The sequence below is a fragment of the Somniosus microcephalus genome, chromosome 7 (genome assembly GCF_052327205.1).
Source record: "Somniosus microcephalus isolate GS21.2 chromosome 7, FLI_Smic_1.0, whole genome shotgun sequence".
In the NCBI taxonomy this organism is placed as follows: domain Eukaryota; kingdom Metazoa; phylum Chordata; class Chondrichthyes; order Squaliformes; family Somniosidae; genus Somniosus; species Somniosus microcephalus.
The window spans coordinates 17,566,156-17,821,602 of NC_140993.1; the positions used below are offsets into that span (position 1 = coordinate 17,566,156).

The window sequence follows — 255,447 nt, forward strand, 5'->3', positions numbered from 1 at the left end:
TTGCATTTATAAAGTGCCTTTCACGACCACCGGACGCCCCAAAGCACTTTACAGCCAATGAAGTTAGTTTTGAAATGCGGCAATTTTGCACACATCAAGCTCCCAAACAGCACACTCCAGTAGTCGAGCAGCGAGTACCATTTTGAAATAAAAATACATTTTTGGAAGTTTATTAATTTTACCAAAATATCACTTGCAAAAGAAGTTGCCTTGCAGAATTTGTGCATCTTTTAATATCTCGTTTTTCTCTGCTGTTTCTGTATTTCTTTCTGCTGCTCGCTTTTACTAACTGGCAGCTCTCGTTTTCTCCCTTATCCCACTACCACCTCATACACAAACGAATCCCAGTGAGAATTGCGTGCGGTTCTGGGCACCCCATTATAGGAAATATATTAAGAGCCATAGGAATGCTGTAGCTAAGAGTAACTAGCATGATTCTAGTTATGAAAAAAGGCGTAAAATATTAGGACATTATTACTGGAACAGCGAAGACCGAGGAGGGGGGGCTCTAACAGGTTTTCAAAATTGTCACCGTCAAACATCACACCAAGGATAGACAGACTGCAGTGAGAAGCAGGCACGCCCACCTCACTGATACCTGTTTTCTTAAAAGCATTATTAAAACATTCATTACATGCAGCACTTTTATCTATATATATATAAAGCGGCTCTTCTGTCTGTCTGTCCCGATGTCTGTCTGTCTGTCTGCCTGGTCTCTATACGTTTGGAAGTTAGAGCGTACCGACGCGTGCGTCGCCTCAAAAGAAAGCTTGCGATTCCGAACCGGTCATAGGCGTATTTACGTTTCGGCCGGACAAAAATCCCGCCCGCGGTATCCCAAAAACGTTCAGCGTTCCGCTCATTAGCATCTCATTAGCGACCGTGTGACGTCGAGGTCTTCCTACAGTTGAGTGTCGAGTGACTCAACGATTAACCAATCCTACACTTCGGTGACCTGACCGGTCGACCAATCGGTGCGTGTGTGGGCGGGCCTTATCCTTCTGAACCGAGGTGAGTGGCCGCCATCTTGATTTTCCACGATTTTTTCCCCCACACTTTGCGTGTTAGGGAACTAAGGTAAATATTTCAATTATGTGTTAGGCAATTAATTAACAATTTATTTGAGTTTTATATTGTGTTTAGCAACCACCCCCCCCCCTCCTCCTCGCGCAGGGGGGATTCGGGGCCTGAAGCTGATGTGCCGCCCGCCCGCAGCAGCCGTCCATCAGGCGCGCAATACGCGGGGGACCTCAGCAACGGCACCGGACCTCAGGCGCTAGGCAGGGGGAGGGGCCGGAGAGAGGGACAGAGGGGAGTGGGGGGGGGAGGGAGAGAGGGATAGGACAGGGAGAGGACATGACAGGGAGAGGACATGACAGGGAGAGGGGGGACACACAGGGGCAGGGAGACCAAACGCCCCAAAATTGCCCTCGGGCCCCAAAATTGCCCTCGCAACGCGGGGCTCCCCCTCGGGGCCTGAAGCTGAAAAGATTTCCTTCCCTCTCTCTCCCCTTCTCTTCCCTCTCTCTCCCCTTCTCTTCCCTCTCTCTCCCCTTCTCTTCCCTCTCTCTCCCCTTCTCTTCCCTCTCTCTCCCCTTCTCTTCCCCCTCTCTCCCCTTCTCTTCCCCCTCTCTCCCCTTCTCTTCCCCCTCTCTCCCCTTCTCTTCCCTCTCTCCCCTTCTCTTCCCTCTCTCCCCTTCTCTTCCCTCTCTCTCCTTCTCTTCCCCCTCTCTCCTCTTCCCTCTCTCTCCTTCTCTTCCCTCTCTCTCCTTCTCTTCCCTCTCTCTCCTTCTCTTCCCTCTCTCTCCTTCTCTTCCCGCTCTCTCCTTCTCTTCCCTCTCTCTCCTTCTCTTCCCTCTCTCTCTCCTCCTCTTCCCTCTCTCTCTCCTCCTCTTCCCCCCTCTCTCTCCTCCTCTTCCCCCTCTCTCTCCTCCTCTTCCCTCTCTGTCTCTCTCTACTTCCCCCTCAGGTGTCGCGGACGGAGCGCGGGCACGCCGCCCGAAGTTTCCCGCTCGCTAACGGCCTTGCCGGCTCCCGCGGGCCGCTCGCACTGACCGCGCATGCGCCACCCGCACTCACCGCGCATGCGCTGCCCGCCTGCCCGCAGCGGCCGTCCATCAGCCGCGCGATACGCGGGGGACCTCAGCAACGGCACCGGACCTCAGGCGCTAGGGAGGGACCGGAGAGAGGGACAGAGGGGAGTGGGGGAGGGGAGGGAGAGGGAAAGGACAGGGAGAGGACATGACAGGGAGAGGGGGGACACAGGGGCAGGGAGACCAGACGCCCCAAAATTGCCCTCGCACCCCAAAATTGCCCTCGCAACGCGGGGCTCGCTAGGCAGGGGGAGGGGCCGGAGAGAGGGACAGAGGGGAGTAGGGGAGCGGTGGGGGGGGGGGAAAAGAGAGGGGAGGGGAGGGAGAGAGGGGAGGGGAGGGAGGGAGAGAGGGAGAGGGAGGGATAGGGCAGGGAGAGGACATGACAGGGAGAGGGGGGACACACAGGGGCAGGGAGACCAAACGCCCCAAAATTGCCCTCGCGCCCCAAAATTGCCCTCGCAATGCAGGGCTCCCCAGCTAGTATTATATATATTATAATTTAGATGGGGGGAGGGGTCCATGATTACTAATCCATTTGAAGAGGGCTCCTTCAACCAAAAAAGTTTGAGACCTGCAGGCAATGGGCTGAATGGCCTCCTCCTAGGCTGTAAATGTCTATTACTAACCACTGCTGTCTCACCTCAGGATGGTACAAGAATTAAGAGTTTGTGGCTTTAAGGTGACAAAGTGAAACACAGGAGCACTTGAACACATCATATAATGCTCTCCTTATAAAAGCGAGCATATCTTCTGACAAGAAATATTGATATATATCAAATCCATATTAAAAAATTAGCTCCAAAAAGATTGTCCCTCACCAGGAGTGTTCCAGTCTACAATAAGCTGATGCTCTGTACATGATCGGCGCTATACTAAATGTTGAACCGCAGTTCATATTCATGGCATAACTACAGCACGCAAGCACCAGAAACATGTGGTTCTGCTCCAATCTGTGAGGGAATACCGTAACAACTTACGAGAGGCATCTGAAGTACCAGCGCCGTAACTTTTTTTTTAAATATATAAATCGAGAAATCTAGGTAAAGGGCCAATGCCTAATGCAGCACACCAAACTCGAAAAGAATTGGAGAAAAGACAGCGTCTCAAATCTTGCGTTTTAAAGTCACAAGATTTCCATTAAAAGCTCAAACCGCCTTCCATAAAACAGCACGAATCATAGATTAGTACAGTACAGGAGGCTGCTATTCGGCTCATCGTGCCTGTCAGAGAGCTATCCAGTTAGTCCCGCTCCCCTGCTTTCCCTATACCCCTGCAATTTATTCGCCTTCAAGTAGTTATCCAATTCCCCTTTGAAGGCTGCTATGACTGTATCCACCACCCTATCGGGCAGTTAAAGTAAAAGCCGGCATGGGCGCGACGGCCCAAATGGCCTCCTCTGCACTGTAACTATTCTATGATTCAGTGCAATCCAAATCCTAACTACTCGTTGCGTAAAAAAGTTCTCATGTCACCTCTGGTTCTTTTACCAATCACCTTAAATCTGTGCCCTCTGGTTATCGACCCTTCAGCCACTGGAAACAGTTCCTCTTTATTTACTCTATCTAAACCCTTCATGAATTTGAACACCTCTATCAAAACTCCTCTCAGCCTTCTCTGCTCCAAGGAAAACAAACCTAGCTTCTCCAGTCTCTCCACGAGATAAAGAAATTTAAAGACCAGATTGTCTGTGATAAGCTGCTGAAAAAGAATTCTAATATTATACAAGTCTGTTTCAGCAGGAGTTCCAAGGAAACACATAATTGTAAAATGTGCCAGATCTACAGAAAGTTTTTGTAAATATATGGTTAAAAAAGGGAAGTTCAGGTAAATACACAAGCACAAATACAATCAACCCAATTTTAGTCATCTAGGTATAGAAACATAGAAGATAGGAGCAGGAGTAGGCCATTCGGCCCCTTGAGCCTGCTCCGCCATTCAATGAGATCATGGCTGATCATCCAAATAACCAGCTCCAATTTTTTCCACTCTGCGATGTGCCAACTGACAAGTGAGATCAGTCACTCCCGGTGGAAAATTGCTGCTAAAACCCATGCAATATTGAGTCACATGCTGCATCTATTCATTCCTGCCAAATTTAACACATTAATTGGGTAGTTATTGCTGCCATGACTAATGCACAAAATACAGCGCATGCAAGTTATTTAAAGTAACTTCGGCACGGTGCAAATAGTGTAAAGGTTCAAAACCAGCAAGCGAAGCACAACAGTACAAGAAAATAACTCAAGTATCAGGAGTAATTTACATTAGAAAACACAAGGGGGGGTGTAGGGGAAACTAACACATGCAACTGTGGCTACGTGTACTAGCCAAATAAGCTGATGAGTACAGTATCAGCGAGGCATAAACATGGCTCATAGGAAACGAAGGTTATTGAGCTCCTCCAGACCACTGCACCCTTCTATTAGGTCACTGCTGATTTGTAGCTCAGCTTCTTGTCCTTTTTACCGTCGCCTAGCACAAATCTATCGATCCCAGTCTTTAACATTTCAATTGACTCAGCATTAAGTCTGGGGTGGGTGGGGGGTAGTTCCAGATTTCCACAACAAAAAATTGCTTCTTTGTTTCATTAACTGGTCTAGTTCTAATTTTACAATTATGCCTCGTTGTTCTGGATTTGCCACAAGGAAATAGGATAGATATATGATCAAATCCATTTATCATTTGAAACACCACAATTAGATTACTCCTCAACCGTCTAAACGCAAGAAAATAAAGTGCATGAAACCTGTCCTCATAATTTAACCCTTTGGCCAAGACTCATGATTTGAATCACAAGTGAATGCAGCTTCAAAAAGTGCGAACGTTAATTTCCATAGACAGTCAGTGTCAATGTTGTGAACGTAATTAAAAACAAAAGCAACAGTTTGCCTTTTTACAGAATAATTTTATTTGTAAAATATTTGAGTCACAGGCAAATTTATTTTTCACTGATCTGCTCTGGCATGCTCCTGATGATATCAGAGTCACCTGAAAGAAAGAGACAAGATTGTCAATAGTGAAACAGTAGGTGCAACTTTCACTCAGAATAACACAGAGACCAGAAGTCAGATTAGGTCCAAAATGTTGGCCTTTATCTCCAACGTACTCATGGAAAGCAGACTTAGGTCTCCTCTGCACCAATTCATGGATATAGATGACACGTGTACATGACCACATCTAGTCACCTTGCAACATCTCCACATACTGAATATGCATCATTGCACCAAGCATCAAGAACAGCCACAAGTTCGCTTCCAAAAAGTCAAAATAAAATATTCCCAATCGCAGCCATAGGAAACAAAACCCCACGACAAGACAGGGCTTCACTGGATCGAGGCGCCAAGACCAAGTCAGAGCCACCTGGGCCCACTGCTCGATTCCAATCCACTGTATTGTCAGAGACATACATTTCTACATCACCCCAAGTCAGTTCCCAATTAAAATGCATGCTCTCGACCACGCTGAACAAAACCCCACCGCCTTTCAGATGTGACAGACCAGGTTTATTACATTCCATAATAAAGTAGAGTTGTTGCTGGCAAACATTACAACAGGACTTGGCAAAGTAGCCCTGCGGACAATAAGCACAGCATTAATCTAGCGAATGTCTAGCCTGACTTGACCGGAGATAAAAATCAAGCCAGCGAGAATATTCGCATTAAAAGTAAATTCTTGTATATATTTAATATCAATGGCTAAGCATGCAAGCGTCTATGCCACTCATTCATGTACTGTGCATGTGCAGAACAGTAATCCGACATGCAACCCCATGGCCACTTTCAACCTCAGTTAAAGTCCAAGCATGTGAAGATTACAGTGTACATTAGTAGCTTACTAGATCAATTACAATAATCAGATCCAATTATATGCGCTACTTTCAATGGCTTTTTAACAGCGATGTACTCCAAGGAAACATGTTTTTGGAAGAACTTACCAGGATCAATGATAGCCAGTGTGCACACTCTGTAGTATTTACCACAAGCTGTTCCTAGCTCAATATTGTTGCCGCTGTAGTGATGCACACCAGTCTTGGCTAACATAGCATAGTATTCAATCTCTGATTTCCTGAAACAAATACAATTCACCATCAAAACAGTATCATTACAATTTCATATCCTTTTATTGAGACAAGGCTATCCATTACAACAGACATTACTCCAATGCAAAACAAGGCACTGCAAATCTGGACAACTGATGGAAAACACCTTTAAAAAAAGGTCAAAGGACAGACTTTATACCAGTGATTTCAAATTTAGCTATTTTGTGTAAAGGATGCAAAGAATGCTCTATTAGTACAAACTTACCCCTCCAGCCAGCAATGCAGCTGGTTAGAAGCTCACAAATGGATTGAGTCAAGGATATACATTACAATCAGAGGCAATCTAGCTATTCATATAATTGATCTAGACGAGGGAACTAAATGTAATATCTCCAAGTTTGCAGATGACACAAAGCTGGGTGGGCGTGTGTGCTGTGAGGAGGATGCCGAGAAACTCCAGTATGACTTGGACAGGTTGGGTGATTGGGCAGATGCAGTATAATGTGGATAAATGCGAGGTTATCCACTTTGGTGGCAAAAACAGGAAGGCAGATTATTACCTGAACGGCAATAGATTGGGAGAAGGGGAAGTGCAACGAGACCTGGGTGTCCTTGTGCACCAGTCGCTGAAGGTAAGCATGCAGGTGCAGCAGGCAGTTAAGAAGGCAAATGGTATGTTGGCCTTCATAGCGAGAGGGTTTGAGTACAGGAACAAGGATGTCTTGCTGCAGTTGTACAAGGCCTTGGTGAGACCACACCTTGAGTATTGTGTGCAGTTTTGGTCGCCTTAGCTGAGGAAGGATGTTCTTGCCATGGAGGGAGTGCAGCGAAGATTCACCAGACTGATACCTGGGATGGCAGGAATGACGTATGAGGAGAGATTGGGTCGATTGGGCTTATATTCACTGAAGTTTAGAAGAATGAGAGGGGATCTCATTGAAACTTATAAAATTCTAACAGGACTGGACAGAATAGATGCAGGAAGGATGTTCCTGATGGCGGGGAGTCCAGAGCCAGGAGTCACAGTCTAAAGATAAGGGGTAGGCCATTTAGGACAGAGATGAGGAGGAACTTCTTCACCCAGAGAGTGGTGAACCTGTGGAATTTTCTACCACAAAAGGCAGTTGAGGCCAATTCATTAAATATATTCAAGAAGGAGTTAGATATATTTCTTAAGGCTAAAGGGATCAAGGGATATGGGGAGAAAGCAGGGACAGGGTACTGAATTTGGATGAGCAGCCATGATCTCATTGAATGGCGGAGCAGGCTCGAGGGGCCGAATGGCCTACTCCTGCTCCTATCTTCTATGTTTCTATGGACTAAATTTAGCACGTTACAACCAATGTTCCTGTTAATTTTTTTTGGGTGCGCAGCCTCTTTAACAGGCTGCACGGTCCATTCAAAATGCAGCGCACGAGAAGTTTAACTCATTGAAAAGCCGGTTGAGCTGCAGGTCCAGAGAGCTGCGCAGCTTAAAGGGATCATTGGCTATAACTAATTAACACCTGCATTGAATCAGCAAAGGAATTTGACAAACAGATCTAACACTGCAAATTGTAATTTATACTCAGAATAGTTATGAACAAGTCCTTTAAATCAAGATACCCACAGAACACCAGACACAACCTGTGGGCCAAAATATCCAATGCAAATGCACAATCAGCAGTGGTCTGCACACATTACTTACTTCCCAAATAGTCTTTTAGCTAGTAAACTTTTTTTTGGCGGGGTGGAGATATAAAATGAAGAGAATACATAAAAGATCCTTGTGCGTTGGTTCACGTCTCAGTCAAGAGAGAACAATGCACAACAGTTAAATAAAGTTCCACTCCGCTTCCAAAAGTGTAGTAATTTATGCAGACAAATGCTGCAGTGAATTTGCACACAGCAAGGGCCCACAAAAAGCAAGATCTGTCTGCGTTGGTTGAGGAAAGCATTTTGGCCAGGGCATCAGAGTGCCATGGGATATTTTACATCCATCTCAAACCGGTTTAACATCTCACCCAATAGACAGCACCTCTAATAATGCAGCATTTCCACAATACTGCATCAAAATGTCAGCATTTGTGCTGAAATCCTAAGACATTTTAGTGAATCTCATGAACATTAATAGCAGTTGAAGAAAATCTTTGATGTGCAAAAATATATATCTATCTACCATAGCAAAGCACCAAGGAATCAAGACTAAGTGTAGTCTCTGGGTCAAACAGGGTTTACAGAAGTAATTCAGTCTCCACTTAAAATCATATATTTTGTCCTTAACCTTCATATTTCCATGATAAACCCCATTGATAAGATTTATAATGGAATCTGTAAATTATCAAAATGTTCAGTTAAATGTGGGCCCGAGAAGTTATAATGGAAAATGTTGACTGTGTGTAGCAAGATTTGAAAATAAGACAGGCAAGAGTCTGAAGAACATTTTAAAAACCAATTATGTTATTCCAGGTAGAGACCAATCATGGGTGTCTTGGTCCCCTTTATTCACACATAGGCATGCTGCACAAATCCAGGAGTTGTTTTACATTATGGGCTAGGAGTTGCGGTTGGTGGCATACTTCCGGAGTACGCCTCCAACCCACGAAACAATTCCAAAAGTACTTCCTGGCGCTCAGGCTGCGAAGAGTTGCGGTCTCAGGCCTCAAGGCGGAGGGCAGAGTAATGGCCCATGGATCCCAGAGACGCAGGTGGTGCAGAAGCGTCCCTGAGATCACGTGGGCCCGATCCTCCAATCAATAAGCAGAATTTCAATTCAATCATTTACCTGAGATGCAATGGAACCCCCAATGGATTCTAATAATTATACAATGTACAGAATTGGAATTTTATTCATAATTACCTTCATTCCACCAACATCACAAAATTTAATTTTGATAATTTTTACACATTAGAACTGTAATCCAGGCCAATATTTGTATAAACTCATTTCAGACAGTGCATGTGCATAATTTAGGATATGAAAATAAAAATTATTAATGGCCTAGATATCCCCTTACGCAGACGCAAACTGGCCCTGCGCCTGCTTGCATCAACCTTACGCTGCGCAATAACTGGCCAGTCGCTGGACAAATAGCCCAACTCTGCGCCAGCGATTGCTTTTTCGTTGCCCACACAGATGGTCTGTCAACAGGCCGTAAGTTCCAGATTTCGCGCATCTAGAGGAATCAAGGGATAGGACAGGGAAGTGGAATCGAAGTCGAAGATCAGCCATGATCTTATTGAATGGCAGAGCAGGCTCGAGGGGCCGTATAGCCTACTGCTGCTCCTATTTCTTATGCTCTTATTCCAAAAGATAGACTAAACTCAGACATTTGGCTATTCCTAAAAGTCAGTAAGTATATATATTTTTTAAAAAGACAATATTTTGACTTCACATCATATTCTGCTGTTTACTTCTTGAAACGGCTCAGCTTACCTCAAGGCTGGGCAGTTGTTAGCAAGAATAACCAGCTTGGCTTTGCCTTGACGAATCATTTTCAATGTCTGTTTGTAGCCCAGCACATATTTGCCACTTTTCATAACCAGCTGGAGCCTGGAGTTGATGGACTCCAGAGACTTTTTCTGCATTAAAAAAGCAAGGTTTTATTTTAAAAAACTACGAACAGTACACGTTACAAAACAATGGTGTTCAACCAACAACTCCAAACACTCAAATGGTTCAACATACCATTTTTCTCTAAATATATAGACATTAGATGAATATGTTTAGAATGACACCGCACCGAAATCTTAGCTAAATGTTATGTTCCACAACAGGTACACCTCGTCCAAATTTAAGCTGGCTTTACAATCACTCTTCCCCACTATTTGGCCCATCATGCCTGTACCAGCTCTTTGAAAGAGCTATCCAAGTTTGTCAGCTGTGGCTCAGTGGGCAGCACTCTCTTCTGAGTCAGAAGGTTGTGTGTGGTTGTGTTCAACTCCAGAGACTTGAACACAAAAATCTAGGCTGACACAATCCAGTGCAGTGCTGAGGGAGTGCTGCGCTGTCAGAGGTGCCGTCTTTCGGATGCGGCGTTAAACCGAGGCCCCGTCTGCTCTCAGGTTGACGTAAAAGATCCCATGGCACTATTTTGAATAAGAGCAGGGGAGTTCTCCCCGGTGTCAAGCACATATCCAATTCCATGTTTGAAAAAGTTAGTCGAATCTGCTTCCACCACCCTTTCAGGCAATGTGTTCCAGTTCATAACATAATATCAACACTATCGTCCCCAACAAGTTGGCCACCAAACTCTTGGCCTGAACACTTCCCTCTGCAACTGGACCCTGGACTTCCTAACAAACAGACCCCAGTCTGTCAAATTAGGTAACCACACCTCCCCCCCCCGACCCTGAACACGGGGGCCCCACAAGGATGTGTGCTAAGCCCCCTCCTCTACTCCCTCTTCACCCACAACTGTGTGGCTGTTAATGGTTCCAACACCATCATCAAGTTTGCGGATGATACCACGGTAGAAGGCCAGATCACCAACAACGATGAGTCAGCCTACAGGGAGGAGGTCCAGCATCTCGTGAAGTGGTGCGCCGATAACAACCTGGCCCTTAACATCAAGAAAACCAAAGAAATCATTGTGGACTTCAGGAAGTCCAAAGGCGGAAGTCACACCCCCATCCACATCAATGGGGCTGTGGTGGAAAGGGTGGACAGCTTTAAGTTCCTCAGAGTCCACATCACGGAAGACCTCTCCTGGTCCCTCAACACCTGCTCTCTGGTGAAGGCGGCCCAGCAGCGCCTATATTTCCTAAGGAGGCTGAAGGGATGTAACCTGTCACCCCTGATCCCCTCTAACTTTTACCGCTGCACTATAGAGAGCATCCTGACAAACTATCACAGTGTGGTATGGCAGCTGTAGCTACTATGACCGGAAAGCTCTGCAGCGGGTAGTCAAAACTGCCCAACACATTACCGGCACCCGGCTACCGACCATAGAGCACATATACCAGAAACGCTGTCTACGGAGGTCACGGTCCATCATCAAAGACCCTACCCACCCCAGCCACAGTCTGTTCGCCCTCCTACCATCTGGGAGACGCTACAGATGCATTCGCACCCGAACGACCAGATTTAGGAACAGCTTCTTTCCCAGGGCTGTCATCCTACTGAACTCCACAAATAAACTCTAAAGCCTGCACATCTGCCAATGCACTTTATTATGGTTATGTTTATGTTAATATACTACAAGCCAAATGTATGTTGAATGTTTAAATGTCTTAATCCAAATGTACACGCTCAGGAGCCGCAAGCCTACATTTCGTTGTACTGCACTTGTGCACTAGCAATGACAATAAAAGTTGATTTGATTTGATTTGATAATATGGTACGGCAGTTATAGTGGTCATGTTACTGGGCTAGTAATCCAGATTAAATAAATGTGGAATAAAAAGCTAGTACCAGTAATGGTGACCATGAAACTCCCAGACTCGTAAAAACCCACTGGTTCACAAATGTCCTTTAGGGAAGGAAATCTGCTGCCCTTACCCGGTCTGGCCGATATGTACCTCCAGACTCTTATCTGCCCTCTGAAATGGCCTAGCAAGAGACTCAGTTATCAAGGCGGCAGGTCACCACCACATTCTCAAAGGCAATAAACGCTGGCCTTGCCAGCAATGCCCACATCCCAGGAAGAATTTTTTTGCCAATTATGACTGACCCTACTACCAGTGGAAATGATTTCTCATTCAGCCAAAACCCCCATATAATTTTGAACACTTAAAATTAAGCACCCCTTAAACAACAGAAAATGCTGGAAACACTCGGCAGGCCAGGCAGCATCCGTGGAGATTCTGGGACCCTTCATCAGAACTGGAAAAAGCTGGAGATGTAAGCAGGTGCAGAGGCAGGGAGGGGAGGAAGGAATTAAAGGAACACACTGTGCTGATTAAGAGGCAGGAAAGATAAAATGTTGCAAATGGGGATGGCAAAATAATACATAGAAACATAGAAGATAGGAGCAGGAGTCGGCCATTCAGCCCCTCGAGCCTGCTCCGCCATTTAATGAGATCATGGCTGATCATCCAAACTCAGTACCCGGTCCCTGCTTTCTCCCCATATCCCTTTAGCCTCAAGAAATATATCCAACTCCTTCTTGAATATATTTAATGAATTGGCCTCAACTGCCTTCTGTGGTAGAGAATTCCACAGGTTCGCCACTCTCTGGGTGAAGAAATTCCTCATCAGTCCTAAATGGCTTACCCCTTATCCTTAGACTGTGACCCCTGGTTCTGGACTCCCCGACCATCGGGAACATCCTTCCTGCATCTAGTCTGTCTTGTCCTGTTAGAATTTTATAAGTTTCAATGAGATCCCCCCTCATTCTTCTAAACTCCAGCGAGTATAAGCCCAATCGACCCAATCTCTCCTCGTGCGTCATTCTTGCCATCCCAGGTATCAGTCTGGTGAATCTTCGCTGCACTCACTCCATGGCAAGAACATCCTTGCTCAGGTAAGGTGACCAAAACTGCGCACAATACTCAAGGTGTGGTACAACTGCAGCAAGACATCCTTGCTCCTGTACTCAAACCCCCTCATTACAAAGGCCAACATACCATTTGCCTTCTTAACCGCCTGCTGTATGCAAAGGAACACACTGTGCTGATTAAGAGGCAGGAAAGATAAAATGTTGCAAATGGGAATGGCAAAATCATACAGCATGAAAAATGGGGGCAGGGGTTATAGTTTGAAATTGTTGAACTTAATGTAGAGTCCAGAAGGCTGTAAAGTGCCTAATCGAAAGCTCCCCATAACCTTGCCTGCTCTAAAGGAAAGCAATGGCAGTTTCTCCAGACACCAGTCTGTGCTCTGCACCCTGAAAGCCCGCCGCATCCCGGTCTCCAAGGGCCTCGACACCAGTCCCGAAATAAAACGATGGCAACCGAGGCGGACAAATACTCCAGATTCGGCATCGCCTTTCCCCTAGTGCGGCCGGTACGGAGAGGCCCAAATCATTCGGGGAAAAGCTACAATCCACCCCCTGCTACCTCAGCGCTGGAACCAGGCCGCAACCTCGAGGCCCGGCTGGAAGCAGCGCGGCGCGGGTCGCAAACCCCAACCGGCGGCGAAACCAGAGCGGAGCGGAGAGCCGCCGATCCTCACACCTCGGCTGGGTTAGAAGAAACCAAACGCGGGCCATTCCCCCCACATACACCCCGGCTCCGGCCCGCTTCCACTCCACGTGAAGGCCCTCCCTCAGCCCAGACCTCCCCACACCACCGCAGGCCTCACCGTCTTCTTCGCCGCCACCATCCTGCCCGGCCGCTTTTTTTTCTTCCTTCTCTTTTACTGAAAAGTCAAGTGAGAGCGGGGGTGAGCCGCGACGGAGGGCCGGGCTGTGTGTGTGTTTGTGAGGGAGAGAAGGAGCGCCGCGATACCGCCAGCCGACTCCAAGATGGCCGCGGACACCAAAAGAAGGGGCGGCCAGCCCACCGCCCGCTATACAGCGCCCAGCCCTCGCGAGAACTGGCTCAGCTCCCGTCCTCGGCCCCGCCCCCGCCCCGAGAGTGCAAGGGAGGACACGTGACCCAGACCGCCGGTGGAGGGGGCACGTGACCCACACCGCCGGCGGAAAGGGGACACATGACCCACACTGCCCGGGGAGGACACGTGACCCACACCGCCCACTTGAATGATACCACGTGACCCCCAGCTCAAGCTCCATGGCAACGCTGACAGCCGCTCCCCAGACTCCAGCCTCAGAGAATTCCATTGTGAAATGTTGATTTTGATGATTTTCCTTTTGTTTTCAATTTGCATTTTATTGTTTGTGCCCCTTTAAAAGGCGGCACTATTCTTAAATTGATTGATGATTCCTAATTTTTTTTAATTCATTCATAGGATGTGGGCATCGCTGGCAAGGCCAGCATAGAAACATAGAAGATAGGAGCAGGAGTGGGCCATTCGGCCCCTCGAGCCTGCTCCGCCATTCAATGCGATCATGGCTGATCACCCAAATTCAGTACCCTGTCCCTGCTTTCTCCCCATATCCCTTGATCCCTTTAGCCTTAAGAAATATATCCAACTCCTTGAATATATTTAATGAATTGGCCTCAACTGCCTTGTGTGGTAGAGAATTCCACAGGTTCGCCACTCTCTGGGTGAAGAAATTCCTCCTCATTTCTGTCCTAAATGGACTACCCCTTATCCTTAGACTGTGACCCCTGGTTCTGTATTTATTGCCCACCCCTAATTGCCCTTGAGAAGGTGGTGGTGAGCCGCCTTGAACCGCTGCAGTCCGTGTGGTGAAGGTGCTCCCACAGTGCTGTTAGGGAGTTCCAGGATTTTGACCCAGTGACGATGAAGGATCGCCGGTATATTTCCAAGTCAGGATGGTGATGCTCTTTTGGTGCTATCAATAAACAAAAACTGTAACTTAACAAAAATACATCAAATGAAACTTAACAAATTAAATTAAAATTCGGTTGCCGGGGGTGATGATGCAACTCCAGGCCCTGCGGTGCCCACCAGTCGCGGAAGGCCTCGAGTGTCCCGGCAGATACCGTGTGCTCCACATTACAACAGTGACTCTACTTCAAAAAAAGTACTTAATTGAATGGAAAGCGCTTTGAGATGTCCGGTGGTCATGAAAGGCACTATATAAATGCAAGTCTTTCTTTCTCCATCTCCCAGGCCACCCGGGCGCGAATGTGGCCGCGGAAGAGAGACAGGCAGTCAGACCCGAACAACCCCCTCGACCGCCCGCTGCCTGGACCAGTTAATGGCCACTTTGGCCAGGCCCAGGAGCAATCCTACGAGGAGGTCCCCCGACCTGCCCGCTCCCCTACGCACCGGGTGACCAAAGATCAGGAGCGTGGGACTGAAGTGCAGCCAAAAATCGAGGAGCAGCCCCTTCAAATAATGGAAAAGGGGCTGCAAGAACATATGAACATAAGAAATAGGAGCAGGAATAGGCCACTTGGCCCCTCGAGCTGCTCCCCCATTCAATAAGATCATGGCTGATCTCGGGCTCAAAGCCACTTCCCAGCCCGCTCCCATGCCCCTTCACTCCCTTATCTTGCAAAAATTTGTCTATCTCCACTTTAAATGTATTTAATGACCCAGCCCCCACAGCTCTCTGGGGCAGAGAATTCCACAGATTTACGACCCTCTGAGAGAAGAAGTTCATCCTCATCTCAGTTCTAAACGGGCAACCCTTTATTCTGAGACTGTGCCCCCAAGTTCTAGATTTCCCCATGAGGGGAAACATCCTCTCTGCATCTACCCTGTCGTGCCCCCTCGGTATCTTATGTGTTTCAATAAGATCACCTCTCATTCTTCTAAATTCCAATGAGTATAGGCCCAGCCTGCTCAACCTTTCCTTATAAGTCAAACCCCTCATCTCTGGAATTAACCTAGTGAATCGTCTCTGAACTGCCTCCAATGCAAGTATATCCTTCCTTAAATAAGGGGACCAAAACTGTACGCAGTACTCAAGGTGTGGTCTCACCAATACCTTGTACAGTTGTAGCAGGATTTCCCTGCTTTTATACTCCAAACCCCTTGAAATAAAAGCCAACATTCCATTTGCCTTTTTGATAACTTGCTATACCTGCATGCTAACTTTTTGTGTTTCATGCACAAGGACCCCCAGGTCCCTCTGAACTGTAGCATTTTGTAATCTCTCTCCATTTAAATAATAGTTTGCTTTTTTATTTTTCCTGCCAAAGTGGATAGCCTCGCACTTTCCCACATTATACGCCATCTGCCAAATGTTTGCCCACTCACTTAGCCTGTCTATATCCCTTTGCAGATTTTTTGAGTCCTCTGCACAACTTGCTTTCCCACCCATCTTTGTATCATCCGCAAACTTGGTTACATTACACTCGATCCCTTCATCCAAGTCATTAATGTAGATTTTAAATAGTTGGGGCCCCAGCACCGATCCTTGTGGCACCCCACGAGTTACCGTTTCCCAACCAGAAAATGACCCATTTATCCCGACTCTCTGCTTTCTGTTAGTTAGCCAATTCTCTATCCATACTAATATATTACCCCCAACTCCGTGAGCTCTTATCTTATGCAGTAACCTTTTATGTGGCACCTTATCGAATGCCTTCTGGAAATCCAAATACACCACATCTACTGGCTCACCCTTGTCCACCCTGCTTGTTACATCCTCAAAGAACTGCAGCAAATTTGTTAAACGTGATTTCCCTTTCCTAAAACCATGCTGACTCTGTTTGACTGCAGTATGTTTTTCTAAATGCCCTGCTACTGCTTCCTTAATGAAGGACTCCAGCATTTTCCCAATGACAGGTGTTAGGCTAACTGGTCTGTAGTTTCCTGCTTTCTGTCTCCCTCCTTTCTTAAAGAGGGGTGTTACATTAGCGGTTTTCCAATCCGCTGGGACCTCTCCAGAGTCCAGGGAATTTTGGTATATTGCAACCAATGCATCCACTATCTCTGCAGCCACTTCTTTTAAGACCCTGGGATGCAGGCCATCTGGTCCAGGGGACTTGTCATCTTTTAGTCCCATTATTTTACCGAGTACTATTTCCTTAGTGATAGTGATTGTCTTTAGTTCCCCATTCCCTGTGGTCCCTTGATTATCCATTATTGGGATGTTGTTAGTGTCTTCTATAGTGAAGGCAGATGCAACCTCTCACACTCTGTATAAACATGGAACACGGACTCCTCCAGGCCACAGAAAAGGCTGGCGGCCTGGGAGTCCGTGAACCGACTTAAAAATTTATTGCACGGGACTGCCCCGTGCAACACTCTCCAGGCCATGCCCCCAATAGATAAAGGGAGGACTCCCGCATAGAGAGCCCTCCACTGGGAACCCCCGCCTCCTCCGTCAGGATGGTGTGTGACTTGGAGGTGGTGGTGTTCCCATGTGCCTGCTGCCCTTGTCCTTCAGCTCCTTTGTCCATGTTTGGACCAAGGCTGTAATGAGGTCTGGAGCCGAGTGGTCTTGGCGGAACCCAAACTGGGCATCAGTGAGCAGGGTATTCACAGAATCACAGAATCCCCACAGTGCAGATAGAGGCCATTTTGGCCCATCGAGCCTGCACCGACACATATCCCACCCTATCCCCGTAACCCCACGTATTTAATCCCCTAACACTAAGGGTCAATTTATCATAGCCAAATCAACCTAACCTGCACATCTTTGGACTGTGGGAGGAAACCGGAGCACCCAGAGGAAACCCACGCAAACACGGGGAGAATGTGCAAACTCCACACAGACAGTCACCCGAGGCCGGATTTGAACCCGGGTCCCTGGCGCTGTGAGGCAACAGTGCTAACCACTATGCCACCGTGAGTAAGTGCCACTTGATAGCATTGTCGATGACACCTTTAATCACTTTGCTGGTGATTGAAAGTAGACTAATGGGGCGGTAATTGGCCGGGTTGGATTTGTCCTGCTTTTTATGGACAGGACATACCTGGGCAATTTTCCACATTGTCGGATAGATGCCAATGTTGTAGCTGTACTGGAACAGCTTGGCTAGAGGCATGGCTTGTTCTGGAGCACAAGTCTTCAGCACGACAGCCGGGAGGTTGTCGGTGCCTTTGCTATATTCAGTGCGCTCAGCCGTTTCTTGATATCACGTGGAGTGAATTGAATTGGCTGAAGACTGGGTTCTGTAATGGTGGGGACCTCAGGAGGAGGACCATATGAATCATCCACTTGGCACTTCTGGCTGAAGATGGTTGCAAACGCTTCAGCCTTGTCTTTTGCACTCACGTACTAGGCTCCACCATCATTGAGGATGGGGATATTCTTGGAGCCTCCTCCTCCCGTTCGTTGTTTAATGGTCCACCACCATTCACGACTGGATGTGGCAGGACTGCAGAGCTTTGATCTGATCCGTTGATTGTGGGATCGCTTAGCCCTGTCTGTAGCGTGCTGCTTCCGCTTTTTAGCATGCATATAGTCCTGTGTTGCAGCTTCCCCAGGTTGACACCTCATTTTTAGGTACGCCTGGTGCTGCTCCTGGCATGCTCTTCTACAGTCCTTCTTGAGCCAGGGTTGGTCCCCTGGCTTGATGTTCATGGTAGAGTGAGGGATATGCCGGGCCATGAGGTTACAAATTGTGGTGGAATACAATTTTGCTGCTGCTGATGACCCACAGCACCTCATGGATGCCCAGTTTTGAGCTGCTAGATCTGTTCTAAATCTATCCCATTTAGCGCGGTGGTAGTGCCACACAACACCATGGAGGGTGTCCTCAGTGTGAAGACGGGACTTTGTCTCCACAATTACTGTGCGATGGTCACTGCTACCAATACTGTCATGAACAGATGCATCTGCGACAGGTTGATTGGTGAGGACGAGGTCAAGTAGGTTTTTCCCTCATGTTGGTTCTCTCACCACTTGTCGCAGGCCCAGACTGGCAGTTATGTCCTTCAGCACTCGGCCAGTAGAGGTGCTATCAAGCCACTCTTAGTGATGGACATTGAAGTTCCCCACCCAGAGTATATTCTGTGCCCTTGCTACTCTCAGTGCTTCTTGGTGTTCAACATGGTGGAGTACTGATCCATCAGCTGAGGGCAACAGGTGGTTTCCTTGCCCATGCTTGACCTGAAGCCATGAGATTTCATGGGGTCCGGAGTCAATGTTGAGGACTCCCAGGGCCAGTCCTGTAAGCCACTGTGCCGTCACCCCTGGTGAGTCTGTCCTGCCGGTGGGACAGGGCATACCCAGGGATGGTGATGGAGGAGTTTGGGACATTGGCCGAAAGGTATGTGTAGTGTATGTGCTTTAAGTCAGAACTATTTTTTACAGCTCCTGTATACTGTAGTACCGGCAGTAACCACACCGGTATATAAGCTGTGCGCATGCCTCTGTACTCCAGTCTAGAGATTGCCCTCCTCCAGTAAAGACCTGTTATTTGTTTATGTACAGCATCCGTGTAGTTATTTATCCACTGAACCACGGATCTAACAGTGGCGACGAGTGTTGATGCGAATCTACCTGCAACATTAAACAAAAAAAAACAAAACAAAAAAATAGTCGAGTCCAGGAACACGGGCGTCGACCGCAAGCAATCGCCCAGCAGTCAGGCAGAGATCCAACTTCACTGGGGAGGCTGTGGAGAGCCGGGCTTGGTTCCCCTGCCACAACGAGCAGTAAGAGACTGACGACAGGTCCAGAGCAGACCCTTCCCGAGCAGCGGCGGCTGGAGCCGGCCGACGGCAGAGAGAGAGAGCCGGGCAGCGTCGACGGGGTAAGAAAAAGGGTGAAGAGAGCAGGGCGCAGCCGGGGGTTGATCACCGAGCGGCGTCGAGGAAAAATACTGCAAAACCGGAGAGAGAGAGGGTAAGAAACAGCCGGGTTCTAGACTGAGCGGCGTCGACAAATATCAAGAGAAGAACGCGCAGAGCACAGCCAGGGATCACGGGCTGATCAGGGTCCGTGGGGCGAAGCAAGGGGAGACGCCATTGAGCCGCGGAGAAGCAGAGAGAGCGCGGGAGATGCCATTGAGCCGCGGAGAAGCAGGGAGAGCGCGGGAGGCGCCATTGAGCCGCGGAGAAGAAGGAAGAGCGCGGGAGACGCCATTTTGTGAAGCCGCAGCGGAGAAGACGGGCGAGCGCAGGAAGGAAGGAAAGCGCGGGAGACGCCATTTTGTGCCAGCGGAGAAGAAGGGGAAGCGCGGGAGGCGCCATTGGTGATAGTTAATGCACAACAAAGGATGCCGAAGAGTGGCAGTCTCTCTACATTCGACAATGAAGTCGAAGATTGGGCGACATATGTGGAACGTATTGAGGTGTACTGCAGGGCGAATGAAGTGCCAGATGCTAATAAAGCACTGGTTCTGTTAAATTCCATGGGTGCAAAAACTTATGGGTTACTGCAAAATCTAATAACCCCAGAGAAGCCGGTAAACAAGAATTTTGAAAGCATAGTAGAAATCCTACAGGACCACTTAAACCCCACACCGCTGCTGATAGCAGAACGATTTAAGTTCCATAAAAGGAACCAACACAAAGACGAAAGCAATGCTGAGTACCTAACGGAACTGCACAAGCTATCGAAATACTGCCAGTTTGGAGCGGGACTAGCAGACACGTTAAGGGACAAATTTGTGTGTGGGTTACAAAGTGAAGGAACCCAGAAACGGCTTCTATCAGAAAAGGACCTTACGCTGGACAAAGCTTTCAGTATGGCAGTATCACACGAAGCAGCCGCAAGGGGCGCTGCAGAGATACAACGGAGACCGCAAGAATATGGCACCAACGAAATGACCTATGGAACAGGGAAGTGCTATCGCTGCGGCAGAACAACGCATGACCAGAAAGATTGTTGGTTCAAGGACCAAGTGTGCAGACAGTGTGGGAAAGCAGGACACATAGCAAGAGTCTGCAGGTCTGGGAAGAAAACCGACAGTAAGAAATCTCCACAGGAGAAGTACAAAAAGGTACACCAGGTGATGGACAGTGGTTCAGACGAACAGAAAAGTGACACAGACTCCGGAAGCAAGGAGCTGGGTTGTCTGAAACTACATAATGTAACTGAAATGGAGGATCACCAGACTATCTGGGTTACACTCAAGATAGACGGAGTCCAAGTGGAAATAGAATTGGACACAGGGTCAGCTCTAACAGTCATAAATCAAAGAGACTACAAGCGGCTATTTTCACACATACCCTTGAAAGCTACAGAGATTGTCTTGAAGACGTATACAGGGCAAAAAGTCTACCCCAAAGGAAAAATAAGGGTGAAAGTGACATATAAAGGTCAGGAAATACCTAAAATGGATATATATGTGTAGTGTATGTACCTTTAAGAGGAACTATGTTTTTGAAGCCCCTGTATACTGTAGTACCAGTAGTGACCACTCGGGTATATAAGCCTGTGTAGCGTCTTGTGTTGTTAGTTCACCTCCAGACTTTGTTCAGTAAACACTTGTTAAATCAACTCCTGCATTCCGTGTCTCCATTAACACACGGATCTAACAGTGGCGACGAGTTAGAAACGAACTTACCTGCAATTCGGCAGCACCTCAAGGGGATCGATTCCTCAGACGAAGGTCGAAGCCAGAAGCAAGAAAAAAAAAAATAACTCGAAGAAACTCGAAAACGAGGGCCAGGCTTGGTCTCCAGTCTGTGGTTTCCCCAGCTAAATGGGCTGGTGGCAGGTAGTGCACTGATCCTTCCTGGGCTGTGGCGGGCTAGAGCTCGATCGGGTGGCTCTGCAACGGGGCCGGGCAGCGAGTCGGGAAGCAGAAGCAAAGAGAGAGAGAGGGTGGAGCACTCAGGGCACGGCCGGTGCTGCAAAGCAGGTCGGCGTTCGGACCGAGCAGAGGGAGGGGAAAGTCCCAGAGGGTCCGCTCCACGACGGGAACGGTTCTCCAAGTAACGGAGAAACTATTGAAGCGATATATAAAAAAAATAGAAATACCGCGAAAAGCTGCAGGTCACAACGGGAACCATGGAGAGCAGCGGCAGCGGCGGGAAAGCGCGGGAGGCGTCATCTTAACTCGGCGGGGAAGAAAGAAAAGCGCGGGAAGCGCCATTTTAGATTTTCAAGATACCGAAGACTGGCAATATTACTGCTTTCGATAGTGATATAGAAGATTGGACCACATATGTGGAAAGAGTGGAGGTATATTGCAAGGCGAATGAAGTAGCGGATGATAAAAAGGCATCGGTACTTCTAAATCTGATGGGCGCAAGGACATACGGGCTGTTACGAAACTTGATCACTCCAGCCAAACCGATGGACAAGAATTTTAAGGAGATTGTTGATACCTTACAGGAGCACTTAAACCCAACACCGCTGCTGATAGCGGAACGATTCAAATTCTTCAGGAGGAATCAGCAGAAGAATGAAAGTAACGCTGATTACCTCACTGAATTACGAAAGCTGTCAAAGCACTGCCAATTCGGGGCAGGACTGGCAGATTCTCTACGAGACAAATTCGTCTGCGGTCTCCTAAGCGAAGGAACACAGAAAAGACTACTTTCTGAGAAAGTTTTGACACTGGACAAGGCTTTCAGTGTGGCTGTATCATACGAAGCAGCAGCAAGAGGAGCTGCAGAGATACAGCAAAAGCCACAGGACTTCGGCACCCATGAAATGACACGGGGTTTCAAGAGATGTTATCGCTGCGGCAGATCCACCCATGACCAGAAGGACTGCTGGTTCAAGGACAAAGCATGCAGGCAATGCGGAAAGATGGGACACATTGCACGTGTATGCAGATCTGGAAAGAAATCCGCTGACAGTAAAAAGGTCAATAAGGAAAAGTACAGAAAGGTACAAATGATGACGGACAGTAGCTCCGAAGACCAGAAGAGCGATAGCGACTCCGGAAACAAGAGACTAAGCTGTCTCAAATTACATAATGTAATTGCCAAAGAAGATTACCAGACCATTTGGGTTACCCTCACGATAGCGGGGTCCCCAGTCAAAATGGAGCTAGATACAGGATCAGCTCTGACCGTCATGAGTCGACGGGATTACGAGCGGCTATTTCCGCATATAGCTTTGAAAGACACATCCATTGTCTTGAAGACATATACGGGGCAGAAAGTATACCCCAGAGGGAAAATATGGGTGCCTGTTGTATACAACGGCAAGGAAATACAGAAGTTGTATTTATACGTTCTGCAAGATGGTGGTCCACCGTTGTTGGGACGTGAATGGATCAGAAAGATACGTTTAGACTGGCACTCCATTCAAGCACTGACGGTGACCAGTAAGAAAAAAAACGATGATGACGTCATACCTGGACGATTAAAAGAAATCTTGGCTAACGCCAAAGAAGTGTTTCAACAGGAATTAGGAACCCTGAAAGGCGCCACCGCCTCAATAAAAGTGGAAGATGCGGCAATTCCCAAGTTTTTTAAGGCAAGGCCGGTGCCATACGCAATTCGTTCAGCCGTCGAGGCAGAGCTGGAGAATTTGGAAAAAGCAGGCGTATTATCCAAGGTAGATTGGAGCGAGTGGGCAACACCCATCATCCCGGTCATGAAGAAAACGTTGAATAATGATAAATCTGAAGAACAGAGAAAAATTCGCATCTGTGGGGACTTCAAGGTGACTGTAAACCCGGTTCTTCACATGGTACAGTATCCTCTTCCGAGGATAGAAGATATTTTCGCCTCACTATCCGGAGGGAAACGTTTCACCAAAATTGACTTAGCACAGGCATATCTACAGATGGAGGTTGAGGAGGCCTCTAAAAAGTATCTCACGATAAACACACACAAAGGCCTGTACCAGTACAATCGACTGGTTTTCGGCGTGGCATCAGCTCCGGCTATCTGGCAAAGAGCTATGGAGCAAGTCCTGCAAGGGATTCCGGGGACTCAATGCTACCTAGACGACATCCTTATAACAGGAGAAAACGACAACGAGCACCTTGCCAACTTGGAGCATGTGCTCACGAGGCTGAGAGAACGGGGCCTACGAGCAAATCGCCCCAAATGCGAATTTTTCCAGAAACAAATATCATATTGTGGCCATGTCACTAACGAAGAAGGGTTGCATAAGTCACCTGAAAAAATTGAAGTGGTCGTAAAGGCCCCAGCGCCTGAAAATGTCTCACAATTAAGGTCGTTCCTGGGATTAGTAAATTACTATCATAAATTTTTACCAAACTTGTCGACGGTTCTGCACCCGCTTAACGCACTGCTACAAACGGGAGTAGTTTGGAAATGGAGCGAAGACTGTAAACGTGCCTTCCATAAATGCAAAGGCTTGATCACATCCAGGGAAGTGTTGGCTCATTACAACCCATCACTGCCAATCAGACTGGCGTGCGATGCATCCCCTTATGGCGTGGGAGCGGTATTATCGCATAGATTCCCTGATGGCTCGGGGCGGCCGATAGCTTTTGCGTCACGCTCATTGAACTCAGCTGAGCGTAACTATGCCCAGATCGACAAGGAGGCACTCAGCTTGGTGTGGGGGGTGAAGAAATTCAACCATTACCTACACGGACAAAAGTTTACCTTGTTGCCTGACCATCAACCCCTCGTCTCCATATTCAACCCTAAAAAGGGCGTTCCCATTATGACAGCGCAAAGGCTACAGAGGTGGTCCCTTTTCCTAGGGACACACCAATATGACATAGAGTACAAAGGAACAAAACAGCATGGGAATGCTGACGGGTTATCGCGCCTACTGTTGCCAACGGTGGAAGAGGCGCCTACAGTGGACCCAGTGGAGATATTCCACTCGACCATAGTGGAATGTCTACCGGTGACAAATTCTACCATTGAAAAGGAAACGCGAAATGACCCGACTCTCTCACGAGTCTACGATTTAACGGTGAAGGGATGGCCAGCACATGGCGAACCACTGTTGCCAGCATTCTCGCAAAGAAGAGAACAGCTGTCAGTGTGCCGAGGATGTTGTGGATAGCACATTCAGTGAGTTGGTCACACCGCAGGTAAAGGCTAGCTCAGACAGTAAATGGGTGACCAAAAGGCAGGGTAAAGGCAGGAAGGTAGTGCAGGAGTCACCTGCGGTCATCTCCCTCCAAAACAGGTTTACCGTTTTGGGTACTGTTGGGGGAGATGACTTATCAGGGGGAGATGACTTATCAGGGGAAGGCACCAGCAGCCAGGTTCAGGACACCATGACTGGCTCTGCTGCACAGAAGGGCGGGAAAAAGAGGGATAGGGCTATAGTGATAGGGGATTCAATTGTAAGGGGGATAGATAGGAGTTTCTGTGGCCGAGACCGAGACTCCAAGATGGTATGTTGCCTCCCTGGTGCACGGGTCAAGGATGTCTCGGAGCGGGTGCAGAGCATTCTGAAGGAGGGGGATCAGCCAGTTGTCGTGGTACATGTAGGTACCAACGATGTAGGTAAAAAGAGGGAGGAGGTCCTACAAGCTGAATTTAGGGAGTTAGGAGCTAAATTGAAAAGTAGGACCTCAAAGGTAGTAATCTCTGGATTGCTACCAGTGCCACGAGCTAATAAGTTTAGAGAGAGTAAGATAGATAAGCTAAATACGTGGCTTGAGCAGTGGTGCAAGGGAGAGGGATTTAAATTCTTGAGGCATTGGAACCAGTTCTTGGGGAGGAGTGACCTGTACCAAGGGGACGGTCTACACCTGAACTGTGAGGGAGCCGATGTCCTCGGGGTAATATTTTCTAGGGCGGTTCGGGAGGATTTAAACTAATTTGGCAGGGGGATGGGAACCTAGGTAGTGGAAAAGAGGGAAGTCATATGAAGTCAGAAATAGATGGTAGAAAGGTGAGAAGCAATAAGCAAAGGAGAGAAACACAAAGGGCCAAACTAATTCATAATGAGAGTGTGAAAAAAGCAAGCCTGAAGGCTTTGTATCTTAATGCTAGAAGCATTAGGAACAAGGTGGATGAATTAGTTGTGGAAATAGAGGTAAACAAGTATGATTTGATTGGGATTACAGAAACGTGGCTGCAGGGTGGGCAAGGCTGGGAACTTAACATCCAGGGATATACAATATTTAGGAAGGATCGGCAAAAAGGTAGGGGAGGTGGGGTAGCATTGCTGGTAAAGGAGGGGATTAATGCAATGGAAAGGAAGGATATTAACTCGGATGAAACGGAATCTGTATGGGTAGAAATGAGAAATAGCAAGGGGAGGAAAACGTTAGTGGGTGTGATATATAGGCCTCCAAATAGTAATATGGAGGTGAGGGAAGGCATAAAAAGGGAAATTAGAGAAGCGTGCGATAAGAGCACAGCTGTCATCATGGGTGACTTTAATTTACATATTGATTGGACTACCCAAATTAGTAAAAATTCTGAGGAGGAGGAATTCCTGGAATGTTTTCGGGACGGTTATCTGGACCAATATGTCGAGGAGCCGACTCGAGATCAGGCCATTTTAGACTGGGTATTGTGCAATGAGAAGGGACTTATCAGCAATCTTCTTGTACGACGCCCCTTGGGTCAGAGCGATCATAATATGATCGAGCTCTCAGTCGAGATGGAGAGTGAGGAAATTGAATCAGAGACTAAGGTCCAGAACTTAAATAAAGGGAATTACGAGGGTATGAGACGGGAATTGGGTAAGATTGATTGGGTGGTGTTTCTGGGGGGATTGACAGTGGAGAGACAATGGCAAGCATTCAAAGATAGAATGGAAGAATTCCAGAACATGTTTATACCGGTTTGGCATAAAAATAAACCTAAAAAGGTGACTCAACCGTGGATAACGAGGGAAATTAGGGACAGCATAAAATCAAAAAAAAGGGCATATCAACTGGCAAAAAAAAGCACCAGACCGGAAGATTGGGGGCAGTACAAGATACAGCAAAAGAGGACAAAGGGATTAATCAGGAAGGGGAAAATAGAATACGAAAGTAAACTTGCAGCAAACATAAAGACAGACTGCAAAAGCTTTTATCGGTATATCAGGAGGAAAAGACTGGTAAAATCCCAAGTCGGTCCCTTGCAGTCCGATTCGGGAGAATATATAATGGAGAATAAGGAAATGGCAGACCAATTAAACTCATACTTTGGTTCTGTATTCACAAAGGAGGACACAAATAACCTCCCAGGAATATCGGCAAACATAGGGACTAATGAGAGGGAGGAGCTGACAGAAATTAGTATCTCTAGGGATATGGTGTTGGGTAAGTTGAGGGGACTGAAGGCCGACAAATCCCCGGGGCCTGATAAACTACATCCTAGGGTACTTAAGGAGGTGGCCCTGGAGATAGCAGATGCTCTAAGGATCATCTTCCGGAACTCCATTGACTCGGGAACAGTACCCGTGGATTGGAGGGTAGCTAATGTTACCCCAATATTTAAAAAGGGGGGTAGAGAGAAAGCAGGGAATTATAGACCAGTAAGCCTTACGTCGGTTGTGGGCAAAATGCTAGAGTCCATTATTAAGGATAAAATAGCGGAGCACTTGACAAATGGGGAAAGGATCGGACAGAGTCAACATGGATTTACAAAGGGTAAATCGTGTTTGACTAATCTGCTGGAATTTTTTGAGGAAGTAACTGGTAAAATAGATGGGGGAGAGCCAGTGGATGTGGTGTACCTTGACTTCCAGAAAGCCTTCGATAAGGTTCCACACAAAAGATTATCATGCAAAATTAAGGCTCATGGGATTGGGGGCAAAGTATTAACGTGGATAGAGAACTGGCTGGCGGATAGAAAACAGAGAGTTGGAATAAACGGCTCGTTTTCGGAGTGGCAGGCAGTGACCAGCGGGGTGCCGCAAGGATCTGTCCTGGGACCCCAGCTGTTCACAATATATATAAATGATCTGGATCAGGGAATTGGATGCAATATTTCCAAATTCGCTGACGACACTAAACTAGGAGGAGGGGTGGGCTCTGATGAGGATGTCAGGAGGCTACAGTGCGATTTGGACAGGTTGGGGGAATGGGCAGATACGTGGCAGATGCACTATAATGTGGATAAATGCGAGGTTATCCACTTTGGGGGTAAAAACAGGAGGGTAGATTATTATCTAAATGGCAATAGATTGGGAGATGGGGAAGTGCAGAGGGACCTGGGTGTTCTTGTGCACCAGTCACTGAAGGAGAGCATGCAGGTGCAACAGGCGATCAAGAAGGCAAATGGTATGTTGGCCTTCATATCAAGGGGGTTCGAGTATAGGAATAGGGATACCTTACTACAGCTGTACAAGGTGCTGGTGAGACCGCATCTGGAGTATTGTGTACAGTTTTGGTCGCCCCATCTGCGGAAGGATGTTCTTGCCATGGAAAGAGTGCAACGGCGATTCACCAGGCTGATACCTGGAATGGCGGGAATGACCTACGAAGAGAGATTAAATAGTTTGGGCTTGTACTCACTGGAGTTTAGAAGATTGAGAGGGGATCTCATCGAAACATATAAAATTATGGCAGGCCTGGACAGGCTGAATTCAGAGAGAATGTTTCCAATGGCCGGGGAGCACAGAACCAGGGGCCACAGTCTAAAAAATAGCGGGCAAATCATTTAAAACAGAGATGAGGAAGAATTTCTTCACTCAAAGAGTGGTGAGCCTGTGGAATTCCCTGCCACAGAGGGCTGTGAAGGCTAATTCAATAAATATTTTCAAGAGAGAATTGGATATATTTCTGAAGGCTAAGGGGATTAAGGGTTACGGAGAAAAGGCGGGGACGGGGTACTGAACTGGTAAGATCAGCTATGATCTCAGACGAAGATCAGCCATGATCTCATTGAATGGCGGAGCAGGCTCGAAGGGCCGAATGGCCTACTCCTGTTCCTATCTCTATGTTTCTATGTTTCTATGAACCTTGATGTGTGGATCTAGAGTGGTGATTCCACCCAAACTCAAGGATAGAGTGCTAAAGGAGCTTCACGAGGGGCATCTGGGTGGAGTGAAAATGAAGAACTTAGCCAGAGCGTTTGTGTGGTGGCCAGGTATCGATGGAGACATCGATGAAATGACCAAGAGCTGTCTAGGATGCCAGAAGGTCCAAAACGCCCCACCACAAGCCCCTCTACATCCATGGGAGTGGCCCTCATCTCCATGGCAAAGGGTACATATCGACTTTGCTGGTCCATTTATGGACTCAATGTTCTTAATCGCGGTGGATGCACACTCCAAGTGGCCGGAGGTAATAAAGATGTCCTCCACCACCACGGAAAAAACCATCACAGTATTAAGGACCATATTCGCCAGGAATGGGCTGCCTGAACAGATCTGTTCTGATAATGGACCGCAATTTGTATCCGAAGAATTCAGGAAGTTCTTAAAAAACAATGGGGTTAAGCACTACACGTCCGCCCCATACCATCCCGCCACCAATGGATTGGCTGAAAGGTTTGTCCAGACCTTCAAGAAGGCCATAAAGGCCATGGGTAATGAAGACATAAATCTACAACATAAGGTAGATAACTTTCTGTTTGCGTACAGGAATGCAACACATGTGGTTACAAACCAAACCCCCGCCATGATGTTTTTCAATAGAAGACTAAGATGCCGGCTGGATTTGGTCAAGCCAAACGTCAGAAGGGACGTAGAGAACCGGCAATTTCAAAGCATGAATGAAAGGCCAACTAGAACCTTCCAGATAGGTCAACCAGTTTTGGCCCGGGACTACCGTACCGAGAAATGGCAGCCTGGAACTATTTGCACACGACTAGGACCACTGATGTATACCGTGGACATTGGAGAAAGCATAATAAGGCGCCATGCTGACCAGATCATAGAGTCATCCGAAAAAGGACAACCTACACCACAACTCTATACGCCTAGTGATGAAGCAGAGATACCCATAGTATCCAGCTCCGATCCGGTGATACTGGAACCAGATAAACCCGACACTAGTATCGAAGCCGAATCGACCTTGCCAAAAGAACCTACTACACCACCGAGGCATTATCCGGACCGAGTCAGGAAGCCTCCAGAGAGACTGAATTTGTAATTGATTAACTTCAGCAAATGTGTATATTATTGTTCTTGTAAAAATGTTATTTCATGATTACTTAAAATGTTATGTACTATTTATCTAAAAGGGGAGGAATTGTAGTGTATGTACCTTTAAGAGGAACTATGTTTTTGAAGCCCCTGTATACTGTAGTACCAGTAGTGACCACTCGGGTATATAAGCCTGTGTAGCGTCTTGTGTTGTTAGTTCACCTCCAGAATTTGTTCAGTAAACACTTATTAAATCAACTCCTGCATTCCGTGTCTCCATTAACACATGGATCTAACAATATGTATTGCCAAATGGAGGACCACCACTGCTAGGACGTGAATGGATCCGGAAGATACATTTAGATTGGCATTCCATACAGGCACTGAAGGTGGAGGCCAAAAAGGATGACGACGTCACACCTGGACGACTGTCAAAAATGCTAACTGACGCAAAAGAAGGGAGGGACTAGGAACACTAAAAGGAATAACAGCAACAATTAAAATAGAGGATAATGCAAGCCCAAAGTTTCTGAAGGCCAGACCAGTGCCTTATGCGATCAGACCAGCGGTTGAAGCAGAGCTGGAGAGGTTGGAACGTTCAGGAGTACTGTCCAAAGTGGACTGGAGCGAGTGGGCTACACCCATCATTCCTGTAATGAAGAGGTCGTTGAGTAATACGCCTGGGGAACCAAAGAAGGTCCGCATCTGTGGGGATTTTAAGGTGACAGTGAACCCAGTCCTTCACACGGTGCAATATCTGCTTCCACGAATTGAGGATATTTTCGCCTCGCTATCTGGTGGTAAACGCTTCACAAAAATTGATCTAGCCCAGGCGTACTTGCAAATGGAGGTAGAAGAAGCTTCGAAACATTACCTTACTGTTGTGTATGCACCTTTAAGAGAATAACTGGTCTCAGACTGCAGTACTGGCAGTGACCACCCCTGTATAAAAGGCGCTAGAGAGCCTCTGTTGTGTTAGATTCGTTTATGCCTTTCACCAGTAAAGATCTCTTTGTTTCTCTCCTGCTAGTCCGTGTCTCAATCATTCACGGACTTAACACTGGCGACGAGTTAGAAACGAACTTACCTGCAACTCAGCAGCAGCTCCGACGACGTGTTGAAGGTCGGAGCCAGAAGAAAGAAGAAAAAAAAAAAAAAAAATCGGCCATTGAAACTCGAGAAACGGGCGGCGACCGTCAATCATCGATTTCAACACTTGCAGGAGAGACTGTCGAGAGCCAGGCTGGGTTCCTCGGTCCGTGGTTTCCCAGCTAATTGGGCTGGTGGCAGGTAGTGCTCTGATCCTTCCTGGGCTGCAACGGGGCCGGGCAGCGAGTCGGGAAGCAAGGAGAGAGAGAGAGGGTGGAGCATACAGGGCGCGGCCGGTGTTTCGAAGCTGGGCAGCGTTCGGACCTCAGAAGAGGGAGGGAAGTGTCCCAGAGGGTCCGCTCCACGACGGGAAGATAATAAAAGAAACGAATTAATATTTAACGCGCAGGAAACCGTGGAAAGCAGCGCTAACAACAGCGGGGAAGAAGACAAAGCGCGGGAGGCGCCATTTTGTTAAATCGGGGAAGAAGGCAAAGCGCGGGAGGCGCCATTTTAGATTTGCAAGATGCCGAAGACTGGCTGTATCACTGCTTTTGATAATACATTAGAGGACTGGACCACGTATGTGGAAAGAGTTGAGGTATATTTCGAGGTAAATGAAATAGTGGAGGGGAAAAAGGCATCAATATTGCTAAACTTAATGGGCGCTAGAACGTACGGCCTATTGCGGGATCTGATTACTCCAGCCAAACCGAAGGCGAAGAGTTTTAACGAAATTGTTGCTGTTCTACAGGAGCACTTAAACCCTGCGCTACTGTTGATAGCAGAAAGATTTAAATTCCACAGGAGAACTCAGCACAAAGATGAGAGCAATGCTGAGTATCTTACGGAACTACGCAAGCTATCAAAGCACTGCCAGTTCGGAGCAGGACTGGCAGATACCCTACGGGACAAATTTGTCTGTGGACTCCTGAGTGAAGGAACACAGAAGAAGTTACTAGCAGAAAAAGAGCTGACGCTAGATAAGGCTTTCAGCGTGGCAGTATCGTATGAAGCAGCAGCCAGGGGAGCTGCAGAAATTCAACAAAAACCACAGGAATACGGCACTCACGAAATGACACGGTGATTTGCAAAATGTTATCGCTGCGGCAGAACTAACCATGACCAGAAGGACTGCTGGTCCAAAGACAAAATATGCAGACAATGCGGGAAGATTGGACACATTGCACGAGTTTGTAGGGCTGGGAAGAAGACCAGCGACAACAAAAAGGCTACTAAGGAACCGTACAAGAAAGTACAAAAGATGGCGGACAGTAGTTCCGAAGACCAGATGAGCGATAGTGAATCCGGAAACAGAAGACTAAGCTGTCTCAAACTTCACAATGTAATCGCAAAAGAGGATCACCGAACCATTTGGGTCACTCTCACGATAGCAGGGTCCCAAGTTAAAATGGAATTGGATACAGGATCAGCGCTAACCGTCATGAATCGACGAGACTACGAGCGGCTATTTTCACACATATCCTTGAGAGAGACATCCATCGTCTTGACGACGTATACAGGGCAAAAAGTATACCCCAGAGGAAAAATAAGGGTGCCTGCCAAATACAATGGCAAGAAAATACGGAAATTATATCTCTACATACTGCCAAATGGTGGACCACCATTATTGGGACGGGAATGGATCAGGAAGATAAACTTAGATTGGCATTCCATTCATGCAATGACGGTGGACGGTAAAAAAGATGAAGACGTCACTCCTGGATGATTGTCAACAATCTTAGCTAATGCCAAAGAGGTATTTCAACAAGAACTGGGCACGCTTAAAGGCGTAACCGCCTCGATAAAAATAGAAGAGAATGCAGTTCCCAAGTTTTTCAAAGCGAGACCGGTACCATATGCAATTCGCCCAGCCGTCGAGGCAGAGCTGGAGAATCTGGAGAAGGCGGGCGTGTTGTCTAAGGTCGACTGCAGCGAGTGGGCGACATCCATCGTTCCTGTCATGAAGAAAACGTTAACCAATAAGTCCGGAGAGCCACGGAAGATTCGCATCTGTGGGGATTTCAAGGTGACGGTGAACCCTGTGCTTCGCACAGTACAATATCCTCTTCCAAGGATAGAAGACATCTTCGCCTCGCTGTCTGGAGGGAAGCGTTTTACAAAAATTGACCTAGCACAAGCATATTTACAGATGGAGGTTGAAGAGTCCTCTAGGAAGTATCTCATGATAAACACTCATAAAGGTCTTTACCAGTATCATCGATTGGTATTCGGAGTAGCATCGGCTCCGGCGATATGGCAAAGAGCGATGGAACAAGTCCTGCAAGGGATTCCGGGGACTCAGTGTTACTTGGACGACATCCTTGTAACAGGTGAAGATGACAGTGAACACCTTAACAACCTAGAACAGGTGCTCACTAGACTACGGGAACATGGGCTGCGAGCCAACCGCCTCAAGTGCGAATTTTTAAAGAAACAGATATCGTATTGTGGCCACGTGATTGATGAAGAGGGGTTACATAAGTCCCCTGACAAAATTGAAGTGGTTGTTAAGGCCCCAGCGCCTGAAAATGTGTCGCAGCTGAGGTCATTCCTCGGGTTGGTGAATTACTATCACAAGTTTTTGCCGAATTTGTCGACAATTCTGCACCCACTGAACGCCCTGCTACGAACGGGGGTAGCATGGAAATGGAGCGATGATTGTAAGCGTGCTTTTCAGCAGAGTAAGGACTTAATCACTTCAAAGGAAGTATTGGCTCACTACAACCCAGCACTGCCAATCAGGCTGGCGTGTGATGCGTCTCCCTACGGCATTGGGGCGGTACTGTCACATAAATTCCTTAATGGTTCGGAGAGGCCGATAGCTTTTGCGTCACGCTCGTTAACTTCTGCCGAGCGTAACTATGCCCAGATTGACAGAGAGGCCCTCAGCCTAGTGTGGGGGGTGAAGAAGTTCAATCACTATCTGCACGGTCAAAAATTTACTCTACTAACCGATCATCAACCTCTTGTTTCCATTTTCAACCCTCAGAAGGGCGTACCGATAATGACAGCACAACGGCTGCAGAGATAGTCCCTTTTCCTAGGGGCACACCAATATGACATCGAGTACAAAGGAACTAAACAGCATGGAAATGCTGATGGATTGTCACGTCTACCGTTGCCGACGGTGGAAGAAGAAGACCTTGCAGTGGATCCAATGGAGTTATTCCACTCGACCATAGTCGAATGTCTCCCTGTGACGAATGCAAACATAGAAAAGGAAACACGGAATGACCTGACACTATCACGGGTCTATGATTTAACGGTGAAGGTATGGCCAGCACATGGCGAACCACTGCTGCCAGCATTCGCGCCGAGAAGAGAACAGCTGTCAGTGTGCAGAGGAACCTTGATGTGTGGATCCAGAGTAGTAATTCCACCTAAGTTGACGGATAGAGCGCTCAATGAGCTTCATGAGGGTCATCTGGGTGGGGTAAAAATGAAGAGCTTAGCCAGAGCGTTTGTGTGGTGGCCGGGAATCGATAGAGAAATCGAAGAGATGATCAAGAGCCGTGCAGGATGCCAGAAGGTCCAAAACGCCCCACCACAAGCTCCTCTGCATCCATGGGAGTGGCCCTCATCTCCATGGCAAAGGGTGCACATTGATTTTGCTGGTCCCTTCATGGATGCGATGTTTTTAATTGCGGTGGATGCACATTCAAAGTGGCCAGAGGTAATAAAAATGTCCTCAACCACCACGGAAAAAACTATCACAGTTTTACGAACCATATTCGCCAGAATGGGCTGCCTGAACAGATTTGCTCTGACAATGGACCACAGTTTGTGTCTGAAGAGTTCCGGAGGTTCTTAAAGAACAATGGTGTTAAGCATTACACATCTGCCCCATATCATCCAGCCACTAATGGATTGGCCGAGAGGTTTGTCCAAACATTCAAGAAGGCTATCAAGGCAATGTGTAATGAAGATATACCCCTACAACACAAGGTGGACAACTTCTTGTTTGCCTACCGGAATGCGACACATGCGGTTACCAACCAAACTCCAGCCATGATGTTCTTCAATCGAAGACTACGATGCCGCTTGGATTTGGTTAAGCCAAACGTCCGAAGAGATGTGGAGAACAGGCAGTTTCAGAATATGAATGAAAGGCCGACCAGGAGTTTTAAGATAGGTCAACCAGTTTTGGCCCGGGACTACCGCACTGAGAAATGGCAGCCAGGAACGATTTGTACACGACAAGGACCTCTCATGTATACCGTGGACGTTGGGGAGAGCATTGTAAGACGACATGCTGATCAGATTCTAGAGTCACTGGAAAATGTCAACTCCACACCACGATCTGATACACCTGGTAATGAAATCGACGTTCCAATTGCAGCTACCGCAGACCCGGTAATATTGGAAGCAGATGAACCAAACAACGACATTGATTCCGACTCAACATTGCCAGAAGAACCTGATACCCCAAAGAGGCGTTATCCAGACAGAATCAGGAAGCCTCCTCAAAGACTGAACTTATAATTGCTTAAACTTAACCAATGTATCTAGCAACAGTAATTGTGATTGTAATTCGTTATCATTAGTTGTTAAATGAATGTTATGTACTGTTTATCTAAAAGGGGAGGAATTGTTGTGTATGTACCTTTAAGAGAATAACTGGTCTCAGACTGCAGTACCGGCAGTGACCACCCCTGTATAAAAGGCGCTAGAGAGCCTCTGTTGTGTTAGATTCATTTATGCCTTTCACCAGTAAAGATCTCTTTGTTTCTCTCCTGCTAGTCCATGTCTCAATCATTCACGGACTTAACACTTACGATCAACACCCATAAAGGTCTCTTTCAATACAACCGGCTGGTGTTTGGAGTAGCCTCGGCTCCGGCTATCTGGCAAAGGGCGATGGATCAGGTCCTGCAAGGGATTCCAGGGACCCAGTGTTATTTGGACGACATCTTGGTCACGGGCAAAAATGACGGTGATCACCTCGCTAACTTGGAGAAGGTGCGCGCCAGATTAAAGGAATATGGGCTACGAGCTAATCGCCACAAGTGCGAGTTTTTCCAGAAACAGATCTCGTATTGCGGCCACGTCATTGATGAAGAGGGGTTACATAAGTACCCTGACAAGATAGAGGCAGTAGTCAAGGCTCCAGCACCGGAAAATGTGTCACAACTGAGGTCGTTCCTCGGGCTGGTAAACTATTACCACAAGTTCTTACCAAATTTGTCTACGGTATTACACCCGCTGAACACCCTACTGCAAACAGGGGTACCATGGAAGTGGGATGACGAACGTAGATGAGCTTTCCAGAAGTGTAAAGAATTGATCACATCAAAAGAGGTGTTGGCCCATTTCAACCCAGCACTACCAATTCGTTTGGCATGTGATGCATCACCCTACGGCATTGGAGTGGTGCTCTCGCACAAATTCCCGGACGGTTTGGAGAGGCCAGTAGCCTTTGCGTCTCGGTAACTAACCTCAGCCGAGCGCAGCTATGCCCAAATTGACAGGGAGGCCCTCAGCCTAGTATGGGGAGTAAAAAAATTCAACCACTATCTGCATGGACAGAAGTTCACCTTGCTGACTGACCACCAACCACTTGTCTCCATCTTTAATCCTAAGAAGGGCGTGCCAGTAATGACTGCACAGCGGTTACAAAGATGGTCCCTGTTTCTAGGGGCGAATCAATATGAAATAGAATATAAAGGCACGAGACAGCATGGGAATGCTGATGGGCTATCGCGCCTGCCACTGCCTACTGTGGAGGAAGCACCAGCAGTGGACCCTATCGAGATATTTTATTCGTCGATAATTGAACGATTGCCAGTAACAAACGCGGATATAGAGAAGGAGACCTGCAATGATCCGACGCTGTCACGGGCATATGAATTGATGGTGAGGGGATGGCCAACACATGGCGACTCACTGTTGCCAGCATTCTCATCCAGAAGAGAACAGCTGTCAGTATGCCAGGGGACAGTGATGTGTGGATCCAGAGTGGTGATTCCACCCAAGTTAAGGGAGAGAGTGCTAAATGAGCTACATGAAGGTCATCTGGGGGGAGTGAAAATGAAAAGCCTAGCTAGGGCTTATGTGTGGTGGCCGGGAATCGATCAACAAATCGAAGACCTAACTAAGAGCTGTTTAGGATGCCAGAAGGTCCAAAATGCACCACCACATGCCCCTCTACACCCATGGGAGTGGCCCTCCTCTCCATGGTAACGGGTGCACATTGATTTCGCTGGTCCATTCATGGACTCAATGTTCTTAATAGCAGTGGATGCTCATTCAAAGTGACCTGAGGTGATAAAGATGTCTTCAACCACTACAGAGAAAACGATTGCAGTCCTGCGGACCATATTTGCCAGAAACGGGTTGCCAGAGCAGATCTGCTCTGATAATGGACCACAGTTTGTGTCCGATGAGTTCCAAAAATTCATGAAAAGGAATGGGGTAAGGCATTACACATCCGCCCCGTATCATCCAGCCACCAATGGATTGGCTGAGAGGTTCGTACAGCCTCGGGCGACTGTCTGTGTGGGGTTTGCACATTCTCCCCGTGTTTGCGTGGGTTTTCTCCGGGTGCTCCGGTTTCCTCCCACAGTCCAAAGATGTGCGGGTTAGGTTGATTGGCTATGATAAATTGACCCTTAGTGTTAGGGGGATTAAATACGTGGGGTTACGGGGATAGGGTGGGATATGTGTTGGTGTAGGGGTTACGGGGATCGGGTGGGACATGTGTCGGTGCAGGCTCGATGGGCCGAAATGGCCTCTATCTGCACTGTGGGGTTTCTGTGATTCTGTGATTCTGTGAAACCTTTAAGAAGGCGATAAAGGCCATGTGTGACGAGGAAATTCCACTACAGCATAAGATGGACAATTTCTTATTAGCCTACCGAAACGCGACACATACAGTTACCAACCAGACCCCGGCCATGATGTTCTTTAACCGAAGGTTGAGATCTCATCTGGACTTGCTCAGACCAAATGTGCGAAGAAATGTTGAGGACAAACAATTCCAGCACATCAACGAGAAGCCAACAAGGAGCTTCAATCTAGGGCAACCAGTCTTGGCCGAGACTATCGAACAGAGAAGTGGCAACCCGGAACAATATGTACAAGGCAGGGGCCATTAATGTACACAGTGGATGTCGGGGAGAACATTGTGAGATGCCACGTCGATCAGATCTTAGCATCACAGGAATGCGTCAACCCCATGTCTTGAGTACCTGGGGATGAACCCGACATACCGGTAGTATCTACTTCAGACCCAGTAGCAGTGGAACCCGATGAACTACCTGATGAAAGGGGGTCAGAATCGCCTCTGCACCAAGAACAAGAACCTCCGGAAAGGCGCTATCCGGAAAGGGTCAGGAAGCCGCCCCAAAGACTGAATCTATAAATGGACTTTTGTTATTGAATGTACATGTAAAAATGTAATTGTTATTTGAATATTAAGGGGGTATTATTAATCTAAAAAGGGAGGAATTGTAGTGTATGTGCTTTAAGTCAGAACTACTTTTTACAGCTCCTGTATACTGTAGTACCGGCAGTAACCACACCGGTATATAAGCTGTGCGCATGCCTCTGTACTCCAGTCTAGAGATTGCCCTCCTCCAGTAAAGACCTGTTATTTGTTTATGTACAGCATCCGTGCAGTTATTTATCCACTGAACCGCGGATCTAACAGTATGATTCAGTGAGTATGACTATGTCAGGTTGTTGCTTGACTAGTCTGTGGGACAGCTCTCCCAATTTTGGCACAAGTCCCCAGATGTTGGTGAGGAGGAAAGAGAGAGCTGTTCCGTTGGGACGGACTACACCTGAACCATGGTGGGACCAGTGTAAGGGGTTTTCTCCGTTACTGGTCCCCCGTTACACACAGTTCTTGGGCGTCAGGATTTATAAGAACAAAATACACACGGCGCAGGGTTTTGGCTCAACCTTTGATTCGTTCGTTTATTGAACACACACACAAATACTTCCCCAGTATAAATCCCTACGATTTATATCAGGCTAACAACCCCAAAATACAAACCCCTACACAAGGGTCATTTGCAGCGACACAATATGACAGTTAAACCTGTCCACGATTTGACTGTTACATATAAAGTTACCCAGACTCAATCACAAAACCCTTATTGTGATCTGACTGAAACTCACAAACTTACTCAGACTCAATCACAAAGCCCCCTCTATGGTTTGGCTGAAACATACAATCACCACTCCCGATTGGCTGTCTCTTGGAGTTGATTGTCGGCCCGAATCTTTCTGTTTGCTGTTCTGCCGTCGGCTTCCCAGCACACACTGTCTTCAAAGTGATCTTACTTTAAACCAAAACCAACTTGCAGTATTTCCTGGCCCCCTTCTGGGCGTACGATTCGTTTCAAAATGTGTGAATTGTCAAAAATAACAACAGAAAATGCTGGAAATACTCAGCAGGCCAGGCAGCATCCGTGGAGAGAGAAACAGAGTTAATGTTTCAGGTCTGGGACCCTTCATCAGAACTGGAAAAAGCTGGAGATGTAACAGATATAAGCAGGTGCAGAGACGGGGGGGGGGGGGTGGTGCGGTTAGGAGGGGAGGAAGGAGTAGAAAGAACATCCTCTACTTTTGTAAGAGGCAGGAAAGATAAAATGTTGCAAATGGGAATGGCAAAAATCATACTGCATGAAAAATGGGGGCAGGGATAATTATCTGAAATTGTTGAACTCAATGTTGAGTCCGGCAGGCTGCAAAGTGCCCAATCGAAAGATGAGGTGCTGTTCCTCAAGCTTACGTTGAGCTTCATTGGAACAATGCAATAGCCCGAGGACAGAGAGATCAGAGTGGGAGTGAAGCGGTGAATTAAAGTGACAGGCGACCGGAAGCTCAGGGTTACCCGTACGGACTGAACGGAGGTGTTCCGCAAAGCGGTCGCCCAATCTGCGTTTGGTCTCCCCAATGTAGAGGAGACCGCATCGTGAGCAGCGAATACAGTATATTAAATTGCAAGGAGTACAAGTAAATCGCTGTTTCACCTGGAAGGGGTGTTTGGGGCCCTGGACAGTGGGAAGGGAGGAGGTAAAAGGGCATGTGCTGCATCTCCTGCGCTTGCACGGGAAGGTGCCAGGTGAAGGAGCAGGGCTGTTGGGGGTGATTGAGGAGTGGACCAGGGTGTCGCGGAGGGAGCAGTCCCTTCGGAATGCTGAAAGGGGAGGGGAGGGGAAGATGTGTTTGGTGGTGGGATCACGTTGGAGGTGACGGAAATGGCGGAGGATGATCCGTTGAATGTGGAGGCTGGTGGGGTGAAAGGTGAGGACAAGGGGAACCCTATCGTGGTTCTGGGAGGGAGGGGCGGGGGTGAGAGCAGAAGTGCGGGAAATAGAACGGACACGGTCAAGGACCGTGTCAACCACGGTAGAGGGGAATCCTCGGTTGAGGAAAAAGGAAGACATGTCAGAAGCACTAGTATGGAAGGTGGCATCGTCAGAACAGATGCGGCGGAGACGGAGAAACTGGGAGAAAGGAATAGAGTCCTTACAGGAAGCGGGGTGGGAGGAAGTGTAGTCCAGGTAGCTGTGGGAGTCGGTGGGCTTGTAGTGGATGTTTGTTGAAAGCCGATCGCCAGAAATGGAGACGGAGAAGTCAAGGAAGGGAAGGGAAGAGTCGGAGATGGACCATGTGAAGGTGAGGGCAGGGTGGAAATTGGAAGTAAAGTGAATGAACTTATCCAGTTCAGGACGAGAGCAGGAAACGGCACCAATACAGTCATCGATGTACCGGAAAAAGAGGTGAGGGAGGGGACCTGAGTAGGACTGGAACAAAGAATGTTTCACATGTCCCATGAACAGGCAGGCATAGCTAGGGCCCATGAGGGTTCCCATAGCAACACCTTTAATTTGGAGGAAGTGAGTGGAGTCAAAGGAGAAGTTGATCAATGTGAGAACAAGTTCAGCCAGGCGGAGGAGGGTGGTGGTGGATGGGGACTGGTTGGGCCTCTGTTCAAGGAAGAAACAGAGCGCCCGAAGGCTGTTCTGGTGGGGGGATGGAGGTGTAGAGGGATTGGACGTCCATGGTGAAAAGGAGGTGGTTGGGGCCAGGAAACTGGAAACTGTTAAAGTGGCGGAGGGCGTCGGAAGAGTCGCGAATGTAGGTGGGAAGAGACTGGACAAGGGGAGAAAAAATAGAGTCGAGATAGGAAGAGATAAGTTCCGTGGGGCAAGAACAGGCTGAAACGATGGATCTACCAGGGCAGTCCTGTTTGTGGATCTTGGGAAGGAGGTAGAAGCGGGCTGTGCAGGGTTGGGGGACTATGAGGTTGGTGGCCATGGAGAAGATCTCCAGAGGAGATGAGGTCAGTGACACACTTGGAAACAATGGCTTGATGTTTGCTAGTGGGGTCATAGTCCAGGCGGAGGTAGGAGGAGGTGTTGGAGAGTTGGCGTTCAGCTTCCGCACGGTAGAGGTCGGTTCGCCAAACAACAACAGCACCACCCTTATCAGCAGGTTTAATGATAATGTTAGGGTTGGATCGGAGAGAATGGAGTGCTGCAAGTTCAGAGGGAGTTAGGTTGGAGTGGGTGAGGGGAGCAGAGAAATGGAGACGGCCGATGTCACGTTGGCAGTTAGCAATGAAAAGATCTAGAGAGGGTTTTTTTATTTTTTTTATTCATTGATGGGATGTGGGCGTTGCTGGCTAGGCCTGCATTTAGTGCCCATCTCTAATTGCCCTTGAGAAGATGGTGGTGAGCCGCCTTCTTGAACCGCTGCAGTCCATATGGTGTAGGTACACCCACAATGCTGTTAGGAAGGGAGTTCCAGGATTTTGGCCCAGCGACAGTGAAGGAACTGTGATACAGGCCCAAGTCAGGATGGTGTGTGGCTTGGAGGGGAACTTGTAGGTGGTGATGTTCCCATGCGTCTGCTGCCCTTGTCCTTCTAAGTGGTATAGGTCGCGGGTTTGGAAGGTGCTGTTGAAGGAGCTTTGGCGAGTTGCTGCAGTGCATCTTGTAGATGGTACACACTGCAGCCACAGTGCGCCGGTGGTGGAGGGAGTGAATGTTGAAGGTGGTGGATGGAGTGCCAATCAAGCGGGCTGCTTTATCTTGAATGGTGTCGAGCTTCTTGAGTGTTGTTGGAGCTGCACTCATCCAGGCAAGTGGAGAGTATTCCATCACACTCCTGACTTGTGCCTTGTAGATGGTGGAAAGGCTTTGGGGAGTCAGGAGGTGAGACACTCGCTGCAGAATTCCCAGCCTCTGGCCTGCTCTTGTAGCCACAGTATTTATATGGCTGGTCCAGTTCAGTTTCTGATCAATGGTAACCCCCAGGATGTTGATAGTGGGGGATTCAGCGATGGTAATGCCATTGAATGTCAAGGGGAGATGGTTAGAGTCTCGCTTGTTGGAGATGGTCATTGCCTGGCACTTGTGTGGTGCGAATGTTACTTGCCACTTGTCAGCCCAAGTCTGAATGTTGTCCAGGTCTTGCTGCATATGGACACGGACTGCGTCAGTATCTGACGAGTCTCGAATGGTGCTGAACAGTGTGCAATCATCAGCGAACATCCCCACTTCTGACCTTATGATGGAGGGAAGGTCATTGATGAAACAGCTGAAGATGGTTGGGCCTAGGACATTGCCCTGAGGAACTCCTGCAGTGATGTCATGTGATTGAGATGAATGACCTCCAACAACCACAGCCAACTTCCTTTGTGCTAGGTATGATTCCAACCAATGGAGAGTTTTCCCCTTGATTCCCATTGACTTCAGTTTTGCTAGGGCTCCTTGATGCCACACTCGATCAAATGCTGCCTTGATGTCAAGGGCAGTCACTCTCACCTCACCTCTTGAGTTCAACTCTTTTGTCCATGTTTGGACCAAGGCTGTAATGAGGTCAGGAGCTGAGTGGCCCTGGCGGAACCCAAACTGGACGTCAGTTAGCAGAAGGCCAGAGGGAGGGATCCAAGTAGAACGAGAATTTAGAAAGCGGGAGAAAGGATCAGCCGTACGGGGGGAAGACTCCTGGCCAAAGAAGTGGGCACGGAGACGAAGGCGACGGAAGAAGAGCTCAGCATCGTGCCGAGCTCGAAATTCATTCAGGTGGGGGCGTAAGGGGATGAAGCTCAGGCCTTTGATGAGGACTGAACGTTCGGGGTCAGAGAGGGGAAGGTCAGAGGGGATAGTGAAAACACGGCAGGGGGTGAGACTGGAAGAAGGGATCGGATCGGAGGAAAGTAACGAGGAAGAAGGTTCTGGGAGGGGCGTTGGTGTCCACGAGTTGACGATGTGTGAATTGTCCATTGGTTTGAGATATCCTTTTGACAATGCAACCCTCCCAAAGTGACTGCATATGCGAGGTTGTTGGTTTCTGTTAGCATTTCTTTTCAAAAGGTTCGAGGCCCGGCCCATTGTCTAGGCCTGCACTGAAACTAGTTATTCGGGGGCCATGGTCTAAGGTGGACAATGAAACCCCTTAAGGTAAATGAATATATGAATGTTCTTGTTCGGAAGCATTTGTATTTTAGGCTGTCTGTGATCCAGTCGTAGTTTCGGCTGCAATGTTTGAATTAACCCTTTTTTGCCCATCTCTTTTTGCGGGTTGTGCAGTTCTGGGCTTTTATATTTCATAGTCCAATTTTTACCATTGGGGGGAGGAACGGATCCTACACCAGAGTTCTAGCGAATCGAATAACTAGGGAGGTAGATAGGGCTTTAAACTAAATAAGGTGGGGGGAGGATTCCGGTGGAGAGAAATCTAGAATGATAAAGAGAAAAGACAAGGAAGCAGTGCAGGAAAGTGATTGGGGTAAGGATAACCGGATTGTGTCAGGAAGGGACAGAGCGTATAAACAAAGGAGTGCACTAACAAATAGGGTCAGGGTAAGAAAAAATGGTAAGACAAATAGGGACATAGTACAAAAAAATGTTAAGATGTCTAAAAATGTTAAAAAGACAAATCTAAAGGCACTTTATCTGAATGCACGAAGCATTCATAATAAGGTAGATGAATTAACAGCGCAAATAGATGAAAACGGATACAATATAATTGCGATTACGGAGACACGGCTGCAGAGTGTCCAAGACTGGGAGCTGAATATCCAAGGATACTCGATATTTAGGAAGGACAGGCAAAAAGGAAAAGGAGGTGGGGTGCCATTGTTAGTAAAGGGTGAAATCAGAACAATAGTGAGAAAGGATATTGGCTCAGAAAATCAAGATGTAGAATCAGTCTGAGTGGAGCTAAGAAGCACCAAGGGGCAGAAAACATTGGTGGGAGTTGCCTATAGGCCTCCAAACAGTAGTGGTAATGTAGGGGATGGCATCAAACAGGAAATTAGAGATGCATGCAACAAGGGTACTACAGTAATCATGAGTGACTTTAATCTACATATAGACTGGCCAAATGAAATTAGCAATAATACTGTGGAGGATGAATTCCTGGAGTGTATACGAGATGGTTTTTTAGACCAGTACGTTGAGGAGCCAACTAGGGAACAGGCTATCCTAGATTGGGTATTATGCAATGAGAAGGGGTTAATTAATAATCTTGTTGTACGGGGTCCTTTAGGGAAGAGTGACCATAACATGATAGAATTCTTCATTAAAATGGAAAGTGAAGTAGTCCAATCGGAAACTAGGATCCTAAATCTAAACAAAGGAAACTACGAAGGTATGAGGAGGGAGTTGGCTATGATAGAATGGAGAGCTTCATTAAAAGGCATGACGGTGGATAGGCAATGGCTAACATTTAAGGAACGAATGCATGTATTGCAACAGTTATACATTCCTTTCTGGCGCCAAAACACAAAAGGAAAAGCGGCCCAACCATGGCTAACAAAAGAAATTAAGGATAGTATTAGATCCAAAGAGGAGTCATATAAAGTTGCCAGAAAAAGTAGCAAGCCTGAGGATTGGGAGCAGTTTAGAATACAGCAAAAAAGGACCAAGAGATTGATTAAGAGGGGGAAAATAGAGTATGAGAGTAAACTTGCAAGGAACATAAAAGCAGACTGTAAAAGCTTCTACAAGTATATAAAAAGAAAAAGATTAGTGAAGACAAATGTAGGTCCCTTACAGTCAGAAACGAGAGAATTTAAAATGGGGAACAAGGAAATGGCTAAGCAATTAAACAAATACTTTGGTTCTGTCTTCACGGTAGAGGACATAAATAACTTCCCAGAAATGCCAAGGAACCAAGGGTCTAGTGAGAAGGAGGAATTAAAGGAAATTAGTATTAGTAAAAAAATAGTGCTGGAGAAATTCATGGGACTGAAAGCTGATAAATCCCCAGGGCCTGATAATCTGCATCCCAGAGTACTAAAAGAGGTAGCCATGGAAATAGTGGATGCATTGGTTGTCATCTTCCAAAATTCTATCGATTATGGAACAGTTCCTGCAGATTGGAGGGTGGCAAATGTAACCCCGCTATTTAAAAAAGGAGGGAGAGAGAAAACAGGGAACTACAGACCAGTTAGCCTAACATCAGTAGTAGGGAAAATGCTAGAGTCTATTATAAAGGAGGTGATAACAGGACACTTAGAAAATATCAACGGGATTAGACAAAGTCAACATGGATTTATGAAAGGGAAATCGTGTTTGACAAACCTACTGGAGTTTTTTGAGGATGTAACTGGTAGAATAGATAAGGGAGAACCAGTGGATGTGGTGTATTTGGATTTTCAGAAGGCCTTTGATAAAGTCCCACATAAGAGGTTAGTGTGCAAAATTAAAGCACATGGGATTGGGGGTAATATACTGGCCTGGAGTGAAAATTGGTTAACAGACAGGAAACAGAGAGTAGGAATAAATGGGTCTTTTTCGGGGTGGCAGGCGGTGACTAGTGGGGCACCGCAGGGATCAGTGCTTGGGCCCCAACTATTCACAATATATATAAATGATTTGGATGAGGGAACCAAATGTAATATTTCCAAGTTTGCTGACGACACAAAACTAGCTGGGATTGTGAGTTGTGAGTAGTATGCAAAGAGTCTTCAAGGCGATTTAGACAAGTTGAGTGAGTGGGAAAATACATGGCAGATGCAGTATAACGGGGATAAATGTGAAGTTATCCACTTCGGTAGGAAAAACAGAAAGGCAGAGTATTATTTAAATGGTGATAGATTGGGAAATGTTGATGTACAAAGGGACCTGGGTGTCCTTGTACACCAGTCACTGAAAGCAAACATGTAGGTGCAGCAAGCAGTTAGGAAGGCAAATGGTATGTTGGTCTTCATTGCAAAAGAATTTGAGTACAGGAGCAAGGATGTCTTACTACAGTTACACAGGACCTTGGTGAGACCACACCTGGAGTACTGTGTGCAGTTTTGGTCTCCTTACCTAAGAAAGGATATACTTACCATAGAGGGAGTGCAGCGAAGGTTCACCAGACTGATTCCTGAGATGGCAGGACTGTCGTATGGGTCGATTAGGCCTGTATTTACTAGAGTTTAGAAGAATGAGAGGGGATCTCATTGAAACGTATAACATTCTGACAGGGCTAGCCAGACTGGATGCAGGGAGGATGTTTCCCCTGGCTGGGGGGGTCTAGAACTAGGGGTCACAGTCTCAGGATAAGGGGTAGGACATTTAGGACTGAAATGAGGAGAAATTTCTTCACTCAGAGGGTGGTGAACCTGTGGAATTCTCTACCACAGAAGGCTGTATATATTTAAGAAGTAGATAGATAGATTTCTAGACGCAAAAGGCAATGGGGAGAGAGCAGGAATATGGTATTGAGATAGAGGATATTGATCATATTGAATGGCTCGAAGGCCGAATGACCTACTCCTGCTCCTATTTTTCTATATAACAACAGAAAATGCTGGAAAAACTCAGCAGGCCAGGCAACATCCATGGAGAGAGAAATAGAGTCAACGTTTCAGGTCGAAACCCTGACGAAGGGTTTTGACCTGAAACGTTGACTCGATTTCTCGCTCCACGGATGTTGCCTGGCCTGCTGAGTTTTTCCAGCATTTTCTGTTGTTATTTCGGATTTCCAGCATCCGCAGTATTTTGCTATTGCATTTTTCTATGTTCTTTGTGTTGACTGGGCTGGGTGTGCCGTTGCTGTCATAGAGTCATAGGCCTAGAAATTCACTAGCCTTAGCGCCGCTTTTGAGGCGCTAGAGGGACTAGCGCCAGAGTTATGGCCAGTTTAAAAATTCCCTGGGGCCCTAAATCGGCGTTGCACCGGTAGCGCTGCACCGGCACCGATGACGTCATCGGTGTGCGCAGCGTCCCGGTTGCCGTGGTAACCCGCCCGAACTCCGAAATTGAGTTGCGGCCGCCTCGCCCGTGGCAGCCGCAAGCAACGTTCTGGCAGAGGTGCCTTACTCCAGTTTGCGCCGGCGCATTAAAGGCCCCGCGGCGGCCGGCCACTTTCCCGCCGGCCGCCTGCCCGCAGCTCCCTCCCCGGACTTCTCCCCACCCCCCCCCGGAACAGATGCAAGCCCGGCACTTGTCCGAGGTGCCGGGCTCATTTTTAAGCTGATTTGCGCGGGCCGCGGCCGGGTGCAGGCAGCTCCTCCTTAACGGGAGGAGGAGGCCTGCACGTCCCCAGCCTGCCGCACCGCATCGGGTGCCGCAGCGCCGGAATTGCGGCGCGAAACGGCAGTTAGCGCCGATGTACCGCCGCAAAGACCCTTCAGTAGCGCCGGCAGCCGTTTGGGCGCGGCGCCACTGAATTTTTGGCGCGCGCAGGGGACTTAGCGCCGGCACTAACTTCCGGCGCTAAAGCCCTGGCTAAGCCAAAACCCAATTTCTAGGCCATAGAGTCATAGAGTTTTACAGCACAGAAAGAGGCCCTTCGGCCCATCGTGTCTGCGCCGCCCATCCCTCCCTGTCCAGTCTAATCCCATTTTCCAGCATTTGGTCCATAGCCTTGTATGCAATGGCATTTCAAGTGCTCATCCAAATGCTTCTTGAATGTTGTGAGGGTTCCTGCCTCTACCACCCTTTCAGGCAGTGAGTTCCAGCTTCCAACCACCCTCTGGGTGAAAAAGTTCCTCCTCAAATCCCCCCTAAATCTCCTGCCCCTTACCCTGAATCTGTGCCCCCTTGTTATTGACCCCCCTACTAAGGGGAAAAGTTCCTCTTTATCTACCCTATCTATGCCCCTCATCATTTTGTACACCTCAATCAGGTACCCCCTCAGCCTTCTTTGCTCCAAGGAAAACAACTCCAGCCTGTCCAGTCTCTCTTCATAGCTGAGGCGCTCCATCCCAGGTAACATCCTGGTGAATCTTCTCTGCACCCTCTCCAAAGCAATCACATCCTTCCTATAGTGAGGCGACCAGAACTGCACACAGTACTCCAGCTGTGGCCTCACCAGCGTTTTGTACAGCTCCATCATAACCTCCCTGCTCTTATATTCTATGCCTCTGCTAATGAAGGCAAGTATCCCATAAGCCTTTTTAACCACCTTATCTACCTGTTCCGCTGCCTTCAGGGAATTATGTACATGTACACCAAGGTCCCTCTGACCCTCTGTACTTCCTAGGGTCCTACCACTCATTGTGTATTCCCTTGCCTTATTTGTCCGTCCAAAATGCATCACCTCGCACTTTTCCGGGTTAAATTCCATTTGCCACTTTTCCGCCCATCTGACCAACCCGTTAATATTGTCCTGTAGCCTGAGGCTTTCCTCCTCGCAATTTACCACCCCACCAATTTTCGTGTCATCCGCGAACTTACTGATCATACCCTTTACATTCTCATCCAAATCATTAATGTAGATCACAAACAGCAAGGGACCCAGCACCGATCCCTGAGGTACCCCACTGGACACAGGCTTCCAGTCACAAAAGCAACCTTCGACCATCACCCTCTGCCTCCTGCCACTCAGCCAGTTTAGGATCCAACGCGCCAAGGCCCCCTGGATCCCATGGGCTCTTACCTTTTTGACCAGTCTCCTATGCGGGACCTTGTCAAAAGCTTTACTGAAGTCCATGTAAACCACATCCACAGCATTTCCCTCATCCACACACCTAGTCACCCCCTCGAAAAATTCAATCAGATTGGTCAGACATGATTTACCCTTGACAAAGCCATGCTGACTATCCCCGATTAATCCTTGCCTCTCCAAGTGGAGACTAATTTTGTCCCTCAGAATGTTTTCCAATAATTTCCCTACCACAGATGTTAGGCTCACTGGCCTGTAATTCCCTGGTTTATCCCTGCTACCCTTCTTGAATAATGGTACTACATTAGCTGTTCTCCAGTCCTCTGGTACATCCCCTGTGGCCAGAGAGGTTCTGAAAATTTGTGTCAGAGCCCCTGCAATCTCCTCCTTTGCCTCACACAACAGCCTGGGATACATCTCGTCCGGGCCTGGGGATTTATCCACTTTTTGGCCTGCTAAAACCGCTAGTACCTCCTCCCTCTCGATGCTAATATGTTCAAGTATGTCACAGTCCCCTTGCCCGACTTCTATATCTACATCGTCTTTCTCCATAGTGAACACTGAGGCAAAAAATTCATTTAAAACCCCACCTACTTCATCTGGCTCTACACACAGCTTGCCACTTTGGTCCCTAATGGGCCCTACCCTTTCCCTGGTTATCCTCTTGCCCTTAATATACTTATAAAACATCTTAGGATTTTCCTTTATTTTGCTCGCCAGTGTTATTTCATGGCCCCTCCTCGCCCTCCTAATTTCCTTTTTAAGTATGCCCCTGCACCTCCTATACTCCTCTCGGGCTTCCACCGTCTTTTGTCTTTTGTAACTGCCAAAAGCCCCCCCTTTTTTCCTAATGCATTTTTGTATATCCTTTGTCATCCAAGGTTCCCTTTGCTTGTTGGTCCCACCCTTGACCTTTACAGGAACATGTTGGTGTTGTACTCTCTCTATTTCCCTTCTGAAAGCCTCCCACTGTTTTGATGTGGATTTTCCTATAAGTAGCTGCTCCCAGTCCACTTTTGCCAGATCCTGTCTTATCTTATTAAAATCGGCCTTCCCCCAATTTAGAACCCTGATTTCCGGGCCGTCTTTGTCTTTTTCCATGACCACCTTAAATCTCACCGAATTGTGGTCACTATCGCCAAAATGCTCTCCTACAGACACTTCCACCACCTGCCCGGCTACATTCCCTAGAATTAGGTCCAGTACCGCCCCCTCTCTTGTAGGACTTTCTACATGTTGGCTCAAAAAGCTTTCTTGGATGCACTTTAAGAATTCTGCTCCCTCCAAGCCTTTCACACTCTGACTATCCCAATTTATATTGGGGAAGTTGAAATCCCCCACTATTACTACCCTATTATTTTCACACTTTTCTGATATCTGCCTGCATATCTGTTCCTCTATCTCCCCCTGACTGTTTGGGGGCCTATAGTACACTCCCAGCAAGGTGCTTGACCCCTTTTTGTTTTTAAGTTCTACCCATATGGCCTCATTAGAGGAACCCGCTAATATATCATCCCTCCTTACAGCAGTAATAGACTCCTTAATTAATATTGCAACACCCCCTCCCCTTTTACACCCCCCTCTGTCTCGCCTGAAGATTCTATACCCCGGAATATTTAGCTGCCAGTCCTGACCCTCCCTCAACCATGTCTCCGTGATAGCAACAATATCATACTCCCATGTGTTCAACAACAACTTCAGTTCATCCACCTTATTTGCAAGACTCCTTGCATTAAAATAAATGCCTTCCAGCCCTGCCATATTCCCTTTTGCCTTCACATCTTTGCTCTGCCTTCCCTGCTGACTTGTTTTTTCCTCCTTATTTGGCTGTACATCACCCCCTACTATAGCTCCACTCTGTATCCCATCCCCCTGCCGAATTAGTTTAAACCCCCCCCAGCAGTGCTAGCAAACCTCCCCACAAGGATATTGGTTCCCCTCTGGTTCAGGTGTAAACCGTCCGACTTGTACAAGTCCCACCTTTCCCAGAAGCAGACCCAGTGATCCAGGAAACTAAAGCCCTCCCTCCTGCACCATCCCTTTAGCCACGCATTCATCTGTTCTATCCTCCTATTCCTATACTCACTAGCACGTGGCACCGGGAGTAATCCAGAGATTACAACCTTTGAGGTCCTGCTCCTTAATCTTGCCCCTAGCTCCCTAAATTCTTGCTGCAGGACCTCATCCCTCTTTTTACCTATGTCGTTGGTACCAATGTGGACCACGACCTCTGGCTGTTCACCCTCCCCCTCCAGAATGCCCTGCAGCCGCTCAGTGACATCCTTGACCCTGGCACCAGGGAGGCAACAAACCATCCTGGATTCACGTCTACGGCCACAGAAACGCCTATCTGTTCCCCTTACTATAGAATCCCGTACGACTATTGCTCTCCCACTCTTTTTCCTCCCCTCCTGGGCAGCAGGAGCGCCCCCAGTGCCAGGAAGCTGGCTGCTGCTGCCTTCCCCTGGTGAGTCATTCCCCCCAACAGTATCCAAAACGGTATACTTGTTTGAGAGGGGAATGGTCACAGGGGTTTCCTGCACTACCTGCCTACTTCTATTGCTCCGCCTGGTGGTCACCCATTTCCTTTCTTCCTGTGCAGCCCTTCCCTGCGGCTGTGTCCGATGCCGGGTGGTCTGTCTGGTTTCTTTCTTATTATTTTGTTTCAGTAGTGGTTTGTTACAACTGAATGACTTGCGAGGACATTTCAGAGTTCAAAAGACATTGCTGTTGGTCTGGAGTCACATATAGGCCAGCAGATTGCCTTCCCTAAAGGACACTAGTGAACCAGATGGGTTTTTATCTGATATAGTTTCATGGTTACCATTACTGATACTAGCTTTTTATTCCAGATTTATTTCATCAACTAGAATTTAAATTCCCCAGCTGCTGTGGTGAGATTTGAATTCATGTCTATCATGGATCATTAGTTCAGGCCTGCTGGATTCTTAGCCCAGTGACATTACCACTACACTACCGTTCCCTATGCAAGATACAAGGTTAGTTATTGTGGAGATTCATTTGAGGTGACCCGCCCCGCCAAACACCATGGCAATACTGTCAGGTTAAGCAGTCAGTTCTCTGAGACTCCAGGAGAATTCAGCATTAGAGAATTAATTGAAATATTAATATTTAATTTAATAAGTTTCCTTTGTTTTTTATTTATCATTTGATGGTTATTGTTCGTGCCCCTTTAAAAAGGAGGCACTTTTGTTCAATTACTTTTGATTGATGACACTGAGGCAACCCACTGGGTGGGGGGGGGGACGGAGGGAGGGAGGGAGGGAAAGTGTAGTGTATGTGCCTTTAAGTCAGAACTACTTTTTACAGCTCCTGTATACTGTAGTACCGGCAGTGACCACACCGGTATATAAGCTGTGCGCATGCCTCTGTACCCCAGTCTAGAGATTACCCTCCTCCAGTAAAGACCTGTTATTTGTTAATGTACAGCATCCGTGTGATTATTTATCCACTGAACCACGGATCTAACAGTGGCGACGAGTGTCGATTCGAATCTACCTGTAACATAAAAAAATAAAAAATAAAAAAATAGTCGAGTCCAGGAACACGGGCGTCGACCGCGAGCAACCGCCCAGCAGTCAGGCAGAGATCCAACTTCGTTGGGGAGGCTGTGGAGAGCCGGGCTTGGTTCCCCAGCCACAATGAGCAGTAAGAGACCGACGACAGGTCCAGAGCAGACCCTTCCCGAGCAGCGGCGGCTGGAGCCGACCGACGGCAGAGAGAGAGAGCCGAGCAGCATCGACGGGGTAAGAAAGAGGGTGAAGAGAGCAGGGCGCAGCCGGGGGTTGATCACCGAGCGGCGTCGAGGAAAAATACTGCAAACCGGAGAGAGAGAGGGTAAGAAACAGCCGGGTTCTAGACTGAGCGGCATTGACAAATATCAAGAGAAGAACGCGCAGAGCACAGCCAGGGATCACGGGCTGATCAGGGTCCGCGGGGCGAAGCAAGGGGAGATGCCATTGAGGCAGGGAGAGCGCGGGAGGCGCCATTGAGCCGCGGAGAAGGAGGAAGAGCGCGGGAGGCACCATTGAGCCGCGGAGAAGAAGGAAGAGCGCGGGAGGCGCCATTTTGCGAAGCCGCAGCGGAGAAGACGGGCGAGCGCAGGAAGGAAGGAAAGCGCGGGAGATGCCATTTTGTGCCAGCGGAGAAGAAGGGGAAGCACGGGAGGCGCCATTGGTGATAGTTAATGCACAACAAAGGATGCCGAAGAGTGGCAGTATCTCTACGTTCGACAATGAAGTCGAAGATTGGGCGACATATGTGGAACGTATTGAGGTGCACTGCAGGGCAAATGAAGTGCCAGATGCTAATAAAGCACTGGTTCTGTTAAATTCCATGGGTGCAAAAACTTATGGGTTACTGCGAAATCTAATAACCCCAGAGAAGCCGGTAAACAAGAATTTTGAAAGCATAGTAGAAATCCTACAGGACCACTTAAACCCCACACCGCTGCTGATAGCAGAACGATTTAAGTTCCATAAAAGGAACCAACACAAAGACGAAAGCAATGCTGAGTACCTAACGGAACTGCGCAAGCTATCAAAATACTGCCAGTTTGGAGCGGGACTAGCAGGCACGTTAAGGGACAAGTTTGTGTGTGGGCTACAAAGTGAAGGAACCCAGAAACGGCTTCTATCAGAAAAGGACCTTACGCTGGACAAAGCTTTCAGTATGGCAGTATCACACGAAGCAGCCGCAAGGGGCGCTGCAGAGATACAACGGAGACCGCAAGAATATGGCACCAATGAAATGACCTATGGAACAGGGAAGTGCTATCGCTGCGGCAGAACAACACATGACCAGAAAGATTGTTGGTTCAAGGACCAAGTGTGCAGACAGTGTGGGAAAGCAGGACACATAGCAAGAGTCTGCAGGTCTGGGAAGAAAACCAACAGTAAGAAATCTCCACAGGAGAAGTACAAAAAGATACACCAGGTGATGGACAGTGGTTCAGACGAACAAAAAAATGACACAGACTCCGGAAGCAAGGAGCTGGGTTGTCTGAAACTACATAAGGTAACCAAAATGGAGGATCACCAGACTATCTGGGTCACACTCAAGATAGACGGAGTCCAAGTGGAAATGGAATTGGACACAGGGTCAGCTCTAACAGTCATAAATCAAAGAGACTACAAGCGGCTATTTTCACACATACCCTTGAAAGCTGCAGAGATTATCTTGAAGACGTATACGGGGCAAAAAGTCTACCCCAAAGGGAAAATAAGGGTGAAAGTGACATATAAAGGTCAGGAAATACCTAAAATGGATATATATGTATTGCCAAATGGAGGACCACCACTGCTAGGACGTGAATGGATCCGAAAGATACAATTAGATTGGCATTCCATACAGGCACTGAAGGTTGAGGCCAAAAAGGATGACGACGTCACACCTGGACGACTGTCAAAAATGCTAAATGACGCAAAAGAAGTGTTCCAGGAGGGACTAGGAACACTAAAAGGAATAACAGCAACAACTAAAATAGAGGAAAATGCAAGCCCAAAGTTTCTGAAGGCCAGACCAGTGCCTTATGCGATCAGACCAGTGGTTGGAGCAGAGCTGGAAGGGTTGGAATGCTCAGGAGCACTGTCCAAAGTGGACTGGAGCGAGTGGGCTACACCCATCGTTCCTGTAATGCAGAGGTCGTTGAGTAATACGCCTGGGGAACCAAAGAAGGTCCGCATCTGTGGGGATTTTAAGGTGACAGTGAACCCAGTCCTTCACACGGTGCAATATCCGCTTCCACGAATTGAGGATATTTTCGCCTCGCTATCTGGTGGTAAACGCTTCACCAAAATTGATCTAGCCCAGGCGTACTTGCAAATGGAGGAAGAAGAAGCTTCGAAACATTACCTTACGATCAACACTCATAAAGGTCTCTATCAATACAACCGGCTGGTGTTTGGAGTAGCCTCGGCTCCGGTTATCTGGCAAAGGGCAATGGATCAGGTCCTGCAAGGGATTCCAGGGACCCAGTGTTATTTGGATGACATCTTGGTCATGGGCGAAAATGACGGTGATCACCTCGCTAACTTGGAGAAGGTGCTCGCCAGATTAAAGGAATATGGGCTACGAGCTAATCGCCACAAGTGCGAGTTTTCCCAAAAACAGATCTCGTATTGCGGCCACGTCATCGATGAAGAGGGGTTACATAAGTCCCCTGACAAGATTGAGGCAGTAGTCAAGGCTCCAGCACCGGAAAATGTGTCGCAACTGAGGTCGTTCCTCAGGCTGGTAAACTATTACCACAAGTTCTCACCAAATTTGTCTACGGTATTACACCCGCTGAACACCCTACTGCAAACAGGGGTACCATGGAAGTGGGATGACGAACGTAGATGAGCTTTCCAGAAGTGTAAAGAATTGATCACATCAAAAGAGGTGTTGGCCCATTTCAACCCAGCACTACCAATTCGTTTGGCATGTGATGCATCACCCTATGGTATTGGAGCGGTGCTGTCGCACAAATTCCCAGACGGGTTGGAGAGGCCAGTAGCCTTTGCGTCTCGGTCACTAACCTCAGCCGAGCGCAACTACGCCCAGACTGACAGGGAGGCCCTCAGCCTAGTATGGGGAGTAAAAAAATTCAACCACTATCTGCATGGGCAGAAGTTCACCTTGCTGACTGACCACCAACCACTTGTCTCCATCTTTAATCCTAAGAAGGGCGTTCCAGTGATGACTGCACAGCGGTTACAAAGATGGTCCCTGTTTCTCGGGGTGAATCAATATGAAATAGAATATAAACGCACGAAACAGCATGGGAACGCTGATGGGCTATCGCGCCTGCCACTGCCTACGGTGGAGGAAGCACCAGCAGTGGACCCTATCGAGATATTTTATTCGTCGATAATTGAACGATTGCCAGTAACAAACGCGGATATAGAGAAGGAGACCCGCAATGATCCGACACTGTCACGGGTATATGAATTGACAGTGAGGGGATGGCCAACACATGGCGACTCACTGTTGCCAGCATTCTCATCCAGAAGGGAACAGCTGTCAGTATGCCAGGGGACAGTGATGTGTGGATCCAGAGTGGTGATTCCACCCAAGTTAAGGGAGAGAGTGCTAAATGAGCTACATGAAGGTCATCTGGGGGGAGTGAAAATGAAAAGCCTTGCTAGGGCTTATGTGTGGTGGCCGGGAATCGATCAACAAATCGAAGACCTAACTAAGAGCTGCTTAGGATGCCAGAAGGTCCAAAATGCACCACCACATGCCCCTCTACACCCATGGGAGTGGCCCTCCTCTCCATGGCAACGGGTGCACATTGATTTCGCTGGTCCATTCATGGACTCAATGTTCTTAATAGCAGTGGATGCTCATTCAAAGTGGCCTGAGGTGATAAAGATGTCTTCAACCACTACAGAGAAAATGATTGCAGTCCTACGGACCATATTTGCCAGAAATGGTTTGCCAGAGCAGATCTGCTCTGATAATGGACCACAGTTTGTGTCCGACGAGTTCCAAAAATTCATGAAAAGGAATGGGGTAAGGCATTACACATCCACCCCGTATCATCCAGCCACCAATGGATTGGTTGAGAGGTTCGTACAAACCTTTAAGAAGGCGATAAAGGCCATGTGCGACGAGGAAATTCCACTACAGCATAAGATGGACAATTTCTTATTAGCCTACCGAAAGGCGACACATGCAGTTACCAACCAGACCCCGGCCATGATGTTCTTTAACCGAAGGTTGAGATCTCGTCTGGACTTGCTCAGACCAAATGTGCGAAGAAATGTTGAGGACAAACAATTCCAGCACATCAATGAGAAGCCAACAAGGAGCTTCAATGTAGGGCAACCAGTCTTGGCCCGGGCCTATCGAACAGAGAAGTGGCAACCCGGAACGATATGTACAAGGCAGGGGCCATTAATGTACACAGTGGATGTTGGGGAGAACATTGTGAGACGCCACGTCGATCAGATCTTAGCATCACAGGAATGCGTCAACCCCATGTCTCGAGTACCTGGGGATGAACCCGACATACCGGTAGCATCTACTTCAGACCCAGTAGCAGTGGAACCCGATGAACTACCCGATGAAAAGGGGTCAGAATCGCCTCTGCACCAAGAACAAGAACCTCTGGAAAGGCGTTATCCCGAAAGGGTCAGGAAGCCGCCCCAAAGACTGAATCTATAAATGGACTTTTGTTATTGAATGTACATGTAAAAATGTAATTGTTATTTGAATATTAAGGGGGTATTATTAATCTAAAAAGGGAGGAATTGTAGTGTATGTGCCTTTAAGTCAGAACTACTTTTTACAGCTCCTGTCTACTGTAGTACCGGCAGTGACCACACCGGTATATAAGCTGGGCGCATGCCTCTGTACCCCAGTCTAGAGATTACCCTCCTCCAGTAAAGACCTGTTATTTGTTAATGTACAGCATCCGTGTGATTATTTATCCACTGAACCACGGATCTAACAGAAAGGGTTAGGGAAGGGAGTGGGAGGTTGGAGGGGGATAGTGCAAGGCAAAAGGGGGTGGGAATGGGACAAGTATAGAAACAAAAGATGGGTCTAGAGGAGCTGGAAATAGCAACAGCAGAAACATGACCAATAACATTACTGGGACTTGGTGCGAGTTAGGGTACGGGCAGCTGAGTTTTGGATGAGCTGAAGTTTACGGAGGGTGGGAGATGGGAGGCCGGCCAGGAGAGCGTTGGAATCGTGCAGTCTGGAGGTAACAAAAGCATAGGACACTAATGTGGTTGATTCTTAACTGCCCTGTGAAATGGCCTAGCAAGTCACTCAGTTGTACCAAACCGCTACAGAAAACAATAAGAATTATTAAAACTCGTCAGACCACCCGGCATCGACCTCGGCACCAGCTTCGGACATGACAAAGGCACACCCAGCCCAGTCAACCCTGCAAAATCCCCCTCAGCAACATCTGGGGACTTGTGCCAAAATTGGGTGAGCTGTCCCACCGACTAGTCAAGCAACAGCCTGTCATAGTCATACTGACAGAAGCATACCTTTCAGCCAATGTTCCAGACTTCTACATCACCATCCCTGAATATGTCCTGTCCACCAGCAGGACAGAGGAGGTGGCGGCACAGTGGTATACAGTCGGGGGGTGGGGGGGGAGTGGCCCTGGGAGTTCTCAACATTGACTCTGGACCCCATGAAGTCTCATGGCTTCAGGTCAAGCTTGGGCAAGGAAACCTCCTGCTAATTACCACCTACCGCCCTCCCTCAGCTGATGAATCAGTACTCCTCCATGTTGAACACTACTTGGAAGAAGCACTGAGAGCAGCAAGGGCACAGACTCTGGGTGGGGGACTTCAATGTCCATCACCAAGAGTGGCTCGGTAGCACCACTACTGACCAAGCTGGCTGAGTCCTGAAGGACATAGCTGTCAGCCTGGGCCTGCGGCAGGTGGTGAGAGAACCAACACGAGGGAAAAACCTACTTGATCTCGTCCTCACCAATCTACCTGTCGCAGACGCACATGTCCATGACAGCATTGGTAGCAGTGACCACCGCACAGTCCTTGTGGAGACGAAGTCCCACCTTCCTTCCACCATAAGGTCAGAAGTGGGGATGTTCGCTGATGACTGCACAGTGTTCACTTCCATTCGCAACTCCTCAGATAATGAAGCAGTCCATGCCCACATGCAGCAAGACCTGGACAACATTCAGGCTTGGGCTGATAAATGGCAAGTAACATTCGCGCCACACAAGTGTCAGGCAATGACTATCAATGACTATTTGCCCTAATATCTCCTTATGTGTCTCTGTGTCAAATTTTGTTTGATAACGCTCCTGTCCAGCGCCTTGGGAAATTTTACTACATGAAAGGTACTGTATAAATATATAAGTCGTTGTTATGATGTAACTAGGACCCCGATTGCCGTTGCTGATCTGAATGGGAGGAGCGTGAGCTGTACAGGCTCTGACCAGTTTCACCTGGCAGGGCGGCCCAAGAGGATCCCAAAAGCAAGTTCCTCTTCATTTTTATGGAATGCTCCCCTCCCCCCCAGGTGTCACAAAACAAGCCTGGGCCGCGGCCCCTCTGGATCCAGAGATCGAGGCACCTCCCCTCCTTACTTGCCATCTTGCGACCCGGTGTCTGGCTGGGCTGCCCGATATTGCGATGCCCTGGGGAAGCTCGACCTCCAGGCACAACCCACCCGGCCCGGTGCCAATGAAGCCCGAACCCTCAAAGCCAACCGGGCCCACCGGGTATTCCGCCAGTCAGTCAGCCACCCAAATCTACTCCAGGGTAGGGGGTGGGTGCAGGAATGGGGGTGAAATCCACCCCATGGTCTGCAAGTAGGAACAGGCTTTATGGCTGAATGGCCTTTGCTCCTTCAATACTTTCTCATGTTCTGATTACATTTTCGCATGATTATTTTTTAATATATTTGTATTAATTAATCACAACATGAACAACAATAAACTGTAAAATAATGCTATTCTAATCTCGCTAGAGGGTGCTATGCACCAAAGCTTTTGATCTACGTGCCACAGCTTTTGGTGTTCACTGCATAGACAGTGTTGTCCCTACAGAAAATGAACACAATGTCAATCATTAACCCGTGTAACTTACCATTTTTCGCTCTTTTGTTTACCTGCTGTTACTAATAAGATTAGCTGGGTCTTCTCTCTCTTAGGCAGTCCCTCAGAACCCAAGAAGACTTGCTTCCACACTAAAAATAAGTCCGCAGGTGACTGATGAGTCCAATGCGGGACCTACAGTCTCTGTCACAGGTGGGGCATGTATTGATTTCTTTGTGGGTTCAATGATGAGACATTTATGAAAGAGAATGTCTTTTAATCTAAAGTATGTTCAACTCTTTTTAACAGCATTTACAGGAGACACCATGCTAGAGATCCATCTAGAACGAAACTGAAACTAAACTCAACTGCTTGTCTCTCACATGGCCTCTGCTGGTCAGGCATAAGTAATCAATACATGCAAACATGCTGGTAAGGCATCATAATCAAACAGGCAAATAACATCACTATTTGCTGATATCATTACATCTCCTTTTCTTAAAACAAAAGTATTTTACTTTTAACTAACAACATGTTTTCTTTGTATTAATCTGCATTTTAACTGTAACACTTAATGAACTTACATTATCATCATCATGATCAAGGTTTTTTAACCTTGCTTTGTGTGTTCACATGAAATATGTAAATACACTAGAACTTGAAGAAAGAATAAGATAACATTACTTCCTTCTATAACAATAGTCCTTAAATTTGCTCAATGAGTCTCTCAGGAGGCTTCACGCGTCTTGAGGATTTTCTGATTGATTGTCCTTGAATCTGAGTTGTTGCCTCAGATGATTGGTTCTCAGCTGTGTGATCAGGTTGTTCAACAGTATCAGTCTTTCGACTTGCTGTGGCTGGTCCCATGAGAAGATCTCGACAATTTCTTCTCAGAACAGCACCCTCATCCATCTGAATGGTGTATGATCTTGGTTGAACTTCACTCAGGACAGTTCCCTTCTGAGTCCATATGTTTGTTTTGTCTTTGAACCTTACTTGGTCACCAGTGTGGAGTTCAGGTAGGTTTTGTGTTCCTCTGTCATAGTAGTACTTTTGCTTTTCTTTCTGTTGTTCTTTGAACTTCCTCACTTTCTCCCCCTCTTTTGTTTTCAGGAGGTTCTCCGGGATGGGTAGGTTTGACCTTAGCCGACGTCCCATAAGGAGTTGGGCTGGTGACATACCACACTCGAGCGGCGTTGTGCGGTATACAAGCATGCTCTGGTAAAAGTCAGTTCCGCTGTCTTTTGCCTTGTACATCAGTCTTTTCACTGTGTTTGCGGGCTCTCCTGGGTCAACAGCTCTGGACAACGTGTCTGCTGTATACATCAGCTTACCCGGTGTGTACGCAACATTCAGTTCATCATAGACTGTCTCTCCTTCGCTTTCCACAACGAGGACTCTCTTTACCAGGTTCAGTCTCTCACAGGCTTTTAAACCTAGTATGGCTTGCACATCCTTTGGCACCACGATTAATGCTAGCGTGTGCTCTCTGTCCTTGTGTGTTACTTTGACAATGCATCTTCCTTTCACTGGTATATCAGTGCCTGTGTATCCTGTCACTTTCACTTTTATTCCATGTATCTTTGGTCTGGGTCTAATTTTCTTAAAATCAGTCTCTGATATCACATTAACTTGTGCTCCAGTATCCAATTTAAATGGAATATGTATGTCATTCACTTTTAGTGTCAACATCCAGTCTCTTTTTTCTTCTTTGTTTTCAGACACAACATCTACATTGAACTCCTCTATCTCGCTTTCATCTACTGCATGGACCTTGCTTTGTTGCGCTTGGTTCTTACAGCAACGGGCATAATGGTTGTTTTTGTTGCAACTATTGCATGTTTTACCATATGCTGGACACTTTCTTGGTGTATGCTGTGTACCGCATCGACTACATGACTTTCGATTGTCCCTTTCATTTTTGTTCGCTGGCCACGCCTCTTTTTTCACATTGGCCCTCTTTTTGTTAACCGGTTTGTGTCCGTTCATTCTCACTGCATCCACGTTGCAGCTATTGTCACTGAACAGCTCCTTTGCCTGCAACTTCACAGTCTCTGTAGCTCTACACAGTGCTATGGCTTTTCCCAGGTCTAGATCTTGCTCTCTTAGCAGTCTTTCCCTTAGACCATTATCTGGAATACCACACACCAGTTTGTCTTTTATCAGCGAGTCTGTCAGTCCCCCAAATTCACACGATTTGCTTCTGTTTCTCAGTTCAGTCACATACTGATCAATAGTCTCTCCCGTTTTCTGTACACATGTGAAAAATCTGTGCCTCTCAAACGTCACATTACGTTTAGGTATGCAGTAGGACTCAAACTGTTCCATTATTTTATCTAGCTTCATTTTGTCTCCATCAGCAGCGAATGTGAAGTTATTATACACCTCCAGCGCTTCATCACCCACGACATGTAAGAACAGTGACGATTTCCTTTTATTACTTTTCTCGTCAGCTCCGATTGCTGATAAAAACAACTCTAAACGTTGTTTGAATCTCCTCCAATTTTCAGCCACATTACCTGTCAACTGAAGCGTCGCCGGTGGGAGTAAACCTTCCATTTTTCACTTCGTTAGCTATTCTCTAATGGTAAGTAACGATGTTCTCTTTTGGCTTGCTACTCTGTGGAGAGCTGATTTAACTTCAGATTTTTCCTCTTCATCTCTTTCAATCACTTCTGACACCATGTATTGATTTCTTTGTGGGTTCAATGACGAGACATTTATGAAAGAGAATGGGCTAGATTTTCAGTAGCTTGCGCCAGCAGTTAGCGCCTTAAGAGAAGTGATTTCCGGGCGCTATGCGTGTAGCGCCCGGGCGCAGCGCAGTTTGCGCTCCGCCCCAAATTAAGTTGCCCGTTAGCGCCGGCGCAAAGTTTAGCGCCCGCCCGGATGCGCGCGCAGAAAATGACGTCACATCCTCGTGCAACGCCCTTTGGCCGCCCCGATTGCAAACTTCAGTCGGACCGCCCCATTGTGCGGCGGGCGGCCGGAGCGTTTGGAAAAAGGAACGCAACACAACCAGCGCGGGCCCCGGGGGGCGCTAATTAAAGGGAACGTCCTCTCCAGTATAAAGGCCATCCTTTTTTCAGAAAACAGTCTTGTGCAACGCATTTCTGGAGACACAACAAGGAGGATAGCTAACTGGTTTCAAGCAGCAAGAGGCAGGTATTTTTGGACTCAGGCAATAGCGCTGCAAGTGGCCATTTGGAAAGTAGACTGTTTGCCAGGATTTGATGGGGGCTGCATGGGGTGCCAACGCGCAGCTGCAGCGCCATATCCGTAGGGCTCGCAGACGCATTGTGAGAGGGGCAGCCCTGGCTAGAGGCAGAGGGGGCTACAGGCGTCGGCCACGTAGGCCTTACCCAGTCAGGCTATACCGCCAGCAGCGCTCCTACCTAAACATGAGTGCCGCGCGATGTGTTAGAAGGCTCCGATTCCGAAAGGAGGTGATTGCAGAGATCTGCCACCTGCTTCGCCGAGATCTGCGGCCAAAGCTCAGGTGCAGGACGTCTCTGTCGGTGGAAGTGAAGGTGATGGTGGCATTGAACTTCTATGCCACCGGCTCCTTCCAATACGCTGCTGGGGACATAGCAAACATCTCCCAGTATGGCGCGCATCGCTGCATCCGCCACGTGACCGAAGCACTGTTCAGAAGGAGAAGCCAATTCATCTCCTTCCCCATGGCCCTCGAGAGCCAGCATCAGTGCGCATTGGGATTTGCCAGACTCGGGGAATTCCCCTTGGTGCAGGGCGCCATTGACTGTACGCATGTGGCTTTGCGGGCCCCTCTGGAGCATGGCGAGCAGTATCGCAACAGGAAGGGCTACCATTCTCTGAATGTGCAGCTGGTCTGTGACCACAAGCAGCGCATCATGGCAGTCAATGCCAGCTTCCCAGGCAGCAGCCACGATGCCTTTATCCTGCGGCAGAGTACTGTGCATGACATGTTCCAGGCACAGCCTTCCCCAAGAGGATGGCTCATCGGGGACAAAGGCTATCCTTTGTGCACCTGGCTCATGACCCCGCTCCGCGCGCCCAGGACCGCTGCTGAAGAGGCCTACAACGAGAGCCATCAAACCACCCGCAACATCATCGAGCTAACTATTGGGGTCCTCAAGCAGCGGTTCCGCTGCCTTGATCGCTCCGGAGGAGCTCTCCAGTATTCGCCGGACCGGGTCTCCCAATTTGTGGTGGTTTGCTGCATGCTACACAACCTGGCTATCCGCAGGACTCAGGCACTGCCACCTGACGTTGGACCAGCACCTCAGGAGGAGGAGCAGGAGGAGCATGAGGAGGAGGAGGAGGAGCAGGAGTACGTTCCCAGGAGGGAGCGACCAGGGCCAAGTGCCGCACGACGCCACCTTATTACACGGTACTTCTAAGCCCCCTGTCAGGGAATGGCCAGGGGCCATGAGGGAAGATGAATGCAGCCGCTCCGCAAGCCCTCAGCCGGCGAAGCCAACAAACACTAAGAAGAACAACCATGGAGACTGCATGAATAAAGATAATTTTTTATTGCACAAAAATGAAAAGCCCTTCCCACATGAATCCCCAAAAACAATAAACGGGCCCCACAAAAAGCCCAACAAACGACTCACTCGCACAAACTGGGGAGGAGCCACTCCACCTTTATTGAAACCGGGCCTCAACGTCGGCCTAACGCAAAAAATAAGCCCTCCAAAAGCACAACCATGGGCAAAATAAAGATGGCCACCGCCATATTAAAGGAAAGCTGCCCACACCCTCTACTGAGTGGCCCGCGAGGGCGAGACCTTGGCCAGCATTTTGCCTCCCCTGCCCTGCCTGCTGCTCCTTCGCAAGCTCTGCCCAGTGGCTGCTGCGAGGCTGGGGGAAGGCGCCTGAGGCTCAGATGCCCTTCCGCCAGATGCCGCTGGGGGGCGGCCTACACGGCGTTTGGGCCTCGAGGGGCCGTCTGCTGAGTGGCGCACCTGAGCCTGGCCACCATCAGCTGCAGCCGCTTGCCGTTGACGCCCCAGAGGGGGAATGGCGGCGACGGATGGCGCAATGTGGGCCAGCTGGCGTCTGGGATGCGCTGGCTGGTGCTGTGGCGCGGTGGCACTCGGCCGGGCCCGCACTGCAGGATCCGCAGCAATCAGCCGACGGGCGGCTTGCTGGGATGGTCCAGCGCGGCGCCTGCCCTGGCGATGCCTGCCTGAGACAGCGCGTGTGGCAGCAGTGAGTGGCCCTGTGGTCCTGGTGTGCGCGCGCATCACATCCGCCAGGGTCTTGACGGCATCAGTCAGCATGCGGCCAGTCGCGGCAGTTGCTGCCTCGAACTCGCGCACACTGGTCGCCAGCGACTCGATGGCCTCAGGCATGCGCCCCACCACGCTCATGAGCTCCGTGTGGCGCCGGTCCGAGTCGTCGGCCATCTTATCCAGCTTCCGCACCTCCTCCGAAGTGAAGGTGTCCGGACTGGAGTCGCGACTCTCCCGCTGGGGAGGAGGGGGCCGAACTAGGGGACCCTTGCCGCGTTGGTGACGGCGAGTGTGCCGAGCAGCAGCACTCCCCTCTGATCCTTCCCCCCTTTGGGGGGAAGGCCGCGGGCCACGCGCACGGCTGCTGGGTGGCTGGACGCCACTGGTCCCAGAAGCTGCATTGCCCTGCGACAGTTCCTCCAGGCACTCGTCCAGTGAGGAGGTGTCAAGCATTTCCTCCTCTCCTGCGGGACGTGACTGTTCCCCCGAAGGTCCGGCTTGCTCCTCCTCCTCCTCCTGGTCGGAGGTGCTGTCACTGGCAGCCTCAGGGTCCTGGTCGTCACCAGCTGAAAGCAGGAATGCACAAGAGTAGCTTCAGAGTGAGGAGACGGCGTCAGCGAGGGAGTTAGGACTGGTGGGATTCAGCGCATTGGTGGGACAGTGGCAAAGGAGGTAGCTCGGATGGGCCAGTGCGACGCGAGAGGGCCAAAAGGCGAGGTCCTTACCATTGCCGGGCAGTGGAGGGTCGGATACACCGCACGCTGTGGGGACAATCACACGGGCTCCCATGAGCACACACACGCGCTCCTCCAGCCGAGTGAGCTTCTGCAGCTTGGCGCGGCCACCCCTGGCATGGGCCTGGCGATTAAACGCTACTTTAGCCTGCAAGAGAAAGGACGGGCTGTAAGTGCGCAGTGAAGCCCTGATGTAGTGTGCACTGCCTCCCATGGTGGAATAGCTTGGACAGAGTGAAGCCCTGATGTAGTGTGCACTGCCTCCCATGGTGGAATAGCTTGGACAGAGTGAAGCCCTGATGTAGTGTGCACTGCCTCCCATGGTGGAATAGCTTGGCCAAAGTGTAGAGTGCCGAATGGCCATTTGATGCTCATGACTGTCCCAATGCTGCTGGCTGAGGGCTGGCCAATAGGACTTTCAGGTCCCTTTGCCCATCATGTCAGGTGTACATGCAAGAATGAGGAGGAGACTGGAAAGGCTACTCACCTTCACAATCCTGGTCAGATCGTTGTATTTCTTACGGCATTGTTTGTGGGTCCTGGGGGCCTCGCCGGTGAACGTCACCCTCTGGGCGATCTGCTTCCAGGCTTTGGTGTAGTCGTGGTGGGTTGGATTCCTCCCACTCTCTGGAAACAAGATCTTGCGCCTCACCTCCAGAGCTGTGACCATTATGTCCAGATCACCCTCTGAGAAGCGCAGGGCACGCTGACGGGCCTTCTCTGGCGTTGCCATGACTCCCTGGGGCTGAGCAGCAGTGTTGAGGCCTCTTTGCAAGGCTGCAGTGTGCAGGGCGTGGCAGCAGACCAATTCGTCCCTTCCCCCTTTAAGAGCTGGTCGGCACCACGGGGTCTGCTGTCAGTGCAAAAATGACCGCACCCGTGCTGCGCCCCGCCTGGGCGCTATCCCTCTGGACCGCCGGCTTAGCGCCTAAAGGTAGGAGTGCAACGCCTCTTTTAGCACTCCACCACTCTCTTAGGGCGAAGCCACTGAATTTCCGGCAACGGGGCGCTACTTTGGGGCGGGCGCTAACTTCGGGCGGGCGCTAAGGTTAGCGCCCCAAAACTGTCTATACTGAAAATCTAGCCCAATGTCTTTTAATCTAAAGTCTGTTCAACTCTTTATACAGCATTACAGGAGACACCATGCTAGAGATCCATCTAGAACGAAACTGAAACTAAACTCAACTGCTTGTCTCTCACATGACCTCTGCTGGTCAGGCATAAGTAATCAATACATGCAAACATGCTGGTAAGGCATCATAATCAAACAGGCAAATAACATCACTATTTGCTGATATCATTACAGGGCAGACGGTGGTTGAAGGGGCGGGTGGGTGGGGTGCTTGGGTTGACGTGCGCTCCTTCCGCTGTTTGCACTTGGCTTCCGCTTGCTCCCGGCAAAGAGACTCGAGGTGTTTGGCGCCTTCCCGGATGCTTCTCCTCCACTTTGTGCGGTCTTGGGCCAGGGATTCCCAGGTGTCAGTGGGGATGTTGCACTTTTTCAAGGAGGCTTTGAGGGTGTCCTTGAAGCATTTCCTCTGCCCACCTGGGGCTCCCTTGCCGTGCCGGAGCTCCGAGTAGAGCGCTTGTTTTGGGAGTCTCGTATCGGGCATGCGGATGATGTGGCCCGTCCATCAGAGCTGATCGAGCGTGGTCAAAGCTTCGATGCTGGGGATGTTGGCCTGAGCGAGAACACTGACATTGGTGCGCCTATCCTGCCAATGGATTTGCAGGATCTTGCGGAGGCAGCGTTGGTGGTACCTCTCCAGTGCTTTGAGGTGCCTGCTGTACATGGTCCATGTCTCTGAGGCATACAGCAGGGCGGGTATCACTGCTGCTCTGTAGACCATGAGCTTAGTGCCGGGTTTGAGGTCCTGGTCTTCAAACACTCGCTTCCTCAGGCGACCGAGGGCTGCACTGGCACACTGAAGGCGGTGTTGGACTTCGTCATCGACGTCTGCCCTTGTTGACAGTAGGTTCCCGAGTATGGAAAGTGGACCACGTTGTCCAAGGCCTCGTCATGGATTTTGATAATCGGGGGGCAGTACTGTGTGGCGGGGGCAGGTTGGTAGAGGACCTTTGTCTTACGGATGTTTAGTGTAAGGCCCATGCTCTCGTATGCTTCGGTGAAGGCGTTAACGATGGTTTGGAGTTCAACCTCCGAGTGTGTGCAGACGCAAGCGTCGTCTGCATAGTGTAATTCGATGACAGAGGATGGGACGACCTTGGATCTGGACTGGAGGCGACGGAGGTTGAACAGTTTCCCGTTTGTTCTGTAGATTAGCTCCACTCCTGCGGGGAGCTTACTGAAGGTGAGATGGAGCATTGCAGCAAGGAAGATCGAGAAGAGCGTTGGTGCGATGACACAGCCTTGCTTGACCCCATTTTGATACCATTTTTCACTCATATGTTTCCATGCTGTTATTAATAAGATTAGCTAGGTCGCTGTATATCAATATAAAGAAAGACTTGCATTTCCATAGCGCCTTTCACGACCTTAGGACGTCCCAAAGCATTTTACAGCCAATGAAGTACTTTGGAAGTGTAGTCACTGTTGTAATGTGGGCAACGTGGCAGCAAATTTGCACACAGCAAGCTCCCACAAACAGCAATGTAATAATGGCCGGATAATCTGTTTTTAGTGATGTTGATTGAAGGATAAATATTGGCCAGGATAACTCCCCTGCTCTTCTCTATCGTATGTATGCATAGGTGGGGTTGGCATCGGTTAGTTCGACCTCGTCTACGAGAGGGTCATTTTTAGACATCCGAACGTATCTTCGGAGTAGTACAGGTCCAGGAATAGTTAGCCATGACGGGAGGGATGTCCCATAAGATGAGCGACGCTGGAATCCAAAGAACCGCTCATGAGGTGTAGTATTTGTGGCTGTAGAAAGAAGGGACCGTATAGAGTGCAATGCATCCGGAAGCACTGTTTCCCATTGCTGGTTTGGTAGGCCCCGAGATCTTAAAGCAAGATGTACGGAATTCCAGATGATACCGTTATACCTCTCTACCTGCTCATTTCCGATGGGATGATATGGCGTCGTTTTGCTTGTAGCAATTCCCCATTCTGAGAGGTAGTCCTTGAGTTCCCTTGACATAAAGGATGGACCCCGATCCGAGTGAATGTAAGCCGCCATGCCACAGAGAGAAAATACCTGCTCAAGGCAGCAGATTACTGTGGACGCCAGCATATTGGAGCAGGGGAAGGCAAACGGAAAACGTGAATATTCATCAATCATGGTGAGCAAATATGTGTTCCGAGTTGAAGAGGGTACTGGGCCCTTAAAATCGATGCTAAGTCGTTGCATCGGTTAGGTTGCGTGTATGAGCACACCATCTGAGGGGCGGAAGAACTGAGGTTTTAATTCTGCACAAAGCCGGCATTCTGAGCACATTTTCTTTACATCTCCAGTAGAAAAAGGGAGATTCCATGATCGTACGAAATGTAGCATGCGTGTAACGCCAGGATGACACAATCCATTATGGACATCTATGAGAGTAGAGGACGACATAGTGGAGCAGAATGCTCGTGTGAGGGTATCCGGGGCCACATTCTCCTTGCCAGGTCGATAGTGAATGGTGTAACCAAAAGAGGCCAGTTCCATCCTCCAAAGCTATATTTTATTATTCTTAATTTTGGTTCGTTTTCGATTATCGAGCATGAAGGCGACTGATCGTTGGTCCGTGATTAATGTAAAGTGCTGGCGAGCTAGGAAATGGTTCCACTTCCGTACCGCCTCTATGATGGCTGTGGCTTCCTTCTCAACCGGAGGATAATGTAGCTCGGCACCTTGCAAGGTCCTGGACATAAATGCTACAGGACGACCTTCCTGATTTAGAGTAGCCGAGATCGCCACCTCCGAGGCATCACATTCGACTATGAAAGGGAGATTCTCATCGATGGAGTGAAGAGCCGCTTTCTCCAACTGTTTTTTGAGAAGGTTAAAGGCTGCAACAGCCGCTGTTTCCAATGGAAATGATCGAGCATGCAGCAAGGGTTGAATTTTGTCTGAAAAATGAGGAATCCATTTAGCGTAGTATGCAAACAGACCGAGAGCCCGACATAAAGAAGCCGGATTCTTAGGTGACGGGAGCTCTTGGAGCGGGCGAAGTCTTTCTGGGTCTGGCTTAATGATACCATTGCCTACGCAGTAGCCAAGGATGTTGATGGTCGGTTGTGACTCAACAGATTTAGATTCATTCAAAGTTAAGTTACGGTGATGGAGGGCATCCCGAAATTTTTGGAGGTTGGTGTCGTGTTCCTGTTGATCGTGACCTGCAATAGTAATGTTATCAAGATAGGGAAAAGTGTCCCTTAAGTTTTCCTGCTTAACCAGGCCATCCATTGCCCGTTGGAAGACAGCCACTCCATTAGTAACCCCGAATGGGAGGTGACGAAATTGGTACAGCCGTCCATTTGCCTCAAAGGCCATGTACTGCTTATCTGAGACCTTCAAGGGTACCTGATGATAGGCACTTTTTAAATCGTAAGTTGAGAACACTTTGTATTCGGCCAGTTTATTAACCATATCATCAATGCGTGGCAATGGGTAGGCGTCCAAGTCAGTATATTGATTGATGGTTTGCGAATAATCAATGCATAGTCGTTGTTTGTGAGGTTTTAGAGGGTTCTTGACGATGACGATTTGAGCCCGCCAGGGCAACGAACATGGTTCAATGATATCCTCTGCTAAAAGTCGAGAGATTTCAGCCTCAATAAAAGATTGGTCTTCCTGACTAAAGCGCCGTGATTTCGTTATTATTGGTTTGCATCGAGGAGGAATACTGGCAAATAATGAGGGTTCATCAAGTGAAGCTGCTGATAATGCACAAAACGGTAATTTAGACAGTATATTAGAAATAGTAAGTCCAGGTTTGGATCCGCCGAACTCAATGGTGAGTTTCTTATGCTGTTTTTGAAAATCCAGCTCTAAGATGAGATCACTACATAAGTCCTTGAGCACCGAAAGTCGGGTGGAGGGATACATGCGACCATTAAGTGTCATATCAATAATACAAAAGCCGGAGATTCTGGTATGAAGTGATGACTGAGCCATCGCAATTGCCTGGTCCGATGGGAAGATATGTAGTTTCAATTTCGCAACAATCTGTTCTCTAATGAAACTATCAGTACTTCCTGAGTCAATTAAGGCATCTAAGGTATGCCCATTAATTGAAACTTTTGTAGCTGCATGAAACAGGTTCTGTGGGCAAGCAGCTGTAATTGGTGTGGTTGCACAGAGAGTGGCTGAAACTCTAGGTGTGCTTCTTCGGGAGAGAGCTCGAGAGAAAGCTTGATAGGTCCTAGCCGGAGCATCTTGATAGGCCCTAATTGGGGCAGTTCGGTAGGCCTTAGCTGGATAGGCCCTCGCAGAGGCTCTTGATTGGCAAACTTTTGCAAAGTGTCCCTTTTTTTCGCAATAACTGCAGATCGCATTGCGAGCAGGGCAGAATTTCCTAGGGTGAAAAGAATCTCCACAAAAGAAGCATTCCTTCCTAGATTGCCAAGAGGCTGCTAAAGTGGGGTCATACTCCTCTTCTTCATCAGAAGTATCATCAGGATTAGATTCCTCCATGATAGGGTTCACCTGAGGTCACTTGAATCGTCTGGTTGCAGTTACAGCAGCAGATCGAGATCTGGGCAGCTGATAGAGGTCTGCATTTTTCTTTGCCAAATCCAGAGAACAAGCCAGGCCAAAAGCCTTTTGTAGCTCAAGTGTTTTACTTTCTAGTAGACGCTGGCGTATAAATGGAGAGGCAATCCCGCAGATGAAAGCATCACGAATCATTTCTTCGCGGTACAGCTCAGCCGAGGCTGCCTGAAAGTTACAATCTACGCTGAACCTGCGAAGTTCTTGAAGGAATTAGTTAATCGATTCCCCTGGCCCTTGTCGGGCTGTGGCCAGTAGATGTCTAGCATAGACCTCATTTGCGGTCTTGGCATATAGTTTTTTAAGTGCCCGGATCACCTCATCGTAATTATCCCATTCATCAACATATTCAAACACTGTTGGGGTCACATAGTTGATAAGTATCCTCAGTTTAGTAGAAGCATTCGCTTTACATTCATCAAGAAAATTCTCAAAAGTACGGTACCAATGCTTCCATACCCTGCCAGCTGCTGGTGCGTTTGGGTCCAAGTCCAGACGAGTAGGTTTAAGGATGTTTTCCATGATGGGTGGTTCCCTGGATCCTTAACTCCGAGTTTGTCCGAAGGTCTAGTATTTGTGAGTGTAAATACTAAGTTGCTTAAATTGATGTAACAAAAGAGTCTCACACATCAAGGAACTTTAAAGTAAGCTTTAAGCAACTTATAATTAAACTATATACAAGAGCGGTCTTCACCATGCCTCTAGGTGAAGCCCTTTTACCATACTGAGCAGTTCAGTATTTATACTAGTCCAAACACAGGAAGTGACGTATGCACAGGAAGTGATGTATGCACAGAGTTCACAGTTCACAGTTCACAGGAAGTGATGTGCACATAACTTCCCGGAAGTTATTATTATCACAGCTGTTAAAAAAGTATACCGGATCCTGGGCTTCATAAATAGAGGCATAGGGCTCGATTTTCAATGGGCCGTGGAGGCGTGTGGGGGGTTAAAATCGCGGAAACTGGCAGGCGGGACCCTCCCCCCTGCCTGCCCCTGTTGTGCATGTACCTTTAAGAGAATAACCTACCTACAGTCTGCACCACCTCCTGGGATCCATTCCTACAGCGAACTGAGCAGAGGTCGAGGCCAGAAAGAAAAGAAAGTAAGAGGCAGTAGAAACGGGCGTCGACCGTGGGCATCCGCCCCTGTGTTAGCGGAGTTGAAGATTGCTGGAGAAGCTGTCGGAAGCGGGGCCTGGTTCCTGTCGACGGTGCTTCAGCTAATCGGGCTGGTGGCAGGTAGTACACTGATCCTTCCTGGGCTGCGGCGGTCACGAACTCGAGCGGGTGGCTTGCAACGGGGCCGAGCAGCGCTGTCGGGAAGAAGAGAGAGAGAGGGTGGAGCACACAGGGCGCGGCCGGTGCTACGAAGCCGGGATGCGTATAGACCCGAGAAGAGTCCCACAGGGTTGTTCCACGACGGGAAAATAATAAAAAAAGAAATATTAAACGCGCAAGAAACCGCGAGGAGCTGCACGTTGCAACGGGAACCGCGGAAAGCAGCGCTAGCCACAGCGGGGAAGAAGGCAAAGCGCGGGAGGCGCCATCTTAGTCAGCGGGGAAGAAGGCAAAGCGCGGGAGGCACCATTTTGTTAAATCGGGGAAGAAGGCAAAGCGCGGGAGGTGCCATTTTAGATTTGCAAGATGCCGAAGACTGGCTGTATCACTGCTTTTGATAATACAATAGAGGACTGGACCACGTATGTGGAAAGAGTCGTGGTATATTTCGAGGCAAACGAAATAGCTGAGGAGAAAAAGGCATCGATATTGCTAAACTTAATGGGCGCTAGAACGTACGGCCTATTGCGGGACCTGATTACTCCAGCCAAACCGAAGGCGAAGAGTTTTAACGAAATTGTTGCTGTCCTACAGGAACACCTAAACCCTGCACCGCTGTTGATAGCAGAAAGATTTAAATTCCACAGGAGAACTCAGCATAAAGATGAGAGCAATGCTGAGTACCTTACGGAACTACGCAAGCTATCAAAGCACTGCCAGTTCGGAGCAGGACTGGCAGATACCCTACGGGACAAATTTGTCTGTGGACTCCTGAGTGAAGGAACACAGAAGAAGTTACTCTCAGAGAAAGAGCTGACGCTAGATAAGGCTTTCAGCGTGGCAGTATCATATGAAGCAGCAGCCAGGGGAGCTGCAGAAATTCAACAAAAACCACAGGAATACGGCACCCACGAAATGACACGGGGATTTGCAAAATGTTATCGCTGCGGCAGAACTAACCATGACCAGAGGGACTGCTGGTCCAAAGACAAAATATGCAGGCAATGCAGAAAGATGGGACACATTGCACGAGTTTGCAGGTCTGGGAAGAAGACCAGCGACAACAAAAAGGCTACTAAGGAACCATACAAGAAAGTACAAAAGATGACGGACAGTAGTTCCGAAGACCAGATGAGCGATAGTGAATCCGGGAACAGGAGACTAAGCTGTCTCAAACTTCACAATGTAATCGCAAAAGAGGATCACCGAACCATTTGGGTCACCCTCACGATAGCAGGGTCCCAAGTTAAAATGGAATTGGATACAGGATCAGCGCTAACCGTCATGAATCGACGAGACTACGAGCGGCTATTCTCACACATACCCTTGAGAGAGACATCCATCGTCTTGACGATGTATACGGGGCAAAAAGCATACCCCAGAGGAAAAATAAGGGTGCCTATTGAATACAACGGCAAGAAAATACGGAAATTGTATCTCTACATACTGCCAAATGGTGGACCACCGTTATTGGGACGGGAATGGATCAGGAAGATAAACTTAGATTGGCAGTCCATTCATGCAATGACGGTGGACGGTAAAAAAGATGAAGACATCACTCCTGGACGATTGTCAACAATCTTAGCTAACGCCAAAGAGGTATTTCAACAAGAACTGGGCACGCTTAAAGGCGTAACCGCCTCGATAAAATAGAAGAGAATGCAGTTCCCAAGTTTTTCAAAGCAAGACCGGTACCATATGCAATTCGCCCAGCCGTCGAGGCAGAGCTGGAGAATCTGGAGAAGGCAGGCGTGTTGTCTAAGGTCGACTGGAGCGAGTGGGCGACACCCATCGTTCCTGTCATGAAGAAAACGTTAAGCAATAAGTCCGGGGAGCCAAGGAAGATTCGCATCTGTGGGGATTTCAAGGTGACGGTGAACCCAGTTCTTCACACAGTACAATATCCTCTTCCAAGGATAGAAGACATCTTCGCCTCACTGTCTGGAGGGAAGCGTTTTACAAAAATTGACCTAGCATAAGCATATTTGCAGATGGAGGCTGAAGAGTCCTCTAGGAAGTATCTCACGATAAACACTCACAAAGGTCTTTACCAGTATCATCGATTGGTATTCGGAGTAGCATCGGCTCCGGCAAAGAGCGATGGAACAAGTCCTGCAAGGGATTCCGGGGACTCAGTGTTACTTGGACGACATCCTTGTGACAGGTGAAGATGACAGTGAACACCTTAACAACCTAGAACAGGTGCTCACTAGACTACGGGAACATGGGCTACGAGCCAACCGCCCCAAGTGCGAGTTTTTTAAGAAACAGATATCGTATTGTGGCCACGTGATTGATGAAGAGGGGTTACATAAGTCCCCTGACAAAATTGAAGCGGTTGTTAAGGCCCCAGCGCCTGAAAATGTGTCGCAACTGAGGTCATTCCTCGGATTGGTGAATTACTACCATAAGTTTTTGCCGAATTTGTCGACAATTCTGCACCCACTGAACGCCCTGCTATGAACGGGAGTAGCATGGGAATGGAGTAATGATTGTAAGCGGGCCTTTCAGAAGAGTAAGAACTTAATCACTTCAAGGGAAGTATTGGCTCACTACAACCCAGCACGGCCGATCAGACTGGCGTGTGATGCGTCTCCCTACGGCATTGGGGTGGTACTGTCACATAAATTCCTTGATGGTTTAGAGAGGCCGATAGCTTTTGCGTCACGCTCGTTAACTTCTGTTGAGCGTAACTACGCCCAGATTGGCAGAGAGGCCCTCAGCCTAGTGTGGGAGGTGAAGAAGTTCAATCACTACCTGCACGGTCAAAAATTTACTCTGCTAACCGATCATCAACCTCTTGTCTCCATTTTCAACCCTCAGAAGGGCGTACCGATAATGACAGCACAACGGCTGCAGAGGTGGTCCCTTTTCCTAGGGGCACACCAATATGACATTGAGTACAAAGGAACTAAACAGCATGGGAATGCTGATGGAGTGTCACGCCTACCGTTGCCGACGGTGGAAGAAGAAGACCTTGCAGTGGATCCAATGGAGTTATTCCACTCGACCATAGTCGAATGTCTCCCTGTGACGAATGCAAACATAGAAAAGGAAACACGGAATGACCCGACACTATCACGGGTCTATGATTTAACGGTGAAGGGATGGCCAGCACATGGCGAACCACTGCTGCCAGCATTCTCGCCGAGAAGAGAACAGCTGTCAGTGTGCAGAGGAACCTTGATGTGTGGATCCAGAGTAGTAATTCCACCTAAGTTGATGGATAGAGTGCTCAATGAGCTTCATGAGGGTCATCTGGGTGGGGTAAAAATGAAGAACTTAGCCAGAGCGTTTGTGTGGTGGCCGGGAATCGATAGAGAAATCGAAGAGATGACCAAGAGCTGTGCAGGATGCCAGAAGGTCCAAAACGCCCCACCACAAGCTCCTCTGCATCCATGGGAGTGGCCCTCATCTCCATGGCAAAGGGTGCACATTGATTTTGCTGGTCCCTTCATGGACTCGATGTTTTTAATTGCGGTGGATGCACATTCAAAGTGGCCAGAGGTAATAAAAATGTCCTCAACCACCACGGAAAAAACTATCACGGTTTTACGAACCATATTCGCCAGGAATGGGCTGCCTGAACAGATTTGCTCTGCCAATGGACCACAGTTTGTGTCTGAAGAGTTCCGGAGGTTCTTAAAGAACAATGGTGTTAAGCATTACACATCTGCCCCATATCATCCAGCCACTAATGGATTGGCTGAGAGGTTTGTCCAAACATTCAAGAAGGCTATCAAGGCAATGTGTAATGAAGATATACCCCTACAACACAAGGTGGACAACTTCCTGCTGGCCTACCGGAATGCGACACATGCGGTTACCAACCAAACTCCAGCCATGATGTTCTTCAATCGAAGACTACGATGCCGCTTGGATTTGGTTAAGCCAAATGTCCGAAGAGATGTGGAGAACAGGCAGTTTCAGAATATGAATGAAAGGCCGACCAGGAGTTTTAAGATAGGTCAACCAGTTTTGGCCCGGGACTACCGCACTGAGAAATGGCAGCCAGGAACGATTTGTACACGGCAAGGACCTCTCATGTATACCGTGGACGTTGGAGAGAGCATTGTAAGACGCCATGCTGACCAGATTCTAGAGTCACTGGAAAACGTCAACGCCACACCACGATCTGATACACCTGGTAATGAAATCGACGTACCAATTGCAGCTACCGCAGAACCGGTAATATTGGAAGCAGATGAACCAAACAACAACATTGATCCCGACTCAACATTGCCAGAAGAACCTGATACCCCAAAGAGGCGTTATCCAGACAGAATCAGGAAGCCTCCTCAAAGACTGAACTTATAATTGCTTAAACTTAACCAATGTATCTAGCAACCGTAATTGTGATTATAATTAGTTATCATTTAGTTGTTAAATGAATGTTATGTACTGTTTATCTAAAAGGGGAGGAATTGTTGTGTATGTACCTTTAAGAGAATAACTGGTCTCAGACTGCAGTACCGGCAGTGACCACCCCTGTATAAAAGGCGCTAGTGAGCCTCTGTTGTTTTCAGTTTCACTATTGACTTCCATCAGTAAAGACTTGTTTTGTTCAACTCCTGCTGTCCGTGTCTCAATCATTCACGGACATAATAGCCCCCACCTGGTTCCCGACTCCGAGCAACTTTAACTCAGTCGTGTCTAATGGTCCCATAGAAACATAGAAACATAGAAGATAGGAGCAGGAGTAGGCCATTCGGCCCCTCGAGCCTGCTCCGCCATTCAATGCGATCGTGGCTGATCATCCAAAGTCAGTACCCTGTTCCTGCTTTCTCCCCATATCCCTTGATCCCTTTAGCCTTAAGAAATATATCCAACTCCTTCTTGAATATATTTAATGAATTGGCCTCTACTGCCTTCTGTGGTAGAGAATTCCACAGGTTCACCACTCTGTGGGTGAAGAAATTCCTCCTCATTTCTGTCCTAAATGGCCTACCCCTTATCCTTAGACTGTGACCCCTGGTTCTGGACTCCCCGATCATCGGGAACATCCTTCCTGCATCTAGTCTGTCCAGTCCTGTCAGAATTTTATAAGTTTCAATGAGATCCCCTCTCATTCTTCTAAACTCCAGCGAGTACAAGCCCAATCGACCCAATCTCTCCTCATACGTCATTCCTGCCATCTCAGGTATCAGCCTGGTGAATCTTCGCTGCACTCCTTCCATGGCAAGAACATCCTTCCTCAGATAAGGCGACCAAAACTGCACACAATACTCAAGATGTGGTCTCACCAAGGCCCTGTACATCTGCAGCAAGACATCCTTGTTCCTGTACTTAAACACTCTCACTACGAAGGCCAACATACCATTTGCCTTCTTAACCGCCTGCTGCACCTGCATGCTTACCTTCAGCGACTGGTGCACAAGGACACCCAGGTCCCGTTGCACTTCCCCTTCGCCCAATCTATTGCCATTCATATAATAATCTGCCTTCCTGTTTTTGCCACCAAAGTGGATAACCTCGCATTTATCCACATTATATTGCATCTGCCATGCTTCTGCCCAATCACCCAACCTGTCCAAATCATCCTGGAGTTTCTCGGCATCCTCCTCACAGCACACACGCCCGCCCAGCTTTGTGTCGTCTGCAAATTTGGAGATATTACATCTAGTTCCCTTGTCTAGATCATTAATATATATTGTGAATAGCTGGGGTCCAAGGACCGATCCCTGCGGTATCCCACTAGTCACTGCCTGCCACTCGGAAAAAGACCCGGTAATTCCAACTCTTTGCTTTTTGTCTGCCAACCAGTTCTCTATCCAAGTCAATACCTTGCCCCCAATCCCATGTGCCTTAACTTTACACGCTAACCTCTTATGTGGGACCTTATCGAAAGCCTTCTGAAAGTCCAAATATACCACATCCACTGGTTCTCCCTTATCTATTTTACCCCTAGGACATCGGTCCCGGCCCTGCCCAGGTGCAAATCGTTAAGTTTGAACTTGTCCCACCTCCCCCAGAACCGGTTCCTATGTCCCAGGAATTTGAATCCCTCCCCCTCACACCATTCCTCTAGCCACGTATTCATCTGAAATATCCTTCTATTTCTACTCCAACAGGTAGGATAGGTCGTTAAGGCCCTTAACAAGCACTAAATAGCCTCTATAATCCTATTTTGAAAGGCCCGTGCGAATTTAACCTTTTCCCCACGTGAAACACGCCTGGTGGGAAACACGACGGTGAAACCTGGCGGGAGCACTATTGGATTGCTGACTATCAGCTGCAGGTCAACCATTAAAGAGGAGATTTGATCAGCCATCATTTGCAGATGGCAGGACTTTGTTGTCCCAGGTCTGGGGGAACTTTTAGAAGGCTTAACCACAGCTGTGGAAGTTTGGAGCCTGACACCCATCTCCAGTGTGACCTCCTGGGAAACCCCTCTCGCCACCCTCACTGAGCGCTTCCTCAACTGAGGCATACACCAGAAGCATGGGAGCCATTTATTTCCTTCCCTTCTGGGTATTAGATGAGCTCGAACACCAGCCGCAGCACCAGCAGAACCAGGAACAACAGCAGCAGCAACAGGAGCGCAAGGCTGCTGCTCACCCACCTGAAGCTGCACAGGCCAGAAGGGGCCAGCGCTTGGAAGCCCATCGGCGCAGGAGATACCCCCAAACAGGGTCTACAGACACAGGGTCAGCTACCTCAACATGTCTGAGCAACAGTGCCAAAGGCGGCTCCAACTTTCGCGAGAGCTAGTGAGTGACATCTGCGCAATGCTGCAACAATACCTGCAGCCCAGAGGACCAGGTGGACAAGCCTTACCAGTGGCTGTCAAAGTCACCACCACACTCAACTTTTTTGCCTCAGGCTCATTCCAGGGATCAGCAGCAGACATCAGCGGCATCTCCCAGGTGGCCGCACACACTTGCATCACGCAGGTAACCAATGCCCTGTTTGCCATCACGCACAATCGCATCCATTTCACCAAGTATTGAGCAAGTGTCACGGCGCGAGCGATTGGATTAGCTAATCTGGCAGGCTTTCCAAGGGTGCAGGGCGTCGTTGACTGCACACATGTGACCCTTAAGGCACCCTATCGCAATACAGGTATTTTTGTCAACCGCAAGGGCTTCCACTCCCTTAGCGTTCAGCTGGTGTGTGACCACAAGAAGGACATTTTGCATGTTTGTGCCAAGTACCCTGGCAGTTGCCATGACTCCTTCATACTGCGTCAGTCTAGTGTGCCTCCGCTATTCAGTCCGCCAGACCAACTTAACGGATGGCTACTTGGAGACAAGGGCTATCCCCTGAAGACGTGGCTAATGACGCCGTTGAGGAGCCCATCCAATGAAGCTGAGGAGAGCCACAACTCCAGCCACATGTCCACCAGAGCCATAATCGAGCAAACCATCGGTTTGCTGAAGATGCGCTTCAGATGCCTGGATAGGTCAGGTGGAGCCCTGCAATACTCAGCAGCCAGGGTCTCCAGAATCGTCGTGGTTTGTTGTGCACTTCACAACATGGCACAGCGTCGTGGCTTGCAGATTCCTGAGGACCAAGTGGTCCCTCACATACCCTCCTCAGATGAGGAGGAGGAGGAGGAGTGCGAAAACGCACATCCTGCAGAGGCCCATCAACCAGCGGCAGCATTACGCGAGAACATTGCTGCCCGGGATGCAAGGAACGCCCTCACCTTGGCTAGATTTGCCTAGCCTAGCCGATCAAGCTCTTTTGCCTCGCAGCTTCTTGCCTGAGCATCGACAATGGCCAAGACCCTGCTGATTCCTAGCTATTTGACCAGCATACTGACAGTTGCAAGTAATCCTAAGCCCTCAATGTGAAAGTCCCATTCGCGAAATGACACACGCCACAACTGCAACAGTTGCCATCAGAATTTTTATGTACAAGAACCAACTGATGGCCTTTTAGAAACATAGAAGATAGGAGCAGGAGTAGGCCATTCAGCCCCTCGAGCCTGCTCCGCTATTCAATGCGATCATGGCTGATCATCCAAATTCAGTACCCAGTCCCTGCTTTCTCCCCATATCCCTTGATCCCCTTAGCCTTAAGAAATATATCTAACTCCTTCTTGAATATATTTAATGAATTAGCCTCAACTGTCTTTTGTTATAGAGAATTCCACAGGTTCACCACTCTCTGGGTGAAGAAATTCCTCCCCATCTCAGTCCTAAATGGCTTACCCCTTATCCTTAGACTGTGACCCCTGGTTCTGGACTCGCCCGCCATCGGGAACAGCCTTCCTGCATCTAGTCTTTCAAGTCCTGTTAGAATTTTATAAGTTTCAATGAGATCCCCTCTCATTCTTCTAAACTCTAGCGAATATAAGCCTAATCGACCCAATCTCTCTTCATACGTCTTTCCTGCCATCCCAGGTATCAGTCTGGTGAATCTTCGCTGCACTCCCTCCATGGCAAGAACATCCTTCCTCAGATAAGGCGACCAAAACTGCACACAATACTCAAGGTGTGGTCTCAGCAAGGCCCTGAACAACTGCAGCAAGACATCCTTGCTCCTGTACTCGAATCCTCTCGCTATGAAGACCAACATACCATTTGCCTTCTTAACCGCCTGCTGCACCTGCATGCTTACCTTCAGCGACTGGTGCACAAGGACACCCAGGTCTCGTTGAACTTCCCCTTTTCCCAATCTATTGCCATTCAGATAATAATCTGCCTTCCTGTTTTTGCCACCAAAGTGGATAACCTCACATTTATCCACGTCATATTGCAGCTGCCATGCTTCTGCCCAATCACCCAACCTGTCCAAATCATCCTGGAGTTTCTCGGCATCCTCCTCACAGCACACACGCCCACCCAGCTTTGTGTCATCTGCAAATTTGGAGATTTTACATCTAGTTCTCTTGTCTAGATCATTTATATATATTGTGAATAGCTGGGGTCCAAGGACCGATCCCTGCGGTACCCCACTAGTCACTGCCTGCTACTCGGAAAAAGACCCATTTATTCCAACTCTTTGCTTTCTGTCTGCCAACCAGTTCTCTATCCAAGTCAATACCTTGCCCCCAATCCCATGTGCCTTAACTTTACATGCTAATCTCTTATGCGGGACCTTATCAAAAGCCTTCTGAAAGTCCAAATACACCACATCCACTGGTTCTCCCTTATCTATTTTACCAGTTACATCCTCAAAAAATTCCAGTAGATTAGTCAAGCACGATTTACCTTTTGTAAATCCAATCAGGTCCCCCCCCCCCAGCCTTCTCTGCTCTAAGGAAAACAACCCCAGCCTGTCCAGTCTCTCTTCATAGCTGAAGCGCTCCAGCCCAGGTAACATCCTGGTGAATCTCCTCTGCACCCTCGCCAATGCAATCACATCCTTCCTATAGTGTGGTGACCAGAACTGCACACAATATTCCAGCTGTGACCTAACTAGCGTTTTGTACAGCTCCATCATAACCTCCCTGCTCTTATATTCTATGCCTCGGCTAATGAAGGCAAGTATCCCATATGCCTTTTTAACCACCTTATCTACCTGCCCTGCTGCCTTCAGGGATCTATGTACATGCACACCAAGGTCCCCCTGATCCTCTGTCCTTCCCAGGGTCCTACCATTCATTGTGTATTCCCTTGCCTTGTTAGTCCTCCCAAAATGCATCACCTCACACAGAGATGGGGAAGGGGGGAGGCCATGGAGGGATTTAAACACAAGGATGAGAATGTTAAATTTGAGGCATTGCTGAACCAGGAGCCAATGTAGGTCAGCGAGCACAGGGGTGATGGGGGAATGCGAGTTAGAATACGGGCAGCAGAGTTCTGGATAAGCTCAACCATTTCAAAAAAACCTGAAGCCATTTCTGGCACTTGGAAGCTGTGAGAGATTTGGGTGTCCTTGTACATGAAACACAGAAAGTTAGCATGCAGGTACAGCAAGCAATTAGGAAGACAAATGGCATGTTGGCCTTTATTGCAAGGGGGTTGGAGTACAAGGAAGTCTTACTACAATTGTACAGGGCTTTGGTGAGATCACACCTGGAGTACTGTGCACAGTTTTGGTCTCCTTACATAAGGAAGGATATACTTGCCTTGATTCCTGGGATGAGAGGGCTGTCCCATGAGGAGAGATTGAGTAGCATGGGCCGATTCTCTCTGCAGTTTAGAAGAATGAGAGGTGATCTCATTGAAACATACAAGGTTCTGAGGGGGATTGACAGGGTAGATGCTGAGAGGTTGTTTCCCCTGGCTGGTGAGTCTAGAACTAGGGGGCACAGTCTCAGGATAAGGGGTCTGTGGTGTATGTAACCTGTTCCACCTTAAGAGAACTATCTTAAGAGATGTACTACTTTCTCTTGGCTGCTGTATACTGTAATACTGGTGGTGACCACACCGGTATATAAACGTTGTGTAGGGATTTGCTGGGCAGTTCAGCCCTGACCTCCGAATAGTAAAGACCTGTTAAAGTTATTCTTGTGGTCTGTGTCCAGTGATTTATAATAAGCATAACTGGGACACACAGACTTAACAGGGTCGGCCATTTAAGACTGAGATGAGGAGAAATTTATTCACTAAGAGGGTTGTGAATCTTTAGAATTCTCTACCCCAGAGGGCTGTGGATGCTCAATCATTGAATATATTCAAGACTGAGGTCGATAGATTTTTGGAAACTAGGGGAATCGAGAAACATGGGGATCAGGCTGAAAAGTGGAGTTGAGGTCGAAGATCAGCCGCGATCTTATTGAATGGCGGAGCAGGCTCGAGGGGCCGTATGGCCGACTCCTGCTCCTAATTATTATGTTATTATGTAACTGGGGAAGACATTAATATGACAATGTTTTACAATCTTTGTTTTCGACGGGGGTAACTTTCACTTTGGGCATAAAACTGGCGGTTGTGGATTGTGCGCCCATTATACACGCTGCCCGATTATCCTTTCCATTAGAGTCAATGTGAAAGAAAATCAGGCGGGCGCATAATGGACGGCCAACCCACAATTGTCAGCTTTCTACCCATGCTCAAAGTGAAAAGTATCCCCAGTATCATCTTCTCATGTGAATGGCTTGACAACAAATCACTTCTCTTTAAAAACAAGAAACTTGCGTCTTTCACTCTCTTTCACGCTGTGGTAGCCTAGCCCATTTCTAGCATGTCGCCCTAGTTGCAGTAAAGAAAGAACTTTATAGAATCATAGAGGTTTACGCCACAGAAGGAGGCCGTTCGGCCCATTGTGTCTGTGCCGGCTGAAAAAGAGCTTTCCAGCCTAGTCCCACTTTCCAGCTCTTGGTCCATGGCCTTGTAGGTTACGGCACTTCAGGTGCATATCCAAGTACTTTTTAACTGCGATGAGGGTTTCTGCCTCTACCACCCTTTCAGGCAGTGAAGTGGCTTTGAGCCCAAGATCAGCCATGATCTTATTGAATGGCGGAGCAGGCTCGAGGGGCCAAATGGCCTACTCCTGCTCCTATTTCTTATGTTCTTATGAATTCCAAACCCCCACCACCCTCTGGGTGTAAAAAGTTCTCCTCAACTCCCCTCCAATCCTTCTACCAATTACTTTAAATCTCTGCCCCCTGGTTACTGACCTCTCTGCTAAGGGAAATAGGTCCTTCCTATCCACTCTATCTAGGCCCCTCAGTATTTTATACACCTCGATTAAATCTCCCCTCAGAGATTTAATCTCCCCTTGCCTTTATATGGCACCTTTCACAACCTCAAGATGCCCCAAAGCACTTCACAGGCAATGAAGTACGTTAATTAATGGAGAATAATTAGGATGCCCACTGCTTCTGTCTATTTGGACATCAAAAAATATTCACAGCACTAGACCATTTTATACAAGGTACATTACTGCCTGGATGGATTTACAAATAAAGTGATTCACAGAAGCAAAGTCATAAGCAAGATGCTATCCGGTCCAATCATCAATATACACTGCAACTGCATGTGTTGACTGTTTATAAGAGTTTGTAGTTCTTCTGGCTTCTCTTGACAAACTCTTGAGCGGACAGTCTCTGGTGATCCATATATACGTGCGGTTTCCAGAGCTCTACTCATAATGGCCTGTTAAATTGCATGCGCGGCAAGCACCCGATCCTAATTTCTGGCCCATTAATGGAAGAGCACTAGAAGGTACTTGTGTTAGAAGTGTTTGAAGTCCAAGCCATGTCTTGACTATGGTATCGACCATAAAGCTTCATTATATAAAAAGAAAAAAGAAAGACTTGCATTTCATGACCTCAAGACATCCCAAAGCGCTTTACAACCAATGGAGTACTTTGTGAAGTGCAGTCACTGTTGTAATGTAGGAAACGCGGCAGCCAATTTGCGCTCAGCAAGCTCCCACAAACAGCAATGTGATAGTGACCAGATAATCTGTTTTTTTTTAGTGATGTTGATTGAGAAATAAATATTGGCTAGGACACTGGGGATAACTCCCCTGCTCTTCTTCAAAATAGTGGCCATGGGATCTTTTACGTCCATCTGAGAGAGCAGACAGGGCCTTGGTTTAATGTCTCATCCGAAAGACGGCACCTCCAACAGCACCGCGCTCCCTCAGTACTGCACTGGGAGTGTCAGCCTAGATTATTGCGCTTAAGTCTCTGGAGTGGGACTTAAACCCACAACCGTCTGACTATTAATATAATATTTAATACACTGTATAATATATAATATTTACTATCAAAGCAACAATGATGCCTTGCTCTATAAGACCTTTCCTAAACCACAATTTATAGTGGCTTTTTTTCCTCAGCAAGTTTGAAGACAATTGACTGTAAGCTCCCAGCAGTTAATTAACAGGCGCTGGAACATCCTCCCTAATACTGAAATACTATTGACACACTGGTTGCAAACAACATTGCTGATCACTCAATTAGTATTTATAATATCCCATCCACTCAAAGTATGACTCATCTTGACCAAAGGCTTTTAGATCTAAAATACAGATTGAGCAGTACAGGATACAGATCAGCCACGATCTAATTGAATGGAGGAACAGGCTCGAGGGGCTGAATGGCCTACTCCTGTTCCTATGTTCCTATTTCAATTTTCAACACAAGTGCTTTGAGTCCAGTTTCGAGTTACCACACTTTCAAATGATACTTATGCAAGATACACATGTCTCACAGGATGAAACCTCCACGAGCGGAACTTTCAACTTCTGCAAGTACTGAGGGAGCGCTGCACTGTTGCAGGGGCAGTACTGAGGGAGCGCTGCACTGTCGCAGGGGCAGTACTGAGGGAGCGCCTCACTGTCGCAGGGGCAGTACTGAGGGAGCGCCTCACTGTCAGAGGAGCAGTACTGAGGGAACGCTGCACTGTCGCAGGGGCAGTACTGAGGGAGTGCTGCACTGTCGCAGGGGCAGTACTGAGGGAGCGCTGCACTGTCGCAGGGGCAGTACTGAGGGAGCGCCTCACTGTCAGAGGAGCAGTACTGAGGGAACGCTGCACTGTCGCAGGGGCAGTACTGAGGGAGTGCTGCACTGTCGCAGGGGCAGTACTGAGGGAGCGCTGCACTGTCGTGGGTGCAGTACTGAGGGAGCGCTGCACTGTCGCAGGGGCAGTACTGAGGGAGCGCCTCACTGTCAGAGGAGCAGTACTGAGGGAACGCTGCACTGTCGCAGGGGCAGTACTGAGGGAGCGCTGCACTGTCGCAGGGGCAGTACTGAGGGAGTGCTGCACTGTTGCAGGGGCAGTACTGAGGGAGTGCTGCACTGTCGGAGGGGCAGTACTGAGGGAGCACTGCACTGTCGGAGGGGCAGTACTGAGGGAGTGCTGCACTGTTGCAGGGGCAGTACTGAGGGAGCACTGCACTGTCGGAGGGGCAGTACTGAGGGAGCGCTGCACTGTCGCAGGGGCAGTACTGAGGGAGTGCTGCACTGTTGCAGGGGCAGTACTGAGGGAGCGCTGCACTGTCGGAGGGGCAGTACTGAGGGAGCGCTGCACTGTCGGAGGGGCAGTACTGAGGGAGCGCTGCACTGTCGGAGGGGCAGTACTAAGATCTGCCTGATTTTCCAGCTGCACTGTCGGACATGCCATCTTACAGATGGAGACATTAAACCGAGGCCCCGTCTGCCCTCTCAGGTGGAGATAAAAGATCCCACGGCCACTATTTTGCAGAAGAGCAGGGGAGTTATCCTCAACCAACTTCACTAAAACAGATGATCTGGCCATTATCACATTGCTGTTTGTGGGAGCTTGCTGTGCGCAAATTGGCTGCCGTGTTTCCTACATTACAACAGTGACTTCAAAAAGTACTTCATTGGCTGTAAAGCACTTTGGGGCGTCCTGAGGTTGTGAAAGGCGCTATGGAAATGCAAGTCTTTGAAATTGTTAGGCATTTCTAGTTTTCAAAGGCCAACTATTTCTGTTAACAATATGCAGTTGAGGTAGTTGGCTTTGTGCCATTAATTATTCATCCTTGTTAATTCAATCATAATAGTTATGTGTCTCTCTTGTCATAGCACATTAATCATAATCAGTTACAACAGATCTCAATTGATTTACACTGACAACGTAGTGTGAAAAACAGGGTGTCTGCCACATTCATCTCTCCTCGGCTGCGATATTAAAAGTGACAACCTTTGTTGGAAGATAATGAAAGTGCTCAGAAGTTAATGTGGTCAAACCGTTTATCCCACACCCTGTCATTTTTCTTTAAGGTCTGAGGAACAAAAATAATGGAATGGGCTTGACAAAATACTTGACATGCAATGTGCTTGCTGCATATTACAAAAAGGAAAATGTCAAACTACTTTTTCATATTATCAAAATTCTTTTGGATATGATGTTAAACTGAGGTCCTGTCTACACTTGCAGGTGGATGTAACATATCCCACAGCAATGTTCGAAGAAGAGTAAGGGAGTTCACCCCGGTGTCTTGGCCAATATTTATCCCTCAATCAACATCATTAAAACAGATTATCTGGTCATTATCACATTGCTGTTTGTGGGACCTTGCTGTATACCAATCTATAATCTGTTTTTAGTGATGTTGGTTGAGGGATAAATATTGGCGAGGACACCAGACCTCCCCTGCTCTTCTTTGAATAGTGCTGTGGGATCTTTTACATACAACCTTGTTGTGTATGTACCTTTAAGGGAATAACTGGTCTTAGACTGCAGTACCGGCAGTGACCACCACTGTATAAAAGGCCCTAGCAGGCTTCTGTAGTTTCAGTTTCAAGCTGCCTCTTGTTCAGTAAAGTACCTGTTAAACTGTTCTCCCGAAGTCCGTGTATTATTGAGGCGCGGACTTTACAGTGGCGACGAGTAAGTTCGAACTCACCTGCAGTGTGGCATCATCTCACGGGGATCTCGCCTGAAAGGAAGGTCCTGGAAGGTCGTAGTCTGAGCAACGGGCGTCGACCGAGGGCAACCGCCCAAAGAATCCATCGGTGTTTGGAGAATTGCGGGAGAGACTGTGGTTCCAGCGAATCGTGCTGGTAGCAGGTAGCGCGCTGACCCTTCCGGACTGCGGCGGGCTCAAGCTCGATCGAGCGGCTCTACAAATCGGGCCGCGCAGCATCGCCGGGAAAAGAAAACAAGAGAGGGTGGAGCGCACAGGGCGCGGTCGGTGCTCGAGAACAGGACAGTGGAGAGAAACTAAACGGGGGGGGAAGGAAAGCGAGGCGCGCCGAAGCTGCAGGTCGCCGCCATTACCCCGTAGAACGCTAGGAGCAGCGTGGCAGTAAGGGGAAGAAGCAAAAGCGCGGGAGGCGCCATTTTATTCCATTGGGGAAGAAGCAAAAGCGCGGGAGGCGCCATTTTAAATCGCCCAAGATGCCGAAAAGTGGCAGTATCACTGCTTTCGACAACGAGGTAGAAGACTGGACCACGTATGTAGAAAGAATCGAAGTGTACTGCAAGGCAAATGAGGTGGCCGATGGAAAGAGGGCGTCGGTATTATTAAATCTGATGGGTGCGAATACGTACGGCCTATTGCGGAATTTAATTACCCCAGCTAAACCAATGGAGAAAAGTTTTGAGGAGATTGTTCATATCTTACAGGAACACCTAAGCCCTACACCACTGCTGATAGCAGAAAGATTCAAGTTCCATAAAAGAAACCAGCACAAAGATGAGAGCAATGCTGACTATCTTACGGAACTACGCAAGTTATCGAAGCACTGCCAGTTCGGAGCAGGACTGGCAGACACCTTACGGGATAAGTTTGTCTGCGGGCTCCAGAGTGAAGGAACCCAGAAACGACTTCTTTCAAAAAAGGACCTGACGCTAGAACAGGCTTTCAGCGTGGCAGTATCCTACGAAGCAGCAGCACGGGGAGCTGCGGAAATACAACAGAAACCACAAGAATACAGCACTAACGAAATGGCGTATGGAGCCGAAAAGTGCTATCACTGCGGCAGAACAACCCATGAGCAGAAGGACTGCTGGTTTAAAGACAAAATATGCAGGCAATGCGGGAAAATGAGACATATAGCAAGAGTCTGCAGGTCGGGAAAGAAGACCAACATGACAAGAACTACTAAGGAACAGTACAGGAAAGTAAAGAAACTGACAGATAGTAGTTCAGAAGATCAGGAGAGTGAAAAGGACTCCGGGAGCAGACGACTAAGTTGTTTAAAGTTACACAACGTGATTGCAAAAGAAGGTCACCGAACCATTTGGGTCACCCTCATGATAGCAGGGTCCCCAGTGAAAATGGAATTGGACACAGGATCAGCCCTAACTGTCATGAATCGATGAGACTATGAGCGGCTATTCTCACACATACCCTTAAAGGACACGTCCATTGTATTGAAGACATACACGGGGCAAAAGGTCTACCCCAGAGGAAAAATAAGGGTGCCAGTTGAATATAACGGAAAGGAAACACAGAAACTATACATGTATATACTACGAGATGGAGGACGACCATTATTGGGACGTGAATGGATCCGAAGTTACAATTGGATTAGCATTCCATTCTGGCACTAACTGTGACTGACAAAAAAGATGATGACGTCGCACCTGGACGTCTGTCACAAATTCTATCTGACGCGGAAGAGGTGTTCCAACAAGGACTTGGGACTCTAAAAGGAGTAAAGGCAACCATAAAGATTGAGGATAACGCAACCCCAAAATTTTTCAAGGCCAGACCGGTGCCATACGCGATACGCCCAGCTGTGGAAGCTGAACTGGAGAGTCTGGCGCGTTCAGGGGTGCTGTCTAAGGTGGACTGGAGTGAGTTGGCCACACCCATTGTTCCTGTAATGAAGAAAGCATTGAGCAGCACGCCTGGGGAGCCAAGGAAGGTTCGCATCTGTGGGGACTTCAAGGTGGCTGTGAACCCAGTCCTGCACACAGTACAGTATCCGCTTCCGCGGATAGGAGATATTTTCGCCTCACTATCTGGAGGGAAACGTTTTACAAAGATTGACCTGGCTCAAGCGTATCTACAAATGGAGGTGGAAGAAGCATCTAGGAAATACCTCACGATAAACACTCACAAAGGCCTTTACCAGTACAATCGACTGGTATTTGGGGTAGCATCGGCCCCGGCTATGTGGCAGAGGGCAATGGAACAAGTCCTGCAAGGGATCCCGGGGACCCAGTGTTATTTGGACGACATCCTGGTTATGGGCGAAAATGACAATGAACACCTTGCCAACCTGGAACAGGTGCTCACGAGATTGCAGGAATATGGGCTACGAGCCAACCGTCCCAAATGCGAGTTCTTCAGGAGACAAATCTCGTATTGTGGCCACATGATTGATGAGGAAGGGTTGCATAAGTCGCCGGACAAGATTGAGGCTGCAGTCAAGGCTCCAGCACCAGAAAATGTGTCGCAACTGAGGTCGTTCCTCGGGTTGGTGAACTACTACCATAAGTTCTTGCCGAATTTATCTACAATTCTGCACCCACTGAACGCCCTCCTTCAAACTGGTGTAACATGGAAATGGAGTGATGAGTGTAAGCGTGCCTTTCAGGAATGTAAATGCCAAATCACTTCAAAAGCAGTATTGGCCCACTACAACCCAACACTACCGATTCGGTTGGCATGTGATGCGTCACCTTACGGCATTGGAGCAGTGCTGTCACACAAATTCCGTGACGATTCAGAGAGGCCAATAGCCTTTGCATCGCGCTCGCTAACCTCAGCCGAGCGTAACTACGCCCAGATTGACAGGGAGGCCCTCAGCCTGGTGTGGGGGGTGAAGAAGTTCAATCACTATCTGCACGGGCAGAAATTCGCCCTACTGACTGATCATCAACCCCTGGTCTCAATCTTTAACCCAAAGAAGGGCGTTCCGGTGATGATGGCGCAACGGCTGCAAAGATGGTCACTTTTTCTAGGGGCACATCAGTATGACATAGAGTACAAGGAAACGCCGATGGGCTGTCGCGCCTACCGTTGCCTACGGTGGAAGAAGCACCTGCAGTGGACCCTGTGGAGATATTCCATGCGACCATAGTCGAATGTTTGCCTGTTACAAACGCAAGTATTGAGAAGGAAACCCGAAATGACCCGACACTCTCTCGGGTCTATGATTTGACGGTGAAGGGATGGCCAGCATATGGCGACTCACTGTTGCCAGCATTCTCGCCAAGGAGGGAACAGCTGTCAGTGTGCCGGGGAACCTTGATGTGTGGATCCCGAGTGGTAATTCCACCCAAGTTGAGAGATAGAGTACTCAATGAGCTTCACGAGGGTCATCTGGGAGGGGTAAAAATGAAGAGCCTAGCCAGGGCGTTTGTGTGGTGGCCGGGAATCAATAAAGAAATCGAGGATATGACCAAGAGATGCACAGGATGCTAGAAGGTCCAAAACGCTCCACCACAGGCCCCGCTACATCCATGGGAGTGGCCCTCATCTCCATGGCAACGGGTACACATTGATTTCGCTGGTCCATTTATGGACTCAATGTTTCTAATCGCTGTGGACACCCATTCGAAATGGCCAGAGGTCATTAAAATGTCCTCCACCACCACGGAGAAAACTATTGCAGTCCTAAGGACCATCTTCGCCAGGAATGGGTTGACAGAACAGATCTGTTCCGACAATGGCCCACAGTTTGTGTCTGAGGATTTCCGGAGGTTCCTGAAGAATAATGGGGTGAAACATTACGCATCTGCCCCATATCATCCAGCCACAAATGGATTGGCTGAGAGGTTTGTTCAGACCTTTAAAAAGGCCATAAAGGCAATGTATAATGACGACATACCACTGCAACACAAGGTGGATAACTTCCTGTTTGCTTACCGGAATGCGACACATGCAGTAACCAACCAAACTCCAGCCGTACTGTTTTTCAACCGGAGACTAAGATGTCGCTTGGATTTGCTCAAACCAAACATAAGATGAGATGTTGAGGATAAGCAGTTCCAGCACATAAATGAGAAGCCAACCAGGAGCTTCAAGATAGGGCAACCAGTCTTGGCCCGCGACTACCGAACAGAAAAATGGCAGCCAGGCATGATATGCACACAGCAGGGACCACTAATGTACACAGTGGACGTTGGAGAGAGCATCGTGAGATGCCATGCTGATTAGATTCTAGAGTCACAGGAACAAGCCAAACCTGTACCACAAACATGTGCACCTGGTAATGAGCCCGAAGTACAGATTGCGTCTACCTCAGAAGTAGGGGTATTGGAAGCTGACGAACCAACCAATGACAATGAGCCAGAATTGACTCCACCGCCAGAACAGGATACTCGAGAAAGGCGCTATCCAGTCCGGATCAGGAAGCCTCCTCAAAGACTGAACTTATAAATGACTATTTCCGTTGATGTATATATTACTGAGAAAATTGTAATTGTAATTAGTTATTATTTAGTTGTTAAATGAATGTTATGTACTGTTTATCTAAAAGGGGAGGAATTGTTGTGTATGTACCTTTAAGGGAATAACTGGTCTTAGACTGCAGTACCGGCAGTGACCACCCCTGTATAAAAGGCCCTAGCAGGCTTCTGTAGTTTCAGTTTCAAGCTGCCTCTTGTTCAGTAAAGTACCTGTTAAACTGTTCTCCCGAAGTCCGTGTATTATTGAGGCGCGGACTTTACAAACCTGACCAGGGTAGATGGGGCCACAGTTTAATGTCTCACTCCAAAGACTGCGGGGGTGAAATTCGACTTGAGTGGGGCTACAAAACTAGTGGTATTGCAACTACCACCCGTTAGACTCCTCGTCTGGTATTGAATTCCGCTGACCTCGATCGGACTGAATATCAGGTGGAGCGTATAACAGGCGACTGATGCAATACCACCCGTTTTGCATTTCAGCCCAAGTCGAATTTCACCCTCTGCATGTTTGAAGTAACAGTCCATTAGCACTGCTCCTCCGACAGTGCAGCATTCCCTCAGTACTGCCCCACCTGACAGCGTAGCACTCCCTTAGTACTGCCCCTCCAACAGTGCAGCGCTCCCTCAGTACTGCCCCTCCGACAGTGCAGTGCTCACTCAGTACTGCCCCTCCAACAGTATAGCGTTCCCTCAGTACTGCCGCTCCAACAATGCTGCGTTCCCTCAGTACTGCCCCTCCGACAGTGCAGCATTCCCTCAGTACCGCCCCACCGATAGTGCAGCACTCCCTCAGTACTGCCCCTCCGGCAGTGTGGCGCTCCCTCAGTACTGCCCCTCCGACAGTGCGGCACTCACTCAGTACTGCCCCTCCGACAGTGCGGCGCTCCCTCAGTACTGCCCCTCCCACAGTGCGGCTCTCCCTCAGTACTGCCCCTCTGACAGTGCAGCACTCCCTCAGTACTGCTCCTTTGACTGTGCAGCACTCCCTCAGTACTGCCCCTCCGACAGTGCCGCGCTCCCTCTGTACTGCCCCTCCGACAGTGCCGTGCTCCCTTAGTACTGCCCCTCCGACAGTGCAGCGCTGCCTCAGTACTGCCCCTCCGACAGTGCAGTGCTCCCTCAGTACTGCCCCTCCGACAGTGCAGTACTCCCTCAGTACTGCCCCTCCCACAGTGCAGTACTCTCTCAGTACTGCCCCTCCCACAGTGCAGTGTTCCCTCAGTACTGCCCCTCCCAGAGTGCGGCGCTCCCTCAGCACTGCCCCTCCGACAGTGCAGTATTCCCTCAGTACTGCCCCACCGACAGTGCGGCACTCCCTCAGTACTGCCCCTCCGACACTGCAGTGTTCCCTCAGTACTGCCCCACCGACAGTGTGGCACTCTCTCAGTACTGCCCCTCCGACAGTGCGGCGCTCCCTCAGTACTGCCCCTCCCACAGTGCAGTACTCCCTCAGTACTGCCCCTCCGACGGTGCGGCGCTCCCTCAGTACTGCGCTCCCTCAGTACTGCCCCTCCGACGGTGCGGTGCTCCCTCAGTACTGCCCCTCCGACGGTGCGGCGTTCCCTCAGTACTGCCCCTCCAACAGTGCGGCACTCCCTCAGTACTGCCCCTCCCACAGTGCAGTACTCCCTCAGTACTGCCCCTCTGGCGCTCCCTCAGTACTGCCCCTCCCACAGTGCAGCGCTCCCTCAGTACTGCCCCTCCCACAGTGCGGCGCTCCCTCAGTACTGCCCCTCCGACAGTGCAGCACTGCCCCTCCCACAGTGCGGCGCTCCCTCAGTACTGCCCCTCCGACAGTGCAGTGTTCCCTCAGTACTGCCCCTCTGACACTGCAGTGTTCCCTCAGTACTGCCCCACCGACTGTGCAGCGCTTCCTCAGTACTGCCCCTCCGACAGTGCGGCGCTCCCTCAGTACTGCCCCACTGACAGTGCGGCGCTCCCTCAGTACTGTCCCACTGACAGTGCGGCGCTCCCTCAGAACTGCCCCTCCGACAGTGCAGTGTTCCCTCAGTACTGCCCCTCTGACACTGCAGTGTTCCCTCAGTACTGCCCCTCTGACACTGCAGTGTTCCCTCAGTACTGCCCCTCTGACACTGCAGTGTTCCCTCAGTACTGCCCCTCTGACACTGCAGTGTTCCCTCAGTACTGCCCCTCCGACAGTGCGGCGCTCCCTCAGTACTGCCCCACTGACAGTGCGGCGCTCCCTCAGTACTGCCCCTCCGACACTGCAGTGTTCCCTCAGAACTGCACGGTCAGTCTCGATTATGTGCTTGTCTTGTGAATAACAAACAATTAAGAAGCACACAATACTTACATATTATTTACACAGAATTACATAGAATTTTATGGCACAGTAACAGGCCGTTCGGCCCAACAGGTCTATGCCGGTGTTTATGCTCCACACGAGCCTCCTCACCCCATCAACATATCTTTCCATTCCCTTCTCCCTCATGTGCTTATCCAGCCTCCCCTTAAATGCATCTATACTATTCGCCTCAACCACTCCCTGTGGTAGCGAGTTCCACATTCTCACCGCTCTCTGGGTAAAGAAGTTTCTCCTGAATTCCCTATTGGATTTATTAGTGACTGTTTATTTAAAATCACAGGGAGGTGGAGGGTGCTAATCGTCTAGCGATTTGTGGCGATTCACCATTCACCGAGTATCGCCGCCTCACCACAAGTTGCCGGCCGATTTGAGCGCTAATAACGCCATGCGTCATTCAGATACCTTTATTGTTTCAGCAAAGTTTCACCCCTTATATTTATGGCCCATAGTTTTGGACACCTCCACAAGTAAAAACATCACCTCTATCATCGACAGCTGTGGCTCAGTGGGTAGCACTCTCGCCTCTGGGTCAGAATGGTTGTGGGTTCAAGTCCCACTCCAGAGACTTGAGTGCAAAAATCTAGGCTGACACTCCCGGTGCAGTGCTGAGGGAGTGCTGCACTGTCGGAGGTGCTGTCTTTTGGATGAGACGTTAAACCGAGGCCCTGTCTGTTCTCTCAGGTGGATGTAAACGATCCCACAGCCACTATTTTGAAGAAGAGCAGGGGAGTTCTTCATGGTGTCCTGGGCCAATATTTATCCCTCAATCAACGTCACAAAAAAAAAGCAGATTATCTGGTCATTATCACATTGCTGTTTGCAAATTGGCTGCCGAGTTTCCTACATTACAACAGTGACTACACTTCAGAAGTACTTCATTGGCTGCAAAGCGCTTTGGGACATCTGCTGGCCATGGAAGGCGCTATAGAAATGCAAGACTGTCTTCTTTTAATCATGTCCCCTATGGAACCAAGGAGTAACCGTATGGAAGGTCTTTGATTCTGACAGAACACAGGATATTGTTAAAACTAAAGAGGGGACACGGGAGCATCGTAAGTAAAATCCCGACCAGGGACTGGGCTGCCTTTCCTATTCTGTGGCTCTTTCCCTCACGGTCCATTATCACTCAGAGCAATGTAAATCAATCCATCTTTAGTCAGGCGGATTACACCCTGCTCATATGGCAACCGATCACAACACAGTGCACATCGCTGTGTCTTCACTGGAGCGGAAACAAGGTTAATGGGGGATAAAGTTGTCCGGCTTTTAAGAAAACAAGTTAGTTGATTCACCGCCTTGCCCCGAGCTGGCGAGCAATTCCCACTTGCTGCTTGCTCTCCCAGGTGCAGTGCAGAGTGAGCGTGCGAGAGAGAGAGAGAGACAGAGGGAACACCCAGTGCCTTCTTCTTGAAGTTTAATTTACTTTTTGTTGCCAACCTGAATCCTTTGGACTGATTTTTTTCCCCCCCCGGTGGATTTTTTGTTGTTGCTGTGTTACAGACTGTTTTTTGGAGCAGGCTCGATGGGTTGTTCAAGCAGCACACAAACCCAGCTACAGGATAGCAACAGGCCAAGCTCCAGACTGGAGGAGAGAAATGGAGCCAGCAAATGTGGTGAGTGCTTCTCCTCAGATAGACTTACCTGAGCTCCGGGTGACCAATAAACCAAATACCCTGGGTTCCGATATTAACACCACTTAGATCTTATAGTTACTCTGGCTCCACAATATATATATTTTATGCTTGTGGTGAAATTTTTTTTTAAAATTACAATGTTTGCGTAGTTGTTGAAAGTCATGATTTTTTCCGCTTTTGTGTTTTAAAGAAGGTTCTTTTAAAATGTTCTCTTCTGGAGTTTGTTGATCAGTTTTAACTGAATCTGGTCCCCTATTCGGAGCAGGGGTTTGGGGTGGGGGAGCACTTTCAGCTGCATCAGAAAGAAGGGATGAACAGATCACTGACAGCTGGGAGAGAGAAAGAAACAGGCCACTGAGTGTAAACAGAAAACGTCGCTGAGCGCAGGGAGAGATCCCAGAGCACTCGCAGAGAAAGGAAGACTTGCATTTCTATAGCGCCTTTCACGACCTCAGGATGTCCCGAAGCGCTTTATAGCCAATTAAGTACTTTTGAAGTGTAGTCACTGTTGTAATGTAGGAAACGCGGCAGCCAATTTGCACACAGAAAGGTCCCACAAACAGCAATGTGATAATGGTCGGATAATCTATTTTCAGTGGTGTTGGTTGAGGGATAAATTATTGGCCAGGACACCGGGGAGAACTCCACTGCTCTTCTTTGGAATAGTGCTATGGGATCTATTATGTCCACCTGAGAGAGCAGACGGGGCCTCGGTTTAACACCTCATCCAAAAGACAGCACCTCTGACAGTGCAGCACTCCCTCAGCCCTGCACAGGGAGTGTCAGCCTAGATTTTTGTGCTCATACTTTGGAGTGGGACTTGAACGTACAACCTTCTGACTCAGAGGCAAGGGTGCTACTCACTGAGCCACAGATGACACCAAGCAAGACAGGAGATCCCTGAAGAGAGAATCAGATCTCCGAGTGCTGAGAAACAGATCCCTGATCAAAGAGAGGAGCAGACCATTCTGCACAGAGCAAGAGAAAAATTGATCACATTGGGTGTTATACAAGCAGATTATGGAGGATAGACACATCATTCAGAGTCTAGAACTAGGAGGCAGAGTCTCGGGATAAGGGACCAGCCATTTCGGACTGAGAGGAGACATTTCGTCACTCAGAGGGTTGTGAATCTTTGGAATTCTCTATCCTAGAGGGCTGTAGATGCTGAGTCGTTGAGTCTATTCAAGGCTGAGATTGATAAATTTTTGGATTCTAGGGGAATCAAGGGATATGGGAATCAGCTGGGAAAGTGGAGTTGAGGTCAAGGATCAGCCATGATCTTATTGAACTGATTAAAGAGACTGCGAGAACAGAGCAAAGTATGGGGGAGACTGATGAATACAAAAATACAACAAATCATAGATTGAAAAGCAACATTCAGTCCTGTGAGCCCATTCTATCCACAAGCCACATACAATCCATTTTTATCATGGACTGTGTCCATTTAATCTTCTGAGGAAAGGTTTTGTAAAGGTTATCCCCTCCAGTAAATCAAACAGATACTGCAGAATACCCGCCTAACATAACATTAGATATTCTGCACCAGAAGCCCTACTTGACATGATGTTGTCAAGAATAGAGTAGAAGGATATGCTGATAGAGGGAGATGAAGAGAGGTGGGAGGAAGCTCGAGTGGAGCTTAAACACCGGCATGGACCTGTTGGGCCGAATAGCAATGAAACTCTTTTGCGCATCCCCGATCATCACCGCTCCACCATTGGCGGCCGTGCCTTCAGCTGCTTAGGCCCCAAACTCTGGAAATCCCTCCCTAAATCCCTTCCGACATTACCACAGTGACTACACTTCAAAAGTACTTCATTGGCTGTAAAGCGCTTTGGGATGTCCTGAGGTCGTGAAAGTCGCTATATAAATGCAAGGCCTTCTTTATTAAACCTTCTCCGTCTCTCTACTTCTCTTCTTCAGCTGCCAAGGAACTAAGTTCTGGAATTCCCTCCCTAAACCTCTCCGCCTCTCTACTTCTCTCTCCTCCTTGAAGAGGTTCCTTAAAACCTACCTCTTTGACCAAGCTTTTGGTCACCTATCCTAATATCTCCTTATGTGCCAAATTTTGTTTGATAATCGCTCCTGTGAAGCGCCTCGAGACGTTTTACTATGTTAAAGACGCTATATAAATGCAAGTTGTTGTTGTTGTCTCAGTAGCTCAGGATGGAAAGGATAGGGATCAAAGAGAGAGAATATTAAGCAGAGCATGTTTACCTGAGAGGGCAAACAGGGGCCTCAGTTTAACGTCTCATCCGCAAGTGGAAACATCTTCTCTACGTCTACCCTGTCAAACCCTATCATGATCTTCAAGATGTCTGCCAGGCCACCCCCTAGTCTTCTCTTTTGTTGTGTGGTGCTTTTAACTACTAGGCCATCACTTTCTGAGATTATTGTCATTGTAATGTTGAATCGCAATTACTTCAAGGCTGCTAACCATTGACTTGCATTAGTTAGTTCTAATGGCAAGTTGGACAGAAATCCCTCTATTTTCCCAATTTCACAGAACTAATACCTACAAGTTTGCTGAAAGCGCGAGATGATAATGGCTCAACAAGGCATTTGGGACCTGAGTGAACAGGGCAAGCAACTGTGTATCTCCTTAACCAACGAGATTGAAACATAGAAACATAGAAGATAGGAGCAGGAGTAGGCCATTTGGCCCCTCGAGCCTGCTCCGCCATTCAATACGGTCATGGCTGATCATCCCAATTCAGTACCCTGTCCCTGCTTTCTCTCCATATCCCTTGATCCCCTTAGCCTTAAGAAATATATCTAACTCCTTCTTGAATATATTTAATGAATTGGCCTCAACTGTCTTCTGTGGTAGAGAATTCCATAGGTTCACCACTCTCTGGATGAAGAAATTCCTCATCTCAGTCATAAATGGCTTACCCCTCACCCTTAGACTGTGACCCCTGATTTTGGATTCCCCCGCCATCGGGAACAGCCTTCCTGCATCTAGTCTGTCTAGTCCTGTTAAAATTTTATAAGTTTCAATGAGATCCCCTCTCATTCTTCTAAACTCTAGCGAATATAGGCCTAATCGACCCAATCTCTCTTCATACGTCAGTCCTGCCATCCCAGGTATCAGTCTGGTGAATCTTCGCTGCACTCCCTCCATGGCAAGAACATCCTTCCTCAGATAAGGCGACCAAAACTGCACACAATACTCAAGGTGTGGTCTCACCAAGGCCCTGTACAACTGCAGCAAGACATCCTTGCTCCTGTACTCGAATCCTCTCGCTATGAAGGCCAGCATACCATTTGCCTTCTTAACCGCCTGCTGCACCTGCATGCTTACCTTCAGCGACTGGTGCACAAGGACACCCAGGTCTCGTTGCACTTCCCCTTTTCCCAATCTATTGCCGCTCAGATAATAATCTGCCTTCCTGTTTTTGCCACCAAAGTGGATAACCTCGCATTTATCCACATTATACTGCATCTGCCATGCATCTGCCCAATCGCCCAACTTGTCCAAATCATACTGGAGCTTCTCTGCATCCTCCTCACAGCACACACGCCCACCCAGCTTTGTGTCATCTGCAAACTTGGAGATATTACATCTAGTTCCCTCGTCTAGATCATTAATATATATTGTAAATAACTGGGGTCCTAGCACCGATCCCCGCGGTACCCCACTTGTCACTGCCTTCCACTTGGAAAAAGACCCGTTTATTCCAACTCTTTGCTTCCTGCCTGCCAACCAGTTTTCTATCCAAGTCAGTACCTTACCCCCAATCCCATGTGCTTTAACTTTGCACGCTAGTCTCTTATGCGGGACTTAATCGAAAGCCTTCTGAAAGTCCAAATACACCACATCCACTGGTTCTCCCTTATCTATTCTACCAGTTACATCCTCAAAAAATTCCAGTAGATTAGCCAAGCATGATTTACCTTTTGTAAATCCATGTTGACTTTGTCCGATCCTGTCACTGTTTTCCAAGTGCTCTGCTATTACAACTTTTATAATGGACTGTAGCATTTTCCCTACTACCGATGTCAGACTTACCGGTCTATAATTCCCCGTTTTCTCTCTACCACCCTTCTTAAATAATGGTGTTACATTGAAGGATTGGGAAGTAAACAGCGGAAGGAACTAAGAAGGAAGGTGAATTAAAGTAGGTGAATTCAATGCAAGAAATAAAGAGAGGGAAAGACGGAATCAAGAGGGGAAAAAAGAGACAGAAGGGAAAAGTAAGAAAATAAAATGTAAAATTTAACATTTTAAAAATCTGCCTGAAAAACTCAAAAGCTGAAGGAATGAGACTCCACACTTGTAAATAGTTGATTTCCTGTGCTCGAGAGGTTGCTTGGCAGTCAGTAACAATCAACTCATCGTTAAAAGGGTACTTATGGTTGTAACGACAAGACTTATCTTTCTGTAGCGAGTTTAACGGGCATTTAATGGACAAATACAGCAAGCTCCTAAAAAAACCCCAGTGAGGCTAAGGGTGAGGTGTCGTTTTCGCGAAGCTAATGGCAACTTGTGGATTTCCACATTTAACCCTGCGCATCTGAAGTTGCTGTACCATTTACTCTTAAATAACGGCGAGCACCATTAGCCTCATTGTTACTTTGACAGCAAAATCGGGCCCAATTTTTCTTCCCATCCCTATGCTCGACTACTCGAAGGGCCTGTGGACATTCACTGTCTGGGTTCATCAATGAGGAGTGACTCCTCAGTTGAGGTACTGGCACTGGCTCTGGTGCTTGCAGAATCATACCCCACAATATGTTATCATTTTCCAGGGGGGGGGGTGGGGGGGGGAAGAGAAAACAACAACTTGCATATTAGGACAGGGGAGGTAGGTTTTAAGGGGCGTCTTAAAGGAGGAGAGAGAGGTAGAGACACGAGGAGGTTTAAAAGAAAGAAAGACTTCCATTTCTATAGCACCTTTCAGGACCACCAGACGTCCCAAAGCACTTTCCAGCCAATGAAGTACTATTTTGAAGTGGAGTCACTGTTGTCATGTGGGAAACACAGCAGCCAATTTGCACACAGCAAGCTCCCACAACCAGCAATGTGATAATGACCAGATAATCTGTTTTTAGTGATGTTGATTGAAAGATAAATATTGGCCCAGGACACCAGGGAGAACTCCCCTGCTGTTCTTTGAAATAGTGCTATAGGATCTTTTACATCCACCCGAGAGAGCAGACGGGACCTCGGTTTAACATCTCATCCAAAACGCAGCACCTCTGACAGTGCAGCGCTCCCTCAGTACTAGAGTGTCAACCTAGACTTTTGTGCTCAAGTCCCTGGGATGGGACTTGAACCCACAACCTCCTGACCTCAGAGCCGAGTGTGCTACCCACTGAGCACAGCTAACACAGTTTGGGGAGGGAATTCCAGCATTCAGGGCCTAGGCAGCAGAAGGCACGGCCGACAATGGTGGAGCGATTGAAATCGTGGATGCGCAAGAGGCCAGGTTTGGAGGAGCGCAGATATCTCGGAGGGTTGTAGGGCTTGAGGAGGTTAGAGATAGGGAGGGGGGCAAGGCCATGGAGGGATTTTAAAACAAGGATGAGAATTTTAAAACTGGAAAAAAAAAATTTGTACACCTGAGCATTTGACAAGAGGTGCAGAATGGCTGAAATTTATAAAATCCAATTCTGAACCCAATTACAACAGTGACTACACTTCAAAAGTACTTCATTGCCGGAAAAGCACTTTGGAATGTCCTGAGGTCTTCTTTAAAGCTCTCCGCCTCTCTACTGAAAATATACTGATACACTGAAGAAATAGACGAGAAAATACCATTTTTTAAAAGGTTCCCATCTTCCTGAGTCAAAAAAATTCAAAATGTTGGTGTTCTACAGTGCCATTAATTGATAAGGTCACATTTATTGCCTATCCTTAGCTACCCTACTGGGTGTCCTGGTACATGAGTCACTGAAAGTGAATGTGCAGGTGCAGCAAGCCATTAGGAAGGCAAATGGTATGCTGGCCTTCATTACAAGCGGATTTGAGTACAGGAGTAAAGAAGTCTTACTCCAATTTCCAATTATATAGGGCATTGGTCGTCGTCGTACGTGTCTTCACACTGTTCCCTTTGGGGAACTGTATGAAGTGGTGGAAGGATTTCTGGCCGTGTTAACGTTCCTTCCGTGACCGTAACCATCTTCATACCAGCCATTAGGGTGGTTAGTCCTATGGCGGGAGGGTTTTACGGGCTTCCACAACCCATACGAGGGGGGGGGGGGCACCCACACCCACGGACGCAAGTATCCCGCTGGATGTCAACCCAGAATTTAGAGCCGGAGCTCCGACTCCACTTGCCGGGACTGTCTGAAGCGGGGTTCAAAACCCTACACCTTCTAGCCCAGCAGCGGGGATGCTACCGCTACGCCAAAGGCCCACTCCAGGGCATTGGTGAGACCACACCTGGAGCACTATGTACAATTTTGGTCTCCCTACCTAAGGAAAGATATACTTGCAATAAAGGGAGTGCAACGAAGGTTCACAAGATTGATTCCTGGGATGGCGGGACTGTCGTATAAGAAGAGATTGAGTAAACTAGGCCTGTATTCTCTTACATAGATACATAGAAGATAGGAGCAGGAGTCGGCCATTCAGCCCCTTGAACCTGTTCCGCCATTTAATGAGATCATGGCTGATCATCCAAATTCAGTACCCTGTGTCATAAATCACAACTTCTACAAGAAGTAACTCAGGAAGTACTACTGAACGGCCAGCTGAGGGCGCCGCCCGAGGAGTATAAATACTCAGGCGCGGGCCCAACTTGGGCAGAGATAGTCTGGAAACAGGAAGCTAGTGACTACTAACTAGACCTCCATGTTTTGTTACAAGTCGATTAAAGCCTTGCTTTATGTACAACCAAGTGTGTAGTGAGTCTTTATTACGTCATCCTGTCCCTGCTTTCTTGAATTAAGAAGAATGAGAGGGGATCTCATTGAAGCATACAAAATTATTATAGGGCTTGATAGGGTGGATGCTGGGAGAATGTTTCCCTTGGCTGGGGAGTCTAGAACCAGGGGCCACAGCCTCAGGATAAAGGGTCGGCCATTCAGGACTGAGATGAGAAAAAAATTCTTCACACACAGCGTGGCGAATCTTTGGAATTTTCTACCCCAGAGGGTTGTGGAGGCTCAGTCATTGGGTATATTGAAAACAGAAGTCGATAGATTTCTGACTAGTAAGGGCATCTAGCGATATGGCGATAGGGCCGGTGAATGAAGTTGAGGCAGAAGATCAGCCATGATCTCATTGAATGGTGGAGCAGGCTCAAAGGGCCGAATGGCCTACTCCTGCAGCTATTTCTTATGTTCTTATTAAGAGTCAGTCATATACTGTGGGACTGCAATCACACATCGGCCAGAGAAGGTAGGCGCCCGCCCCTAAAAGAATTCAGTGAATCCAGCCTCTTTCATGGTCAACTTTTCTGGTGCTAACCCACAAATTGAAAAGAAAGATAGAAAGAACGTGTAGTCACTGTTGTAATGTAGGAAACCAGGTTTATTCAGAGACTTGAGCACAAAAATCTAGGCTGACACTCCCAGTGCAGTTCTGAGGGAGTGCTGCACTGTCGGAGGTGCTGTCTTTCGGATGAGACGTTAAACCGAGGCCCTGTCTGCTCTCTCAGGTGGATGTAAAAGATTCCACGGCCACTATTTTGAATAAGAGCAGGGGAGTTCTCCCCGGTGTCCTGGCCAATGTTTATCCCTCAATCAACATCACTCAAATAGATTATCTGGTCATTATCACATTGCTGTTTGTGGGATCTCGCTGTGCACAAATTGTCTGCCGCATTTCCTACATTACAACAGTGACTACGCTTCAAAAGTACTTCATTGGCTGTAAAGCGCTTTGGGACGTTCGGTGGTCATGTAAGGCGCTATAGAAATGCAAGACTTTCTTTCTTTCAATTTCACAATTTGCTATGGTAGGGTTTGAAAACATAATGGGCTGGAATTTCCAGTGGGTGATAACAGCGAACAAACAGTGTTCGCCGTTATTATCCCTTTGAAACTAACCGCAACTTCAGGATTTAGCACTTGCGCATCCTAACGCGGAAATCCTGAAGTTACGGTCAGTCATTCACTGGCTGCGCCGTGACCACAGCCGCCAATCAGAGAAATGAGTGAAACTGACGAAAACTTGGGCTTTTGCGCGGTAATCTCGCTCTTAAATACCCCGTTAAATGTAAAGTCTTGTTGGAATAAGAAAGAAAGACTTGCATTTATATAGCGCCTTTCATGACCACCGGATGTCCCAAAGCGCTTTACAGCCAATGAAGTACTTTTTGAAATAACAACAGAAAAAGCTGGAAAAACTCAACAGGCCAGGCAGCATCCGTGGAGAGAGAAACAGAGTTAACGTTTCAGGTCGAAACCCTTCGTCAGGACTGAGAAAAAAGCAGGAAATGAAACAGATTAAAAAGCAGTTTGGGGGCTGGGAAATGGGGGAGGGGATGAAAGAACAAAAGGGAAGGTCTGTGGGAGGTGAAGAGACATTAAGAGATATTCAAGGCGAGACGAGATGGTAATAGGACAGATTAAGAAACAAAAGATAGCTCTAGATGAAGTGTGAAATGCGCTGGCAGAATGAAAGGCAGCTGCCATGTGGGAGAGAAAAAAAAGAAAAAGCACAAACCAAAAGTGTGGATAAAAAATATATAAATATGATAGGAGCCGAGGTTATGATCTGAACTCGATATTGAGTCCGGAAGGTTGTAAAGTGCCTAATCGGAAGATGAGGTGCTGTTCCTCGAGCTTACGCTGAGCTTCCGTGGAACAATGCAAGAGGCCGAGGACGGTGAGGTCCGAGTGGGAATGGGGCGGAGAATTAAAATGACAGGTGACCGGAAGCTCAGGGTCACCCTTACGGACTGAACGGAGGTGTTCCGCAAAGCGGTCACACAATCTGCGTTTGGTCTCCCCAATGTAGAGGAGACCACATCGTGAGCAGCGAATATAGTATACTAGATTGCAAGAAGTACAAGTAAATCGCTGTTTCACCTGGAAGGGGTGTTTGGGGCCCTGGACAGTGGGAAGGGCGGAGGTATAAGGGCAGGTGTTGCATTGTACTTTTTGAAGTGTAGTCACTGTTGTAATGTAGGAATAGTGTAACTGGGGGTTTAATAGTGTATTGACTGCTAAACAAACGCTATGGCCCTGAAAAGCTAATTTTTATATTTGTGGAGTGTCAAATTTCTCCATTATGATAAAAAATACAATTTAAAAAAACTTAAAACAATTTTTTTTTGTAAGAGTCCCAGTTTTTGTTCCGCTCCTTGTAACATTTTTTAAAAGTCGGGATAACAGCAGGTTCTCATTTCCTGGTTCCTGGTCTGTGAGAATTCTGCATCGTGATTGGCTGCTTAGAAAGCTTGTTGACGTCACAGCAGATCGCGCTGGGGAATTCCCACTACAGAGCGCTAAAATCAACTGAACGTCATAAAAGGCAAACTTCTCGCCACATAGATGGCGAGATCTTTCTGGGCGGCTTTCTTCGGGGCCGGCAGCAAGCGCCTTTGCATTGCCGCTGACCGCAAATTGTGCGCCAATATCTAGTTACTAATTAAAGAAGCATCCGGGAACACGCCGAACACCTCGACTCTCTTCGCCGGGAGCAAGCGGAAGCCAAGCGCAGGCAGCGCAAGGAGCGCACGCCAACCCAAGCACCCCACCCACCCACCCCTTCAACCACCGTCTGCCCCACCTGTGACAGAGACTGTAGGTCCCGCATTGGACTCATCAGTCACCTGAGAACTCATTTTTAATGTGGAAGCAAGTCATCCTCGGCTCCGAGGGATTGCCTAAGAAGAGAAGAGACTAATTCAGTACCATGACCATTATGTACCCATTATATTATGATCCCCTTGTCCAATGGAGTATGAGAGGCCTGTAATAAAGTAACGTTTGTCTCAGGAAATCACATATTTGCACACCAACATATTATTAAAAGCCTTTTTTGTATGCACGCGCTTCCCGAGCACAAACATAACTACCTATTTCAACAATTTTTAGTAATGTTTGTATGTCAACATTTGGCATTTACATTTTCTGTGTAAACAATTATAATGGGGCCTTTCAATGTAAACATTAACCCAGTCACAGTTTGTTGATGAGCCAATGAAATCAAAATACTTTTTGGGAAAAAAGATCCACCGCCATTTTGTCAAGTGACTGAAATTTATAATCTCGAAAATATGTTTTTAACAGAATTAAATATTCAAAAAATGACGTTTCACAATAACATGATTAAATTTACCAATTAAGTTGTCTTTTGTGTCTTGACACCTTGTTTGCATAGGTTGGCAGAACCACGTTTTCCTTCCAATGTGCAGCACTTTACATTTGCCCATACTGTATTAAAAAAACAATCCTCCAATTCTGGTCTCTTACGCATTCCTGATTTCCATCGCTCCACCATTAAAATTCTCATCCTTGTTTTCAAATCCCTCCATGGCCTCGCCCCTCCCTATCTCTGTAACCTTCTCCAGCCCCACAACCCTCCTAGATACCTGCGCTCCTCCAATTCTAGCCTTTTGCGCATCCCCGATTTTCATCGCTCCACAGTTGGCGGCCGTGCCTTCAGCTGCCTGGGCCCTAAGCTCTGGAATTCCCTCCCTAAACCTCTCCGCCTCTCTCCTCCTTTAAGACGCTCCTTAAATCCTGCCTCTTTGACCAAGCTTTCGGTCACCTGCCCTAATATCTCCTTATGTGGCTCGGTGTCAAATTCCTTTGTCTGATAATCGCTCCTGTGAATCGCCTCGGGAGGTTTTCGCTACGTTAAAGGCGCTGTATAAATGCAGGCTGTTGGTGTAACACCTTCCTTAAAGTTTTTACCTCAGATCTCAAACTGTCTCAAAGGCTTTGCTTGGCAATTTTTTCTCAGGAAAGTTGCACAGAGCTCCTGAGTATGTGCAACATGCTTCCAAGTTAAACCAGAAAGGTGCTTCCCTTCACCCTGTGACGATGTCTGAGTTTCTGGGGGACAAATTCATTATAACTTTTAAATTTAGAAAAATTTGGGGTTTTTGCACTCCAGGAATGGAGTGGAGCGCTAAAGCAAGCGCACCGCTTCCTTCCTGGAGCGCGACAGGCAGCAGGCGGGGCGGTAGGTGAGCAGCGCTGCACACTGGGCTGTGCAGTGCTGCCACGTTGGAAGGCTCCTTCCCTCCCTTAAAGGGAAGGGCCATCGCTGTAGGCTCTGCAAGGGGAAAACTTACCTGGTCCCCGACGGCAGCCACAATCCGGCCCGATCAGCCCGATGCACTGCAGCAGAGTGCTGGGCTGATCAAGTGCTGGGGAAGACAAATGGACAAAAAAAAGAGAACGAGCATTTCAGAATTTTTTTTCCCTAACTCAGCCGCCTGGCCTTTAAGTATCGCCCCCCCGAAGCGCTCGGCCGCCTGATCAGCGCCTCCTGCAGCTGTCAGTGTTTTCACCCGGCAATGCTGCAGGGAGCGGAACCGAAGTTCAGGTCCGGGGCGCTACTGGGGCGATGACGTCACAATCTCCGGGCGAAGGAGATCGGGGGCGCAACGCCATACGGCCGCCGCAAACCTCCCGCCGAATGTAGCGGGAGTCGATCTTCTCGCCACGCCCGGGCGGTAAGTGCTCAGCGCCCCCCTGGAGGCGATAACGGGAGGCGCTATGGTGCCCAATTTCTAGGCCTCTATGTTTTCCCAAAAGACTTTCAAACAAACTTGAGATTCATTTCTGAAAGATTTATCTCAGGAAGATCTCCTTTAAAATATTAACAACTTTTCGACTGTTAAAGTGCTCCGTTAAGCAACCTGTGCGATTAGCAGCAGTGACGATTTCTTTGTTTTCCTTTATGTCAACAAAGGTTATTTATTGAGAATGGATTTATTTTTTCTCGATTGAAAAGTTAAAAAATTAGTTACAAAATCTTCATCATCTGAATTAACTTGGGGTTTTCTTGTTAATTAAAAACTGGGAAACTGTAAACAATGAGCCTTTGAGCATTTTATGAGGTAATTTTTGTTACTTTTCATGTAAGTTGGCAGAACCACTTGTTTCCTTCTAATGTGCAGCACTTCACATTAGCCCATATTAAATGTATCTGCCATTGTTCTGGCCGCTTACATATTTTGTCCAAAGCATTTCGGGTTTCCCCAGCTGTCTCCTCAGAATCAGCTGCCTTTTCCACAAAAGCAAAATACTGCGGATGCTGGAAATCTGAAATATAAACAGAAAATGCTGGAAACGCTCAGCCGGTCAGGCTGTGGAGAGAGAAACGGAGTTAACATTTCAGGTCGATGACCCTTCATCAGAACTCTTCCTTCTCCAGTTTGTTGTGATCTGCATATCTGATCAATTTTCATCGAGTTTATGAATCAAAATCAGTGTTGTGAATTAGGGACAGGATTGAACAGAATTAGTGAACACTGGGGCTCCAGGCTCAACAGTTCTCACTCCATCCCGCCATAACCTCTCTGAGAAGTTCCCATTGTTTCCCACCCCTCAGCTAATTACCAACGCCATCTGTCTTTTGTTTCAATTTGTGAATGTCAATAATCTTTATTTTTTTTTCATATTCTATTACAATTATAGAATCATAGAATGGTTACAGCACAATAGGAGGCCATTCGGCCCGTCGAGCCCGTGCCGGCTCTCTGCAAGAGCACTTCAGCTAGTCCCACTCCCCCGCAGCCCTGAAAATTATTTTTCCTTCAGGTACTTATCCAATTCCCTTTTGAAAGCCACAATTGAGTCTGCCTCCACCCATCCCACCCTCTCAGGTAGCGCATTCCAGATCCTAAACACTCGCTGCGTAAAAAAGTTTTTCTTATGTCGCCTTTGGTTCTTTGGTCAATCACCTTAAATCTGTGTTCTCTGGTTCTCGACCCTTCCACCAATGGGAACAGTTTCTCTCTACCTACTCTGTCCAGACCCCTCATGATTTTGAACACCTCCGTCAAATCTCCTCTCAACCTTCTCTGCTCGAAGGAGAACAACCCCAGCTTCTCCAGTCTATCCACGTAACTGAAGTCCCTCATTCCTGGAATCGTACTCGTAAATCTTTTCTGCACCCTCTCTAAGACCTTCACATCCTTCCTAAAGTGCGGTGCCCAGAATTGGACACAATACTCCAGTTGAGGCCGAACCAGTGTTTTATAAAGGTTCATCATAACTACCTTGCTTTTGTACTCTATGCCTCTATTTATGAAGCCCAGTATCCCGTATGCTTTTTTAACTGCTTTCTCAACCTGCCCTGCCACCTTCAATGATTTGTGCACATATACCCCCAGGTCTCGCCGTTCATGCGCCCCCTTTAGAATTGTATCCTTTAGTTTATATTGCCTCTCCTCGTTCTTCCTACCAAAATGTATCACTTCGCACTTTTCTGCATTAAATTTCATCTGCCACGTGTCCGCCCATTCCACCAGCTTGTCTATGTCCTCTTGAAATCTATCACTATCCTCCTCACTGTTCACTATACTTCCAAGTTTTGTGTCATCTGCAAATTTTGAAATTGTGCCCTGTACACCCGAGTCTAAGTCATTAATATATATCAAGAAAAGCAGTGGTCCTAGTAACGACCCCTGGGGAACACCACTGTATACCTTCCTCCAGTCTGAAAAACAACCATTCACCACTACTCTCTGTTTCCTGTGACTTAGCCAATTCCGTATCCCTTTTATTCCATGGGCTTCAACTTTGCTGGCAAGTCTATTATGTGACACTTTATCAAACGCCTTTTGGAAGTCCATGTTCACCACATCAACCGCATTGCCCTCATCAACCCTCTCTGTTACCTCAACAAAAAACTCAATCAAGTTAGTTAAACATGATTTCCCTCTAACAAATCCATGCTGGCTTTCCTTAATTAATCCACACTTGTCGAAGTGATTGTTAATTTTGTTCCGGATTATAGTTTCTAAAAGCTTCCCCACTACCGAGGTTAAGCTGACTGGCCTGTAGTTGCTGGGTTTATCCTTACACCCTTTTTTGAACAATGGTGTAACATTTGCAATTCTCCAGTCCTCTGGCATCATCCCCGTATCCAAGGAGGATTGGAATATTATGGCCAATAACTCCATGATTTCCTCCTTAACTTCCCTCAGCATCCTAGGATGCATCCCATCTGCTCCTGATGACTTATCTGCTTTAAATACAGTCAGCCTTTCTAGTACCTCCTCCTTATCAATTTTTATCTCATCCAGTATCTCCTCTACCTCCTCTTTCACCATGACTTTGGCAGCATCTTCTTCCTTGGTGAAGACAGATGCAAAGTACTCATTTAGTACCTCAGCCATACCCTCTGCCTCCATGCGTAGGTCTCTATTTTGGTCCCTAATCGGTCCCACCCCCTCTTCTCACTACCCGTTTACTATTTATATGCCTATAGAAGACTTTTGGATTCCCTTTTATGTTAGCTGCCAATCTATTCTCATACTCTGTCTTTGCCCCTCTTATTTCCTTTTTCACTTCTCCTCTGAACTTTCTATATTCAGCCTGATTCTCAGATGTATTCTCGACCTGACAGCTGGCGTATGTGCCCTTTCTCTGCTTCATCTTACTCTCTATCTCTTTCGTCATCCTGGGAGCTCTGGCTTTGGTTGCCCTACCTTTCCCCCTCGTGGGAATGTACCTCGACTGTACCCGAACCATCTCCTCTTTAAAGGCAGCCCATTGTTCGATTATAGTTTTGCCTGCCAATCTTTGATTCCAATTTACCCGGGCCAGATCCATTCTCATCCCACTGAAATTGGCCTTCCTCCAATTAAGTATTTTTACTCTAGATTGCTCCCTGTCCTTTTCCATAGCTAATCTAAACCTTATGATACTGTGATCAGTGTTCCCTAAATGTTCCCCGACTGACACTTGCTCCACTTGACCTACCTCAATCCCCAGAACCAGATCCAGCAATGCCTCCTTCCTCACTGGGCCGGAAACGTACTGATGAAGAAAGTTCTCCTGAACACACTTCAGAAATTCTTTCCCCTCTCTGCCCTTTACACTATTACGATCCCAGTCTATATTAGGATAGTTGAAGTACCCCATTATCACTACTCTGTAGTTCTTGCAACTCTCTGTAATTTCCCTGCAAATTTGCTCCTCTATATCCTTCCCACTAGTCCCACTTACCATAGCCTATAGAATACACCTAGTAGTGTAATGGCACCTCTATTATTTCTCAACTCTAACCAAATGGATTCTGTCCTTGACCCCTCCAGGACATCCCGTGAATGAATAATATTTAAAAAAGATCCCACGGCATTATTCAATAGGATAATTGCAAAGCATTGGTAGAAAGAAAAATCTGTATACTGAAATCTCAGTTAAGACAGAAAATGCTGAGAATAGACAACTGGTCAGGCAGCATCTGTGGAGAGAGAAACAGAGTGATGTTGGTTGAAGGATAAATATTGGCCAGGACACTGGGGAGAACTCCCCAGCTCTTTATCGAATAGTGTCGTGGAATTTCTTTTTTATTATTCCTTCACGGGATGTGGGCTTCGCTGGCAAGGCCAGCATTCATTGCCCATCCGTACTTGTCCTTGAGAAGGTGGTGGTGAGCCGCCTTCTTGAACCGCTGCAGTCCTTATTACCGCCTTATTCTTAGAACATAAGAACATAAGAAATAGGAGCAGGAGTCGGCCATTTGGCCCTTCGAGCCTGCTCCGCCATTCAATAAGATCATGGCTGATCTTCTACCGCATCACCACTTTCCTGCACTATCCCCATATCCCTTGATTCCCTTAATATTCAAAAATCTATCGATCTCTGCCTTGCATATACTCAACGACTGAGCCTCCACAGCCCTCTGGGGCAGAGAATTCCAAAGATTCACCACCCTCTGAGTGAAGAAATTTCTCCTCATCTCAGTCCTAAATGGCCGACCCCTTATTCTGAGACTGTGACCCCTGGCTTTAGACTCCCCAGCCAGGGGAAACATCCTCCCTGCATCTACCCTGTCAAGCCCTGTAAGAATTTTGTATGTTTCAGTGAGATCACCTCTCGTTCTTCTAAACTCTAGGGAATATAGGCCTAATCTACTCAATCTCTCCTCATAGGACAATCCCCTCAGCCCAGGAACCAGTCTGGTGAACCTTCGTTGCACTCCCTCTATGGCAAGTATATCCTTCCTTAGGTAAGGAGACCAAAACTGTACACAATACTCCAGGTGTGGTCTCACCAGGGCCCTATAAAATTGCAGTAAGACGTCTTCACTCTTATACTCAAATCCTCTTATAATAAAGGCCAACTCCCTCCGCAGATGCCGCCTGACCTGCTGAGTATTTCCAGATTTATATTTTATATTTCAGATTTCCAGCATCTGCTCAGAAAAAGAAAAATGGGTTAACACGTGACCAATGTTCCCCGTGAGGTGCGCGGCCGCACACCAATCGCGAGATCCCGCGCAGGCCGCTCACCAACTCCTGCTGCTAGAGGAGATACCGCGCATGCGCGGCCACCACACACGAAAAATAAAATTCTTCTTAGGCAGTCCCTCGGAACCGAGGATGACTTGCTTCCACGCTAAAAATTAGTTCTCAGGTGACTGATGGGACCTACAGTCTCTGTCACAGGTGGGGCAGACGGTGGTTGAAGGGGCGGGTGGGTGGGGTGCTTGGGTTGACTTTCGCTCCTTCTGCTGTTTGCGCTCGGCTTCCGCTTGCTCCCGGCGAAGAGACTCGAGGTGTTCGGCGCCTTCCCAGATGCTTTTCCTCCACTTTGTGCGGTCTTGGGCCAGGGATTCCCAGGTGTCAGTGGGGATGTTGCACTTTTTCAAGGAGGCTTTGAGGGTGTCCTTGAAGCGTTTCCTCTGCCCAACTGAGGCTCTCTTGCCGTGTCGGAGCTCCGAGTAGAGCGCTTGTTCTGGGAGTCTTGTATCGGGCATGCAGACAATGTGACCCGTCCATCGGAGCTGATCGAGCGTGGTCAAAGCTTCGATGCTGGGGATGCTGCCCTGAGCGAGAACACTGACGTTGGTGCGCCTATCCTGCCAATGGATTTGCAGGATCTTACGTAGGCAGTGTTGGTCGTACCTCTCCACTGCTTTGAGGTGCCTGCTGTCCATGTCTCTGAGGCAGGTATCACTACTGCTAAGTAGACCATGAGCTTAGTGCCGGGTTGGAGGTCCTGGTCTTCAAACACTCTCTTCCTCAGGCGACCGAAGGCTGCACTGGCACACTGAAAAAATTAGAGGGAACATTACATGCGACCCTTCATCAGAACAAGGCTGGAGAAACCCCTTTATGTTTGGCCTGCAGTTCTAATGAAGGGTCACACACAAAACATTAGCCGAGGTTTCTCTTTCAGATAACCTGCTGCATATTTCAGGATTAAAAAAAAAATTATAACTACACCCTCGGTTTAATTATTAGGCATTCGGTCCGTCGGTTGTCTGTCAGTACAATTAATTTGATCAGCTGTTATTTTTATTCACAGGGATGTTTTCGAGCTTATTTTGCAGAATGCATTCACTTTAACATACATCTTACTTAGAGCATTGCTTGTGGCTAATTTGTGACCTGTAGTGGTCTGTTAGAACCATAATAGAGAAGATCTGATTCCACTAAGGAGATCTCCAGTTAGATCATATTACTAGATGAATTATTCACATTTTCTCTCTCTCTCACTCAAAGGATTATCATCTAATTTGGAACCTTTGACTCCCTGTAAACAAAGCAGACATTTCTTCATCTATTGCCCATGATGGCAGTGGCCTGTGAGCCCCCTGCAGAACAACAACAACAACAATTTGCATTTATATAGTGCATTTAATGTAGTAAAACTTCCCAAGGCGCTTCACAGGAGCGATTATCAAACAAAATTTAACACCCAGCCACATAAGGAGATATCAGGGCAGATGACTTGGTCAAGGTGGTAGGTTTTAAGGAGTGTCTTAAAGGAGGAAAGAGAGGTAGAGAGACGGAGGGGTAGAGGGAGGGAATTCCAGAGCTTAGGACCTCGGCCACTGAAGACATGGCCACCAATGGTTGAGCGATTAAAATCGGGGATGTGCAAGAGGCCAGAATTGGAGGGCCGCAGATATCTCGGGGGTTGTGGAGCTGAAGGAGATTACAGAGATAGGGAGGGGCGAGGCCATGGAGGGATTTGAAAACAAGGATGAGAATTTTGAAATCGAGGCGTTCCTTAACCGGGAGCCAATGTAGGTCAGCGAGCTCAGTGGTGATGGGTGAGCAGGACTTGGTGCAAGTTAGGACACGGACAGCAGAGTTGTGGGTGAGTTTATGTAGGGTGGAATGTGGGAGGCCGGCCAGGAGTGTGTTGGAATAGTCAAGTCTAGAGGTAACAGAGGCATGGATGAGGGTTTCAGCAGCAGGTGAGCTGAGGCGGGGGCGGAGTCGGGCGATGTTACGGAGGTGGAAACATCCCGAGGCTGTTCATCTGTAACATCTTCTGGTTCTGAGGAAAGGTTCCACACCCAAATAGCGACTGACTTGAGTTCTCTCCACAGACGCTGCCTGACCTGCAAAGGGTCTCCTGCATTTTCTGCTTTTGCTTCAGATTTACAGCAAATGCAGATTTTGCTTTTTGATTTATTCTGATGGGTTAATCATGTTAATATTGCAAACCTGCTTGACGTGGCTCAGCTCGGGCTCTGATTTTCAGAATGTTTACAATACGGGGCAGAGATTACAGCAATATTGGGGCCTGGATCATGGTCCAGCAGGAATTGTCACTTTTGTTTCTGGACATCGAACCTTCCCAGATGTCACAGGAAGCTGGGCACAATGTTGTCCTGCTGAGCCTGCCCATGACCAGAGTAAATTAATGCCTGTTTATGTTTCCCACTGGCTGTGTCTTGTCTCCAGTGGCGTTGGGAAAAAACACCTCTTGAGCTGGAATTTTGTGTCGCCAGAGGCACTAGTGTCACATAAGAACATAACAAATAGGAGCAGGAGTCGGCCATTCGGCCCCTCGAGCCTGCTCCACCATTCAATAAGATCATGGCTGACCTTCGACCTCAACTCCACTTTCCCGCCCAATCCTCACATCCCTTGATTCCCCTAGAGTCCAAAAATCTATCGATCTCAGCCTTGAATATACTCAACGACTGAGCATTCACAGTGCTTTGGGGTAGAGTGTTCCAAAGGTTCACCATCCTCTGAGTGAAGAAATTCCTCCTCATCTCAGTCTTAAATGGCCGACCCCTTATCCTGAGACTATGCCCCCTGGTTCTAGACTCTCCAGCCAGGAGAAACAACCTCTCAGCATCTACCCTGTCAATCCCCCTCAGAATCTTATGTGTTTCAATGAGATCACCTCTCATTCTTCTAAACTCCAGAGAGTATAGGCCCAGTCTCTCATCATAGGACAGCCCTCTCACCCCAGGAATCAATCTAGTGAACCTTCATTGCACTGCCTCTAAGGCAAATATATCCTTCCTTAGATAAGGAGACCAAAGCTGTGCACAGTACTCCAGGTGTGGTCTCACCAAAGTCCTGTCATCACATTTATATGACAGTGCTTTGTTCAGTGACAGTGCTGTAATTTAACAGCAGCTTGAGAATTTCACCAGACAGGCAGTTTACTACACGCTCCCACGATAAAGTTCTTTAAAGCGCACAGGTAATTATTTCCACGATTTCCAAATTGGTATTTTACACCTAATTTTATTTACTACTAGCTTTTTTTTATAGTTTGCACAGATTTAACATATCGATCAGCCATGATCTAATTGAATGGCGGAACAGAGTCGAGGGGCTGAATGGCCTCCTCCTGTTCCTATTTACGTTCATACTTGTATGTTGTACAAAGGAATGTAAAAATTCCTGAAAGAGTACTATAGTGAAAACGGATCATTAGTGAGCAGACACACGATCCGACTTATACACAGTGGCCCTGAATTTGCTGGCGGAGACTTCCTGAGGGGAGATGCCTCCGATCCGCAAATAAAATGCCCGGGTACCTGGTGGTCCGGGAGGTACGGAGACTCGCGGTCCTGGGCCTCTCCGGGTACCCGCGGGTAGAGGCCCACGTCTCCCGAGGGGGCGCAGGCGGTTCGCGAGGGATCCCTGGGATCACGTGGGCCGGCCCAACCAATGACAGAAGGGAATCGCCATTCATGCTGATGGAGATTCCGTATGTACAGAAACCCCATGAATGGGAATACCACCAAAAAATACACCTAGACATCAAATTAAAAAAAAAAAATCACATTTAAAATTAATTAAAATGTAATTTAATTAAATATTTAAAACAAAAATTTAATATTTTGAAAATAAAAGTTAAATGTTGTAAAGAGGCTAAAAATAATCTTACCTGATTTCACAGGTTTTTAAATGTATAAATTATTGATAAAATGTATTTTTCTGTTTTTTAAACTCTTATGCTGGTGAAAACAAACCTTACGTCTGCTTTTACCAGGCGTAAGAATTTTGCGGGCATTCGCTGGGCAGAATGGATCAACTCTCCGCCCGCAGAGGCCCTTTCCCCAGGGATGCAGATCATCTGCCAGGAACGTTCTTGACAGATCGCAAGTTCCAGGTTCTCGCGTATGCACTTCGCGTGCAAAAATCCGGAACTTGCGCGGCCCCTACGGGCGTGTATTCACCTTGTACGCGTCTGTAGTGGCCGCAAATTATGGGTCAGTGTGTCAGCCGTGGCTCAGTGGGCTGCACCCTCACCTCGGAGTCAGAAGGTTGTGGGCCAGCCCCACTCCAGATACTCGAGCACAAAAAGCTAGGCTGACACTCCAGTGCAGTGCTGAGGGAGCGCTGCACTGTCGGTAGGTGCCGTCTTTAGGATGAGATGTTAAACTGAGGCCCCGTCTGCTCTCTCAGGTGGATGTAAAAGGTCCCGTGGCCACTATTTCGAAAAAGAGCAGGCGAGTTATCCCCGCTGTCCTGGCCAATATTTATCCCTCAATCAACATCACTAAAACAGATTACCTGGTGATCTTTTTTTTAATTTGTTTTTATGCGATGTGGGCGTCGCTGGCAAGGCCAGCATTTATTGCCCATTCCTAATTGCCCTCGAGGTGGTGGTGGTGAGCCGCCTTCTTGAACTGCTGCAGTTGTGTGATGAAAGTACTCCCACAGTGCTGTTAGGGAGCGAGTTGCAGGATTTTGACCCAGCGACAATGAAGTAACAGCGATATATTTCCAAGTCAGGATGGTGTGTGACTTGGAGGAGAACTTGGAGGTGGTGGTGTTCCCATGCGCCTGCTGCCCTTGTCCTTCTAGGTGGAAGAGGTCGCGGGTTTGGGAGGTGCTGTTGAAGAAGCCTTGGCGAGTTGTTGCAGTGCATCTTGTAGATGGTACACACTGCAGCCACAGTACGCCGGTGGTGGAGGGAGTGAATGTTTAAGGTGGTGGATAGGGTGCCAATCAAGCGGGCTGCTTTGTCCTGGATGGTGTCGAGCTTCTTGAGTGTTGTTGGAGCTGCACTCATCCAGGCAAGTGGAGAGTATTCCATCACACTCCTGACTTGTGCCTCGTAGATGGTGGAAAGGCTTTGGAGAGTCAGGAGGTGAGACACTCACTGCAGAATACCCAGCCTCTGACCTGCTCTCGTTGCCACAGTATTTATGTGGCTGGTCCAATTAAGTTTCTGGTCAATGGTGACCCTCAGGATGTTGATGGTAGGGGATTCGGTGATGGTAATGCCGTTGAATGTCAAGGGGCGGTGGTTAGACTCTCGCTTGATGGAGATAGTCATTGCCTGGCACTTCTGTGGCGCGAGTGTTACCTGCCACTTATCAGCCCAAGCCTGAACGTCATCCAGGTCTTGTTGCATGTGTGCATGGACTGCTTCATTATCTGAGGAGTTGTGAATGGTGCTGAACACTGTGCAGTCATCAGCAAACATCCCCATTTCTGACCATACCTCATTGCTGTTTGTGGGAGCTTGCTGTGCACAAATTGGCTGCTGCGTTTCCCATATTACAACAGTGACTGCACTTCAAAAAGTACTTCATTGGCTGTAAAGTGCTTTTGGACATCCTGAGGTTGTGAAAGGCGCTGTAGAAATGCAAGTCTTTCTTTAGTTCTTTATAGCAGTGAGGTCACAGCTCTAATCTGTGAACTAACAGCTCTGATCTCTCCATATACACAACTGTCAGCAGTGCGGCTTCTATCAGGCTGAACTAACCAAGTAAAGTTTTGTCCGGGGATTAAACGCTATTATATTTCTGACTTTTGGGCAGAAGCATGTCATGTCAGTAAATTTGCAATGATGTGATTCCAATAAGATTGAGCAAGTGTGTATAATAAATTAATACCAGTGGAGCCAGACTGAGTTTCTGCTAAAGTGTTAAAAAGGGGCTTACAAACCTCGCTGGTATCATTGACAGTCAGAGATGTTTTATTTTGTTGTCTTTGTGCATCAAGTTTTATTAACCAGTAAAGCAAAAAAATACTACCAGGATGGAAAATTGAACGTGATTAGGTTGACTTTCTAGTTCCTGTCAGGGTACGAGACTCGCTCCATAAGAACCAGAAACAAAGGGGTCTGAAATCCCTATGTCTCTGCACCACCAGATGGGGGGTTACCATGGGCGATGACCGATGCTCCCGTTAATTTTTTTTGGGTGCATTGCCCCTTTAAGGGGCTGCGCGGGCCAATTAATTGTGCATTGTAAAGCTGGCGAGCCAGAGAACTGCATGGCCACGCAGCTTAACGAGGACACTGTTGACGATCCCAACCCAAAATCCCAGGGACGCGGACTCATTAGCACATTCAGAGCGGGTGCATCAGGCCCGCAAGGGCGCGTTAGCGGTACCGCCCCAATCCAATGGTTGGGGGAGCAGCACGCAGTCGTGGAAAGATTACGGCTGAGAACTTTGTGACCTCAGAAACATAGAAACATAGAAGATAGGAGCCCCTCAAGCCTCCTCCGCCATTTAATGAGATCATGGCTGATCATCCAAATTCAGTACCCTGTCCCTGCTTTCTCCCCATATCCCTTTAGCCTTAAGAAATATATCTAACTCCTTCTTGAATATATTTAATTAGTTGGCCTCAACTGCCTTCTGTGGTAGAGAATTCCACAAGTTCAACACTCTCTGGGTGAAGAAATTCCTCCTCATCTCAGTCCTAAATGGCTTACCCCTTATCCTTAGACTATGACCCCTGGTTCTGGACTCCCCCGCCATCGGGAACATCCTTCCTGCATCTAGTCTGTCTAGTCCTGTTCGAATTTCATAAGTTTCAATGAGATCCCCTCTCATTCTTCTAAACTCTGGCGAATTTAAGCCTAATTGACCCAATCTCTCTTCATACGTTATTCCTGCCATCCCAGGTATCAGTCTGGTGAATCTTCGCTGCACTCCCTCCATGGCAAGAACATCCTTTCTCAGATAAGGCAACCAAAACTGCACACAATACTCAAGGTGTGGTCTCACCAAGGCCCTGTACAACTGCAGCAAGACATCCTTGCTCCTCTACTCGAATCCTCTCGCTATGAAGGCCAACATACCATTTGCCTTCTTAACCGCCTGCTGCACCTGCATGCTTACCTTCAGCGACTGGTGCACAAGGACACCCAGGTCTCGTTGCACTTCCCCTTTTCCCAATCTATTGCCATTAAGATAATAATCTGTCTTCCTGTTTTTGCCACCATTTATCCACATTATACTGCATCTGCCATGCATCTGCCCAATCACCCCTGTCCAAATCACACTGGAGTTTCTCTGCATCCTCCTCACAGCACACACGCCCACCCAGCTTTGTGTCGTCTGCAAACTTGGAGATATTACATCTAGTTCCCTCATCTAGATCATTAATATATATTGTAAATAGCTGGGGTCCTAGCACAGATCCCTGTGGTACCCCACTAGTCACTGCCTGCCACTCGGAAAAAGATCCGTTTATTTAGCTCTTTGCTTCCTGTCTGCCAACAAGTTCTCTATCCAAGTCAGTACCTTACCCCCAATCCCATGTGCTTTAACTTTGCACGCCAATCTCTTATGCGGGACCGTATCGAAAGCCTTCTGAAAGTCCAAATACACCACATCCACTGGTTCTCCCTTGTCTATTCTACCAGTTACATCCCCAAAAAATTCCAGTAGATTAGTCAAGCATGATTCACCTTTTGTAAATCCATGTTGACTTTGTCCGATCCTGTCACTGTTTTCTAAGTGCTCTGTTATTACATCTTTTATAATGGACTCTAGCATTTTCCCCACTACCGATGTCAGGCTTACCGGTCTATAATTTCCCGTTTTCTCTCTACCACCTTTTTTAAATAGTGGGGTTACATTAGCTACCCTCCAATCCATGGGAACTGTTCCAGAGTCTATAGAATTTTGGAAGATGACCAGCAATGCATCTACTATATCCACTAAATAGGCCTTTAGGTACAGAGGATCCCATTCCACAGAATAATTGCTGCTTTTATGTGGCAAGTTGAAGGGGGAGCTTCACAAACCCACAATGGTAGCAAATTCACCCATGGAAGCTAAATCTGAAGATGAGGATCACATCTTAAAGCATATTCAACCAAATCTTCTGTCCGTTGGTAGTGCTGGGTCTAGGATAAAAGGTTCACAGTTCTTGCACTGTACTGAATGGCAAGATGCCAATCATTGTGGTGTTGTACAAGTCATGGGCATCGTGAGCAAAATGGAGAAAATGAGGCCAGGAGATCGAACACTAGAACATAGGAGCAGGAGTAAGCCATTCAGCCCCTCAAGCCTGTTCCGTCATTCAATGAGATCATGGCTGATCCGCGACCTAACTCCATATACCCGCCTTTACCCCCATATCCCTTAATACCTTTGGTTAACAAAAATCTATCAATCTCAGATTTAAAGTTAACAATTGATCTAGCATCCATTGCTGTTTGCGGAAGAGAGTTCCAAACTTCTACCACCCTTTGTGTGTAGAAGTGTTTCCTAATTTCACTCCTGAAAGGTCTGGCTCTAATTTTTAGACTATGCCCCCTAGTCCAAGACTCCCCAACCAGCAGAAGTAGTTTCTCTCTCTCTAGAACAGAACCCCTGTGGGGATCTGAAGTATGACTGTTCCTTTACCACATGTTGTTGCACTTGTTAATTTCCTCTGGGAGTTCACTGGTTAATGTGATGGTGCAAAATTCCTTCATGTTTTATCTTAACACAGCTTTTAACCCAAGAGCTTCACAAATGAGGCCATTTCAAGTCAATTATAGGGTAGCCAGCAACAGCGAGACTCACTGAGCTACTGCGTGGGCTCCTGCAGTTTGTTTGATTACGTTCAGGGGTCGGAAAGGAATTTCACCACATTTTTTCTAAATTGACATTGGATTTTTTTTCCCTTCCTCTTTGTTTTTTGCCTCTCCCAGGGACTGACCTATTGAAGTGACAGGGGTCTGGGTACACCATGTCTGCATAGGGTCTCACACGTCTGTTGGTTGACACAGCATCTCACACTGAGCAGCCATTTCCTGTAGTTGGGGCTGGAGAGAACATTGGAAAGTGAAAAAATATATATTTTGTGTTATTCTTTTATTTGGTTTTTATTTAAAATGGCCTGGAATTTGCAGTCAGCAGTGAAGTGACGTTGATCGCCGCTGACCTGGAAGAAAGCTGCCCACAAACATCTTGCGATCTCTGTGGCGAGAACTTTAGCTTTCTCGACCTTAATTTGATTGTAACGCTGTCAAAAGGGGATCCCCAGCGTATATTAGCTATAATGTCTAAGCAGACAATCAAACTGAAGAATTCTCACGGGCAGCAAACCAGGAAATAAAAAGCACCGATTATCTGCACTTAAAAAAAAAATGTTTTACAGAGGGTACAATAAAAATTGGGACATACACATGGGGTTAAGATAAAAGCTGAAATATCATAAACAAACTTTTAAAATACATATATATTATTTTTTAAATCTAGTAATTTTTAAAATCATAATTGAGAAATTTGACATTACACAAATATAAAATTAGTTTTTCAGGGCCAGAATGGTTGTTCAGTAGTCAATACACCATTAAAATCCCAGTTACATCTATTCCAACAAGGCTTAACTTTTTATGGGGTGTTTAACAGCGATATTAGTGCAGAAAAGCTTAAGTTTTTGTCTGTTCAACTGATTTTACTGATTGCCGGCTCTGGGGAGTTCCACAGCGCAGCCTGTGGCAGAGCAGGGAATGACTGGTTGCAACTTCAGGATTTCCGTGTTTATCTGCACCTGTGCTAAATCCTGAAGTTACGGTCAGTTTCAGAGGGGTAATGACGGCGAACACTGACTGTTTCGCCATCATTACCACCGCAAAATCCAGACCAATATGTTTTAGGGCACAAAAAATGCTGGAAATACTCAGCAGGTCAGGCAGCATCTGTGGAGAGAGAAACAGAGTTAATGTTTCGGGTCGATGACCTTTCGTCAGAACTGGAAAAAGTTAGAGATGTAACAGATTTTAAGCAGGTGCAGAGGCAGGGAAAGGGGAGGAAAGAACAAAAGCGACGGTCTGTGATAGGGTGCAGAGTATAAATGAAAAAAGGGACGATTGTACAAAGCAAAAGGAAATGGTAATGGGACAAGTTACGAAACAAAAGAGGTGTAAATGGGAATGGCAGAATCATCAACAGCTGCCACGTGGAAAAATAGGGGCAGAGGTTATGATCTGAAATTGTTGAACTCGATGTTGAATCCAGAAGGCTGTAAAGTGCCTAATCGAAAGGTGAGGTGCTGTTCCTTGAGCTTCGTTGGAACAGTGTAAGAGGCCGAGGATGGAGAGGTCAGAGTGGGAGTGGAGCGGAGAATTAAAGTGACAGGCGACCGGAAGCTCGGGGTGACGCTTACGGAATGAACGAAAGTGTTCCACAAAGCGGTCACCCAATCTGCGTTTGGTCTCCCCGTTGTAGAGAAGACTGCATCGTGAGCAGCGAATACAGTGTACTAAATTGCAAGAAGTACAAGTAAATCGCTGTTTCACCTGGAAGGGGTGTTTGGGGCCCTGGACAGTGGGAAGCGAGGAGGTAAAAGGGCAGGTGTTGCATCTCCTGCACTTGCATGGCAAGGTGCTGTGGGAAGGGGACGGGGTGTTAGAGGTGATTGAGGAGTGGGCCAGGGTGTCGCTGAAGGAGCGGTCCCTTCGGAATGCTGGGAGGGGAGGGGAAAATGTGTTTGGTGGTGGGATCACACTGGAGGTGGCGGAAATGCCGGAGGATGATCTGTTGAATGTGAAGGCTGGTGGGGTGAAAGGTGAGGACAAGGGGAACCCTATCGTGGTTCTGGGAGGGAGGGGAATGGGTGAGAGCAGAAATGTGGGAAATGGAACGGACACGGTCGAGGGCCATGTCAACACGGTGGAGGGGAATCCTCAGTTGAGGAAAAAGGAAGATATATCGGAAGCACTAGTATGGAAGGTGGCATCGTCACAGCAGATGTGACGGGGACGGAGAAGCTGGGACAATGGAATAGAGTCCTTACAGGAAACGGGGTGGGAGGAAGTGTAGTCCAGGTAGCTGTGGGAGTCAGTGGGATGTTTGTCGATAGCCTATCCCCAGAGATGGAGGCAGAGAAGTCGAAGAAGGGAAGGGAAGAGTCGGAGATGGACCGTGTGCAGGTGAGGGAAGGTTAGAAATTGGAAGCAAAGTGAATCTAGTTCAGGGCGTGAGCAGGAAACAGCACCGATACAGTCATCAATGTACTGGAAAAAGAGGTGAGGTAGGGGACCTGAATAGGACTAGAACAAAGAATGTTCCACATAGCCCACGAAAAGGCAGGCATAGCGAGGACCCATGCGGGTTCCCATAATAACACTTTTAATTTGGAGGAAGTGAGTGGAGTCAAAGGAGAAGTTGTTCAAAGTGAGAACAAGTTCAGCCAGGCGGAGGAGAGTGGTGGTGGATGGGGATTGGTTGGGCCTCTGTTCAAGGAAGTAGCGGAGTGCCTTCAGGCCGTCCTGGTGGGGGATGGAAGTGTAGAGGGATTGGACGTCCATAGTGAAAAGGAGACGGTTGGGGCCAGGAAACTGGAAACTGTTAAATTGGCGGAGGGAGTCGGAAGAGTCGCAGATGTAGGCAGGAAGAGAATGGACAAGGAGTCGAGATAGGAAGAAATCAGTTCTGTGGGGCAAGAACAGGCTGAAACGATGGATCTACCAGGGCAGTCCTGTTTGTGGAAGGAGGTAGAAGCGGGCTGTGCGGGGTTGGGGAACTATAAGGTTGGCAGCCATGGAGAAAAGATCTCCAGAGCAGATGAGGTCAGTGACAGTCTTGGAAACGATTGCTTGATGTTCAGTAGTGGGGTCATGGTCCGGGGGGGGGGGGGGGGGTAGGAGGAAGTGTCGGAGAGTTGGCATTCAGCCTCCGCTAGGTAGAGGTCAGTTCGCCAAACAACAACAGCACCACCCTTGTCAGCAGGTTTAATGACAATGTTGGGGTTGGAGCGGAGAGAATGGAGTGCTGCAAGTTCAGAGGGAGGTAGGTTGGAGTGAGTGAGCAGAGCAGAGAAATTGAGATGGCCGATGTCACTCCGGCAGTTAGCAACGAAAAGATCTAGAGAGGGTAAAGGAGGGGTCCAGGTAGAACGAGAATTCTGAAAATGGGACAAACGGTCCTTTTAAGGCACACAGTTTAGAATTCTAAACCCTCTAAAGAACAGAACTCCAGGCCGTGATCATAACTTCCTCACTTAGGTACATACATGTGTCACTCTTGGTAGAGTCAAGGCCAACTTTTATTTGCCCTTTATCTTTGCTGTTTCAAAGGGGTTAAAAAAGGCTTCTTCGACAGCAGCCCCCAAAGCTGCGACCTCTTCCACCTAGAAGGACAAGGGCAGCAGGCGCATGGGAACACCACCACCTCCAAGTTCCCCTCCAAGTTACACACCATCCCGACGTGGACATATGTCGTCGTTCCTTCGTCGTCCCTGGGTTAGAATTCTGGACCTGCCCACCTAAACATTGTGGGAGCACCTTCGCCACACGAACCCCTGCGGTTCAAGAAGAGGGCTCGCCCCCCCCACCTTCTTAAGGGCAACTGGGGATGGGCAATAAATACCAGCCTTGCCAGCGATGCCCACATCCTGAGAATGAATTAAAAAGAATTGAGTGGCAGGTCACTAGTATCCCTGCTCCTCACCTTCATCCAATCTTCTTCCACAGCTTGGAGGGAAGTGAAAATCATAAACCTGGCATTGGGGGTGAAAAAATACATTTATTTTTAATCAAAATGTACCACCCCACATTTGATGACATTGAATTCCACCATCTTATCAATAGCCTTCCTTTGGACCTCAGAATTATGTATTATTGTACGATACCCTAGTTGTGTATACATATATACGTCGGATTAGGATTTGGTTTAATCTCATATGATTAAAGTTTTGAGTTTCTTTTTTCTTAATGAAATGGTTAAAAGTTGTTCATTCCCACGGTGCTTTAGGGTTTGATTAGTCAGGGTACAGTTTAACTGTGGTTTAGGTGTTTGCTGAAACGACAGGATGTATAAGATTCGTGCCTCTTGACTTGTTTTCATGGTCACATTGGGAAACAGGTAGCCTAGGTAGTTTTGAGATAAGGAGATGGAACAATGGGTGAAAACAAGTTGGCATGTCATTTTGGAGGAAATGCATCCTTTCTGCCGGTCTTGTTCACAATAACACTTGTCATGCCATAATTAATTAGCACTGACAGTATTCCGTGAGAAACAGACTATAAAGATCTCAAGCTTTTCATAACAAGTTATAGAAAGAGAATCAGGATTGGAAAGGAACAACAACGAAGATTACATCTCTACCCGGGGAAAGAACACGCGGTAGTATCGCTTATTGCTCTGTATATCTACTGCTTAAAGATATTGGGCCGTATATTCCGATCCCTACGGGTGTGTACGCGTTGTGTACACACCCGTCGGGACATCGGGAATGCCGGTTTCAGGCATGCCAAGCGCACGCGCTGAAAACCGGCATTTCCGATCTGTCAAGAATGCTCCTGACAGATCGGACACCTGCCCTGGAGAAGGGCCTCTGCGGGCGGGTAATTCCGCTTTCTGCAGAACCTCCGCCCACAGAAAACCCTTAGAAATCTTACGCCTGGTAAAAGCAGACGCAAGGCCTGCTTTTACCAGCATAAGATGTGAAAAAAAGTTTTAAAATTTTTTCACTCATTTATCATTTAAAAATACTTTATAAAAAAGTTTATTTTTAGCCCCGTAAATAACTAATTATTTTTTTCAAAAAATTAAATTTGTTTAATATATTATAACTTATTGTAATTTCAACTCATTAAAAATTTTTTTTTTTTTTTTAAATTTAGTTACTGTTTTACAGTGTTTTTGGGGTGATCCCTATTCATATATTTGACAGGTCTACCTGTCAAGTGTATGAAGGGAGATTCCCTTCTCCTACTGGCTCCCCATGGCCCACGTGATCCCAGGGACGCTTGCGAACCGCCTGTGCCTCTGGGGTACGTGGGCCCTGCACATTTCGAGTTGGAGAGGCCCAGGAGCGGAAGTATACGCACTTCGGGAGCCCTCAAGTAAGTCCGTAGATTTTTTTCCAGATCGGAGGCCTCCGCATGCAGGAAGCCTCCGATCGGAAAATACGGCCCAATGAGTGTACCTGGACTTGGTCGAATACAAATAAAAGGAGAATAATTGCAAACCATATTTGGTGTCAGAAATTGAACTGTTACACTATGCCTCCTATTCTAGTATCAGCTGGAAATCTGAACACCACGCCCTCTAGCCCTATATCCAAATCAGTGATGTCAATGAAACAGAAGTGGTCCCAGAACAGAATTCTATAGGGCACCGCTACCCACTTCCAAACAAAGTGAGAAACCCAACTCCTACTCTGTTTTCTCCCTTTTAACCAGTTTTTAATCCAATTAGCTGCCTATCCCTTAGTTCCATATCCTATAATCTTCTCCAAGTGTCTCCTGTGTGGTACCTTGTCAAAGGCTTTCTGAAAGTCCGTGTACACCACATCCACTGCAGTTCCCCATCCACCACCTCCTCAAATGAGGTTTGTCAAGCGCCATCTTCCTTTCTGAGCTTTGAGCACTAGTTGTTATTTGTCCCCCTTTGATGTTATGATTTACAGATTCAGTTAGTGCGGTGCAGACATAGTGGAGGACATCATAAATGTTTAAGAGAAGGAGAGAAGATGAAAGAACACAGCCTATGAATTTGAGCCTCTAGACGCGACTATTCCAATGCTCTCCTGGCCAGCCTCCCATCTTGTGCCCTCCGTAAACCGTAAGCTTATCCTAAACTCTGCAGCCTGTGTCCTAACTCGCTCCAAGTCCTGTTCATCCATCACCACTGTGCTCGCTGACCTACACTGGCTCCCAGTCCTGCAACGCCTCGATTTTAAATTTCTCATCTTTGTTTTCAAATCCCTCCATGGCCTCACCCCTCCCTATCTCTGTAACCTCCTCCAGCCCTACTACCCTCCGAGATCTCAGCGCTCCTCCAATTCTGGCCTCTTGTGCATCCCCGATTTTCTTCGCTCCACCATTGGCGGCCGTGCCTTCAGCTGCCTGGGTCCTAAGCGCAGGAATTCCCTCCCTATACCTCTCCGCCTCTCTACCTCTTTCTTCTCCTTTAAGACGCTCCTTAAAACCTACCACTTTGACTAAGCTTTTGGGCACCTGTCTTAATATCTCAAGTGGCTCGTGTCAAATGCTCCTGTGAAGGGTATCGGGACCTTTTACCATGTTAGAGACGTTATATCAATGCAACTTCTTGTGTATATATATATGAGATAAAAATGTAAGATTGATGGAAATATTTTTACCAGTCAAAACTTTTTTTTTGTCTCTTTCCTTTAATGGGCGTGATGATCCGTGGGGAAAAATCGACAGCTCCAGATATAAATGGTCCTATTACCGATGAAAGTGAAACAATTCCAGATCACTCCCAACTACTGGAGCCCAAAGAGTCCGACACTGTCCCCGACGAAGTCGTCACCAGTGAACCGAGCCCTTCAGAAGTTGGTGGGGTTTTGGAGGTGGCTGCTGAGGACTGCCTGAGTTCTGTTCCCACAGAGATGATTCTTGAAGAACCAGAGCTACCCGCAGCTCCAATGGAAGAGACCTCCCCTTCTGATGCAGACACTATCACAGAGATGCAACCCTCTGAGGCAGAGGAACAGACTGAAGGTAACGCGGCAGCTGTCATCTGCAATTGCGGTGTTGCAACGAGCTGTGTTTTCCACTTGCTGGAAATCAAAAAGGACGGTCACCCTCGAAGGCTATTTTACAGGCAGGTTTAGTTCTCGAAACAGGGGAAAAAAAAGATTTGCATTCTATCGCGCCTTTCATGACCACCGGACGTCTCAAAGCACTTTACAGCCAATGAAGTACTTTTTGAAGTGTAGTCACTGTTGTAATGTAGGAAACGCTTTACAGCCAATTTGCACTCAGCAAGCTCCCACAAACAGCAATGTGATAATGACCAGATCATCTGTTTTAGTGATGTTGATTGAGGGATAAATAGTGGGCCAGGAAACTGGGGAGAACTCCCCTGCTCTTCTTCGAAATAGTGGCCGTGGGATCTTTTACGTCCATCTGAGAGAGCAGACGGGACCTCGGTTTAATGTCTCATCCGAAAGACGGCACCTCCGACAGTGCGGCACTCCCTCAGCACTGCACTGGGAGTGTCAGCCTAGCTTTATGTGCTTAAGTCCCTGGAGTGGGACTAGGAACCCACAACCTTCTGACTCAGAGGCGAGTGTGCTTGAACTGAGCCACAGCTGACAGGGAGGAACAGGCTGCACTGTGAGCCTCGGCTGACCAGGAGGAACAGGCTGCACTGTGAGCCTCGGCTGACCGGGAGGAACAGGCTGCACTGTGAGTCTCGGCTGACCGGGAGGAACAGGCTGCACTGTGAGCCTCGGCTGACAGGGAGGAACAGGCTGCACTGTGAGCCTCGGCTGACCGGGAGGAACAGGCTGCACTGTGAGCCTCGGCTGACCGGGAGGAACAGGCTGCACTGTGAGCCTCGGCTGACCGGGAGGAACAGGCTGCACTGTGAGCCTCGGCTGACCGGGAGGAACAGGCTGCACTGTGAGCCTCGGCTGACCGGGAGGAACAGGCTGCACTGTGAGCCTTGGCTGACCGGGAGGAACAGGCTGCACTGTGAGCCTCGGCTGACTGGGAGGAACAGGCTGCACTGTGAGCCTCAGCTAGCTACAGCGAAGAACTTCTCAATGTGAGATTTCCAATTAAAAATGGGAGGCATTCACTCTATACGTAGCATAGTGGTTATGTTACTGGACTAATAATCCAGTCAGGCCTAGACAAATGATCTGGTGACATGAGTTCAAATCCCACCATGGCAGCTGGGGAATTAAAAATTTAGTTAATTAACCAAATCTGGAATGAAAAGCTAGTGTCAGTAATGGTGACCATGAAACTCCCAGATTGTCGTAAAAACCCATCTGGTTCACTAATGTCCTTTAGGGAAGGAAATCTACCGCCCTTACCCGGTCTGGCCTATATGTGACTCCAGACCCACAGCAATGTGGTTGACTCTTAACTGCCCTCTGAAATGGCCCAGCAAGACACTCAGTTGTAACAAACCGCTACAAAGAAGCATCATGGCGGTTCAAGAAGGCGGCTCACCACCACCACCTTCTCAAGGGGAATTAGGGATGGGCAATAAATGCTGGCCTTGCCAGTGACGCCCACAGCCCGTGAACAAATAAAAACAAACTGTCTGTGTTTTGCACGGGCAATCAGTATTTCAGATTTCATAGAAATTTACGGCACAGAGGGAGGCCATTCGGCCCATCGTGTTTGCCCCGGTAGAAAAAGAGCCATCCAGCCGAACCCCACTTCCCAGCTTTTGGTCCGTAGTCTTGCAGTTTACGGCACTTCAAGTGCACATCCAAGCACTTTTTAAATGTGATGAGGGTTTCTGCCTCTCCCACCCTTTCAGGCAGTGCGTTCCAGACCCCCACCACCCTCTGGGTGAAAAAAAATTTCCTCAACTCCCCTCTAATCCTTCTAGCAATTACTTTAAATCTATGCCCCCTGGTTATTGACCTCTCTGCTAAGGGAAATAGGTCCTTCCTGTCCACTCTATTTAGGCCCCTCATAATTTTATACACCTCAATCAAGTCTCCCCTCAGCCTCCTCTGTTCCAAAGAAAACAACCCCAGCCTCTCCAATCTTTCCTCATAGCTAAAATTCCCCAGCCCAGGCAACATCCTCGTAAATCTCCTCTGCACCCTCTCCAGTGCAATTACACCTTTATTTATAGAAACATCACAGAAACATATAGAAGATAGGAGCAGGAGTAGGCCATTCGGCCCCTCGAGCCTGTTCCGCCATTTAATGAGATCATGGCTGATCATCCAAATTCAGTACCCTGTCCCTGCTTTCTCCCCATATCCCTTGATCCCTTTAGCCTTATTAAATATATTCAAGAAGGAGTTAGATATATTTCTTAAGTTGGCCTCAACTGCCTTCTGTGTTAGAGAATTCCACAGGTTCACCATGCATTTATGAATGCATGCTCCCACCATAGACCCTCGCCTACTGGGAATGTGTATTGGGAGATCACGGGCTAAGTCCCCCACAATTTTCATTAAAAGTAGTGATAAAAATTAAAATGAACTATTAAATTTGCTATCTAAAATAAAAGAAACCCTGAAAGCTAAAGAAAATCGCTCATCTGATGTGTATATATGTAAATATATATGATCTCATGGGATCTTGTCATGCGTGAATTGGCTGCCAGTTTGCCTGCAGAACAAGTGACTACACTTCAAAAGAGGTTCATTGGTTGGTGATGTGTTAAGCCACTAAATAAATAAAAATTCTCTGTCATTTAATTCTCTTTCAACTATTTCTGTTAACGATTCGCAGGCAGACTTAACAGAATGTGGATTTGTTCTAAAATACCAAGTTAACCTAAAGATTAACCAGTTCCCTTAAGAACAAGCAATTTTAAAATAGAGCGTCTTTCCATATTTCTGTTACAATTTCCAGCAATGTGATCACCTGACTGAGGCAGCCGCATCACCCCAACCACCCCCCCCCCCCCCGTACTTACCCTATGAACGTGTCGTCGCCTCCCAAATCCATGCCCATCTTTCCCGGAACTCCTTGTTTCAACATCTGCAATCGGGTTTCTAATCAAAGTCACAAATGACATCCTCTGTTACTGTGACCATCCCTCCACATCTTTCTCGACCTCTCTGCAGCTTTCGACAGAGTTGAGCTCACCGTGTTTTACGCTAAAAGCGCTCTATACCAATGCAGGTTGTTTTTTTTTTTTTTTTTAATTCGTTCATGGGATGCGGGCGTCGCTGGCAAGGCCAGCATCTATTGCCCATCCCCAGTTGCCCTCGAGATAGGGGCAACTAGGGGTGGGTTGTTGTAAGGTAAGTTTCAATGAGTAAGATGGGTCTTTTTGTATTTTGTTAATTATGCTGGCGCTACCGTGGTGTGATACTGTATTGGTTTCAAAACACGACAGAAAAAAAGACCGTGGGCCAGTAGGCGGGGATGGGGAAAGGGGGAGAGCGAGAGAGAGCAACTCAGCACTTCAATTCTCTGCTCCACTCCCACGCTGACCTCGGCCTCCTACACTGTTCCAACAAAGCTCAGCGTAAGCTCGAGGAACAGCACCTCATCTTTCCATTAGGCACTTTACAGCCTTCTGGACTCAACATTGAGTTCAACAATTTCAGATCATAACCTCTGCCCCCACTTTTTCGGACAGCAGCTGTTGATGACTCTGCCATTCCCATTGACACCTCTTCTCGACCCATTTTTTTTTCTTTACTTGTCCCATTACCATCTCCTTTGGCCTCGCACCATCATCCCTTTTGTCATTTAATCTCTCCCGCCTTCCAGCCTATCACAGACCTTCCCTCCCCTTTCCCTGCCCCCGTACTTGCTTAAAAATCTGTTACATCTCTAACTTAATCCAGTTCTGACAAAAGTTCATCGACCTGAAACGTTAACACGGTTTCTCTCTCCACTGACACTATTTGGCCTGCCGAGTACTTCCAGCATTTTCTGTTTTTATTTCAGATTTCCAGCAGCCGCAGTATTTTGCTTTTGTACCAATCTTTTTACATCTGGCACTGTCGAGTTTAAGTTGCTCCTTTAATTGCTCTCTGGGTGCGTGCCTCGTGTGGATGCTCAGGAGCCATCTAATCAAGTGGCCCCACAAGCACAGAAGATCCACGGCTGCAGAAGAACTTTGCCCTGCAAATTCGAGGTCGGCCCCAGCATAGCGGGGGATGTTTAAAATTGCGTCGATTTTTGGCAGCAAGCGGAAGCGCGGATGGTCAGTATGTGTGTTTCAGGAGAGAGGGGGAGAAAATTAAAAAAGAAAAAGGGCTCCCATACAGGAGGCGGCCATTCGGCCCATCGTGCCTGTGCCGACTCTTTGAAAGAGCTCTCCAATTAGTCCCACTCCCCCCTGCTCTTTCCCCAGAGCCCTGCAAATTTTTCCCCTTCAAGTATTTATCCAATTCCCTTTTGAAAGTTACTATTGAATCTACTTCAGATCAGTAAAAAATAATTATCCTCATCTCGCCTCTGGTTCTTTTGCCAATGTGTCCTCTGGTTACCAACCCTTAAGCCACTAGAAGCAGTTTCTCCTTATTTACTCAATCAAAACCCTTCATGATCTTGAACACCTCTTTCAAATCTCCCCTTAACCTTCTCTGCTCCAAGGAGAATAATCTCAGCTTCTCTAGTCTCGCCATGTAACTGAAGTACCGCATCTCTGGTACCCTCCTAGTCAATCTCCTCTGCATCCCCTCCAAGGCCTTGACATCCCTTCCTAAAGTGTGGTGCCCAGAATTGGACACAATACTCCGGCTGGCTTTGTGTCAGCATTGTTTACTTCTCCATATTTCAGCGATGAACCCGTTCGGAAAGGTCAGCCAGCTGCAAGATAAGGTCGCGTCTAGGTAATGCATGAATAACTTGATTCAGATTCCATGGTTACTGTATCCAGGTGAGACCGGAGAAAAGGTGGAAAGCGAGATAACTGTCGAAGCCGGAGTTGAAGAGGCGGAGACAAAAGAGGAAACAGAAGACACGGTGGCTTCTGCAGCGAGAGATATAAGTACGTTGAAAGTCGAATAATTACTGTTTGTACTTATTACTTTCACCAGATTAAGCATTATCCTTGGCAATTGGTAGAACACAACATCTCACGGCCTGTCTCATGTTTCTCATTGTCTTGATACCCTGCTCACCGCGCCCCCCTGCAACCGCACCCCTTACTCTCTCCACCCTCACTTGTGTTGAAACCAATACTCATTGCACCATCTCCCACTCTAACTCAGCCATCCCCAAGTCAACAAAACAACAGTATTCCTTCCTTTGGTTCATTGATAACGCTTTAAAACCCAAGCTAGTCACCTGACCACTATGTCCGGAGATATAGCTCTTCCTTCTTCCTTGGTGGTGTCCTGGTCTGTGAACCTTAGCCTTCACCTGGGTGCTTCAATAAAATAACACTCTGCAACTTGTGTTATTCATTAATGGCTAGGCTCAAATCCCAGACTCTACACTGGTGCCTGGGATGGTAGAAACCCACGTGAGGCTGAAAGCTAACAATCAATTTAATGCTGGGTAGTAACTGGATTGAAAATGGTCCTGGATTTTAAAATTCTCATCCTTCTTTTCAAGTCCCTCCATGGCCTCGCCCCCTCCCTATACCTGTATCCTCCTCCAGCCCTACAACCCTCCGAGATCTCTGCGCTCCTCCAATTCTGGCCTCTTGCACGTCCCTGATTTTAATCGCTCCACCATTGGTGCCTTCAGCTGCCTGGGCTCCAAGCTCTGGAATTCCCTCCCTAAACCTCTCCGTCTCTCTTTCCTCCTTTAACACGCTCCTTATAACCTATCTTCATTTGCCCTAATATCTCATGCGGCTCGGCATCAAATTTTGTTTGCTAACACTCCTGTAGAGCGCTTTGGGATGTTTTGCTATGTTAAAGGCGCTATATAAATACAAGTTGTTTTTGTTCCAGTTACAAAGTTCAAGTGTAAATTGCTTTAAGCAGTTTAATTGCACAGACAAGCGTACTCATGGTTATTCCCTACAGTTTATCAGAATACGTCAGTCATATAATCCAATTCACAGCCACCAAAATCACTAGAATAATTCAGTCAAAGGCTAGTTATAGCCCCTATACCAGAGGTTCCCAAACTTTACTTATTGCTTTACTTATTACCTGCTTAAACATTCACCCCCTCCACCACCGGTGTACCGTGGCTGCAGTGTGTACCATCTACAAGATGCACGGCAGCAACTCGCCAAGGCTTCTTCGGCAGCACCTCCCAAACCCGCAACCTCCTCCACCTAGAAGGACAAGGGCAGCAGGCACATGGGAACACCACCACCTCCAAGTTCCCCTCCAAGTCACACACCATCCTGACTTGGAAATATATCAGCCGTTCCTTCATCGTCGCTGGGTCAAAATCCTGGAACTCCCCCCCCCCCCCCACCCCTAACAGCACTGTGGGAGTACCTTCACCACACGGACTGCAGCGGTTCAAGAGGGCGGCTCACCACCACCTTTTCAAGGGGCAATTAGGGATGGACAATAAATGCTGGCCTTGCCAGTGACACCCACATCCCATAAAAACGAATAATTAAATAAAAATACCACAGTTTGGGAACCCCTGCCCTAGACCATAAACATGATTCTAAAACACTTCAGCAGTTCTTGTGCTGGAGATCTTTCTAGCAGGCAACAAAAACGTCTGGCGTGAATTTTCTATTGAAATCAATCGGAATATAAAAAATATGCTGTTAACCTCTAACCTCTCCCTACCCCTTCACCTCGATAATTATAGTTTTTTTTTTATTCGCAGGGAACGGGAGCGGACGCAGCTGCTGGCAGGTGGCCAGCAACAAAAATGGCTGCCCGGCACCTTGCCTTTAAATAGCGCCGCCCCGGCCGCAGGTAGGCCCCCCGACCCCGTCAGACATAGCGTCCGGCAGTAAGTCAGGGGGTGCTACCGAAGATCGCGGCCGGGGCGCTGTGCATGGCGATGACATCATCGCCGGTGGCGCTAACCTCCCGCTGAATTTACGGGAGGTGTTGGTGGTGCCGCGCCCAAGCGCTAGTTGCTTTGCACCCTGTTAGCGCCCTAAGAGGCGCAAAGCAACCAAATTTTTCCCCCTACCTCTTAGACCAAGCTTTTGGTCATCTGCCCTAATTTCTCTTTATGTGGCTCGGTGTCAAATTTGTTTGATAATCGCTCTGGTGATGCGCCTTGGGATATTTTAATTGGCAATGGTATGATAGGGGACTAGTACAGACCTTAAGGTTCCATATAATTTGACTAACCCAGACCTTAAGGTTCCATATAATTTGACTAACCCTACAACCCTCCGAGATCTCTGCGCTCCTCCAGTTCCGGCCTCTTGCGCATCCCCAATTTCCATCGCTCCACCATTGGCGGCCATGCCTTCAGCTGCATAGGCCCCAAGCTCTGGAATTCCCTCCCTAAACCTCTCCACCTCTCTCTACGCCGCTCCTTAAAACCTCTCTCTTTGTCCAAGCTTTTGGTCACCTGACCGAATATCCCGTGTGGCTCGGTGTCAAATTTTGTTTGATAATCGCTCCCGTGAAGCGCCTTGGGGCGTTTTACTACATTAAAGGCGCTGTATAAATGCAAGTTGTTGTTGTCCACAAAGGACAAATGTGCAAAATAACTCATACTTTTAATGTTTTCTTCTCTTAAGTGGCAGAAAGCAAGGAAGATTAACTTTGCTATTCCAGTCTTGGAACGTTCTCCTGAAGATATATTTCTGCTCACCTGGAACCTGTACAGTTGCTTTATATCCTACAATTCACTGTCCTCAATGTTAAGAGGTTCTGACAGCAGGTATCAGCAATTCTGCAGAATAAGAAAGGAGAACCTGCTTTTACTCGTCAACATTCAACCTGGTGTTTCTACACACATCACTTGCCAAGCCACAGCCGTGCGATCCATTCAATTGGATAACCCGGTGTGTTAATGATATCCATTGACTGTCCACTTACGTCACTGTGTACAAACGAGCGAGTAACCGTTTCATTCTCGGGAGCTGGTTTATTTCCACTACGCATTTACCATCTTTTAAGCCCAAGAAATCTCGGAAAGAGCCATTCTGTCTAATTGCAAACTTGGGACTGTGACCTTGCGGGCGAAAGAATTTGTTTTTAAATTGTTAATTCATGTGGTTATTCACAATATGAAATCCAGCGACACATACCAAAAATTTAGGGACAAAAAAGTGTTGTACAATCACCTTGTAATGCAAAGCGAAGTGCAACAATCTGGCAGTATTTTATAATTTGTCATTACGCTTACAGTACAAAATAGAGTATTTTTTTTTTTAAATCGCAATTTTTTTTGTGGTAACATTGCGCAAGAGCATGCTAATGACTCTACACAGGACTTTACACTATCTTTTGCTGTTGGGGGAATAGAGCTTTCGAGAGCACTGCCAAGTTGCTCGCAGTACTGGGTACTGCCCGGTGATTGAGGAGGTTCGATAATGTGCTCCACCAAAATTGTCCTTTCAATGTGCAAGGCAATGTCATTGATAGAAATTATTTTAGGGAAAAAAAAATTCAGAATTTTATAAATTATTGAGTACACATTAAAAAATGATGGGACTTTATATTTATGGAATATATTTCCGCTCTAACATGTCATTTAAGTACATTGATTGATAGATTTTTGTTAGGCAAGGGTATAAAGGGTTACAGAACCAAGGTGGCTGAATGGAGTGAAGATACAGATCAGCCATTATCTAACTGAATGACAGCACAGGCTCGAGGGGCTGAATGGCCTACTCCTGTTCCTATGTTCAGAAGAGAAACAGTATGAGAAATGACAACATCACATTAGCTACGAACCTCCTTAAAATAGTCTGTATTTTGTTTTACTTTAAGGTGTAAATGCTGGAGGATGTGAAATATACAACAGCTTTCAACAATATTGAGAGCATTCATGTGGATTATTCTTTACTTAATTGCAGTTCAACCTGGACCTCTTGAAAATACAGCGAGATATTATTATTACACTTATGGCTTCCCAATGAACCACCTCGTGCAAAATTAACATGCAAGGCAATAAAACAACTTTATTTGCACTTAATGAAGGTATTAAATACCCACAAGTTTGCATGGTATGTCATAGAAACATAGAAGATAGGAGCAGGAGTAGGCCATTCGGCCCCTCGAGCCTGCTCCGCCATTCAATGAGATTATGGCTAATCATCCAAATTCAGTACCCTGTCCCTGCTTTCTCCCCATACCCCTTGACCCCTTTAGCCTTAAGAAATATATCCAACTCCTTCTTGAATATATTTAAGAATATAAGAATCAGGAGCAGGAGTAGGCCATACGGCCCTTCGAGCCTGCTCCGCCATTCAATAAGATCATGGCTGATCTTCGACCTCAACTCCACTTTCCCACCCGATCTCCATATCCCTTGATTCCCCTAGAGTCCAAAAATCTATCGATCTCAGCCTTGAATATACTCAACGACTCAGCATCCACAGCCTTTTGGGGTAGAGAATTCCAAAGATTCACAACCCTCCTGATGAAGAAATTCCTCCTCATCTCAGTCTTAAATGGCCGACCCCTTATCCTGAGACCCCTGGTTCTAGTCTCACCAGCCAGGAGAAACAACCTCTCAGCATCTACCCTGTCAATCCCCTTCAGAATCTTATATGTTTCAATGAGATCACCTCTCATTCTTCTAAACTCCAGAGAGTATAGGCCCAAACTACTCAATCTCTCCTCATAGGACAACCCTCTCATCCCAAAATGAATCTAATCCTGTCCTCAATGCATGTCTATAAACAAGCTTTTCCAGCAGAATTTACTGGCTACTATCAGCATTGGAAACTCTGGATGATTTCACCTCCTTCTCTTTCTACTTGATGGACCAGTTGAGCCAAATGGCCTATTTCTGTGCTGTAAATTTGATGTAATTTAATTCTACATTGGGTACACAGTCTAATGCGAGCTTATTCAGCACTGACCAATCTTCTCTTCAACCTACAATGAAAGCTCTGGATTCAGGAGAATGACAAAGTCCCCTGATGTTCATGACGTCCAGCAGTTATATATACCACAACATTTGTTGATGACACTAAGGTTTGGCCAGGTGACAAGTGTAAGGGAGAAGTGTTCAAAGGGTCATGGATCAAGTGACAAATGTGTTGAGGGTTGGCAATAAATTGGTGCTGCACATTTGAAAAAGGAAACATGAAACATCCATGAGCAAAAGTGGAAAAGGTTTTGACAATTCAAAAAAACTTTTCAATATGAAACTCATCAGTGAAGCTAGTCAAGAACTGAGATTCAACTCAACATTTCATTATAAGTCAAAGGAAACTATCCTAACATTGTATAGGTCATTGGTGATGTCCTCTTCAAAAATTTGGAAAGCCCAACTCGTAGCCCTGCAAATCACTTAACTAATTGTAAAAATAACTGCTGAAGAAAGCAGCCCACAATCACCTTCTCAGGACTAGGATGGGCAATAAAGGCAGCCTATATCCAGAGACCAGAGACAAAAACAATGTAGTGTATGTGCTAATGGGCCATTTAACCAAACTAGAGGACACCGGTTCAGAAATAACAGGCCTCAAGTGACGCTAGAGGGGTGAAATTCCAACGTAACTTTGGCGGAAGAGTTGCAGAAACACCAGCAAAGAGGCATGAACACCATTTACACCTGGGGATTCAGCAGCTTTTGTCTAATTTACGACGGGCCAGCGAGAGAACTCCCACGCAAATTCACATCAGAGGTATCCGTGAGGTGCAGTTTTACCATAGGAATGCTTAATGCATTTCAATAGAATCCTTTGGTTTGAATAGAGGCAAACATCCAACAAAAATAAATTGCATTACAATTGTGGACAAAGGAATTTTACAACTCATCAGCATGCCAATGTGATTTCATTCCATAAAGTATTTATTTCCCCAGAGAGTATTGCATACATGGAACAGAATCTCAAGAAAAAGCAGTTAATGCCTTCAAAAGAGACCTGGATAAATATCTGGGCAGGAATCTGATTGAAAGTGGCTGGCCAGGTTTAAAAAAGTTAATAAAAAGGCATTATGCAGTCACTGTTATTGGGTTAGTGGTTACCAGACTTATACCTTCCTAAAAGAGGATGCTTTCTTTGTGGACTCAATTTGAACACAGGTACCAAAGTGGGAGAAAAAAGGTAATGATCAAGTGACCCGAAGCTTGGGTTTTAAAAACCTGTAGATTATATGGGCCTGATTTTCCTCTGCTATCCTGCGTCAAATTGGGCAGAAGAGGCAGCCGGGAATATAAAGGGGCAAAAGAGAAGAGGAAATGTGTTGCGGTCTCGGCCGACACTAAACCCTTAGTAGATGAGGAAATGGGGAGTAGAAATGGAGGGAGAAAGATGTCCACTAAGTCCTCTCCCTCCATTTGTAAATTGATATTGTGCTGGTCCAGATCCAGCGAGCAGCATCAGAACAGCCATTTGCGGCGGGCACAGCTTGTCGGTTCCAAATAAATGAGGTCCCGGTCTCGAAATGGCTCTGGCCTCTTTTGCTCCTGGTACAGGCGGGTGAGTGATCCTGGTACATTTGGCCACCCAAGTGTTAAAATCTACTCCTTTAAGGGGATATTTTCAGGCTGCCCTCGGGCGGGAATTCAGGAGGGGAGGTGCTCAGCGGTAGATTCTTGGGGGAGATAGTCGGCCACACTGCCGGCAGGAACATGGTGGTATGTCACCCCATTTCTGCCCAGTGGGGGGCCTGAAAGTTCCCCCAGTAGAAAAGGAAACTCAACACATTTTCTCAATAGAATTTAAATAATTTTTATTATTTTGTAAGTTTTATCATTGCCTCTTTTTACATGGTTCTGATTCAGGACTATTCTGGTGGCTTTCTTTCAGCTCCACTTTAGGTCCAGTGTGTGGCTATAATTGAGGCCTGCTCTCCTCTGACTCCACTTCATTTGTTCTGCTTTATTCCACTCCATTTTGGGCCCTCATCCTAAGCTCCACTTCAGGCATGCAACACCTGGCTGTACCTTGGCTCCAGTTCAGGGCTGCTCATCTGGCTTATGCCCTGGCTCTGCTTTACCCCTTTGCTTCGTTTCAGGCCATCTTAGCTGCACTTCTCAGGCATGCTTTAGTCCTGGCACCACCTCAGCTGCCTCCCTGTTCAAACTCAACTGCCCACCTCCTTGGTCCTGCTTTATGCTATACTACAGAAGAGAAACAGTTGAGTATGTTTTTATACGGTTGCACACAATCACCACATTAGTGACATTTAAATAACCGCATTTAATGCCCACAACAACACCTAATAAGGGATGATGCGGGTCAAATGCAGCAAAATGTAAGTTACACATGCACATCAATACCATAAAAGGGCACAAAATGTAAGCAAATGCACACTGTACATCAATATGTTAAGCACTTGTACACATCACAATGGGGGTCATGGGGAAAATGACAAGCCGAGCAGTATATAAATGCCACCATTTCTTAAGTGTTAGCAGTACTCAGAGGGAAGCCAAAGTACCACTATGGCAAGAAGCCAATCTAGAAGAGGTTATGGAAGAGGCAGAAGACGTGGTGGAAGAAGAAGGAGGAGGAGGAGGAGTCGTCGGAGTCGTCATGGACGCCGAGGGGGAAGAGGCTGTTAAATCTCCTTCAGACATTGCAAAATGGAAAATAAGCCACATTTGGACCAACCGAATATTAGAGTCAACTACTGCATGGAACATCCTGCTATCGGACCAACCGAATATTAGAGTCAACTACTGCATGGAACACCCTGCTATCGGACCAACCGAATATTAGAGTCAACTACTGCATGGAACACCCTATCGGACCAACCGAATATTAGAGTCAACTACTGCATGGAACATCCTGCTATCAGACCAACCGAATATTAGAGTCAACTACTGCATGAAACATCCTGCTATCTCCTTACGATTAGCAGACTGACTGCGCTGCATGTTTTGAAGACTTCATTATCTTCTGTTGATTTGTTGACAATGAATAAAAGCATCAGCAATGATGCTGGAAAAAAATGTGTATGCCTTGACATTCTTATAGATATATCATTAAGGGCAAAAACTTTGGCTGATCTTGAGTGATTTTTTTTTTTAAACTGATACTGAATGTTTGGTTTAAAATGTAAGAAATTTGCTGTAATCATGTTTGTTCTCCTTTTCCTATCAGCTGCACTTGTAGTTCAGTCAGAATCTGGGTAAAACAAGCTATTCCATAAACTTTGCCATCTGTGCTCAAATGAAAACCATGAACAACAATAATGAAACAGGTTGAATGACAGCTTTATGCTGAGTTCATTTTATGAATTGACCTCTACTGCCTTCTGTGGTAGAGAATTCCACAGGTTCACCACTCTCTGGGTGAAGAAATTCCTCCTTTCTGTCCTAAATGGCTTACCCCTTATCCTTAGACTGTGACCCCTGGTTCTGGACTCCCCGACCATCGTTCCTGCATCTAGTCTGTCCAGTCCTGTCAGAATGTTATAAGTTTCAATGAGATCCCCTCTCATTCTTCTAAACTCCAGCGTGTATAAGCCCAATCGACCCAATCTCTCCTCATACGTCATTCCTGCCATCCCAGGTATCAGCCTGGTGAACCTTCGCTGAACTCCTTCCATGGCAAGAACATCCTTCCTCAGGTAAGACGACCAAAACTGCACACAATACTCAAGGTGTGGTCTCACCAAAGCCCTGTACAACTGCAGCAAGACATCCTAGTTTCTGTACTCAAACCCTCTCGCTACGAAGGCCAACATACCATTTATTTGCCTTCTTAACTGCCTGCTGCACCTGCATGCTTACCTTCAGCGACTGGTGCACAAGGACACCCAGGTCTCGTTGCACTTCCCCTTCTCCCAATCTATTGCCATTCAGATAATAATCTGCCTTCCTGTTTTTGCCACCAAAGTGGATAACCTCGCATTTATCCACGTTATATTGCATCTGCCATGCTTCTGCCCAATCATCCAACCTGTCCAAATCATCCTAGAGTTTCTTGGCATCCTCCTCACAGCACACATGCCCACCCAGCTTTGTGTCGTCTGCAAACTTGGAGATATTTCTAGTTCCATTGTCTAGATCATTTCAGAGATGGGGGGTTGCGAGGCCATGGAGGGATTTGAATACAAGGATGAGAATTTTAAAATCGTGGCGTTGCCGGACCGGCAGCCAATGACAGGAAATGTTGATAGAAAGTGTTCAGCCCAATTCTGTACACAACCAATGATGGACAGGTGTTGCTGGACAGTGATCAGGAACAGGAACCTTGGGCAATTTGACCCGTCCCACCACTATTACAATAGAATTAACACATTCCTGATTAACGTAGCTTGTCAACACATGGTGTACATGATGTTGGGGTGTAAAGTTTGTGATTGATAAGAGCACTTAGGGGGCAGGTACAAAAAGGCAATGATGGGTACAGCCTATAAAATGTACAATATCGCCGGCATGATCCTCATTAACTGCCTCCACTCATTGGGGTAGATTTTCCTGGAGCCGTCAGGCGGGGTTTCAGGCGTTGGGGGGGGGGGGGGGGGCGGGGCGGGGGGCGGGGAGGAAACCCCGAATTCGGGGTCCCGACACCATCCCGCCCAAAACCCGCCTCCACGTAAGTTTCATAGGAGGCGGGTACCCGCCCCGCACTGGGACCCGCTGACCCGAGGCGGGAAGGGATTAGTTAACAGGTAGTTAACAGGCAGTTTTTAGCCTAATCCCTATTTTGAGGGGTGTCGTGTGGGATTCCCGACGGCTCCAAACCACGCCAGGTTAGAGCAGGGGGGCCGTCGGGTTGAAGGACTTGGAGGGGTCACGATGTCGGTGTTCAGGTGAGTGATGGGTGCATGAGTGCAAAGGTAAGTGTGTTTGGTGTGTCTAAAGTGTGTAAAGAAGTTTAAATTACCTGTACTTACCTTAACAGCCTTTCTTCCTCTAGGTTTCGGGAGTCCATCACTCAGCCGGCACTGAAAGCAAAATGGCTGCGATCTGTCAAAAGTGACAAGCCTTCAGCTTTCATTGCCGGTGACAGTTCTAACTGAGTCTGTGTAGAAGGACTCGGGTTAGGAGTCAGACTGTCAGTGTTTTGACAGCTTCAAACAGCTGTGAAACACTGATATTTCATGTCAAGAACTCTTGACAGATGAAATTTCAGTCTGTGACGTCACCTGTTGCCGGGTGGCCCTTAATTGGCTTGCTGAGCCCGCTGGGCAGGCTTAACAAGGTCAATCGAGGGAAAATCGCGCGGATTGGCCGGACGTCGATGTAGGCGGAACTAAAACCCGAAAGTTGTAGTCCCGCCTCCTTCCCGACAGCTTCAGGAAAATCTACCCCATTCTGCCCCACTATTTTTACTGTCATTCTCCGTTTCCTAGTTAGGGGTGAAAGGTTAAACAGGCTGGGGCCCTTTAGAAGGCTGAGGGGTGGCCTGATAGAGGTCTTTAAAATGAAGGGGTTAGATAGTGTAGACACGAGAAGATGTTTCCACTTGTGGGGGTTGTTCAAAACTAGGGGCCACAAATATAAGATAGTCACTAATAAATCCAATAGGGAATTCAGGAAAAACTTCTTTAGCCAGAGTGGTTAGAATGTGGCACTCACTACCACAAGTAGTAGTCGAGGCGAATTTTTGTTTATTCATTCATGGGATGTAGGCGTCGCTGGCAAGGCCAGCATTTATTGCCCTTGAGACATAGATACATTTAAGGGGAAGCTAGATAAACACGAGGGAGAAAGGAATAGAAGAATATGTTGCTAGGGTGAGATGAAGAGGGGTGAGAGGAGGCTCATGTAGAGAATAAACACCAGCATAGACCAGTTGGGCTGAATGGCCTGTTTCTGCGCTGTACATTCTATGCTTGCGCACATCAGTCTGGTGTAATGGGCTTCCTTTTCCTGCAATCATAAACAACCTGGTGAAGTGCAACAAGTTGAAAAGCCCCAAGATACTAATGCATGTTGTGACCCTCCCTCTCAACAGTGTCGGAGACCACAGCCGGAAATTTCCTTACCTGGGTTGGTCCGGTGCGGCTGGTGTCCGTGTCAGGTCGCGACCCCACTGCTGGCTCCATCCCGCTGTAGAAAATGAACTTACCTTAATGGGGCCTATTAAACCCGCCCAGCGCGTTACCCAGCCCAATTAGATGGAGTGGGTCTGGTGAAGTCATTCATGACACATTTTAAGTCAGGATCCTTAAAGGGACCATGGCCACATTACATTTGAAGTTTAATCTAACAAAGTGGGTGTTCAATCTTTACTATGCAATAATATAATAAAAGTTATACAGGTTGGACCCTGGTAATCCGGCACCCTCGTGACCAGGCCGGTGCCGGACCATTGAAAATTCTGAACCACTGAAGGTGTCGAAAGTCACCACAAACACCGCCACCACCTGCTCCTCCTCTTCCTGCTGCTGCCCTCCCTGTGCCGCCGCTGACCCCACCGCCCACGGGCTGCTCAGGCTCCATCGCTCCGCCGAGCCGTCGGTGATGCTGCACGGTCCAGGCGCTGATCCTGACCCGGCGGCGGTCCCGGGACCCGAGCCGGACCCATCCCAGGGAGGGAATGCGACAGCAGGACCTTCCTCGTGCCGGACGACTGAAGGTGCCGGATTACCGGGGTTCAACCTGTATATGAGTGACAAAGAATATTTAAATAAAATTATTAATATGGCTCCATCTACAAACACGATCAAGAACATAATTTAAAAAGTACATTAGTTGGGAAGTTATTGGTGCTTTAGTCACAAATCTATAGACTTTTGTATCAATAACTGGTACAAATAAAAGATGTGTGTGTATAGGTAATACATAAAGTTAAGCAGACTTTAAATGTAATTGTAAAAGGGTGGATTTACAATCTTATGCAAGTTCAGCAGAAGAGCTGCAGAATCCCTGACAAACAGTGTAAGTGGTGCTTACAATGTGTTTCTGGGATTTCTGCAGCTCTTCCATTGAAGTTAACAATAGGCAAGTGAGAACCTCTGCAGGAATTCACCCTAAAGTCTCAGACTTAAAAACTACATTAGTCATATTCAGGGACTGAAAGTAAATTGAACCAGTGGAATGATTGATGAGAATTAAATTGTTACGGTTGATGGCTTGATTTAATGTGCAACTGGACAATCACAGTATACTGCGAGAGAAATCTGACCAGAAACAACACAAACATTTATTTAAATGGTATGTCATTTTTTTTTTTTTTTTAAATAGTGCAGATGAATTCACTGCAATTAGAGTTGGAAGGCAACAGCCGAGAATGGTCAGTAAAAAATGTATTTCCCTCACCATCCAGGGTAGCGCTCACATCCTTTCAGGAATTTCTGAATTAACATTTACTAGTAGCTTTTCAAGAAGAACAGAATCTCCATCAATCTGTTAGCTGATGTGATCAACATGTTTTTATTTGGGTTGGTTTTCCATGTTGTCAAGTAATCAGCTGGAGCAATGGCCACAGAACTCACGCCTCAGGTTGACAGACGTGGTTCCCGAGCTGCGTGAATCCCGTGGCCATGCAGGGAATTTTAAAAAGTGGTGGGGGGAAAGAAAGGCTCTTAAGTGCCTGTAAAGTGCCTCATAATGGAAAACTACCTCAATTGGGTCCCCCGCCGCTGCAGGTCGGGTCGGCTCCACAATGACAGACGTGCCTGTGGGAATGGTGCGTGGGAGCGAGCCGACAGTGAGCTCCCAACCCGCTAAACAAAAATAACTTTCCCACCCGACCCGCCACCGATCGCGCCCGCTACCACCCCGGAAAATTCAGCCCCACGAATCTGGAGCACGCCACGTTGCTGTTGGTGGATATATTAGCAGACCTCTGCTAAGTGAGCTACAGCATCACAGATTTTCCTTGAAAGATATAAGGTGTGTCATACATCAATATGGGATACCTTGCAATGGTTGAAGTCTAGGTTTCCCACATGGGAAACATGCATATGCACAGTCAAGGTGTGCGAGTTGCAGGCATGCTCCGCCATTTAACTCAATGCAGCTAATTGCTGGAAACGCTTTATTTGACAAACTTTGTAAGGGTGGAAAATTTTGTTCATATCTCAGTGGCTATCCCTCTCACCAGGGGCACTGCATTTACCTGCTCACTGACCTCCTCCCATGCAAATCTTGCCAAATTATTTGCTGAAGTCCTCTACAGAAATACCCCCCAGATTCTTACAATTGCATTCCCTGCAGATCATTCTCTGTAGAAGGAGCAGTCCTCCCCCCTGTCCTGGTTGTTTACACTTCCTACAGCCATGCACCACCCTCTTTGAAATTTGGCAACTGTTGGGACCAGTCAATTCCCTTAAAGGAACAGCAACAGTGCTTGAATCTGCTGCTGTGCCAGATATCCTAATCTATTGCCAACAATATTCTCTGTGCACCATCCAATCTGTCCAGAGAATGCATGAATAATATTTAAGTGAGTGGAACTCTTAAGGTATCACAATTTGATACCTGTGCACACTTGGCAGTGATGGGAGCCTGAAATTGAGCCTAAAGGGCCTCATCACCTCTTCAGATTGCCCCAAAGCACTTTATAGCCAAACAAACTATTTTTCCAAGTGAAGTCAATTTGCATACAAGAAGCATCAAATGAATTAGCCACTTAATGGGCTGGATTTTTTCAATGGGGGCGCGTGCTGGTTTTCGGGTTTCAGTTCCGCCCCAAATGACGTCCGGCCAACCCACGCTATTTCCCCTTGATTGACCTTGTTAAGCCCGCCCTGCGGGTTTAGCCGGCCAATTAAGGGAAAGCCGGTGACAGAGGACGTCAGCGTATGACGTTTCATCTGTCGAAAATTTTTTGACAGATGAATTGTCAGCATTTGACAGCTTTGAGAAGCTGTCAAACACTGACAATCTCTGTTCTAAGGTGAGCCCTTGCACATAAGGCTCACCAAAATCCCTCTCCTCAGCAGAAAGCAAATGGTTGCTGCATCTGAGAATGCAGCAGCGATTCGGTCATCTCTGCCGTTGAGATGAGGCACCTCCGCAACCCTAAGGGTTGAAGCCTGCAGGAAGAAGCAAAGGTAAGTAAACTTTTTCCAACACTTTACACTCACCTCTCCACACTTGCACCCATCACTCACCTCCACAGCGGACTTTGATCCCTCTCACCCCCGCAGACCCACTGCTCACCTCGCTGACCCTGGCGGGGTTTCCAGACGTCGGGAAGCCCGTACTTGCAGGGGTAAAATGGGGATAATCCTCAAAACTGCCTGTTAACTACCTGTTAACAGGCAGTTAATTGGCTCTATTCCCCTTCCCGCCTCGAGGAGACAGGTCCCTGTGCGTATCAGGGACCCGCCTCCTGGGAAGATGGTTTGGAGGTGGGTTGGGATCCGCTCCCAATTTTTCCCATTTTGCCAGCAGTCCCGCCTCCTCAGGGCTGGTAAAATCCAGCCCATGTGTTTTTGGCGGTGGTGGTGGATGGCCAAGGGAGGAATATTGACACACTCATGCTCCTCCTCAAATAGTGCCAAAGAGAGAACTTTACCTCCACCAGAATGGGCATTGGTTTAACATTTCATTTGAAAAACTATCCAGTGTTTCCCTCAGAAGTGAACTAAAATGTCAGCCTAGATTTTGTGAGAAAGAAGAAAAGCATCAAGACATCAATAACCAAGGCAAGGCCAGCTGGTCCAGTTCAGATCAGGTGTATTTCGCAAAACTTTGATCACAGGATAATCATTAGTTACTGGAAAATAAGGGTTCTTGTTAAAGACAATTAGAAGTTAAAAACAAAATACAATCATAATGTTAACTTTGAATTCTTGCCTTTTTTTTTTTAAATGATTGATCCATACAAAGAATACAAGACAAATGATAAAATCACAGTGCAGTGACTTCCTTGTTGCTTGTACTGTAGTCCCACAGTATTAGTCTCCCACTTATAATTTCTGGTCCAAGGATCCATCCACAATAGGCCCCAATATGGCCACAGCTTCAATCTCAACTCGGCCTCCCTACAAAAAAGAAAAAAATAATCAGACAATTGAAGCAAATATTTGATCTACAGATGTGTCAGCAGCATGGACTCTGTAACTCATTACATCCCACTAAATTCTGATGGGATCAGAAAGCTTTTAGAGACGTACAGAATTTACAGCATCGGAACAGGCCACCCTACTTCTCTTCCATGGCTGTGTCCGTGCCCAGGTGTCCCTGGGGAGGAAGCGCGCGGTGTCCGCCAGTATGCTTGAGGCTTTCTGTGACCTGTGGGCACCGGAGGGTGTAGTCGACGTGGACAATAACGCTGTGCTTTAATTTGATACGGTTCCTTTGGTTTTATTTATAATTTGGAGTTTATTGTTTGCGCCCCTTTAATAAGGGGACACTTTAGTTAAAATTGATTTATTTCGAAGATCCTAAAAGATCTTAAAAGAGTAAAGACAGGCAATTCGGCCCAACTGGCCCGTGCTGGTGTTTCTGTTCCACACGAGCCTCCTCCCACTCCTCTTCATCTCACCCCATCAGCACGGGGGTGGGGGGAAAGAGACACGTGTGGGTTGAAAGAAACTTGCAAATTTAATCTAAAAGCAAAATATTTGAGATTGAAAGCAAGATCAATGCAGAAAATTGAAACACTCATTTTTGTTCAGAGATTGAATTTGCACCGTATTCGTAATATTCCGAGGACAGAGTTACAAGGCAAGGATGTTTGATTGTGGAGAATGTGTATCCAGACTGCATTCGTTCTCAATCTTTTAACGTTTCCCAATTCTTTCCCCGTGAACCAATGCCTTGGATCAGCTCCCCAACGCCCACAACAACGTACCCGTGGCAATGCAGCGACCTGATAGGCAGCTCTGGCCGGAAAATTGGTTTTAAAATCTGAGAAAGAAACACAGATTTACTTACATAGAAAATTTACATCAGGGAAAAAAGAGGCCATTCGGCCCAACTGGTTTATGCTGCACACGAGCCTCCTCCCACCCGACCTCATCTCTCCATTAGCACATCCCTCTATTTCTTTCTCCCTCATGTGTTTATCTAGCATCCCTTTAAATGCATCTTTGCTATTCGCCTCAACTACTCCATATGATCTAGACGAGGGAACTAGATGTAATATCTCCAAGTTTGCAGACGACACAAAGCTGGGTGGGCGTGTGTGCTGTGAGGAGGATGCTGAGAAACTCCAGTATGACTTGGACAGGTTGGGTGATTGGGCAGAAGCATGGCAGATACAGTATAATATGGATAAATGCGAGATTATCCACTTTGGTGGCAAAAACAGGAAGGCAGATTATTACCTGAACGGCAATAGATTGGGAGAAGGGGAAGTGCAACGAGACCCTAGGTGTCCTTGTGCACCAGTCGCTGAAGGTAAGCATGCAGGTGCAGCAGGCGGTTAAGAAGGCAAATGGTATGTTGGCCTGCACAACGAGAGGATTCGAGTACAAGAACAAGGATGTCTTGCTACAGTTGTACAGGGCCTTGGTGAGACCACACCTTAAGTATTGTGTGCAGTTTTGGTCGCCTTATCTGAGGAAGGATGTTCTTGCCATGGAGGGAGTGCAGCGAAGATTCACCAGACTGATACCTGGGATGGCAGGAATGACGTATGAGGAGAGATTGGGTCGATTGGGCTTATATTCGCTGGAGTTTAGAAGAATGAGAGGGGATCTCATTGAAACTTATAAAATTCTATCAGGACTAGACAGACTAGATGCAGGAAGGATGTTCCTGATGGCAGGGTCACAGTCTAAAGGGGTAAGCCATTTAGGACAGAGATGAGGAGGAATTTCTTCACCCAGAGAATGGTGAACCTGTGGAATTTTCTACCACAAAAGGCAGTTGAGGCCAATTCATTAAATTTATTCAAGAAGGAGTTAGATATATTTCTTAAGGCTAAAGGGATCAAGGGATATGGGGCGAAGGCAGGGACAGGGTACTGAATTTGGATGATCAGCCATGATCTCATTAAATGGCGGAGCAGGCTCGAGGGGCCGAATGGCCTACTCCTGCTCCTATCTTCTATGTTTCTATGTAGCGAGTTCCATATTCGAACCACTCTCTGAGTAAAGAAATTTCTCCTGAATTCCTTATTAGATTTATTGGTGACCATCTTATATTTATAGCTCCTAGTTTTGGATTCCCCCACAAGTGGAAACATCTTCTCTACGTCTACCCTTAGAAATCTTTAAAATTACGAAGGGCTTTCAATCAGTTCACCCCTCAGCCTTCTCTTTCCCAGCCCGTTCAATCTTTCCCGATAGGTATAACCTCTCAGTTCTGGTATTATCCTAGTAAATCTTTTTTGCACCTTCTCCCGTGCCCATCTATCCTTTCTGTAATATGGAGACCAGAACTGTGCCCAGTACTCCAAGTCTAACCAAGGTTCTGTACAAGTTTAACATAACTTCGCGGCTTTTCAATTCTATCCCTCTGGAATAAAATAAAAAGACAAATGCGTCGGTCAAGGAGAGCAAATGCCTTTAACACGAACTGAAATAACTCCGACTGATGTAGAGCTCTGATTACCAGGAAAGCCTTTCAGTACTGTAGCTAAACATAACTGCAAAAGTATCACTTCAGCATTCACCATCATGACTTGTAATTCAGGGAGTTATTATTCCCCACCGCGCGCCCCCCCCCCCCCAAAAAAAACCAAACACAAGATCCATACTCACATTGCTTGTAAACTTCGTTAACACAGTTGAAGTCGTTGATGTCTGCCAGCAGAACGGTTGTTTTTACAACTAAAAGGAAGAAAGACTTGCATTTATATAGCACCTTTCACAACCTTAGGATGTACCAAAGCGCTTTACAGCTAATGAAGCACTTTTGAAGTGTGGTCACTGCTGCAATGCAGGACATAATTTTTTTTTTTTTTAAACTTATTAATAAGTGCTCAAAACTAAAACTACTGGCGACGAGAGTGCCAGTACATTAACAACTTAACAGCTCAAAAAGCTTCATGCATTTTTCATTAAAATTATATCTAACCTGCCAAAGTATTTGACATGAATCAGTCATTCATGAAAGAAAGACTTATGAAATAATACTGAGCGGCCTGTGGGTGGCGCTGTCCAGGGAGAGTATAAATACTCGGGCACGGGCCCAGCTTGCGCAGGACATTCTTAACAGGGACTAGTGAAGGACACAACTAGACCTCCATGTTGTAAAACAGTTGATTAAAGCTTTGTTTAACGCTTAGACCAAGTGCCTAGTAGTTTTCTTACATCAGTATTACTTGAAGTAGTGTTGTCTGCCACATTGTGGACTAAATTCAGCACTGCCATACAGAGTACATCACTCTGTTAAGTACATCTTTTAAATTAAACTAAAATAGAAACAGAAAATACAGGCAGCATCTGTGGAGAGAGAAACAGAGTTAATGTTTCAGCTCGATGACCCCTCCAGTTCTGACGAAGGGTCATCGACCTGAAACGTTAACTCTGTTTCTCTCTCCACAAATGCTGCCTGACCTGCTGAGTGTTTCCAGCATTTTCTGTTTTTATTTCAGATTTTCAGCATCCGCAGTATTTTGCTTTTGTCTTAAATTAAACTTCCGAGTTCTAACTGAAAGTAGATTTTGACCATATTCCCTACTAAACACAAATCATTCTACTCTTGTTTTTTAAAAAAAAAGTTATTTCCTCTCCGCTTTGGTCTTCCTGATTTATGATAAAAGCTCTCCCGTTGCTGGCTGTGTGCGGCAAAAGGAGGAATACTACATTTTAGTCTCGTACCATTCTTGTAGTCACAGTTTGCAGCCTTGAGAATCTCTCCCATGTTGATGAGCGCCTGCCAAAAACAACTCACAAATTAGTTCAGGCATTCTTGTTAAAAATGTGCATTCCCTCCCCCCCCCCGATGAAAGTAAAGATAAAAATGCAGACAAAACACCACGGTTCATTTCTACAGGAAAATTTTGAAAAGCAGGGAAGTTATGTTGAACTTGTACAGAACTTTGGTTAGACCACAGTTCTGGGCTCCATATTACAAAAAGGATACTGAGGAACTGGAGAAGGTGCATAAAGATTCAGAAGGATGATACCAGAACTGAGGTTATAAATATCAGGAAAGACTGAACAGGCTGGGGCTCATTTCTCTAGCAAATAGAAGGCTGAGGGGTGAGGGTGAGGCTTTTGGCAGATACAAAGGACTAAAAACAGTGGAAGCCCTAGAGGAGTATAGAAAGTGCAGGGGGGTACTTTAAAAAGAAATTAGGAGAGCGAAGAGGGGGCATGAAAAAACACTGGCAGGCAAAATAAAGGAAAATCCCAAGGTGTTTTATAAGTATATTAAGGGCAAGAGGATAACCAGGGAAAGAGTAGGGCCCATTAGGGACCAAAGTGGCAATCTGTGTGTAGAGCCAGAAGATGTAAGTGAGGTTTTAAATTAATATTTTGCATCTGTGTTCACTATGGAGAAGGGTGATGTAGGCATAGAAATCAGGCAGGGAGATTGTGGTATACTTGAAAAAATTACTATTGAGGGGGAGGAGGTACTAGCGGTTTTAGCGGGCTTTGAAGTGGATAAATCCCCAGGCCCTGACAGGATGTATACAGTTTTATACAGTTCAAGCATAACCTCCCTGCTCTTATATTCTATGCCTCAGCTAATAAAGGCAAGTATCCCGTATGCCTTCTTAACCACCTTATGTCTGTCCTGCTACCTTCAGGGACCTGTGGACATGCACTCCAAGGTCCCTCTGATCTTCTGCACTTCTCAGTGTCCTACCCATTTATAGTGTACTAGCTGAAGTGCCCGGCGGTGCCGAGGCTTTTTCGAGGGAATGTTGTTGTTGGAAGAGAGAGAGAGCGCGACTGGGGGGAAGGGAGGGAGCGACTGGGGGGAAGGGAGGGCGGGGGGAAGGGAGGGGGAGGGGGGGAAGGGATGGGGGAGGGCGGGGGGGAGGGGAAGGGAGGGCGGGGGGGAAGGGAGGGCGGGGGGGAGAAGGGGGGGGAAAGGGAGAGCGGGGGGAAGGAGAGGGCGGGGGGGGGGAAGGGTGGGGGAAAAGGGAGGGAGGGAGGGCTGGCCCCCCCGAGGGTCGCGCCCCCCCCCCCCCCGAGGTGAAGACCGCCGATTGCGCGCGCAGCAGGAGCTGAGACGCGGTGTCTCTCTCTGGCTCGGCCGGCGGGCCCGGTTGCCAGGGTAACCGTGACGCTGACCAAGCCCCGCCCCCCGGCCGAGCCAGAGAGAGAGACGCCGCATCTCAGCTGCTACTGCTGCGCGCGCGCCCCCCCCCCCCCCCCGAGGTGAAGACCGCCGATTGCGGCTGTGCGAGACGGCCGGGGGGCCGGTTGCCAGGGTGACGCTTGACGCTCAGCAAGCCCCGCCCCCCGGCCGAGCCAGAGAGAGACGCCGCGTCTCAGCTCCTGCTGCGCGCGCACCCTCGCGGCGCTGGGCTGAGGCTCGGCCCTCCAGCCTTCGAGTGGGGCCGGGAGGTGCCTAGCTCGGGCGTGGGTGCGAAGGAGAAGCCGAGGCTTCGAGGCCTACCTGGAAAAACGGGGAAAGGTAGGAAAATCAATGAGATTAGATAAGTTAATTACTTTCTAAATCATTTTTTTTTAAAAACAATATGTGTTTTAAAAGCAACTTTTTTTTTAAAGACGCAGAAAGCGGGAAAAAGAAAGGAAAAGTTTGGAATCAAGATGGCGGCGACTCACCTCGGTTCAGAACGATAAGGCCCGGCCACACACGCACCGATTGGCCCGGCGGCACACGCCAGCAACCCGGCGTACGATTGGTCGAGCTCGAGGTCACTCTGTCGCTAATGAGCGGATAATGAGATGCTAATGAGCGGAACGTTGAAGGTTTTTGGGATACCACGGGCGCGATTTTAGCCCGGCCGAAACGTAAATACGCTTAAAACCGTCTCGGAAGCGTAAGCTTGCGCGCATAGGTACGCCCTGTAACTTTCGAGCGCATAGCCAGACTGACAGACAGATGTACCGATTTATATATATAGATTCCCTTGCCTTGTTAGCCCTCCCCAAATGCATTGCCTCACACTTCTCCGGATTGAATTCCATTTGCCACTGTTCTGTCCACCTGACCAGTCCACTGATATCTTCCTGCAGTCTGCAGCTTTCTTCTTCATTATCAACCACACGGCCAATTTTTGTATCTGCAAACTTCTTAATCATACCTCCTACATACAAGTCCAAATCATTGACATATACCACAAAAAGCAAAGGACCCAGTACTGAGTCCTGCGGAACCCCACTGGAAACAGCCTTCCAGTCACAAAAACACCCTGCGACCATTACCCTTTGTTTCCTGCCTCTGAGCCAATTTTGGATCCAACTTGCTACTTTGGATCCCAAGGGCTTTTACTTTCGTGACGAGTCTGCCATGTGGGACCTCATCAAAAGCCTTGCTAAAATCCATTTAGACTACTTCAAACACACTACCCTCATCGACCCTCGTTACCTCCTCAAAAAATTAAGTCAAGTTAGTCAGACACGACCTTTCCTTAACAAATCCATGCTGACTGTCCCTGATTAATCCCACCACCAAGGTTAGGCTGACTGGCCTGTAATTACTCGGTCTATTCCCTTTCTACAGAATTTGTTCATCCCTGTTTGGCATAAAAATAAAACAAAAAAGGTGACTCAACTGTGGCTAACAAGGGAAATTAGGGATAGCATAAGATCCAAGGAGAGGGCATAGAAATTGGCCAGAAAAAGCAGTAAACCTGAGGATTGGGAGCAGTTTAGGATTCAGCAAAGGAGGACAAAGGGATTAATGAAGAGGGGAAAAAGAGAGTATGAGAGTAAGCTTGCAAGGAACATAAAAACTGACTGTAAAAGCTTCTATAGATATGTGAAGAGAAAAAGATTGGTGAAGTCAAGCGTAGGTCCCTTGCAGTCAGAATCAGGGGAATTTAAAATGGGGAACAAAGAAATGGCAGAACAATTAAATACATACTTTGATTCTGTCTTCACAAAGGAGGACACAAGTAACCCCCCAGAGATGTTGGGGAACATAGGGTCTAATGAGAGGGAGGAACTGAATGAAATTAGTATTTGAAGGGAAATGGTGTTAGGGAAATTGACGGGATTGAAGGCCGATAAATCCCCAGGGCCTGATAATCTACATCCTAGGGTACTTAAGGAAGTGGCCCTAGAAATTGTAGATGCATTGCTGATCATCTTCCAAAATTCTACAGACTCTGGAACAGTTCCCATGGATTGGAGTATAGCTAATGTAACCCCACTATTCAAAAAAGGTGGTAGGGAGAAAACGGGGAATTATAGACTGGTAAGCCCGACATCGGTAGTGGGGAAAATGCTAGAGTCCATTATAAAAGATGTAATAGCAGAGCACTTGGAAAACAGTGACAGGATCGGACAAAGTCAACATGGATTTACAAAAGGTAAATCGTGCTTGACTAATCTACTGGAATTTTTTGAGGATGTAACTGGCAGAATAGATAAGGGAGAACCAGTGGATGTGGTGTATTTGGACTTTCAGAAGGCTTTCGATAAGGTCCCGCATAAGAGATTAGCGTGTAGTTAAGGCACATGGGATTGGGGGCAAGTTACTGACTTGGATAGGGAACTGGTTGGCAGACAGGAAGCAAAGAGTTGGAATAAACGGGTCTTTTTCCGAGTGGCAGGCAGTGACTAGTGGGGTACCGCAGAGATCAGTCCTAGGACCCCAGCTAGTCACAATATATATTAATGATCTAGACGAGGGAACTAGATGTAATATCTCCAAGTTTGCAGACGACACAAAGCTGGGTGGACGTGTGTGCTATGAGGAGGATGCCGAGAAACTCCAGGATGATTTGGACAGGTTGGGTGATTGGGCAGAAGCATGGCAGATGCAGTATACTGTGGATAAATGCGAGGTTATCCACTTTGGTGGCAAAAACAGGAAGGCAGATTATTATCTGAACGGCAATAGATTGGGAGAAGGGGAAGTGCAACGAGACCTGGGTGTCCTTGTGCACCAGTCGTTGAAGGTAAGCATGCAGGTGCAGCAGGCGGTTAAGAAGGCAAATGGTATGTTGGCCTTCGTAGCAAGAGGGTTCGAGTACAGGAACAAGGATGTCTTGCTGCAGTTGTACAGGGCCTTGGTGAGACCACACCTTGACTATTGTGTGCAGTTTTGGTCGCCTTATCGGAGGAAGGATGTTCTTGCCATGGAGGGAGTGCAGCGAAGATTCACCAGACTGATGGCAGGAATGACGTATGAGGAGAGATTGGGTCGATTGGGCTTACACTCGCTGGAGTTTAGAAGAATGAGGGGGGATCTCATTGAAGCTTATAAAATTCTAACAGGACTAGACAGACTAGATGCAGGAAAGATGTTCCCAATGGCGGGGGAGTGAAACGCTTCAAGGACACCCTCAAAGCCTCCTTGAAAAAGTGCCACATCCCCACCAACACCTGGGAATCCCTGGCCCAAGACCGCACAAAGTGGAGGAGCAGCATCCGGGAAGGCGCCGAACACCTCGAGTCTCTTCGCCAGGAGCAAGCAGAAGCCAAGCGCAAGGAGCGCACGTCAACCCAAGCACCCCACCCTCCCGCCCCCTTCAACCACCGTCTGCCCCACCTGTGACAGAGACTGTCGGTCCCGCATTGGACGCATCAGTCACCTGAGAACTCATTTTTAATGTGGAAGCAAATCATCCTTGGTCCCGAGGGACTGCCTAAGAGAAAGGTTGTCATTGACAGATTGGGACACCCTACAGTGAACATCGGTCCCACCGGGCCACAAAATATAGAGACGCTCAATCACAGAAGTCGGATTCCAGTTTATCAAAAAAAAAATAAGTTAGATCTACAAAAGATTCGAAGGAGAGAAAGTGGGACTTAAATTTTTTTTTAACACATTTCAAATTCTTGCTTTGATCCAGGAAGAAATTTCTACCAATTTCTTTTTTTTGGACAGAGGCAGAAATAAGAAACCATCAGAAAGTCTGTTAGTGGTTTTAAGTTTCATTAAGTTGAGTGAAGAAGCTTTAACAGGGCTCCAATGTTATTTTCTTCTGATGTAGCTTTGCCCCAGATCTTAGGGGTGGGTGAGGTTCAAAAAAAAACTCTCTCCACAGGAGATTTTCTTTTTTTGCTGCTGCTGGAGTTCAACTGTTGTACGCAAATCTACCTGGGACCCTTCAATCTGTTAATAAAGATATTTTCCCCGCTCATATTTCATTTTCGAGTACAAATCATTAAAATCGCTACAGCTTTCTAAAGTGAAGATTAATTTATGTTAAAGTCTTGGACTGCAAAATGTTTTGTAATTAAAAGCACAGGCTGCATGCCCAAACTTGCAAATATCCTTCAAAGACTGGGTCATGGATCACAAGGATTCATAAAGTGTGTCCGCATTACCGTGCATTGGCAATGTTCATCAATGCTTCACGAAGCAAAGGAATATGAACCATGAATATCATGCTCCGATTTCACCAAACCTAGCCTGGTAGGTCCAGTCAAAAACAGTGATTTTCTCTTTAAACGGATTAGCTGTGGTTTAGATATCAATAGAATACCAATGGTTTACAGAGAATAACCCACTTGTATCGTGGTCAACATAACTCACTTACATTTGGGAGCACTTGCGAGCTACCTCGTCTATAGGCCTTCAACTACCGACACGTATAGCTTAGTCTGTACCCACAAACGCGGTACAGGTGCAATTGTCTCACTTCTGACTAAAGAGGGTTAAGGGCTGTGGTGAGAGAAGAGTGTCAAACATCACCATACGTATTGAATCCACACATCCTGAGCTGCGGAAGATTACTGAAGTGCTGCCACCTGCCTGCACGATCCGGTAACCGAGCAAGCACGATGCAGAGATCTCTCCCGATTATTGTTGTTCCAGAAAGCAGAAACCAGGAAGCATTCCAAGTCTACACCAGCAAAAGTCAGCACTTGGCTGATCTATCGCCCGTACGATGCAGAGAGCTGCAGTGTGAACTGGAACCTTTTTAACAGGACTGGACAGACTGGATGCAGGAAGGATGTGCCCGATGGTCGGGGAGTCCAGAACCAGGGGTCACAGTCTAAGGATAAGGGGTAAGCCATTTTAGGACAGAGATGAGGAGGAATTTCTTCACCCAGAGAGTGGTGAACCTGTGGAATTCTCTACCACAGAAGGCAGTTGAGGCCAATTCATTAAATATATTCAAGAAGGAGTTGGATATATTCCTTAAGGCTAAAGGGATCAAGGGATATGGGGAGAAGGCAGGGACAGGGTACTGAATTTGGATGATCAGCCATGATCTCATTAAATGGTGGAGCGGGCTCGAGGGGCCGAATGGCCTACTCCTGCTCCTATCTTCTATGTTTCCTGAGAAACCTAGACGAAGAGGTGAGGCCAGTGGAGAAGGACAAGACGTAGATTAGAGTCATAGAGTTATACAGCACAGAAAGAGGCCCTTCGGCCCATCGTGTCCGCGCCGGCCATCAAGCCCTGTCTATTCTAGTGCCATTTGATTGAATGAAGTAGGAGGAAAGATGTAGTTAAATCAAGAAGTAGTGACACACAAATAAATTGCTGGAGGAAGGGCTGAGTGAGAGAAGCAAGATGTCCACAGTATTAAGGTTCTGTGAATGATTGCACAATGAAGAGCAGTCGGAGCAATATATACAGTGTATATAAAAAGTACAGTATGATTTGGCACAGGTCTTGTTTTTAATGAAGCTAAGACATTACCTGCGTGGTTTCCTGGGTTGCTCCTCCATTCACGAGCTGCCCAGTTGCAGGATCCATCCCCAGCTGCCCGGAAATGTACAGGGTTCGATCCACCACCACAGCTTGGCTGTAGGACAAAATTACAAAAGCACAGACTGGTCATAGGCCTGCAGCACACCACAGAATGGTAAAGTAAGCAGAGGCTCGGAGCTCTGGAATTCCCTCCGCCTCTCTCCCTCGAAGATGCTCCTTAAAACCTACCTCGTCACCTACCCCAATATCTCCTTACATGGCTCGCTGTCAAATTTTGTTTGATAATGCACCTGAGAGCGCCTTGGGTCATTTTACTACGTTAAAAGGCGCTATATAAATGCCTTCGAGACAGCTCTCCTAACTTTGGCAGTAGTCCTCATATGTTAGTGAGGGGGGCTTTGAAGGTCGATAGAGTTGTGTGTGCCTTTGTCGTGTCCAAAATCAATGCCTAACAATTAATGCTAGTGGACTGTTATATGCGTCCACTGAACTATATCTCTTAAAATTGTATCGCCACACATCTTCTTCTTAGGCAGTCCCTCGGGACCGAGGATGACTTGCTTCCACATTAAAAATGAGTTTGCAGGTGACTGATGAGTCCAATGTGGGACCTACAGTCTCTGTTACAGGTGGGGCAGACGCTGGTTGAAGGGGCGGGTGGGTGGGGTGCTTGGGTTGACGTGCGCTCCTTCCGCTGCCTGCGCTTGGCTTCTGCTTGCTCCCGGCGAAGAGACTCAAGGTGTTCGGCGCCTACCCGGATGCTTCTCCTCCACTTTGTGCGGTCTTGGGCCAGGGATTCCCAGGTGTCGGTGGGGATGTTACACTTTTTTCAAGGAGGCTTTGAGGGTGTCCTTGAAGCGTTTCCTCTGCCCAACTGGGGCTCTCTTGCCGTGTCGGAGCTCAGAGTAGAGCGCTTGTTTTGGGAGTCTCGTATCGGGCATGCGGACAATGTGACCTGTCCATCGGAGCTGATCGAGTGTGGTCAAAGCTTTGATGCTGGGGGTGTTGGCCTGAGCGAGAATGTTGGTGTTGGTGCGCCTATCCTGCCAATGGATTTGCAGGATCTTGCCAGGAAGCTCTGATTGAATCCACGGTCTTATCTTAGATACAATGGCAGTTGGGGTATTACAATAAATTGGCCCGGAGTTTGCGTTAATAATAACGGTGAGGCCGTCAGCGCTCACGTTTATTGTGGAGTAAATCGAACAGCAACTTCCGGAGTACGGACATGCAGAGTTAAATGTGGAAATCCAGAAGTTGCGATCCGGTTTACCCTGCTCCTCCACAGGCTGCGCTCTTATACGTACAACGGCGTGAAGTTGGGTTACTTACCCACTAAGCACGCCAAAAAGAGGTAGGGCTGGTGCATTCAGGAGTAAGTGAATTTTCAACAGCCAAACAAACTCTCTGGCCCATAAAATTTAATTTTACAAGCGTGGAGTCTCATTCCTTTAGAAGTTAATTAGTGTTGGAGAATTTTTTTAAAATTTAAACATTTTCTTTTACTTTTTCTGTCTGTCTCTTTTTATCTCTCTCTCTTAATCCCATCCGTCTTTCCCAATCTTTCTTTCGCTTTTTGTACATGATTTAAATCTAATTTATACTTCCTGGTTTAGACTCGGTGTGTCTGAGGATTTTTAAAAAATTAGTTTATGGGATGTGGGTGTCGCTGGCAAGGCCGGCATTTATTGCCCATCCCTAGTTGCCCTTGAGAAGGTGGTGGTGAGCCGCCTTCTTGAACCGCAGCAGTCCATGTGGTGAAGGTGCTCCCACAGTGCTGTTAGGGAGGGAGTTCCAGGATTTTGACCCAGCGATGATGAAGGAACGGCCGATACATTTCCAAGTCAGGATGGTGTGTGACTCGAGGGGAACTTGGAGGTGGTGGTGTTCCCATGCGCCTGCTGCCCTTGTCCTTCTAGGTGGAAGAGGTCGCGGGTTTGGGAGGTGCTGTCGAAGAAGCCTTGGCGAGTTGCTGCAGTGCATCTTGTAGATGGTACACACTGCAGACACGGTACGCCGGTGGTGGAGGGAGTGAATGTTTAAGGTGGTGGATGGGGTGCCAATCAAACGGGCTGCTTTGTCCTGGATTCCTCAATCTGATTGGTTGAAGAGCCTCGCCGTTTCTTGACCTGCTCACAGATTAGAGCAGGTCGCCGTGGGCAGCTGTCAGTGAGGTGAACGGAGAAAGCCGTTCCTTCGCTGCTGACCGCAAATTCAAGTTCAGAGATGAAAAAGGGCCACTTTGGTAAAGTGACTGTGGAACTGAACCCCAGAACAACAGGAGACTGGACAAAATCTGGACAAGGGAACTAGATGTAATATCTCCAAATTTGCATACGACACAAAGCTGGGTGGGCGTGTGTGCTGTGAGGAGGATGCCGAGAAACTCCAGGATGATTTGGACAGGTTGGGTGATTGGGCAGAAGCATGGCAGATGCAATATAACGTGGATAAATGCGAGGTTATCCACTTTGGTGGCAAAAACAGGAAGGCAGATTATTATCTGAACAGCAATAGATTGGGAGAAGGGGACGTGCAACGAGACCTGGGTGTCCTTGTGCACCAGTCGCTGAAGGTAAGCATGCAGGTGCAGCAGGCGGTTAAGAAGGCAAATGGTATGTTGGCCTTCGTAGCGAGAGGGTTCGAGTACAGGAACAAGGATGTCTTGCTGCAGTTGTACAGGGCCTTGGTGAGACCACACCTCGAGTATTGTGTGCAGTTTTGGTCGCCTTATCTGAGGAAGGACGTTCTTGCCATGGAAGGAGTTTAGTGAAGATTCACCAGGCTGATACCTGGGATGGCAGGAATGACGTATGAGGAGAGATTGGGTCGATTGGGCTTGTACTCGCTGGAGTTTAGAAGAATGAGAGGGGATCTCATTGAAACTTATAAAATTCTGACAGGACTGGACAGACTAGATGCAAGAAGGATGTTCCCGATGGTCGGGGAGTCAAGAACCAGGGGTCACAGTCTAAGGACAAAGGGTAGGCCATTTAGGACAGAAATGAGGAGGAATTTCTTCACCCAGAGAGTGGTGAACCTGTGGAATTCTCTACCACACTTGTATTTATATAGCGCCTTTAACACAGTGAAACGTCCCAAGGTGCTTCACAGGAGCGATTATCAAATAAAAATCAGACACTGAGCCACATAATGAGATATTAGGACAGGTGACCAAAAGCTTGGTCAAAAGAGGTAGGTTTTAAAGAAGCGTCTTAATGGAAAGAGACCTAAAGAGGCGGAGAGGAAATTCCAGAACTTATGGCCCAGGCAGCTGAAGGCACGGCCGCCGATGGTGGAGCGATTGGAAATCAGGGACACGCAAGAGGCCAGAATTGGAGGAGCGCAGAGATCATCCTGCACCACATTTCCCCATCATCTGCGTCTGAGCGATGCTGTGGTTCCTGGTGATCAGTGTGGCCATTAAAAGAAAAAACAAAATTAACAGCAATCTTAAGACGCTGGTTGAAGGTTTACCGTTACCTTGCTGATGGATAGTAAGGAGCTTAAAAATCACAGGTGGTTAAGGCGTGCTAGTGGGTGTGGTGATTATTCTTTATGTTTAGTAAGAAGTATTGTGATTGGTTGTTTGTTTCCTGCCTTGGGATATATGCTGTAATCTCATTGGTAGTTGATGTCATGTGATTTGTGGTGGCCATCTTAAATTCAGTTCTTTCCAGCCTTTAGTTGGGACTGGGTGTTGAAGATGTGCTACCGGATTTTTAAGTTAATAAAGCCTAGATTAGAAAGGCAAATCTATTCTTTATTTCAGTGGGTAAAATTGGTCAGTTCAGATCATCAACCATCACAACAGAGCAAATGTTAAGAAACATCATTCAGACACGCAGCACGTGCAGTTCATCCTGACATTTTAAAGAGATTAATATCTGCAACGGGTTATCAATTTTTAAAAACTATTAATGTGCAAGCCCTGCTGTCATTGTATCTTTGTTGCATATGACTAAAAGGCAGGGGGGGCAGGGGGGAAGTTAGTACAAGATTAGGACACAAGACAAGGATAATTATAGGTACAATGAGATGGGGGGGGGGGGGGGGGAAACTCCTTCTTGCAAAGTTAAATCACAATTAAACTTGGTATAGTTCCTCAGTTGTGTTTTCATCAATATTTTAAAAATAAACATGATGTTCTCAAAACTCAAGTTGTAGGAAATCATAAATAACAACAGAAAATGCTGGAAACACTCAGCAGGCCAGGCAACATCCGTGGAGAGAGAAATAGAGTCAACGTTTCAGGTCGAAACCCTTCGTCAGGACTGAAAAAGCACAGGAAATGAAACAGATTAAAAGGCCAGTTTGGGGGCTGGGAAATGGGGATGAAAGAACAAAAGAGAAGTGAAGAGACATTAAGAGGTATTCAAAACGAGACGAGATGGTGATAGGACTAGTGGAGACAAAAGACAGCTCTAGATTAGGTGTGAAATGCACTGGCAGAATGGGAGACAGCTGCCACGTGGGAGAGAGAAAAGGGGGGGGGAAGGGCCGAAACAAAGGTGTGGATAAAAAATATATATAAAAATATAATAGGGGCCGAGGTTATGATCTGAAATTGTTGAACTCGATATTGAGTCCGGAAGGCTGTAAAGTGCCTAATCGGAAGATGAGGTGCTGTTCCTCGAGCTTACGGTGAGCTTCCGTGGAACAATGCAAGAGGCCGAAGAAATCATGTCTAGCAGTTCCACAGCCATTCCAAACTCAAAAGATCACTGCTGTACAAGTGTGATATTTTACCATTTCCAACACCAGCCACGCGATTGCCAATTTAGTGCTGAATTGGGGATGGGCGGGTGTTTAATGCTGTGGCCCATGCTCACCAAGCGTTGCATTCAGACTACCCAAACTAATTCCACATAGAGCCCTTAACAGCCAAAGGAGTAACTTTTCATCCGATCAGCCAGATCACAAGTTAAAAGCCACTGCCTTGCCATTGCTCAGCGGGTAGCACCCTCGCCTCGGAGTCAGAAGGTTGTGGGTTCAAGCCCCATTCCAGAGACTAGAGCACAAAAATCTAGCCTGACACTCCAGTGCAGTGCTGAGGGAGTGCTGCACTGTCAGAGGTGCAGTGTTTCGGATGAGACGTTAAACCGAGGCTCCGTCTGCTCTCTCAAGTAAACGATCCCATGATATTATATTGAAGAAGAGCAGGGGAGTTCTCCCCGGTGTCCTGGCCAATATTTACCCCTCAATCAACTTCACCAAAAAAAACCAGATTATCTGTTTGTGGGAGCTTGCTGTGCGCAAATTGGCTGCCGTGTTTCCTACATTACAACAGTGACTCCACTTCAAAAAGCATTTAATTTGCTGTAAAGTCCTGAGGTTGTGAAAGGCGCTGTATAAATGCATGTCTTTTTTTTTTAAAGAGAAGGCCCACTGAGTAACTCAGTAATAGCTCAATCCCCGGCTCAGGAGCCTGTGCGACTAATGCTGTAGTCGCTCTGGCATGCAGGCGTCAGAGCACGTTATGGACTGATCCAAGGGTTACAGGATCAGGGAAAGCTCCGCATAGCTATGTCTGGATTCTCCTGAATTGATAGATAATTCTCCAGCTACGAGGCATTAGGACAATGATCAGCAGTTCAATTTGACAGGCTACAGAACCCACTACACTGTAGAACAGAAATCTGAACAGGGGGCAAAATACTGAGTTTTAACTATAGAGAATATAAAGTAAATCTGACCATTACAATGTTGCAACAACTTGTATTTATATAGCGCCTTTAACATAGTAAAACGTCCCAAGGCACTTTACAGGTGCGATTATCAAACAAAATTTGACACCGAGCCACATAAGGAGATATTAGGGCAGGTGACCAAAAGCTTGGTCAAAGAGGTAGATTTTAAGGAGCGTCTTAAAGGAGGAGAGACAGGCGGAGAGGTTTAGGGAGGGAATTCCAGAGCTTGCACCCATAAACCACAAGTACAGTACTTCAATATAACCCCAACACACTAATCTGTGTCTGCCTACGGTACCTGTAAATGCCAAGTCTAAGTGGGGCTTTGGGAGTTTATGCAAAAGCCCGCTTTGTAGCCATATCGTCCCCGCTTACAGTTTCCTGGATCAGTTTAGGATTAATAGCAACAGAGTGACCTCTGGAACAACAGCAAAATACTGAAATGTTAACTCGGTTTCTCTCTCCACGGATGCTGCCTGGCCTACTGACCTCTGGAACGTGCTACTGCCAGAACACTGATAGCAGCCTTTACCACTTTACACAACATTGTTCTTTGCGATAATGTCTGAATTATACGACTCTTCCATTGCCAAGATTATTTTGCAGAAAATGAAAGTGATTTTGTTTTGCTAAACTGCTCCAGTTTTTCCTTTTCTTTCTGTCTCTTCTCTCTCAATCCCATCTTTCTTTCTCTTTATTTTGCTTCCTGTACATGATTTTACATTGAATTAAATATTCTAACCTGGTTTAGACTGCGTCTCAGTCAACATTCCCTCTAAGCCTTGTACCTCTCTGCCGGTCCCGCGCAGCCCGGGACCAGTTTTTCTAATGTTAAATTTTGCGCATTCGCGAAACTGTGAATGGGCCGCGCACCCCAAAAAAAAAGTTTGGGGGAACATTGGTCTCAGTAAGGATTCTCCAATCGGATTAATTAATGAGATGCACAGTTGCTTGCCCTGTTCACACAGGTCCCAAAGTCCTTGTAGAGGGCGCTGGTTCGGCTCTCTAATTACCAGAAATCACAGCGGGCCAGAAATTTGGGTCGGAGGCTTCCCGCGGGTGCAAGCCCCCGACCTGCACTTACCTAGCGCGCCGGCTGTTGAGCTGTGGGCCCGCATGGGATTCCGATCCTGGGCCTCCTCCAGCTGCCGGCGCGCAGTGCTTGTGTATCCCAGCAGCGCAGTTAGTTCGCAGCGTCCCCTGGGATCACGTGGGCCTTGGGGAGCTAATCGGAGCAGGGAATCTCCATTCATAGATTTGACAGGAAGACCTGTCAAATTTATGAATAGAGATCGGCCCCAAAACCTAAGCAAAACTTCAAATACATTTTTTTTTAAATCACATTTTTAAAATAACTATAAATGACATAAATTAACTATTTTAAACAAAAATTTAAATTTTTTTGAAAAAATTAATTGAAGTTTTTAACGGGGCTAAAAATAAATCTACCTTTCTTTAAAGTGTTTTAAAATGATAAACCTGTGGAAAAAATGTTTTAATTTTACTTAATTAACCTCTTACCTTGTTAAAAGCAGGCCTTGCGCCTGCCTTTTCCACGCGCAGCTGCTAGGGACTTACCCTCCCGGAGAAACCTGTAAAAAAAATCGGAAGTTCCAGGTGTACACGCTGCCTCTCCGGCGCACGCGTTTGACCTCCAAACCCCTTCCTTTAAGGGAACGGAAGTTCCAGTTTCCAGTGCATGCGTGAAACCGGCACCTCCGTTGGCCTTACGGGTGGGGACCCGAATTTCTGGCCCAGCGTAAAATCCCACAGAAATTCTGCGGGCAAGTGTAAGGGCAATGAACAGCGAGCGCCAGTCGTTCACCGCTGACCGCAAAATCCAGGGCATCGAGTCTCCATCTGCCCAATATGGAGTGCACTCTCTCCTCATAGGACACACCCCATTGTATGTGTCATACATGGCTCAGTGGGTAGCACTCTCGCCTCAGAGTCAGAAAGTTGTGGGTTCAAATCCCACTCCAGGAGACTTGAGCACAAGAAAAATCAATATTTATCACTCAAACAACATCACTAATGCAGATTATCTGGTCATTATCACATTGCTGTTTGTGGGAGCTTGCTGTGTGCAAATTGGCTGCTGTGATTCTGACATTACAACAGTGACTTCAAAACTACTTCATTGGCTGTAAAGTGCGTTGGGACGCCCTCTAGTTGAGAAAGGCACGATAGAAATACAAGTCTTTCTTTACAGGTGAAAAGTCATGCATTGACTGCGAAGCGCTTTAGGACGTGCAAACGACACGGAAGGCACTATAGAAATGCAAGCTCCCTCTTTCCCAACACATACTTAATATTTTTGAAAGTTTCCATGATCTGTTGAGAGGTGGGTGGGGAAGACAATACAGTCGTGGCTTGTTGCTCCAGAGGACTTTGTACTGTGCAACAATTAGGCATAGCTACTTCTTTTAAAGCAACAACTTGCATTTTTATATAACGCCTTTCAGTGTGCTTTACAGACAGTTAAGTACTTTTCAAGTGCAGTCACTGTTGCAAGGTAGGAGTTTTAATTTAAGATGCAAAAAAAAAAGTTCCATATGTTTAAAGGAGATTGCAATCGATATCATTGTTAGAAACTATGCAATCTCACTGCTCTGGAAGCTGCCACCAGAATTTACCTATAGGGACCGATTGCTCCCGGTGCTTTGCTGGTGCTGATGATCCTCCTCACTAGCGCCGCCATTCTATCCGGACAAGGTTCGCAAGCTGGACGGCCACGTGACCCACCGACCCTTCAGTCCCAGAATAGCGAATAGTGCGCGCATGCGGCAGCCGGGGAGGAGGAGGAGCCGCCGCGCTGCACCTCGGGATTCGTAGTTCCAACCGGACACATCTCCCATAATGTCGCCGTGGCGCAGCCGCACTTCCACCCGGCGAAAAGGGGGCGTGTGCGCCTGTTTGATTGGCAGCGAGCGGCTCGCGCTCTCCCCACGTGATTGGCGGTTTGTCCCAGCCCGCTCGCTCTCGCTCAGTGTGACTGCAGCCGGCCCTAATCACAGTCCGTTTCTAACACTTTGCTGTGAAAAGTGTCGTTGGAGGCTCGGTAAGTTTCTTTGACAAGTCACAATGTGACCGGGACCCGGCGGAGAGTTTCGGATTAAAGAAAAATAAAAATAAAATAGGAATGTTGCAGCGTCCCGTGTGTGGGGGGGGGTGACTGTTGACCACGAGTGCATAATTGCCGTCGAGACGCACGCGCACTTCCACCGCATCGAGGTCGCGCACGCGCAATGCCGCGAGGCTTCGGGTTCGCGCACGCGCATTTTCACCGCATCGAATTCGCGCACGCGCAATGCCGCGGTGCGCCGAGTTCGCGCACGCGCAGTTTGCGCCCTGTAAACGCCTCCTTAACTCTTCGGCTGCCGGTCCTTGCCCGGAGTCCGCCTCCTCTGTTTGTCTGTGTGTATGTTAGTTATTTACACTTACTTCCAATATGTACATTTTGCCGTTTGATGTCCCTGGAAAGTTTGAAACTTGGTTTACATATGAGCTAATTCTGAAGGCTGATCATCTTACCTTGCCCATTAGTCACGTGTTGCTTTAACATAGAAGATAGGAGCAGGAGTAGGCCATTCAGCCCCTCGAGCCTGCTCCGTCATTCAATGAGATCATGGCTGATCATCCAAATTCAGTACCCTGTCCCTGCTTTCTCCCCATATCCCTTGATCCCTTTAGCCTTAAGAAATATATCCAACTCCTTCTTGAATATATTTAATGAATTGGCCTCTACTGCCTTCTGTGGTAGAGAATTCCACAGGTTCACCACTCTCTGGGTGAAGAAATTCCTACTCCTCTCTGGCCTAAATGGCTTACCCCTTATCCTTAGACTGTGACCCCTAGTTCTGGACTCCCCGACCATCGGGAACATCCTTCCAGCATCTAGTCCTGTTAGAATTTTATAAGTTTCGATGAGATCCCCTCTCATTCTTCTAAACTCCAGCGAGTACAAGCCCAATCGACCCAATCTCTCCTCGTACGTCATTCCTGCCATCCCAGGTATCAGCCTGGCGAATCTTTGCTGCACTCCTTCCATGGCAAGAACATCCTTCCTCAGATAAGGCGACCAAAACTGCACACAATACTCAAGGTGTGGTCTCACCAAGGCCCTGTACAATTACAGCAAGACATCCTTGTTCCTGTACTCAAACCCTCTTGCTACGAAGGCCAACATACCATTTGCCTTCTTAACCGCGTCTTGGCGAGCACTTCTTCTGTGGAAGGCTTCACAGATCCTGTTGTCTGCATGTGGGTGCCCTTTGGGAAGTGGGAAGGGGCGATGCAAATCCAGGTCTGAGTGTGGTTAGGTGCATAGTTGGGAGGGAAATATGAAAGACAACTGAACTTTAAGCAGTCTTTAACAAGAAAGTGGCTAGCAAATATTCTGTTGCTCAGTGGGTAGCGCCCTCGCCTCTGAGTCAGAAGGTTGTGGGTTCACAGTCCCACTCCAGAGACTTGAGCACAAAAATCTAGGCTGACACTCCAGTGCAGTACTGAGGGAGCGCCGCACTGTCGGAGGCGCCGTCTGTCAGATGAGACGATAAGCTGAGGCCCCATCCGCGCTCTCAGTTGGACGTAAAAGATCCCACGGCACTATTTTGAAGAAGAGCAGGGGAATTATCCCTGGTGTCCTGGGCCAATATTTATCCTTCAACCAACATCACTAAAAAAAAACCAAATTATCTGGTCATTTATTTAATTGCAGTTTGTGGGACTTTGCTGTGTGAAAATTACAACAGTGACTACACTTCAAAAGTACTTAATTGCCTGTACAAATTGCTTTGGGACGACCCGAGGTTGTGAAAGGCAGTATATAAATGTGTCTTTTCAATTGCCTGTAATTTTCCAGGTTGTGCCAACTTACTGCCAACAACACAAATGTATGCACATTCTTCCTCCCTGTGGATAGAACGGTGTCTTTTTACAATCCCAACTGCAGAGATGCTGTTGTTTAAATATTTATTCATATGCGTATTGGACGCCTAAAAGATTTTTTTCTTCAAAGTCGTAGCCGATATTGTGTCTAGAAACATTTAACGTTTTGAGCCTTAAACAGATGCAAAATTTAATTGATTAAGGATGCAGGCCAGCTAAAGAAATAACTGAAGTGCTCTGGGATCTCTGCAGTGATATAATGCAGTAAAGGAGATTATTGGGTGGTGTTGTGGAGACAGGATCTTCTGGCTATAAGTGGGCCAAAATATTGCTTCCTCCTTTTCTTATGCTACCATAACATAAGAAATAGGAGCAGAAATAGGCCACTTGGCCCCTCGAGTCTGCTCCGCCATTCAATAAGATCATGGCTGATCTTGGGCTCAAAGCCACTTCCCTGCCCGCTCCCCATAACCCTTCACTCCCTTATCTTGCAAAAATTTGTCTATCTTCACTTTAAATGTATTTAATGACCCAGCCTCCACAGCTTTCTGGGGCAGAGAATTCCACAGATTTACGACCCTCTGAGAGAAGAAATTCCTCCTCATCTCAGTTCTAAAAAGGGCGACCCTTTATTCTGAGACTGTACCCCCAAGTTCTAGATTTCCCCACGAGGGGAAACATCCTCCCTGCATCTACCTTGTCGAGCCCCCTCAGTATCTTATATGTTTCAATAAGATCACCTCTCATTCTTCTAAATTCCAATGAGTATAGGCCCAACCTGCTCAACCTTTCCTCATAAGTCAAACCCCTCATCTCTGGAATTAACCGAGTGAATCTTCTTTAATGAATGGAGTTGAGCTAATTTCCCTCAGTATTGTGAGTAAGCATCCTTACTGCACTCACGTCCATTAATATCAAAAAACAAAATTTTTTAATTCTCATAATTCTTTCAGTATGTTAAAAGGCGCTATATAAATACAAGTTGTTAATATTGGCGAATAATTTCAGGACTACCAGCTGTTAAAAGCATGCCGATTACCTTACAAGGTACTTAGCAACAACTGGAGCAGAAAAGGTGGCAAAAACATCGGCACTGCATTGCTGATGAGCTTAAATGATTCCACCCCCTTTTGTACCATGCGGCCCATTCAACAAGATCATGGCTGAGCTACATCAACTAAGGGAATCAAGGGATATGGAGATGGGGTGGGAAAGTGAAGTTTAGGTCTGATTCGTGTACAAGGACACCCAAATCCCTCACCTATTTTATAAAAAAAAAAAAAAAAAAATTCTGCTTTTCCATTCTTCCTACCAAAGTGGATAATTTGACTTTGAGCAGCCTGTACTTCCCCCACATTATACTCCATCTGCCACCTCCTTACCTAATCACAACCAGTCTATAATCCCTTTGCAGCTACTTTGCATCCTCCTCGCAGTTTACTTTCCCACCTAGCTTTGTATCATCAGCAAACTTTGATATAGATTGTAAATAGCACCGATCCTTGCGGCACTCCATTAGTTACACCCTGCCATCCCGAAAATGACCTGTTTATTCCTATTCTCTGTTTTCTGTCCGTTTAACCAAGCCTCAATCAATCAATGCTAATATACTACCACCAATCCCATGAGCCCTAATTTTGTGTAACAAGCTCTTGTGTGGCATCTTATTGAATGCCTTCTGAAAATCCAAATATACTACATCCATTGGTTCCCCCTTATCTACCCTGCTAGTTACACCCTCAAAAAAAAACTCAAATAGCTTTGTCAAACACAATTTCCCTTTCATAAAACCGTGTTGACTCTGCCTAGTTGTATTGTGATTTTCCAAGGGCCCTGTTGCCATGTCCAAACAATGGGATTCCAGCATTTTCATGACGACTGATGTCAGGCTAACTGGCCTATAGTTCCCAGTTTTCCCTCCTTTCTTGAACGGCAGTGTTACATTTGCTGCCTTCCAATCCATTGGAACCATTCTAGAATCTAGGGAATTCTGGAAGATCAAAACCATTACAGAAGTTCCCAACCTCCTGAAGAAATTATTGGAGCTGTAGGAAGAAGTTTAAAAATAACTTTTGTGAAGCAACTACATATACACAAGTAACAATGCCTTGTGTGCAGGTTAAGGGAAAGGTTTAAAAAATCTTTTTACTGTATTTGCTTTGCTCACTTCTGAATTGACTAGGGAAGCTCTTTTAAAGAGTGATTTAAAAAAATGTCTTCACCTCTTGCTCAGGTGAGCGGGAGTAATCTATTCTGCTGTCCGCGTCCTAGCGTGCACCAAGTCCCGTTCACCCATCACCCCTGTGCTCGCTGACCAGTTAAGCAATGCCTCGATTTTAAAATTCTCCTCGTTTTCAAATCCGTCCCTCCCTATCTCTGTAATCTCCTCCAGCCCCACAACCCTCCGAGATATCTGCGCTCCTCTAATTCTGGCCTCTTGAGCATCCCTGATTATAATCGCTCAACCATTGGTGGCCGTGCCTTCAGCTGCCAAGGCCCCAAGCTCTGTAATTCCCTCCCTAAACCTCTCCGCCTCTCTACCTCGCTTTCCTCCTTTTAAGATGCTCCTTAAACCCTACCTCTTCAACCAAGCTTTTGGTCACCTACCCTAATTTCTCCTTACGTGGCTCGGTGTCCGATTTTATTTGATAACGCTCCTGTGAAGTGCCTTGGGACGTTTTACTATGTTAAAGGTGCTGTATAAGTACAGGTAGACTATCCTTTATCCGCACTTCTGAAAACCGAAAGTTTTTTTGTGGAGCGTAAGTCGTGCGCACGACATAGCCCGAGTGGCGCCAAACATGACCCGACGCGGCCGATGCTTTTCTGACCTGATTTGCGGGCCAGCTTAGCGTAGGAGTCAGACGCTATCCGGCTTTCCCACAACTGACGGCGGCAGTCGAGCCCCAGACCCCCGCTAAGTCAAGGAATTCAGATACGGAGCAGGGGGAGCTGTAAACAGACTGGGAGCGGCAGCACAGAGAAGCAGGAAGGGGAATGAGACCCGGAACAGTCGCAAGAGGTAGCCTGAACTTTAAAAATTTATATTAAATACAAATACTAATTACCAAATTAATTTAATGTTCAGAGTTTCCCAGTCTCATAATAAATATAATACCTTCTGAAATCCGAAGAATTCCGAAACACATCTGGTCCCAAGGTTTTCGGATAAGGGATAGTCAACCTGTACAAGCTATTGTTGTTCAGCCTGATGTGTTTACCACTTCTCTCTTCAGTATCAGCACCACATCTTGGCACTGCTATCTGCCGCATGAGTGCAAACCCACCAACTTTATAACTCACTCGCAACAACTTCCAGCACACCAAGGATTTTACATCATTGCAAAGGTCAGCGGTGAAGTCTGAAAATTACAAATTAAAAGAAAAAAGCTCAATCCATTTATCTTGTTCCCCAGTCTTCCCAACCCTGGATTGCTGAGTGTTCACCAATGTTTGCCCGAGATGACATTTTTAAATATCACATTGAAGGATGAAGTCCTCTACATAAAGTCCTTGTTTAGCTCCTATGACAACAGAATACTGCAGAGGTTTTTTTGGTGCAAGATTGATGCCTGCTGTATGAAGCAAGGGCAGAGAGCCATGTTGTTGTTCCATGCTGTTCCACCTTATTGCATAATTTTATTAAATGTTCTTTAATTGTTTTTAACTCGGCATTGTGCCTAGAAGTTTATTTTTCTTAAAGATGCTGTACCCCTCTCTTTGTTGGCCTGCAATCAGTAAATTCCATGATTTTTAAATTTATACAAATGTTTTGCAGCAGGATATTATTTTGACACTTTTCTAATTAAGCATTCGGTCAATTCTAATGTATAAGATAGCACATCCCTTTTATCTTGTGCAACAAGATTGTGTTATGTTTAATTTTTGTATAATTAACAAAAAATTACTACAGTGTATCTGTATTCATCCATGTTTCAGACTTTTTTTTCATTCTTGGGATGTGAGTGTCGTTGGCAAGGCTGGCATTTATTGCCCATCCCAGTTGCTCCGTGAAGGTGATGGTGGGCTTCCTTGCTTAAACCACGGCAGTCCTTGTGATGATAACTGAGTGGCTTGCTAGGCCACCGCTGAGGGTATTTAAGAGTTAACCACGTTAGTGTAGGGCTGGGGTCACACAGGCCGGACCGAGCAAGCCATTCAGTTGTCCGCTTCAAAAAACTGCAGCGGTTCAAGAAGGTGGCTCACCGCCGCATTCTCGAGGGCAATTAGGGATGGGCAATAAATGCAGATCTTGCCAGCGACGCCCACATCCCGTGAATGAGTAATAAAAAAGAAGTTCATTATGTATTTCTTGTGTGGAAATTTAATTAATTACATTTTTTTTTTGTAAAGCCATGTCTGGAGTCAATCGAAAAGAAAAGAAATATGCCAAGATGAGGAGAAACCAGCCCAGCAATATCACCTTTTCCTCATCTGATGCAGGGGCTGGCAGATCTGGAATGGGACGATCCGACTCACGGACTGATAATCCACGCGAAGGCTGGTTTACACGCCATCATGGAGGTACAAACTGTTTGTATAGTCTGAAGTTTTGAGCAGCCTGTGCTTGGTTTATGGGTGAAAAATAAAAGTACTGATCCAGTCACGTTGGTAAAGTATGTGTTATCTGTGGGTCCTTACGGCTTTGCTCCATCCTCCGTTGCAATCTCGTCTAGCCATACACTCTAATTCAAGCTGCCTGCTTTTGAGTCTGCAATACTGTGCACTCCTTTCTCCCTCCGTTCCACCACCAGTGGCAGAGCCTTTAGCAATCACACCCCTGCACTCTGGAATTCCAATGCTCGCCTGATAACCCTCCATAAACTTGAGCTCATCCAAACCTCTACTGCCCATGTCCTAGCTCGCACCGTGTCCCATCACCCCTGTGCTCGCTGACCTACATTGGCCTCCGTCCAGCAACACCTCGATTTTAAAATTCTCATCCTTGTTTTCAAATCCCTCCATGGCCTTGCCCCTCCCTATCTCTGTAATCTCCTCCAGCCCTACAGCACCCCCACCCCCGCCCCAAGATATCTGCGCTCCACTAATTCTGGCTTCTTGCGCATCCCTGATTTTAATGGCTCCGCCATTGTTGGCCGTGCCTTCAGCTGCCTTGGCCCTAAGCTCAGGAATTCCCTCCCTAAATCTCTCTACCTCTCCTTCCTATTTTAAGCTCCTTAAAACCTACCTCTTTGACCAAGCTTTTGGTCACCTGTCTTAATATTTCCTTACGTGGCTCGGTGTCAAATTTTGTTTGGTAATCGCTCCTGTGAAGCGCCTTGGGGACATTTTGCTATGTTAAAGACGCTGTATAAATACAAGTTGTTGTTATCTCAAACTGCTCTGACTTGCTATAAATATCCTTGCCTTCAAAAGCCACCTCCTAACCTTCCTTTTTGACCATGACTACGTTGATCCTAACTTTCCACAAATCTTGCCTGTTGCCTATTCTCCCCTCCCCTTGAGCAAGTCCCCTTGGAATATTTTTACATTAAAGATACCATATAAATGTAATTACTGCACCCGTTTTTAAAAAATAGTAAAGATTTCATTCCTGTGCCCTTCCACAGCACCGAGCCTTTTTCCAGTCAGCGTATATTTACTGCATTTTTTAACCGAAATATATGGCCTTGCACTTACTGGCATTGAATACCATCTGTCAGATTTAGCCCATTTGACAAATATCCTTCTTGACCAGTGTCCCATTTAAGCTGCGTAGCCTCGAGGCGCTCTGCTGGTCCCATGCAGCCAGTGAGCTGGCTTTTAAATAGAAAAACCGCGCATGATCAGAATTTTGAATGGCCTGTGCAGCTCGTCAAAGGGGCCACGCAGGCCAAAAAAATTAGAGGGGACACTGCATTTTGACCTTTTTTATTTTCTCATTCTCCTTTAGTTATTTCATTATTACTTTAGTCCTTATAAGCATCCGGGAAGGTGCCGAACACCTCGAGTCTCTTCGCCGGGAGCAAGCGGAAGCCAAGCGCAAGGAGCGCACGTCAACCCAAGCACCCCACCCACCCGCCCCTTCAACCACCGTCTGCCCCACCTGTGACGGAGACTGTCGGTCCCGCATTGGACTCATCAGTCACCTGAGAACTCATTTTTAATGTGGAAGCAAGTCATCCTCGGTTCCGAGGGGCTGCCTAAGGAGAAGAGAAGAGTCCTTATAAGCCACCTCTTTAATTTTAATTGGTTTCTAACCTCTTTATTTATCCATGGTAACCCAAATCTATTAGTTTTCTTTTTTAATGAATATCCTGTACATTTACCATCTCTTTTATAAAAAAAAAAAAAATATAGTGCTAAGTGCCAATTTCTCCTTCCACCTCATCTGAGCCAGCTCGCTCTTCATCTTTTGAAAATCTGCCTTAATGCAGTCAGGTGCTCTAGTTTTTGTACTGCCTTTTCTCCCCTTTCTAGTTGGATCTTTAACCTTATTATATTGTGGTCACTACTCCTAAAGTTGTCACCCACGTTTAGCTCATCTATCTGATCTATTTTAGTACTCGTCGCCAGATCTAGCTTTTGGGTTCAGGACGTGCAGCTCTGAGGGGGCCAGTTCTTGCAGGAGTTTGCAGAGCATTTGTCTGTTAGCCGCTGGTGGGACAACACCTTCCTCTTGTGGAGAAGCTGGCCCCTAATACCTTTCTTATTCCAGGCTTGAGTTCCACTCGTAATCAGTGCCGCTGGGATTTCTTTGTTGTGCCAAACTGGGTAGAGGGCTCGCGAATCTGCTGGAATCGTTAGTGAAGCTCCGGCCTCTTTCCAGATTTATAATGTGAACTTGGTCATGAGTGCTTTTCTACTTTTTTTTATCGCTTGCCAGGGCTTGTGAAGAACAGATTGGAAAGGGAAATGGATTGGGTAACTGGAGTCTTTGCTGGGATGTCCTTGTATTGTGTATGTAAAATCTTGGTCATTTGCTGAAGTTGAAGAAGTAGATATTCTTTTTGTTTGAAGTAGTGTAGTTTTTTTTTACTCGTTAATGGGATGTGGGCGTTGCTGGCAACGTCAGCATTTATTGCCCATCCCTAACTGCCCTTGAGAAGGTGGTGGTGAGCCGCCGCCTTGAGCCACTGCAGTCCGTGTGGTGAAGGTGCTCCCACAGTGCTGTTAGGTAGGGAGTTCCAGGATTTTGACCCAGCGACGATGAAGGAACGGCCGATATATTTCCAAGTCCGGATGGTGTGTGACTTGGAGGGGAACCTGGAGGTGGTGGTGTTCCCATGTGCCTGCTGCCCTTGTCCTTCTAGGTGGAAGAGGTCGCGGGTTTGGGAGGTGCTGCCGAAGAAGCCCTGGCGAGTTGTTGCTGTGCATCTTGTAGATGGTACACACTGCAGCCACGGTACGCCGGTGGTGGAGGGAGTGAATGTTTAAGGTGGTGGATGCTTTGCCCTGGATGGTGTCGAGCATCAGATAAGTTTCAGCTTGATTTTTATCATAAGGAAGTTGCAATATCTCGGGTTCAGGCTTAACAAATTTGATTCTGAGTATTGGTGGACCTTCTCTGGCATATGTTTTTTGAAATTTGAAAATCGTCCCGATGCTTTGACTTGACATTCATGTTTATTGTTTAGTTGTTGATGTGGTGTTTCTGCCTTCCTTTTAGCCAAAGGATGATAGTTCTGGAATGATACCAGAGTAGGCCATTGAACCAGATAGTATAAATTAGTTTCCAACAGGCAAACCGGGTGCGTTTATGGAGAGAATAGGGATTGAGGGATATTGTGTGTAGGCAGGTAGCTGGGATCGAGATCAATCAAAAAAAAGACACGGACTCGTTGGCCTAATGGTCCTTTTTTTTTATAAACATCTAAGAATTCAATCACTTTTGGCCTTTTTCTTTTGAAATGTAGGTGTTAATGGCGACCATGTTCAGCAGCAGCAGGTGGGATCCAGTCATCAGCCGCCCTGTTATAGTGACCGGCAGAGAGGCTCACATAGAGGAGGATTCCGAGGAAGCTCGAGAGGAAGTTATCGTGGCCACTCTCAAGAAATTCCCAAAATCCTAACTGGCAAGTGCTCTACAGTGGACAGAATTTTACTTTATTATTACTGGAACAAAGTAATTTTTAAAACGTCCAGTTCTAAAGCTCTCGTACTAGCTGGCTGTTTTATTTAATGATGCTCTTTAACCTGGGTGTCTTGTGATGGAATTGAAGAGTGAATGACCTTCAATGGGCGACTTGCATTTCCGTCAACTAATTGACTTGACCCCTGAATTATAAATGCCAGTTTTGCTCAGCAACCTTACTTCATTGTTGGATCCTCAAATTATTCAGCAGTACCCTCCATTCCGTCATTTTTCTCCGTGTAATGGCTGAATCACTACATACAGGAAACTCTCGATTTACCGGCACCTAAATAACCGGAAATCTCTGTTAACCGGCAAAATTCAGGAGTAGGTTCAGGTAAGTTTTACTTCATGTTAGTGGCAGTTCCTGGAACTGTGGCTGTGTAACCGGGGTTCCTGCACCTGTTGCTAAGCAACAGGGACGCCTGGATCTTGTGGCCAGGGTTCCTGCACCTGTTGCTGAGCAATAGGGACGCCTGGATCTTGTGGCCGGGGTTCCTGCACCTGTTGCTAAGCAACAGGGAAGCCTGGATTTGTTGCTGTGTACGGAGCTCTCGTACCTTTTACTATACCTCTCTGTAATCCGGACTTTTTGATAAACCGGCACCACGCCGGTCCCGTCGGTGCCGGATAAAAAAGAGTTTCCTGTATTGGTCTCCTTCATGTCCTTCCATTAGGGTAATGACAATATTGGGGTTAAAATTCTGAGCTGATGCGCTGTTGCTTGGTGCATACCTGGAGCGCATAATGCCAAATTTCATAGAATAGAACAGTACAGCACAGAAGGAGGCCATTCAGCCCATCGAGTCTGAGCCGGCTCTTTTCGAAGAGCAATCCAGTTAGTCCCACTCCCCAGCTCTTTCCCCATATCCCTGCAATTTTTCTCCTTCCACTATTTATCCAATTCCCTTTTGAAAGCTACTATTGACTCCGTATCCACCGCCCTATCAGGCAGCGCATTCCAAATCCTAACAACTCGTTGCATAAAAAAAGTTTTTCCACATATCGCCTCTGGTTCTTTTGCCAATCACCTTAAATCGGCACCCTCTGGTTATCGACCCTTCAGCCATTCGTCAGAAAGGTCATCGACCTGAAATGTTATCTCTCTCTCTCTCCCCCCCTCTCTCTCGATGCTGCCTGACCTGCTGAGTATTTCCAGCATTGTCTGTTTTTATTTCAGATTTCCAGCATCCGCAGTATTTTGCTTTTGTAGTCGTGCAGTTTTTGTGTCTACGGTCTTTCAAAAGGCGTTTAATAAAGTGTCATATAATAAACTTATTGGCAAAATTGAAGCCCATGGGATTAAAGGGTCAGTGGCAGCGTGGATACGAAATTGGCTAACGGACAGAAAGCCGAGAGTATTGGTGAACGGTTGTTTTTCAGACTGGTGGGAAGTGTGCAGTGGTGTTCCCCAGAGGTCGGTATTAGGACCAGTGCTCTTTTTGATGTATATTAATTACCTGGACTAGGGTATAAAGGGCATAAATTCAAAGTTTGCAGATGACACAAAACTCGGAAATGTAGTAAACAACGAGGAGGATGGTGGCTGCTTCAGAACGTGGACAGACTGGTGAAATGGGCAGAGACATGGCAGATGAAATTTAATGCAGAGAAGTGTGAAGTAACTTTTGGTCCAAAGAATGAGGAAAGGCAATATAAACTAAATGGTATAATCTTAAAGGAGGTGCAGGAACAGAGAGACCTGGGGGTTCATGTACACAAATCTTTGAAGGTGGCAGGACAAGTTGAGAAGGCCGTTAAAAAGGCATATGGGATCCTTGGCTTTATTAATAGAGTCCAAAAACAAGGAAGTTGTGCTGAACCTTTATAAAACACTGGTTAGGCCCCAACTGGAGTATTGTGCCCAATTCTGGGCACCACACTTTAGGAGGGTGTCGAGGCCTTCGAGAGGGTGCACAAGAGATTGACCAGAATGGTACCAGGGATGAGGGACTTCAGTTATGTGGAGAGACTGGAAATGCTGGGATTGTTCTTCTTAGAACAAAGAAGGTTAAGAGAAGATTTGATAGTGGTGCTCAAAATCATGAAGCTTTTGATAGCGTAAATAAGGAGAAACTGTTTCCAGTGGCAGAAGGGTTGCTAACCAGAGGAGACAGATTTAAGATGATTGGCAAAACAACCAGAGGTGACATGAGGGGGAGAAAAATTACGCAGCGAGTTGTGATCTGGAATGCGCTGCCTGAACGGGCGGTGGAACCAGATTTAATGCTAACTTTCAAAAGCGAATTGGATAAATGCTTGAAAGGGATAAATTTGCAGCCTATGGGGAAAGAGCAGGGAAGTGGGACTGATTAGATAGCTCTTTTAAAGAATGGCTTCCTGTGGTGTATCATTCTATGATTCCGCGAAAGCAAGTTTTGGAATTAGCCTCCGCGGGCTAGGAAAATTTACCAGCAGTGGAAGTGTGTATGAAGTCTTTAATAGCAAATAACTTGGCAAAATTTATTGTCCAAGGTTTGCAAAATATTGAAGTGACGTGGCTCGTGAAGTTGCCAGTTTCGGGAGAAGGTGTAAAAGGGAGGAAATTGGAGAGGAAACCTGAAGAGGACAGAAGTCGGAAAAAGGGAAACTTTTGTCGTCTTAAGAAATGGATTTACGATTTTAACATTTATATTTTTCATATTGCAGCAACAAATTTTGCTCAAGCCCGTGCTGCTGAAATCAGTGCCATGTTAAAAGCAGTGACGCACAAATCTAGTTCTCAGTTTCTGCAGGCCCTACCACCACAGATGCGCAGAAGAGCTATGAGTCACAATATTAAACGTATGCCACGAAGGCTTCGAGAAATTGCAAAGAAAGAGGTAAATCTATTACAAGTGAATCAAAGTGATCAATACCTGGAAGGGTCTTTCTGGGTGGACTAATGGAGGCAAAAACTCTGAAGCCACTCAGTTCTCAGTTACTTGCTATGATTGGAGCATTATGAGTTTTAATGGAAGGAAGACCTAGTTAGGATGAATGGCCTCCCGGATCTGTAATAAAAACAGAAAATGCTGAAAATACTCAGCCGGTCGAGCAACATCTGTAGAGAGAGAAACAGAGCTAATGTTTCAGGTCGGTGACCTTTCGTCAGAACTGGAAAAAGTTAGAGAGATATAACCGGTTTTAAGCAATTGCATAAGTTGGGGAAGGGGAGGAAAGAACAAATGAGAAGGTCTGTGACAGGGTGGAAGGCAGGAGAGATTAACAGACAAACGGGATGATGGTGCAAGGCAAAAGGAATAGCAGAATTAGTTACAGCTGCTGTCTGCGGGGGGGGGGGGGGGAAATGGGGGCAGAGGTTATGATCTGAAATTGGCCTCCCTTTGGCGATTGTAAATCAAATTACAGGTTCTAGTTAACATAACCTTTACGCTGAAGGTGAATAAAGAAGCCTGGGCTCCCTTGTTGGATCAGCAGGTTTATCATTAAGTAGCACAGCTCTATTAGATTGTAGCAATTGCTAATGTAAATAGTTAATGTTCACTTGGTGCTATAGCAGCATTAAACTCTCCGCAAAGCTTCCACATGCTGATGGCATTGCTACTACATTGCATATTGTGCATGAAGTAGTTATTGGTAGATTCTCATTGCGACTTCTGTTGAGTGAATTTTGCCTTGATTGTTTCGGGGTGCGGAACACATTTTCTTTTATAAGCTGAAGCACAGCTGTTTTAAAACTACAGTGAGAATGTTGTCCTGTGCTGAAATAGATAAACTTTATTCAAGTACTGATGATACAGATAATTATGGTTTGTCATTTGTTGAGTGGTCAATGTACAAGTCAGAAGGTTGTGGGTTCAAGTCCCACTCCAAGGACTTGAGCACAGAAAGCTAGGCTGACACTCCCGTGCAGTGCTGAGGGAGTGCTGCACTGTCGGAGGTGCCGTCTTTCAGATGAGATGTTAAACCGAGGCCCCATCTGCACGCTCAGGTGGACATAAAAGATCCCACGGCCACTATTTCGAAGAAGAACAGGGGAGTTCTCCCCGGTGTCCTGGGCCAATATTTATCCCTCAGTCAACATCACTAAAATAGATTATCTGGTCATTATCACATTGCTGTTTGTGGGAGCTTGCTGTGCACCAATTGGCTGCTGCGTTTCCTATATTACAACAGTGACTGCACTTCAAAAAGTACTTCATTGGCTGTAAAGCGTTTTGGGATGTCTGATGGTCGTGAAAGGTGCTATAGAAATGCAAGTCTTTACGTGAAAGAAGAGTTTGAAAATGCTTTGTGAAAGCCCTGATTGAGCAACTTACTGACCAGGCCTTTTCTAACAGGTAGAAAAGATTGCACATCTGAAAAAAGAGCAATCAAAAAGCAAGTCTCGTAAAGCCCGTCGACGACATGGCAACTTGTTACTGGAATTTAACCGAAGGCAGCGGAAAAACATTTGGCTGGAGACTCACATATGGCATGCAAAAAGATTCCACATGGTCAAAAAGTGGGGATACTGTTTGGGCAATAAACCAACCACCAAAAGTTACAGAGCATGTTACCGTGCCATGACGAAGCATTGCCTCCTGCAGGTACCCTAAAATCTGTCTGATGTTTTTATCATTCTGTGGAGGAGAATTGCATTCTATACTAATGAGAAGTAAATTACATTTTTCAAATCCCTATAATTGAATGTTGTTTACAAATTCATCTTTGCTAAAAATGTTATGAAGCTATTTTAATATTTAATACCCCCCGCACCCCCTTCTCCTTCCTCCAAGTCACACACCGTCCTGACTTGGAAATATATCGCCGTTCCTTCATCATCACTGGGTCAAAATCCTGGAACTTGGCAGGGGGATGGGATACAGAGGGGAGCTGAAATAGGGGGTGATGTGCTGCCAATTATAGAGAAAAAAACAAGTCAGCTTGGTAGACAGGGCAAACATATAAGGGCAAGGCTGGATGGCATCTATTTTAATGCAAGGAGTCTTGCAAATAAGGTGGATGAACTGAAGGTGTTGATAAACACATGGGAGTATGATATTGTTGCTATCACGGAGACATGGTTGAGGGAGGGGCAAGACTGGCAGCTCAATATTCCGGGGTACAGAATCTTCAGGCGAGACAGAGGGGGAGGTATAAGAGGAGGGGGTGTCGCAATATTAATTAAGGAGTCAATTACTGCAGTAAGGAGGGATGATATATTAGCAGGTTCCTCTAATGAGGCCATATGGGTGGAGCTTAAAAACAAAAAGGGGGCAAGCACTTTGCTGGGAGTGTACTATAGGCCTCCAAACAGTCAGGGGGAGATAGAGGAACAGATATGTAGGCAAATCTCAGAGAAATGTGCAAATAATAGGGTAATAATAATGGGGGATTTCAACTTCCCCAATATTAACTGGGATAGTCAGAGTGTGAAAGGCTCAGAGGGTGTAGAATTCTTAAAGTGCATCCAGGAGAGCTTTTTGAGTCAGCATGTAGAAAGTCCTACAAGAGAGGGGGCGGTACTGGACCTAATTCTAGGGAATGTGGCTGGCCAAGTGGAAAAAGTGCTAGTAGGGGAGCACTTTGGTGACAGTGACCATAATATGGTAAGATTTAAGGTGGTCATGGAAAAGGACATGGATGGGCCGGAAATAAAGGTTCTAAATTGGGGGAAGGCCGATTTTCATAGGATAAGGCAGGATCTGGCCAAAATGGACTGGGATCAGCTACTTGTAGGAAAATCCGCATCGGAGCAATGGGAGGCTTTCAGAAGGGAGATTGAGATCATACAATGGCAACATGTTCCCGTAAAGGTCAAGGGTGGTTCCAAAAGCCACAGGGAACCTTGGATGTCAGGGGATATACGAGAATGGATTAGGAAAAAAAGGAGGGCTTTTGGCAGATACAAAAGGCTAAAGACTGAGGAAGCCCTAGAGGAGTACAAAAAGTGCAGGGGGATACTTAAAAAAGAAATTAGGAGATCAAGGAGGGGCCATGAAATAGCACTGGCGAGCAAAATAAAGGAAAATCCTAAGATGTTTTATAAGTATATTACGGGTAAGAGGATAACTAGGGAAAAAATAGGGCCCATTAGGGACAAAAGTGGCAATCTGTGTGTGGAGCCGGAAGATGTAGGAGGGGTTCTAAATGAATTTTTTGCATCTGTTTTCACGATGGAGCAGGACGATGTAGACATAGAAATAGGGCGGGGGGACTGTGATATGCTCGAACATATTAACATCGAGAGGGAGGAGGTATTGGCGGTTTTAGCTGGCCTAAAAATGGATAAATCCCCAGGCCCGGATGAAATGTATCCCAGGCTGCTGGGTGAGGCAAAGGAAGAGATTGCGGGGGCTCTAACACATATACTCAGGACCTCTCTGGCCACAGGGGATGTGCCAGAGGACTGGAGAACCGCTAATGTAGTACCATTATTCAAGAAGGGAAGTAGGGAAAAACCGGGGAACTACAGGCCAGTGAGCCTAACATCGGTGGTAGGAAAATTATTGGAAAAAATTCTGAGGGGCAAAATTTGTCTCCACTTGGAGAGGCAAGGATTAATCAGGGATAGTCAACATGGCTTTGTCAAGGGAAGATCATGTCTAACTAATTTGATTGAATTTTTTGAGGGGGTGACTAGGTGTGTGGATGAGGGTAACGCAGTGGATGTGGTATACATGGATTTCAGTAAGGCCTTCGATAAAGTCCCGCACAGGAGACTGGTCAAGAAGGTAAGAGCCCATGGAATCCAGGGTGCCTTGGCACATTGGATACAAAACTGGCTTAGTGGCAGAAGGCAGAGGGTGATGGTCGAAGGTTGTTTTTGTGACTGGAAGCCTGTGGCCAGTGGGGTACCACAGGGATCGGTGCTGGGTCCCTTGCTGTTTGTGGTCTACATTAATGACTTGGATATGAATGTAAAAGGTATGATCAGTAAGTTCGCGGATGATACAAAAATTGGTAGGGTGGTAAATAGCGAGGAGGGTAGCCTCAGTCTGCAGGATGATATAGATGGGTTGGTCAGATGGGCGGAACAGTGGCAAATGGAATTTAACCCGGAAAAGTGCAAGGTGATGCACTTTGGGGGGACTAACAAGGTAAGGGAATATACAATGAATGGTAAGACCCTAGGCAAGACGGAGGGTCAGAGGGATCTGGGTGTGCAAGTACACAGATCCCTGAAGGCGGCGGAACAGGTGGATAAGGTGGTAAAAAAGGCATATGGGATACTTGCCTTCATTAGCCGAGGCATTGAATATAAGAGCAAGGAGGTTATGATGGAGCTGTATAAAACACTGGTTAGGCCACAGCTGGAATACTGTGTGCAGTTCTGGTCGCCACACTACAGGAAGGATGTGATCGCGTTGGAGAGGGTGCAGAGGAGGTTCACCAGGATGTTACCAGGGCTGGAGCGCTTCAGCTATGAAGAGAGACTGAGCAGATTGGGTTTGTTTTCCTTGGAGCAGAGGAGGCTGAGGGGGGACATGATTGAGGTGTACAAAATTATGAGGGGCATAGATAGGATGGATGCTGAGGAGCTTTTTCCCTTAGTAGAGGGGTCAATAACTAGGGGGCATAGATTCAAGGTAAAGGGCGGGAGGTTTAGAGGGGATTTGAGAAAGAACTTTTTCACCCAGAGGGTGGTTGGAGTCTGGAACTCACTGCCTGAAAGGGTTGTGGAGGCAGAAACCCTCACAACATTTAAGAAGCATTTGGACGAGCACTTGAAATGCCACAGCATACAAGGCTACGGACCAAATGCTGGAATATGGGATTAGATTAGACAGGGCTTGATGGCCGGCGCGGACACGAAGGGCCTCTATCCGTGCTGTATAACTCTATGACTCTAACTCCCTCCCTAACAGCACTGTTGGGAGTACCTTCACCACACGGGCTGCTGCGGTTCAAGGCGGCGGCTCACCACCACCTTCTCAAGGGGCAACTAGGGATGGGCAATAAATGCTGGCCTTGCCAGCGATGCCTACATCCCATGAACGAATAAAAAAAATATTTTAAAAAATGTATGGGAGAGAAAGATCATTTACAAGCAAAGGGAGAATTCTGGATGAGTATTGTATAAGTGCTAGCATTGTTCAGCATCTTCACTGAACGGCTATGATAATCTGAAAGCTCGGGTCAACGTCCTGTTTCAATTTATTTCTTCCTGCTTCTCAACTGACCTAAATCTCTCAGTCACAGTGATTTTTACATAAGGTGTTTGATCGTGCAATGGCCTTGAAGGGCAATCACTTTAGATGTAGCAGTTGAGCTGCAGAAGAATAATGAAATCATTTAGAAACTGTTATAAATTTATTAGTAGCTCACTACATGGACTTGTAATGTGTCTGCTGTGGTTCAGGTGGGTAGCACCCTCCCTCCTAGTCACAAGGTTGTGGGTTTAAGTCCCACTCCAGGGACTTGAGCACAAAAATCTAGGCTGACGTCCAGTGCAGTGCCGAGGGAGCGCTGCACTGTCTGAGATGTCGTCTTTCGGATGAAATGTTAAACTAAGACCCAGTCTGCTCTTCCAGGTGGGTGTAAAAGATCCTATGGCACTATTTTGAAGAGGAGCAGGGGAGTTATCCCCGGTGTCCTGACCAATATTTATCCCTCAATCAACATAATTTATGTGGGATTATCACATTGCTGTTTGTGGGAGCTTGCTGTGTGCAAATTGGCTGCTGCGTTTCCTACATTACTGTACAACAGTGGCTACACTTCAAAAAATAAAAGTACTTCATTGGCTGTACTTCAAAGCGTTTTGGGATGTCCTGACGTCGTGAAAGATGCTATAGAAATGCAAGTCTTTTTTACGCGCAAGACGATGGTTCTCGTGTACTATGATCCAACTGTGAGAATTTCTGTCCACACAGTTTAACAAGTATATTTTGTAACTTTTCTAAATCTCCTAAAAGAGAAATTATGTTGAAGACTATAAATATTCCAGATCAGGACTATTTTGTCTTGTGTACTCTTTTGGATAAAGGATAACTATTTATCTGGACAACACAAAGATAATTGTTTGAATCAATTCAGATAGAGATATCACTGTTTATAATTATTACCAGTTTATATTCTGGGAGCTTTTGGCCATAGTTTTCATTAGTAATCTTTTCGAGGTGTTTTTGTATGCGTTTCTTTCAGGATTTGTCTTACTATTGCTGCTTGGAGCTGAAGGGTACAGAGGAGAATCTCTTGGCGGTTCTTGCACCCTTGAGTAGTAGAGACGCAGGTATTTTCATTGTTCTTCTCAAATCCAAATAAATATTTAAACATTATCCTCATTTTATTCTGTTCTTTCCTGATTCAAGCAACAATGCATCATGCTGCCAGACGTTTGACCTCAACTTTTTTGACACAGTTGCTAGGAGATATACTTCATGATGTGTGATTTAAGAAATAGGAGCAGGAGTCGGCCATACGGCCCCTCGAGCCTGCTCCACCATTCAATAAGATCAAGGCTGATCTTCGACCTCAACTCCTCTTTCTCCCCATTTCCCTTGGAGTCCAAAAATCTATCGAGCTCAGTCTTGAATATACTCAACAACTCAGCATCCACAGCCCTCTGGGGTATAGAAATCCAAAGATTCACAAAGAAATTTCTCCTCATCTCAGTCCTAAAGGGCCAACCCCTGCATGAACCAGGGTTTACTGGTATTTACTGCCTCCCCATTGGTGGCCTGATGAAGGTTAGAAACTCCGTGGGGAATCTCAGATGCGCACATTCGCCCTACTACCTATGTGACATTGTGTGTTAATTCGCCACGCAAGTGCACTTAATCCGATCCATACAGCTCCCGGGTAGTAATAGGACACAGAATTCAGTGCTACTTATACTTTTCAGTGGACTGAAAACTTTTCACCTCAATCACGGTGATACATTTACTTTTTCTTAACATTCTTTTTTGGCACAAATGAACTTCAAGCTAAATAAATGGTCTCTTTCTCCCTTGCCCCAGTGCAGAGGTTAAAGTGCCTGAGATGAGGAATTTCTTCACCCAGAGGGTGGTGAACCTGTGGAATTCTCTACCACAGAAGGCAGTTGAGGCCAATTCATTAAATTTATTCAAGAAGGAGTTAGATATATTTCTTAAGGCTAAAGGGATATGGGGGGAAAGCAGGGGCAGGGTACTGAATTTGGATGATCAGCCATGATCTCATTAAATGGTGGAACAGGCTCAAGAGGCCGAATGGCCTACTCCTGCTCCTGTCTTCTATGTTTCTATGCCACCTCCATGAGAAAAGGACTCTTGCCACTCCATTAAGAGACCTTGCTAGACATGACCATTCTCTTGCATAAAAACAGAAAATGCTGGAAATACTGAGCTTTGTAGCAGCATCAAGAGGTCCCCTCCCTCCAAGCTCATAGAGGCAATTGGCCTTGAATCATAGAATCATAGAAGTTTACAGCACAGAAGAAGGCCATTCGGTCCATCGTGTCTGTGCCAGCCAAAAAAGAGCTATCCAGACTAATTCCACTTTCCAGCTCTTGGTCCGTAGCCCTGTAGGTTACGGCACTTCAAGTGCATATCCAAATACTTTTAAAATGTGATGAGGGTTTCTGCCTCTACCACCCTTTCATGCAGTGAGTTCCAGACCCCCACCACCCTCTGGGTGAAAAAAGTTCTCCTCAACTCCCCGCTAATCCTTCTACCAATTACTTTAAATCTCTGCCCCCTGGTTATTGACCTCTCTGCTAAGGGAAATAGGTCCTTCCTATCCACTCTATCTAGGCCCCTCATAATTTTATACACCTCAACCAAGTCTCCCCTCAGCCTCCTCTGTTCCAAAGAAAACAACCCCAGCCTATCCAATCTTTCCTCATAGCTAAAATTCCCCAGCCCAGGCAACATCCTCGTAAATCTCCTCTGTACCCTCTCTAGTGCAATCACATCTTTCCTCTAATGGCCTGAAGTAAAACGTGCGACTCCCTCCAGTTGAGAGAAGTTTACTTGTATTAATTGCATTTCTTTCCCCACCACCCCCCCCCCCCCCCCACAAAATAAGAGTTTGCTGGCCATGTGGCTCTCTGTGTCTGTGTGTATCCCTTTCTCCTCCCCACCCCAGTAGTACATTCCAGTTATCCCCCCATTTTATCTAAATACTGTGCTTGGTCTTGACTCTCCATGTGGCATGCCGCAGGAGGTCAACTAGTTATAGTAATTGAGACTGTTCAACAATTACCTATTTGTGAAAATGAATAGATAATAAACTCGTAAACTTTTTTTTATCCTGTCTTTTTTTCCTCCACTATACGTAAAATCTGTTCAGTGATGTACCCTAATGATCTCTTAGATCCAACCCTGACATTGTCATTAAACCCGCTGACAAGGGTGGTGCTGTTGTTGTTTGGCGTACTGACCTCTACCTAGCGGAAGCTGAACGCCAACTCTCCGACACCTCCTCCTACCTCCACCTGGACCATGACCCCACTACCGAACATCAAACCACCGTTTCCAAGACTGTCACTGACCTCATCTCCTCTGGAGATCTTCCCCCTGCTGCCACCAACCTCATAGTTCCCCAACCCCGCACAGCCCGCTTCTACCTCCTTCCCAAGATCCACAAACAGGACTGCCCTGGTAGACCCATCGTTTCAGCCTGTTCTTGCCCTACAGAACTTATCTCTTCCTATCTTGACTCTATCTTTTCTCCCCTTGTCCAGTCTCTTCCCACCTACATCCGCGACTCTTCGGACGCCCTCCGCCACTTTAACAGTTTCCAGTTTCCTGGCCCCAACCGCTTCCTTTTCACCATGGACGTACAATCCCTCTACACCTCCATCCCCCACCCGGATGGCCTGAGGGCGCTCCGCTTCTTCCTTGAACAGAGGCCCGACCAGTCCCCATCCACCACGACCCTCCTCCACCTGGCTGAACTTGTTCTCACATTGAACAACTTCTCCTTTAACTCCACTCATTTCCTCCAAATCAAAGGTGTTGCCATGGGTACCCGCATGGGTCCTAGCTATGCCTGCCTTTTCGTGGGCTATGTGGAACAATCTTTGTTCCAGTCCTACTCGGGTCCCCTCCCTCACCTCTTTTTCCGATACATTGATGACTGTATCGGTGCCGTTTCCTGCTCTCGCCCCGAACTTGACAATTTCATTCACTTTGCCTCCAATTTCCACCCTTCCCTCACCTTCACATGGTCCATCTCGGACTCTTCCCTTCCCTTCCTCGACTTCTCCATCTCTGGGGATAGGTTATCGACCAATATTTACTACAAGCCCACTGACTCCCACAGCTACCTGGACTACACTTCCTCCCACCCCGCTTCCTGTAAGGACTCTATTCCATTCTCCCAGTTTCTCCACCTCCGCCGTATCTGCTCCGACGACGCCACCTTCCACACCAGTGCTTCAGACATGTCTTCCTTTTTCCGCAACCGAGGATTCCCCTCTACTGTGGTTGACACTGCCCTCGACCGTGTCAGTTCTATCTCCCGCACTTTTGCCCTCACCCCTGCCCCTCCCTCCCGGAACCACGATAGGGTTCCCCTTGTCCTCACCTTTCACCCCACCAGCCTCCACATTCAACGGATCATCCTCTGGCATTTCCGCTACCTCCAAAGTGATCCTACCACCAAACGTATCTTCCCCTCCCCTCCCCTTTCAGCATTCCGCAGGGACCGCTCCCTCCGAGACACCCTAGTCCACTCCTCTATCACCCCAAACAGCCCTTCCTCTTCGCCTGGCACCTTCCCGTGCAAGCGGAGGAGATGTAACACCTGCCCCTATACCTCCCCCCTTCCCACTGTCCAGGGCCCCAAACACCCCTTCCAGGTGAAACAGCGATTTACTTGTACTTCTCGCAATCTAGTATACTGTATTCGCTGCTCACGATGCGGTCTCCTCTACATTGGGGAGACCAAACGCAGATTGGGTGACCGCTTTGCGGAACACCTCCGTTCAGTCCGTAAGGGTGACCCCGAGCTTCCGGTCGCCTGTCATTTTAATTCACCGCTCCATTCCCACTCGGACCTCACCGTCCTTGGCCTCTTGTATTGTTCCACGGAAGCTCAACGTAAACTCGAGGAACAGCACCTCATCTCTCGATTAGGCAGTCTGCAGCCTTCCGGACTCAATATCGAGTTCAACAATTTCAGATCATAAGCTCGGCCCCCACTTCATTTTCTCTTGTAATTGTTCCACTCCTTTCCCCCCCCCCCCCCCCTTTCCTTTTGTTTCTCTCTCACACCTGGCAGCTATCTTTTGCCCTGCCAGTACACTTTACACCTAATCCCAGCCTATCACCATCTCGTCTAGCTTCTAATCTCTTTTACTTCTTTTGGTTCTTTTATTCTTTTGTCCGATCGCAGCCCTGCCTCCGATCTAGTTTCTTTTCTTTCCAGTTTTGAAGAAGGGTCCAACCCGAAACGTCAACTCAAATTTCTCTCCACGGATGTTGCCTGACCTGCTGAGTTTTTCCAGCATTTTCTGTTGTTATTACCCTAATGAATAACTGTCTTGCTGATTTTTGTGGTATAACAGGTGCTACATTTGCCGCTGTGGCCTGCCTGTCTGGGAAGTGTCAAGGGTCATTGGTTCTTTACAAGGCAGACCAATATCCTGAGAAGCCACTGGGCCCAGTCACATTCCTGTGGAGGCCTAAAGCACAGACTGAAAACCAATCTGAAAACAGACAGCTTTGGATTTGGATGCATCCAGCAGTTAAAATGGTAACTACTTTTCACTGTACGCAGTACTCCTATGATGTAGAGATTTACATTATGTGTTAAGGGAATTTGACAAAAATGTAGCTTCGAGAATATCTGGAGAATATGAGGAAAGATGGGATAGGCTGGGTTTATTTTCTTTGGAACAGCGGAGGCTGAGGGGAGACTTGATTGAGGCGTATAAAATTATGAGGGGCTGAGATAGAGTGGATAGGAAGGACCTACTTCCCCTAGCAGAGGGGTCAATAACCAGGGGGCACAGATTTAAAGTAATTGGTAGAAGGATTAGAGGGGAGTTGAGAAACGTTTTCACCCAGAGGGTGGTGGGGGTCTGTGGGATTAATTGGATAGCTCTTTTTTGGCCGGCACAGACCCAATGGACCAAATGGCCTCCTTCTGTGCCGTAAACTTCTTCAACTGAAATTCCCGTAAAATGCTTTAATTGATTGCTATAACTTCCAAGAATATTATATAAGGTATGTGACGCCAGCCTGTTGTGCGTTACCCCTCCCTTCGCCCACCATTGTCGTGCCTTCAGCTGACTAGACTCTATGCTCCGGAATTCCTTCTCTTAAACCCTTCTGCTTTTCCACCTCCCTGCCCTAAGACCCTCACTAAAACCCCAAAACCCACCTGTCACCCCCCCCCCCCCACCCCACCCATAATCTCTCTTTGGCTCGGCATCCATTTTTCCCTCTTGTTGCGCATGTGTGAAGCACCTTGGGACTGTGACCCCTGGTTCTGGACTCCCTGACCATCGGGAACATCCTTCCAGCATCTAGTCTGTCTAGCCCTGTTAGAATTTTATAAGTTTCGATGAGATCCCCTCTCATTCTTCTAAACTCCAGCGAGTACAAGCCCAATCGACCCAATCTCTCCTCGTACGTCATTCCTGCCATCCCAGGTATCAGCCTGGTGAATCTTCGCTGCACTCCCTCCATGGCAAGAACATCCTTCCTCAGATAAGGTTGGAGGAAGATTGGCCCGGTGGGCTAGGGGAAGGAAGGAAAGTAGCAGAGGCAGCCGAACGGATGGTCTTAATCTTGGAGACAAAGAAGTCCATGAGCTCCTGACACTTGTTGTCGGGGGAGAGGGGTTTAAGAAGACGGAGAATAGAAGCCGGGGTTTATCTTTGCATTCCATAATTATTCTGGAATACTGAGCAATTTTGGCAGAAGAGAGCAGGACCCGATGATGCTTTATGTGGTCCAGCCAGATCTCAGCAAACTGGGAAAACATTGGTGCAAGTTGTTTATAGGTGCTGAAACAGTAGTTGTAATGTAGTATAAATCAGGAAATTAGAGGCGCCTGTAACAAGGGTTATACAGTAATCCTGGGGGACTTTAATCTACATATAGACTGGGTAAACCAAATTTGCAGTAATAGTGTGGAGGACATAAGAATTTATACAAGATAGTTTTCTGGATCAGTATGTTGAAGAACCAACTAGGGAACAGGCTATTGTACAGTAATAGCAAAATACTGCGGATGCTGGAAATCTGAAATAACAACAGAAAACGCTGGAAAATCTCAGCAGGCCAGGCAACATCCGTGGAGCGAGAAACAGAGTTAGGGTTTCAGGTGAGGACAAGGGGAACTCCATCATGGTTCTGGGAGGGAGAGGAAGGGGTGAGAGCAGAAGTGCGGGAAATGGAACGGACCCGGTCAAGGGCCGTGTCAACCACAACATGTCCGTTCCATTTCCCGCACTTCTGCTCTCGCCCCTCCCCCTCCCTCCCAGAACCATGATGGGGTCCCCCTTGTCCTCACCTTTCACCCCACCAGCCTCTACATTCAACAGATCATCCTCCGCCATTTCCGCCACCACCAAACGCATCTTCCCCTCTCTGCCCCTTTCAGCATTCCGAAGGGACCGCTCCCTCCGCGACACCCTGGTCCACTCCTCAATTACCCCTAACAGCCCTTCCCTTCGCCTGACACCTTCCCGTGCAAGCGCAGGAAGTGCAACACCTGCCCTTTTACCTCCTCCCTTCCCACTGTCCAGAGCCCCAAACACCCCTTCCAGGTGAAACAGCGATTTACTTGTACTTCTTGCAATTTAGTATACTGTATTCGCTGCTCACGATGCGGCCTCCTCTACATTGGGGAGACCAAACGCAGATTGAGCGACCCGACCGCTTTGCGGAACACCTCCGTTCAGTCCGTAAGGGTGACCCTGAGCTTCCGGTCGCCTGTCACTTTAATTCACCGCTTCACTCCCACTCTGATCTCTCTGTCGTTGGCCTATTACATTGTTCCAATGTAGCTCAACGTAAGCTCGAGGAACAGCACCTCATCTTTCGATTAGGCACTTTAAAGCCTTCTGGCCTCAACATTGAGTTCAACAATTTCAAACTATAACCCCTGCCCCCATTTTTCATGCTGTATGATTTTGCCATTCCCATTTGCAGCATTTTATCTTTCCTGCCTCTTACAAAAGCACAGTATGTTCCTTCAATGCCCTCCTGTCTCTGCACCTGCTTAATATCTGTTACATATCCAGTTTTTTCCAGTTCTGATGAAGGGTCCCAGATCTGAAACGTTAACTCTGTTTCTCTCTCCACTGATGCTGCCTGGCCTGCTGAGTTTTTCCAGCGTTTTCTGTTGTTATTAGGGAACAGGCTATTTTAGATCTAGTACTGTGCAATGAGAAATGGTTAATTAATAACCTTGTAGCAAAGGGGCCCTTGGGGAAGAGTGACCATAATATGATAAAATTTTATATTATGTTTGAAAGTGATTTTAGTTAAATCCGAAACTAGGGTCTTAAACCTAAGCAAAGCAAACTACGTAGGTATGAGGGGCGAGTTGGCTAAGGTAGATTGGGAAACTGCATTAAAATGTATGACGGTAGACAAGCAATGGCTAGCATTTAAAGAATTAATACATAATTTACAACAAATATACATTCCATTTATGGCACAAAAACCCCACAGGAAATGTGGTCCAACCGAGGCTAACGAGAAGTTAAAGATAGTATTAAATCAAAGGAATAGGCTTATAATGTTGCCAAAAAGAGTAGTAAGCCTGACGATTGGGAGGATTTTAGAATTCAGCAAAGGAGGACCAAGAAATTGATAAAGAAAGGGAAAATAGGATATGAGAGTAAACTAGCGAGAGACATAAAAACAGACCATAAAAGCTCCTTTGGTATGTAAAAAGGAAAAGATTAGCAAGGTAAATGTGGGTCCCTTACAGGCTGAGACAGGAGAAATTATAATGGGGAATAAGGAAATGGCAGAGAAATTAAACAAATACTTTCTGCCTGTCTTCACGAAAGAAGACGCAAAAAAACTCCCAGAAATAGTGGAGAACCAAGGGTCTAGCGAGAATGAGGAACTGAAAGAAATTAGTATTAGTAAAAAAAATAGTACTGGAGAAATTAATGGGACTGAAAGCTGATAAATCCCCTGGACCTGATGACTTGCATCCTAGGGTTTTGAAAGAGGTGGCTATAGAGATAGTGGGTTCATTGGTTGTCATTTTCCAAAATTCCATAGATTCTAGAACGGTTCCCACGGACTGGAAGGTAGCAAATGTAACCCCACTATTTAAGAAAGGAGGGAGCGAGAAAACAGGGAACTACAGACCAGTTAGCCTGACATCAGTAGTAGGGAAAATGCTAGAATCTATTATTAAGGACGTGGTAACGGCATTTAGAAAAAAATAATAGGATTGGGAAGAGTCAACTTGGATTTATGAAAGGGAAATCATGTTTGATGAATCTGTTTGAATTTTTTGAGGTTGTAACTAGCTGAAATAGATGAGGGGGAACCAGTGGATATGTATTTGGATTTTCAGAAGGCATTCGATAAGGCGCCTCAAGAGGTTATTAAACAAAATTAGGGCTCATGGGATTGGGGGTAATATACTAGCATGGATTGATGATTGGTTAACGGACAGAAAACAGAGTAGGAATAAACCGTTCTGACGAAGGGTCATCGACCTGAAACGTTAACTCTGTTTCTCTCTCCACAGATGCTGCCTGACCTGAGTATTTCCAGCATTTTTTGTTTTTATTAGTAGGAATAAACTAGTCATTTTCGGGTTGGCAGGCTGTAACTAGTGGGGTACCGCAAGGATCAGTGCTTTGGCCTCAGCTATTCACAATCTATATCAATGATTTGAATGAGGGGACCAAATGTAATATATCCAAGTTTGCTGATGATACATAGCTAGGTGGGAATGTAATTTGTGAGGAGGATACAAGGAGGCTTCAAGGGGATATAGACAGGCTAAGTGAGTGGGCAAGAACATGGCAAATGGAATATCATGTGGAGAAATGTGAAGTTATCCACTTTGGTAGGAAAAATAGAAAAGCAAAGTATTTTTTAATTGGAGAGAGATTGGGAAATGTTGGTGTTCAGATGGACCTGGGTGTCCTTGTACTGTACATGAATCACTGAAAGTTAATATGCAGGTACAGCAAGCAATTTAGAAAGCAAATGGTATGTTGGCCATTATTACAAGAGGATTTGAGTATAAGAGTAAAGACGTCTTACTGCAATTATACAGGGCCCTGGTGAGACCACACCTGGAGTATTGTGTACAGTTTTGGTCTCCTTACCTAAGGATGGATATACTTGCCATAGAGGGAGTGCAATGAAGGTTCACCAGACTGATTCCTGGGATGGGGGGATTGTCCTATGAGGAGAGATTGAGTAGACTAGGCCTATATTCTCTGGGGTTTAGAAGAATGAGAGGTGATCTCATTGAAACATACAAAATTCTTACAGGGCTTGACAGGGTAGATGCAGGGAGGATGTTTCCCCTGTCTGGGGAGTCTAGAACCAGGGGTCACAGTCTCAGAATAAGGGGTCGGCCATTTAGGACTGAGATAAGGAGAAATTTCTTCACTCGGAGGGTGGTGAATCTTTGGAATTCTCTACCCCAGAGGGCTGTGGAGGCTCAGTCGTTGAGTATATTCAAGACAGAGATTGATAGATTTTTGTATATTAAGGGAATCAAGGGATATGGGGATAGGGTAGGAAAGTGGAGTTGGAAGTAGAAGATCAGCCATGATCTTGTTGAATGGCGGAGCAGGCTCGAGGGGCCAAATGGCCGACTCCTAATTCTTATGTTATTTTAAGGTTATTTTTGTGTTGCTGAAAGGGACAGAGGATATTATTATCATAAACTGCTAAGAAAAAGAAGGAAGGTTTTGGGAAGGGAAGATTTAACAAAGTACTTGTATTTTTCGCAAATACTGGATGGAAGGAGAGCAAAAAATATAAATAACTAAATTATGGGCTCTGGGAGAGAAGAACAGAAGTTTATTGGCACCTTAAATTTTGTAGAACAGTACGTAAATATATGAGGTTTGTAACTTCTCAGCATCAGCGAGCTGTGTAATAAATCTTGGGTTACTGCTTTTCGCAGCCTTGTGCAGATTCAGACATGTCATCGTAACTCTTGCTCCTAACTTTCAACATGCTGAATACCAAGTGCCATCTGATTGGTGGTTCCTTTCTCATGTGTAACCTCCAAACTCTCTCTCTTTAATACAGTAATATATTATCTCTCTCCTGCTGAATCCTGAGATATTAAACTTTAATTTTACTTTTAATTGCAAAGTTTAAATATTAATTGTTTTGGCCCCTTTTAATTCATGTGAGCTATTGCTTCAGTGTATTTGCTGCAGGAATATTTCCTCCTGAAGAGCGAAGATAACGGAGGAGGATTTCATATAGTGTCGTCCTGTAACTGAGAATGACCTTGTGCTGGATGGCAAACCTGGCTGGAGTAATTCTCAGTGCATCTGCACCCGCTGTGAACTTCTTGCAAATGACCTTGTATCTGTATCTGCATCGGAATCCGACATGGAGACGATCCAGAGTGTGCATTTATAATTGTACTTTGTTTTCTTTAGGATGTATTAACTGAGCTTCAGTTAGTCTGTCAATGTTTGGATGTCCCTTTACCTGAACCAGCTCCTAGTGAATGTAAAGCTATAACAGAAAAAGAGGCCAAAGTAGTTGGCTTGAAAAGAAAACTGCAGGATAAAGCTGGAGAGGAGGTCATTCCCGAGAAAAAGATCATAGGCGATGGTACCAGAGATCCATTGAAAACAGTGTCTTGGACATCATTAACTACCGGCATTGTCATAGAGTGAGTATCCTACCTTTTATGGAGGATGAGCACGGCTAGAAACCTATATGTTAATGACTAGTTAGATGGCATTGTTGATATTACAAGAAATGGACCAGTGCGGACTGCTTATTGCCACACCAGATGCTTCTATTATTCTGGGTCCCCAATTCAGACATCCCAAGCATGACTTCCGACATGTGACATTGGGTAACTAGGTTTGTGGGATGCTTTATTATTGCAAATAGCACAGCTGAGTTTTGCAAGCTCCATTCAGCTCAAACTCTGAAGCACTCGATTCACAGCACATTTGCTGCAATATGAAAAACAACTCCATATTCAGAGGGCCTTATGAGCTCCAAAATGCGTGGCTAAATTTGCTCTGTAGTACTAGAATTCAGCTTTTGAGTGTGCACTGAATGAAAGTTTAGATTCTTAAGATTGGCATTCTCTTGCGATCAGCGCAAATTACAGGAAACTCTCGTTTAAATGGCACCTAAATATCCAGAATTCTCTATTAACCGGCAAAATTCATACTCCGAAAACAACACCTCAATAACTGGAAATGTTGCCGAGTCCGAGTCTCCCGCGGTGGCCGAGTTAGTCAGTGGGGGTAGTTCTCCAAACTGCCACTACTCGGCTCCTTGGTGCTGTCGGAAGTCTGAACACCTCAATAACAGGATTCTGACTCTTTGTTTGTTAAAAATAGCCTCAGTAGATAACCCTCTCCGTCATCCGGAATTTTTAATCAACCGGCACCATCTCGGTCCCGTCGGTGCCGGATACCAAAGAGTTTCCTGTATAATGCCACCTCTCTCAAAGGGGCCATACGTATACATTAAGTACATTCATTCTGATCGGCCAGAATGTGCCTGAAAAATCACTGGAGCAAAGGCGTAATCTTGTATCAAGTGGCAGAAAGCTGTTGCATAAAGATTCCTGCTTTGATAACTTGGAGAACTGTGGGAATGTAACCGCAGAATAAAAATATCCTTTCTCTGATCTCTATCAGTGTAGGCTGGATTTGAATCCAGAAATGCGAGTTGGCAGAATAGTTTTCCAATCCACTTTGCCACTCCGTTTCCCAAACTCTACCACTGCAAAAGCAAAATACTGTGGGTGCTGGAAATATGAAATAAAAACAGAAAATGCTGGAAATACTCAGGTCAGGCAGCATCTGTGGAGGAAACATGGAGTTTCTGTCTCCACAGACGCTGCCTGACCTGCTGAGTATTTCCAGCATTTTCTGTTTTTATTGCATATTTCCAGCACCCGCGGTATTTTGCTTTTTTATTAGTGTTTAATTCACTGCCACTTGTCTTCTAGGAATGCCCATCTTGAAGTTCTGCTCTTCTCCGACAGGATTTCAGTTTGTCTCTTTTACCTTGTTCATCCTCATTGCTTTCTGTTTCCCTTCTCGTGTTTGATCAGGTATCTACCAAAACTCGCTTTCACAGCCGCATCTCTTTCCTCAACATCTGTCTCCAGCTCCGACATATTCCACATGGATTCCAACTGAAATTCTACCCAGGATTACAGATATCTCCGAGATATTCAGCGTTCCTCGAACCACTGCTCTCTCTTCAGCAGCACCGACTCACTCTATCTCGGAGCTGTCCTGGTCCGCAGTTCCATTTCATCCGGCACTTCAACAAAAAACTTTTTTTCGTCCTTTCAGGTGTCAAGGATCGCAAGCCTCAACAACTCTTGGACACCAACGCCCCTCCAGAATCACCTTCCCCCTCGCTTTCCCCTGACCCCATCCCTTCTTCCAATCTCACCCATTGCCGTGTTTTCACTATCCCCTTTCTGACCCTGAACGATCAGTCCTTAGCAAAGGCCTGAGCTTCATCCCATTATGCCACCACCTCAATGAATTTCGAGCTCGGCACGATGCTAAGCTCTTTTTTCCATTGACTTTGTCTCCGTGCCCATTCCTTTGGCCAGGAGTCGTCTCCCGCCCCCCCCCCCCCCCCCCCCCGCACAGCGGAACCTTCCGTTTTTCAGAATTCTCGTTCTACCTGGACCCCTCCCTCTGGCCTCTTGCCCTCTCTAGATCTTTTCATTATGAAGTGCCAGCATGACATCGGCCGTCTCAACATCTCTGCTCCCCTCACTCACTCACTCCAACCTACCTCCCCAGTTCTGACAAAATGTCATCGACCTGCAACATTTCTCTCTCGCCACAGATGCTGCCTGACCCGCTGAGTATTTCCAGCATTTTCTGTTTTTATCCCAAGCTCCACCATTGTGTTCTCATGCACCGGTGCCAGAATACTGATATTTGAGCGTTTGATCCGTGTTGGTTATCTGATGCTGTTAAGTTGTACAAAGACTTCTTATAACTCAAAGGAAGGCTGGATCAAGGTCTTTTTGCTGCTGGTTTATGGATTATCTCATTGACTTTAATCTTCCCTTTATATATCAATTCATCCTTAGTGTTGCCTCTATAGGATGCTCATGTCATAGAAGCAATGATACTTATCCGCGTACCTCAGTTTAGGTGAGCTGCTGCTGTGTTCACTTGAGTGCTGTTGCTAATCTGCAACTGAATCTTTCTTGGACTTTCTCTACCTTCATGCTCTCCTTCAGGTAAAATACTTTGTGGCATTTTCATATCGTGAAAGAACAAAAATACAAAAACAGTTAACATAGGTATTTAATTTGCACAAAAGGAATAATACCAAACAAGAGGGATACCTGTGAGGAGAAAAGTACATTACAGCAGTGACTGCACTTCAAAAAGTACCTCATTGGCTGTAAAACGCTTTAGGACGTCGTGAAAGGTGCTACATAAACGCAAGTTCATTCTTTCGTTCGATTTTCTTTTCTCTCCTTTCTTATAAATTGGTGTTGTTGAGGACGAAGGGGAGGGCTTTGCAGCATCATCTTCACATAAGTGAATAGGTTTATTGTATGCGATTGCTCTGTTTAATACTACATAACTTGTGGGATCATCTTGTTTCAGAGACCTGACCATGGAAATCCTGAGGTATCGGCTGATTGGCCCTCTATCCCACTGTGTGATAGCTGAAGCTTTGCAAGCTGCTGCTGTCCTGGAAGTGAGTCTTTTCTTTTGAGTCATCCTGTTGTGCAGTAATGAAAGATTCACCACAGCCTCAAACAGTTAAGAAGTGCATTAATTATAATTGAGTGTTTAATACTTGGCTCCGTTTTCCTGAGTACCTGTGCCACCAGTACACCTGCAGGCCCAATGCTGCTATTCACTTGCAGCTGAGCGAAATGGTTGTGCGTTACTATGCTAGTTGAGTCAGTTTTTAAGATAAACGTGTAGTGTCCCAACATGAGCATTGTGACCATGTAGCTCTTCAATAAGTTATTACAGTACAATAATAGAAGAACAAAAGAAATAGAAACATAGAAGATAGGAGCAGGAGTAGGCCATTCGGCCCCTCGAGCCTGCTCCGCCATTCAATGCGATCATGGCTGATCATCCAAATTCAGTACCCGGTCCCTGCTTTCTGCCCATACCCCTTGATCCCTTTAGCCTTAAGAAATATATCCAACTCCTTCTTGAATATATTTAATGAACTGGCCTCCACCGCCTTCTGTGGTAGTGTTCCACAGGTTCACCACTCTCTGGGTGAAGAAATTCCTCCTCATTTCTGTCTTAAATGGCCTACCCTTTATCCTTAGACTGTGTCCCCTGGTTCTGGACTCCCCGACCATCGCGAACATCTTTCCTGCATCTAGTCTGTCCAGTCCTGTCAGAATTTTATAAGTTTCAATGAGATCACCTCTCATTCTTCTAAACTCCAGTGAGTACAAGTCCAATCGACCCAATCTCTCCTCATACAGGAAACTTTCTGGTATCCGGCACCGATGGGACCGAGCTGGTGCCGTTAGATCAAAACTGCCGTAGAAACCAGCGCTAATGTTAAAACATATGGAGCTCAGAGCTCCGTGTGAAGCAACAAACCCTGTTGCTTAGCAACAGCTTCAAAACAGTCGATGCAGCTTGCAAGCGTCTAGCTGAAGCTGTTGCTTAGCTACAGAGACGCTTGCAGAGCCAGGACTGGAGAAAAGAAGCAACGAAAAGATTTTTTTTTATCTGAACCGACTCCTGAATTTTGCCGGTAGATAGAGCTTTCCGGACATTTAACCTCCGGATAGACGAAAGTTTCCTGTATGTCATTCCTGCCATCCCAGGTATCAGCCTGGTGAATCTTCGCTGAACTCCTTCCATGGCAAAAACATCCTTCCTCAGATAAGGCGACCAAAACTGCACACAATACTTAAGATGTGATCTCACCAAGGCCCTGTACAACTGCAGCAAGACATCCTTGTTCCTGTACTCAAACTCTCTCGCTACGAAGGCCAACATACCATTTGCCTTCTTAACCGCCTGCTGCACCTTCAGCGACTGGTGCACAAGGACACCCAGGTCTCGTTGCACTTCCCCTTCTCCCAATCTATTGCCATTTAAATAATAATCTGCCTTCCTGTTTTTGCCACCAAAGTGGATAACCTCACATTTATCCACGTTATATTGCATCTGCCATGTTTCTGCCCAATCACCCAACCTGTCCAAATCATACCGGAGTTTCTCGACATCCTCCTCACAGCACACACGCCCACCCAGCTTTGTGTCGTCTGCAAATTTGGAGATATTACATCTAGTTCCCTCGTCTAGATCATTAATATATATTGTGAATAGCTGGGGTCCAAGGACCGATCCCTGCGGTACCCCACTAGTCACTGCCTGCCACTCGGAAAAAGACCCGTTTATTCCAACTCTTTGCTTTCTGTCTGCCAACCAGTTCTTTATCCAAGTCAATACCTTGCCCCCAATCCCATGTGACTTAATTTTACACGCTAATCTCTTATGCGGGACCTTATCGAAGGCCTTCTGAAAGTCCAGATACACCACATCCACTGGTTCTCCCATATCTATTTTGCCAGTTACATCCTCAAAAAATTTCAGTAGATTAGTCAAGCACGATTTACCTTTTGTGAATCCATGTTGACTTTGTCCGATCCTGTCACTGTTTTCCAAGTGCTCTGCTATTACATCTTTTATAATGACCTCCAGCATTTTCCCCACTACCGATGTCAGGCTTACCGGTCTATAATTCCCCGTTTTCTCTCTCCCACCTTTTTTGAATAGTGGGTAACATTAACTACCCTCCAATCCATGGGTACTGTTCCAGATTCCATCGAATGTTGGAAGATGATCAGCAATGCATCTACTATTTCCAGGGCCACTTCCTTAAGTACCCTAGGATGTAGATTATCAGGCCCTGGGGATTTATCGGCCTTCAATCCCATCAATTTCCCCAACACCATTTCCCTACAAATACTGATTTCTTTCAGTTCCTCCCTTTCATCAGACCCTATGTTCCCCGACATCTCTGGGAGGTTATTTGTGTCCTCCTTGGCCACACGCACCTCGAGCCTGTTCCGCCATTCGATAAGAACATGGCTGATCTTCGACCTCAACTCCACTTTCCCGCCCTATCCCTTGATTCCCTTAGTGCCCAAAACTCTGACAATCTGCTTCTACATCATGATGTCTGGGGCGAAATCACACGTTGCAATATTTGAAGAAGGTACTAACCTGTTCAAAATAAACAGATGAATACTTTTGGTAAATTAGTGACCAGAGGCATTTTGTGTGAATGCTTAATTACCTCACAGCATGATTTCAATCCCTCAACAAATATTGCTGACTCTTGCTCCCACTAGTCAGCTCCTACTTGCTGTTTAGGTCCCTTGGTCCTGTCACTAGAATGTGAAATGAAAGGTACTATTTAAAAAATAATTTTGACTAGTTTTGTGCATGCAGCGTAGAATTTTTTTTTTTTTTTAAAGTGTGTTGCAGCCTTATAAATATAACACAATAGCAAAATACTGCGGATGCTGGAAATCTGAAATAAAAACAGAAAACGCTGGAAACGCGCAGCAGGTCAGGCAGCATTAAGGTTTCGGGTCAATGACCTTGCGTCAGAACTGGTAAAAGTTAGAGATATCCCTATCATTTTTCCAGTTCTGACGAAAGGCCATCGACCTGAAACTCTGTTTCTCTCTCCACAGATGCTGCCTGACCTGCTGAGCATTTCCAGCATTTTCTCTTTATTGTAAATATAACAGATTATTTCCTGGTAATCAGTTGGAAAATATTTAATGGTAATACTGAAGCGCTGAGATCCGCAAGGTGCTGGTTCCTTTCGAAGACCACTTTCTGCGTCGGGCATTACTAGTAGCACAGGCATCTGTGCTGTACCTTTTTAAAGAGGAAAGAAACTGATCCACAAAGGAAATCGTATTTGTGATTTAAAGTATAACCAGTACTAGACCGTAAGCGAAGTGGTGTAACACTATTGTGTTTTTTATGTTCTTAAATAATAATTCTAAAATTTCAGCTTTGCTCTTCTGCCTCCTGAAGCCCTGTAATACTGGACTCTGTGATGCTCTCTATCTTCAATTCCTATGTCTCGAGCAGCGGTAATAATGTAGACTGCATTATTGCCCATCTCTAGCAGACCCAGACAGCATCTGTGGAGAGAGAAACAGAGTTATCATTTCAGGTCATTGACCTTTCGTCAGAACTGGAAAAATGATAGGGATATATGTAACTTTTACCAGTTCTTACGAACGTTCATCGACCTGAAACCTTAATGCTGCCTGACCTGCTGAGTGTTTCCAGCATTTTCTGTTTTTATTTCAGATTTCCAGCATACGCAGTATTTTGCTATTATATTTAGGCCCTTAATTTGCAGTCAACAGCGAAGCAACGGTGATCACCGCTGACCTCGAAGAAAGCCGCCCACACAGATCTAGCGATCTCCGTGGTGAAAACTTTAGCTTTCTCAACCTTAATTTGATTGTAGCACCGCCAAAAGGAGATCTCCAGTGTACATCAAACTGTCTGAGCAGCCAATCACATTGAAGAATTTTCACAGATAGCAAACCTGGAAATAAAAAGCCTTATCACTCACCTTTTTAAAAATTTTACAGAGAGCGAAATAAAGATTTGGACATACATATGGGGGCTAAGGTAGAAGCTGAAATATCACAAACAAACTTTAAAAAAAATTAAAATATTTTTAAAAATCTAATCATTTTTATCATAATGGAGAAATTTGACATTCCAAAAATACAAAATTAGTTTTTCAGGGCCAGGACGGTTGTTCAGCAGTCAATAGACTGTTAAAGCCCCAGTTACACCTATTAAGGCTTAACTGTTTATGGGGTATTTAACAGTGTAATTAGACTGGAAAAGGGGAAGTTTTTGTCAGTTCAAGTGCTTTCACTGATTGCCGGCTATGGGGAGTTCCACATGCAGCCTGTGACAGTGCAGGGAATGACTGACTGGAACTTCAGGATTTCCGCGTTTATCTGCGCATGCGCTAAATCCTGAAGTGACGACAAACGCTGACCGTTTCACCGTCATTGCCATCGCAAAATCCGGGCCAATAATTCCAGTGTGTTAACTGCTTGAGCAATGGATTTTAATCCAAGAATACTGTAATTTTGCCCATGTTCCACTCATTTGAGTATATTGGTATAAATAGTGTGGCCGTTGTGCTCCTGCTCTCTGGAATTCTTGCCCATGTTCCCTCTACCTTGTTATGACCTTTGCTCTTTTCGAAACCCTCCTCTTCGAAAGTACCTTTTTGGTTACATAAGAACATAAGAAATAGGAGCAGGAGTAGGCCAATCGGCCCCTCAAGCCTGCTCCGCCATTCAATAAGATCATGGCTGATCTGATCCTAACCGCCAATCCACTATCACAGAACCATCTCCTGAATCTAACAGAATTAGACACACGAAATAGGAGCAGGATCAGGCTACACGGCCCCTGGGCCCGCTCCGCTACCCACAGGGCCTTGACCGCTCCGAACCTAGTCTCATGTCCAAATTCCTGCCCGCTCCCCGTAACCCTTAATTCCCTTTACTTCTAGGAAACTGTCTATTTCTGTTTTAAATTTATGTAATGATGTAGCTTCTACAGCTTTTTGGGGCAGCATATTCCATGGACCTACCACCCTCTGAGTGAAGTAGTTCCTCCTCATCTCAGTTTTGAAAGAGCAGCCCCTTATTCTAAGACTATGCCGCCTAGTTCTAGTTTCACCCATCATCGGGAACATCCTCCCCGCATCCACCCGATCCAACCCCTTCACAATCTTATATGTTTCAATAAGATCGCCTCTCATTCTTCTGAACTCCAATGAGTAGAGTCCCAATCTACTCATCCTCTCCTCATATGTCCATCCCCTCATCCCCGGGATTAACCGAGTGAACCTTTGTACTGACTCGAGAGCAAGTATGTCTTTTCTTAAGTATGGACACCAAAACTGTATGCAGTATTCCAGGTGCGGTCTCACCAATACCTTGTACAACTGAAGCAATACCTCCCTATTTTTATATTCTATCCCCCTAGCAATGAAAGCCAACATTCCATTGGCCTTCTTAATCACTTGCTGCACCTGCATACTAACCTTTTGAGTTTTGTGCACCAGGACCCCCTGATCCCTTTGTACTTCAGTACTTTCCAGTTTCTTGCCATTAAGATAATAACTTGCTCTACGATTTTTCCTGCCAAAGTGCATAACCTCACACTTTCCAGTATTGTATTCCATCTGCCAAATCTCTGCCCACTTACTTAGCCTGTCTATGTCCCCTTGCAGGTTTTTTATGTCCTCCTCACTCACTACATTCCCTCCCATCTTAGTATCCCCATTCCCAACCTTTCCATTCCTCTCGCCTTTTCGAAGCTCGTCTCAACTCCTGTGTTGTAACGCGCTCTGACGTCTTCCATGTGTGAGGAGTGCTATATAAATGGAAATTGTGTGGTTGAAGTGTGTTGGTCTGGGGCTGGAAAGAGGGGTGGAGGTGGCTGAACACCATCTAACTTGTTACTACAAGTGTTGCCAAATTACATCCATTCTGGGGACAATGTCTAACTTCTCCCTGTGGAATTCCATTTAAGGGGGAATTCCGATGGGGTTGACTATTATGTGTATTGCTTTTCCTTTTCTGACATGTCCTTGTTTTAAAACTGGCCTTAGAATTCTGAAGGGACAGAAGAGATGGGATTGCACTGCTGGTGGTCAGAGTATTGCAGGAGATCTGAAAACGTGGCCCTTCATAATCGCCAGGGAGACTTCCTTCTATTACTTCCTGGTGGGTTGTACAGAGCTCGGAAACAAGTGATTGTTTGATTCAGAACCAGTAACAAAAGTGTACATTGAACATTGGTAATTGTAGATTTGAGTTGGGTTGTGTCTTCGAGTGTACATCTTCTTGCTTTCCTGTGTTTATTCATGGTGAATTGACACCAAAATTAGAGTACCTGATTCTCAGCTTTGCACATGCATAATATTTAAGTTGTTAGGCCACAGTTTAATGCAATAAGAAGCATCATCAAATCACTGCATAAAACAAGTATATTTACTGGATTACGTAGTGTAGATGTCATTGTCTTAAATTGCATGGGACTAGTGTTGATGAATGCAGTGTGAATATGAATAGTTTTAGGATGTGTTTTTATGATGTAAATGTCCAATTCTTCAAATGACTGTTTTTGAAAAGAAAGTTTCCCCCTTGCCAATTTTCTCCATTTCCCCATCTCTCCTGAAGGCATTGACTCCTTTCTGAAGGAGGAGTTCAGGAGCATTGGCCTTGCTCAAGTGGACATAATTCCTATGTCAGGCTTGATGGCGAGTGTTGGCAGGGTATTCGACTGCAGAGGGCTGTCACCGCCAGGCCCAATCATGCCTTCACCCCAAACCCCCTCCACTCTCGACACTCCCAGCATTGGTCACCGGGTCAGCTATTGTAGCACGGACCAATCCAACCCGAGTCATTCCTGGTTTATGTGGATCATCTACTCGTTGGATAAACCCGCAGAACCTTCCAGAAGTGGCGTTTTTTGTATCGAGTCCTGTGAGATTTTGCTAGTGAGGAACACCGTAATCAATAGGTTGCTTGAAAGGTTTCATGGGAGACTAGCAATAACAGCCAGGTAGTAAAGAAACTAGGGTTCTGTTATTCAATAAATATATATTATGATCTTCTTTAGATGTATTCAGATTTCTAGTATATTGGCTTTTTCATCATCATTTTTCATGCCATTAAATCTTCTGTAAAGCACTTCTAGCCTGTAATCAGTGCTTTCACAATTTTGTGCTTTATTTTTTAAGGTGTTGCTTCACCAGCAGAAATTTCAGCAGGCACTGTTCTTGGACTTGCTGTGGGGGATCCTCGTCTAAACATGCCTAGAAACAGGACCATGGCTATGCCCGACCCATCACAGCCTAAAGGTAGCATCCCCCAGTGACACTGAGTATAACTTGCAAGATTCTGAATTGTTTTCTGTTTTCAGTCATTATATGGTTAGAATGTGGCACTCGCTTCCACAAGGAGTAGTTGGGGCGATGCATTGAAGGGGAAGCTCGATAAACACAAGGGAGAAAGGAATAGAAGGTTATGCTGATAGGGTGAGATGAAGAGGGGTGGGAGGAGGCTCGTGTGGAGCATAAACACAGGCACGGACCAGTTGGGCCGATTGGTCTGTTTCTATGCCGTGCATTTTATTTAATTATACATTGGATACATCTTAAAAAAGGATCTTGCATACTGAAAACTCTAAATATGATGCAGTGATGATGAGACTCATTTTGTGTATGCATTTTTTTCCATATATTAGATATAAATTGAAAAGCAAATCTGTTGTATGTAGTTTATTTATTCACCCGGTTCCAGTGGAATGAGGAATAAAGTGTGAGAATGGTTTTGAGAACATAAGAAATAGGAGCAGGCGTAGGCCGTTCGGCCCCTCGAGTCTGCTCCGTCATTCAATAAGATCGTGGCTGATCTTCTACCTCAACTCGACCTTCCCGCCCGATCCCCATATCCCTTGATTCCCTTAATAACCAAAAATCTGTCGACCTCCCTCTTGAATATACTCCACGACTGAGCATCCACAGCTCTCTTGGGGTAGAGAATTCCAAAGATTCACAACCCTTTTGAGTGAAGAAATTTCTCCTCATCTCAGTCCTAAATGACTGACCCCTGGTTCTAGACTCCCCAGCCAGGGGAAACATCCTCCCAGCATTTACCCTCTCAAGCCCTGTAAAAATTTTATACGTTTCAATGAGATCACCTGGCATGTCTATCCATCAGTCAACACTGACCTGTGCTTTCAACAGATTTTTAAACTCAAATCTTCCTTTTCCCAACCAAATAAAATGTGATGGTCTGGTTTGAAAAGTCAACTGTTCGTTAGTACAAAATCCTGACTGCATATAGCGGCACCACTATTCCTGGCCAGAATGGAGATGATTGGGTAATTTCCCTCGTCAATCATGCCTGCTGTCAGTGACTGGGATTGATTTTACGCACATCATTTGATAAGTCACGTTTGAACATCATTGCCAAAGATCTGGGTTCAGATTGCCTCCTCCTCCTTTGGGTAGCAAAAAGTGTGTGGATCTGAGACCTAATGAGAGGAGGGAAATAACCCAGGCTACCCTCGTAATGTGGAGAAACTGCTCAACACACCATCACCTTAATTTTACAACCCTTTTATCCATTGTCTTTGTATTAAAAGAAACGAGTGATTTGGGGGGAGGGTAGGCAAGAAAGAGAATTTGAGGCTTTAGATGGGGTGCAAAGGAGGGCCACACGATTAATTTCCAGTTTAAAAAGCCTTAGTTACCCAGATAAGTTCAACGAGCTGGGTCTCTACTTTACAAAAGTGTAGACTTGGGGGTGATTTGTTTGAGACTTATTAAATAATGAAGGGACTAGATTGCATTCATGTAGACCGATTATTTCAACTGAATAGGTTAGTGAAGACGAGGGGTCACTCTTCTAAGTTATGCAAATGCAGAACTAGGTTGGATGTTAGGTGGGTCTTTTCCCAGAGAACAGTCAACCTGCAGTACAGGTGCTGGCTCGGGCGATGAATACAGCGAAGCAGCGTTTCTTCAGGCGAGAGCTGGACCTGTTTCTGGCCGGGCTGGAGATCACCTTGTACACCAGGTGGGTATCCTGTAATATAAATCGGACCAGTTTGATCGCCTGAGGGTGCCGAAGAGGAATTTTGCGTGTAAGTGTTGTGATGCATAAGGCGTTGCAACTGTGGGACAGGCTGAATGGACCAGTAGGTATTTTCCTGTCTGTCATTTTCATATGTTTGTATGTAAATAGCATGCTTTTGGTTTAGAGGACAGTTTAGAGTTTTAGATTATTGCTGTGGTATTTGATTTCAATAACAGCAAATATTTAGGCACATTTTGCTGGTCTTGTGCTCAGTGAGAGCCTCTGTCTTTTCGTGCAGATGTTCCAGGTTTGAATCCTGGCAAGGCCAACTAGGTGCTGTACGGTATTTGCGACAAGAATTTACGTAGATTGATACGTTGCATAGATCTAAACTGACAGTAAGAATAACCGTATGTCCTGGGAAGATATTACAGTGCTTTACATGGCTCATTGCTTGCAGCATTTGTTCTGTTTAACATTTAGGAATATGAATCCTTTATCACATTAACCGTGAAATTTTGTGAACATTTTTTCCCTCATCACTGTGGTGTTACTTTTCATTAACTCATAGAAACATAGAAGATAGGAGCAGGAGTCGGCCATTCGGCCCCTTGAGCCTGCTCCGCCATTCAATGAGATCATGGCTGATCATCCAAATTCAGTACCCTGTCCCTGCCTTCTCCCCATATCCCTTGATCCCTTTAGCCTTAAGAAATATATCCAACTCCTTCTTGAATATATTTAATGAATTGGCCTCCACTGCCCTCTGTGCAGAGAATTCCACAGGTTCACCACTCTCTGGGTGAAGAAATTCCTCCTCATTTCAGTCCTAAATGGCTTACCCCTTATCCTTAGACTATGACCCCTGGTTCTGGACTCCCCGGCCATCAGAAACATCCTTCCTGCATCTCGTCTGTCCAGACCTGACAGAATTTTATAGGTTTCAATGAGGTCCCCTCTCATTCTTCTAAACTCCAGTGAGTATAAGCCCAGTCGACACAATCTCTCCTCATACGTCATTCCTGCCATCCCAGGTATCAGCCTGGTGAATCTTCGCTGCACTCACTCCATGGCAAGAACGTCCTTCCTCAGATAAGGCGACCAAAACTGCACACAATACTCAAGATGTGGTCTCACCAAGGCCCTGTACAACTGTAGCAAGACATCCTTGCTCCTGTACTCGAACCCTCTTGCTACGAAGGCCAACATACCATTTGCCTTCTTAACCACCTGCATGCTTACCTTCAGCGACTGGTGCACAAGGAGACCTAGGTCTCTTTGCACTTCCCCTTCTCCCAATCTATTGCCATTCAAATAATAATCTGCCTTCCTGTTTTTGCCACCAAAGTGGATAACCTCACATTTATCCACATTATAGTGCATTTGCCATCCTTCTGCCCAATCACCCAACCTGTCCAAATCGTGCTGGAGTTTCTCGACATCCTCCTCACAGCCTACCCTCCCACCCAACTCACCTAGGTTTCGCATTTTTTAGTTCGACCCATGAAATTCTCCCCCAATCCTCCTGTTTCCAAAGATTAAGCTGTTTTCTTAGGGATATTTAAATTAAATCCCTATGTGATTTATGGCTCTGCCCTTGCAACGCTGGATGGTTTCACCAAAACACAAATGCAAATTACATCGGATATACGGCACAAAAACAGGCCATTCAGAATAACCAGTCCATGCCGGCGTTTATGCTCCACACGAGCCTCCTCCCGTATTTCCTCATCTAACTCTATCAGCATAACCCTCTATTCCCTTCTCCCTCATATGCTTGTCTAGCTTCCCCTTAAATGCATCTATGCTATTCGCCTCAACCACTCCCTGTGGTAGCGAGTTCCACATTCTCACCACTCTCTGGGTAAAGAAGTTTCTCCTGAATTCCCTATTGGATTTCTTGGTGACTATCTTATGTTGATGGCCTTGAGTTATGCTCTTCCCCACAAGTGGAAATATTCTCTGTATCCACTATATCAAAACCTTTCATAATTTTAAAGACCTCTATTAGGTCACCCCTCAGACTTTTTTCAAGAGAAAAGAGATCAAGACTGTTCATCCTTGATAGAAACATAGAAGATAGGAGGAGGAGTAGGCCATTCGGCCCCTCGAGCCTGCTCCGCCATTCAATGAGATCATTGAATACGTATACCCTTGCATTTCTGGTATCGCCCTCTCCAGTGCTCCTATATCCTTTTTATAATATGGCGACCAGAACTGTACGCAGTACTCTTAAGTCTGGTCTAACCAAGGTTCGATACAGGTTTAGCATAACTTCCCTACTTTTCAATTCTATCCCTCTAGAAATAAACCCTAGTGCTTGGTTTGCTTTTTTTATGCTCACCTGTGTCGCAACTTTGTGACTTGTGTATTTGTACTTCGAGATCCCTTTGTTCCTCTACCTCACCTAGACTCGCACCCTCCAAGTGATGTGACCTCCATATTCTTCCTACCAAAATGCAATACCGCAGTTATCTGTGTTGAACATCATTTGCCAATTATATGCCCATTCTGCAAGTTTATTAATGTCCTCCTGTAATTTGTTCCAGTCCTCCTCAGTGTTGACTATCCCCCCATTTGGTGTCATCTGCAAATTTCGAAATTGTGTTTTTGATTCCCAAGTCTAAATCATTAATGTAAGTTGTGAACAGCAGTGGTCCCAGCACTGATCCTTGTGGAACACCACTACCCACCTTCTGCCACTGTGAATAGCTACCCTTTACTCCCACTCTCTGCTTTCTGTCCTGAAGCCAGCCAGCAATCCATTCTGCTACTTGTCCCCTGACTCTGCATTCTCTGACCTTGTTCATCAGTCTGTTATGGGGTACCTTATCGAAGGCCTTTTAAAAATCCAGATAAATTACATCTACTGCATTACCATTGTCTCTCTCTTGTTACCTCTTCAAAAAATTCAGTAAGGTTGCTCAAGCAAGACTTTCCCTTTTGAAACCCATGTTACATAGAAGATAGGAGCAGGAGTCGGCCATTCGGCCCCTCGAGCCTGCTCCGCCATTCAATGAGATCATGGCTGATCATCCAAACTCAGTACCCTGTCCCTGCCTTCTCCCCATATCCCTTGATCCCTTTAGCCTTAAGAAATATATCCAACTCCTTCTTGAATATATTTAATGAATTGGCCTCAACTGCCTTCTGTGGCAGAGAATTCCACAGGTTCCCCACTCTCTGGGTGAAGTAATTCCTCCTCATCATCGCTTTCCTAAATGGCTTACCCCTCCTCCTTAGACTGTGACCCCTGGTTCTGGACTCCCCGGCCATCGGGAACATCCTTCCTGCATCTAGTCTGTCTAGTCCTGTTAGAATTTTATAAGTTTCAATGAGATCCCCTCTCATTCTTCTAAACTCCAGCGAGTACAAGCCCAATCGACCCAATCTCTCCTCATACGTCATTCCTGCCATCCCAGGTATCAGTCTGGTGAATCTTCGTTGCACTCCCTCCATGGCAAGAACATCCTTCCTCAAATAAGGCGACCAAAACTGCACACAATACTCAAGGTGTGGTCTCACCAAGGCCCTGTACAACTGCATCAAGACATCCTTGTTCCTCTACTCGAACCCTCTCGCTACAAAGGCCAACATACCATTTGCCTTCTTAACTGCCTGCTGCACCTGCATGCTTACCTTCAGCGACTGGTGCACAAGGACACCCAGGTCTCATTGCACTTCCCCTTCTCCCAATCTATTGCCATTCAGATAATAATCTGCCTTCCTGTTTTTGACACCAAAGTGGATAACCTCGCATTTATCCACATTATACTGCATCTGCCATGCTTCTGCCCAATCACCCAACCTGTCCAAATCATACTGGAGTTTCTCGGCAGCCTCCTCACAGCACACACGCCCACCCAGCTTTGTGTCGTCTGCAAACTTGGACATATTACATCTAGTTCCCTCGTCTAGATCATCATTATATATATTATGAATAGCTGGGGTCCTAGGACCGATCCCTGCGGTACCCCACTAGTCACTGCCTGCCACTCGGAAAAAGACCCGTTTATTCCAACTCTTTGCTTCTTGTCTGCCAACCAGTTCTCTATTCAAGTCAGTACCTTGCCCCCAATCCGATGTGCCTTAACTTTACACGCTAATCTCTTATGCGGGACCTTATCGAAAGCCTTCTGAAAGTCCAAATACACCACATCCACTGGTTCTCCCTTATCTATTCTACCAGTTACATCCTCAAAAAATTCCAGTAGATTAGTCAAGCACGATTTACCTTTTGTAAATCCATGTTGACTTTGTCCGATCCTGTCACTGTTTTCCAAGTGCTCTGCTATTACATCTTTTATAATGGACTCTAGCATTTTCCCCACTACTGATATCAGGCTTACCAGTCTATAATTCCCCGTTTTCTCTCTACCACCTTTTTTGAATAATGGGGTAACATTAGTTACCCTCCAATCCATGGGAACTGTTCCAGAGTCTTCGAATTTTGGAAGATGACCAGCAATGCATCTACTATTTCTAGGGCCACTTCCTTAAGTACCCTAGGATGTAGATTCAGGCCCTGGGGATTTATCGGCCTTAAATCCCGTCAATTTCCCTAATACCATTTCCCTACAAATACTGATTTCTTTCAGTTCCTCCCTCTCATTAGACCCTATGTTCCCTGACATGTCTGGGAGGTTATTTGTGTCCTCCTTTGTGAAGAAAAGTATGTATTTAATTGGTCAGCCATTTCTTTGTTCCCCATTATAAATTCCCCTGATTCTGACTGCAAGGGACCTACGCTTGACTTCACCAATCTTTTTCTCTTCACATATCTATAAAAAGCTTTTACAGTCAGTTTTTATGTTCCCTAAAAGCTTACTCTCATACTCTATTTTCCCCCTCTTAATTAATCCCTTTGTCCTCCTTTGCTGAATCCTAAACTGCTCCCAATCCTCAGGTTTACTGCTTTTTCTGGCCAATTTATATGTCCTCTCCTTGGATCTTATGCTATCCCTTGTTAACCACGGTTGAGTCACCTTTTTTGTTTTATTTTTATGCCATACAGGGATGAACAAATTCTGTAGTTCATCCATGCAATCTTTGAATGTTTGCCATTGCCTATCCACCGTCAACCCTTTGAGTAACATTCCCCAATCAATCCTACCCAACTCGTGCCTCATACCATCGTAGTTTCCTTTATTTAAATTCAGGACCCTAGTCCCTGAGTCAACTACTTCACTCTCCATCTTAATGAAGAATTCTATCATATTATGATTGCTGCGACCCAAGGGGCCTCGCACAACAAGATTGCTAATTAATCCTTTCTCATTACATAATACCCAGTCTAAGATGGCCTGATCTCTAGTTGGTTCCCCCTTGGTATTTCTCAGTTCTACCCATACAGATTCCACATCATCAGAGCTGATATCCTTCCTTTCAATTGTGTTAATCCCCTCTTTAACCAGCAATGCTACCCCACCTCCTTTTCCTTTTTGTCTATCTTTCCTGAATATTGAATACCCCTGGATGTTGAGTTCCCAGCCTTGGTCACCCTGGAGCCATATTTCTGTAATCCCAATCATATCATCCATTTACCTCTATTTGTGCAGCTAATTCATCCACCTTATTACAGATGCTCCTTGCATTAAGACATAAGGCCTTCAGGCTTGTTTTTTTAACACTCTTACACCTTTTAGAATTATTATTTACTGTGGCCATGTTTGATTTAAACCCTTGATTTCTCTGACTGCCACCTTTGTTTTTCTCCTTCCTGTCTTTTGCTTCTATCCTTGTTTCCCTTTCCTCTGTCTCCCTACTCAGGTTCCCAACCCCCTGCCATTTTAGTTTAAACCCTCCCCCAGAGCACTAGCAAACACTCCCCCTAGGAAATCGGTCCCGGTCCTGCCCAGGTGCAAACCGTCCGGTTTGTACTGGTCCCACCTCCCCCAGAACCGGTTCCAGTGTCCCAGGAATTTGAATCCCTCCCCCTTGCACCATTCCTCTAGCCACGTATTCATCTGAAATATCCTTCTATTTCTACTCTGACTAGCACGTGGCACTGGTAGCAATCCTGAGATTACTACCTTTTGAGGTCCTATTTTTTAATTTACCTCCTAACTCCCTATATTCAGCTTTTAGGACCTCATCCTGTTTTTTTACCTATATCGTTGGTACCTATAGGCACCACGACAACTGGCTGTTCACCCTCCCCTTTCCAAATGTTCTGCAGCCGCTCTGAGACATCCTTGACCCTTGCACCAGGAAGGCAACATACCATCCTAGAGTCACGTTTGCGGCCGCAGAAACTCCTATCTATTCCCCTTACAATAGAATCCCCTATTACTATAGCGCTCCCACTCTTTCCTCCCGTCCTGTGCAGCAGAACCACCTACGGTGCCAGGAAGTTGGCTGCTGCTGCCTTCCTCCCCAACAATATCCAAAACGGTATATCTGTTTGAGAGGGGGATGGTCACAGGGGACCCCTGCACTACCTGCCTGCGCCTACTACTCTGCCTGGTGGTCACCCGTTCTCTTCCTGCCTGTGCAGCCTTTACCTGCGGTGTGACCAACTGATTAAACGTGATATCCACGACGTCCTCAGCATCGCAAATGCTCCAGTATGTATCCACTCGCAGCTCCAGCGCCGCAATGCGGTCTGTCAGTAGCTGTTGACTATTCATTATTATATTTTTGGTTTCTAGATGTTCTTTTATTTTCTCCTTTTAGTAGGGATTCCATTATTTTTCCTACCACCGATGTTAAGCTGACTGGTCTATAATTCCCTGGACATGTTCTATCCCCCTTCTTAAATATCGGTATTACGTTAGCCATCCGCCAGCCCTCTGGCACTACACCTTTTTCTAATGAATTATTAAATATGCAGTAATGCCTCTGCTATCTCTTCCCTATATTCTTTTAAAATGCGTGGATGCAATCCAGGGGTTTTATCCTGAGTTTGATTACTTTACCCCTTTTTTTATTTTAAATGCGCTTATCTCATTACTAATCTCATCATCCCATGTCATGTCTACCTGTTCTCTCTCCCTGGTAAATACTGAAGCAAAATAATGATTTAATATTTCTGCCATCTCTGTATCATTACCTGTGGGATCAGTGTTGGGGCCTCAGCTATTTACAATCTATATTAATGACCTAGATGAAGGGACCGAGTGTAATGTATCCAAGTTTGCTGATGATACAAAGCTAGGTGGGACAGTAAGCTGTGAGGAGAACACAGAGTCTGCAAAGGGATATAGATAGACTAAGTGAGTGGGCAGTAAGGTGGCAGGTGGAGTGTAATGTGGGGAATGTGAGGTTATTCCCTTTGGTAGGAAGAATAGAAAAACAGAATATTTTTTAAATGGTGAGAAACTTTCAAATGTTGGTGTTCAGAGAGATTTGGTGTCCTCGTGCAAGAAACACCGAAAGCTAGCATGCAGGTACAGCAAGCAGTAAGGAAGGCACATGGCATGTTTGCCTTTATTGCAAGGGGGTTTAGTATAAGAGTAAGGATGTCTTGCTACAATTGTACAGGGCTTTGGTGAGACCACACCTGGAGTACTGTACACAGTTTTGGTCTCCTTATCTAAGGAAGGCGGTGGAGGCGGTGCAATGAGGTGGGGGCATAATCTTAAAATAAGGGGCTGCTCATTCAAAACTGAGATGAGGAGAAACTTCTTCACTCAGAGGGTGGTAGGTTTGTGGAATTTGCTGCCCCAGAAAGCTGTGGAAGCTACATCATTAAATAAATTTAAAACAGAAATAGATAGTTTCCTAGAAGTAAAGGGAATTAAGGGTTACGGGGAGCGGGCAGGAAATTGGACATGAGTCTAGGTTCGGAATGGTCATGGCCCTGTGGGTAGTGGAGTGGGCCCAGGGGCCGTGTAGCCTTGTTCTGCACCTACTGTGTTCTAATTCTGTGTTAAATTTCAGGAGATGGTTTTATTCCTGTTCCTGGCTGGGGTGGAGATCGCCTTTACAGAAGGTAAGTACTGTAGAAAATATAGGGACAGAGTGATCTCCTGGAAGAATTTCGATCGCCTAGATGGGTCGGAGAGGAATTTCCCAGATTTTTTTCTCCCAAATTGGCCATTGGGTCTTTATCTGGTTTTTCGCCTCTCCCGGGAGATCACATGGGTTCGGGTGGATGGAGAGTGATAGAAGATTTGAGGTTAGGATCAGATCAGCCATGATCTTATTGAATGGTGGAGCAGGCTCGAGGGGCCGATTGGCCTACTCCTGCTCCTAGTTCTTATGTTCTTATGAAGGTTCACTAGATTGATTCCTGGGATGAGAGGGCTGTCCTATGATGAGAGATTGAGTAGATTGGGCCTATACTCTCTGGAGTTTAGAAGAATGAGAGGTGATCTCATTGAAACATACAAGATTCTGAAGGGGATTGACAGGGTAGATGCTGAGAGGTTGTTTCCCCTGGCTGGGGAGTCTAGAACTAGGGGGCATAGTCTCAGGATAAGGGGTCGGACAATTAAGACTGAGATGAGGAGGGATTTCTTCACTCACAGGGTTGTGAATCTTTGGAATTCTCTGCCCCAGAGGGCTGCGAATGCTGAGTCTTTGAGTACAGGAAACTCTCTTAACCGACACCTAAATATCCGGAAATCTCTCTTAACCGGCAAAATTCAGGAATAGGTTCAAGTAAGTTTTACTATATATTAATGGCCGTGTAACCGGGGTTTCTGCACCTGTGGCCGTGTAACTGGGGTTCCTGCACCTGTGGCCGTACAACAGGGACTCCTGCACAAGTGCCGTGTAACCGGGGCTCCTGCACCTGTGGCCGTACAACAGGGACTCCTGGATCTGTGGCCGTGTAACCGGGGCTCCTGCACCTGTGGCCGTGTACGGGGCTCTCGTACCTTGGTAAGTATACCTCTTTGTAATCCGGACTTTTTGATCAACCGGCACCACGCCGGCCCCGCCGGTGCCGGATGAAAAAAGAGTTTCCTGTATATTCAAGGCTGAGATCGATAGATTTTTGGACTCTAGGGGAATCAAGGGATATGGAGATCAGGCGGGAAAGTGGAGTTGAGGTCGATGATCAGCCATGATCTTATTGAATGGCGGAGCAGGCTCGAGGGGCCATATGGCCTACTCCTGCTCTTATTTCTTATGTTCTTATTATCCTGACTATCCCTTAATGGTCCTATTCCAATCCCAACCTTCATTTTTTTATTGATGTGCCTATAAAATATTTTACTATTTTGTTTTATGTTCCTTGATAATTTAATTTCATAGTTCCTCTTTGCCTCCCTAATTGTTTTTTTGACTTCTCTCCTAACCTTTTCGTATTCTCTCTCATCATGCACTCCCGTGCTGTCTATGTACCTCTTTCCTTACCCTCAATTGACCCCTTATGATTTTATTCATCCATGGAGTCTCATTAGTGTTTAGTTTGTTTCCTTTTAGCGGAATATGTTTTTCCTGGACTCTGTTGAACACCGTTTTAAATGTTTCCCATTGCTGTTCTACATCGTTGTTTGCCAATATTGTTGCCCTTTTTTTCCCCAAGTTCCTTTCTCAGCCCCTCAAAATCAGCTTTTCTCCAATCTATTAACCTGGTTTTCATCATACTTCTGTCTTTCTCAAATATCATCTTAGAAAAGCGTGTTATGTTATAGTCACTACTGCCTATATGTTCCCCCACCTTTACTTCTCTTGCCTGCTCTGGTTCGTTCCCCATTACTAGATCCAATAGCGAATCCTCCCTTGTTGGACTTTTAACATTCCCTTATCCCCTTTACCTACCTCTTCTCTCCAATTAATATCGGGGTCATTGAAATCCCCCATGATTATTATTCTATGTTTTTTACTCATTTCCCTAATGTGTCTGCATATTTCTTCCTCCACCTCCCTTCCACGATTAGGTGGTCTGTAGACTACGTCTATTTGTGTGATTGATCCTTTATTATCTTTCATCTCTCTCCATATGGATTCTGTTTCTGTCTTGCTGATATCTGCATCACTTGTTTCTACTGCCATTATGTTATCCCATATCCCCTTTTCCCCCTCTAGCTTTTCTAAATATGTTCTACCCTGCAATGTTTAATTCCCAGTCCTGATTTTTATTTGGAGCATTCTATTAGAAGCAGCTTTTCTGGCCACCACAAAGCCTGAAGATTTTTCCTTCAGTAAATAGTGACAGTTTTTCTCTTCTCCCCCTCTATCACGTAAAAAAAAAACTGGTTGTGTTCAACTGTATTTATAGAAAGTGCAGTAGAAACATCTGAACGGGAATGTACGTGTGATAAGCAAAGGGCTTAATTGTTGCATGGGGACTGGGTTGGGCAGTGGGTTACTTTGAATTTGGGCAGTTTCAACCCAATTTCCAGAATGTACAGGCTTATAAATTTCTGAGGAAATTTAACTGATGATTGAGCAAATGTTTCCTTTTGAAGCAGTGATCCTTCCTTGATCCGGCCCACAAAGCTCCTGCTGGTTCTATTCTTTGCACTTGCGGGGGGTTTTTTCCGCTCCCTTTTTAACTGCTGTAGGAGTTTCCACTGCCTCCCGTTAGTGGTCCGTACTTGGGTTTGTTCCCCTCTGAACAACCATTTCCTCAGTTTTTCAGGAAGAAAGTGAATTGCAAGTTTAAGTACAGTTTTTGAAACTTAATATATATTTTTATAATATAGTGAAATTTTTTTATTCATTCAAGGGACGTGGGTGTCGCTGGCCAGGCCAGCATTTATTGCCCATCCCTAATCGCCCTCGAAGGTGGTGGTGAGCCGCCGCCTTGAACCGCTGCAGTCCGTGTGGTGAAGGTACTCGCACAGTGCGGTTGGGGGGGGGGGGGGGGGAGTTCCAGGATTTTGACCCAGCGACGATGAAGGAACGACGATATACTTCCAACATTCTCTCTCTCCTGCTTTAACCACTTTGTTTTGGAGATGCCACACCATTTGGCAGCAATTTGTAAATCAAGTTTATTATTGTGATTTTTTTTCCCCCCCCCCCCCCCCCCCCCTTTCTGCTCTCCCGCCCCACAGCTTTTCTGCCCATATCCAGAAAATTACATACAGGGGCACTTGTAAATGTGCAATACGGGTGCGAACCGTATTTGCATTCTGTATATATTTATGTGACTGGCATATGTGTTTTCTGTAATTATTTTCCCCTTGCATTGTAGATCTGGAAAAAATAAGGGAGTTGTGTCTGCAAGGCGTTGGTGCAGAGTGTGCTCAAAGTCAGATCTGGGACCAGCATGTCCGCAATACTGTCACAGAAACCAAAATCTCTGAACAGGTAATTTGACTGCAATGAAAGAGCAAAATAATTGCAGTAGGAAAATATTCTTCATGGTTACATTTTTTTTCCCAAATCTCTTCCCACTCCCTTGGAAGACTTGAGTGGTGATGCTGTGCAGTTTCATTGCAGCTTTCAGCCCATCTTCTTCCTGTATGGTAGCACTCTTGTCTCTTGAGTCAGAAGGTCATGGGTTCAAGTCCTGCTGCAGAGACTTGAGCACAAAATCTAGGCCGACATTCCAGTGCAGTGCTGAGGGAGCGCCGCACTGTCGGTGGGGCGGTGCTGAGGGAGCACCGCACTGTCGGAGGGGCAGTACTGAGGGAGCGCTGCACTGACGGAGGGGCGGTGCTGAGGGAGCGCTGCACTGTCGGAGGGGCGGTGCTGAGGGAGCGCCGCACTGTCGGAGGGGCGGTGCTGAGGGAGCGCTGCACTGACGGAGGGGCGGTGCTGAGGGAGCGCCGCACTGTCGGTGGGGCGGTGCTGAGGGAGCACCGCACTGTCGGAGGGGCAGTACTGAGGGAGCGCTGCACTGACGGAGGGGCGGTGCTGAGGGAGCGCTGCACTGTCGGAGGGGCGGTGCTGAGGGAGCGCTGCACTGTCGGAGGGGCGGTGCTGAGGGAGCGCTGCACTGTTGGAGGGGCAGTGCTGAGGGAGCGCCACACTGTCGGAGGGGCAGTACTGAGGGAGCGCCGCACTGTCGGAGGGGCGGTGCTGAGGGAGCGCCGCACTGTCGGAGGGGCAGTACTGAGGGAGCGCTGCACTGTTGGAGGGGCGGTGCTGAGGGAGCGCTGCACTGTCGGAGGGGCGGTGCTGAGAGAGCGCTGCACTGTCGGAGGGGCGGTACTGAGGGAGCGCTGCACTGTTGGAGGGGCGGTGCTGAGGGAGCGCCGCACTGTCGGAGGGGCGGTGCTGAAGGAGCGCTGCACTGTCGGAGGGGCGGTGCTGAGGGAGCGCCGCACTGTGGGAGGGGCGGTGCTGAGGGAGCGCCGCACTGTGGGAGGGGCGGTGCTGAGGGAGCGCCGCACTGTCGGAGGGGCGGTGCTGAGGGAGCGCCGCACTGTCGGAGGGGCGGTGCTGAGGGAGCGCCGCACTGTCGGAGGGGCGGTGCTGAGGGAGCGCCGCACTGTCGGAGGGGCGGTGCTGAGGGAGCGCCGCACTGTCGGAGGGGCGGTGCTGAGGGAGCGCCGCACTGTCGGAGGGGCGGTGCTGAGGGAGCGCCGCACTGTCGGAGGTGCCGTCTTTCAGAAGTGGCGTTAAACAGAGGCCCCCTCAGATGGATGTAAAAGATCCCATGACACTATTTCGAAGAAGAGCAGGGGAGTTTTCCCCGGTGTCCTGGCCAATATTTATCCCTCAATCAACATAACAAAAAACATTATCTGGTCATTATCGCATTGCTGTTTGTGGGATCTTGCTGTGCGCAAATTAGCTGCCGCATTTCCTACATTACAACAGTGACTACACTTCAAAAAGTGCTTCATTGGCTTTAAGGCGCTTTGGGACGTCCTGAGGATTTGAAAGGCGCTATATATGTGCGGGTTAGGTTGATTGGCTATGATAAATTGACCCTTAGTGTTAGGGGGATTAAATACGTGGGGTTACGGGGATAGAGTGGGACATGTGTTGGTGTAGGGGTTACGGGGATCGGGTGGGATATGTGTCGGTGCAGGCTCGATGGGCCGAAATGGCCTCTATCTGCACTGTGGGGTTTCTGTGATTTCTGTGATATACTGTAAGTTCTTTCAATTCTTCATGTGTGAACATAGATGGTGAGTATCGGCTGTGCCCTTGACTGTGGCTTCATCACAGCTGAGCCTGATCCTGTCTGCACCCAGTATCCACACATGGCTGCTTCCAGCATATGCTGCTGCCTGCTGATCAGGAGTGGAGGCCCTGCCTTTTTTCCTTTACTAGAGATGCTGAGGCCAAATATAGCCCTGTCTGAGATCAGCTAATTCACTGCACACTGGAGATGAAACTTGGGGCCTTTCTGTTCCTGCATGGCTCAGCTGCCATCTGAATAATCTTGCTGTGCCATCAGAGAACCTGCATAAGAACATAAGAAATAGGAGCAGGAGTCGGCCATACAGCCCCTCGAGCCTGCTCCGCCATTCAATAAGATCATGGCTGATATTCAGCCTCAACTCCACTTTCCCGCTCGCTCTCCATACCCCTTGATTCCCCATGAGTCTCAAAATCTATCGATCTCAGCCTTGAATATACTCAAAGACTGAGCCTCCACAGCCCTCTGGGGCAGAGAATTGCAAAGATTCACAACCCTCTGAGTGAAGAAATTCCTCCTCAACTCAGTCTTAAATGGCCAACCCCTTATCCTGAGACTATGCCCCCTAGTTCTAGACTCTCCAGCCAGGGGAAACAACCTCTCAGCATCTACCCTGTCAATCCCGTTCAGAATATTATATGTTTCAATCAGATCACCTCTCATTCTTCTAAATTCCAGAGAGTATAGGTCCAATCTCCTTTAATTTAACCTTTTTTCCCCCCACCCAGTCAGATTAAATATTTTGTAAATCCAACACCGTCCAGACATAAAAACAGAAAATGCTGGAAATACTCAGCAAGTCAGGCAGCATCTGTGGAGAGAGAAACAGAGTTAACGTTTCAGGTCGATGACCCTTCGTCAGAACTGGAAAAAGCTGGAGATGGAACAGGTTTTTAAGCAAGTGCAGGGGCAGGGAAAGGGGGGAGGGGAGGAAAGAACAAAAGGGAAGGTCTGTGATAGGATGGAAGGCAGGAGAGATTAAATGACAAAAGGGATGATGGTGCGAGGCGAAAGGAGATGGTAATGGGACAAGTAAAGAAACAAAAGATGGCTCTAGAGGAGGTGTAAATGGCACTGGCAGAATGATCAACAGCTGTCATGTGAGAGAGAGAGAGAAAAAGATAGGGGCAGAGGTTATGGTCTGAAATTGTTGAACTCTATGTTGAGTCCAGAAGGCTGTAAAGTGCCTAATCGAAAGATGAGGTGCTGTTCCTCGAGCTTACGCTGAGCTTCCGTGGAACAATGCAAGAGGCCGAGGACGGTGAGGTCTGAGTGGGAGTGGAGCGGAGAATTAAAGTGACGGGCAACCGGAAGCTCGGGGTCACCCTTACGGACTGAATGGAGGTGTTCCACAAAGCGGTCACCCAATCTGCGTTTGGTCTCCCCAATGTAGAGGAGACCGCATCGTGAGCAGTGAATACAGTATACTAACTTGCAAGAAGTACAAGTAAATCGCTGTTTCACCTGGAAGGAGCGTTTGGGGCCCTGGGCAGTGGGAAGGGAGGAGGTAAAAGGGCAGGTGTTGCATCTCCTGCACTTGCACAGGAAGGTGCCGGGGGAAGGGGTGTAGGGGGTGATGGAGGAGTGGACCAGGGTGTCGCGGAGGGAGCGGTCCCTTCGGAATGCTGAAAGGGCAGGGGAAGACGTGTTTGGTGGTGGGATCACGCTGGAGGTGGTGGAAATGGCTGAGGATGATCCGTTGAATGTGGAGGCTGGTGGGGTGAAAGGTGAGGAGAAGGAATCCTATCGTGGTTCCGGGAGGGAGGGGAAGGGGTGAGAGCAGAAGTGCGGGAAATAGAACGGACACGGTCAAGGGCCATGTCAACCACAGTAGAGGGGAAATCTCGGTTGAGAAAAAAGGAAGACATGTCAGAAGCACTGGTATGGAAGGTGGCATCGTCGGAGCAAATGCAGCGGAGACAGAGAAACTGGGAGAATGGAATAGAGTCCACAGGCAGCGGGGTGGGAGGAAGTGTAGCCCAGGTAGCTGTGGGAGTCAGTGGGCTTGTAGTGAATGTTTGTCAAGAGCCTATCCCCAGAGACGGAGACAGAGAAGTCGAGGAAGGGAAGAGTCGGAGATGGACCATGTGAAGGTGAGGGAAGGGTGGAAATTGGAATCAAAGTGAATTAAATTTTCTAGTCCAGGGCGAGAGCAGGAAACGGCACCGATAGTCATCAATCTACCGGAAAAAGAGGTGAGGGAGGGGACCTGAGTAGGATTTCCAGCATCTGCAGTATTTTGCTTTTGTATTACTGTCCAGATATGTTTGTATTGCCAATTAATAATCACTGCACCAGTTTGTATTCTTTACCTCCCCCTGACTCTCTGAACTGTGCAGTTTTGTTCCTTTTAACTCTTTGTAAGCAAGACTGTCAGAAAAGTTTCTGAATTTGTAAACAGACCTATACGTGCACCTCCCATCTTAACCTTTACAGCTATACTTTATAAGGATTCATTTGCTTGTTTTTTTTTACAATGGTAACTAAGTGGAGGATGAGTTTATCTGTTTTCGTTGTGACATCACTTACTGCAGCACACATTCTCCCTATCCAGCTACCATAAGTAAATTCCACGCAGTTGCTGGTATCTTTTATGGTGAATTAATTAATGTAATAGAGGTGACCATGGCGCACATGATCCTGGAATAGTACAGCACAGAAGGAGGCCATTGAGCCTACACAAGCTTTATCGAAGAGTAATCCAGTTAATCCCACTCTTTTCCCCCCCCGGCTCTTTCCCCTTATCCCTCTAATTTTTCTCCTTTAAGTATTTATTTTTAAGGCTACTATTGATTCTGTATCCACCACCCTATCGGGCAGCGCATTCCAAATCCTAACCTCTCTTTGCATAAAGAAAGTTTCTCCTCATCTCCCCCTCTGGTTCTTTTGCCAATCGCCTTAAATCTGTGCCCTCTGGTTATCGACCCTTCAGCCACTGGAAACCGTTTCCCTTTATTTGCTCTATCTGAACCCTTCATGACTGTAGTCATTTTTAATTATTACTTTTTTATAATACAAGTTGGAACCATGTGCAATGTTGACTTTATTAATCCTTAATGGATGCATACTGTGCAATTCTTTTGACTAGATCTGATTGAGTCAGAAGTTGTGGTTTGTAAAGATAGTGGGTTTTAAAAACGTATACTGCCCCAGGAAATCTGTGGTCGTTTAGTTACTAGCTTTTTGGTTCCAATCACTGCTGTTTCGTGTATTTTTGGTATCTTTGATTTGAAATTGTGTGGGGTTTTTTCAGGGCCCTCCACAGGTTGTACGTGAAGTTTTAAACTATATTAATATAATCTCTTTGCGACATGTTTTCATAGCTGGATTATGTTGGCCTCTGTATACATTGTATCTAGTCTATTCCCAACCAGCAACACTTTATGTCACGCTCCCTTTATCAACAGCAATTTTCTTTTTATACCTCACTACAAATGACATTTTCTTGAATGCTGAATTGAATTCATTATTCTCCGTCCTGTATAGTATCATTCATGCAAATGTGATAGATTCAGCAACAAGCCAGCCCTAAGGGACAGAACTGATGCAGGGTACACAACTGAAATGTCTTAACCTGTCTTTTTCTCTTCACAGGTACTGACTGACCAGCTGTGCATTTCCAGCAATTTCTGTTTTTATTTCAGTATTGTGAAACTGTTTCTTATTCATGATCACTGAACTGTTTTGCTGCTAATTAACTGTTTAAAAATGCATGTTTTTAATGCCAGGCTTGCTAAGGGCACATACCCGAAATATGGGTATATGGAGAGTGCTTGATAGGTATTGGCCCGGGTTTTGCAGTCCACGGCAAAGGAACGGCGCTCGCCACTGACCTCGGGAAAAGCTGCCCACAAAGATTTAGCGAGCTCTAGAGAGTAGATTTCCTCTTTTCTGACGTCTATTTCAATTTGGCGCTTTCTACAGGAGATCTGTGGCGTCCAGCAACAGGGCAGGCATGCTGATCAGCCAATCAGATTGAAGAATTCTTACAGACAGCAAGGCAGGAAGTAAAAAGCAGGAAATACAAATCACATTTAAATCATTGTACAGAAAACAAAATAAAGATTGGAACATACACATGGAGTTAAAGGAGAAATGTAAATATGAGAACAAGAACTTTTAAATATATATATATATTTTATTAAAAATCTAATTTTTAAATGTTCTTCTGAGGAAATGAGACTCCACACTTGTAAAATTCGTTTTTCAGAGCCAGAGAGGTTATTCAGCAGTAATTATGACTTGGTACACTGTTTAAAAACTCAGTTACTCCTGATTGAACAAGGCTTAACATTTTCATTGGTTTTTACAGCGAGCACAGTGTGTAAATAGTTTAAGTTCAAATGAGTGATATCTAATAATTCCATCTGCGAAGTCTGCAGCAGCACACGCTGTAGAGGAACAGGTATCAGTGACTGCAATTTCTGGATTTCCACGTTTAACTGCATGCGTGCGGACGCCAGAAGTTGCTGTCAGTTTCACACAGTAATAACGGCGAGCGCTGACCGTTTCACCGTTATTACTTCCGCAAATTCCGGGCCAATATGTTTTATCTAATGAGTTCTTGAATTGTGTGGTTAGTTGAAGTGTTACACGGAATGCCTTTCCACATGGAGTAGTTAAGGCAGAGATTGCTGCATCTTCTAAGGGAAGAACAGATACATGTTAGAAGCAGAGGAAGATCTGCGGGGGAGGTAGGGCAATGGGATCGTTTTTGGATTGCTCTGGCAAAGAGTTGGTAAAGAAACGGTGAACTGAATAGGTTCCTACTTGTGCCATAAACTTCTGTGGCTCTACAAACCAAATCTGCAATGAAGCTTTAAGTGTTTCATTGGTCATCTGCATTGAAGTAAACAAAATTAGATTTTTTTTTAATTAAAAGGAAAGAAAATGTGGAGTTGACATATATCTGCTATCAAGTTAAAGATGCTGTTATTTGTATTATGTTCCAGGAACTGAACCAGATGAGAAGCAAACTCTTAGTCCCTGGGACTCGTCTGGATCTGGGGCCACAAGAATCCAAGATACCCATCCTGTTAGTGCAGCAACCTGGGAAGATGGCTGGAGAAGAGCACACTGGTTGGGGGAGTGGCTGGGATATCCTAATTCCAAAAGGATGGGGAATGGCGTTCTGGATCCCTTTGGTACTAATACATGCAGTAATACTCAATTTAAAGCCTGATACTGTATCTCTTTATATCTAAGTCCAGTATATTTAGTTCTATATTGAGAAGCCATTATTTACATCCTTCCAGTATGAAAATATCAATTAACCACTGCTGCTTTTTGTCAATCAACCAACATGCTATACATACTGTTGCACACTTTTAATACTGTATACCATAATTTTATCTATAAGCCTCCTATGCAGCACCTTATCGAATGCCTTTTGAAAATTCACTGCATTTCCTTTATCAATACACTCAAATACTTCCTCTTAATAAATGTGATACACAACTTGACTTTTATAAATCCGTGCTGGCTTGCCCTTAATTTACCCAAGTATTTTTAAGTGACTGACTGACTATTAATTTTATCTCCTAGTGCAATCTGTAGGAGCTTACCCACTACTGATGTTAGGCTGACCCGTTATAGTTACCCGGTTTATACCTTTCACCCTTTGAACGGAGGTGCTACATTAGCAACTGTTCAATACTCTTGCACAATTTCCATACCCAGAAATGTTTGAATGTGATCCGACTGCCACGTTTCCTACATTACAACAGTGACTACACTTCAAAAAGTACTTCATTGGCTGTAAAGGGCTTTGGGACGTCTTGAGGTCGTGAAAGGCGCTGGAGAAATGCAAATCTTTCTTTCCTTTTCCTTCTTTCCTCCCTTTCTGAATTATACATAGAATCATAGAATGATACAGCGTAGAAGGAGGCCATTTGGCCCATTGTGCCTGTGCTATGTAGGCATTAACAAAGAGAAATTCCTTTAAAATGGGGAGAGAGGGGGAATGTGGTATTGAGATAGAGGATCAGCCATGATCATATTGAATGGCGGAGCAGGGTCGAATGGCCGACTCCTGCTCATTTTTTTATGTTTCTAAAAAAAATAAAATAATTGGTGTCATTTTTTTGATATGAAGAAAAAATTTCTGATGAGCATCCTCACTGTAATTCCTAATTTTAAAGGACTATTAAATAATCGTAAATGCTAGAACAGGGTATTGTCCATTTCCTCTCGTGGTTTTGAATCAATGACTTGTGCATAATTTCGTGACCATTTTGTCAGATCTACAGAGGCGCTCGAGCAGGAGGTTTGCAAGAAGGAGCCAAACACACTCAGTATAAGGGAATTCCACATTTCCCAGATGATTTTCCCGACTGTCCAGCAGGCGTCCAGCACAGTGAGGAGACCGAGAAGGAGCTAATGGACAAATACAAGAGGTTAGCAGCAAGTCCGATTGCAGATAGCAACATAACAATTTAACTTGCTGTGAAATAAAAGCTGAAATCGCTCAACAACTCCATCAACATATCAATAGCGAGGTTAACACTTTGGGGCAGATTTTTCTGCCAGGCTATTGGATGGCCTAGGCACAGCAAATTCAGGCAGATCAGGTGTGGAAGAGTACGTACCCATAATGGAGCCCATCCATTAACTTAACTGGGCAGAAATTTGGATGGTCTCCCTTGTGTGCGGGTGTCCTCCTCCTTGCTCTTTTTTTCCTGTATTTGCTGCACCCGGTCTCTCCAATACGTGGCTCAAAGACTGGTGTGGGAGAAATGGGTTTTGCTTCCTGGGACACTGGCACCAGTACTGGGGCAGGAGGGAGCTGTTCCGTTGGGACGGGCTTCACTTGGCCAGTGCTGGGACTAGAGTCCTGGCGGATCATATAACTAGGGCTGTAGAGAGGGCTTTAAACTAACTAGTGGGGGGGAGGTTCCTAGAGAGCAAATAATAAAAATGACAACAGAGAAGGTCATAGACTTAGGTAGCAGTGGGGAAATTAAAAACCAGAGCGTGTCAGGAAGGGGCAGAAGGTATGGAGTAAAAGGTAAAGTAATAAAAAGGGCAAAAGCAGGAACTAAGTGTCACAAAACATCTTTGAAAGTTCTCTATCTGAATGCACGTAGCATTCGTAACAAAATAGACGAGTTAATGGCACAAATAACTACATATGGGTATGATCTTGTGGCCATTACAGAAACATGGCTGCAGGGTGACAATGCCTGGGAATTAAACATACCAGGTTATTTAACGATCAGGAAGGACAGGCAGGAAGGAAGGGGAGGTGGGGTGGCTATGTTAATAAAGGAAGGAATCACTGTAATACAGAGAAATGATATTGGGTCAAACGATCAGGATAATGAAACAGTTTGGGTGGAGGTAAGGAATAATAAGGGGAAAAAACACTAGTGGGCGTAGTCTATAGGCCTCCGAACAGTGGCAACTCTGTTGGACGGAGTATCAATCAGGAAATAGTTGAGGCTTGTAATAAGGGAACATCTATAATTATGGGGGATTTTAACTATCATATTAATTGGACAAATCAAATTGGGCAGGGCAGCCTTGAGGATGAGTTCATTGAGTGCATTAGGGATGGGTTTCTTGAGCAGTATGTAACTGAACCGACCAGGGGGCAAGCAACCTTAGATCTGGTCCTGTGTAACGAGATGGGATTAATTAAAAATGTCCTAGTAAAGGATCCCCTTGGAATGAGTGACCATAACATGGTTGAATTCCATATTCAATTAGAGGGTGAGAAGGTTGGATCTCAAACAAGCGTGCTAAGCTTGAATAAAGGAGACTATGAAGGTATGAGAGCGGAATTGAGTAGAGTGGATTGGGAAAATAGATTAAAGGGTAAGACGATACATGATTAGTGGTGTACATTTAAGGAGTTATTTTACAACTTCCAAAAAAAATATATTCCACTGAGAAGAAAAGGGTGTAAAAGAAAAGACAGCCATCCGTGGCTAAGTAAAGAAATTAAGGATAGTATTCGACTAAAAACAAGGGCATATAAGGTAGCCAAATCTAGTGGGAGGATAGAGGATTGGGAAAACTTTAAAAGACAGCAAAAAATAACAAAAAGATTGATTAAGAAAGGGAAGATAGATTATGAAAGTAAATTAGCAAAAAATATAAAAACAGATAGTAAGAGTTTTTATAGTTACATAAAAAGAAAAAGGGTGGCTAAAGTAAATGTTGGTCCCTTAGAGGATGAGACTGAGAAACTAACGGTGGGAAATATGGAGATGGCAAAAACACTGAATGAATATTTTACATCAGTCTTTACAGTAGAAGACACTAAGAATATCCCAACACTGGACAAACAGGGGGCTAAAGGGGGGGAGGAGCTAAACACGATCAAAATCACTAAGGAAGTGGTACTCGGTAAAATAATGGGACTCAAGGCGGATAAATCACCTGGACCTGATGGCTTACATCCTAGGGTCTTGAGGGAAGTGGCGGTAGGGATTGTGGATGCATTGGTAATAATTTTCCAAAACTCCCTGGACTCGGCAAAGGTCCCGACAGACTGGAAAACTGCTAATGTAACACCCTTATTTAAAAAGGGCAGTAGACAGAAGGCTGGAAACTATAGACCGGTTAGCCTAACATCTGTGGTAGGTAAAATTTTGGAGTCCATTATTAAGGAGACAGTAACAGGACATTTGGATAATCATAATTTAATAGGACAAAGTCAGCATGGTTTTATGAAGGGGAAGTCATGTTTGACAAATTTGCTGGAGTTCTTTGAGGAAGTAACGTATAGGGTGGATAAAGGGGAACCAGTGGACGTAGTGTATTTAGACTTCCAAAAGGCATTTGACAAGGTGCCACACAAAAGATTATTGCTTAAGATAAAAAATCATGGGATTGGGGGTAATATTCTGGCATGGATAGAGGATTGGCTATCTAACAGAAGGCAGAGAGTTGGGATAAATGGTTCATTCTCAGACTGGCAATCAGTAACTAGTGGTGTTCCGCAGGGGTCAGTGCTGGGTCCCCAAATCTTTACAATCTATATTAACGATTTGGAGGAGGGGACCGAGTGTAACATATCAAAGTTTGCAGATGAAACTAAGATTGGAGGGAAAGTAGTGAGTGAGGAGGACATAAAAAACCTGCAAGGGGACATCGACAGGCTAAGTAAGTGGGCAGAGATTTGGCAGATGGAATACAATACTGGAAAGTGTGAGGTTATGCACTTTGGCAGGAAAAATCGTAGAGCAAGTTATTATCTTAATGGCAAGAAACTGGAAAGTACTGAAGTACAAAGGGATCTGGGGGTCCTGGTGCACGAAACTCAAAAGGTTAGTATGCAGGTGCAGCAAGTGATTAAGAAGGCCAATGGAATGTTGGCTTTCATTGCTAGGGGGATAGAATATAAAAATAGGGAGGTATTGCTTCAGTTGTACAAGGTATTGGTGAGACCGCACCTGGAATACTGCGTACAGTTTTGGTGTCCATACTTAAGAAAGGACATACTTGCTCTCGAGTCAGTACAAAGAAGGTTCACTCGGTTAATCCCGGGGATGAGGGGATGGACATATGAGGAGCGGTTGAGTAGATTGGGACTCTACTCATTGGAGTTCAGAAGAATGAGAGGCGATCTTATTGAAACATAAGATTGTGAAGGGGTTGGATCGGGTGGATGCGGGGAAGATGTTCCTGATGATGGGTGAAACTAGAACTAGGGGGCATAGTCTTAGAATAAGGGGCTGCTCTTTCAAAACTGAGATGAGGAGGAACTACTTCACTCAGAGGGTGGTAGGTCCATGGAATATGCTGCCCCAAAAAGCTGTAGAAGCTACATCATTACATAAATTTAAAACAGAAATAGACAGTTTCCTAGAAGTAAAGGGAATTAAAGGTTACGGGGAGCGGGCAGGAATTTGGACATGAGTCTAGGTTCGGATCGGTCATGGCCCTGTGGGTAGCGGAGCGGGCCCAGGGGCCGTGTAGCCTGATCCTGCTCCTATTTCGTGTGTCTAATTCTGTTAGATTCAGGAGATGGTTCTGTGATAGTGGATTGGCGGTTAGGATCAGATCAGCCATGATCTTATTGAATGGCGGAGCAGGTTCGAGGGGCCGATTGGCCTACTCCTCCTATTTCTTATGTAATACCTTCAGGCGTAGAAACTGGAAAATCTGCCCCTTTTGCCTTCCAGTATTTGCAGTTCCTTTCTAACTGAAGTCCTATTTGTTATAAGCTTTGCGTGGGGTGAATCGAGGGCTCCTGCACAGCTGCGCTCTGTGATTCTCTGCTCAGCTGGGGCACGATCTGGTTCTGCCGGTTTTCTGTATTTCCAAGTGAAATACTCTGCTGCCAAATGTTGCCTTGCCCACCTACCTGGCTTTCCTTCATGAATGAAGACATCTAGATAAACTGTGCTTATGTCATCATTCGGGCCTGCAGCACGCTGCAGGGTTTGCAGCTTCATTATTTGCCTAGAATCATAGAATAGTACGGCACAGAAGGAGGCCATTCGGCCCATCGGGTCTGCGCCAGCTCTTTCGAGGAGCAAACCAGTTAGTTTCACTCCCGCGCTCTTTCCCCATATCCCTGCAATTTTTTCTCCTTCAAGTATTTATCCAACTCCCTTTTGAAGGCTACTATTGAATCTGTACCCACCATCCTATCGGGCAGCGCGTTCCAAATCCTAAACACTTGTTGCTTTAAAAGGTTTTTCCTCATCTCGCCTCTGGTTCTTTTGCCAATCACCTTAAATCTGTGCCCTCCGGTTATCGACCCTTCAGCCATTGGAAACGGTCCTGCTTTTCCTGAAGTTCCATCCGTGCTCTGTCTTTCTGGTGGCATCACGCGAAGCACGCATTGGAATGCAGCAGGCATGACGAGGAAATGCATGTTTCTGTGGCTTTATTTTATCTTTTAATAGCCAAAGTCAAGAGCATGCCCTTTTTAGTATTTTTTCAAATACTGATCCCTAAATCCCTTTTAAAAGATATTATTGACTACGCTTCCACCGCGGTTTCCTACGTGACAAAAAGAAACTTGACTTAACAGCTCGCATGGTTGTTGGAAACATAGGAGCAGGAGTAGGCCATTCGGCCCTTCGAGCCTGCTCCGCCATTCAATGTGATCATGGCTGATCCTCTATCTCAATACCATATTCCTGCTCTCTCCCCATACCATATTCCTGCTCTCTCCTCACCATATTCCTGCTCTCTCCCCATACCCCTTGATGCCTTTTGTGTCTAGAAATCTATCTATCTCCTTCTTAAATATATTCAGTGACTTGGCCTCCATAGCCTTCTGTGGTAGAGAATTCCACAGGTTCCCCACCCTCTGAGTGAAGAAATTTCTCCTCATCTCAGTCCCAAATGTCCTACCCCGTATCCTGAGACTGTGACCCCTCGTTCTAGAACCCCCCACCCCCAGCCAGAATTTCTTGCGCCTTTATGCACAGTTGGGCAGTGCTCTAAATGCGAATGACTTATTTCTGCCGGTTGGTAGCGAGTTTGACCTTTCGAACCACCACGGAGACAAATGCACTGGTTCATTTGTTTTAGTGTTCACGTCCCAGATTTGCGCTTCCTGTAAAGGTTTAACTTTAACGAGGTTAATGAATGAATTTAACAAATGTCTCGCCATCCCCAATACAAGACGGGTGTGTGCCATTTAAAAGTCCAACTGAACTAACAATTCATTACAAACTGGCAGATCCAAAACAAGACCATGGAGTCCTATAAGAACATAAGAAGTAGGAGCAGGAGTAGGCCATACGGCCCCTCGGGCCTGCTCCGCCATTCAATAGGATCATGGCTGATCCGAACCTAGACTCACGTCCACTTCCCTGCCCTCTCCCCGTAACCCCTAATTCCCTTATCAGCTAGGAAACTGTCTATCTCCGTTTTAAATTTATTTAATGTCGCAGCTTCCACAGCTCTCTGAGGTAGCAAATTCCATAGATTTACTACCCTCTGAGTGAAGAAGTTTCTCCTCATCTCAGTTTTGAAAGGGCAGCCCCTTATTCTAAGATTATGCCCCCTAGTTCTAGTCTCACCCATCAGTGGAAACATCCTCCCCGCATCCACCCAATCAAGCCCCCCTCACAATCTTATATGTTTCGATAAGATCACCTCTCATTCTTCTGAATTCCAATGAGTAGAGGCCCAACCTACTCAACCTTTCCTCATAAGTCAACCCCCTCATCTCCAGAATCAACCGAGTGAACCTTCTCTGAACTGCCTCGAAAGCAAGTATATCTTTTCTTAAATATGGAAACCAAAACTGCGCGCAGTATTCCAGGTGTGGCCTCACCAGTACCCTGTATAACTGAAGCAGGACTTCCCTGCTTTTATACTCCATCCCCCTTGCAATAAAAGCCAAGATTCCATTGGCTTTCCTGATCACCTGCTGTACCTGCATACTAACCTTCTGTGTTTCATGTACCAGGACCCCCAGATCCCTTTGTACTGTAGCACTTTGCAGTTTCTCTCCATTTAGATAATAACTTGCTCTTTGTTTTTTTCTGCCAAAGTGCATAACCTCACACTTTCCAACATTATATTCCATCTGCCAAATTTCTGCCCACTCACTTAGATTGTCTGAACTTTTGCAGGTTTTTTATGTCGTCCTCACTCACTGCTTTCCCTCCCATCTTTGTATCATCGGCAAACTTGGACATGTTGCACTTGGTCCCTTCCTCCAAATTGTTAATATAGATTGTAAAGATTTGGGGTCCCAGCACTGACCCCTGCGGAACACTGCTAGTTACTGATTGCCAACCTGAGAATGAACCATTTATCCCAACTCTGTTTTCTGTTAGATAGCCAATCTTCCACCCATGCCAGTATATTACCCCCAATCCTGTGATTTTTTTTATCTTGTGCAGTAATCTTTTGTGTGGCACCTTGTCAAATGCCTTTTGGAAGTCCAAATACACCACATCCACTGGTTCCCCTTTATCCACCCTGTTTGTTATGTCCTCAAAGAATTCGAGCAAATTTGTCAAACATGACTTCCCCTTCATAAAACCATGCTGACTCTGTCCGATTAAATTATGCTTATCCAAATGTCCTGTTACTGCTTCCTTAATAATGGACTCCAACATTTTACCAACCACAGATGTTAGGCTAACTGGCCTATAGTTTCCAGCCTTTTGTCTACCTCCCTTTTTAAATAAGGGCGTTACATTAAGTTTTCCAATCTGCTGGGACCTTTCCTGAATCCAGGGAGTTTGGGAAAATTACCACGAATGCATCCGCAATCCCTACCGCTACTTCTCTCAAGACCCTAGGATGTAAGCCATCAGGTCCAGGGGATTTATCCGCCTTTAGTCCCATTATCTTACCGAGTACTACCTCCTTAGAGATTTTAATCATGTTTAGCTCCTCCCCCCCCATAGCCCCCTGTTTGTCCAGTGTTGGGATATTTTTAGTGTCCTCTACTGTAAAGACTGATACAAAATATTTGTTCAGCGTTTTTGCCATCTCCATGTTCCCTACCACTAATTTCCCGGTCTCATCCTCTAAGGGACCAACATTCACTTTAGCCACCCTTTTTCTTTTTATATAACTGTAGAAACTCTTGCTATCTGTTTTTATATTTTTTGCTAGTTTACTTTCATAATCTAGCTTCCCTTTCTTAATTAATCTTTTAGTTATTCTTTGCTGGCTTTTAAATGCTTCCCAATCTTCTATCCTCCCACTAGATTTGGCTACTTTATATGTCCTTGTTTTCAGTCGGATACTATCCTTTATTATTTTACTTAGCCACGGATGGCTGTCTTTTCTTTTACGCCCCTTTTTCCTTAGTGGAATATATTTTTCTTGAAAGTTGTGAAATATCTCCTTGAATGTACACCACTGCTCATGTACCGTCTTACACCTTAATCTATTTTCCCAGTCCACTTTAATCAACTCTGCTCTCATACCTTCATAGTCTCCTTTATTTAAGCTTAGTACGCTGGTTTGAGATCCAACTCTCACCCTCCAACTGAATTTGGAATTCAACCATGTTATGGTCACTCATTCCAAGGGGATCCTTTACTAGGACATTTTTTATTAATCCTGTCTCATTATACAGGACCAGATCTAAGATTGCCTGCCCCCTGGTTGGTTCAGTAACATACTGCTCAAGGAACCCGTCCCTAATGCACTTTATGAACTCTTCCTCAAGGCTGCCCTGCCCAATTTGATTTGTCCAGTCAATAGTTAAAATCCCCCATGATTATAGCTGTTCCCTTATTACAAGCCCCAACTATTTCCTGATTTATACTCCGACCAATAGAGTTGCAACTGTTAGGAGGCCTATAGACTATGCCCACTAGTGACTTTTTCCCCTTATTATTCCTTATCTCCACCCAAACTGTTTCACTATCCTGATCCTTTGACCTAATATCATTTCTCACTATTGCAGTGATTCCATCCTTTATTAACATAGCCACCCCACCTCCCTTTCCTTCCTGTCTGTCCTTCCTAATTGTCAAATACCCCTGGATGTTTAGTTCCCAGTCATGGTCACCTTGCAGCCATGTTTCTGTAATGGCCACCAGATCATACCCATGTGTAGTTATTTGTACCGTCAACTCGTCTATTTTTTTTCGAATGCTGCGTGCATTCAGATAAAGAACTTTTAAATACGTTTTGTGACAATTTAATTCTGCTTTTACCCCCTTTACTACTTTACCTTTATCATTATACATTCTGTCCCTTCCCGACAAGCTCTGGTTTGTAATTCCCCCACTGCTACCTTGCTCTATTGCCTTCTCCGCTGACATTTTTATTTTTCACTCTCTTGAAACCTCCCCACCCCCCCACTAATTAGTCCTGGTTTATACCGTGGCCTACTGTAGTTGTATTAGAGGTTTTTTTTTAATCTGGTAAATTTGGTAATGTTGAAAGATCACGTTGAAGTTTTATATATTTCTTTTTTCTGTAGATTAAGTAACTGAATTTCTCTATAGGTACCCACCAGCCAAGAGGCCTAACTATATCCATCATGGCACCATGACTCCATTCCGTTGTCCTTGGCAACAACTTGTAGAGGAATGGGAAACCCAGAACCAAGATGGCGGTATTAAACCTGCCGGCAGCGGCAAGGAACAAGAGCTGAGGTCTGAAGTGCAGGACTCAAACGAGGAACATGTTGGGGTACATGAAAAGAAAGCTTCCGAGGACATGTCAAATGAAGGAAAACCTCCAGAGCTGGAGCAGGAAATGGAAGAGGATGCTGAACATATTACTGCTCTTGAGCCAAAGACAGGATGTGAACCTATCGAAATTCCAAGTACTAAAGACATTCCGGCAGAAAGTGGTCCTTTTTCCATATTGAGGTCTGTATATGACTTTGTTTTCTTTCTAAATTCATCAAAAGTCACTAGATGGTTTTGCTAATGAAGATATTCTTCTAAAGAGTTCTGTGGCTTTATTGAGCAGTAGAATGGATATGATTCTATCAAGTAGCACAATTTAACTGCAGGTAAAATAGCACTCTGCAAGCACCACAGTCTCGCATTGAGCAAACTGTAGCTCGTATATGTTCCTATCCACCTCCAGGATTGTTGTTTCCATTACTTCGACTAAGCAGGAGACTGGAAGCTGAGAGCAGGTGCATTAGGATGCTATTCCTTAAATATCAATTTTTAAAAATCCTTATCAGGAACTTGGTGCCTACAATTTATCTTTAGTAACAAAAAAGTGCTGCCTTCCCTTCTCTTCCACCTTTAGTTAAATCCAGAGATATGGATGCTAAATTGTCACCTCAGTTCTGCAGTTAGTGCGTTTGGAGCCTCCACCTACTTGGAAGAATGCGCCGTGGGCGTGTGCTTCTAATGGTGCTCCGCCGTAAGACTGTGGGAATCTCGGCGCAGGTGTGTTGTCACAGAGCCGGAGGAAATACCAGCTGGGGGAATGATGTCTGGTCAAAAAGACAATCAAGGAAAGGGGAGAAAGTACAATCGCACGATAATTGTGGATCAGGAAGGCTGTTCCACCTATCTCATCCGTCTATAAAGTGCCCCTTTTGCAGCATACAATTATTTTTAAAATTATTCTAGGGTTTTCACTTTATCTGGGATTCCATTTCACCTGTTGATCGCGCTTTCTTTGAAGGAGAACTCCCTGATATCAGTTCTAAATTTGCCTTGTACTATTTTGGGCCTGCGTCTCCCTTGTCCTGCTCTCTCAATTTAGGTTAAAATTGCTGTTCTTCTCCCACACTTTTTTAATTTAACATAGTATTCCTGATGACCCTTTTCAATACCATTGATGGGTGAGTGGAACTTGGTACAGGACTTGATCCACACTGGGGTATGGGCAGCAGAGTTTTTGGTGAGCTGAAGTTTGGAGGATGTGAGGCTGGCTAGGAGAGCTTTAGAATAGTCAAGACCGAAGCTAACAGAGACATGGATGAGTTTTTCAGCAGCAGGTGGGCTGAGCTGGGCGAGGTTACGGAGGTGTAAGTAGGCAGTCCTTTTGATGGAGAGGATATGGGCCAAAAGCTTCGCTTGGTGTCGAATAGGATTTGCGAGCAGTCTGGTTCAACCTGAGACTGTGGTGGAGAGGGGTGTGGAATCGTTGGAACGTGGTGGGGACTGAAAGATGATAGCTTCGGACATCCCAGTTGTTTAAATGGAGAAGAATGTGGCTCAAACAAAGCTGGATGTCAAACGAGGCACAGAGAATAGTGTAGGGGGTCGAGAGAGGTGGTGGAGGGGTAATGCTGGATCTTTGTTAGTGAGCATGTGGAAGCTGGCCCCAGGTCTTCGGGTGATGTTGCCAAGGGTCAGAATGTTGATGAAACCGATGAGGGAGTCAAGGATAGATCCTTGGGGTCTCCAGAGGTAACCGTGTGGGGGTGGGAAGAGAAGCCATTGCTGAGAATCCTCTGCATAGGTTAGGTAAAAATGGAACCTTGTGAGGGTAGTCTCACTTAGCTGGACATTGGAGCATCGGCGTTGGAGGAGGATTGTGTGGTCAACTGTCCATCAAAGTCTGCAGAGAGGATTAAGAGGAGAAAAGCACCACAGTCACAGAGCATGTCATTTGTGAATTTGATTGATTCGGGCCATTTCAGTGCCGTGGCAGGGGCGGAAACGTGATTGGCGAGATTCAAACATGGAGTTACAGGAAAGATGGGCACAGATTTGGGAAGCAACAAAATGATCCAGGACAAAAGCAAAATACTGCAGAGCTGGAAATCTGAAATAAAAACAGAAAATGATGGAAACGCTCAGCAGGTCAGGCAGCCTCTGTGGAGGGGGAAACCGAGTTAACATTTCAGATCCAGAACCTTTCATCAGAACTGGAAGATGCTAACGATGATTAGCACTTAAGCGAGTATAGAACCAGAGAAAAGGGTGGGGGGGCGGGTGCAGGGAACGAACAAAAGGGAAAGGCCTGTGATGGGGTGGAGGGCAGGAGTGATTAAATGACAAAGGGACTCTGTCATTTTCTCCACCGCCATTAAATGACAAAGGACTGGAGAGGTGCGGCAGTTTGCAAGAACAGAGGGCTTGAGGGTGTGTTTTTTGAAGTGGGGTTAATGATGGTTTTGAAAGGGATGGGGACAGTACCTGAGGAGAGGGAACAATTTCCAATGTCTGCTAGCATGGGAGCCTGGAAGGAAAGTTGGGTGGTCAGCAGTTTAGTGGGAATGGGTTCAGGAGAGCAGGAGGTGGGTCTCGTGGACAAGATTAGCTTGGGAGAGAGCATGAGATAGGAGAAAGAAAGAAAGACTTGCATTTCTATAGCGCCTTTCACGACCACCGGACGTCCCAAAGCGCTTTACAGCCAATGAAGTACTTTTTGAAGTGTAGTCACTGTTGTAATGTAGGAAACGCGGCAGCCAATTTGCGCACAGCAAGCTCCCACAAACAGCAATGTGATAATGACCAGATAATCTGTTATAGTGATGTTGGTTGAGGGATAAATATTGGCCAGGACACCGGGGAGAACTCCCCCTGCTCCTCTTCGAAATAGTGCCGTGGGAACTTTTACACCCACCTGAGAGGGCAGTTTAACGTCTCATCCGAAAGACGGCACCTCTGACAGTGCAGCACCCCCTCGGTACTGCACTGGAGTGGGACTTGAACCCACAACCTCCTGACTCAGAGGCGAGTGTGCTACCAACTGAGCTACAGCTGGAGGAGAGAAACTAGAGAAGGAAATGGGATCGGGGCTAGAGGAGATTTGTCTTGGGCAGGGGGGTGGGGAAGAAACAGCAGAGGCAGCTGAACAGATGGTCTCAGCGCCAGGGACCCGGGTTCAAATCCGGCCTCGGGTGACTGTCTGTGTGGAGTTTGCACATTCTCCCCGTGTTTGCGTGGGTTTCCTCCGGGTGCTCCGGTTTCCTCCCACAGTCCAAAGATGTGCGGGTTAGGTTGATTGGCCATGATAAAAATTGGCCCTTAGTGTTAGGGGGGATTAAATATGTGGGGTTACGGGGATAGGGCTTGGGTGGGATGGCTGTCGGTGTAGGGACCGGGTGCTAGGGTTTGGATGATCAGCCATGATCTCGTTGAATGGTGGAGCAGGCTCGAAGGGCCGAATGGCCTACTCCTGCTCCTAGTTTCTATGTTTCTTCGCACTTGTTGGAGGTGAGTGTGGAGGGGGCAGGGAAGAGGGGTTTGAGTAGATGGTTGGCAGTGGAGAAAAGTAGCTGGGGATTATCTTTGCTTTCCAACTTAATTGCATTGTGTGCTTTTATAAATTCTATTTAAAATAACAGTTTTGTTCTATTGATTCTAGGAATCGGCAAGATATTATAGACATTAAATTTTCCCTTGTGTTACAGGAGTAGAAAGTTGCTGAAGCAGATATCTGCATGGTGTCGACCTACATCCAGCAGAGGTCAGAAGACCCAACAGTGCAGACGGCCTGCGCAGCTGCAGATGACGCCAGATGCTGTGAAGTCAATCATCTGCTCCTATCCCCGGTTCCTCGTCTGGGTCAGGCTGTCATTGCTGAAAAAAGGCAGTCCCGTTGCTAATGCGACCATTTGTATTCCTTCCAAAGAGGACCTCCAGCTTTCGATGTCGGACCCTAATTGTTGTGGCCCTCAAGAACCAAAACACAGAGACCCCTTCAAACACAAGTGCAAAACCTTGAAGGGCAAGAAGAAACTGGCTTTGCCGGAGCATCTAGAAACTGGTTCTGGAGATTTGGGAATGAAGTCAGTTTCCAGTTGTAGGACGGATTTAATTCAAGGGTTATGGCCCGACCAGCTGCAAGCTGTGACGTCCCACTGCTCCAGACTTGCAATTGGATACGTGAGCCAAGGGGATTTTTCATTGACTGTGGGCTGTGGAGAAGCTCTAGGGTTTGTCAGTTTATTGGGACTTTTGCATATGGCGTCCAACCAGCCAGCAGACAAACGTGGTCTTGTACTTGTCAGGAACCCCGCTTCTCTGCAATACCGGTTAGCTAAAATAAATATTGAGGTATAAACAGACGCTAGGTTCTGATACAAATTTCAGGTAGTCTAATTTAAAAACAATATCTCGAAGCACGTACAAAGTTAAATGTTTACATTTTCTTTCAAAAGATTTAGATTTTTTTTTTAATAAGTGGTACAACCCAGCTGAATTGGGCTTGAATTCTGAAGATGAAGAACAGGGGCATCTAGAATTAGTTCTCTATCAATCAAAGATGTCTCTCCTGACCTGATTTTTTTTCTTTATTTGCTTCTTCCACCCATGCAATACTTACAAGACCACCTTTCTAGAAAAGGCAATTCCCAGTGATGGTCATTGTAAATAGATGAATTTGAAATGTAACTGCAGTATATTTTAGTGATGTTAAAATGAAGCCTTGTTTGCATAATTGTAATCAGTGTCTTTGAATATTGAGGATTTGTGATGGACTAAGTCCATGTCTTATGAACTGAACAGGAAATCAATCAGCATTGTCCTCAGATTGACTTTGTCGCGATTAAAAATAAAACGGCTGAGAGTGATGTTTGTTTTATCGTCGTGTTCAGTTTTTCTTTTAAGATTGCAGTTTATAATTGGGCTTTCAGTTTTTAATCTAGTCTTCACAACGGGGAAAATTGTAGCCTGAATAACTGGCATGTCATCTAAAGTCCTTCGAGGTGACCCCAGTTACCTGTGTCTCAGATTTGTAGCCACTTTAACTATGCAGTCCAAATAGTGATCAGCTTGATCACAGTTTTAAAATGGTGTAAAACTGAATGAGGAAAGTCTTTCTAGCTTAAAAACGTATCCTCTTCGCTACTCCAAAAGAGAGATTTACTAAACTGTAGAGATAAAAAGCAGAAAACACTCAAAGCTTGAAATCTGTAATAAAAGAATTTTATTAGTTCGTGGAATGTGGGCGTCGCTAGCAGGGCCAATGTTTATTGCCCATCCCTAGTTGTCCTTGAGATGGTGGTGGTGAGCCGTCTTCTTGAACCGCTGCAGTCCGTGTGGTGAAGGTACTCCCACAGTGCTGTTAGGGAGGGAGTTCCAGGATTTTGACCCAGCGACGATGAAGGAACGGCCGATATATTTCCAAGTCAGGATGGTGTGTGACTTGGAGGTGGTGGTGTTCCCATGCGCCTGCTGCCCTTGTCGTTCTAGGTGGAAGAGGTCGCAGGTTTGGGAGGTGCTGCCGAAGAAGCCTTGGCGAGTTGCTGCAGTACATCTTGTAGATGGTACACACTGCAGCCACGGTGCGCTGGTGGTGGAGGGAGTGAATGTTTAAGGTGGTGGATGGGGTGCCAATCAAGCGGGCTGCTTTGTACTGGATGGTGTCAAGCTTCTTGAGTGTTGCTGGAGCTGCACTCATCCAGGCAAGTGGAGAGTATTCCATCACACTCCTGACTTGTGCCTTGTAGATGGTGGAAAGGCTTTGGGGAGTCAGGAGGTGAGACACTCGCCGCAGAATACCCAGCCTCTGACCCGCTCTTGTAGCCACAGTATTTATGTGGCTGGTCCAGTTAAGTTTCTGGCCAATAGTAACCCCCAGGATGTTGATGATGGGGGATTCGGCGATGTTAATGCCGTTTAATGTCAAGGGGTGGTGGTTAGACTCTCACTTGCTGGAGATAAGTCATTGCCTGCCACTTGTGTGGCGCGAATGTTACCTGCCACTTATCAGCCCAAGCCTGAATGTCATTCAGGTCTTGTTGCATGCAGGCATGAACTGCTTCATTATCTGAGGAGTTGTGAATGGCACTGAACACTAGTCATCAGCGAACATCCCCATTTCTGACCTTATGATGGAGGGAAGGTCACTGATGAAGCAGCTGAAGATGGTTGGGCCTTGGACACTGCCCTGAGGAACTCCTGCAACGATGTCCTGGGGCTGTGATGATTAACCTCCAACCATTGCAACCATCTTCCTTTGTGCTAGGCATGACTCCAGCCAGTGGAGAGTTTTCCCCCCGATTCTCATTGACTTCAGTTTTACTAGGACTCCTTAATGCGATAGCAAAATACTGCAGATGTTGGAAATCCGAAATAACAACAGAAAATGCTGGAAAAACTCAGCAGGTCAGGCAACATCCGTGGAGAGAAATTTGAGTTGACGTTTCGGGTCGAACCCTTCTTCAAAACTGGAAAGAAAAGAAACTGGATCGAAGGCAGGGCTGCGATCGGACAAAAGAATAAAAGAAACAAAAGAAGTAAAAGAGACCACACTTGGTCAAATGCTGCCTTGATGTCAAGGGCAGTCACTCTCACCTCACCTCTGGAATTCAGCTCCTTTTGTCCATGTTTGGACCAAGGCTGTAATGAGGTCTGGAGCCGAGTGGTCTTGGCGGAAACCAAACCTGGGCATCAGTAGCAGGCTATTGGTGAGTAAGTGCCGCTTGATAGCACAGTCAACGACACCTTCTATCACTTTGCTGATGATTGAGAGTAGACTGATGGGGTGGTAATTGGCTGGATTGGATTTGTCCTTTTTGTGGACAGGAAATACCTGGGCAGTTTTCCCACATTGTCTGATGGATGCCAGTGTTGTAGCTGTACTGGAATAGCTTGGCTAAAGGTGCGGCTAGTTCTGGAGCACAAGTCTTCAGCATGACAGCCAGAATGTTGTCAGGGCCCATAGCCTTTGCTGTATCCAGTGCAATCAGCCATTTCTTGATATCACATGGAGTAACTCAAATTGGCTGAAGACTGGCTTCTGTGATGGTGGTGACCTCAGGAGGAGGCCAATATGGATCATCCACTCGCCACTTTTGGCTGAAGATGGTTGCAAATGCTTCAGCCTTGTCTTTTGCACTCACGTGCTGGGCTCCACCATCATTGAGGATGGGGATATTCATGGAGCCTTCTCCCGTTAGTTGTTTAATGGTCCACCACCATTCATGACTGGATGTGGCAAGACTGCAGAGCTTTGATCTGACCCGTTGATTGTGGGAACGCTTATCCCTGTCTATAGCATGCTGTTTCCGCTTTTTAGCATGCATGTAGTCCTGTGTTGCAGCTTCCCCAGGTTGGCACCTCATTTTAAGGTACACCTGGTGCTGCTCCTGGCATGCTCTTCTGCACTCCTTCTTGAACCAGGGTTGGTCCCCTGGCTTGATGGTAATGGTAGAGTGAGGGATATGCCGGGCCATGAGGTTACAGATTGTGGTAGAATACAATTCTGCTGCTGATGATGGCCCATAGTGCCTCATGGATGCCCAGTTTTGAGCTGCTAGATCTGTTCTGAATCTATCCCATTTAGCACGATGGAGGGTGTCCTCAGTGTGAAGATGGGACTTCGTCTCCACAAAGACTGTACAGTGGTCACTGCTACCAATGCTGTCGTGGACAAATGCATCTGCAACGGGTAGATTGGTGAGGACGAGGTCAAGTAGGTTTATCCCTCGTGTTGGTTCTGTCGCCACCACCTGTCGCAGGCCCAGACTGGCAGTTATGTCCTTCAGGAGTGTTGCTACCGAACCACTCTTGGTGATAGACATTGAAGTCCCCCACTCAGAGTACATTTTATGCCCTTGCTATTCTGAGTGCTTCTTCCAAGTGGCGTTCAACATGGAATACTGATTCATCAGCTGGGAGGGGGGCGGTATATGGTAATCAGCAGCTTGGCCTGATGCCATGAAACTTAATGGGGTTCGGAGTCAATGTTGAGGACTCCCAGGGCTACTCCTTCCCGACTGTATACCACAGTGCCGCTATCCCTGGTGGGTCAGTCCTACCGGTGGACCCGGACATACCCAGGGATGGTGATGGAGGAGTTCGGGACATTGGCTGAAAGGTATGATTCTGTGAGTATGACTATGTCAGGCTGTTGCTTGACTAGTCTGTGGGACAGCTCTCCCAATTTTGGCACAAGTCCCCAGATGTTGGTGAGGAGGACTTTGCAGGGACGACTGGGCGTGCCGTTGTCGTGTTTGTAACCAGTGCCGAGGTCGATGCCAGGTGATCCGTCCGCTTTTATTATTATTTATCGTAGCGGTTTGTTACAACTGAGTGGCTTGCTAGGGCAGTTAAGAGTCAACTACATTGCTGTGGGTCTGGAGTCACATCGGCCAGACCAGGTAAGGACGGCAGATTTCCTTCCCTCAAGGACATTAGTAAACTAGATGGGTTTTTACGACAATCCGATAGTTTCATGGTCACCATTACCGATACTAGCTTTTTATTCCAGGTAGCTTTCAAAAGGGAATTGGATAAGTACCTGAATGAAAAACATTTGCAGGGCTACGGGGAAAGGGCGGGGGAGTGGGACTAGCTGAAGTGCTCTTGCAGAGAGCCGGCACGGGCTGAATGGCGGCCTCCTCCTGTCCTGTAACCATTCTATGGGGCAGAGAAGGCTAAGGGGGACCTAATAGAGGTATTCAAAATTATGAGCGAATTTGATAGATCCAGAGGCCAGGGATTTAAAATAATTGGCAAACGAGCTAGAGGGAAATTAGGAGAATTTTTTTTACACAGAGGGTTGTTGAGATCTGGAACGCATTACCCGAAAGGGTGGTGGAGCAGATTCCATAGGAACTTTCAAAAGGTGCCTGGAAATGTACTTGAAGAGGACTAATTTGCAAGGTTATGGGGAAAAAGCTGGGGAGTGGGACTAAATTGGACAGCTCTTTCGAAGAGCCAGTACAGACATGATGGGCCAAATGGCCTCCTTCTGTGCTGTAAGATTTTATGATTCTAGAACATTCTTTCTGTAATGGGGTGCCCAAACTACACACAGTTACCAATATTGCGTACAGATTCATCATCACCACCATGTCTCTGCATTCAATATCCCCTTGCATAAAACCCAGAATCCCATTTGCCCTGTTAATGGCTTTTTTGCTTGCAATCCTGTTTTTAAAGATATGTGTAATTGCACCCTCAGATCATCTTGTTCCTTCAGGCCACGACATTTTTTGTTACATAAGACGTAGGAGCAGGAGTAGGTCATTTGGCCCCTCGAGCCCGCTCCGCCATTCAATGAGATCATGGCTGATCTGATCTTGGCCTCAACTCCACTTCGCTGCCTGCTCCCCATAACCCTTGACTCCCTTATTCAAAAATCTCTATCTCCACCATAAATATATTCAATGACCCAGCCTCCACAGCCCTCTGGGGAAGAGGATTCCAAAGATTCACCACCCTCAGAAGAAATTCCTCCCCATTTCCAATTTAAAGGGGTTTCCACTTATTCTGAAATTGTGTCCCCTAATTCTAGATTCCCCCACGAGGGGAAACATCCTCTCTGTATCTACCCTATTGAGCCCCTTCAGAATAAGATCCCCTCATTCTTCTAAACTCCAATGAGCATAGGCCCAACCTACACAACCTTTCTTCATAAGACAACCCCCTCATCCCAGGATTCAACCTCGTGAACCTTCTCTGAACTGCCTCCAATGCAAGTATATCCTTCCTTAAATAAGGAGACCAAAACTGTGTGCAGTACTCTAGGTGTGGTCTCACCAATACCTTGTACAGTTGTAACAGGACTTCCCTACTTTTATACTCCATTCCCTTTGCAATAAGGGCCAACATTCCATTTGCCTTCCTAATTATTTGCTGTACCAGTCTCTGATCTATTTCCTGAAAATGCATCGCTTCACATTTATCTTTGTTGAACTGCATTTTCCATACACCTGCCCCCCTCCCTGACCCGTTTATGCCTCTTACAATCTGTATTCTTTCTCACTTCACCATGCCCTGCAACTTGGTTTCCTTCGAAAGGATATATTGGCCTTGGAGGGAGTGCAGCGTAGATTTACCAGAATGATACCCGGACTCCAGGGGTTAAATGACAAGTCTGGATTACACATATTAGTGTTGTATTCCCTAGCATTTAGAAGGTTAAGGGGTGATTTGATCCAAGTTTTCAAGATATTAAGGGGAACAGATAGGGTGGATAAACTATTTCCGCTGGTTTGGGAGTCTAGGACTAGGGGGCAGAGTCTAAAAATTAGAACCAGACCTTTCAGTTGTGAAATTAGGAAACGCTTCTACACACAAATGTTGGTAGAAGTTTGGAACTCTCTTCCGCAAACGGCAATCGATGCTCGATCAATTGTTAATTTTAAATCTGAGATTGGTAGATTTTTGTTAATCAAAGGTATTGAGGGGTATGGGGCAAAGACAGGTATATGGAGTTTGGTTACAGACCAGCCATGGAACAGGCTCGAGGGGCTGAATGGCCTCCTCCTGTTCCTAAGTTCAGCAAATGTCTATCGTCCCATGCAATGTTCCCTTTAAATTTTTTGTTTGCGCGATCGCTGCGCATGCACGGTATCTTCCAGTGGCAGCAGCTTGTGAGTGGCCTGCGTGCGACTTTCAGATCGATGATCGCGGTGGGGGGGGGGGGGGGGCGTTGGGAGGAACATTGGTCCCATGTCCAAATCTATATGGAATGCCAGAGGTGCTGTCACAGTTTGGAGAGCATGCCATGAGCAACACCTCGCCAATCTGAAGGAAATGTCACTTGCCCCTCTGCTTTCTCTCTTTCAGCCTTGCCCCTAACCATGGCACCACGTTGCATCGGGCTTGAATATCCCCCTTGTGTCCCGGTGACCAGAAAAAGGATTCCGTACTCCAGGTGTGTGACCTGACCCAAGCAACGGTGCGGTTTGATCATGATTTCCTCTGAGTTTCGCTGACGCAGGTCAACTTTCTAAATGCTTTATAGATTGCTGCTTTGCATTGCTTGGACATTTTTCGTGAGTTCGGTCTAAGGTTCCTTGATTCACGTAGTTTGTTTCACCCTTAGTGCACCCTGCACTGTGGTCCTTAGATCTTCACTGAGGTCTCTCGGTGAAAATGCATTTTCTGAGCCGTGTCCAGCCACTCTTACCGAAAGCATTGTTTAAAAATATAAAACTTCCAAGTGTTTATGAGCTGATTTGTAACTGGCCCATTAGAGGGCACTAAAGCTTCAGTAAATGCGTTCTGTATTCCTCTACATTCTTGCCTTCAACAGTGTGCGCATGTGACTTTAATTTCCAGACACAAAAAGGCAAGGCTTACATTTATATAGCGCCTTTCACGACCTCGAGATGTCCCACAGCGCTTTACAGCCAATTAAGTCTTTTTTGAAGTGTAGTCACTGTAGACTAATGACTCTCTGACCATTAAAGCGCAGACTGAAATGGATTTAACACTCAAGCCAAGCATTAACAGAACCTTAACACCTCATCAAATTAGATATTCTGGGCCTGGTTTCCAACTGGGGCTAGAATCCCTCATTTGACAATATTGTGTCTCTGCTCTGCCCGGTTGAGCCAATTGTGGTTCAATCAAACAACTTAAGTGTTTACACTGGAAAATAACACCCTTCTTGACTGTTGCCAGCTTTAAAAAAAAATGTATAAAAAGGTCACTCTAAATGGCCTTGTTTGATATTGGGCGACTCATTTTGGACTCAAAAGGTTCCACTACTTGGGTTTTTAAAACCACTCTTGACAAACAGATGCATATTTATTCCAAGGTTTAAGCAAAGAAACAAGACGAAAATTCTTTCCATTATTTATTTTATCTGTTCTGAAAATGCATTTAAGGAGAATTCCAGCTTGGCTGCTTCGTTCAATGGAAGTGTAGAGGAAAATCACTGAAAGAAGAGGCATCTATTCTAGGGTAACTGTGTAGATTATCTTAAACAAAGAACTTCTATTGATACGGTGCCATTTACCACCCCCGGGCGTTCCAAAGCGCTTTACAGCCAATGAAGTAATTTTGTAGTCACTGTTGTAATGTAGGAAAAATGGCAGCCAGCTTTTTTTTATTCATTCACGGGATGTGGGTGTCGCTAGCAAGGCTGGCATTTATTGCCCATCCCTAATTGCCCTTGAGAAGGTGGTGGTGAGCCGCCGCCTTGAACCGCTGCAGTCCGTGTGGTGAAGGTGCTCCCACAGTGCCGTTAGGAAGTTCCAGGATTTTGACCCAGCGACGATGAAGGATCGGCGATATGCTTCTAAGTCAGGATGATGTGTGAGGGGGAGGGGAACTTGGAGGTGATGGTGTTCCCCTGCGCCTGCTGCCCTTGTCCTTCTAGGCGGTAGAGGTCGCGGGTTTGGGAGGTGCTGCCGAAGAAGCCTTGGCGAGTTGCTGCAGTGCATCTTGTAGATGGTACACGCTGCAGCCACGGTACGCCGGTGGTGGAGGGAGTGAATGTTTAAGGTGGTGGATGGGGCGCCAATCAAGCGGGCTGCTTTGTCCTGGATGGTGTCGAGCTTCTTGAGTGTTGTTGGAGCTGCACTCATCCAGGCAAGTGGCGAGTATTCCATCACACTGCTGACTAGTGCCTTGTAGATGGTGGAAAGGCTTTGGGGAGTTGGGAGGTGAGACACTCGCCGCAGAATACTTGCGCACAGCAAGCTCCCACAAACAGCAACATGGTAATGACCAGATAATCTGTTTTTAGGTATTGGTTCAGGGATAAATATTGGTCAGGACACCGGGGATAACTCCGCTGCTCTTCTTCGAAATAGTGCCGTGGGATCTTTTCTGTCCACCTGAGGGAGCAGACTGGGCCTCAGTTTAACGTTTCATTTGAAATACAGCACACCACCCCCTCAGTACTGGCATTGGAGTGTTGGCCTAGATTTTGTGCTCAAGTCCCTGGAGTCCGCATCCTTCTGACTCGAGGTGAGAGAGCTAACAACTGAGCCAAGGCTGACACCTTGGGGAGAATGTTGAGTGGGAAGAAGAAGTATTACTACCAAATGTATGATGTGATGGCTGTTTGTGCAGTACTGTTTTAAACTGTTAATGATAGCGAGAGTCTAATTTATTTTTAGTTTTTAAATAATGAATTATTCAGGCAGCAACTAAATCAAATCGCAGTGGTGTAGTTACGGCAGGTAGTTACTGGGTAGGTTGTTTAGTTAACACCCAGTACTGTGCTTACAGCCCAATTAGAAGCACCATCTTGTTCATCTCGCTGCCAACGTGTTTTTCAACATGAATGGGGCGACAGCGAGACGCAAGTTACGCCCGTGGGTCGATTTAGGCGGCCAATGCTCCCAATTGGGAGCAGGCAAGATCCTGGTGCACATAATTAAATTTGGGGGTTATAAGATTAATCAGGACCCCCCCTCCCCTCCAACCTTCGCCCAATGGAACTGAACGTAGAGCGGGCAAATCAGCGATCCTTAAAGGGACTACTGGAGACCACTTGGAAATCATGATAGCAAGCTTTTGTTTACCAATTTGTTTTGGCTGGGCGAGGAGGAGCAATCCTCACGAAAATTGACCCGCCCATCGCTGGTCCCTCCACTGCCTTATTCCACCCTCTCCCCTACTGCCCTCCACCAAGGTCTCCCTGCTGCACAGAGGAGCCACTGGATTTCCTAGGCCCCATGATCAGTGTGGTGCCTTTATCGACACTTATTTTAGTGCTGACAGCCCACCCATTATCATTTAAATGAGACCCAAATCACCAAAATCGATCAGACCTCTTGCCTGTAACACCGGGCGGGTGCTGCAATCTGGGGAAAAGTTCCATAGGTGCCAGTTGCCCTCTGGTATCTTGCCCGAGTGTCTATGTATAAAAGTGTGGCTAAACCAGCGAGTGGTGGCAGGCTACATGACGTGGCCAAGAACCCCGCCCAGTTCTGTCCTCGATGAAAGTCCACACACTGGGCTCCATCCAGTAAGGGTTACTGAGCTGCAAGCAGGAGCAGGAACCCTGGGTGAGTTAACTCTGGCATGTTGAGGCCAATTGCAACACCCGGACTGAAGCCGGCTAAATCTGCACAAACTGGGAATGGGACCCTGGATCATATGGCCTGCGTGACTCCCAATTAGGGGAGCGTAAAAGTCCAGTGTTTTTAAATAGTCCAAGTTTTTCCATTTATTGTGATGTCGAAGGTTAAAGAATGTCATCAACGGCAAAGAAAACATCAGAGCTCAAACAATGATCCTACCCATCTTGGCTACATTTAGTTTTTTTGGCTTGGCTAAAGATGACAACTATAGGAGATAGTGATCTGAATGTAATGAAATAATTGAGAACACATTTGAGAACATGTTTACACAGAATGTAAGATTTTGTTTTATACAGTTCACAGATGTTCTCAACTTTCATGGCACTTGTATTTGTTTTGCCTTTTTTTAGGTCTCTGTCATGGCTCCCACGTCTTCAGCTGTACGGGTGCAGAGTTCTGGAGTACGATGGGTTGCTCTGTCTTCCATTAATGCTGTTTTGTGAAGTGTGCCTCTTGTGGCCAAAGTTAGAACTGATCATCTCCCATTTGGTTAAGTAGATACAGTCTCAGCCGTGGGCAACACTCTCGCCTCGGAGTCAGAAGGTTCTGGGTTCAAGTCCCACTCCAGAGACTCGAGCACAAAAATCTAGGCTGACACTCCAGTGCAGTGCTGAGGGAGTGCCGCACTGTTGGAGGTGCCGTCTTTCAGATGAGACGTTAAACCGAGGCCCTGTCTGCTCTCTCGGGTGGACGTAAAAGATCCCATGGCACTATTTTGAAGAGGAGCTGGGGAGTTATCCCCGGTGTCCTGGTCAATATTTATCCCTCAACCAAAATCACAAAAACAGATTTTCTGGTCATTGTCACATTGATGTTTGTGGGAGCTTGCTGTGCACAAATTGGCTGTAAAGCGTTTTCTATATTCCAAAAATGACCACACTTCAAAAAGTACTTCATTTGCTGTAAAGCGCATTGGGACATCCTGAGGTCGTGAAAGGCGCTATAGAAATGCAGGTGGTTCTTTCTATAGTCAAAAAAGAAAGACTTGCATTTATATAGCGCCTTTCACGACTATCAGATGTCCCAAAGCTCTTTACAGCACTTTTGAAGTGGAGTCACTGTTGTAATGGAGGAAACACAGCAGCCAATTTGTGCACAGCAAGCTCCCATAAACAGCAATGTGATGATGACCAGATAATCTGTTTTAGTGATGTTGATTGAGGGATAAATATTGGCCCAGGACACCGGGGAGAACTCCCCCGCTCCTCTTCGAAACAGTGCCATGGGATCTTTTACGTCCCCCTGAGAGGATAGACAGGGCCTCGGTTTAACGTCTCATCCGAAAGACGGCATCTCTGACCGTGCAGCACTCCCTCAGTACTGCACTGGGAATGTCAGCCTAGATTTTTGTGCTCAAGTCTCTGGAGTGGGACTTGAACCCACGACCGTCTGACTCCGAGGCGAGAGTGCTACCCACTGAGCCACAGCTGACACGAAGCTACCAAATCAAGGTGATGCCCAGTGAATGGGAATTTTGCATTCTACGGTCAAAGTTATTCCTGGAGTCCTGACTGCTCTCTCTTTCAGTTCTTTAATGAGTTGAGGACAATGTTCAGAATCCCAGTATATTAGCTGCTCAATTATAATTTCATTTTTCCCCTAGCACACACTTGAGATACTTATAAATTATGCAAGATTTCATTTGACATTGTTTAGATATTTCTCATGAAATTCGCCTCCAGTCCCGTGCTGCACTGGAGGATTTCATCACGCTCACGTTTCTGGATAGCGAACTATTCAGTCGAGTGCAAAATAAACACACATCAGTGGCTTGAGGGAGGAGGATTTCCTGTCTGTTTCAGTAGCTACTCCAGTGTGTGGGACTAAATTCTTTACCCCTTGTCCCTTGATTTTTTTTTTAACTGCTTCCTACAGGTCATTCTACACTGAATATTTTTGAGGGCATGCCTGTTTGTCCTGTTTATGGCTGACTCACTCGGTCTCCATACCACATCCTGTTTTCTAGGCCTCTTCAAAATGCTGTTTTTAAGCCAATCAATAGAAGCTGCACAAAAGTGCCAGGCTGATCTTTTTCTGCTTCTCTAACATTTGCTCAGTTTCTTCTCATGGGACAATTCAAATCGTGCAGGCCGTTCGGCCCATCGTGCCTCTGCCGGCTCTTTTGAAATAGCTGTCCAATCATAGAAACATAGAAGATAGGAGCAGGAGTAGGCCATTTGGCCCCTTGAGCCTGCTCCGCCATTTAATGAGATCATGGCTGATCATCCAAATTCAGTACCCTGTCCCTGCCTTCTCCCCGTATCCCTTGATCCCTTTAGCCTTAAGAAATATATCTAACTCCTTCTTGAATATATTTAATGAATTGGCCTCCACTGCCTTCTGTGGTAGAGAATTCCACAGGTTCACCACTCTCTGGGTGAAGAAATTCCTCCTCATCTCTGTCCTAAATGGCCTACCCCTTATCCTTAGACTGTGACCCCTGGTTCTGGACTCCCCAGCCATCGGGAACATCCTTCCTGCATCTAGTCTGTCTAGTCCTGTTAGAATTTTATAAGTTTCAATGAGATCCCCTCTCATTCTTCTAAACTCCAGCGAGTATAAGCCCAATCGACCCAATCTCACCTCATACGTCATTCCTGCCATCCCAGGTATCAGTCTGGTGAATCTTCGCTGCATTCCCTCCATGGCAAGAACATCCTTCTTCAGATAAGGCGACCAAAATTGCACACAATACTCAAGGTGTGGTCTCACCAAGGCCTTGTACAACTGCAGCAAGACATCCTTGCTCCTGTACTCGAACCCTCTCGCTATGAAGGCCAACATACCATTTGCCTTCTTAACCGCCTGCTGCACCTGCATGCTTACCTTCAGCGACTGGTGCACAAGGACACCCAGGTCTCATTGCACTTCCCCTTCTCCCAATCTATTGCCGTTCAGATAATAATCTGCCTTCCTGTTTTTGCCACCAAAGTGGATAACCTCGCATTTAGCCACATTATACTGCATCTGCCATACTTTTGCCCAATCACCCAACCTGTCCAAATCATACTGGAGTTTCTCGGCATCCTCCTCACAGCACACACGCCCACCCAGCTTTGTGTCGTCTGCAAACTTGGAGATATTGCATCTAGTTCCCTCATCTAGAATATTTATATATATTGTGAATAGCTGGGGTCCTAGGACCGATCCCTGCGGTACCCCACTAGTCACTGCCTGCCACTTGGAAAAAGACCCATTTATTCCAACTCTCTGCTTCCTGTCTGCCAACCAGTTCTCTATCCAAGTCAGTACCTTGCCCCCAATCCCATGTGCCTTAACTTTACACACTAATCTCTTATGCGGGACCTTATCGAAAGCCTTCTGAAAGTCTAAATACACCACATCCACTGGTTCTCCCTTATCCTACCAGTTACATCCTCAAAAAATTTCAGTAGATACATAGATACATAGAGATAGGAACAGGAGTAGGCCATTCGGCCCTTCGAGCCTGCTCCGCCATTCAATGAGATCATGGCTGATCTTCGTCTGAGATCATAGCTGATCTTACCAGTTCAGTACCCCGTCCCCGCCTTTTCTCCGTAACCCTTAATCCCCTTAGCCTTCAGAAATATATCCAATTCTCTCTTGAAAATATTTATTGAATTAGCCTTCACAGCCCTCTGTGGCAGGGAATTCCACAGGCTCACCACTCTTTGAGTGAAGAAATTCTTCCTCATCTCTGTTTTAAATGATTTGCCCGCTATTTTTAGACTGTGGCCCCTGGTTCTGTGCTCCCCGGCCATTGGAAACATTCTCTCTGAATTCAGCCTGTCCAGGCCTGCCATAATTTTATATGTTTCGATGAGATCCCCTCTCAATCTTCTAAACTCCAGTGAGTACAAGCCCAAACTATTTAATCTCTCTTCGTAGGTCATTCCCGCCATTCCAGGTATCAGCCTGGTGAATCGCCGTTGCACTCTTTCCATGGCAAGAACATCCTTCCGCAGATGGGGCGACCAAAACTGTACACAATACTCCAGATGCGGTCTCACCAGCACCTTGTACAGCTGTAGTAAGGTATCCCTATTCCTATACTCGAACCCCCTTGATATGAAGGCCAACATACCATTTGCCTTCTTAATCGCCTGTTGCACCTGCATGCTCTCCTTCAGTGACTGGTGCACAAGAACACCCAGGTCCCTCTGCACTTCCCCATCTCCCAATCTATTGCCATTTAGATAATAATCTACCCTCCTGTTTTTACCCCCAAAGTGGATAACCTCGCATTTATCCACATTATAGTGCATCTGCCACGTATCCGCCCATTCCCCCAACCTGTCCAAATCGCACTGTAGCCTCCTGACATCCTCATCAGAGCCCACCCCTCCTCCTAGTTTAGTGTCGTCAGCGAATTTGGAAATATTGCATCCAATTCCCTGATCCAGATCATTTATATATATTGTGAACAGCTGGGGTCCCAGGACAGATCCTTGCGGCACCCCGCTGGTCACTGCCTGCCACTCCGAAAACGAGCCGTTTATTCCAACTCTCTGTTTTCTATCTGCCAGCCAGTTCTCTATCCACGTTAATACTTTGCCCCCAATCCCATGAGCCTTAATTTTGCATGATAATCTTTTGTGTGGAACCTTATCGAAGGCTTTCTGGAAGTCAAGGTACACCACATCCACTGGCTCTCCCCCATCTATTCTACCAGTTACCTCCTCAAAAAATTCCAGCAGATTAGTCAAACACGATTTACCCTTTGTAAATCCATGTTGACTCTGTCCGATCCTTTCCCCATTTGTCAAGTGCTCCGCTATTTTATCCTTAATAATGGACTCTAGCATTTTGCCCACAACCGATGTAAGGCTTACTGGTCTATAATTCCCTGCTTTCTCTCTACCCCCCTTTTTAAATATTGGGGTAACATTAGCTACCCTCCAATCCACGGGTACTGTTCCCGAGTCAATGGAGTTCCGGAAGATGATCCTTAGAGCATCTGCTATCTCCAGGGCCACCTCCTTAAGTACCCTAGGATGTAGTTTATCAGGCCCCGGGGATTTGTCGGCCTTCAGTCCCCTCAACTTACCCAACACCATATCCCTAGAGATACTAATTTCTGTCAGCTCCTC

The 255,447-nt window shown here is 46.6% G+C and overlaps 4 protein-coding genes, 1 long non-coding RNA gene and 1 other non-coding gene across 6 annotated transcripts; 2 read left to right on the forward strand and 4 right to left on the reverse strand.

Annotated features, from left to right (window-relative positions):
• Positions 1-4,980: 4,980 nt before the first annotated feature.
• On the reverse strand, positions 4,981-13,549 carry rpl30 (ribosomal protein L30). Its single transcript, XM_085992275.1, has 4 exons — positions 13,358-13,549; positions 9,551-9,696; positions 6,031-6,161; positions 4,981-5,084 (listed from the first exon to the last, which is right to left on the reverse strand). Exons 1-4 carry the CDS (start codon positions 13,376-13,378, stop codon positions 5,035-5,037), a joined length of 348 nt encoding a protein of 115 aa, XP_085848401.1. The 5' UTR covers positions 13,379-13,549; the 3' UTR covers positions 4,981-5,034.
• Positions 5,624-5,755, reverse strand: LOC147114537 (small nucleolar RNA SNORA72). The gene has a single exon (XR_015079130.1). It is a non-coding gene; the product is annotated as a small nucleolar RNA SNORA72 (small nucleolar RNA).
• An 81,481-nt stretch (positions 13,550-95,030) lies between the features above and the next one.
• On the forward strand, positions 95,031-136,238 carry LOC147114538 (uncharacterized). The gene is made up of 4 exons (XM_085992278.1): positions 95,031-95,395; positions 127,128-127,424; positions 132,247-132,357; positions 134,995-136,238. The coding sequence occupies exons 1-4, from the start codon at positions 95,305-95,307 to the stop codon at positions 135,015-135,017; spliced, it is 522 nt and encodes a 173-aa protein (XP_085848404.1). The 5' UTR covers positions 95,031-95,304; the 3' UTR covers positions 135,018-136,238.
• LOC147114539 (uncharacterized) lies at positions 127,313-135,380 on the reverse strand. The gene is made up of 4 exons (XR_015078951.1): positions 135,296-135,380; positions 135,069-135,149; positions 130,324-130,402; positions 127,313-127,483 (listed from the first exon to the last, which is right to left on the reverse strand). It is a non-coding gene; the product is annotated as an uncharacterized LOC147114539 (long non-coding RNA).
• A 10,711-nt stretch (positions 136,239-146,949) lies between the features above and the next one.
• On the reverse strand, positions 146,950-166,492 carry rida (reactive intermediate imine deaminase A). Its single transcript, XM_085992279.1, has 6 exons — positions 166,267-166,492; positions 157,929-158,034; positions 151,004-151,058; positions 149,942-150,010; positions 148,087-148,142; positions 146,950-147,274 (listed from the first exon to the last, which is right to left on the reverse strand). The coding sequence occupies exons 1-6, from the start codon at positions 166,329-166,331 to the stop codon at positions 147,200-147,202; spliced, it is 426 nt and encodes a 141-aa protein (XP_085848405.1). The 5' UTR covers positions 166,332-166,492; the 3' UTR covers positions 146,950-147,199.
• Positions 166,416-241,176, forward strand: pop1 (POP1 homolog, ribonuclease P/MRP subunit). The gene is made up of 17 exons (XM_085992276.1): positions 166,416-166,691; positions 171,757-171,868; positions 172,874-173,044; positions 176,377-176,535; positions 179,244-179,416; positions 180,878-181,126; positions 185,667-185,754; positions 190,015-190,202; positions 196,069-196,307; positions 199,255-199,348; positions 205,319-205,433; positions 206,453-206,572; positions 219,388-219,503; positions 226,242-226,433; positions 227,530-227,684; positions 236,181-236,549; positions 240,011-241,176. Exons 3-17 carry the CDS (start codon positions 172,876-172,878, stop codon positions 240,660-240,662), a joined length of 3,078 nt encoding a protein of 1,025 aa, XP_085848402.1. The 5' UTR covers positions 166,416-166,691; positions 171,757-171,868; positions 172,874-172,875; the 3' UTR covers positions 240,663-241,176.
• The last annotated feature ends 14,271 nt before the right edge of the window (positions 241,177-255,447 follow it).

Excerpts from the sequence above, each read along its gene's own strand:
- pop1 (XM_085992276.1), top strand. The coding sequence starts at position 172,876 with ATGTCTGGAGTCAATCGAAAAGAAAAGAAATATGCCAAGATGAGGAGA. Across the intron at positions 190,203-196,068 it reads TGCATCCAGCAGTTAAAATG|GATGTATTAACTGAGCTTCA; the intron begins GTAACTACTTTT and ends TGTTTTCTTTAG. Across the intron at positions 227,685-236,180 it reads CTAATGGACAAATACAAGAG|GTACCCACCAGCCAAGAGGC; the intron begins GTTAGCAGCAAG and ends ATTTCTCTATAG.
- rpl30 (XM_085992275.1), bottom strand. The coding sequence starts at position 13,378 with ATGGTGGCGGCGAAGAAGACG. Across the intron at positions 6,162-9,550 it reads AACAACTGCCCAGCCTTGAG|GAAATCAGAGATTGAATACT; the intron begins GTAAGCTGAGCC and ends TATTTGTTTCAG. Across the intron at positions 5,085-6,030 it reads ACTGGCTATCATTGATCCTG|GTGACTCTGATATCATCAGG; the intron begins GTAAGTTCTTCC and ends TCTTTCTTTCAG.
- LOC147114538 (XM_085992278.1), top strand. The coding sequence starts at position 95,305 with ATGGGTTGTTCAAGCAGCACACAAACCCAGCTACAGGATAGCAACAGG. Across the intron at positions 95,396-127,127 it reads AAATGGAGCCAGCAAATGTG|CTCCAGATATAAATGGTCCT; the intron begins GTGAGTGCTTCT and ends AAAAATCGACAG. Across the intron at positions 127,425-132,246 it reads GGCAGAGGAACAGACTGAAG|GTGAGACCGGAGAAAAGGTG; the intron begins GTAACGCGGCAG and ends TACTGTATCCAG.
- rida (XM_085992279.1), bottom strand. The coding sequence starts at position 166,331 with ATGGCGGCGCTAGTGAGGAGGATCATCAGCACCAGCAAAGCACCGGGA. Across the intron at positions 158,035-166,266 it reads GGAGCAATCGGTCCCTATAG|CCAAGCTGTGGTGGTGGATC; the intron begins GTAAATTCTGGT and ends TTTGTCCTACAG. Across the intron at positions 150,011-151,003 it reads AAACTGTGACTACAAGAATG|TTGTAAAAACAACCGTTCTG; the intron begins GTACGAGACTAA and ends TCTTCCTTTTAG.